The sequence below is a fragment of the Heterodontus francisci genome, chromosome 2 (genome assembly GCF_036365525.1).
Source record: "Heterodontus francisci isolate sHetFra1 chromosome 2, sHetFra1.hap1, whole genome shotgun sequence".
In the NCBI taxonomy this organism is placed as follows: Eukaryota; Metazoa; Chordata; class Chondrichthyes; order Heterodontiformes; family Heterodontidae; genus Heterodontus; species Heterodontus francisci.
Genome location: NC_090372.1, coordinates 160,132,105 through 160,420,462, shown reverse-complemented (window position 1 = coordinate 160,420,462; position 288,358 = coordinate 160,132,105). Strand labels below are relative to the sequence as shown.

The window sequence follows — 288,358 nt, the reverse complement described above, 5'->3', positions numbered from 1 at the left end:
CCACTCATGGCTGTGCATGGCCCCTCCATTCTCTGGCAGATCATAATTATATGATTGAATTTTACATTCTGTTTGATGGAGAGAAGAGTGGGTCTAAGACTAGTATTTTAAACTTAAATAAGGGCAATTATGAGGGCATGAAAGCAGAGCTAGCAAGAGTGAACTGGCAAATTAGGTTAAGGGATAGGTCAATAGAGATACAGTGGCAGACATTTAAGTGGATATTGCAGAATACACAGAATAGATACATTCCAACGAGAAAGAAAAATTTCAAAGGGAGGACCCACCATCCATGGTTAACTTAAAAAAGTTAAAGATAAGAACAAATTTAAAGAAAAAACATATAATTGTACAAAGATGGGTGGCATGTCAGAAGATTGGACAGAATGTAAAAAACAGAAAAGAATAACTAAAAGATTAAGGAGAAAAAAATTAGAGTACGAGAGAAAACGAGCTCGAAATATAAAAACTGATGGTAAAAGTTTCTATCGATATTTAAAAAAGAGTTAACAAGTGAGTGCTCGTCCTATAGAAAGTGAATCTGGGAAATTAATAAGGGAAATAAGGAGATGGCAATTGAATTGAACAGGTATTTTGCCTTGGTCTTCACTATAGAGGATACAAGTAACATCCCAGAAATAGCTGTAAATCAGGAAATGGAAGGAAGGGAGGAACTCAAGAAAATTACCATCACCAGGGAATTGGTACTGAGCAAATTGTTGGAGCTGTGGGCTGACAAGCCCCTGAATCTGATGGATTTCATCCTAGGATCTTTAAAGAAATGGTTAGTGAGATAGTTGATGCGTTGGTTTTAATTTTCTAAAATTCCCTAGATTCGTGGACGGTTCCATTAGATTGGAAAATAGCGAATGTAACTCCTTTATTCAAAAAGGAAGGGAGACAGTAACAGGAAACTACAGGCCTATTAGCTTAACATCTGTCTTAGGGAAAATGTTAAAAGCTATTATTAAAGACGTTATAGCAGGGCACTTAGAAAATCTCAAGGTAATCAGGCAGAGTCAACATGGTTTTGTGAAAGGGAAATCATGTTTAATCAATTTATTGGAGTTCTTTGATGAAGTAACATGTGCTGTGGATAAAGGAGAACCGGTGGATGTACTGTGCTTAGATTTCCAGAAGGCATTTGATAAGGTGCCCACATCAAAGATTATTGCGGAAAGTAAAAGCTTATGGTGGCACAGTGGCGCAGTGGTTAGCACTGCAGCCTCACAGCTTAAGGGACCCGGGTTCGATTCTGGGTACTGCCTGTGTGGAGTTTGCAAGTTCTCCCTGTGTCTGCGTGGGTTTTCTCCGGGTTCTCCGGTTTCCTCCCACAAGCCAAAAGACTTGCAGGTTGGTAGGTAAATTGGCCATTATAAATTGTCACTAGTACAGGGAGGTGGTAGGGAAATATAGGGACAGGTGGGGATGTTTGGTAGGAATATGGGATTAGTGTAGGATTAGTATAAATGGGTGGTTGATGGTCGGCACAGACTCGGTGGGCCGAAGGGCCTGTTTCAGTGCTGTATCTCTAATCTAATCTAATTGTGTAGGGGTTAACATATTGGTATGAATAGAAGATTGGCTAGCGAACAGGAAACAGAGTAGGCATAAATGTGTCATTTTCTGGTTGGCAAGATGTAACAAGTGGTGTACCACAGGGATCAGTACTGTTACAATTTATATAAATGACTTAGATGAAGGGAACGAAGGTATGGTTGCTAAATTTGCTGATGACACAAGATAGGTAGGAAAGAAAGTTTTGAAGAGGACATAAGGAGGCTACAAAGGGATATAGATAGGTTAAGTGAGTGGGAAAAGATCTGGCAAATGGAGTATTATGTGGGAAAATGTGAAATTGTCCATTTTGGCATGAAGAATAAAAAAAGAAGCATGTTATCTAAATGGTGAGAGATTGCAGAGCTCTGAGATGCAGAGGCATCTGAGTGTCCTAGTGCATGAATCACAAAAGGTTAGTATGCAGGTACAGCAAGTAATTAGGAAAGTTAATAGAATGTTATCATTTATTGTGACGGGAATTGAATCCAAAAGTAGGGAGTTTATGCTTCATTTATACAGGGCATTGGTGAGACCACATCTGGAGTACTGAGCACAGTACTGGTCTCCTTATTTAAGGAAGGATGTAAATGCGTTGGAAGCAGTTCAGAGAAGGTTTACTAGACTAATACCTGGAATGGGCGCGTTTTCTTATGAGGATAGCTTGGATAGGCTAGGCTTATATCCACTGGAGTTTAGAAGAGTAAGAGGCAACTTGACTGACACGTATAAGATCCTGAGGGGTCTTGACTGGATGTTTCCCCTTGTGGGAAAATCTAGAACTAGATGTCACTATTTACAAATAAGGGGTTGCCCATTTAAGACAGAGATGAGGAGAAATCTTTTCTCAGAGGGTCGTGAGTCTTTGGAATTCTCTTCCTCAAAAGGCAGTGGAAGCAGAGTCTTTGAATATTTTTAAAACAGAGATAGATTCTTGATAAGCAAGGAGGTGGAAGGCTATTGGGGGTAGGCGGGAATGTGGAGTTGAGGTTTCAATCAAATCAACCATGATCTTGTTGAATGGCGGAGCAGGCTCGATGGGCCGAGGGGCTACTCCTGTTCCCAATTTGTATGTTCGTATGTTGTCTTCCCTTTCTCTGCAACTCCAGCATGCCCTGTGCTGTCAACACCAGAGGCTCGTTGTCAGCCTGGGGCTCAGCATGGACATGGCCACCCACAGTCCTCCAACTGTCAGTGGCCTCAGCTCTCACAGCCTCCATTTACTGATTGGGGATGCATGTGATGCTTGTGACCCTGAATCTAAGCCTGAATGCATATCCACCGAGGTGAAAGTATCCGTGCTGTTGGAAGGTGCAGGAGAATAATGTGATGGTGCATCCTCTGACTGCTCCTCCTCCTCCTCAGAGGGAGTGCAATGGAGATTCACCAGACTAATCCCTGGGATACGGGATTGTCTTATGATGAGAGATTGAGGAAGCTGGGCTTCTAGAAATTGAAGAATGAGAGGTGATCTCATTGAAGCTTACAAAATTCTTAGAAGGTGGATGTAGATAGGATGTCTAGAACTAGAACTGCGTGCGTGTGCGTGCGTGCGTGTGCGCGTGGTGCGTGTGTGCGCGTGCGTGTGCGCGTGCGTGTGCGCGTGCGTGTGCGCGTGTGTATAGAAACATTAGGATTTATCTCCTTGGATGAGGAGGGTCCCCATGGGTTCTGGGATAGGAGGTAGGGGACTGGGCAACCTCACCCTTCCTCCTCCTCCCAAAAGACAGCCACTCACTAGATGGGGCAGACAAGTGCCTGTAGCGGTTCACATGAAAATTTGATGTTCACCCACTGACTCCACAAACCCAAGCAGCTGGAGCATACTAAGCAGGTATAAGCGTGTTGATCATGGCCTTTGGATTTTGGGGACACATTGTTTTTCCTTCTCATAATTGAGTTGATTTAACAACAGCAAAAAAATTGGTTGAATTTTGATGCAAACAAACAGCCTCAAATGATCACTTCAGTTAACTCACCTGATTATCATGTATTCTGTTAACACTGCAGCTCCAATGAGCTCACCTGATTTATCAACTGTATTGTGTTGACAATAACAGCTCTAATTAGTTCATCCAAGTATTACCTGTAAGATTCTCTGTAATTTGGCTTCCTCTTGTCATATTTTGTTACACTTTTTGTGAAAACATTTTCCCACCCCTACCCCATTCTCAGTCTCATTCATATTCACTGCCAAAGATTACTCCTACAATCGGAAGTAGTAAAAGTAACAAATAAAAACAGACAAGTTCACTTTTTTCCACTGCAAATCACTACCATCAACCCCTGACCACATTCCCCAGACTCTATCCCTCCTCTACCCTCCCCATCCCTTACTCTGTTGTACTGTTGTCTTCTGGCATCCACTGATGCCTAGGCCATGGTCTAGATATCTCTCACTCAACTGAAAGATTGCTGTTCATCTTAGCTCGGTGTGTAAACCCAAAGGAGATTAACTCGTCATTTCAAAAATTAACAAGCTAATTGCTTGCCTCCTGGTTGACTCAGTGGATTGGCTCCCAGGTTAACACATGTAGATGTTTTAAGTTTAGAAAATTGTGCATTCTGTACTTTCCTATTTCTAAGCACTGTATTATCCATGCTTGATACTTATTTGTTGATCACTTCCAACTATACCACTAACTGGAACATACTGCTTTCCAGGAAATTTAACTCTGAATATAACACTGAATGATACGGAGACACTGGAGGAACAGATGACAAGGTATAGAATACTTCAAGATTACACTTGTTTCAATTGCTACTGTGACCTGTGCTTCATTGTAGGTGATTTCTAGTTATTACTTCAAAATTGCTAGTAACTGAAATTAATTTATTCCTGAAGAATTTTACTGTATGTCATCATCTGTAAAAGTAATAGTTTGTAAATACATTTCATAGAATGATGCATTATTAACTGGGTACAATTTGAACTAAAACTGTATGGTATATATGGAGAGAAAAATTGACTTTGGATTCTGTTTAGATTTAGTTTTGAAAGATGAAAAGGTTTTTGTTTATTTTCTAATAGTTTTAAAACTTGTGACAAACTAACATGTAAATACATCATAATAGTTAATTGGCGATTTTAGTTGATAACAACTGGCTACATGATCTCTGAAATAGGGAAAAGGAGCCATCACTTCAGCTTCTAATTACTTTCTGGTGATTCCTGCTAGAAAACATGTCATGTTTGGACAGTTAAATAAAAGCAGGATCGAAGCCACTTGGAATTTTGTCACCTAAAACAAATAGTCATCTCATACTCATAACCTAGACCCAGAAGGATGGTCAGTTGAATGGTAGAGTGCCATAGCCATCACAAAAGGTGGAGGAAGGATGCTGGTCCGATTGGGCGACAGCTGTGGAGGCAAACGCTCAGTCCCTTAAAGAGATGGCGCCCTCAACGGTGGGCAGTTAATTGGCTTCCCGCCATGAAATTGCAACAGGGGTCTGTCAGAGACCCCCGCCTTCTGGCCCACTGCCGGGATCCCCATCACTTGAATAAATTGTGGCCTGCTCCCCTGTTTCTCTCGCTCCACAGATGCTGTGTGAGCTGCTGAATATTTCCAGCATTTTCTGCTTTTATTTCACATTTCCAGCACTTGCAGTATTTTGCTTTTGTATTCATGTTTAACTAATTGTCACCATCTTCAGCTACTTCATCAATGACATTCCTTCAGTCACAAGGTCAGAAGTGGGGATGTTCGCTGATGATTGCACAATGTTCAGCACCATTCATGACTCCTCAGATACTGAAGCAGTCTGTGTAGAAATGCAGCAAGACCTGGACAATATCCAGGCTTGGGCTGATAAGTGGCAAGTAACATTCATGTGACACAAGTGCCAGGCAATGACCATCTCCAACAAGAGAGAATCTAACTATCTCCCCTTGACATTCAACGGCATTACAATTGCTGAAGCCCCCACTATCAACATCCTGGGGGTTACCATTGACCAGAAACAACTGGAGTAGCCATATAAATACCATGGCTACAAGAGCAGGTCAGAGGCTAGGAATCCTGCGGTGGGTAACTCACCTCCTGACTCCCCAAAGCCTGTCCACCATCTACAAGGCACAAGTCAGGAGTGTGATGGAATACTCTCCACTTGCCTGGATGGGTGCAGCTCCAACAACAGTCAAGAAGCTCGACACCATCCAGGACAAAGCATCACGCTTGATTGGCACCCCATTCACAAACATTCACTCCCCCCACCACCGACGCACAGTGGCAGCAGTGTGTACCATCTACAAGATGCACTGCAGCAATGCACCGAGGCTCCTTTGACAACACCTTCCAAACTCGCGACCTCTTCCACCTGGAAGGACAAGGGCAGCAAATGCATGGGAACACCACCACCTGCAAGTTCCCCTCCAAGCTACACACCATCCTGACATGGAACGGAATCGCCGTTCCTTCACTGTTGCTGGGTGAAAATCCTGGAACTCCCTTTCTAACAGCACTGTGGGTGTACCTACCTCACATGGACTGCAGCAGTTCAAGAAGGCAGCTCACCACCACCTTCTCAAGGGCAGTTAGGGATGGGCAATAAATGCTGGCCTGGCCAGCGACGCCCACATCCCATGAATGAATAAAAATAAACTTCTCTTCCAGGAATGTCCACCTTGAAGTTCTTCGGTTCTGTCCAATGGGATTTCCGTTTGACTTTTATCTTGTTTACCTTCATTGCTTTCTATTTCTTTTCTCGTGTTTGATAAGGAATTTTCAACTTGGGTGGTAACCTGGCAGAGCGGATCTCCGACCCTTTGTAAGACCCACCCAATTTTCATTCCTTAATTTCACTCGAATAAACATTGGGCGGGTTCTACAAAGTGCAGGGGGTCCTCTACCAAGTTATCACCCAAGCAGCAAAGTTGAAAATTACTCCAGAATATTTGGTGGTGGTGGGGGGAGGAAGAGGGATAGTTGCAGGGTGGTGGACAGTGGAAGTTGAAAATGAAGAATGGAAATTATTCATAATTACTTCACATTTCACAGTTTTGAATTGCCATTTATTGACTAAATGCCTAAAGCCAGGCAGTTAATTTCAAGAGAACTTTTTTTTCTTTCTTATCTGTAGATATTCCTACTACTATGTAGGATTAGGGGCGGCTGTTATGATTGCTTCCTATATCCAGATTACCTTCTGGTCACTGTCTGCAGCAAGGCAGACACAGAGGATAAGAAAGGCCTTTTTTCATGCAGTATTACGTCAAGAAATAGGATGGTTTGATGTCGCTGAAGTTGGAGAGCTCAACACCCGTCTAACGGAGTAAGTGATCAGAAATACAGACTTTAATACACAAACATATAACTAACTGACTATATATATATATATATATATATATATATATGTGCTGTCATTTGGCTTTCTTATTTGCCATCTGTGCTCAATTAGATTTACATATTTTACAATGGCAACCTAAATTATGGAGACAGTGTGCTATGAATTTATAAATGGATTTAATTTCTTTTGGATGTTGAAGTGAATCATTATTCTAACTAGTCAATTTTTTGGACCCACTAATGTGAGCTAGTGCTGATTCATGGAATACTTCTCTACTTTGAACAGTAAGTGAAACCATCAGGTTCTGCCAGCTTGGGCATGGTACAGTTTCAAAGTAAAACTTTCCTATTTTTGCTCCAACAATATTTTTTGGCTCCAAATGCAGAAAAGTACACTCTCCCCTGATCTCTCAGTTAGATTTCTGACTTAGACTGAACTATGGTTAATTTGTGCCATTCACACATTCTAGGAAATGGGTTGAGATAAAATTTTACAAAGGAGGTTTGCAGCTAGTATACAAAGGGATTTTCATCCCTTCTATCTGGGTGGAATGCAAAACCAGGTTCTAGCTATGAATGAAGATTGTGTTAACTCATTTAACCATGTAGTTCAGTTCTGTTACTGTAACATTTTTTCTTATTTTTATTCCTTCTTCCATCCTCCTGCCTACCAAGTTAAATATTTTTATTCTACACTACTGTTCCCTTTTTTTCTGGAGAACCGAATACTTCAGTCAGGTCTATTTCCACACATCCTATCATGCTATCTCTTAGTTAAGAACGTCGGGGGGCCTGAACAAAAAAAGGCCAATTTGCCCATCAAGCTCACTTCTTCTACAGATCATGTACAATTGTCTTTGGTATGGACTCTACTCAAACTAATTAATCAGTTGGGGGAAATATATGGACAAATGCTCCCGCATCCCCAATTGTAATATTTATTCATCAGCACATTTTTACTATTTAGTCCTATTCCATGGGCCCACAAATAGCTAAAGAAGTTGCACGGTTTTAGCTGATTAAAATCAAGCAATACTCCTATACACATTTGGGGGTCCTTAAGTTCTGGCTCTGTCAAGCTGTTGGCTCTTAGAAATTGGGATATGTCCCTACAGGGAAAAAGAGTGCATTCATATTGGACAAACAGTAACCCTACAAATTTAGATGAACACTTGAAATGCCATAGTATACAAGGCTATGGGCCAAGTGCTGGAAAATGGGATTAGAATAGATAGGTGCTTGATGGCTGGCACAGACACAATGGGCCAAAGGGCCTGTTTCTATGCTGTATAACTCTATGACTCTTGATTTTTCAGTAACCTAAATTGGAGACTCTTAAACATGATGGTGAGTTTCACTTATGTCAGACACCCGGCTGACAAAAAAATAGCAAATACCCCCTCCCTGAGTCCCTATAACACAGGAACATTGTGTCTCAGAGGCTATTTTATCAACTCCACGTCTATATTTAACTGGAAACTTAATCCCTTTCATCGTAAATATTTATCCAACATGTTAAAGACATTAAATAACATTGTATGTTCTGACCTCAAGTCTCAATTGAGGTTTGTTCAGCTTAAATGTTCTTCTAGTTCTGCGTTCACTGTTTAGGTTGAATAGAAGATATACAAAAACAAAGGAGAGGAAAACACCAGCTGATCATCACACCTCTCCCATACTGTCAGGTTGCAACTTGTGCACACCTTAACCCCAAATGGCCTTCACCTCCCACACACTAACCATGCAATCTCCTGGGACAGTCAAAAAAAATCTTCAACTAAATTAGCAAAATGTTCTGGAATGTTTCTCTCTGATCCCTGAAGGTGATCAAACAGCTCTGGAGCCTAAGGTGACTGGGAGGCACATACCCTAATACCCAGCTAACTTCTAAATGTAGTTGTGCCACACTTAGGAACTCATCCAGCTCCCTTTTGAACATCTGCAGTGTATCTACACTCACTGCACAAACAAGCAACTTGTTCCACAAGTCTTAACTCTCTAAAAAGAAGTGCCTCCTGATATCTAATCTATTTCTATGCTTACATAACATTGTTATTGGCAGAAATATTGAATAATTACTTTGCCTCAGTATTTACCACAGAGACATTTGAAAAAGAGATCAAAATATCGACACATTTCAGAGAGAAAGGAGAAAGATAATAGACACACTAGTTAAACTTAGAGATGATAAAATCCCTGGTCCATCTAGATTACATCTGCGAATACTGAAAGAAGCTAGGAAAGTACCATAGGACTGGAGGACAGCGAATGTTATTCCTATATTTAAGAAGAGAGATCGAAAAAGTCCAAGGAACTATGGACAAGTTAGCTTAATGTTGGTGGTAGAAAAGGTAATAGAATCGTTACTCAAGGATGTGATAGAAAAAATCTAGAAACTGAAAATCTAATAAAAGATAGTCAACATGGATTTCAAAAGGGGAGGTCCTGTTTGATCAACCTTACTGAATTCTTTAAAGAAGTAACAAAGAATGGTCAAGGGTAATACAGCAGATGTAACATATTTGCATTTTCAAAAGTACTTCGATCGGGTACCATATTGTAGGCTCATGACTAAGGCCAGGGGACACGTGGCAGAATGGGTAGCTAGCTGGCTGCAATACAGAAAACAAAGAATATGGGTTAAAGATAGTTACTCAGACTGGCGGAAGGTGGGAAGTGGCATTCCACAGGAATTGGTGCTGGGATCACTGCTGTTCAAGAAAACATTATTAAACTTGCAAGGTGGGTGTATAAATGACAAATTTAATATAGACAAGGGAGAAGTGCTGCATTTTTGTAGAAGGAATAAGGAATCAGTGTACTTATTGGGAGAGAAAAGAGTCTAAATCGATTAAAGGAGCAAGTAGAACTGAGAAACAGGGAAGTTAAACTTGTATAGAACCTTAGTGAGACCACACTTAGAGTACTACAGTTCTGGTCTCCATATTACAAAAATGAGAGAGAGGTGTAGGGGGAGGTGCAAAAAAGATTTACTAGTATGATACCAGAACTGAGAAGTTATAATTATCAGGAAAGACTGAATCAATTGAGGTTCCTTTCTCTAGAAAAGAGAAGACTGAGGGGCAGGGGGGTGGGGAATGGGAAATGTGGAAATTTGGATTGCCATGCATTGGGTCAACTGCCCAACGTGCTCCTGCCTCCAGGAGATCTTTCTGGAGGCGGGTTCCCTGTGGTAGAGGCAGATGCCTCACTGTAGACTGCTATTTTACAAGATTGTGATCTTGAGTTACATTGTTTTTCAGTGATATCGCGAAAATAAGTGATGGAATTGGTGATAAAATAGGCATGGCCGTGCAGTCACTGGCCTCCTTTGTAGGTGGGTTTGTGGTTGGCTTTGTGAATGGATGGAAGCTAGCATTGGTGATTCTGGCTGTGAGTCCGGTTCTGGGTATTTCTGCAGGAATCTGGTCCAAGGTTAGTATGTTTGGCTATGTGTTTTAACATACCTAAAATGTTTTGAATGACACCTTAATTTTCATTATTTGTTAAAAACAAATGGATATTGCCCCCTAATTTCTATCCTTACTTTTCTCCCATGGCTTTTCCCAGCTTCTGCAGCATGGACAGGGAGCATTGGAGGGAGTGAGGTGGAGGGATTCTGAATGTCAAAGGTTCTGCATGCCAGACATCATTGGAATCTGGTGTATCTGCAATTGTGGGTTGACTTTGAAAGGGTGCTGCCCTGTGTTGGAAATTCTTAATTGGGCACCTTAGACGTGACCCTTGAGGTGCCAATGCCCACCATTTGCAGGCAAATTAGAGTTCCTTTGCAATCATGGAATGTTTCCTGGCATTGGTGGTGAATGTTCCATGGTGCAATCCTAACCTACATGCTGGAATCACTGGCCTGTGGATTTTCAGTGTCTAGATCCAGAGGTGACTCTGCCAGCACAATATTATCTGGACAAAGGAGCAATACCTCTATAAATGACTGGAACAGATTTTGATGGCTTTCCTTATAATGGCATCATTGATAAGGATGTTGACTAGTATGAATGAGAGTGGACAACCTTGCCTCACTCCATGGGCTGAATTTTGTTCTGCTCCCGACTTTGGGCGTGGTGGAAGATCAGAGCGGTAGCGGCCCGCCACGGAGCCAGACCCCAGGAGTACCAGACCTGATCTTCCCGCCAGCGGCGAGGCTCCATGGTGCCCCCTGCCGCTCGGTGACGGGACCCGACTTTAAATATTTAAATAAACTTTATGAATACATTTGAATACATTTCCCCGTGATCTTGCCGTCGGATCCAGATCTTCCATGTGACGGGTGGCACTCGCGCCTTCACTTTCCCATCCAGGAAAAGCTGGCGCCATGAGGTGGGGAAGGGGGGAACTCAGAATTTTTAGTGTGGTGGGGGGGGGGGGTCAACTCTTCAATTTTTAGTGTGGGGGGGAAGGTGTGAACTCTGCACTTTGTGCAGTGGCAGGGGAGAAAGGATCGACTCTGCAATGTCAGTGTATTGGGGCGGGGATGCGGCAAACATTTATTTTCAGTGTAGTGGGGGTGGGTACGGGGTTCAACTCTGCAGCCTCTGAGCAGGGCTGGCAGTCATTTTAAAAATGGTGCCAGCACCTGTGCAGAGACAGCTGACATCGTTCATGGCATCGCCGAGGCCGCCCCACCACGTGAATGGGGGGTGGCCAGGGGCGGGGGGGGGAGCTTCCCTTCATATTTAAATAAGCTGCGCACTCAAGATTGCGGTGGCTTGTTTATGTGGCGAGAACACAAAATTCAGCCCCTCTTTTGCAGTGAGTCTCTTGTCTAATTTAACAGCTTTTAACATGGTGTGCACATCCCAGATAAAATCTAAGGTTTTGCCTTGTATCCCCATAGTTTCCAACTTCTTCATGAAGAATGTATGAGGTGCTAGAGTCTCTCACAATGAGCTCCTAAATGTAATCTATTCAGCAAATGGACTGGCTAATGAGGCTAGCTGCTTCCCAAAGAAAGCAGGGGAAAGATACATAAAACTAATAGATCTCTTCACTTGCTGTAAGAATATCTTTTCCTCCTAATGAATGTGTTGCCCCCTTTTGTTGGTGAGCAAGAAAAAGAGAGGAAGCAACACTAAATCTTAGTTCAATCCTAGAATTATTATGACTAGCACTGTTTTAGAATAAAGAAAGGAAACTTTTTTTTATTCTTTCATGGGATGTGGGCATCACTGAGAAAGCCAGCATTTATTGCCCATCCCTAATAATAATGTCTTATTATAACATCTTTCACAACTTTAGGACATCCTACAGCATTTTACAGCCAGTGAAATATGCTTGAGTGTAGTTGTAAACTTTTCAATACAGTAAATTTTTCACTTGGATAGGGAACAGAAAAGGGACTGAAGCATGATGCACAGCTAACATCCAGTATTGTGATATAAAATCTGCTTGACTGTTTATGACCGTCGGTATAGTTCTTCTAAGAGGCTTTTTCTGATCATTATTGTCCTCTACCTTTAATCAAATCCATAGGTGATAAAGGCACAAATGTGGATTTCAGTGGCAGTGAGCTGAGAGATATGTGGGAATGGAAATGGACAACAGAATCTGATAGGCATTGCCAGATGCAGGAAACCTGAGAGAGACTAAACAGGAGGTGGGGGGGGAGAAGTTAGGGGACGTTACTGAAGACATGGTCAAACAGCACGTTTGAGCAGGCTTTTGTGGGTGAAGTGATAGGTAGCAAGACAAAGAAGTTTGAGATTTCCTGAGTATAGGGTATGGTGGCTGAAAATAAATCAAGAATAATTTGAAATATTTACTGACTTTTAAAATTTAATGGAGTATTTAGTCTTTGAAGTTACCCATTGCAATCGTGTGACTTTCTTAACAGATTTCCAACCAGTTCTAATCTTGGTTTCCTTTTATTCAGAGGAGTGTGGACATGAGGTTAATGATCTCATATTCTGTGCATCCTGTTAGACTTTCACCTGTATTTCATGTACAAAGCTAGACAAATAAACATAGAAATGTGTTGCATAAATTCCATCCTGATAACCTTAAATGCATTGACTGGTTATCCAATATAGTTAAAAATATCTTTGTCTTGGGCTTGGCTGGACTTTGAAATTGGTTGCGAAGAACAACACTTCCGTCAATACAGCCATCTCACGCTATGTGGAAGGGTCAAATCCCTGTGGAATTTTTGATCCCAACAATAACCTTATAATGTAAAAGTAATTCTAAAATATGTTCAAGAATTGGATAAATAAAACAAAGCACAGAATGTTCCTAAATTCATGGTATTTTCTCCATTAGCTAAAATATTCTAATAAAAAGTGATTTTGATCCAGAAACTACAGTTCTCAATGGATTGATAATAGATGTCCTTCCCCACACTTGTACGTAATGTTGTCTAAAAGGAACAAATGCAGTATACTGGCCATTCCATAATATTTGTAAGAGTTTCTGATGAAATGGCATATTGCTTTCAAAGGCAATTAATTCATGTCTAGAATCTGGCTGGTAACACTTGGTTGAATAGTTCCATAAAGGTGTTAGAAACATGAGTTTGCTGAAGTACTCAATGTTTTTAAATGAACAAGTGTAATTCGTGTTACAGTGCTCTTTATTCAGTCATTAAAAGGAATGTTCTGGTTTCTTTTCTACTTTCACATTCACACTAAAAACAATTATGCTGGTAAGTTTAGGTAAGCAGGTGTAAGGAGGCAGTGGCATAGTGGTAATATCACTGGACTAGTAACCCAGAGACCCAGGGTATTGCTCTGGGGGTTCAAATCCGCCACGACAGATGGTGAAATTTGAATTCAACTAATAAATCTGGAATTTAAAAACTAGTCTAATGGTGACCAAAAAACTATTGTCGATTGTTGTAAAAACCCATCTGGTTCACTAATGTCCTTTAGGGCACCCTTATCTGGTTTAGCCTACATGTGACTCCAGACCCACAGCAATGTGGTTGACTCTTAAATGCCCTTTGAAATGGCCGCTCAATTCAAGGGCAATTAGGGATGGGCAATAAATGCTGGTCTAGCCAGTGATGCCCACATCCCATGAATGAATTAAAGAAAAGCCCAAACTTCCTTGGTCTGTATAACTCTGTGCCATACCATAAGTTGTACAGTTGCCTATTGATATCCACTAAGCCATCAAAGGGGGAGATATGTGATGTTTACAGGATCATTTTCAGGGAATAGGCATTCATGTTTTTTTCCCACAACCATATTGTTAGTTTAAAATTTCCTGTAAGGTTTTTTGTGCATCAACTCTGAGGATCAATTAGTGATGGAATGGATTCCTGACGAGGGCAGTTCTTGATGAGAAATGAATGTTCAGTGTTTGTGGTTTGTTTGAAAAATTCAATTCCCCTTTCCCAAAGTCAACTGTGTATATATTTTTATAGTTCTGCACATTTTAGTGGCTTCTTTAACGCATGAAGTTTGAAGATTCTGAGGTCAGCCATTCTTTGAGATGCAGGGCAAGGTGTGCAGCGACTGAATGTTTGCCAGTGTGGAGGTTCAGTAGGACAAGATCCAGCTCGGAGAGAAAGTTCCCTTTGCTCCCTCCTCCTCCCCCTCCCCGTGGTTAAAAAGCTTTCAAACTTGTGCATGAGATTAACAGCTGCTGTTGGGATGAGCTTCAGTTGATCAAATTCCATTTTCTTATCTTATATTTCAATGACTGCTGTAATATTTGTAACACATCAATAAATGTGAATTATGACTTTTTTTATTGAATGATTCAGGTATTGACTTCATTCACAAAACGAGAGCAAACTGCCTATGCAAAAGCTGGAGCAGTGGCAGAGGAAACATTGTCAAGTTTCAGAACTGTAGTAGCTTTTGGGGGACAAAAGAAAGAAGTTGAGAGGTTAGAATTTTTATTTACTTCCCTAAGAATTGATGATAGGGGTCCCTGATGGCTTTTGCAATGGGATTTATTGGTATTGTAAAGCACCTGTTTATGTCATACCTAAATGCAGCACTTTTATTATACAAGCATACCATGACCCCACCCTAAACCTTGAAGGATAGAACATGCCTTCCATTATTTTGCCACCTTTATTTAACCCTTTGCTGTTTTTTTTCGTGTTATCCCTTGGTTACATGTAAATGAGAACAACTGGTAACCAGCATTACAAAATCTGAATGGAAAGTTTGACTTGTTGTACAGAATCCCACTGCACTCTGCGTTTGTTTCCACCTGTTAGGTGCAGTGTTTTCCTGTATCTAAGTAGAAAATGTATAGGTTGGAATTGGCAGTCCTAACTTTATGCATGACTTTAGAAGCTATTTGGGTGGCAGCAACAAAATGGGCCCAGAACAACATAAATGTACATACACCACCCAGCTGAGTGCATTCCATGCTGTTTCAGTGAAACAGCACTTAGGTGAAAATGAGTATTTGTTGGCAATCATCATAAGGCCATATTCTAAAAGTAGGCAAAGCTTGCTACTCTTTGAGGTGAATTTAAAGCCCCAAAACAGGGGTCAGCTGAGATGCTAAAAACTTTAAAAATCTCAAATCCGATCCAACTCACCTCCAACCTGCCCACTCCTGGTTTTAAAGGGGGTAGGACAAGGGGTGGGAAACCAACTTACTGCCAGGATTTGGGGGGTTGGCAAGTTAAATATTTTAATGAGGGTGGAGCATCTGATTTAACTCCCATACAAAGGCCCATTGGGTCAGGGGATCAGACCACTCCCCCGCCTCCCATGATCAGGGATCAGACCCCACCTTCCCTACAAGCCCCTAGTTGCAACTGTAGGCTTCTTAATTGCTCCTGCGCCTGCCCCAGTGTCCTCCCCGCCTGACTGGAAGCCAATCCTGTCATTCAGATTAACTTAAGGTGGAGAACCTAACCCCGACTTCCGGGTTTCCTGTCTGAAACACCTCCTCCATGTCGCTGTTTTCTGTCTTTGTCTCATTTAGATCAGAATGAAGGTAGGTGGTTAGAAAAGTTCTCTGTTCATCGTATTGTAAAGATGAACTGAAGTAGTCCAGTGGTTAGATTATTTTTCCAGTACATAATTATAGTCACCTTTTTATATAGGTATCAGAAAAATTTAATTGAAGCCAAGAAGGTTGGAATCAAAAAGGCCATTAGCAGCAACATAGCTGTGGGTTTCACCTTCTTCATGCTTTATGGATCATATGCTCTGGCATTCTGGTATGGAAGTACCCTCATATTGGATGAGAGCTATACAATTGGAAAAGTGCTAACAGTAAGTGACATTTCAAGTTATGTTGAAGTGCTAAAAATCTATGGTTCTTAAAATTGTGTTTTTCTTTTTTTCTTATTCTGTTTCTGATTTTTTAGTTTCCCTGCCCCATTTCAACCTCGGGTAGGAATTGGTCTGGGCCAGTCAAAATCAGTGCTGCATGAGCAATGCCTGCCCAAACCAAGAGGCCCAAGGACTAACTTCTATTGATCCTCAAGGCAGCTACTGATGTTGGTTGTGCCTACAAAGGCAGCTCACTTGATGGAAAGAAACAATTTGGTGCTGCCTGCCTTGCTGGTTCTCTTCTCGGCCCCAGGTGGAGAGGTTGTAGTGGGCTACCAGTTTGGGGTGGGTGATCATGATGCCTGTGGATTTGGAGATCACCCCTGCTCTTCCTGACTCCACGGGAAGGGTTCTTTTTGTTAGCAGCCGCAGGGGCTGTTGGAAAAATTCTGAGCAGGACAGACCCAAAGCCTGCCTCGCTCATTGATAGCTTATTTTGTAAAGAGGCTCTTCAACAGACATAAAGAGTATTATTGACATATTCAACTGTTTTTGGTGCCCATCTGGGATTGCTACAACATGTGCCCCATGAATTTAGCAGGCCGTCCCGCAGCTAAATTGGTATGCTTTGCATCTGATTTATGTTCGCAAGACGAGTGCAACCCATATCAATTTGTACCACTCTTTTCTGGTTGAGAGGGTGAACAGGAAACCTGCCTCTGTACCTGTCAGGCTAACTGGCCACAAGGATGTGAATGAAAATGGTCCAGATTGACTTGACCTATGATTTACTTTTCTTCCCCTGTGTGGTAGTGCCTTATCTCCACTTGTGAATTTCTCCTGATATCCTGGCTGAGATTGGAGCTCCACCCATATGTAGACAATTATGAGTGCATATATCAATATGGGCTACATTTTGCGAGAGCGGGCCATCTCATTTAACACTTGCCACAAAATGTAACATTTTAAAAATGTCCAACAGTAATTTATAATTTTTTGTCTTCTAGGCAAGAGAGATTGATTGCCAGTCATTAATGATTCTTATGTCATTAAAAGTGTAGTTACGCTGTTAATTACTGACTTAACTTTCTGTGGCTTGTTTAATGGTCAATTAATGTGCAAATGCAGCAATATCATGAAGTCACGGGAGATACCATTTTCAAGAAGCTAACAGTGGAGCAAATCACCCAGCAAGTTGTGGCAATTTGCAGTTCTCTGGGTATCTTTTTGCTACAAATTGCTGGCTGATTTGTGCAATAATGACACGTGCCATTCAGAAGATTTTTTTCAGCAAAAATTGACCCTATTTGTTTCAGGTATGATCATCACTTTTAATAAATTTTGAATTTTACTATTTACTAATTATAAATTCTTAGGTGGTAAATTCTTAGGTTTAACACTCACTGCACATAGTTTCACACACACTATGGGCTGGATTTTCTTCCCCCATCGCCAGGAGCGGCGGCAGGTGAACAAAATGGCATCCTGCACGTGCGGGCTGCAAGCCGCCATGCCGCCACGATCTTCCTCAGGGCGGCCCATGGTAATGAGCCGGCTGGGCTGCTGCCCCCTCCCCCCAATCACATGGAGGGAGTGGGCTCTCAGACGCTGGTAATGCCGTCAGCTGCCTGTGCTCATTTACTTTTTTTAAATGAATGCCCCCCCCCCCCCCCAAGTGTACCCATGAAAAAAATCTTTCACACTTTTGTTCCCCCAATAACAATTAAGTTCAGTATTTGCCCACTCTTTCACTCCCCCTGCCCCAAAAATACTTACCTTCAACACTTGACCTTCCTCTCCCCCAAACTGAACAAAGTGCAGAGGTCACCCCTTCCCACCATCCCTTACATTAGTAATGTAAATTTGACCCCATTTCCCCCCTTCCCCCCCCCCCCACTGCACTAAAAATCATAAGTTCCCCCCTTCCCCACCACGATGGTGGGAAAGTGAAGGCGCGTGAGTGACGGCCGCTGCTCAGAAGATCATGGCCCGAGGATAAGATTGGAGTGTATTGTATTTAAATTTATGCATTGTGTTAATTTAACTATTCAAAGTGGGGGGAGCCACCCCAGAGCCTCACCACCATTGGGAAGATTGGGCCCAGCACTCCCAGTGTCACACCCCGTGGCGGGCTGCTGCCGGAATGATCTTCCAGCAACCCCCTCCCCCGCCACAGAGCCTGACATCGAAAGCTTCATAAAACCCCGGCCTAGGAATTGAAATTGGAAATTCAGGAAAGGAGATAAGTACACCTGATCTGCAGCCACAAAATTCTCATCCATTAAAATTAATGAACAGAAAATTGCCGAGGCAGTGAATTGGAGACCCTGAACCGCCATACCAGAGTTCCTAATATGGGGACCTAGCACAGAAAGCTACATGCCAGAAGCGTTAAGTCATAAAATTTGCCTCTAAGACTTTTAAGCTTTTTTTTCTGAATACTTGCAAATTAATGTTAGTAATATCAGTACAGTAATGAGCTTCTACATGAGACCAAGTCTACCAATTGTATTCGAGCTACCAGCAAGGGTTTGTATTATATGTGCTGTTCAGAGTTTACAGTGGGGTAAAATTTTATAATTTAGTGCTTCCAGGACAGAACTTGGTTCCTTAACTCTTAATTTGCACAGAGAGCTCATATAACAAATTCAGTGCCAGTGAGGCAAATGGCTCAAAATTTAATGCTCCAGTAGCGTGAGCTGCCAGTGGAGGCATGGCAGGTGCCCAGAATATTTTGAAGAGACCAAAGGCCTAAATTCAGGCTGGCCTTGGCACTCTCTGTTCAGGCATGTGCTGCTCATGTGACAATGGACCCAGACTAATTTCTACCATAAGATTTTGAATAGAATAGTTAAATGATGAAATTCAGATCAGGAACAGACAAATACCAATGTTCACATCTTTTGCTTGTAGCAACCTTCTTTAATTTCTGTGCTTTTTTAAAAAAAAAAAAATTCAGGTGTTCTTTTCAGTCTTAATTGGCGCATTTGCCATTGGTCAGATTACACCAAACTTTGAAGCATTCGCCAATGCAAGAGGAGCAGCACATATGATATTCCGCATCATGGATCAGGTAACCTTATTATCATATCATCACAGCACATGTAAAGCATTGTACAATGATGAGCAATAATTGGAATGAGAGCCCGAGGAAAGTGTCACCATTCCTTTCAACCACTGAATGGAGCTAGGAGTGACCAAGGCAAATAAAACAAAACACAGTCACACATCAAATTTGCCTGCACAATATATTTTGTGTGACCAGGAATGCAGAATATAAAGATTCATTTTGTACATTTAAGCCCCATGGTCTCTGGATACATGAAAGTATTATGTACTTAAAACTGCCCTATTTCTATTGGACTCCATTTCAATTGTCAGTTCTCTGCTCACCAGCACTTAATATTAATCAGGAGTGTTGTTAAGGGCAAGTGCTTTGTCTCTTCCAGCTGGCCTGACTGAGGAGGAAGATTAAGGCCAGTGGAGTAACCAGTTGATGCCACAATAGTGGTACTGGGCTCACCAGCATTGTTCACAATTAAGGGCTGGATTTTGTTCTCCCCTAGGCGTGGGTTCCGTGACAGGGGGGCCCTGAAGATGGTTCCAGGTGAGGCCTGCTATGGACCTTGACACTGGGAGCGCCACAGACCTCAAGGCTGGGACAGCCCGGCCCAATCCTCCCGGCGGCGGCGAGGCTCTGTGGCAACACCCCTGCCGCTGGGCGACGGGACCTTAATTAAAATATTCAAATCAATAAAATGAATATATTTAAATAAACTTGCCTGCGATCTTGAGGGCCCACCACGATCTTCAGCGCAGCGGCCGGTACCTCCGCACCTTCAAATCCCCGCCCGGGGAAATGTTGCGCCACACTGCTGCGGAGGGGGGAAAAGGTAAGGTTTTCAATGTGGGGCATGGGGGAGGGGGTCAATTAAACATAATGGGTATAGGGGATGGTGGGATGGGTTGAATTTTAAACTTTGTGCAGTTTTCAGGGGGGATGGTCAGATGTAAAAGGTAAGTGTTTTTTGGGGGGAAAGGGGAATTATAAATTTATTTATTTAATTTTGGGTGTTACTTCTTTAAAAACGTAAATGTGCCAGCAAGGCTGGCTGCCCTTTAAAAATGGGCAGGCAGGCCCGGCTATTTAAATGAGCTGCCGCGCAGGAGATTGCGATGGCTCTTTGGTGTGCAGCCCGTGCGGGCGGGTTGCCATTTTTTGAGCTCGCCGCCGAGATCGGTGGCAGGCTTTTAAAATCAAGCCCCAAGAATCTGAAGCATGTTTAAATTTTTGGTGAGTGAAGAAACTAATCAACTCCTTCTACAGGGTAAGCACAGAGACTTGCCACTTTTTGCAAGTCCAAAAACCAAATATACATGGAAGGGATGAGACAGAGATGTAATGAAAAGTTATTTGAAGGCTTAATTTCAAAATTGCAATAACTAATACCTCCTTATCACAAAATAAAGAAGTTTAAAAAACCTTATTTTTAATAATTTTACTGTCTAACTTTTTGGAAGCTTTTAAACCTCCTAATGAAACATTAAATCTGGATGTTTAATAAAGCAATAAGCACTAAACAGTGGACATTGTCGAGATATTCAGTATTTTGACTGCTACATTCTTATATACTACTCTTCACCTTGTTCTGAAATGTGATCCTTACTAATTTTCATCCTGGTGTTTAACTCTATGACTTTACCCTTAACTATCTTGATAAACTCCTTCAGCCCGATAACCCCTTCTCCCCCACTAAATTTTGTCATTCCTCTGAATTAAGCCTCTCTATGTATCCCTCACTTCCTTTCCCCCAACATTAACAGCCATGCCTTTAATTGCCTAGGTTTCATTCCCTAAATCCCTTTGCTCTCAGCAATTCTCTCCTTTGTTAAGCCTCTCGTTAAAACCCATCTCTTTGACCAAGCTTTTTGTTTCCCTTCCCAATCTCTTCTTTACTTCATTGTTGGCATTCCTTAGGCCTCTGTGAAGTTCCTTGGGACACTTTTTTACTAAATAAATGCAACTTGTTGGCACATGCTCAGTTGCCACTGGAAATTGTTTATACAGGAGAAATCTTAAGGATCATGTTTAATTTTGCTAATTTTTCTTTATCATAATGCAGGAACCATTAATTGATAGCTTTTCAGAACGTGGTCATAAACCTAATCAAATTAAAGGAGATGTGGAATTTATAAATGTGCACTTCAAATACCCTTCACGGCCTGATGTTCAGGTAGGACTTACTCTAATTCTTCAGATACAAAGATTGCAGTACTTTGTTTCACATGTACTTAGACAAAGAGTCCTTGCTTAAATTAACCTCTTAAAAGAAATATTTGCACTTACATTGAGTCTTATTACATCCATGTAAAACATCAAAGTCTTTGCATAATTTTCTGATGACACGTCATCAACCTGAAATTTTGGGCTGAATTTTTCTGAAGACAATCAAGTCCCGCTGCTGGGGCCAAAAGTGGCGACTAACCCTGCTCGAGCAGGCGGCAGGACTCTGGGGCGGCATTTTGCCGGTGGCGGCCAATTAACAGGTTGCTGCTGGGCCCCAATCAGAGGGCCAGCAGCTCAGCAGCCTTGGCAGCACCACCACTAGCAGTGGCCCCTGCTGAGGTGCCCCCGAAGTTGAGGTAAGTTTTGTTGAGCTGGCCGGAGCCTGGTATATCAATTGTGTTTAATTATATCCAGGTAGAGGGCATTAATTGGAGTTTCACTTGAGCACATATAAAGAGACACTAATGAAACTGGTGTGGTTGAGTTCGGAGGTGTATGCTTGTAATGTTTCACTCTTTAAATAAATGTTAGACTGAGTAATGTTTGACTCCAGTGCTATCCTTCACCAACTGGCTTCCTGGAATATAACATGGTAACAAAGGACAGTTGCCTAAAGGTGAAGGTTGGAAAAAATTAAGAAAAAGAATTCAAACAAAACTACAATTCTAGTAGCCATTGCAAGAAATGGCAGAAAGTAAGTGTAAATTGCCAGGATATGATTACCCTCCAATGTTCTCCGAGTCTGAACCATGTAACCAGTGGAAGAATGAAGTGGATATGTGTTACATCCCTATCAAAAAAGAAACAAGGTATGGCCTTGGCATTGCCACTTCCTATTAGAAGAAAAATCAGAAATAATGTATTTTGTGAGCTGGATGCTCGTCATTTCGATATTGATAAAAGTTTGGATCTTCTAATGGAGTTTTTGGATGAAATTTACAAGAAAGATGATCTATTAAATGCCTATGAGGCATGGTCCTAAATTGATAGATTTTGGAAAACAGATGGTTATTCAATGGAGGAATATATCATGGACTTTAACAGACTGTATAAAAGATTGAAGAAATTCAATTGGGAGATCCCTGGTTCAGTGCTAGTATTTAAATTATTGTGCTAAGGTGTCATATATGGACAGGCTCCGGGTTCTAACTCGGGTTTGGTTCTCCGAGAGAGACTCCCTGCTGCCTTGAAAGAAAATCCTGGGGAAATAGTCATTTCCTGCAGCCTTGGTGGAACAAATGGGACATTCTGCTGTGACACAAAGAATAGAGGACTTAATGATTGCCGGATTTCAAAACGATGCAGATACTGGGACGCAGGCGTCCGTACAGAGGAAGAGCTATACACAGACAGAATGAGGAGGAAAGCACCTTTAGCAGATCTAGCTATTACAGCAGAAGTCATAATTGAAGCAGTAATGGGGCGGCACAGTGGCGCAGTGGTTAACACAGCAGCCTCACAGCTCTAGCGACCTGGGTTCGGTTCTGGCTACTACCTGTGCAAAGTTTGCAAATTCTCCCTGTGACTGCATGGGTTTCTGCCGGGTGCTCTGGTTTCCTCCCACAGCCAAAGATTTCCAGGTTGATAGGTAAATTGGCCATTATAAATTGCCCTTAGTGTAGTTAGGTGGTAGGAGAATTGAGGGAAGGTGGGGATGTGGTGGGGAATATGGGATTAATGTAGGATTAGTATAAAATGGGTGGTTGATGGTTGGCACAGACTCGGTGGGCTGAAGGGCCTGTTTCAATGTTGTATCTCTCTATGACTCTATAACAGGCAAATGAATCCCAGTAATGCCCAAAGAACAGTTTATAGGTGCTTCAGGTGTGACTCAAAGTATTATTATGCAATGAACTGGCCAAGGAGAGGTAGTGTCCTTGAAATGACATGTGACACAAAGAATTCTGAGGCAGAAGATGATGAAGATAATGATGAATCTGAACAAATTGTATTAGTCACAAGGCATTTTAATCCGGTGATGAATGTGTTAGTTGTGGGCTCAATCAACTGTGCTGTGCTAGAGAGAAACATAGAAAATAGGAGCAGAAGTAGGCCATTGGGTCCTTCAGGCCTGCTCCGCCATTCACAAAAGATCATGGCTGATGGTCTAATTCAGTACCCTGTTCCTGCTTTCTCCCCATATCCCTTGATCCCTTTGGCATTAGGGCTTGTGCTTCTACAGAATGTGGAACAAATTGGTGAAAATGGTATCGAGATTCACTCAGTAGTAATGATCGACACAAGGTTAATGAATATAAAAGTACTACTTGCTTGAGCTTAGATGATGACAACATACTGTGTTGTGATTCTATGTAAAATAGCTGGAGTAAGCCATGTTATTCATACTGATGCCGTTTCTAGTGAGATCTCTTTACTGTTGTGTAAATCTTCTATGAAATTTGACATGGAGCATGATAAGGCAATTACTTTTGAAAAGTCAGTGGATCTGCAGTTTACCCAATCGGGACATTATTGTATCCCCTTAACAAAGCCTCATGTTTCTCATCAGTGTGTTAAACAAGTATTAATGGCATCAGGTGATAAGAAACAGACAGAAAAAAGCAAATTGTCTTAAAGTTACATAGACAATTTACTCATCCTACTTGTCAAAGATTTGAAAACCTTGCTAAAGGATGCAGGTTTGGTTGATTAATATACAATAGAAGAGATTAGTGAGACATGGGGATAGGAGCAGGAGTAGGCCATTCAGCCCATCGAGCTTGCTCCGCCATTCAATACGATCATGGCTGATCATCCACTTCAATGCCTTTTTCCCACACTATCCCCATATCACTTTATGCCATTTGTATTTAGAAATCTGTCAATCTCTGCTTTAAACATACTCAATGACTGAGCTTCCGCAGTCCTCTGAGGCAGAGAATTCCAAAGATTCACAACCCTCTGAGTCAAGAAATTTTTCCTCATCGCAGTCCTAAGTGGCTTCCCCTTTATTTTGAAATTGTGCTCCCTGGTTCTAGACTTCCAAACCAGGGGAAACATCTTAGCTGCATCTACCCTGTCTGTCCCTTTAAGTATTTTGTAGGTTTAAATGAGATCATCTCTCATTCTTCAAAACTCTAGAGAATACAGGCCCAGTTTCCCCAATCTCTCTTAATAGGACAGTCCTGCCATCCCAGGAACAAGTCTGGTGAACCTTTGTTGCACTCCCTCTATGGCAATAATATCCTTCCTAAGGTCAGGGGACCAAAACTGCACACAGTACTCCAGGTGCAGTCTAATCAAGGTTCTATACAATTGAAGCAAGACTTCACTACTCCTGTACTCAAATCCTCTTATGATAAAGGCTAACATACCATTAGCCTTCTTAATTGCTTGCTGCACCTGCATGTTAGCTTTCAGTGACTTATTGACGAGGATACCCAGGTCCCTTTGTACATCTACGCTTTCTAATCTCTTACCATTTAAGAAATACTCTGCACATCTGTTCCTTCTACCAAAATGGACAACATCACATTGTTCAACATTATATTCCGTTTGCCATATTCTTGCCCGCTCACCATGTCTGTTCAAATACCCTTGAAGCTGCTTTGCATCTTCCTCACAACACACAATCCCGCCTAGTTCTGTGTCATCAGCAAACTTGGAAATATTACAGTTGGTCCCCACATCCAAATCATTGATATATCTTGTGAACAGCTGGGGCCCAAGTACTGATCCTTGCGGTACCCCACTAGTCACAGCCTGCCAATGCAGGAATGACATGTTTATTCATACTCTCTGTTTTTTGCCTGTTAACCAATCCTTAATCCATGCCTGTATATTACCTCCTATCCCATGTGCTTTAATTTTGCTAACCAATCTCCTGTGGGGGACTTTATCAAATGCCTTCTGAAAATCCAAGTATATTACATCCTACCGACTCCCCTTTATCAATTGTGTTCGTAACATCCTCAAAAAACTCCAAGTTCATCAAACGTGATTTCCCATTCATGAATCCTTGATTAAATATGTCAAATGTATTGGAAAATGACAACACATCTTATTGTAAGCCTAACATTGGAAGTTGTCGCATGGGAAGGATGGAATGGGTATGGGATGGGGATTTAGAGAAATACTATTGCAATAAAGATATTAATTTCACCGCAAAATATTTTGCGAGTGTCTGCTAGTAATACATAGTAAAGACAAAAGCATTATGATTGACAAAATCATGGAGAAATGGTTAAGGACCAGACTTGGGGCACCAGCTAAGTTTTTGACTGATAGTAGAGGGGAATTTGTCAATGACGAGTTCAGAGACATGTGTAAAAATACGAATATTATGGTCATGAATACTGCAGCTGAAAATCCTTTTAGCAATGGACTCTGTGAAAGGAGTCATGTGGTGATCGATGAAATGCTGCATAAGATCTTAGCTGATTAGCCAGACTGCATGTTTACAACTGCCCTGGAATGGACAGTTCATGCAAAGAATTTGCTTCAGCTGATTGGAGGATAGAAACATAGAAAATTAGGAGCAGGAGTAGGCCATTCGGTCCTTCGAGCCTGCACCGCTATTCATTACGATCATGGCTGATCATCCAAACTCAGTACCCTGTTCCTGCTTTCTCCCGTATCCCTTGATCCCATTAGTCCTAAGAACTATATCTAACTCTTTCTTGAATATATTTAATGATTTGGCCTCAACTGCTTTCTGTTGTAGAGAATTCCACAGGTTCACCATTCTCTGGGTGAAGAAATCCCTCCTCATCTCAGTCCTAAATGGCTTACCCCTTATCCTTAGACTGTGACCCCTGATCCTGGACTCCCTGCCATCGGAAACATCCTTCCTGCATCTAGTCTGTCCAGTCCTGTTAGAATTTTATAATCCCTATCAATTGGTCTATGGGTGAAATCCAAAATTGCCTGCTGTGCTGTGCAATAGTCCTCCTGCTCTAGAAGATACTACAATTAGTTCAATATTTTACATGCAGAGAAATGGGCTTTCATCAAGGCTGAGACCTCGGAGAAAATTCCCAGAGTTCTGAGGCATCGTATAAGACCATCCAAAACAGAATTTAATTTGGGGGATTTGATGTATTATAAAAGAGACCTTCATAGGAAATGGAAAGGCCCTGAGAAGGTAATAGGTTGTGCTGCTAAAACAGTAGTTATCAAACATGGCAATCAAACTGTTAAGGTTCATTCCTCACAATTAATCAGGATTAATTACAAAATCTCAGACTCTGAGCAGCTGATAAAAGTAAACAAGGTACCTTGTACTTCAAATGCTCATGTGTTATGTGATGAAGGTCCTGAGAAACAGAATACAAGAGATCCAGGGCTGCATAGTGATGATGATGATGCACAGGACACAGCCATTGTATCCAAAGACCAATTGCCCAGAGTGGGTACTTGGGTGACATATATTGGAAGCATAGAGTCATCGAGTTTTAGAGTCATAGAGTTATACAGCACAGAAACAGGCCTTTCGGCCCATCATATTTCAGAGGGTAATAATGAATAGAGGGATGTGACAGTTGTGGGATGATGGCAAACATCTTCATGATGCTTATTATGATTTCTTATGGGATGGTACTGTGGAATTTGAGAAATGTGTTATTAAGGTTAGAGTAGAATTTAGGATTGGGAGTCAGGCTTTTAAATATATTGGTTTAGATGTTAAGCAGCATAGGTCTGGAATAACTTTATATAACAATTCTATTTTAGAGGGTATTATTCCCATCCCAGTTAATCATCCTAGGTTCTCACAGAAAGTTGATGTTATATCTAAAGAAGAGACAGAGCAATTGTGAAGCTTGATCGGTCAGTCAAACTGGCTGTGCACTCAGACTAGACTAGATGCTTGCTTTGATGTGTTGGAGTTAAGTACTGTGATGAAACACCCTAAAGCAGAGAATGTTTTAAGGGCAAATAAAACACTGAAAAAATAAAATCTGGAAAAATGTGTACTTAAGTTCACATCCTTAGGTGACTCAAAGAACATAAAACTAGTCATTTTTAAAGATGCTTCACATGCTAATCTTCCTTATGGGTATTTGAGTGCAGCTGGTTTCATAGCATTTCTTATGGGTGAAAATGGACAATGTCCTATAGCTTGAGAAGCTAAGAAAATAAAAAGGGTTGTTAAAAGTACATTAGCTGATGAAACACTGGCTGTTAAGGAGACAGTGGGTATGGGATTCTATTTGTCAAATATCCTAAGTGAGATTCTGTACAAGGGGTGCACTGAAGATAGAATATGTATTGAATGTTATGTAGGTAATTGTTCATAGTGGGATAATTTACATGGTACAAAAAGTGTGAACGGGAGAAGGTTACAAATTGACCTTGCTGGCTTGAAACAAATGCTGGAGAGAAAGGAATTGTTTTAAATTAAATGAATTGATGCAAATCATCAACTATCTGATTGTTTTACAGCAAAATGTTTGTACGAAGAAATTGTTAGGGGTCCTAGAGAAGGGGCGTCTTGCAATGTAATGCTTTGTATAGAATATGGAAGTTATTTGATTTGTGTGAAATTTTCTATATGCATATTAACTCTAAGTTTTATTTAAAGATAAAGAAGGGAATCTATTAATTGTATATCAATTGTGCTTAATTATATGCAGGCAGTGGGCATTAATTGGGGTTTCACTTGAGCACGTATAAAGCGACACTACTGAAACTGTGATGTGGTTGCGTTAGGACGTGTGTGCTTGTAATATTTCACTCTGTAAATAAATGTTCGACTGAGTAGGGAAAGACTCCAATACAATCCTTCACTAACTGGCTTTCAGGAATATAATGGGATCCTGTACTAGCGACAGCACCTCAGGTTCTGGGGTGACTATTGCCACCAGGGGGCCCCTCTGTAGGGTATGGAGCAGCTATTAAGGAGATAAACCGCCTCCCCCGGGAGGCCAGCAGGGTTTACCTGACAGTCTCACCTCCTGATGCGGGCAAAATGCCAGCGGGGGTGGGAAGTGGCCCTTAAGTGGGTGGCCGTGCCACTGAGGTTCCCGCCGTTGGTAATATGCCATGGAGGCAGGAAAACATCCGACTCCCTTCCCGACACCTTCCCCAGTCATATTACCAGCCTTCCCACTTCCCAGCCGGTTTAGTCCTGTTTCTCTTTCCATAGCTGCTTACTGGCCTGCTGACTATTTCCAGCATTTTCTGTTTTTGTTTCAGATTAAGTTAAATTGGTGCTCTACTACTGACATTAAGTTTACGACCTATTAGTCTTAAGTTACATAAGGCTACATTTAATAAATTCACACAGTACTGTCTAACTATGCCATAATTTTCAGAACAGAAATAAAATGGTGTTACACCATTAAATGTTAAAACCAAACAGTACCTTATTTCTTCTTCCTTCTGTTATATTTTGTGGTAGATATTAAAAGGTCTGCACCTGAAGTTGAAAAGCGGACAAACAATTGCTCTCGTTGGCAGCAGTGGCTGTGGAAAGAGCACTACTATCCAGCTTCTGCAGAGATTCTATGATCCTGAAGATGGAATGGTAAAGCATTTAACAACATTCGTCATGCTGTGAAAATAATGTAGCTAAACAACAAATGGGCTTCAGCGGCAAAATCTGTGGGTCTCCAAAATCAAGGTATTCTTAGCCGGTTGAGAGATGATCAATGCTGGGATAGATCTTAACTCTCAGTCGGTTTCCAGCAGGAAACCACGCTGGTGAGTATATTTCCCATCTGCCTCCAGCAGAATGAGGGCATGGCAATTTGAACTGCTGGGCAGAACAAGCTGCGAGCCAGTGTTCTTTTTTGTCTGCTGTTTGAAGTAAGTACAGCAGCTGGAGAGATAAACTCCTGAAAACAAAAAACAGTGTACAATTCCTGTGCGTACATACGATGCAGGCATAATATGCGTGATACATATTATCGCTCTACTAGCTGAATGTGGTACTGCTTCTCTTGGGGGAAAAAAAAACATAATCCAAGCCAGGAGACCAATAAAGTGCGAGGGCATGCTTCAAAGCAAATGAACATGGAAGGTAATGATCATAGGACATTGAGATAATGTGGGAAGAGTGAGCTTCCATGAAACATAAATGATCTGGACATAGGAATTGAGGGAGCAATTGAGGTGGGGGGGAGGTCCTTGGCCTTCCCCACCCCAGACAAAATGGCACCTATTGTCATTTTGTTTGCATGAGGCCCGCCTCCATGCCCATCTCCAAGGACAGCATAAGATCCTGCCCAGAATCTATAGTTATGAGGTAACTCCTGTGATACAATCTGTAACTTCATGACTCGGCATATCCCTCACTCTGCCATTACCATTAAGCCAAGGGACCACCCTGGTTCAATAAAGAGTGCAGGAGAGCATGCCAGGACCAGCATTAGGTATACATAAGAATGCGATGTCAACCTGATGAAGCTACAACCCAGGACTACCTATGGGCCAAGCAGCGTAAGCAGCATGCTATAGACAGAGCTAAGCGATCCCACAACCAACAGATCAAATTAAAGCTCTGCAGTTCTGCCACATCCAGTTGTGAATGGTGGTAGACAATTAAACAACGAACAGGAGAAGGAGGCTCCACAAACATCTCCATCCCCAATGATTGGGAACCCAGTACATCAGGGCAAATGACGAGGCTGAAGCATTTGCTACCATCTTCAGTCAAAAGTGCCGAGTGGATGATCCATCTCGGCCTCCTCCTGAGGACTCCAGCATCACAGACGACAGTCTTCAGCCAATTTGACTAACTCCATGTCATATCAAGAAATGGCTGAAGGCACTTGATACCGCAAAGGCTATGAGGCCTGACAACATTCGGCAATAGTACTGAAGAGCTCTGCTCCAGAACTTGCCACGCCCCTAGCCAAGCTGTTCCAGTATGCTACAACACTGACACCTACCCGACAATATGGAAAATTGCCCAGATATGTCCTGTGCGTAAAAATCAGGACAAATCCAATCTGGCCAATTACCGCCCCATCAGTCTACTCTTGACCATCAGCAAAGTAATGGAAGGTGTCATTGACAGTGCTATCAAGCACCACTAAAATAGCAACAACCTGCTCACCGATGCTCAGTTTGTGTTCTGCTTGGCTCCTGATCTCATTACAGCCTTGGTCCAAACATGGGCAAAAGAGTTGAACACATGAGGTGAGCTGAGGTGAGAGTGATTGCCCTTGATACCAAGGCAGCATTTGACCAAGTATGGCATCAAGGAGCCGTAGCCAAATTGACGTCAATGGGAATCGGGGAAAACTTTCCACTGGTTGAAGTCATACCTCGTGCATAGGAAGCTGGTTGTGGTTGTAGGAGGTCAATCATTTCAGTCCCAGGACATTGCTGCAGGAGTTCTTCAGGGCAGTGTTCTAGGCCCAACCATCTTCAGCTGCTTCATCAATGATCTTCCCTCCATCATAAGGTCAGACGTGGGGATAGTCGCTGATGATTGTACGATTCGCAACTCCTCAGATACTGAAGCAGTCATTGTCCATATGCAGCAAGACCTGGGCAACATTCAAGCTTGGACTGATAAGTGGTAAGTAATATTCACGCCACACAAGTGCCAGGCAATGACCATCTCCAACAAGAGAGAATCTAACCATCTCCCCTTGACATTCAACGGCATTGCCATTACTGAATCCCCCATTAACAATATCCTGGGGGTTACCATTGACCAGAAACTGAACTGGAGCAACCACATAAATACTGTGGCTACAAGAGCAAGTCAAAGGCTGGGAAATCTGCGGCGAGTAACTCACCTCCTGTCTCCCCGAAGCCTGTCCACCATCTACAGGCACAAGTCAGGGTTGTGATGGAATACTCTCCACTTGCCTGGATGGATGCAGTTCCAACAACATTCAAGAAACTCCACACCTTCCAGGACAAAGCAGCCCACTTGATTGGCACTCTCTTGACCACCTTCAATATTTTGACCACCTTCAATTTTCACACCACCGACGCACATTGGCAGCAGTGTGTACCATCTACAAGATGCACTGCAGCAACTCACCAAGCCTCCTTAGACAGCACCTTCCAAACCCACAACCTCTTTACTTAGAAAAACAAGGGCACAAGGGAGCACCACCGTCTGCAAGTTCCCCTCCAAGCCACACACCATCCTTCAATTTTCAGTCCATTAACACTCTTTCTGTACTAATGCTTTGTCTTTCAACACACCATTAACATATCTTTGCTCCATGACCTTCTGGTCAGCTATTCTGTGACCTTGTCCTATCAATACCTTCTCTTTTGTTATCTCTTGCCCCACCCCCGCTTTATTTGCTTAAAATTTTTTACTTTTTTTATATCTGCCAGTTCTGAAGAAGGGTCACTGACCTGAAATGTTAACTCTGCTTCTCTCTCCACAGATGCTGCCAGACCTGCTGAGTGTTTCCAGCATTTCTTGTTTTTATCACACACCATCCTGACTTGGAACTATATCACCATTCCTTCACTGTCACTGGATCAAAATCCTGGAACTCCATCACTTACAGCACTGTGGCAGTACACAAACCAGATGGACTGCAGCGGTTCAAGAAGGCAGCTCACCATCACTTACTCGAGGGCAATTAGGGATGGGCAATAAATGCCCACATCCCATGAAACAAATTTAAAAAAAAACAGGGGCCATGTCCACAGGAGCAATGAAGGCCAAGAGGAGATTTAATATAGAGTTTTGAAATTCTGAGCTGTTTTGCTCGAGTAAATCTATTTAAATTTGCAATTGACCACATAGGTATGGGAGCTGAGTGGGTAAATGCCTGTGCCATTTTACCTGTCTTCCCACCTGCTGGGTGGAGGGTGTTGAGATGTTCCACATATTGTCCAGGTAAAGAAATAGGGGAGGCAGAGGCATAGTAGTATTGTTACTGGACTAGTAACCCAGAGACCCAGGGTATTGCTCTGGGGACATGAGTTCAAATCCCACCATCGCAGAAGGTGGAATTTGAATTCAATTAATAAATCTGGAATTAAAATTTAGTCTAATGATGGCCACGAAACCATTGTCGAATGTTGTAAAAACCTATCAAATTTCCTTTAGGGAAGGAAATCTGCTGTCCTTACATGTGACTCCTGACCCACAGCAATGTGGTTGACTCTTAACTGCCCTCTGAAATGACCTAGCAAGCCACTCAATTCTATCAAACCGCTCCAAGGTCAATAGCAGTTCAAGAAAGTGGCTCACCACCACCTTGTCAAGGATAGGCAATAAATGCTGTCCTAGCCAGCGAAGCCTACATCCCATGAATACATTTTTTAAAAAAAAGGTCACATCTTTGTAATGAACACCAGACCTAACAGTGCTGGGAACAAGTACTAGTACCAGCAAAAACACGTAATCTCCCCATACTTATTTTATGGCTTCGGTTTATGGCTTCGGTCAGGTTTTTATTGCGTATAAATGGCATTATTTGTTGCCTTAGTATGCACAACTGAGGATTCTGATTGTTTTCAATTTCTACCTCTACCTCTTTGTGTATTTTGATTCATTTGAGAGTTTATATGTCACTTTTAACAACAAATTTGCTTTCCAATGAAGTTGACACAGCTTTTTATGGCAATATTTTTCACATCCAGTACTTTCAAATCTGTGATAGCATAATTATTGACTTAAATCTATAATATTTTCAACAGATTATGCTTGATGGACAGGATATTCGATCCTTGAATGTTAGGTATCTCAGGGAAATTATTGGGGTTGTGAGCCAAGAACCCATCCTCTTTGCCACCACGATAGCTGAAAACATTCGCTATGGTCGTAAAGATGTCACCATGGCTGAGATTGAAGAGGCTACCAAGGAAGCTAATGCCTATGATTTCATTATGAAATTGCCAGATGTAAGTACTGACCTTTGTTTGCTATTGAACTAATGGGTTTATATGATAGATCACTGGTTTCTCTAATCTTGATAACTGCTGTGACAAGTTCAACTCTATTTTTCTGAGAAATTGTCTTCTCATTGTTCTATCAGTTCATATCCGGGATAGAACAGCATTACGTCCTTCTTCTGTGCCTATGCAATTAGATTGACAAACACCAGAGTGAGATTGCCTGGCCCTCACTGAGTGAAAATATAAAGATGCTATGATGATCCTACATCTGAACTGGTGCTACGAATGACTTGAGTATAAAAAATTAACTATTGGATGTTGGACTTTATCTTGTCATTCAACATGATTAGAAACTTGGTACATGGACTCGGGCCATGCAGCATTGTGCAATTTATTTTGTCATCCATCCTTGTAGGCGTCGCTGGCAATGTTTTTTTATTGCTCATCCCTAATTGCCCTGCGAATGTGGTACTGGTCATCTTCTTGAACTTAGCAGTCAATGTGGTGAAGGTACTCCCACAGTTCTAGAATTTGATCCAAAAATGATGAAGGAACAGTGATACATGTCCGAATTAGGATGGTGTGTGACTTGAAGGGTCTCTTAAAGGTGATGGATTTTCCAAGTATCTGCTGCCTTTGTCCTTTTAGGTAGCGAAGGACGTGGGTTAAAGAGGTTTGCTGCTGTTCCTGCAGTGCTTCCTGTAGATAGTATACATAGCAGCCACAGTAGGCTGGTGATGAAGAGGGTGGTTGTATAGGCTAGTGCATGAGGAAGCTATGAAGTTGACTGCTTTATCATGGATGAAATTGAGCAATTTTCCCTCAAATTTCTGTTTGCCGTGCACGGCCTGCTTGTTGCACTGCATGTTCCCTTTAAGATTGCTGCGCACCCTGTTTGTTCCCTATGTGGCACATTCCGGATTGCTGTGCAGCTGTGCCCTGTGCAACTAAGAGGGAATGTTGATGTTGAGCCTCTTGAGTGCTGTTGCAGCTACATCCATCCAGGCAAATGGAGGGTATCCCACACCTTTGAAATCATAGGGACACACCTAAAGTGATGTCAATATGCTAGAATTTCTGTTTTCCACAAACCCACCCCTGCTGCCATTTCTCTTTCAATTTATGCAAAGTGTCTTGGGGTTGTGTGTAGTTCCACAGTCACCAGAAGGCTTCTGTACCTCACCCAAGCAGGCATTCCTCACTCAGTAAGTGTGGCACTGGAAGTTTTTTTGTGATGAGCAAGGAGTGAAATTGCAGCTGAGCCCAGTTCCTTTTCCATCCTCACCTGATGTGCATCTTTCAAACAGAGCAAGGATGTATTCTTATGTGGTGTTTAACTAGGTCCCCTCTCTGGGTGGCCATTATCGTTTAAGTGCATCATCCAGTTGGTTGATAGCAAAGGTACCTCGATGAGAATACAGTTAATCAGATTGGCTGCTCTGTAGAATCAGAATCCTACAATTCTATTAGTGGATGGACCTCATCCTGGCTATGACTAACCAGGCTTCAGTCATTTCCTGCCTGCTGGTAAATGTGGCATTGGATCTATACAGCCACATGAGGTGCAATTAATGCCAGGTATATGCACACTAAAGTGTAAATCAATATGTGATCTCTGTATTGGCTTCTGAACTAATTTTAAAGCCTTGGATAAAGCCAGAGAACTTATTCTAGGCCTATTCAATCTTTCAGCTGAATAAGATCTCCTCAAAATGATTCTTTTGCTTCTGATCTGTCATTTTGTTTTCTTTCTTATCTTCCTTATCTGACACAGCGTAATCACTACTCTCTCAGTGTAGGTTGAAGTACAAATGGCTTGTGATCTTGCCCTAATTGCTTTTGCAGCATTAAAACTTGGTTCTCATGAGATGGATATGCGCATTGTGGGCTAGATATTCTCCTGATCGCTATGAATGGTGGGGGCGTCCAAGTCATCGTTAAGAGTTGAATTTGAATATATTTGAATTTTTAAAAATAAAAACAGACATTTTTAACATATCACTAACCCTAATCCTGATTTTCTGTAGAAATTTGAAACATTAGTTGGAGAAAGAGGCACTCAACTGAGCGGTGGTCAAAAGCAAAGAATTGCCATTGCACGTGCTCTGGTACGCAATCCAAAGATTCTGCTGCTGGATGAAGCCACATCTGCATTAGATGCTGAAAGTGAAGCTGTTGTTCAAGCTGCTCTTGATAAGGTAATTATGGTCTCACTAAATAAAAACAATCAGTGCTAGTTTAGTTATATTGCTGCAGTTAGCAGGATTTTTTAAATCAGCAGAGAAATATTGCCCAACTTTTAGATTTTCCGATGAATTAGTCTTTAGGTAATTGTTCAGGATGAGGACTGAGACTTGCTCTGTTCATTGTTAGTTGCAAAATAGTAGATATGGATTTATGTTTTCAATGAAAACAACAAAGAAAATCTTCTCTTTACCTAGCCTCAACACCTGCACAGTTTCACCGGGAGTGGGATGGCAGTATCAAAATTGGCCCTATGAAATTCCTTTGGCAAGATTTGCCCTGTGAACCCAGGCCATCCACCAGCTGGTTCAGCAGAACAGATCCAAATATATTTTATCAATATTAATGCTGAGAAAAATGTGGAAATTGATTTTAAGGTGTAATCTTGAAGACTACATGTATGAAATCATGTTGTTAAATAGAAGCCAATAAGGCTTAGGAAATGGGAGATTTTGCCTGACAACCTCATTGACATCTCAAGTGCATTATGAAAAGGTTCATATTTAAATTAATAAGTGGACATTTTTGAGAACTTTGCTTTATCTTTGAATAACCACAAGAGGAAGTTACCCAAGATAGACTGGCATTGATGTAACAACTTATCATAAAAATCTCAAAGCACTGCACATTGCAGTGTATTATTTTGAAGCACAATGACTGTAATGTAGGCAAATAGGCTATTTTGCACACAGTGAGATACCACAAATAGCAATGACCAGTTAATTACTTTTTGGTAGTTGTGGTTAAGGGAGGAATATGTACTTAAAAAGGAAGGATTTGCAAGGTTATGGGATAAGAGTGGGGGCATGGGACTAATTGGAGAGCTCTTTGAAAGAGCCAACATGGGTACAATGGCCTAAATAGGCTCCTTTTGTGTTGTATGATTCTATGAATGTTATGGAGTCATAGAGTTATACAGCACAGAAACAGGCCCATCGTGTCTGTGCCGGCCATCAAGCACCTATCTATTCTAATCCCATTTTCCAGCACTTGGCCCTGAGCCTTGGATGCTATGTTTTTTCAAGTGCTCATCTAAATACTTTTTAAATGTTGTGAGGGTTCCCGCCTCTACCACCCCTTCAGGTAGTGTGTTCCAGATTCCGACCACCCTCTGGGCGAAATTTTTTTTCCCTCAAATCCCCTCTAAACTTCCTGCCCTTTACCTTAAATCTATGCCTCCTGGTTATTGATCCCTCCACTAAGGGAAACGTTTCTTCCTATCTATCCTATCAATGCCCCTCATAATTTTATACACCTCAATCAGGTCCCCCCTCAGCCTTCTCTGCTCGAAGGAAAACAACCCTGGCCTATCCAGTCTCTCTTCATAGCTGAAATGCTCCAGCCCAGGCAACATCCTGGTGAATCTCCTCTGCACCCTCTCCAGTGCAATCACTTCCTTCCTATAATGTGGTGTCCAGAACAGTACACTGTACTCCAGCTGTGGCCTAACTAGAATTTTATACAGCTGCAGCATAACCTCCCTGCTCTTATATTCTGTGCCTCAGCTAATAAAGGCAAGTATCTCAAATGCCTTCCTAACCAACTTATCTACCTGTGCTGCTGCCTTCAGTGATCTATGGACAAGTACACCAAGGTCCCTCTGACCCTCTGTACTTCCTAGAACCCTAGCATCCATTGTATATTCCCTTGCCTTGCTAGTCCTCCCAAAATGCATCACCTCCCACTTCTCAGGATTAAATTCCATTTGCCACTGCTCCGCCCAATTTATCAGCCCATCTATATTGTCCTGTAATCTAAGGCATTCCTCCTCACTATTTATGACACCACCAATTTTCATGTCATCTGCGAACTTACTGATCATACCTCCTATATTCACGTCTAAATCATTAATGTACACTACAAACAGCAAGGGTCCCAGCACCGAACCCTGCAGTACACCACTGGTCACAGGCTTCCACTCGCAAAAACAACCCTCGACTATCGCCCTCTGCCTTGTGCCACTAAGCCAATTTTGGATCCAATTTGCCAAATTGCCCTGGATCCCATGGATCCTTCTTAGCCAATCTGCCATATCAATAGCCTTACTGAAGTCCAGGGAGACCACATCATCCTCATCTACGCATCTAGTCAGCTTGAAAAATTCAATCAAGTTTGTTAGACACGATCTCCCCCTGACAAAGCCATGCTGACTATCCCTGCCTCTCCAAGTGGAGATTAATCCTGTCCCTCAGAATTTTTTCCAATAGCTTTCCTATCACTGATGTTAGACTCACTGGCCTGTAGTTACCTGCTTTATCCCTGATACCCTTCTTGAATAATGGTACCACATTCACTGTCCTCCAGTCCTCTGGAACCTCTCCTGTAGCCAGAGAGGATTTGAACATTTATGTCAGAGCCCCTGCTATCTCCTCCCTTGCCTCACATAACAGCTTGGAATAGATCTCATCTGGTGCTGGGGATTTATCCACTTTTAAGCCCGCTAAAACAGCTAATACTTCCTCCCTTTCAATGCTAATTTGTTCAAGTATATCATAATCCCCCTCCCTGATCTCTATACCTATATTGTCCTTCTCCATAGTGAACACCAATGAAAAGTAATCTTTTAATACCTCACCTATGTCCTCCGGCTCTAGACACAGATTTCCACTTTGATCCCTGATGGGCCCTTCTCCTTCCTTGGTTATCCTTTTGCCCTTAATATGCTTATAAAATGCCTTGGGATTTTTCTTCATCTTGCCCGCCAATGTTTTTTCATGTCCCCTCTTCCCTCTCCTAATTACTTTTTTAAGTACCCCCCTACACTTTCTACGCTCCCCTAGCGCCTCTGCTGTTTTCAGTGCTCCGACTCTGCCATAAGCCTCCTTTTTTTTCTTCCTCATCCAATCCTCTATAATCCCTTAACAGCCAGCGTTCCCTGGCCTTGTTGGTCCTACCCTTCACCTTTACAGGAACATGTTGGCCCTGAACTCTCACTATTTCCTTTTTGAATGACTCCCACCGGTCTGATGTAGACTTTCCTACAAGTAGCTGCTCCCAGTCCACTCAGGCCAGATCCTGTTTCATCATATTGAAATCAGCCTCCCCCCAATTCAGTACTTTTATTTTCGGTCCCTCTTTGTCCTTTTCCATAACTACCTTAAATCTTTCAGCGTTATGGTCACTATCCCCGAAATGCTCCCCCACTGACACTTCTACCACTTGTCCGGCTTCATTCCCTAGGATTAGGTCAAGTACCTTCCCTTCTCTTGTAAGACTATAAGGACACCAGTAAAACTGCCTGTTCTTTGAGTAGTGTTATGGGACCTTTGATATCAATCTGAACTACTAGAACAGGCAGACAGAGTCTCCGTCTCTCCTCCAAAGAAAGGTAACTCCAATGATGCAGCATTTCCTCACTACTACACAATCAGCTCAATTCTTGGTGTGAGACTCAAACTTACCATCTCAGACCCAGAAGCAAGAGTTTTACTTACTGTGGTAAGCCCGTGCAAAGATTTTTAAGAAACTGATATGCTGAAGTTGTTTTTTTCTCTCTGGTAAGGAAGCTACACAGGCCCTGGGGTGGAAACATGAATATGCAGCTTTGCCAAAACCTTAACATACTTTCTGTATTTTCTCAAAGGTACGGAAAGGCCGGACTACTATAGTAATTGCTCATCGTCTGTCAACAGTCCAAAATGCAGACACCATTGCAGGTTTGCAGGATGGTGTAATTGTCGAGATAGGAACCAATGAAGAATTGATGGAGGCAAAGGGGATTTATTACACTTTGGTCAACGCGCAGGTACCTCTTGGGAGCCAATTACCTCTTCCAACTCAGATGACTTTAACCATTGACTAAATTATGAAGTTATTCAACAATATTCAACAAATTCATACACTGACATTTAATTTGTTGAAAGCAAAACTGAAAAGATAAATCATCATTTCATTTGTTTCCTTGTAGACATTTAAGAATGAAGGCAATGAGACACACAAATTAATTCATGAGGGAAATGAAGCTGAACTTGAGACAGTTCGCACCACTAAGCCACTGCGAAGACGGTCAACACGAGTTAGTACAAAAAAGGTAGAAACAGCTACAGAAAAAACGGACGTTGATGATCCTCAGGTATGGCTCACTTCAATTTAGTCAAGGAAAATATATACTCCATTTTAATTGAATCTTGCTTTTAAATATTGCATTAATGATGCATTATGAGATTTTACTACTTATGAGTTCTCTAGTCAGCTCATTTGTGGGATATAAATCTGATATTTATCTTGTTTTGTGTTTCAACCCTATTTTAAAAGTTAATAATTCGAAGAGCTATGAGAAATGAGTTTAATATGTCTCTCAAATAAATAAAAAAATGCTGGAAATACTCAGCAGGTCTGGCAGCATCTATGGAGAGAAGCCAAGTTAACCTTTCAGGTCTGTGACCTCTCATCAGATGCTGCCAGACCTGCTGAGTATTTTCAGCATTTTTTGTTTTTATTTCAGATTTCCAACATCTGCAGTATTTTGCTTTTATATTAATATGTCTCTTTGCTGATTCAGTTTAATGGTATTTAGGCTGACTACGTAATATGGTTTCAAATGTTTATATTAATTTAAGGTGTCTGGTAACCACATAACTTAGAGATTTGGTGAAACTAGGAGTTGGAACACTACTTTTCTCAGTGGGGATTTGGGTTCAAATTCAACTCAAACAATGAGATGAAAATGTGTTCCCCGTTGATTGTAAGAATCATAAGAGAATGGAATTAGACAGCTTTAACCCAGTCCCTGCACAATTGCTTAGCACAAAAATGCTGGGGGGGTTACATTAGCTTAACAGACTAAGAGGCCACAATGATGGATGAGGGGCATGGGAAATGTAATATTGGGGGTGCTGTTTTTGAATTATTTTATTGATTCCAAAATGTCCCCCAAAAATTCAACAGTTAGTTATTGCAATAATTAATCTGTGAGTTATTTTAATTGAATATGTTATCACTCTACAATATGAAATCATAATTTGTGTCTATCGGTTTCTCTTGCTGAAGTTTAAAATAATTTGCAAAAGCCAAATACTGCGGATCCTGGAAATTTTGAATAAAAAAAGAAAATGCTGGAAAGACGCAGCAGGTCTAGCAGCATCTATGTGGAGAGAGGAACAGGATTAATGGGCAGAATATTAACATGCAAAGGGTGGGGGGGGGGGGGAAGGGGGGTGGTGCGGGGGTGGGTTGGGGCAGGTGTTGGTGCAGGCCAGGGGGTTAAGTCATAAAGTGTCAGCATGTCGGAAATCCAGCATTATCCCACTTACTTCCCCCTTAAACTCAAATAGCTGCCAAAGAAGCTCATGATGGATTCATACAGACACGGTTCAGATAACTTGATTGTGTGAAGCTTTATGGCACAACAATGCTGAACCCACTGCCCCCACCCCTCTGCCATCCCAACACAAATCATTCCCACAGTCATGAATCCCTCCATCTCATTCACACCTTTGCTTGTCTTTTAATCTGATCATAATATTCTCCTTAAGGCTAATATCCATTTGGAAGGCAGGGGGCAACAATGGAGATGACTGGACAATGGAAATTTGGAAAACAATGTATGATTCATTTGCATTTTCCAATATATTAGACAGTGGCATTGTTACTAACACCCAAGTGAATCCCCTTGTACAACAAAAAAGTCTTTCTTTTCCTTTTCCCATTACTTCTACATGGTGCGACATGTGTCCTCGGCAGAGCTAGAGGCAGCTGCTCACTGAGCCATTCAGACCCTTGCTGGTGTTAGTAATTAGCAACATAATTAATGAGTGTATGTGTGTGTATAGATAAAAGTGATTCTTGACAACACAGCCGGCCGCAGACGTCATCAGACTGCGCCAAGCTGAGCACATGTGCAAATGGGCTCCTGCTGTCTGCGCGTGCGCTGTGTTCCAGATTGCCAGGACTGGTTGACGCATGAGCAGATGACATCATCGCATTATGCTGGGGAATGAGGGTGGGGAGAGTGGCCGAAGAAATTGGTGGCGGCGGGTGCGTTCTCCTCCTTCTACCCACCACCCCCCCCCCCAGCCCCCCAGCCCGCTCGCTCTCCCCCCACCTCCGCCCGCCCACTCATTCTTACCCCGCCCCACTCACTATTTCCCCCCCGCCCGCTCTTTCCCCACCCCCACCCCCCACCCCGCTCGCTCACTCTTTCCGGCAAGGCGAGAGGGTGGGAGGGAGAGTGAGCGGGCTGGGGGGGGAGGTGATAGCGAGCGAGCGGCTGGGAGGGTGGAGGAGGAGAGCGCACCCGCCGCCACCAAGGTCTTCGGCCTCTCCTCCAACCCGCATAACACGATGACATCATCTGTGCATGCGCCAACCAGTCCTGGCAATCCGGAATGCAGCGTCGCGCAGAGAGCAGGTGCCCGTTTGTGTATGTTCACAGCTTGGCGCAGTCTGACGTCTGCGGCCAGCTGCATTGTCAAGAATCACTTTGTTTGCACATGTGCCCGTGCAGCACCATTGTCAGCAAACGCAGCCGTATAGATATTGGTTTGAAATGGGTAAAGGAATAGGTTAGTCCTGCAAGCTTCGTTTTACTGGAAACAACTTTGGATTTTGTTTCTCCAGAAACAAAGCAGTGGAATGATTATTCTTAGGTCAGTTTGGGTTCAGCCAGGGCTACTCAGCTCTAGAACTCATAAAAGTGTTGGTTCAAAGATGGACAAAAGAGATCAACTCAAGAGGTGAAGTGAGAGTGACTGCCCTTGACATCAAAGCAGCATTGACTGAGTATGGCATCAAGGAGCTCAAGCAAAACTGGAGTCAATGGGAATCCGGGGGAAAATTCTGCACTGGTTAGAGTCATACCAAGCGCAAAGGAAGATGGTTGTGATTGTTGGAGGTCAATCATCTCATCACCAGACATTACTGCAGGAGCTCCTCAGGGTAGTGTCCTAGGCCCAAGCATCTTCAGCTGCTTCATCAATGACCTTCCCTCCATCATAAGGTCAGAAGTGGGGATCTTTGCTGATTGCACAATGTTCAGTACCATTTGCAACACCTCAGATATTGAAGCAATCTGTGCCCATATGCAGCAGACCTGCACAACATCCAGGCTTGGACTGATAAGTGGCAGGTAATATCCATGCCACACAAGTACCAGGCAATGACCATCTCCAACAAGAGAGAATGTAACCATCTCCCCTTGACATTCAATGGCATTACCATCGCTGAATCCCCCACTATCAGTATCCTGGTGTTACCATTGACCAGAAACTGAACTGGACCAGCCATTGAGTCATAGAGTTATACAGCACAGAAACAGGCCCTTCAGCCCATCGTGTCTGTGCCGGACATCAAGCACCTACCTATTCTAATCCCATTTTCCAGCACTTGGCCTGTAGCCTTGTATGCTATGGCGTTTCAATTGCTCATCTAAATACTTCTTAAATGTTGTGATGGTTCCTGCCTCTACCACCTCTTCAGGCAGTGTGTTCCAGATTCCAACCACCCTCTGGGTGAAAAACTTTTCCTCAAATCCCCTATAAACCTCCTGCCCCTTACCTTAAATCAATGCCCCCTGGTTATTGACCCCTCCGCTAAGGGAAAAAGTTTCTTCCTATCTAATCTATCAATGGCCCTCATAATATTGTATACCTCAATCATGTCCCCCCTCAGCCTTCTCTGGTCTAAGGAAAACAATCCTGGCCTTTTCAGTCTCTCCTCATAGCTGAAATGCTCTAGCCCAGGCACCATCCTGGTGAATCTCCTCTGCACCCTCTCCAGCGCAATCACAACCTTCCTATAATGTGGTGTCCAGAACTGTACACAATTCTCCAGCTGTGGCCTAACTAATGTTTTATACAGCTCCATCATAACCTCCCTGCTCTTATATTCTATGCCTCGGCTGATAAAGGCAAGTATTCCATATGCCTTCCTAACTACCTTATCTACCTGTGCTGCTGCCTTCAGTGATTTATGGACAAGTACACCAAGGTCCCTCTGACCTTTTGTACTTCCTAGGGTCCTACCATCCATTGTATATTCCCTTGCCTTGTTAGTCCTCCCAAAATGCATCACCTCACACTTCTCAGGATTAAATTCCATTTGCCACTGCTCCGCCCATCTTATCAGCCCATCTATATCGTCCTTGTATTCTAAGGCTTTCCTCCTCACTATTTACGACACCACCAATTTTCGTGTCATTTGCGAACTTACTGATCATACCTCCTATATTCACGTCTAAATCATTAATGTACACTACAAAGAACTGCAAGGGTTCCAGAACCAATCCATGCGGTACACCACTGGTCACAGGCTTTCACTTGCAAAAACAACCCTCGACCATCACCCTCTGCCTCCTGCCACTAAGCCAATTTTGGATCCAATTTGCCAAATTGCCCTGGATCCCATGGGCTCTTGCCTTCTTAACCAATCTCCCTTGCAGAACTTTATCAAAAGCCTTACTGAAGTCCATATAGAGTACATCAACTGCTTTACCCTCATAAACACATCAAGTCACCGCCTTGAAAAATTCAATAAAGTTAGTTAGACACGATCTCTCCCTGACAAAGCCATGCTGACTATCCCTGATTAATCCCTGCCTCTCCAAGTGGAGATTAATCCTGCCCCTCAGAATGTTTTCCAATAGTTTCCCAACCACTGATGTTAGACTCACTGGCCTGTAATTACCCGGTTTAACCCTGCTACCCTTCTTGAATAATGGTACCACATTTGCTGTCCTCCAATCCTCTGGTACCTCTCCTATGGCCAGAGAGGATTTGAAAATTTGTGTCAGAGCCTCTGCTATCTCCTCCCTTGCCTCACATAACAGCCTGGGATACATCTCATCTGGGCCTGGGGATTTATCCACTTTTAAGCCCACTAAAACAGCTAATACTTCCTCCCTTTCAATGCTAATATGTTCAAGTATATCACAACCCCCCTCCCTGATCTCTACACTTACATCGTCCTTCTCCACCGTGAACACAGATGCAAAGTAATCATTTAAAACCTCACCCATGTCCTCCAGCTCCACACACAGATTGCCACTTTGGTCCCTAATGGGCCACACTCTTTCCCTGGTTACCCTCTTGCCCTTAATATACTTTAAAAAACACCTTAGGATTTTCCTTTATCTTGCCCGCCAGTGTTTTTTCATGTCCCCTCTTCGTTCTACTAATTACTTTTTTAAATACCACCCTACACTTTCTATACTCCTCTCATGCCTCCGCTGTTTTCAGCGCTCTGAATCTGCCATAAGCCTTTTTTTTTTTTTTGCTGATCCAATCCTCTATATCCCTTGACATCCAGGATTCCCTGGACTTGTTGGTCCTACCCTTCACCTTAACAGTACATGTTGGCTCTGAACTGTCACTATTTCCTCTTTGAATGGCTCCCACTGGTCTGATGTAGACTTTCCTACAAGTAGCTGCTCCCAGTCCACTTTGGCTAGATCCTGTTTTATCATATTGAAATCGGCCTTCCCCCAATTCAGTACGTTGTTTCCGGCCCATCTTTGTCCTTTTCCATAACTATCTTAAATCTTAGAGTTATGGTCACTATCCCCAAAATGCTCCCCCACTGACATTTCTACCACTTGTCCAGCTTCATTCCCTAGGATTAGGTCCAGTACTGCATTTCTCTTGTAGGACTTTCTACGTACTGGCTCAAAAAGCTGTCCTGTACGCATTTAGATAATTCCGCTCCATTTAAGCCTTTTACACTAAGACCAGTTGATATTAGGTAAGTTGAAATCCCCTACTGTTATTACCCTATTATTTTTACACCTCTCTGAGATTTGCCTACATTTCTGCTCCTCTAACTCTTTCTGACTGTAGTACCCTCCCAGCCAAGTGATTGCCCACTTTTTGTTTTTAAATTCTACCCATATGACCTCATTTGAGGAACCTTCTAAGATATCATCCCTCCTTACTGTAGTAATTGACTCCTTGATCAACAGTGCAATGCCACCTCCTCTTTTACACTCTCCCCTATCACGCCTGAAGGTTCTATACTCTGGAATTTGAGCTGCCAGTCCTGCACCTCCCTCAACCATGTCTCTGTGATAGCAACAATATCATAATTCCATGTGTTTATCAACGCCCTCAATTCATCTGCCTTACTAGTAAGACTCCTTGCATTAAAATAGATGCAATCCAGCCTTGCATTTTTCACTTGTGCCTTAACAAGTCTATATTTGCTCTGCCTTCCGGACTGACTCATTTTCTCTTCTATATTTGATTGTGCATCACCCCCTCCTGTACCTCCACTCTGTATCCCATTCCCCTGCCAAATTAGTTTAAACCACACCCCCAACAGCACTAGCAAACTTCCCTGCAAGGATGTTGCTCCCATTCCGGTTCAGGTGCAACCCGTCCAGGTCCCACCTTTGCCAGAAACCGACCCAGTGATCCAGGAAACTAAAGCCCTCCCTCCTGCACCATCTCCTCAGCCATGCATTCATCTGCTCTGTCCTCCTATTCCTATACTCACTAGCACATGGCTCCGGGAGTAATCCAGATATTACAACTTTAGAGATCCGGCTTTTTAATCTGCTACCTAGCTCCCTAAATTCTTCTTGCAGGACCTCATCCCTCTTTCTACCTATGTCATTGGTACCAATGTGTATCATGACCTCTGACTGCTCATCCTCCCCCTTCAGAATGTCCTGCAGCTGCTCCATGACATCCTTGACCCTAGCACGAGGGAGGCAACATACCATCCTGGAGTCATATTTGTGGCCACAGAAATGCCTGTCTGCACCCCTTACGGTAGAATCCCCTATCACTATAGCTCTGCCACTCCTTTTCCTGCTTTGCTGTGCAGCAGAGCCATCCGTGGTGCCATGAACTTGGCTATAGCTGCTTTCCCTGGGAAAGCATCCTCCCCAACAGTATCCAAAGCAGTATATCTGTTTGAGAGGGAGATGGCCACAAGAGACTCCTACACTACCTGCGCCTACTACTCCGCCTAGTGGTCACCCATCCCTTTTCTGCCTGTTGAACCATTACCTGCGGTGTGACCACCTCGCTAAACGTGCTATCCACAACATCACAGATGCTCTGCAGTGAATCCACCCGCAGCTCCAGCCCCGTAATGCGGGTAGGTAGCAGCTGCAGCTGGGTAGACTTCCTGCACGCACAGTCGGCAGGGCCACTGGAAGTGTCCCTGATTTCCCACATAGCGCCGGAGGAGCATATCACAGGTGCGAGCTGTCCTGCTATAATTTACCTTTAGAAATTGACAATAGTTTCATGGTCACCATTAGACATTAATTCCAGATTTATTAACTGAATTCAAATTTCACAGTCTTTCAAATTTTACCATCTGCTGTGGTGGGATTTGAACCCATGACCCCAGAGCTTTTAGCCCAGGCCTCTGGATTTCTAGTCCAGTGACATTACCACTATGCCACCACCTTCCTATAAATACTGTGGCTACATGTGCAGGTCAGAGGCTAGGAATTCTGTGGCGAGTAACTCGCCTCCTGACTCCCTACAGCCTGTCCACCACCTACAAGGCACAAGTCAGGAGTGTGATGGAATACTGTCCACTTTCCTGGATGAGTGTAGCTCCAACAGCACTTGGGAAGCTCAATACCATCCATGACAAAGCAGCCTACTTAATTTTCACACCATCCACCACATTAAACATTCACTCCCTCCGCCACCGATGCACAATGGCAGCAATGTGTACTATTTACAAGATGCACTGCAGCAACTCACCAAGGCTCCTGCGGCAGCACCTTCCAAACACGCAACCTCTACCACCTAGAAGGACAAAGGCAGCTGATGCATGGGAACACTACCATCTGCAAGTTCCCCTCAAGGTCACGCATCATTCTGATTTGAAACTATATCGCCGTTCCTTCACTGTCGTGGGGTCAGAATCCTGGAACTACCTCCCTAACAGCACTGCGGCTGTGCCCACACCAGATAGACTGCAGCGGTTCAAGAAGGTGGCTCACCATCACCTTCTCAAGGGAAACTAGTGCAGGCCTTGCCAGCATTGCGCACTTCCCGTGAATGAATGAAATAAAACTCACCTTGCCTGATTGCATGAGGTCATTTATCCACTTGTGGCTCTGCAGTCAGGTTTGAGGGATGACCGCATGGCTACTGAGTTCTCTGTGATCTCTGTCTAGGCCTGCTTGGTCTGGAGGGTTGGTCTCTTACCGTTCCAGGGGAAGAGAACCTCCATTCTTGCCCAAGCAGACTGGAGGAGAACTGCAGAGAGGTATCACTGAACCATGGGGCCACCCTGGATCTTCTTTCAGGCATTCCTCATTTTCCCTTCTTCGGTGCCTCAACAGGTGCTGCCTTTGTGGTTACATTGAGTTAACAGAGTGCTAACAGCCCTTTAAATTTGGCGCCAGCACTTCCAGCAGCTTGATTTCACACTGCCTGTGCCACCTGAGTGCACGGCTCCTCCACCACCCAACAGTTAAGTGGCTGGCTACCATTGAATCGCTGATTCCAGCATCCCCCTCCAACCATTCAGGCAGCAGTGGCTCCTGCTTCCCGTCTCGGTGGCGGTACCTCAGGACTTTCCATAAAATTCAGCCTGTTAACTCTGTTTCTCTTCCCACAGATGCTGCCAGACCTGCTGAGTCTTTCAGCATTTTTTGTTTTTATTTAAAATAAAGTCCTTTACTTAGATTTTTTAGCTTTATAAATGAACAGATTAAAAATTGTGAAGTTCCATTTTTTGCAGATTACAGATTTGACGATCATATTCCATATTATCATAAAGTGTGAAACATTCTATTTTTCAGGATGAAAATCCTCCCAACATATCCTTTTTGAATATTCTTAAGATGAACAAGACTGAATGGCCTTATATGCTTGTGGGAACTCTCTGTTCTATTATAAATGGTGCCCTGCAGCCTGCCTTTGCCTTGATATTTTCAGAAATTATTGCAGTAAGTTTAACATTTTCCACTATATTTTGGTAACTTGGGTGAAACAATTACAAAGATTTTAAGAAACTTCATTTTTAAAATACTCTCTAGGAAGAAGAACTAATGGTAATCCTATAGACACTGTCGGTGGTTCTAATAGTCAGTAGGTACAGGTCCAGAGAACAGGATGTATTAAACAGCCTTTGGAGATATAGAGGCAAACAGTTCACAGAGGCACTGATTTATATTCTAGGATACATTCCTCTTCTTGTATACTGTAACCAGGAACTGGTCCAGCTCTTGCTTGAAGGTATTCAGTGAATCAGCATTTGGTTGCATGAGCTGGCAACCTGTTCTATAAGTCTACTATTCTCTGGGGAAGGAAGAACCGCCTAACATCCGACTTATTTCTGCCCATATACAACTTGTAAGCATGGCTCTTGGTTCTCCCTAACCTATTCAATTGAAGTCATTGGTCCACATAAGCACAAACTTGAACATTTTATAAACCTCACTCAAACTTCCCATCTCAGGTTTTCTAAAGTCATACAGACACAAATCTTTGAGCCTTTTGGGGTAACTAAGGTGTTTTAGTCTTATGGCCTTCCTCTACAGTCCTTCCAGAGCCTCAATATCCTCCAACATGTGAGGAGACCAAAACTGGACACAGAATTCTAGTTGAGGCCTAACCAGAGTCTTGCAGAATGACAGAGTGGTATGTTTTGTTTGATAGTGATTGCAACCTAGATACCTGTTTGCTTTAACTATAGCTTCATGGCATTAGTTGTGCACCTTTAGAGAGTGATGCATTAAAGTATCCAGATCTTTTACTTTCACCACCGGCTTTAACTCTGTTGGGTGTAAGAATATTCAGCATTTGATCTGCCTACACTACACTTCTCTTAGTTGCATGTATGTGCCAAACACAAGCGCATTCTTCCAACTCATCAAGATCTAATTGCAATAGTTGACTATCCTCTGCAGCACTAACACTTGGGCACACCTTGGTATCATTTATAAACTTGCGGATCTTTCCCCCAGCACCTACATCTAAATCATTAATAAAAATAGCAAATGTCCTACCATGAATCCCTGCAGGATACCCCTGATTATCAGTCTCCAAGTAAATCCAGACATATTGACTAAAGTTTAATACCTACAGGTGTTCACTTATTCTCAGTTCACTACAGCAGTTTTTTTTTATTCATGGGATGTGTGCATTACTAGTAAGGCCAGCATTTAATGCCCATCCCACATTGCCGTAGAGAAGGTGGTGCTTAGCTGCCTTTTTGAACACAACTGAGTGGGTTTTTTTTAGGCCGTTTCAGGGGGCAGTTAAGAGTCAATCGCATTGCTGTGGGTCTGGAGTCACATGTAGGCCAGACCGGTTAAGGACGGCAGATTTCCTTCCCTAAAGAACATCAGTGAACCAGATGGGGTTTTACGACAATTAATGATAGTTTCATGGCACCATTACTGAGACTGGCTTTTTATTCCAGATTTATATAATTGACTTTAAATTCTCCTGCTGCTATGCTGTATGGGCTGAATTTTAACTTAAAAAAATGGTACTACAAAATTTGAGTGTTGCTGAAAAAAGAGACACATCGCCAAAGCTTTTCGTCTTGCACCTAACAAGACAGATGCAAGAATGCCAAATTTCAAAGGGAGCAACAACTTATACTGCATGAAAAAAGGGCAGTGATTGGTTGGCAAGTCGATTCTGGTCAAGGCATTGCCATGGAGAATGCACCAGGGAACTATTGCCCCCCATGCTTTTGTTTAATTCAAAAAAACGCAATGCCTGGACATGTTCCTTTTGCCTGTAGAGGATAGGTCCCCGCATATGCATATAAGTAGCTTCTAGCAAGCATAAATGAGCCTCATTGCAAGCCCGACTGATAATCTTAAACTGGTTGTTGGTATAATTCTTAGCACACTCAGGATTGTTCAGCAAGTGCAGTTTAATCACAGAATCACGTCTAATGTTAGACATTGTGTTGGGTTTTGCAGTAGGCTGTACCTCCCAACCACTTGCGGATCGTATCAAAGAGCATGTCATTTTTGGGCTGTTCACAATAGGCAGAGTACTGACTGTACTCAACCAACTCATACTTGCAAAACTCAGAAGACAATGTCTAATATTAGATGTGATTCCATGATTGGACAGCATTTACTGAACAATGCTGAGTGTACTAGTAACACTAACAGTCAATTTAAGATTATCAGTCAGGCTCACAATGTGGTTCACTTATGCTTGCTAGAAGCTACATATATTCACACCCGGGGACCTGTCCTCTGCAGGCAAAAGGAACATGTTCAGGTGTTGTGCCTTTTGAATTAAGCATAAGCGTAGCTTAGGAGACAGTAGTTCCCTGGTGCATTCTCCATGGCAATGCCTAGACCAATCAGCAGGCTCTTTTTCGTGCAGTATAAATTGTTGCTTCCATTGATATTTGGCATTCTTGTGTCTGTCCTGATGAGTGCAAGTTAAAAAGGTTCAATAGCATGTCTCTGTCTTTTCAGCAATACTTAGTTAAAAAAAGGTGGATTTGAGTCAGGTGTTGGGTGGTGGTTGGGGTTTAAAGTCTCAGAAATCTGTTTCCTAGTCCAAAACCCGCCTCCAGCCTGCCCATTTCCATGTTTAACCGAGGCCGGATGGTGGGCAGGCAGCCAATCTGCTGCAAGGGGATGGGTTGTAACTTTAAATATGATATTGAGGCTGCAAGCCTCATTGTCATTCTACTTTTCAACTTTAACTATGGGTGTCTGGGTTTCCTGCAGACCGGGAAACCTGGCATCTTCCTCAGGTGAGGACTTGATGGATTCAGGATGTTATGTGCCTTCACACCTACATGCTGGATCTAGGGGCCTGCCTGTGAAGCCTCCGCAATTGGGCACTCCCCCCACATACTTAGCCTCCCTGAGGCCTCTGATCCCCTCCACCCCCCCCCCCCCCACCCTAGCAGGCCTCTGACCTCACCTCACAGCACCCTCTCCCCACAACAAAACCCTGATCCACCACCTTCCCACCCTTCCCCCATCCCACCCAGGCCCTGATCCACCACCCGACCAAGGTCGATTCCCCCTACCCCACCATGAGGCCTCTAACCTTGCCTCAGCACCCTCCTCCCCAAGAGGCCCAATGCGCCACCCCCAGCCCGACTTCTGATTCCCCACCACGACAAGGCCTCTGGCCTTCCTCCCATGATCACTCCACCCAAACAACAACCAGCACCCCCTAATCAGCCCTACTCTGATCACCGCCTGCTCCTCCCCCCCCCCCCCCTCCACTCCTGATCGCACCCCCTCTGACTGCCACCCCCCACCTCATCACCCCTCTCCAGTCAAACCCTCCTCCCGATTGCACTCCTCCCTCCAGTTGACCAGCCCCCAACCCCTATCCCCAGCATGGGCCTACCCGCAGCTACAGCCGTCACTAACCATCTCCTTGCCGGACCGAAGGCCCAGCCTGTCAGTCAGGCTATGCCTCTGGACGGGGAACTGATCAGTGGTATCACTGACATGCCGTGGTTAAAGTTCCACAGCGTGTGAGCGAATCCTGAATTACGTGTTACCGCAGCACCCCGCCCCCGACTTTCTGACCAACCGCTGCTTGCAGGTCAAGTCAGTAAAAATTCAGCGCCATGTCTCAGGATAATTAGTCCAGGCCTCTGGAAGACTAGTCATTAACATAAACCACCATGCTACTTTTCCCCTCTGATTTACCACTAATTCCACAAGATTCTACCTTTTATAGAGAAGCCTCTGGTGTGGCACCTCATCAAAAGCTTTCTGAAAGTCCAGGTAAACAATGTCCACCGGCTTATCCATATCCACAAAACTAGTGAGTTCTTCAAAAAAATTCATAATTCACGCCCTTCTTTTCCAGATGTTGTGTTGGGTATTTCTGATAAGGCCTTCTCTAAGTGGTCGGATAGGGAAATGCTAATGGTTCCTTTGAGCATCTTAATTATTGATGCAGTCAAGCTAGTCGGTCTTCGATTAACCGCTTCTGCCTTATCACCCTTTTTAAAAATTGAAACTACATTAGCATTCTTCTAATCTAGGGGAACAGTTCTAGACTCTAACATGCTGTTGGGCAAGAGGCTCACGTAGCACCTGTCCTATTCCCTTAAGGATGCTTGAGTTGATGGATCAGGCTGCTGACCATGATTTTTTAAGGTTTTTTTTTCAAAGATGATATTGTCATTCCATCTTAAATTTAATAATTTTAATGTTAACAGCACCACGTAATGCTGCCAGTTGACCATCATTTTCAACAGGAAAGACCAATATAAAATATTTTATTATTTCTGCTATACCCTGTCCTTGAGCATCATTCAGTGGCCCAGTAGAGTCTTTGGTCTTCTGATTTTTGACATAGTTGAAGAAGATTTTCCTATTAATACCAGAGTTGCCCACTATCCTTTTTTCCAATAACCTTTGAGCTGATCTAATAGCTGCCTTAGTTTGGGCAGAATACTAGGAGAACTCCTATTGCTCTTCTTCCAGTCGTGCCATATGATCTTGTACGTATACCTGAAAAGGACACACGAGGCCTTGGTTGAACATCTCATCCAAAGGCAGCATCTCTAACAATGTACACATCTTCCATAATGCACTCAAGTGTCAGCCTAGATCAGTGATTCTCAAAGTGTGGTCCGTGGATCACTGGTTGTCCGCGAGGGCCCTCCAAGTGGTCCGCGAGCTAGTCCAAAGTACTGGCACATAACGCCACGAGGGGGCCATGCGAGAGAACAGGCCAGAACGGTCCTCCCCACCGCAGGCATGACATCACAAAACTAGACTGACTCCTGCATGCATGGCATGAGTGAGGAAAAACAATGCAGTTTTGTATGCAAGATTTATGTTACAGTTGATTTTGTTTGATTAATATAGATGTATAATTCGTTTCTCAGAAGAAAATTATTGTGATGATTTTACAGCATATTAGAATATTTCAAATAAGCATGTTCTTTTGTAACATTAATGTTTACAATATGAAAATGTCTGTACTTTTCTTTCTGGCATGAATTAATTTATTTATGATTAAAAAATGCACATAAATTTATTACATTTAGTAGTGAAAAAGCAGCAAAATATTTCTAGCTTCCATAAGTTCCCATTAATTCTGCTGAATTTTTTTGAGGTGGCAAGTGAAAGAAGGTGAGGTAGGACAGGTAGGTGGTCCACAGGGTCTTTAGCCCAGTCTTAGTGGTCTGCGGATGAAAGTTTGAGAACCACTGGCCTAGATTATGTACTCAAGATGCTGGACTGACACTTGAATCCAAAAGCTTCTCACTCAGGGGAAGTGTGCTACCACTGAGCTATGGCTAACACCATAGCAGCATTGTATGTATGATTTATAAAGTTTTTCTGTTATGTTTCGCAAAATTGAAAAAGAAGTCTTCACAACAGCATTCATTATCTCCCCTATTCTATTCTTTTGCCTCCTTATCTCAAGAGACAATGGATACGCCCCTGGAGGTAGTCAGTGGTTTGTGAAGCAGCGCCTGGAGTGGCTATAAAGGCCAATTCTAGAGTGACCGGCTCTTCCACAGGTGCTGCAGAGAAATTTGTTTGTCGGGGCTGTTGCACAGTTGGCTCTCCCCTTGTGCCTCTGTCTTTTTTCCTGCCAACTACTAAGTCTCTTCGACTCACCACACTTTAGCCCCGTCTTTATGGCTGCCCGCCAGCTCTGGCGAACGCTGGCAACTGACTCCCACGACTTGTGATCAATGTCACAGGACTTCATGTCACATCTTTAAAGCGGAGACGTGGACGGCCGGTGGGTCTGATACCAGTGGTGAGCTCGCTGTACAATGTGTCTTTGGGGATCCTGCCATCTTCCATGCGGCTCACATGGCCAAGCCATCTCAAGCGCTGCTGACTCAGTAGTGTGCATAAGCTGGGGATGTTGGCCGCCTCGAGGACTTCTGTGTTGGAGATACGGTCCTGCCACCTGATGCCAAGTATTCTCCGGAGGCAGCGAAGATGGAATGAATTGAGACGTCGCTCTTGGCTGACATACGTTGTCCAGGCCTCGCTGCCATAGAGCAAGGTACTGAGGACACAGGCTTGATACACTCGGACTTTTGTGCTCCGTGTCAGTGCGCCATTTTCCCACACTCTCTTGGCCAGTCTGGATATAGCAGTGGAAGCCTTTCCCATGCACTTGTTAATTTCTGCATCGAGAGACAGGTTACTAGTGATAGTTGAGCCTAGGTAGGTGAACTCTTGAACCACTTCCAGAATGTGGTCGCCAATATTGATGGATGGAGCATTTCTGACATCCTGCCCCATGATGTTCATTTTCTTGAGGCTGATGGTTAGGCCAAATTCATTGCAGGCAGCCGCAAACCTGTCGATGAGACTCTGCAGGCACTCTTCAGTGTGAGATGTTAAAGCAGCATCGTCAGCAAAGAGGAGTTCCCTGATGAGGACTTTCCGTACTTTGGACTTCGCTCTTAGACGGGCAAGGTTGAACAACCTGCCACCTGATCTTGTGTGGAGGAAAATTCCTTCTTCAGAGGAGCCTTTCCTATCCTGAGTGGCATGAAACAGGGCTGTGTTCTCGCACGCACACTTTTTGGGATTTTCTTCTCCCTGCTGATTTTTTCCTGTGTGTGGGGAGATAGAGGATTTTTTTCCTACATTGAATGAGATAGCTTGCCACCCGGGCATAAGACTGGCATAGCACTTGGCCACCTGTTACAGCAACAGCTCAATTTGTATCTCAGTTGATTTTAATGCAATTAGTTTCTACAATGGATGGCAGATCTGCAATACCTCTTTTGCATTCAGGCAGCAAGGTGCAAATTTACCCTATTATCTAAGCCAAAATGAATTTCCTAACAAAGTAAGTGTTGTTTATTTTTACATCAATCATGAGTGATTTGTTTCTTGTCTTGCAATAGTAAATGTACTAAATTTGTTGTTATGTAATAATCACCATTGAATTGTATTTCTTTTACCCGACACAGGTGTTTGCTCAGGTGGACAAAGTTGCTATGCGTCGCGAGAGCACATTATTTTCCCTGTTATTCCTAGCACTTGGAGGTATCTCCTTCATCACATTTTTTCTCCAGGTAAGGTTGCATGAAATCTGTGAATAAACAGGATGCTGAACGGAGACCATTGCAGTAATCCGACTGAGAGCTTCAGATGGCATTGCAGGAGCAAAACCCACTTGGCTCATGCCTTATATAGTTTGTTATTAAGGAAAACCATACATGCTCACAGCAATGAAGAGTCATGCGGTGAATTTGCATTGTTTTTGCCTGATGTTAATGGAGCAATAACGTCCTCAAAATGGCATTATTAGCCCTACCACCCCATTCGTACTGGAGATGCAGCCAGTTCCTTTTTGAAAGGGACCTACCACCGGTTGTCCAATGCTGCCCTCCTGTTTCAGGTGATAGGCTCCTTTTTAATATGGAAATCAGTGTCCTATGACATAAATAGGACCTTGAATGCCTCTTTGAGGTCGTTTATGGCAAATCCTATGCAGTGTCTACTCTGACCTGTTCCATGGGCAATGCAACACAGAAGAATCGCAAAGGTAATTGTTGAATTATTTTTGTGGGCAGAAGTGCTCCTCCGGGACCCACAAAGATGAGGTGCTATAGATTTTCTGGTGGTTAAAACTTCAGACTGGAGATGGTGGTCGCTTTTCATTCTCTGCTGCCGCAAGTTGAAGTGTAGAATTAGCAGCAGTGCTGCTTCACTGCCAGCGGTGGTAGTAGAAGCAGATGCATTAAGGACATTTAAGCGACTCTTGGATAGGTACATGGATGATAGTAGTATGAAGGGTATGTAGGTAGTTTGATCTTAGAGTAGGTTAAAGGTTCGGCGCAACATCGTGGGCCGAAGGGCCTGTACTGTGCTGTACTGTTCTATGTTCTTCTTGCCTGACTGGATCCTTCCATAGCCCCTGGCTGTATTGCTTTCTGTGATGTTGCTGTGATCTCTCCTCTCTCTCCAGAGGGCTACTTTTCAAGGTCAAAATCTATCACATTAGCAGTTTTGTTAGTTGACACATGGCGTTCTCCCCTGCTGTGACCACACAATGGACCAGGATGTGGAATCCATGGTTATCTATTGACGTCTGAATGGGTACTATTCTGTTATGATGTGGCTACTTCACATCTTTGAATTAGAAGAAACCGATTCAATTCAGGATTATCTCTTGATAGTTTCAGGTTGGGTGTAGTTTACCCCTCTTAGTCTGGAATGTATTGTTTTGCCCTTTCAAGACAGTGAGGCAGTTTTTGAATACACAGGCCGGGTCATCTAACCTTTGGCAGCTACCTTGACAGCACATTGTCCACTTTTTTAAAGGAGAAGTTAATTTCAAAGGGTCCACATTGAATAAAGTTCATATAAAAGTTAGGAATATAAGTCTTTACTAGGCATAACAGTGCCTTTTTTGTTTACAGCTATGAACCACTTAGGATAATGCCTAAAAATAGCACAGACAGAAATAAAGTACAAAGTGTATGTTCCTGAACTTTACCAAAAGGAAGTTCTACACTTCTGTATTCAAGTTCCAAAACTTGGATGCTCAGTCCACTTCTTTGTATGGAACATTTATTCAATAAAAACTCTACATTATTTTAACTCTATTGCAAAATTTATTTGGGTGGTTATGCTATCTTTCATAATGTAATTCCATTACATTATATCGCTTTACAATCTTTTTAGGGTTTCACATTTGGCAAATCTGGTGAGCAACTGACAATGAGACTACGATACGGAGCTTTTAAGGCAATGATGCGACAGGTAAGAACCATATATTAATTACTTGGTTTTGTTTCTTTATTATTTTGCAATGTATAATTAAAAACTTTACAAATTTATGTAGTTATATTTGCATTCTACTCAACTAACGCCTATATAGCGAAAAATAGCTTTAATAGTCATCGTTGGATTCAGTTAAATCAGTAATAATGGGTTGAATTTTATCAGATGGCACAGAAGTGCAACCGCCGAGAGGGGGCGGAGCTGCCACCCCTGATGACATAGAGGGAGTGGCTGCCGCGTCCCCGGCAACAGTGTCTAGCACCACCACCCAGGCGCCGCCTCCATTTTTAAAGAGCTTTAAGCCCTTCAGGAGAGATTTAAATATTTAAAGGTGCCGGTTTGATAAAAATGTCAATAAAAGTTTAATTTAACTTTGAATCTCCTCTCCCACCCCCTCCATTGAGTACTCAATACATAAATTGATCTATCCTCAAAAAGACACTTTTTGAAATTCTGAACTATCCCCCCGAACTTCATCTTTGGCCCTCAACCCCTTCACATCATCCCAACAACTAATAGGAATAGGTTTCCCCACTCCTCCCCCCTGCCCTGAAAATTATATTCCTCCCACCTCCCAATCAATACCTCGCCTCAGAAATCCGTACGGAGTTCCGAAGGCGCACAAGTTGCAGCCGGTGGCCGTAAAATCAGCGTGGGATGTCAGGCAAGCCCCATCTACATTTTAATTAACCTCATTTAAAAATTTTAATGAAGGCCCTGCTGCCAAACGGCAGGGGGGCCACACCGAGGCCTTGCCGCCACCGCTAATATCCAGCGGGGCCTTCTCGCCGTCATGGGCTGTGGCGCGCCGCTCCCGCAAGTATTTTACGGGCCTCTCCGCCACGACCCACAACACCGAGGGCTGGTAAAATGCAGCCCATTATGTTTGTAACTATTTTACAGCTAATATCTTAGTTGCTGGCAGTTCCAATGAATTTCTGTTCTCTCTCAGGTGACTGAGATTTTAGCTTACACACTGTAATGCTAAAAATGCTCTAACCTTAGTCATCCATTGATTGTGAACTACTCTGGGATGATAAGGCACCGTATAAGTCCAAGTTGTGGGTCAGAATTCTCTCCTCGATATGGGGACGGGAACAAAAGGCAGGTGAGCACCATCACCCACCCCGATTCATTTTGAGCAAGGCCAGGTCAGGGGCGGAATGCCTAACCAGCGCTCCAGGATGCCTTTGAGGCCCCTTTGCACAATGGTGGCCCAGCAGCTGGGGCCATTATTTTACTTCAAAAGTTTTAGAAGTGCTAAGAATTGCCCCAGGATGGAGCTGCCCTCTTTCTCCCTTACCTGCAATGGCAGGCTGTAGCTTCTTCCATGATGGAGGCCCCCCTATTGGCCCTCCAGCTTGGAGAGCCCACCTGCCATCTAAAATTGGATGGCAAGAGCGCTTTATGGCCACTAATTGGCCAATTCAGGTGTTATGACCCGGTGAGAAAGGGGTCTAGGGTTCCCTCTCAGCCTTCACCTGGTCTTACCGTAACAGGGTTTAATTTTAAACACACTGTTTTTTTAGCTCCACGTTAGTGAATCCTTGTTCACTAATTTCCAATTATAAGGCAAAGAAACTAACCAAACAGATTTTCTTGGATTTAAAGAAGAAAAGTTGAACTTTATGAAACTTAAACTCTAATTCAGTTAACGCCTATGGATACGCGACGTGCCCAAGCTAGCATGCATACGCGATACACACATACAAATAGAGACAGAAAAGAGTAGAAGAAATAAAGTGGAAACGTTTGAGGCAATATCTGAAGATGGTTTTGGTTACTGTTCTTTGAACTTGCTGTAAAGTCCTTGATTTGTAGGTAGGTCTTGCTTTTTGTTGGGCCCAGTATTCTTCTTGAGCCTTGTTCGATGTAGGAGTTTCTCTCTTGAAGTTCGTATGTCCTCAGTAGGTCCAGAGGCTTGTGAGAAAGAGATGGGAGCAGACAGGCGAGGTCCTCTCACTCCAGGAGCAAACAGTCTTTTCGAGTTCAAGCTTTGTATAATTCAGAAAAAACTCAGGGAGCCAAGCAGGTTAGTCATGTGACTAGCTGGTCTGACCACGTCTGTTTGTGGATTCTCTTGTCTTAGCCGACCCTGGAATGACTCGTCTTACGCACAATACTTGGTGCTTAAAGTCCATTGTGGATTAAATTGAAGCAGGGAATAGCCCCATTATCCCTCCAAGCACTGTCTGTTAGTATGCAAATGTTTTTTCCAGCCATGGAGGATTTGTATAGCAAGTAATTTCTTCGCTCCAGCAACAGTTTAAAATCAATGTTCATATGACAAAATTAATATGCCTCATTCTTGGCAGGTGGGGGTCTAGCATGACACAGGCAAAATTGATGTCAGGTGACTGCACCCGACTCAGTGCAGGGTCAGCACCCCAGCGTCGAGGTCCCCACCCAAAACGTAAAAACGTGCCCGCGGGTTAACTGCAGATGATGATACTGTTAATAAAACTCAGACTCTAATAAAAAAGCGACAAAGTTTTAATAAGTCGTAATTCTTCTTTGCCTCCCACTCTTATTTTCTTGCTCTTCTCTCTTTTCTCAATGATTAAATGACGTTTTTTTCATACATCTATAGTAGATTAGCTTTTTAGTTTGAATTTTGTTATATCAAATCAAAAATTACAAATACACCTTTGCTCTAACTAACTTAACACTAGAAATGGAACTCAAAATCACCTAAATTTGTTCTTCGATTGCTCGAAGCTGGTTCCAAAGACCAGTTTTCCAGTAATTGTGAAATTGAATATTGTAGCTTAATTTGCCAAGTTACACTTTGATACTTTTTGCATTCTTCCCTTTACAAGCTTAAAGTACTGAATTGAATAATTCATCCACTGCCCAGAAGAGCACATGCCAAAATGTTTATGTTTAGAGATACTGCACTTAAACAGGCCCTTCGGCCCACCGAGTCTGTGCCGACCATCAACCACCCATTTATACTAATCCTACACTAATCCCATATTCCTACCACATCCCCACCTGTCCCTATATTTCCCTACCACCTACCTATACTAGGGGCAATTTATAACGGCCAATTTACCTACCAATCTGCAAGTCTTTTGGCTTGTGGGAGGAAACCGGAGCACCCGGAGGAAACCCACGCAGACACAGGGAGAACTTGCAAACTCCACACAGGCAGTACCCAGAATTGAACCCAGGTCGCTGGAGCTGTGAGGCTGCAATGCTAACCACTGCACCACTGTGCCGCATTTTTTGGCATTGGAATAAGTGTTAAATATAGAGATCTCCACATAAAAGCAACATGATTTAGTGACCCAGAATTTCTTGAAAATGTGTGCCACAATGATGGTGCATCTACATCGTACACCATTATTCTAGTTCAGAAATTTCAAGAAATTATGCCATATGAGTTATGTTAATTCTCACTCCACACCAAAATTTCCTGTGCCACCTGCCACTACCCTCACCCAAACAGTGAAATGTTAATTGTCATATCTATGTCTCTACTAACATCAATGAGAACTGGGAATATCCTGAATTAACGCTTGTTTTCTTGCTACTGAAACTTAGTCAAAAATAATGAGGCTCGTGAGCCAATTTTTACCTTATACAAATGCCAAACTATTGTGTGGATGTAGCGTTCATTGGATTCAGAGGAATAGAGATTTATAGAGGGTTTGTAGGCCTCGGGGATTTTTACAAAGTCAGAGAAGGGCAAAACCGTGAAGGAATTTAAGAATGTTTTAAATCAAACCAATATAGGTCTGGAAGGGCAGAAGTGATTCGTGAGTGGGACTTTGTATGGGAGAGGATAAGAACAACAGAGTTGGAAAGTTGGCGAGTAGAGCAATTAAATAGTTGAATTTGGAGGTAACAAAGGCATAAATGAGAGTTTCAACAGCAGATCAGCTGAGAGGGGCAGAGGTAGGGCGTATTACAGAGTGAAATTAGATTTTTTTTCTGATAGGGTATGAGATTAGAAGCTCAGCTTGAGGTTCAATAGGATGTAGAGGTTGTGAACAGTCTAGTTCAACCTGAGACAGTGGCTGGGAAGAGGGTTGGAATTGGTGGTAACCACATGACTCTTGTGATAGGGTCCAAAGATGATGCCTCCAAATTTAATAATATTTAATTGGAGGAAATTGCAGCTTGTCCAAGACTGGATATTAGACAAGCAAAGACAGCAGAGGGGCTAAGGTAAAAAGGGAACTTTCATATTGAAATCTGTGTGTTAATGCTTTGCATCGTTACTGGTTGTCTTGTTTTATAATAAACTGATCATTTTGTTGTCTGTTAAACCTAGTGTATTTTATTCTGGGATAAAGAGTAGCGTCTATGATTGACCGTATCGATAACTGGGTAAACATTTAAATATCTGTTGTGACCTGTGGAGAAGTTGAACTAGAAAAAAACAGTGCACTCCTCCTACCTCAGTCGTAACACCTAGTATGAGGACCAAGAAAAGAAGTTGGGTGGTCAGCAGTTTAGTGGGAATGGGGTCAGGGGAGCCAATAGATAATTACTGGGCTGGAAAGGGGATGACCAATAACTCTCAGACTAATTGGTGTACCAACGATGCCATTGAATAGTTTGTATGAATTCCCTAGTCTGTCAGGAAAGATTTGACATGTTCACCAAAGTGGCCTGATTTACCAATTTACTGGGACATGAATCTGATTCTGCACTAATTGCAAATAAAGGGGGTAATTTCTGTAGGAATAATTTATTAGAAAATAGTTAATTGACATTTATTATGAGGTGCACTCACTACAATTTACTGAAGTGACTCCAGCAAATGTTTGAGTTGGTCTTCAGAATTTATTAAAATTCAATATCCATTCAGCATTTAACAAACTTTTTTTATTTAACATTCTAACAAGTAATACTCCAAAATAAATTGCAAACAAGTCAAGCCCCGCCAAAAAGTTGGGTGAATGCATGGAAGTCTGGTGGCCTTTTCTCATCCGAAGTGCATAATATAACCAGTTCATTTATGTCTGTATTTCTTTTAGGATGTTAGCTGGTTTGATGATTCTAAAAACAACACTGGAGCATTGACTACCAGACTTGCTACTGATGCAAATCAAGTTAAGGGGGTACGTATCTACAGGAGTTGGCTGCTGGTTTTCACCATCCATATCCATCACAGGAGTCAAAAATTGTGATGAAATCTAACTGAATTATTCTGAAGATAATGTTAGAATCATAGAATAGTACAACACAGAAGGAGGCCATGTGGCCCATCGAGTCTGCGCTGGCTCTTTCCTAGAGCAATCCAGTTAGTCCCTTGCTCTTTCTCCAGATCCCTTCAATTTTTCTCCATGTATTTGAAGGAGAAAAACATTTTCGCGTTAGTTCTCCAATCAAATGAATATCACATTAAATCAGTAATTTAAGAGATGAAGGCTTCGACAGAATCCTGTTGCTAATTAGAAAAAACATTTGGAAATATCAAATGCTGTGTAATTAGATGATCAGATATTGCCAATGTAAATATTTGAAGGGAAAGTGGCATAATCTTTTAGATAACTATTACATAGTAATTAAACACATTTTAAATATCTGAAGAAGTAGTTAGGAACATAGGAGCAGGAGTAGGTCATTCAGTCCATCAAACCTGCCCCGCCATCCAATACAATCATGGCTGATCATCCACTTCAATGTCTTTTTCCCACACTATCCCCATATCCCCTTATGTCATTTGTATTTAGAAATCTGTCAATCTCTACTTTAAACATACTCAGTGACTGAGCTTCCACAGCCCTCTGGGATAGAGAATTCCAAAGATTCACAACCCTCTGAGCAAAGAAATTTCTCCCCATCTCTGTCCTAAGTGGCTTCCCTCTTATCGAAATATCTTAATTCATTAATCATATCTCACTGACAAATACTCCAATTTATTGTTCTAGTTAGGGTAGAGGATTAATTTCTTTAGTATTGAAAGTAGCCGATGCATATAAAGATATTTTGCAGGATATTAATATTGCTGCTTGTGCAGTTCCTGATTCACTACCAAGAGACTGAGTGCCTTACAGGAGTTTCATATAGATGTAAAGTTTAATGTAGCTGTATTTTCAATTTACTTCAGCTCAACCAAAGCAGTCTGTAAACAATGCACATCAACTCCCTAATAAACCATAAAGCTAGTTGCCAGAATGCTATAAAAAGTTGGTCAAAATTTGGGCAGTTAACCTAAATAGAAGCATTGAAAGAATTTTTTTCATCTTGTTGATGTTCAATGAACAACTTCCTGCATTCTTGTCTTTACTGTAGGCTACTGGTGTCAGACTTGGTTTGATTGCACAGAACGTAGCTAACCTAGGATGTGCAATTACTATTGCTTTCGTCTATGGCTGGCAGCTGACACTATTGATCTTAGCCATTGTGCCGATCCTGGCAATATCAGGATTGATACAGATGAGAATGCTCACTGGACACGCCAGCAAGGACAAGGAAGAACTGGAGAATGCTGGAAAGGTGGGTGATTTTGAAAGGGGACTGGCATTTGATGGCATTTTAATTTGAACTTGTAGATATAATCCAAGTCTTTATCTTCATATCTTATGGAGGGGATAGAAATTTGGGTGGCTGGGGGTGTGGGTGTCTGGCAGGGCAACAAGATTTTTTTTAAATTCATTCATGGGATGTGGGCATCACTGGCTAGGCCAGCATTTATTGCCCATCTTTAATTGCCCTTGAGAAGGTGGTGGTGAGCTGCCTTGAACCATTGCAGTCCATGTGGGGTAGGTACATCCAAAGTGCTGTTGGGAAGCGAATTCCAGGATTTTGACCCAGTGACAGTGAAGGAATGGCGATATAGTTCCAAGTCAGGATGGTGTGTGACTTGGAGGGGAACTTGCAGGTGGTGGTGTTCCCATGCATTTGCTGCCCTTGTCCTTCTAGTTGGTAGAGGTCGTGGGTTTGGAAGGTGCTGCCTAAGGAGCCTTGGTGCGTTGCTGCAGTGCATCTTGTAGATGGTACACATTGCTGCCACTTTGCGTCGGTGGTGGAGGGAGTGAATGTTTGTGGATGGGGTGCCAATCAAGCGGGCTGCTTTTTCCTGGATGGTGTCAAGCTTCTTGAGTGTTGTTGAAGCTGCAGCCATCCAGGCAAGTGGAGAGTATTCCATCCTGACTTGTGCCTTGTAGATGGTGGACAGGCATTGGGGAGTCAGGAGGCGAATTACCCGCCTCAATATTCCTAGTCTCTGACCTGCTCTTGTAGCCTTGGTATTTATATGGCTACTCCAGTTTAGTTTCTGGTCAATGGTAGACCCTAGGATGTTGATAGTGGGGGATTCAGTGATCGTAATGCCATTGAGTGTCAAGGGGAGATGGTTAGATTCTCTCTTGTTGGAGATAGTCATTGCCCGGCACTTGTGTGGCACGAATCTTACTTGCCACTTATCAGCCCAGATCTTGTCCAGATCTTGCTGCATTTCTACACGGACTGCTTCAGTATCTGAGGAATCGGGAATGATGCTGAACATTGTGCAATAATCAGCGAAATCCCCACTTCTGATCTTTTGATTGAAAGAAGGTCATTGATAAAGCAGCTGAAGATGGTTGGACCTAGGACATTACCCTGAGGAACTCCTGCAGTGATGTCCTGGAGCTCAGATGATTGGTCTCCAACAACCACAACCATCTTCCTTTGCGCTAAGCAGCAGAGAGTTTTCCCCCTGATTCCTATTGACTTCAGTTTTGCTAGGGCTCCTTGATGCCATACTCGGTCAAATGTTGCCTTGATGTCAAGGGCAGTCACTCTCACCTCACCTCTTGAGTTCAGCTCTTTTCTCCACATTTGAACCAAGGCTGTAATGAGGTCAGGAACTGAGTGGCTCTGGCGGAACCCAAACTGAGCGTCACTGAGCAGGTTATTGCTAAGCAAGTGCCGCTTGATGGCACTTTTGATGACACCTTCCATCACTTTACTGATGATTGAGAGTAGACTGATGGGGTGGTAATTGGCCGGTTTGGACTTGTCCTGCTTTTTGCGTACAGGACATACCTGGGCAATTTTCCACATTGACGGGTAGATGCCAGTATTGTAGCTGTACTGAAACAGCTTGGCTAGGGGCGGCAAGTTCTGGAGCACAGGTCTTCAGTACTATTGCCGGGATATTGTCAGGGGCCATAGCCTTTGCAGTATCCAGTGCCTTCAGTCATTTCTTGATATTACGTGGAGTGAATCGAATTGGCTGAAGACTAGCATCTGTGATGCTGGGGACTTCAGGAGGAGGCCGAGATGGATCATCAACTTCACACTTCTGGCTGAAGATTGTTGCAAATGCTTCAGATTTATCTTGATAATGATGTAGCAAAACAAATACAGTAAGTCCCCACCACTTATAACAGGTGCATTGGTGCTAATGCAATTTATTTATTTCTTTAGTTTATTTATTTAGAGATACAGCACTGAAACAGGCCCTTCGGCCCACTGAGTCTGTGCCGACCAACAACCACCCATTTATACTAATCCTACATTAATTCCATATTCCCTACCACATCCCCTTCATTCTCCTACCACCTACCTACAGTAGGGGTAATTTACAATGGCCAATTTACCTATCTGTGGGAGGAAACCAGAGCACCCGGCAGAAACCCAGGCAGTCACAGGGAGAACTTGCAAACTCCACACAGGCAGTACCTAGAACTGAACCCAGATTGCTGGAGCTGTGAGGCTGCGGTGCTAACCATAGCGCCACTGTGCCACTATATCTGTTGGATGCTTTACCTGTGCACTCTGCAGGTCTGGAAATAAACTCATGGGCTCCAGTATTTAGTAAGGCACACATTCAGGGTGAGAGGGAGGAGAGGTGTATCTCAGGTTCTTACAGGTTCCTCACCTAACAACCAGACTGATTGACAGTCTAGCAGCCTGTCATGTGGGAAAAGCTGTGGGCTGAAAAGCAGGTAGGTTTAATGGTGATGGGGAGAGGAAAAGGGTGGTGATTTTTGAGGAGGGGGAGTTCAGGGAGGAGAGCAAGTGTCGGTGTGGGGTTTTGCAGAGGAGATCAGGGGTCGGAGATTGCAGAGGTGGGGTGGGGGGGTAAGGTTGAACATGTCATCGGGGGGTGGGTAGGGTGACGATGGTGAGGGTGGGGTGCGGGGATCAGGTCGGTAATCGCATGGGCTCAGAGATCGATGGTACCTTGTTGGGCTTGGAGGAAACACTCTTGCTTCTCCTGGCCAACAAGCTGTACTGTAAAGGCAGTTAACTGTTCGTTTTCGTTGCTGGGTTTTCTGAGGCAAGGGAAGCCCGGACAACAGTAGTTGAAATTAGAAACCTTAGGCTGAATTTTATGTTATCGGCGGCGGCCGTAAATGATGGCGGCCCACACGGGTGGGTTTTACTCCACGGAGGCACCGCGATATATGCGGCGGCTCATTTACATGGCTGGGGCGGACTCCCCTCCCCCCAACCCTGCCAGATGACATGGAAGAGGCAGGCGAGCCGTCCGCGGCAAGGGCGTCCGGCGCCACTGCGCAGGCATCGGTGCCATTTTTTAAAGGGTTTCCAGCCCTTGCACTTTTTCTTTAAACATTTAAATTAAATGTAATAAAACTGATTTTAAAAATTACGTACATATTTCCAGCCCCTCTCCCACCCTCCCCCATTAACAATACTCATTCCTTGCCCTCTTTCCCCCCCCTCAAGAATAGTTACCTTGTGTACCTGACCTTCTCCACCCCCCACAAAGTTGGCAAACTTTTAACTGCCCGCCATCCCCTTCACCAATCAGAATAGTTTGACCCTGCTTCCCCCCTCCACCCTCCGCGCTGACAAAGTTACCTCCTCCCCTGCCCTCCCTTCCCACAGGTGTTGCGCCTCTTTTCCCCAGATGGGGATCCGAAGGCGCAGCAGTGCCGGCCACCGGGATGAAGATCGCAGCGGCACTTCAGGAGGCAACGGGAATGTCATTAACTCAGGTAAGTTAATGATTTTGAATATTTAAATTACAGTCCCGTTGCTGAGTGGCGGAGGGGCTGTCATAAGGCCTCGCTGCTGCCAGCAGTATCGGGATAGGCCCTGCCAGCGTCGAGGTCCGTGGTAGGCCTCATCCGGGGCAATCTTCATGCCCCCCCGCCACCCCCCCCCCCCCCCCCCCCAAAACCCTTGCTACGGATCCCGACATTGAGACCTCTATAAAATCTAGCCCCTTGTTAAAATAGCAGCATGGAGCTTTATTAAAAGTTTTCAAAGGCTGACCCATCTCCTGAGAGCGCATTGGTGGCCCACCCTTCATCCGGCAGGTGGAGGGTGGGTTTGATGCAACTTGCGTTTGGGTTTGAACTTGTTCAAATTCTAACTTCATATTTGGAGGTGAAAATGACCCCCATGATGTCTAGCAACTGCGATACCATCAGCTACAAATTTAAAATTCCTTTGAATAGGTTCACAACCTTACTATTAGCTACAGTTGTGCATGACCCATGTAAACATCTTGCTATTCTGATGCTGGTGTCCTGTCAAAGGAAGCTAAAACCAAAACTTTGGTTTCCTTTACGATTCTAAGGCTTCTCCTGTAACTCAGGTTGGCAGGAAGTTCCTCTGCTCAAGAATAGATGAAAGACTGAAAGCACTGTTTTTTTTCTGAGCTTATCCAGCTGAGAACTGATTAATATCCCATTGGGGAATACAATGCCATACAAGAGCCAAGGCAATGTTTTACTGCATGGTCATTCACCAAACGAGTTTCTTATTTTTGCTCTTTTTCTGCTCCTCCGCTTCTGGTTAAAATGCAGAATGTTAAGAAGAAATAAGCCTCTTTCACTCTCCCCACATAATCTTTGACCTAACATTTTGGACTCTAAACTTGCAGCAAATTAGCTTTCACGTTCACTCAATAAAGTTATTCATTGAAGGATTTCTCTATACAAGGAGAACATTTAATAAAGTTCATGTTTACAAGAATTATTATAATTACAAAAATTATTATAATAAGGAGAATTTACTCAGTAAACTTCATCATGATCATTTGTTTCTTAAAAGTCATGGGGACAGCTTGAGCAAATTTCCTTGGATGGGTAACCTGAAACCTATAGGGGGAATCTTCTGTTTGGGAGGAGTATAAGCTCGATGTGCTATGGGATGTTTGGTTTTAAATTCTGAAAAACACTCTAAGATGTTTGCTGTTTTAGCAAGAGCTGTAAATAACTGTTGTTTCTTGAGGATAAATGTTCTCAGTAAATCACAGGAGACTGTTGCAATTGTTTTTACGCTAATGCACAAAAACAAACTGAGTGGGAATTTTAACCTCAAAACTGGTGCGTTTGGGCCAGTTTGAGGGGGGGGGTGGTGGTTAAAATGTAAAAAAAAAATCCTGATTTCAACGTGCCCGCTTTTGGCTTTAATGGAGGTGGGGCGGGGGTCAGGTGGGCGACCAACCCTCTCCCAGGAGACAAGTTGGCACTTTAAATATTATAATGAGGCAGCTTGCCTCATTTGTATTCACCATTTGAAACCCATAGGCTAAACTAAGGCAGGGTGCTGCTGGTTCTAGAAGTGAGTGCCTTTCCATTTACCTGCTGGATCCAGCATGCCTACCTAGCCAACCCCTCCCACCCCTGCCCCACCCCCGCCTGCCCCGCAGTTGGACACCCCCTCACCCTTTACTGATTTCTACTCCGAGGACTCTGATCCCCACTCCACCCCCTACCTACTGAGGCTTCTGATCCCCTCCTTCCCACTGAGGCTTCTGGCCTCCTATCCCTCCCCTAAGGCCTCCTATCTCATCTCTCCCACCAGGCCTCAGATCTCTACCACCCCCCCCCCCCCCCCCCCCCCTTCTTGCAGGACTCTAATCTGTGACCGCCTCCGCCCCACCCCTGGGATCGTCATTCCCCAGCCCTCCATCATCCACCACCCACCCCACCCCCACCCCACCCCAGATAGAGCCCAGGCCTCCCTTGCCTGCAGCCTTCTTCGCACACCTCCCAGCCTGACTGGAAGCCAAGCCTGTTCAATTCGGCTGGCTTCCAGGTAGGGAATTTGTCAGTGACGTCACATGCACATTGAATTTAAAACTCCACAGGGTGCAGGAGGGGCCACGATTTCTGGGTTTCCCATGCTGTGCTGGTACCCCGGCTCTTGGAGGATCAAGAAGGTTCAAATTGGCTCTGTGGAAATGCAGAGGGCAAATCCTATGAAATTAGCTTCTCCTACCAGTGCTAATAAGCTCTCTCGCATGTGTCATGGATGCAGGGAGCATAGTATAGTGGGTGATTGCTGGGTGACAGGAATGTGGCACACTATCAGCTCATAAAAGGCAACATTAAAGGAGAAGATAGCTGCACCAACTACTGGAGAAAATAATGGCTGAACAGCACCTTCCAAACCTGCGACCTCTACCAACTAGAAGGACAAGGGCAGCAAATACATGGGAACACTACCACCTGCAAGTTCCCCTCCAAGTCACACACCATCCTGACTTGGAGCTTTATCGCCATTCCTTTACTGTCGCTGGGTCAAACTCCTGGAACTCCCTTCCTAACAGCAATGTGGGTATACCTATCCCACATGGACTGCAGCGGTTCAAGAAGGCAGCTCACCACCACCTTCTCAAGGGAAATTAGGGACGGGCAATAAATGCTGGCCTGGCCAGAATCGCCCACATCCCATGAATGAATAAAAAAAAAACGAAATGATGCCTTGGAGGTCAGAAAGTGCAACAAAAAAGGATCTTTGGTGTTTAAAGGTGCCTTATGCTGGGCAGCCCAAGTGGGAGTCTACCCCACTTTTTCTAATGTGGAATAGAATATCAGGAGAAAGCAGCATATAGCTGTTGGGAGAGAACTTGGATGGAACAGATCTTGCAACTTGAAGCACCTATTCAGAATCAAGGAGAAGGTACTGGCAATATTTTGTTCCAAAGGGAATGGAATGTTTGAAGGCATGGGAACACAACTCAGAAAGCATCCTCCTTTTATTAATCTCATTGTTACATTCACTCACATATAAGCATACTTTGCAGAGTACCATGGCATTGTGGAATCAGATGCCTGGAAAAAGGAACTTCCCCATTATTTTCTCCATTTAAATTAAAAGAGAAAAATCAGCCGCTTCCTTTTGTAGGCATGTGCTCCAACCTTTCAGATTGCTCAATGTTTGGCTCACACATGCGAACCAATGCATAGGCCCAGGAAAACATCTCTATATAATATATATATAATATATAATATATAAAGAACTTCTATTACAAGGCAGTTTTCTCCTGACACCATTGTAACATATTTACCTTTTCTCCTCCTAACGGAGCAGTGGTTCTCAAATTTTTACATCTAAGGACCACTTAGGTGGGGCAGAAGACCCCACAGCCCATCTACTGGGCCTACTTCCCCCACTTCCACTTGCCACCGCAAAAAAAAAGTCATTCGAATTAATGCGAAAAATGGCACTGCTTTTGATGGGACACTAATGCGGTGATGTCTGGTTCCAGGCTGGAGAGCTTCAGTCTCATTTGGGCTCCACTTTCACCCTGTTTTTCTTCTTTGTTTCCAGCCCCACAAGTATTGAAAATCCAATCTCGCAGTCGTATGTTGTGACAACAATATAAATCTTGCTTATAAAACTACATTGTTGCTGCTTCCACTTATGACAACTTTGTGCTGAGCACTCAAGAGCTGGTCTAGTTGTGTGAAGTCACATGAGTGGTGGCATTGAAGGTTCTGGCCTGTTCGCTTGCATTTAGGACAAGCCCACAGACCACCTGGAGGGCCACACTTTGAGAGCCACTGTTCAGGAGTTTTCTACAGTGAAGAATTGTTAAAAAGAACTTAGCAGTTCATATAATGCTGCATCACACATTCTACTTAGTGCAGGTGCTGACACTTGCACCTCCAGGCATTTAGATAGTGAATTTGAAGGAGTACCAGGTGAATATTAAAATCACAAATGAGGAAGAACAAGAAGAGGTTGCAGAGGAGGAATAGGAAGCAGCTGACTGTAATATCAACACTAGGCTTCTCCAGCTGGCTGGACCAGTGATTGATACCTCACTGGACATGCCTTCAGAAGGAATGAACAAATGCTTTCAAAGATATCTTTTGAAAATGTGCAGAGCACGTTACAAGCGTTGTCTCAGAGTCCATAGCAGTGCATTTCTGACAACTCTGCACACAACCACAGTGCACTTTGAAGTATTTGCAACTTCATGGAGATCTCCAAGGAAGCCCCAGAGAGCTAAAGGGCTCCCAACAATGGAATGTTTGCTCAAGCATCCAATATTGTGCTCAAGATTAATTCTGGTGAAGAACATGCTTTGTAATTCTACTCAGCAGCTGTTCTGAGATTTGCGAGGAATGAAGATGGCAACTCTGGTCTCGCAGCAGTCATCAATGAAGTTTCCCTTTTACCTCAAATAACATTAGTATGCCGGATGAATACTAAAATCAAGCCTTGTGATATTGGGCAGTGCCTTATGCTATGTTGGAATAATGGAATAACCTATTGCAAAAATCACCATAGATGCTGCTGCTTTTTTGGTCCACCAAGAAAGAATTTTTGTATAGTTTCCTAGACATCCAGGTCAAGGTTAACATAGTCATTTGATAGAAGTAGAGCTGAATTTTACCAGCCCATTGAAGATGGGCTGGGAGGCGGGAGGAGTGATAAAATGGTGGCAAACTGCATCGGGAGAGAATCCTGCACCTTTATGTCACAGCCAGATGTTACCAAAGGCGGCTGGGCTGGTGGGAGGCGGTCATGCTGGAATGCAGCAGGATGGCAATTAAGCCTATTAAAGAGGCAATTAACAGTGATTTTACCTGGGTTTCCTAATTTTACGACAGGTGCATGGGAACAGTGGAACTTAAGAGTCTCCCCAGCTGAAAAAGGAGGCGGCTTAGCAGGAGGTCACTGTTGGCTGCAGTCAGCAGCCATTGCGAATGCTAGTGTGGCTTGGCAGGGAGGGTAGAACTGAGTGGACAGTGGAACTAGCAATCAGAAGCAAGGACAAACTTGCCGAGTATAGCGGGGGCATGCTGCGTGAATATCCTGTCTGACTTGGCACTTGTATGTAGAGAGCAAGGTAGGGAGGGAGGCCCAGAGAATTGAGTGCCGCTCTGGGCTTCATTTACTCAGACTTTGAGACCTCCATTGAGGAGGAACATCAGAGAGGGATACAGCCACAGGCAGCTGGGCAGCAGCAACCAAAGGGGCACCTGGAAGGGGGCAGGGAGGAGGGGGGCACATAACCAGCCTCTTGTCCGCAGAAGACAATATCCACCAAGGAGGGTCTACCATCAGAGACTCAACTTCCTGCAAATTTTGAAGCAGCAGTGTCGCCGAAGACTGCACCTCTCCGGGAGGTGGTCACCGAGCTCTGTGCGATGATGGCGGATCAGTAGAGCCCCATGGGAAGGGGTCAGCACCCAATACCTGTTCCGTTGAAGATCACTGTGGTGCTAAATTTCTACACCTCAGAATAATTGCAGGGTTCTTCTGGAGATATCTGTGGAATCTCCCGGTCTCTGGTTCATCACTGCATCAAGGTGATCACCACTGCCATGTTCAAGAGGGCTGGCCAGTACGTGCACTTTCATACTGATTGGGACAGTCAAGCTGAGTGGGCTTTAGGATTCAGGGCCATCACTGGATTCTTCGACTACATGCATGTGGCCATCAAGGCTTCCACAAACCAGGAAGCAGCCTTCATCAACATGATAGGCTTCCACTAACTCAATGTCTGAGACCACTAAATGGATCCTTCAAGTGCGTGCAAGGTTCCCAAGAAGCTACCACGATGCCTCAATACTAAGGCAATCCAAAGTGCCAGACCTTCTCAGGCTTCCCATGTGCCTTCAAGGATGGGTACTGGGTGATGAGGGCTATCCACTAAAGAGATGGCTACTTACACCTGTGAGGAACCCAACCACAGATGCAGAGGAGAGATACAACAGCTGCCATGGGACAACTTGAGTGACCATCGAGCAGGCCACAGACCTTCCGAAGATGCAGTTCCGATGCCTGGCTAGATCTGCTGTAGCCCTACAATATACCCAGCAAGGGTCTTGTGTATCTGCTGTACACAACCTGGCGCTACTGAGGGGAGAAGCTTTGAACTATTAGGACATCCTGGAGCACGATGCCTCTTCCGAGGATGAGGATATGAAGGAAGATGGTGACTTGGCTCAACAGGTTGAAGATCCCGAGGGACAGCAGACAAGGCGCGATGGGAAAAGCGTAAGGGAGGCTCGTGTTGTGCTAATACAGGCATGTTTCACACGAGGCTTAGTTACACACCCAGTCAATCAACAACAATAACATATTTCTTTCGCGTCTTTACCGCAATGAAACTTTCCAAGGTGCTTACAGGAGTTTTATAAAACAAAGTATGACACCAAGCCACAAAGGGAGATATCAGGTCAGATGACCAAAAGCTTGGTCAAAGAGTTAGGTTTTAAGGAGTGTCTTAAAGGAAGAAAGTGAGGTGGAGAGGTGGAGGGAGGATATTTCAGAACATGGAGTCTAGGCAACTGAAGGTGCAGCCACAAATGGATGCTCAAGAGGCGAGAATTACAGAGCACAGATATCTCGGAGGGTTGTGAGGCTGGAGGTGATTACAGAGATGGGGAGGGGCGAGGTAATAGAACGATTTGAAAACAAGGATGATAATTTTAAAATCAAGGCATTGCTTGACGGGGAATGGGACTTGGTGCGAGTTAAGACATAGGCGGCAGAGTTTTGGATGACCAAGTTTACAGAGGGTAGAATGTGAGACACCAGCCAGGAGTGCTTTGGAATTGTAAATTAAGAGGTAACAAAGGCATGAATGAGGGTTTCAGCAACAGATGAGCTGAGACAGGGGCGAAGTCAAGCAATGTTACAGAGGTGGAAATAGGCGGTCATAGTGATGGCACAAATATGAGGTCGGAACCTCGACACGGGGTCAAATGTGGCACCAAGGTTGCGAACAGACTGGCTTAATATTAGAATGTTTCCAGGGAGAGGGATAGAGTCAGTAGCTAGGGGCCGGAGTTTGCAATGGGAACTAAAAGTGATGGATTCAGATTTCCCAATATTTAATTGGAGGAAATGTTTGCTTCTCCAGTATTGGATGTCGGATAAGCAGTCTGATAGCAACAGTGGAGGAGTTGAGAGAGCTGGTGGCAAGGTAGAGCTGAGTGTTGTCAGCATACATGTACGAGCTAATGCTGTGCTTCCGGATAATGTTGCCGAGGAGCAGCATGTAGATGAGAAAGAGGGGGTCAAGGATAAGTCCTTGGAGGCACTAGAGGTAGTGGTTCAGGAGTGGGAAGAGAAGCTATAGTAAGTGATTCTCTGGCTACGTTTAGATAGATAAGAATGGAACCTGATGAGAAAAGTCCCACCCAGCTGGACGACAATGGAGAGTCGTTGGAAGAGGATGGTGTGGTCAACCTTGTCATTGAAAGAGAAAGGAAGTCTTGTATTTGCATAGTACCTTTCATGACCACCAGGCATCTCAAAGCGCTTTACAGTCAATGAAGTATTTTTTAAGTATAGTCACTGGTGTAATGCAGGAAACAAAGCAGCCAGTGTGCACACAGCAAACTCCCGCAAACAGCAATGTAATAATGACCAGATAATCTGTTTTTTGTGAGGCTGCAGGCAGGTCGAGAAGGATGAGAGTAAATTTACCTTTGTCACAGTCACATGGGATGTTATTTGTGACTTTGATAAGAGCTGTCCAATAAATGCTTCACATTCTGAAGACCTGTTGTCATTTCCTTGATTGCCCTTACCATTTTCCTGGAGCTGAGATCACATGATGCAACAGCATGGGAAATGCATTGACCTCATCTAGTGTGGTCCTTCCTGTGACAGCCTTTGTGGTAGCCAGTGAACTGTTAATGGCCCTGTAGTGTTTTAAAGAAGTAAAGGATTCTTTCAGTGGTACCCAATTTCGCAATTAATATAAGACACATACACAGCAAGGTGACATCTAATTTCAAGATATAAATCCGGGTAACCTAAGTGCAGCTTGGTGGACTTTTTCACCCATTTGTGGGTGCTGCTATGTGATTCTTCCCCCAGCACTGTCAGCTGAAGTGCAAGCAGCCTGCTGACCTTTTTGATCTGTGGCTTTCGATGACTGTGGCAATTCTTCTGTGGTTGCCTGAGGCCTGGAGGACCCCAGCATATTGAGGTCCTCCTCCATAGGTGCAGGATTCCCCTCTCTCTCCATGGCTTTGTGAGGCGCTGGTGTCCCTGTCAGAGGGGCTGAGGACCTGCTATCCACACCAGGAGTGCCCTGAGAGGAGCCCTTGGATATTGCAGATAGCCGCTCCTCCACGCTTTCAGGGCACATGGCCCTCATTTCCCATTTGAGGAGTCTGAGAACCTGGCAATGGCTGCAGGAGTCTTGTCCCCTCTCACCCAGCCATTACTGCACAGAGCTCATGTAGGTGGCAATGGTATGCAGGTCCGCGTACATCTCAGGCATCCATTGGGTGGTATGCTTGATATGGCTGTCCATGAGGATCGCCAGTCTCTCGATGGAGGAAGCCATGTGCATACACGCCAGCATCATGGCTGCACACACAGAACCATAGTAAAATTACTGCACAGAAGGAGGCCATTCAGCCCATCGTGTCCATGCCAGCCGAAAAAACTAGCCACCCAATCTAATCCCACCTTCCAGCACCTGATCCATAGCCTTACAGATTACAGTACTTCAGGTGCATATCCAGGTACCTTTTAAAAGAATTGAGAGTTTCTGCCTCAGCCACTGTTCCTGGCAGTGAATTCCAGACAACCACCGCTCTCTGGGTGAAAACGTTTTTTCTCATGTCCCCTCTAATCCTTCTATCAATCACCTTAAATCTGTGTCCCCTGGTAACTAACCTCCCCGCCTGGGGAAACAGGTCCTTCCTGTCTACTCTATCTCGGCCCCTCATAATTTTGTACACCTCAATTAAGTCTCCCCTCAGCCTCCTTAGATCACTGAAGGTAGCAGCACAGGTAGATAAGGTGGTTAGGAAGGCATATAGGATACTTGCCTTTATTAGCCAAGGCATAGAATATAAGAGCAGTGAGGTTATGATGGAGCTGTATAAAACATTAGTTAGGCTGCAGCTGGAGTACTGTGTACAGGTTCTGGGTACCACACTATAGGAAGGATGTGATTGCACTGGAGAGGGTGCAGAGGAGATTCACCAGGATGTTGCCTGGGCTGGAGCGTTTCAGCTATGAAGAGAGACTGAAAGGGCTAGGCTTGTTTTCCTTAGAGCAGAGAAGGCTGAGGGGGAACATGATTGAGGTATACAATATTATGAGGGCCATTGATAGATTAGATAGGAAAAAACTTTTTCCCTTAGCGGAGGGGTCAATAACCAGGGGGCATTGATTTAAGGTAAGGGGCAGGAGGTTTATAGGGGATTTGAGGAAAAGTTTTTCACCCAGAGGGTGGTTGGAATCTGGAACACACTGCCTGAAGAGGTGGTAGAGGCAGGAACCATCACAACATTTAAGAAGTATTTAGATGAGCACTTGAAACGCCATAGCATACAAGGCTACAGGCCAAGTGCTGGAAAATGGGATTAGAATAGGTAGGTGCTTGATGGCCGGCACAGACATGATGGGCCAAAGGGTCTGTTTCTTGACTCTATGACTCAATGACTCCTCCGTTCCAAGGAAAACAACCCTAGCCGATCCAATCTTTCCTCATAGCTGCAACTTTCAGACCCTTGCAACATTCTTGTAAGTCTCCTCTGCACTCTCTCCAGAGCAATTATGTCCTTCCTGTAATGTGGTGACCAGAACTGTATGCAATATTCCAGCTATGGCCTAACCAGCATTTTATACAGTTCCAGCATTACATCCCTGCTTTTGTATTCTATACCTCCCGTTTATTGTGCATTCCCTCACTTTATTTGCCCTCCCCAAATGCATTACCTCCCATTTCTCTGGATTGAATTCCATTTGCCACTTTTCCGCCCACTCAACCAAACTATTGATATAATTCTGGAGTCTATGGCCATCCTCTTCACTATTAACTACACGGCCAATTTTTGTGTTAGCAGCAAATTTCCCAATCATGCCTCCCACATCTAAGTCCAAATCATTAATCTATACCACAAACAGCAAAGGACCCAACACTGAGCCCTGTGGAATGCCACTGGAAAACGCTTTCCATTCGCAAAAACATCCGTCGACTACTACCCTTTGTTTCCTGACCCTGAGCCAATTCTGGATCCAACCTGCCACATTCCCCTGTATCCCATGGGCTTTCATTTTACTGACCAGTCTGCCATGTGGGACCTTGTCAAATGCCTTACTAAAATCCATGTAGACCACATCCACTGCACTTCCCTCATCAATCCTCCTTGTTACTTCCTCAAAAAACTCAATTAAGTCAAGTAAACATGACCTTTTCCTAACAAATCCATGCTGACTATCCCTGATTAATCCCTGCCTTTCTGTGGCAGTTTGTCGTGTCCCTCAGAATTGATTCTGACAGATTCTGACACCACCGAGGTCAGACTGACTGGTTTATTATTATTTGGCCTATCTCTCGACCCTTTTTAAACAATGGTACAACGTTCACAGACCTTCAATCATCTGGTACCTTGTCTGTATCTAGTGAAGATTTGAAGATGATCCTCCGTGCATCCGTTATTTCCTCCCTGGCTTCCTTTAACAGCCTGGGATGCAATCTATCTGGTCCTGGTGATTTATCCACTCTCAAGGATGTCAGACATTCTAATGCTTCCTATCTCATTATGCTAATCGTATCTAATATTGCACCCTCCTCTTTAACTACAATGTCTGCATTAACTCTCTCTTTTGTGAAGACAGAGACAAAAAACCTCATTCAGAATCCTGCCCACATCTTCTGCATCCACGCATAAGTTCCCTTGTACATCTCTGATAGGCTGTACCCTTTCCTTAGTTATCCTCTTGCTCTTAATTATACTGATAAAACATCTTTGGGTTTTCCTTGATTTTACCTGCCAATAATTTTTCATGTCCTCTCTTTACTTTTCTAAAGTAATAAGATGTTTGTGATCGTCATAAGCTTTCTTTTTCTGCTTTAACTTACCCTGTAAGCTTTCAGATAACCAGGGGTCTCAAGATTTGGCAGTACCACCCTTTATCTTTGTAGGGACATGCCTACACTGTGCCTGTAGTATCTCGCTTTTGAATGCCTCCCACTGGTTTGCCACTGACTTTTTCCTTCAAGTAGCTGTATCCAGTCCACTTTTGCCAGGTCACCTCAGTTTTGTAAAATTTGCCTTCCCCCATTTAGAACCTTTGCTCTTGTTTTATCTTGGTCCTTTTCCATGATTATGCTAAAACTAACTGTATTATGCTCACTATCTCCAAAATGGTCACCCACTGTTACTTCATCCACTTGCCCAGCTTCATTACTGAAGACTAAATCTAGAATTTTGCCCCCTCTCGTTGGGCTTGTTACGTGCTGGCTAAAAAAAGTTCTCTTGAACGCAGCTCAAGAATTTTGTCCCCTCTGTGCCCTTCACACTGTTTGTATCCCAGTTTATATTGGGGTAGTTGAAATCCCCAACTGTTATTGCCCTATAGTTTTTGCACTCAGAAATTTGCCTACATATTTGCTCTTCTATCTCCCCCTCACTATTTGGCAGTCTAGAGTGCACTCCTAGTAATGTGGCTGCCCCTTTTCTTTTCTGAGCTCCACCCATTTGGCCTTGTTTGATGATTCATTTAGCATATCATCCCTCCTCAAAGCTGTTATTGATTCCTTAATTAATAATGCTACACTCCCTCCTTTTTTATTTCCCTCTCTATCCCACCTGAAAACTCTATATCCAGGGATGTTGAGCTGCCATTCTTGCCCCACTTTAAGTCAAGTTTGCGTTTTAGCAATGATATCGTGTTGCCATGTGTCTATCTGTCCCCTCAGCTCATCGGCTTTATTTACTATACTCCTTGCATTTAAATAAATACTCTTTCACACTGCCAAACCTTTGCTTCTTCTGTCTTTCAGAGTCACACGCTAATTTTCTGCCTCCTGTTCCCTGCCCTGAAATTGTCCTATCTAAGGCTGCGCTCAGGTTCCCATCCCCCTGTCAAACTAGTTAAAACCATCCCCAACAGCACTAGCAAACCTTCCTGCAAGAATATTTGTCCCAGTCCTGTTCACGTGCAGGCTTGTATAGATCCCACCTTTTCCAATGCTCCAGAAATCTGAAGCCCTCCCTCCTGCACCATCTCTTCAGCCACGCATTCATCTGGGGTATTTTCATAATTCTATACTCGTGACCTTGGGAGTAATCCGGAGATTACTACCTTTTGAGGTCCTGCTTGCTAATCTCGTTCCTAACTCCCTAAACTCAGCCTGCAGGACCTCATCCCTCTTTCTTCCTATATTGTTGGTATCAATGAGGACCATGACCTCTGGCTGTGCACCCTCATGATCTGGATGGGCACCTCCATTGTCCACACATGGGTGCACATAGCCTCTGGCTGTTCACTTGCATTGTGGACAAACCCGCGGACCACCTGGAGGGCCACACTTTGAGAACCACTGCAAATCCAGCATCTGCCGCCTTGTAGATGACTCCAGAGGCCTGTCGTCAGCCTGAAGCTCAGCATCGCTGGGCCCTCCCACAGTCCTCCAAGTGTTAGTGGTCTGAACCAACACTGCTTCCATCAGCTGCTTGAGTGCGTCTGTACTGTGCTTACCAGATTGTGATCCAGTTACTAACTGTGCGTGACTGCTCACTGATGTGAGAGTATCTGTGCTGGTGGGGGGTGGGGGCAAATGATGTGACTTTGCATCCTCTGAGGTCTCCTCCTCCTGCTGCTCAGAGGGGTGCTCTCGCTGAGGTTCATTAGCTGGATGCTCTGTCCGTGACCAACAAGAGAGAGAAGAGTGATGAGAGGACTGTGCGCTTTACAACACGTCCTTCTGCCAACTCGCTATCTGGAGCTCTGTGTGACCAATGGTGCACACATCAGCAGTATACTTTGTGCTCTCCAGAGGATCTCCTACATCCATCCATTAGGCCACTCACTCTCTGGGTCTCCACATCCATCTCGCCATCCACAATTGCCTTGCCTGCTTCCATTGCTTCCAGCTGTAACACCTCTTCCTCCATAGGCATAAGGATGGCCATGTCGGGCACTTGACATTTCCCTTGCGTTGTGAGCTGTCTTCTCCTGCAAGCACATAAATTCTCATTGTTACTCATCCATCAAAGAGACGTTGGTGGCTGGCAGTCTGACTTTCCAACATGGTACCACAGGCATGCGGCCAGTGAGCACTGGCTGTGCAGGAGGCTTCTCTGCCTGACTGCTGCCCTGCACAGAGAAAATAATATGCATCAGACAGCCAGTGCTGCTGCCTGGGCATCTTCACTAACTGAGTAGGAACCCCTTCTCCAATCTCATATTCATCTTCAGTCACCGTTAAGGCGGCAAGCTGAATGTTTTGTGCTGCACTCACCTTGCCAGAATGGATCAGGTCATTGACCTGCTTTCAGTACTGTAACCAGGTGCAAAGGACAAACTCACGGCTGCTGACGTCCTTTGCTATTTCATTCCAGGCCTGCTTGGTTTGGTGAGCTGGTCTCCTCCTGCCATCCCGAGGAAACAGGACTTCCCTCCGTTCCCTTACAGCCTGGAGGAATCCCTCGAGAGACATTGCTGAATCTCAGAGCAACTATTGATCTTCCTTCGGCCATGTCTTCACTTTATGTTGCTATTACGGTACTCTCACTTCTCCCTCTGGTTAGCTGCATTAACATGTCCTGCTAGTTGGCATTTAAAATGGCATCAGCATTTCAGGATCCAGAACTGCCTCCCGCCCACAATGTCTCACTGGCCGCCTCCACCGCCTATCAGCCCTTAATTCACCGGCCTAGGCAATATCGCGTTCACAACTCTGCTCCCCACCTACTCAGCCATGCCACCTGCTTTCATTCCCAGCGGCAGGACTTCCTTGCTTGAGTCAAATTCCAGCCATTGAGCTTCACGATTGGGATTTTGAAACCCATCAATTAATAATATTCTTATTGTGTTGCAAGCAGCTCCTTTTATTCTGCTCTATTTAACAATATTGTTTTCTTCATTTTGAACAGATTGCTACAGAGGCAGTTGAAAACATTCGAACAGTTGTAGCTCTGGCACGAGAACAAAGGTTTGAACAAATGTATGATGAAAGCTTGAAAGTTCCTTACAGGTAATGGGCAGTCAGACTTCCTTAGTTGACAGTGTATGGTGGCTTCTGTTTAACAGGTGGAAAGATCATGATTAGGGCTGAATCAGTCAAATTCTTTTTGTACCAGAAATAATTCAGGATTTGTACCTGTTTTCGAAATTACATTCTGCAATTCCACGCATCTAAAATTGAGCCATTGTGCAGACCAGACATGTATTATTTCCATTGCTAAGTCAAGGACCTGGATTCCTTCCTACCAATGGAGAAGTGGGGGAGGTGTGCAATAGCGGGTAGGGGTTCCAGTGGCAGGGAAGCAGATAGTTTGGTGGGTAGCAGGGGAATCTCCCTTCTCCTCTTTGACAGCAAGCATGTGCTGGAAAGGCAATTATTTTTTTCATGAAGCTTTCCGCATCTCCCTTGACCTGTTAGGTTTCCTGAGGCCTGAGAGACTCGGCTGGCACAGGTTACATCTTGAAAGAGGTTAAATTTGAGCCTAATTGTAATATTTAAATCGCTAGGCCTTCTCCTGGAGTGGGTTGACTCTCCGCCCCTGATCCGCCTCCATTAAACAGGAAGTAGGTGGGTTGGGATAATAAAAACAAGAAATGCTGGCAATACTCAGCAGGGCTGGCAGCATCTGTGGAGAGAGAAATAGAGTTAAATGTTTCAGGTTAGTGACCCTTCATCTGCTTCTCTCTCCACAGATGCTGCCAGACCTGCTGAGTATTTCCAGCATTTCTTGTTTTTATTTCAGCTTTCCAGCATCTGCACTATTTTGCTTTTATTATAGTAGATGGGTTGGCTTCTGGTTTGAGACTTTAAAAATGTTTACATCTCACCTGATCCCAATCCACCCATTTTTGGTGCTTAAAATTATCTCAGTACTTCCACTGGTTGGTGAATTGTCATAAAAGGGCATAAGTTAACGACTAGTACTAGAAAAGTGAAGAGGGAAGTTAAAAGACATTTCTCACACAGGAGGTTATTAGGCCATTGGAATGCTTTACCATAAATGACTATTGACACATACACTATAACATAAAGTGGAATTGGGTAACAGTTTGAAAAGAAAGAAAATAAAAGGATGAAGTGGATATGGTAGTGTAGTGGTTAGGTTTCTGACTGGTATTGCAGATGTGGGGGCACACAGGTATGTAGTCAGATTAGGGAGGGGAGTGGCCTTGAGAATCCTTAACATCAATTTATTGGTTCTGAAGAAGGGTCACTGACCTGAAACGTTAACTCTGCTTCTCTCTCCACAGATGCTGCCAGACCTGCTGAGTATTTCCAGCATTTCTTGTTTTTATTTCAGATTTCTAGCATCTGCAGTATTTTGCTTCAATTTACTAGGGTTGGGCATTGGGCAGAACCTTTGAGATTTTATGTCAGAATGGCACGGTGGTCCTAATTATGTCATAGGACCCTGACTTGCATGCATTCATGAGGCCCCTGCGTGGCTCAGGTGGGTGCCTCAGACTAAAAAACCTGCACAGTTAAAATGGTGGCTGATGGGGGCACATTGAGAATGGCACAGTATGCCCTCTGCACTGCCCACCCCATGTATTGGTTTAAAATTGCCCTATAAAGTCTTGTGCTATGCTGCAGAATTGTCATGCATTTCTCTTTTTGTTTTTCCAAAGGAATTCAAAGAAAAAGGCTCAGATTTTTGGGATGACCTTTGCACTTTCACAAGCAATTCTATTCTTCGCTTATGCAGCATGTTTTCGATTTGGGGCCTGGCTGGTGACAAATCAATATATGGAGTTTCGGGATGTTTTCCTGTAAGTATAAATGATTGTTGCAAACATTTAGTATACAGAAAGGCAATACTTTACAAGAAGGCAATTAGGGAAAATCATTGTTGAGGTAACTGCTTGAACTATGTAAGATACTTTAAATGCAGCCAGAGTGTCCTAGACCCCAGGTACCCTTGGACGGTACACAGCGAGAGACTCAACTTGCCTCTACATCTCATCTGGCCTCCTTCAGTTTCTTCCCATGTTGTTTCGTTGAAGTATGTAATATATCTGTACTGTTGTTTATAGTATCAGTTCTCCCAAGCAATTAAGGCAAAAAATATTGGAAATACTCAACAACTCAGAGTGCATCTGTGGAGAGAACAAATGAGTTAATGTTTAATAAAGTCCCATCTTCAAATTGAGCTTACCGTGTTGTGTGGCACTACCACCATGCTAAATGGGATAGATTTTGAACAGATCTAGCAATGCAAAACTGGACATCCATGAGGCTCTATGGGCCACCAGCAGCAGCAGAACTGTACTCAACCACAATCTGTAATCTCACGGCCCGGCATATCCTCCACTCTACCATTACCATCGAGCTGGGAGACCAATCCTGGTTCAATGAAGAGTGCAGGTGGGCATGCCAGGAGCAGCACCAGGCATACCTCAAAATGAGGTGTCAACCGGATGAGGTTACAACCCAGGACTACTTGCGTGCCAAACAGCAGAAGCAGTATGTGATAAACAGAGCTAAGCGATCCCACAACCAACGGATCAGCCTAAGCTCTGCAGTCCTGCCACACCCAGTCATGAATGCTGGTGGATAATTAAACAACTAACAGGGTCAGGTGGCTCCACAAATATCTCCATCCTCAATGATGGCAGAGCCCAGCACATCAGTGCAAAAGATGAGGCTGAAGCATTTGCAACAATCTTCAGCCAGAAGTGCTGAGTGGATGATCCATCTTGGCCTCTTCCTGAAGTCCCCAGCATCACAGATGCCAGTCTTCAGCCAATTCGATTCACTCCATGTGATATCAAAAAACGACTGAAGGCATTGGATACTGCAAAGGCTGTGGGCCCTGACAGCATTCCAGCAATAGTACTGAAGACCTGTGCTCCAGAACTTGCTGCGCCTCTAGCCAGGCTGTTCCAGCACAGCTACAACACTGGCATCTACTCGACAATGTGGAAAATTGCCCAAGTATGTCCTGTACACAAAAAGCAGGACAAATCCAACCCAGCCAATTATCACCCCATCAGTCTACTCTCTATAATCAGTGAAGTGATGGAAGGTGTCGTCGACAGTACCTTCAAGCATCACTTGCTTAGCAATAACTTGCTCAGTGATGCTCACTTTGGGTTCCGCCAGGGCTACTCCGCTCCTGACTTCATTACAGCCTTGATTCAAACATAGACTAAAGACCTGAACTCAAGAAATGAGGTGAGAGTTGCATCAAGGCAGCATTTGACCGAGTATGGCATCAAGGAGCCCTTGCAAAACTGAAGTCAATGGGAATCGTGGAAAACTCTCCGCTGGCTGGAGTCATAACTAGCGCAACGCAAGATGGTTGTGGTTGTTAGAGGTCAATCATCTCAGCTCCAGGACATCACTGCAAGAGTTCCTCAGGATTGTGTCCTAGGCCCCAACATTTTCAGCTGCTTCATCAATGACCTTCCTCAAATCATAAGGTCAGAAGTGGGGATGTTCGCTGATGATTGCACCATGTTCAGCACCATTCGTGACTCCTCAGATACTGAAGCCGTCCGTAGAGAAATGCAGCAAGACGTGGACAATATCCAGGCTTGGGCTGATGTGTGGTGCGAATGTTACTTGCCACTTAAGTGCCAGGCAATGACCATCTCCAACACGAGAGAATCTAACCATCTCCCTTTGACATTCAAGGGCATTATGATCGCTGAATCCCCTACTGCCAGCATCCTGGGGGTTACTATTGACCAAAAACTGAACTGGACCAGTCACATAAATGCTGTGGCTACAAGAGCAGGTCAGAGGCTAGGAATTCTGTGGCAAGTAATTCACTTACTGACTCACCAATGCCTGTCCACCATCTACAGGGCACAAGTCAGGAGTGTGATGGAATACTCTCCACTTGCCTGGATGGATGCAGCTCCAACAACACTCAAACTCGACACCATCCAAGACAAAGCAGCCCGCTTGATTGGCACCCCATCCACAACCTTCAAAATTCAGTCCCTTCACCACCAACGCACAGTGGCAGCAGTGTGCACCATCTACAAGATGCACTGCAGCAACTCACCAAGGCTTCTTTGACAGCACCTTCCAAACCAGCAACCTCTACCACCTAGAAGGACAAGGGCAGCAGATGCATGGGAACATCACCTGCAAATTCCACTCCAAGCCATACACCATCCTGACATGGAACTAATTTGCTGTTCCTTCACTGTCGCTGGTTCAAAATCCTGGAACTCCCTTCCTAACAGCACTGTGGGTGTACCTACACCCTAAGGATTGCAGCGGTTCAAGAAGGCGGCTCACCACCACCTTCTCAAGGGCAATTAGGGATGGACAATAAATGCTGGCCTAGCCAAGCAACGGCCATATCCCATGAACGAATTTTTTAAAAAAAACAAGACACATCCAGATTCTCTTTCGACACAGCCAGTTTCTGAGTTGAGTTGAGGGAAAGATGGACTCGGGCAGCTATAATGTTCTTTCTGTTGACTGCTGAAGAACATCGGTGGGGATTTGATAGCAGACTTCTTGTCTGCTGCCCTGCAGTTTCTTTGCACTGGTCTGATTAGCACCTTTCTCCTCATAATTAAGTTTATAACAAGTAGCCCTTTGCCAATGCCATCTATTAAATATATTTTGTTTAGAAAGATTATGTGGCTTTGTGTATATATATTACAATCACTTAAAATGAAGTAATAACATGTTTATATACCGTACGAGGATTTTGATAAATTCCTTTTGCATTATCATCAATGTGTTCATCAATATCCTGTTAGTGAAGGTTAGACAATGCGTTGCTTAATTTGATTTGTGACTGTTCCAGTGTATTCTCAGCAATTGTATTTGGAGCTATGGCTTTGGGACAGACCAGCTCATTTGCACCTGACTATGCAAAGGCTAAGATGTCAGCAGCCCACATCGCTATGCTGCTTGAGCAAACGCCATCTATAGACAGTTATAATGGCACTGGTAATGTGCCGGTAAGTACTTCATTATCCCGTAATGTAGAAAATTAGGAAATGAAAGTCTGTGAAATGCTTTAATCTTGGGTTTCTGAGAAGCAACTGTCCACTGAACGGCTTCCACAAACCTGTGAAGCAAATATTCATCTGTTTGGATAATAATGTCAGAAATGTTTGTCAGGTTCCAAGAATCAAGACAACTATGTAACATAAACTATGGTTATGTTTACAAAGGCAAAATACTTTAGATGCTGGAAGTCTGAAATATAAACTGAAAATGCTGGATATTCTCAAAAGGTCACGCAGCAGATATAGAGTGAGAAACAGATATAACACTGCAGGTCGGTGACCTATTGTGCTTAAAACCTGTTACATTGGGAATGTTTTCATGTTATGGTGAAATGTCATTAATCTGAAATATTAACTCCATTTCTCTTTACACGGATGCTTTCTGACCTCAGTATTTTCAGTTTATATTATGAAAATGTTTATTTTGCAGCCGAGACTTAAAAAGAGGCTTATAGTTTAGTCTGCTCCAAATTATTTTTGTGAAGTAAACTTTATTTTGTTAATTTATTAGAGTTGAAAATTCATAAATCTTCAGTTTGGGTTCAGAAGCATGAAGATTCAGAAAGTTCGTGAGATTTAGATTCTCCAAATCTTAATCCAGCGTCTAGTATTGATACTAAAAGCACTAGTGAGCAGCAACATTCCTGAGTCCACTAAAGAAGAGGCGAGTAATCGCTCAGTACCAGGCAGCGCATTCCAGACCTTAACCGCTCGCTGCGTGAAAAAGTTTTTCCTCCTGTCACTTTTGCTTCTCTTCCCAAATAATTAAATCTGTGCCCTCTCGTTCTCTATCCTTTCACGAGTGGGAACAGTTTCTCTCTCTACTCTGTCCAGAACCCTCATGATTTTGAATATCTCTAACAAATCACCTCTCAGCCTTCTGTTCAAGGAAAAGTCCTAACTTCTCCAATCTATCTTCATAACTGAAATTTCTCATCCCTGAAACCATTCTCGTGAATCTTTTCTGTACTCTCTCCAATGCCCTCATGTCTTTCCTCAAGTGCGGCACCCAGAACTGGACGCAATACTCCAGCTGAGGCCAACTAGTGTCTTATACAAGTTCAACATAACTTCCTTGCTCTTGTACTCTATGTCCCTATTAATAAAGCCCAGGATACTGTATGCTTTATTAACTGCTCTCTCAAACTTTCCGCCACCCTTAATGATTTATGCACATATACACCTTGGTCCCTCTGCTCCTGCACCTCCTTTAGAATTGTACCCTTTATTCTGTATTGTCTCTCCATGTTCTTCCTACCAACTTGAATCACTTCACATTTCTCTGCATTGAACTTCATCTGCCACCTCGGCCCATTCTACCAACTTGTCTATGTCCTTTTGAAGTTCTACACTATCCTCCTCACAGTTCACAATGCTTCCAAGTTTCGTATCATCTGCAAACTTTGAAATTGTGCCCAGTACACCAAGGTCTATATCATTAATATACATTGGGAAAAGCAACGGTCCCAACACTGATCCCTGGGGAACTCCACTACAAACCTTTCTCCAGCCTGAAAAACATCCATTAACCACGACTGTTTGTTTCCTGTCACTCAGCCAATTTCGTATCCATGTTGCTGCTGTCCTTTTATTCCATGAGCTACAAGTTTGCTCACAAGTCTGTTGTGTGGCACTGTATCAAACACCTTTTGGAAGTCCATGTACACCACTTCAACAGCATTTCCCTCATCAACCCTCTCTGTTACCTCCTCAAAAACTCCAGCAAGTTAGTTAAACATGATTTCCCCTCAAGAAATCCATGGTGGTTTTCCTTAATTAAATCGCATTTGTGCATATGACTATAGATTTTGTCCCTAATTATTTTTTCTAGATGTTTTCCCACCACCAAAGTTAAACTGACTGGCCTGTACTTGCTGGGCTTATCTTTACACCCTTTTTTGAACAAGGGTGTAACATTTGCAATTCTCCAGTCCTCTGGCACCACCCCCGGTTCTAAGGAAGACTGAAAAATTATGGCCAGTGCCTTTGCAATTTCCACCTTCACTTCTCTTAATATCCTTGATGCATCTCATCCGGCCCTGGTGCTTTATCCACTTTAAGTACAGACAGCCTATCTAATACTTATTATTTATAAATTTTAAACCCCTCTAGTGTCTGAATTATCCCCTCTTTCAACATTGCCTGGATTGCATCTTCTTCCTTGGTAAAGACAGATGCAAAGTATTCATTTAATACCTCAGCTATGCTCTCTGCCTCCATGTGTAAATTTCCTTTCTGGTCCCTAATTGGCCTCACTCCTCCTCTTACCATCCTTTTACTATTTATATGCCTATAAAAAACTTTGGGATTTCCTTTAATGCTAACTGCCAGCCTCTTTTCATGCTTTCTTTGCTTCTCTTATTTGATTTTTCACTTCCCTTCTGGACCTTCTATATTCAGCCTGGTTCCCAATAGTATCTTGTACCTGGCATCTGGCATAAGCAGCTTTTTTCTTCTTTATCTGAATCTCTATCTCTTTTGTCATCCAGGGAGCTCTGGATTTTTTTTGCCTTTTCCCTTTCGAGGGAACATACCTTGACTGTCCCTGAACTATCTTCTTCATTGTTCATCTATCAGTTTTTCTGCCAACTTTTGACTCCAATTTATTCGCCCCAGCTCCATTCTTACCCCATTGAAGTTGGCCTTCCCCCCCCCGTTAATTATTCTTACCCTGGATTGTTCTTTGTCCATTTCCGTAGTCAGCCTAAACGTTATGATACAATGATCACTATCCCCTAAATGCCATCCTACTGATACTTGATTCACTTGGCCCACCTCATTCCCAAGAACCAGGTCTAGCAGTGCCTCCTTTCTTGTTGGACTTGCAACATACTGTTGTCGAAAAATTTTCTGAACACGCTGTACGAACTCTTGCCCCTCACTGCCCTTTACATTATTATTATCCAAGTCTATGCTTGGATAATTAAAGTCCCCCATTATAACTACCCTATAATTTTTGCACCTCTCTGTAATTTCCTTGCAAATTTATTCCTCCATGTCCTTCCCACTAGCTGGTTGCCTGTAGACAACACCGAGCAATGTAACTGCACTTTTTTTGTTCCTTAGCTCTAGCCAAATTGATTCTGTCCTTGACCCCTCTGGGACATGCTTTTTCTCCAACACTGCAATGCTGTCCCTAATCAATACTGCCACCCCCTCCCCCTTTTTTCCCTTTCCTATCTTTCCTGAACACCTTGCATCCAGGAATATTTAACACCCAGTCCTGCCCTTCTTTGAGCCAGGTCTCTGTTAAAGCCACAACATCATATTTCCACATGGCAATCTGCTCCTGTACCTCACCAGTCTTATTAACCACACTCCGTGCCGTCACATACATGCACATTAAACCTGATTCAGACTTTATTACTTTCTCCCTTACTCTGACCCCACCTAATAACGTACTAGTCCCTACTCCCCCAGTATTCTGTGCATCTTGGTATTCCTCTCTAATACTTGCTCCTGGTTCCCACACCCCAGACAAGTTACCAGTTTTGCTTCGCTCCAATCTGAGCTCCCTCTCAGATTCCCAACACCCTGACAATGTAATTTAAACCCTCCCAAACAGCACGAGCAAATCTCCCTACAAGGATATTTGTCCCAATCCTACTAAGATAGAATCTGTCCATCTGGTACAGGGGTCCCACCTGCCCCAGAACCGGTCCCAATGTCTCAGGAATCTGATGCCCTCCCTCCTACACCAGTTCTCCAGCCACATGTTCAATCGCTTAATTCATTTATTCTGATGCTCACTTGCACATGGCACTGGGAGTAATCTGGAGATTACTGCTTTTGAGGTCCTGCTTTTTAATCTCCTTCCTAGCTCACTAAAATCTGCTTTCAGGACCTCATCCCCCTTCTTACCTATGTCATTGGTACCGATGTGGACCACGACCTCTGGCTGTTCACTCTCCCCCAGAAGAATGTCCTGCAGCCACTCCGTGACCCCGGCACCAGGGAGGCAACACACCATCCTGGAGTCACGTTTACTGCCACAGAAACACCGGTCTGTTCCCCGAACTAATGAATCCCCTGTCACTACTGCTTTTCCACTTCTCTTCCTCCCCTCCTGTGCAGCTGAGCCACCTCTGGCGCCACAAACTTGGCTTTGACTGCACTCCTCTGAGGAGCCATCACCCTCATCAGTATTCAAAATGGAAAACCGATTAGTGAGTGAGATTGTCTCGGGGGACTCCAGCACTACCTGCCTGGTCCTCTTAGACTGCCTGGCGGTCACCCATTCCCTATCTGCCTGCATACTTCAAAGTTGCGGTGTGACCACCTCCTTAAACGAGCTATCCACGTAGTCCTCCGCCTCGCGGATGCACAACAGTGACTCCAGCCGGCGCTCAAGTTCCGAAACCCGGAGCTCAAGTTTCTGCAGCCGGTGACACTTCCTGTAGATGTGTTCGTCTAGGTCACATGGTGCATCCATGACTTAGGAACATATGAAGAAGATAGGAACATAGGAGCAGGAGTAGGCCATTCAGCCCGTCGAGCCTGCCCCACCATTCAATACGATCATGGCTGATCATCCACTTCAATGCTTTTTTCCTCATATCCTCGTATGTCATTTGTATTTAGAAATCTGTCAATCTCTGTTTTAAACATACTCAATGACAGGGCTCCCACAACCCTCTGGGGTAGAGAATTCCAAAGATTCACAACTCTCTGAGTAAAGAAATTTCTCCTTATCGCTGTCCTAAGTGGCTTCCCCCTTATTTTGAAATTGTGTCCCCAGGTTCTAGACTCCCCAAGCAGGGAAAACATCTTAGCTGCATCTACCCTGTCTATCCCTTTAAGTATTTTGTAGATTTCAATGAGATCACCTCTCATTCTTCAAAACTCTCCAGTTTCTCCAATCTCTCTTCCTAGTACAGTCCTGCCATCCCGGGAATAAGTCTGGTGAATCTTTGTCGCACTGCCTCTATGGCAATAATATCCTTCCTCAGGTAAGGGGACCAAAACTGCACACGGTACCCCAAGTGCAGTCTAGCCAAGGTTCTATACAATTGAAGCAAGACTTCACTACTCCTGTACTCAAATCCTCTTGCGATAAAGGCTAACATATCATTAGCCTTCCTAAGTGCTTGCTGCACCTGCATGTTAGCCTTCAGTGACTTATTGACAAGGACACCCAGGTTCCTTTGTACATCTACACTTTATAATCTCTTACTCTGCACATCTGTTCCTTCTACCAAAATGGATAACCTCACATTGTTCCACAATATATTCCATCTGCCATGTTCTTGCCCACTCACCATGTCTGTCCAAATCCCCTTAATGCCGCTTTGCAAATTCCTCACAACACACATTCCCACCTAGTTTTGTGTCATCCACGAAGTTGGAAATACTACATTTGGTCCCCACATCCAAATCATTGATATATATTGTGAACAGCCGGGGCCCAAGCACTGATCCCTGAGGTACTACACTAGTCACAGCCTGCTAACGTGAGAATGACCCGTTTATTCCTACTCTCTGCTTTCTGCCTGTTAACCATTACTTAATCCATGCCATAATATTACCTCCCATTCAATGTGCTTTAACTTTGCTAACCAACCTCCTGTGGGGGACTTTATCAAAAGCCTTCTGAAAATCCAAGTATACCATGTCCACCGACTGCCCTTTGTCAATTCAGTTAGTGACATCCTCAAAAAAACTCCCAACAGGTTCGTCAAACATGATTACCCATTCATAAATCCATGTTGACTATGCCCAATCATATCATTATTATCCAAGTATCCATTTATCACATCCTTCAGAATAGATTCTAGCATCTTCCCCAACGACTGATGTAAGGCTAACATGTCTGTAATTCCCTGTTTTCTCTCTCCCTCCCTTATATAGTGGGATGACATTTGTGACCTTCCAATCTGCAGAAACTGTTCCTGAATCTATAGAATTTTGGAAGATAATCACCAATGCTTCCACTATCTCCATAGCTACCTCTTTCAACACTCTGATGTAGAATATCAGGTCCTGAGGACTTATCAACGTTCAGCCCATTAATTTCTCCAATACCACCTTCTTACTTATCCTAATTTCCTTCAATTCCTCATTCCCCCTAATCCCTTGGATCTCTAATTCTGGGAGATTTATTTATTTATTTTTATTTATTTAGAGATACAGCACTGAAACAGGCCCTTCGGCCCACCGAGTCAGTGCCGACCATCAACCACCCATTTATACTAATCCCATATTCCTACCACATCCCCACCTGTCCCTATATTCCCCTACCACCTACCTATACTAGGGGCAATTTATAATGGCCAATTTACCTGCAAGTCCTTGGCTGTGAGAGGAAACTGGAGCACCCAGCGAAAACCCACACGGTCACAGGGAGAACTTGCAAACTCCGCACAGACAGTACCCAGAATTGAACCTGGGTCGCTGGAGCAGTGAGGCTGCAGTGCTAACCACTGCGCCACTGTGCCGCCCATTTTTTGTATCTTCCTCAGTGAAGACAGACACAAAGTAATCATTTAGCTTCTCTGCCTTTTCCTATTCCCCATTATAAATTCTCCTGACTCTGCCTGTAATGGACCCACATTTGTCTTGGCCAAACGGTTCCTTTTTATATACCTGTAGAAGCTTTTACAGTCCGTTTTTATATTTTTTTGCTAGCTCACATTCTTATTCTGTTCTCCCTTTCTTTATCAGCTTCTTCGTCCTCCTTTGCTGTATTCTAAAATACTCTCAATCCTCAGTTTTACTACTATTTCTGCCAACTTTATAGGCCCTTTCTTTTAATCTCATACAATCCTTAACTTCCTTTGTTATCCATGGTTGACTGCCTTTACTTTTGGGGTTATTGTGCCTTGAAGGAATGCTGTAAACTATGTAATATTTCTTTAAAGACTATCCATTACCTATGTACTGTCATACCTTTTAATGCATTTTCCCAATCCACCTCAGCCAATTTGCCCCTTCATACCTTCAGAATTTCCTTTGTTCAAATTTAACACCCTGCCTTCAGATTGAACTACCTCGCTTTCAAACATAATGTTACATTCTATCATATTATGGTCACTCGTCCCTAAAGGTTCTTTTACAACAAGATTATTAATTATCCCTTTCTCATTACATAAAACTAGATCTAAAATAGCCTGTTCTCCAGTTGGTTCCTCAACATACTGCTCTAGAAAACCATCCCTAACACATTTCAGAAACTCGTGCTCCACAGCATTAGTGCTCATTAGGTTTACCCAGTCTATATGCAGATTGAAGTCACCCATGATTACTGTATTACCCATGCCACATGCTTCTCTAATTTCCTGATTAATACCATGCCCCACAGTACCACTACTGTTTGGTGGCCTATTAACAACTCCTACCAATGTTTGCTGCCCCTTGCTGTTTCTTAACTCCACCCAAACAGATTCCACATTTTGTTCTTCCGATCTGAGATCCTCCCTTACTAATGTACTGATCCCATCCCTTATTATCAGCACAACACCATCTCCTTTTCCTTTTTTGCCTGTCCTTCCTATATGTCGAATATCCTTGAATATTCAGTTCCCAGTCTTGGTCACCCTGTAGCCACTTTTCTGTTATGGCAATTAGATCATACCCATTTACCTCTATTAGGGCCTTTAAATAATTGACCTTGTTGTGAATGCTGCATGCATTCAGGAGTGACCTTAACCTTGTCGTTTTGACATTATTCTGCATTCTAAGCTTAGTTGATGCTCGCCTTTGTTTCGCCTGCCTTGCCACTGTCACTTGCTATTTTTCTACATCCTGTTATAGTTATACTTTCTTCCAATTTGAGCTACCCCTCAGGTTCTCATCCCCCTAACAAGCTAGTTTAAACTGTCCTCGACAGCACTAGCAAATCTCCCTGTGAGGATATTAGTTCTGGTCCTGTTGAGGTGTAGGTCGTCCATCTGGTACAGGTCCCACCTACTCCAGAACTGGTCCCAATGCCTCAGAAATCTGATGCCTTCCCTCTTACACCAATTCTCCAGGCACATGTTCAGTCGATGAATCCTCCTATTCCTATGCTCACTGGCATGTGGCAACTGGTAGTAATCCTGAGATTTCTGCTTTGGAGGTCCTGCTTTTTAATTTCTTTCCTAACTCCCTAAAATCTGCTTTCAGGACCTCATCCCTCTTCCTCCCTATGTCATTGGTACCAATGTGGACCACAACCTCTGGCTGTTCACCCTCCCCAGAAGGATGTCCTGCAGCCGCTCCGTGACATCCTTGACCCTGGCACCAGGGAGGCAACACACCATCCTGGAGTCACGTTTCCTGCCACAGAAAAGCCTGTCTGATCCCCTGACTATTGAATCCCCTATCACTAGTGTTGTTCCACTCTTTTTCCTCCCTTCCTGTGCAGCTGAGCCACCCTTGGTGCCTCAGACTTTGGTCTGGCTGCACTCCCTCAAGGAACCATCGCTCTCACAAGTATCCAAAATGGAAAACCGATTAGCAAGCAAGATAGACTCAGGAGACTCCTGCACTGCCTGCCTGGCTCTTTAGACTGCCTGGCAGTCACCCAATCCCTCTCTGCCTGCATGCTCCTAACCTGCGGTGTGACCACCTCCCTAAACATGCTATCCATGTAGTCCTCTGCCTCGAGTGACTCCAGCCACCGTTCGAGTTCTGAAACCTGGAATTCAAGTTTCTGTAACCGGTGACACTTCCTGCAGGTGTGTTCATCTAGGACACGTGATGCATCCATGACTTCTCACATACTGAAGGATGTACATTCCACTAGGCAGAGCTGCATTGCCATACCTTAACTTTACAGACGATTTATTATAAGTAGAATAGCTTACCAGGCACTCACCAAACAGCTCCTTCCACTACACCGAAGTGGGAACCAAGTACTGGAGGGTTAAAAAAGTCTGAAAAAAAGTAGAAAAATGGAGCACCTCCCCCGCCCCCCTTCTCCGAACTCACCACTCACCAAACCCGAATCTCCACACTCAGCTTGAAGGATGCATCCAGACCTCTGTATTTATACCTTTTGAAGCTAAAACTGCAGCAACCAGATTTGACTGGTTAGCTACTCAACTAATCAGTTACTCTGTTGTAGAGCCTGTTAATCCCTGCCTAAGACTGTAAGAAACTTGCTTTACTTTCTTAACCCTACTTTACTTCATTAACCCTACTTTACTTTCTTAACCACACTTTATCTAGAGAGTAAATCCCACTTAAATGCTAACTGCAGACTAGACTTTTATAAAGATACAGTTTCTTTGTGTGTTTCCTTTCATTGGGGCCAAAAAGCTGAATTCTTCTTTAGTGGATTGTGGACGCTTAGACCTTAGCTGGATTCTTTAAATCAATGAAATTGTTGCTTCAAAGAACTATCAGTCTTAGACATTGCAGTTTCATATTGGGCAGATACAAAATGATTGCCTCTCGTAAATATCAGGGCCATGATCTCTGGTGACGGATTATTGTTTGCTTGACCCAGGTATATTAGCGTAGTGGTTATATTACTGGACTCATACTCCAGAGGGTCATACTAATAATCCAGAGACCATGAGTCCAAATCCTACGATGGCAAATTGAGTATTTAAATTCAGTTTAAAAATCTGGAAATAAAAAGTCGGTACTGGTAAAAGTGAAGTTGTTGGATTGTCATAAGAAACTCAACTGGTTCACGAAAGTCCTTTAGGGGAGGAAACCTGTCATCCTTACCGGGTCTTGTCACTTTGTGACTCCAATGCCACATGGAATCAACATGGTTGATTCTTAATTCCCTTCTTCAGTTTTATCAAAGCACCAGAAATAACATCCACTTCCCAATAATGACTTTTTAAAAAATGACAACATAAGCAGCCCTTATTATTACATCTTCAATCAAGGAGTTCCATTGCAGTATCTACAGAAATCTTCACAGTTGACACCTGAGGTCTAAAAGTAAGTTCTGACATTTTATCAAATAAATGTGAGCACAAATGTTCTAATAAAATGTTACTCTTTAGCTGTACAGATGTAAATTTTTGCCTTGTACATTCCCGTTTGCTTTCTAAGACTGTAAATAGACATTTAACATTTGAAAAATGTATCTTTGCAAAATTAATTTAGGATATGTTTATCTTGAAATGGTATTAAGTGTTATTTTCTAATTTTTTTTTTTAAGGATACATTTGAGGGAGTAGTCAAGTTTGAAGATGTTAACTTTAACTATCCTACTCGCCCTGATGTGAAAGTGTTACAAGGTTTGACCATTTCAGTTGGGAAGGGACAAACCTTGGCTCTCGTGGGCAGTAGTGGCTGTGGGAAAAGCACCACTGTTCAGTTGCTGGAGAGGTACTATGACCCACTACATGGAAAAGTGGTAGGTGATTTACTCTTTTACAACAGAATCAGCATTTTGACTACTTATTTTGTTTAACCAACATAATCATCTATGTTTTCACAAATTGAAGGACAGTCCGGATAATGGAAACTTTGGTCTTGATTTTTCTTAGAATTATCACTTATTTATGGGCAATTTTGGTATTGTACACTGACTAAAACGGGACAGTCAGACCTACCACCTTAAATTCACCTACAAAAAAAGTTGTTGGCATTTTCCGTCCCAGAGTCTCCCCATTCCCCTTTAACACTTGAATCTGCCCCATCATATTTAAATGGAGTTGGGTTGCTGTGCCCAATTTTACCAATGAACTTCCAAACCAACTTAATACCACCACTGTATAAGTGGCTGAATGAGCAGCGCAGTGGTATCCCTGAGATGAATACTGCATTGAAAAGACCATTTTGTTTGCTATAGATGAAGGTTTGTGTTGCTTTGCCTGCATATAGGTTATGGATATTTAGTGCTTTGGAGGGTCTGTCAGCACATTTCCTGCCTTATTTAGTCAGCCCTGCAGAAAGTGCATTTTTGTGCTAGGGACATGAATCTCTCAATGGGAAGCTCTTTTCCTGACTTTTGACGAAGAAAAAGGATATGGAAGATATTAGATTTGGAAGTATTTCATGTGAGAAATCACAAAGGATATTTGTATTTTACACGCAGGTACCTGCTGGTATTTTTATACACTAATGGGATGTGAGCATCGCTTGCAAAGCCAGCATTTGTTGCCCATTCCTATTTGCCCTTGTGAAGGTGGTGTTGAGCTGTCTAGGGTTTACGGAGCAAGACGGTCTTATTTAGGTTCCTTTGCGTTTACTGCCTCTAAAGGCTCTCTGTTCCGCCCAGAGGTAACTGAGGAGATTGATCAGCTGCTGGCTGAAGACCTGCAGCCCACTTCTACCAGGAGAACAGCATTGTCTGAAACAGTCAAAGTCACCACTGTCTTGAATTTCTTTAAGACTGAATCCTCCCAGACAGCATCTGGTGACCTTAAAGTCAGACAGCACATCATTATTGTATAGAGAAGGCCACTGATGTTATCTTTAAGTGGACCATGCAGTCAATTTCCTTCTCAGTGGAACCAGATTAATAAAGAGAGAGAGCCAATCAGTTTTACTGACTGGGACAGTTCTCACAGGGACAATGAGCAACATATGTGGCACTCAGAGCTCCATATGAGAATTTCAGTGCTGATTCACTGCAGGCACTTTGCTAAAAGTATTCAAGTGAGGCCTGAGCAAGAAAATCAACATAATCAACCCAAAGAACTTTGGACACCAAAACTGTCCCCAGTGCCTTGACTTGCCTTGACCAACCTATTAAACCTCTCCCTGCACTATGTGGCAATTCTTGGGATGGTGGAAATTGCACTAACCGATTCAGGAGCTGCCTTCCATGGGAGCTGTCCTCGGTCCCCAAGGGTCTTTCCCTTCTAGCCCTTACTTAAGCCATTTGGCCTCCTTTGAGGCAGTTGTTCGACACTGCTGTACCACTCTTTTTCCCTTCCTCTGAACAGCAATAATGCAGTGGTATTACCACTCCTTTCCCACCCCACAAACATAATTAGGGCCCCAGGTGGAGAAACTGGTGATACTGACAATGTCATGCGGACAGGAGGAAGTTCTGTTCTGCCACTAACCTTCCAATCAGAAGAAGATCCAGCCCTTTGTCTCCAGATTAATCATTTCTCTTGACTTTATCAAGTAACTTTACAAGTGAATTCTTTATTCATTCATGGTATGTGAGCATCGTTGGCAAGGCCAGCATTTATTCCCCATTACTAATTGCCCTTGAGAAGGTGGTGAGCTGCCTTCTTGAATCACTGCAGTCCATGTGGTGTAGGTACAGCTACAGTGTTGTCAGGGAGAGAGTTCCAGAATTTCGACCCAGCAATGATGAAGAAATAGCAAGGTATTTCCAAGTCAGGATGGTGTGTGACTTGGAGGGGAGCATGCAAGTGTTGGTGTTCCCGTTGGGCCTGTTGACCTTGTCCTTCTAGGCAGCAGAGATCGCGGGGTTTTGAAGGTGCTATCTTCCTTTATGCTAGGTATGACTCTAGCCAGTGGACAAATTTCCCCTGATTCCCATCAACTTCAATTTTGCTGGGTCTCCCTGAAGCCATACTGAATCAAATATTGCCATGATGTCAAGGGCTGTTGCTAACCATCAAACTGACAATGTGGAAAATTGCCCAGGTATGTCCTGTCCACAAAAAACTGAGCAAATCCAATCGGCCAATTACAGTCCCATCAGTCTACTCTCAATCATCAGCAAAGTGATGGAAATTGTCATCGATAGTGTTACTGCTGACCAATAACCTGCTCACCGATAGTCCAGGTTCCGCCTGGACCATTTGGCTCCAGACCGCATTACAGCAGCCAATCTCACCTCACCTCTGGAATTCAGCCCTTTTGTCCATGTCTGAACCAAGCTGTAATGAGGTTTGGAGCCGTTTAGTCCTGCCAGAACTGTGATGGAGTCTCCGGTTTGCAAGACCAATGGAGGAGCATGTGCGGACTGTTGTCTGAACAGATGATTTGTTGAATTCTGACAGGTACATTGACTCTGGTTTCAAGGCTTTTTTTTAGACAGTCCCTAACTTAAAAGTGAATCTAAAATTTTCAGGATTCTGGGAAGTCAGAACTGATTGGAACCAGATAAGACAGAATTATTTGACCAGAGGTATGTGACTAAGCTATCCAAATTCAGATTGCAAGATTGCAGAATTGAAACAGGCTGCAGGCTGTTGGGCAGATGAGCTGCAGAGTGAGAAAGCTGAATCTGGGAGTTCACCACCAGAAAGTACGAGTTGTTGCAGCTGTTTTCGGTTACTTAAGGTAATACCAGTAGAACAATGCCATCAAGGCTGTCGTGAACTGAACTAAGGAAGTTCCAGAATGGGTCACAGTTTTGATGACTACCATACTTGTGAAGTTTGGGAGTGCAGGGGAACTGCTGTCGGATGAAAATCAGCGACTACATTTTGGAAGGTGTGATCAGGAGATCTGCCTGAAAAAGTTCAGAGTTCTGAAGAACCTTGTGGCTCTAATTGGTGCCACATATGCTGAGGGAATTTCCCAGTAAATCCATGAGATCTATCTTTTTGGTATCTGATAATTAATGTGTAATCTGTAAATTGTATATTGACCATGATTTGACTCTTAATTCATGTTGATTTTGATTTGATTATTAAAGTAAAATTTATAAAAATTAAATATTGTCCATTTTTTAATTGGAGCCAATCGGTAAATTTGCTCTTTTTGTTTGTTGATCTCCACGGAGATCATAACTGAACCTAAACTGAACATCGGTGAACAGGTTATTGGTGAGTAAGTGCCGCTTGATAGCACTGTCAATGACACCTTCCTTCACTTTGCTAATGATTGAGAGTACACTGATGGGGTGGTAATTGGTCAGATTGGATTTGTTCAACTTTTTATGGACAGGACGTACCTGGGCAATTTTCGACATTATCCGCCTGATGCCAATGTTGTTGTGGACCAGCTTGGTTAGAGGAGCAGCTAGTCTTCAACACTCGGGATGTGATCAGGGTCCATAGCTTTTTCAGTATCCAGTGCATTCAACGTTTCTTGATATCACATGGAGTGAATCGAATTGGCTAAAGACTAGCTTCTGTGAGGGTGGGGCCTCAGGAGGAGGCTGAGGTGGATCATCCACTCTGCACTTCTGGCTGAAGGTGGTTGCAAACACTTCAGCCTTGTCTTTTGCACTGACCTGCTGGATTCCGCCATCATTTGAGGATGGGGATATTCATAGCGTCCCCTCCTTCCATTAGTTGTGTAATTGTCCACCACCGTTCATGACTGGATGCGACAGGATTGCAGAGCTTTGAGCTAATCCATTTTTTGTGGGATCGCTTAGCTCTGTCTTTAGCATGCATGTCGTTCTGTGTTGTAGCTTCACCAGGTTGGCTCCTAAGTTTTAGATATGCCTAATGCTGCTCCTGGCATGCTCTTCTGCATTCTTCTTTGAACCAGGGTTGGTCCCCTGGCTTGATAGTAATGGTGGAGTGAGAAATATGCCAGGCCTTGAGGGGTTACAGATTGTGGTGGAATACAATTCTGCTGATGTTGATGTAGTTCTGAGCTGCTAAATCTGTTCTGAATCTATCCCATTTAGCACAGTGGTAGTGTCAAACAGCATGTTGGAGAGTGTTAAGATGGAACTTTGTTTCCATAAGGATTGTGTTGATCACTCTCATCAATACTGTCATAGGCAGATGCATCTGTGATAGGTAGATTGGTGAGAACAAGGTCAAGCAGGTTTCTCCCTTGTGTTGGTTCTCTCACCACCTGCCGCAGGCAGAGTCTGGCTGATATGACCTTCAGGTCTCGGCCAGCTCAGTCGATAGAAGTGTACTGAGCCACTCTTGGTGATAGACATTGAAACCCCCACCCAAAGTACACACCAAATAGTGCAATGCATTTGAAGTTATAGCACATCAATTTTACTGTTGTGCCTGCCTTTTTAAGAGTTTTTCATATACTTGAGAATGCTGAACTTAAAATGCGCTGTGGAAAGGTTTAGTTTTTTTTTTACAATGTTTTCATTTGAGATGCAGTGGTTCATAAAATTCAGACTGATGCATTAAAAATGTGAAAAGTTTTAAGAAGTTGATACTGATGTTTGTGAAACACTGACAGCAAATGCTTGTGCGTGTTAACAATACACTTTAAAGCTGATAAGCTAAATGACCCAGGAAATGAGCAGTGGCAGGGGGAGTGTTTATATATTCTTATACAAAAGAGGAGATAGTGATATTCTTCCTCTGTTTCCCCTGACATTTGAAAATATTCGTTCTCACACTTAGAAAATCTGCATTTTCAAAATAAATTTATTTTTTTACAAAATTACAGAACTACTACACATTACAGCACTAGAAATGCATATCTCAAAGGCAGATGCAGCACCACAAATATTTTGAAAAACCTCTTTTTTGTCATTTATTCCTTAAAATCCTATTTCTTAAGGTCATGTCAATATATGTACAGTTTAACTACCACATGGGTGGGTTCACTGATTTCATTTTCACAGAAAGGTGAACCAAAGTACAGAATTCAAACCTATGTGAGAAAAACACAGTTTGACATTTTCAATTACTGGAAGCCAATGGCTCTGATCATAGTTCATCACTCATAGATCCTGCACTGACAGCATCCACATAGTTGCCCATATAGTGGATTATCTTGTTCTGCTTTCTCAATGAGGGTAATATGAAAACGAGTGCACAGTGGCGCAGTGGTTGGCACCGCAGCCTCACAGCTCCAGCGACCCGCGTTCGGTTCTGGGTACTGCCTGTGCAGAGTTTGCAAGTTCTCCTGTAACCATGTGGGTTTCTACCAGGTGCTCCGGTTTCCTCCCACAGCCAAAGACTTGCAGGTTGATAGGTAAATTGGCCATTGTAAATTGCCCCTAGTGCAGGTAGATGGTAGGAGAATTGTGGGGATGTTGTAAGGAATATGGGATTAATGTAGGATTAGTATAAATGGGTGGTTGATGGTCGGCACAGACTCGGTGGGCTGAAGGGCCTGTTTCAGTGCTGTATCTCTCTATCTATGACTCTATGTGTTAATTTGCAAAGAGTATAAAAAAAACTATAAAGCCAATTTTTGAAGTGTGATCAATCGGTATTTGCAATAGTATAATTCAAAACTATGCCTGTAGGAAGTGTCTGTTAATATTGTCAAAGGACACAGACATGAGAAAGTTATTAACAGTCTTTCTTGTTGCCATCATGTGATGAGCATTAATATTCACTACCATATGTAGACGTGAGGTTGTTGCGCAGGAACTACTCCCATGATCATCTTTCAATCTGCCAGCATCCGGTCTACAATGTACATCTGCTTCAATTCTTTCTTCATTTTTTTCTTTTGGGCCTCCTTATCTCGAGAGACAATGGATACGCGCCTGGAGGTGGTCAGTGGTTTGTGAAGCAGCGCCTGGAGTGGCTATAAAGGCCAATTCTGGAGTGACAGGCTCTTCCACAGGTGCTGCAGAGAAATTTGTTTGTTGGGGCTGTTGCACAGTTGGCTCTCCCCTTGCGCCTCTGTCTTTTTTCCTGCCAACTACTAAGTCTCTTCGACTCGCCACAATTTAGCCCTGTCTTTATGGCTGCCCGCCAGCTCTGGCGAATGCTGGCAACTGACTCCCACGACTTGTGATCAATGTCACACGATTTCATGTCGCGTTTGCAGACGTCTTTATAACGGAGACATGGACGGCCGGTGGGTCTGATACCAGTGGCGAGCTCGCTGTACAATGTGTCTTTGGGGATCCTGCCATCTTCCATGCGGCTCACATGGCCAAGCCATCTCAAGCGCCGCTGACTCAGTAGTGTGTATAAGCTGGGGGTGTTGGCCGCTTCAAGGACTTCTGTGTTGGAGATATAGTCCTGCCACCTGATGCCAAGTATTCTCCGAAGGCAGCGAAGATGGAATGAATTGAGACGTCGCTCTTGGCTGGCATACGTTGTCCAGGCCTCGCTGCCGTAGAGCAAGGTACTGAGGTACTGCTTCAATGGCACAAGGTAAAGCACTAATTATTGAAATCATTTTTCTCCAGCTTTTAGATGGGCACAATTTGAAAGACCTCAATGTTCAGTGGGCTCGGGCACAGATTGGCATTGTGTCCCAAGAACCTGTTCTGTTTGACTGCAGTATTGCTGAGAATATTGCCTATGGGGACAACAACAGGGCCGTGTCCCAGGAGGAGGTAGAGGCTGCAGCCAAAGCAGCAAACATACATTCCTTTATTGAAACACTCCCTGAGGTAAGTTTCTGCATGGTTGCACTCAGTATAATCATGTAGCAGCTCAGTAATAAATCCTGGAAAGAATAGCTTGTTTACACCAAAGTGCTGGTGAGAGAAGCACATGTTGACTGTAAGACCAGCTGCTTATTGTAGAGGTTGATAACTTCATGAGATTCAGGGCCAAGCCAAAAAAAAAGTACTTTCATTCAATGGATCAGTGGGGTAAATGATATCCCCGATTCAAGGAATTATCTGTATTTCCTTATTTTATTCCTTTCCAATAGTTTTGCTGACCTTATGGGCTGAATCTTCCTGGTTGGGTTGCAATCCCGACGTCGTTCTCAATTTTGGGTTGGAAACCTGGAAGTGGCCATGGCGGGGTCACGATCTTCTCAGAGGCAGCCAATTAAGAAGTCATCTCCAGGAGCCTTGTCCAATTAATGACAGCGGACAGACCAGGGAAGCAGGAACCTTGTCTGGCCGGCAGCGCCAACAACGTTCCTCCAGTTAGCACATTAATGGACTTAATTGCTGCCTGCCACTGCTGAGCAGATAGAGCCAGCCGCGTTGAACTTGCCTCCGGCAAGATCGCTTAGACGTGGGAACGGGTCAGGTCGTCGATCCAACGCGTTATTCTGTAGCTTTGTTGCCGGTCCCACCTCCTAACGTGCCTCTGTGAGACCAGGAAAATTCAGCCCCATAAGTGGTCAGGGAAGAAACTGTATTCCTTCTGTTGTAATACATTGTAATGTTACATGCTGTAGCATGCCTAGTGTTGTAAAATAGGTTATCACTTTTAGCAGTGCCACAGTATTAAGTACATTAGTCTAATTCTGCAGTAGTGCCACTTTACACGTACAAAAATGAAGTTATTCATGATTTTGTAAATCAGGACCTATTCAATCCTAAGGCTTAATGTCAATAAATATTTGAACACTAGACACAGAAGCTGCAAATAAATAATCTATACAAATGACATAAAATGCAGTATTTGTTAAAATGCTAATTTTATTTATTTTACACAATTTATTTAGAAATACAATACATGTGTAGGAGACAAAGGTACCCAGCTGTCGGGGGGTCAGAAACAGCGTGTTGCCATTGCCCGAGCATTAGTCCGAAACCCCAAGATCCTCCTCCTAGATGAAGCTACATCAGCACTGGATACGGAAAGTGAAATGGTAAGGCTGCAGCTGTTAGTCATGTTGTCTTGTGCGACATGTTTGCAGGCAAAGCCATTATAACTTAGAAATGTTCAAGAGGCAACAAAGGGGTAAATTAATGGATAGAAAACTGTGGGAGCTGTGCATGTCCCTATTCCATATTCCATGATCTGCACCGAGCATGCAAAGCTCTGGGCTGGGAGAACTAAGGATGGAAATTTACTCCTAAGTATTTCTGCAGAGAAAAGGATTGTAGCGAAAAGTTAGATAGGCAAGGTCGGTCTATGAAAAGAGACAGAGTATGAGATAAAGGGGTAGCTCTGGGTTTATTTAATGATGAACAATGTAGAGAAATGTTTCTACTACTTGAAGATTCTGGGACCTTTGCCATTTTTTCATCATAAACATAGGGCTGAAATTTACCAACTCGCTTCAAAGATGGCAGCGCACATGCGCAGGATTTACTCCACAGAGCCACTGCGATATAATACGCGGCAGCTTATTTACATGGCCAGGGCGGGCATTCCGTTCCCAGCAACAGCATCCGGCACCATTTTTGAAGAGCCTCCAGCCCTTCAATGTAATTTGAATTTTTTAAAAAACCTGATTATAAAAAACTGAATAAAATTATCATGACCCTCTCCGCCCCCGCCCCCCCCCCACCCCACAATGGCTTTAAAATGTATTACTTGCCCTCTTTCCCACCCCCCCAAAAAAAACCTATCTTGCGATCCTGACCTCCTGCCCAAAGTTAATGAACTATGAACTTTATCCATTTCCAGCGCTCCCTAGACCAATCGAAAAGGTTTGACCACGCCACCCCCCCCCCCCACCCTGAAAACATGCACATACTGTAAATGTAGAGGGCAACAAAATTGATCACACTTAAAAATGGATCTGTGGGAAATGAACCGCATGTTCAATGGATGGTTCCAAGGTGCATCTAATACTGGACCTTGGGCTTTATTATCAAACCCACAAGCTGCGGACACTTAAAAGGCATCCCCAGGCAGTTCACTGGGAAGAAACTTTGAAGATAAGTCCTGAAAGGGAAAGTGGGACGGCAGTGATCGGGAATGGGGGAGTAGCAGTGTCTAAGATTGGGGAGAATACCGCTGGCCGGAATCTTGGAAGGTAGTGGTAGCCAGAATTGGGCACGGTGGTGCTGGCAATGGGGGCTTTGAGATCACAATCGGAATGGGAGGCGAGCAGTGGACAGCAATTGCATGCTATTTTAATGCTGGGTATTTTTAAGAAATGCTTTTTGGTGGCGGCCTGCAGTAACATGTTAGGCTGCATATAGACCTGCTTTTCCTGAATGCAACCAATGCAAACAGGACAACTCAATATTACAGAGAGAACCGTAAACAGACATTAGGCCCCTTATTTACTTCGCAAAGAGCCTAACTCCTGATTCAGGCATTTTCAGGACACCTTTTTCTTTTGGCCCATGCCAATAAGGCGGATGGCACACTTCTAGCATGTAATGAGCATGCGCTTCCTGCCTGCCATATTGCGCACTTAGATGCCCATGTAGCACCAAGAAATAGCTGCAGTGCCTTTTAATTTCTAGGCCAATGTATTTGAGAAAGTAAAGAAATTTTAAGAACAGGAAATAGCCACTTGGCCTAATTAGTTTGCCACTTTTTGACTAAGCTCAAATTGTGATTGAGGCCATCTAAGTCAGACCATCGCCCACTTATTGAACTCTTGCCCTGAGAGATTCATTCCTGGTGGCAACACAACCATTCACATTGCATCAGCTGAAGCCATTGAATGGATTATTAACCTCGGCATCAAACAATAACTGCTTCTGCACCATATAAATATATATGTTAATTTTATGCCTTACAGCCTTCTTTGGCATATCGCTTAATCTTTGTCATTCCAGAAACGCATCTAATGATTTCTGGCAGCCACTTGTACTGTTTGCTTTAGTCCATGCCTTATAATCTACGCCATAGTTTAATTACCCATTGCTTGAAATTGTCATGTAAATGCATTGGAGGTGGTTGAGGAAGTTTACTAGATTGATACCTGGAATGAGCAGGTTTTCTTATGAGGAAAGGTTGGACAGTCTGGGCTTGTTTTCACTGGAGTTTAGAAGAGTGAGCAGAGACTTGATTGAAGTTTATAAGATCCTGAACAGTCTTAACGAAGTGGATGCGGAGAAGATGGTTCCTCCTGTGGGTGAATCCAGAACTAGAGGGCACTGTTTTAAAATTAGGGGATGCCCTTTTAGGACAGGGATGAGCAGAAATTTTTTTCTCTCAGAGGGCTGTGCGACTTTGGAACTCTCTGCCTCAGGTGGTGGTGGAGGTAGGGACATTAAATATTTTTAAGGCAGAGGTAGATAGATTCTTGTTAATTAAGGAAAGCCAGCATGGATTTTTAAGGGAAAATCGTGTCTAACTAAATTGCTGGAGTTTTTTGAGGAAGTAACAGAGAGGGTTGATGAGGGCAATGTTGTTGATGTGGTGTACATGGACTTTCAAAAGGCATTTGATACAGTGCCACACAACAGACTTGTGAGCAAACTTGTAGCTCATGGAATAAAAGGGGTGGTAGCAATATGGATATGAAATTGGCTGAGTGACAGGAAACAAAGAGTAGTGGTTAATGGATGTTTTTCGGGCTGGAGAAAGGTTTGTAGTGGAGTTCCCCAGGGATCAGTGTTGGGACACTTGCTTTTCCTGATATATATTAATGACCTAGACCTTGGTGTACAGGGCATAATTGCAAAGCTTGCAGATGATACAAAACTTGGAAGCATTGTGAACTGTGAGGAGGATAGTGTAGAAGTTCAAAAGGACATAGACAAGTTTGTGGAATGGGCAGACAGGTGGCAGATGAAGTTCAATGCAGAGAAATGTGAAGTGATTCATTTTGGTAGGAAGAACATGGAAAGACAATACAGAATAAAGGGTAGAATTCTAAAGGGGGTGCAGGAGCAGAGGGACCTAGGTGTATATGTGCATAAGTCATTGAAGGTGGCAGGACAGATTGAGAGAGCAGTTACTAAAGCATACAGTATCCTGGGCTTTATTAATAGGGGCATAAGAGTACAAGAGCAAGGAAGTTATGTTGAACTTTTATAAGAACTGGTTCAGCCTTAGCTGGAGTATTGTGTTCAATTCTGGGCGTCACACTTGAGGAAAGACATGAGGGCATTGGAGAGAGTACAGAAAAGATTCATGAGAATGGTTCCAGGGATGAGGAATTTCAGTTATGAAGATAGTTTGGAGAAGTTAGAACTGTTTTCCTTGGAGAAGAGAAAGCCGAGAGGTGATTTGATAGAGGTATTCAAAATCATGAGGGGTCTGGACAGAATAGATAGAGAGAAACTGTTTCCACTCATGAAAGGATTGAGAATGAGAGGGCACAGATTTAAAGTATTTGGTAAGAGAAGCAAAAATGACATGAGGAAAAATGTTTTCACGCAGCCGAGTGGTTAAGGCCTGGAATGCACTGCCTGAGAACGTGGTGGAGGCAGGTTCAATTGAAACATTCAAAAGGGAATTAGACAGTTACATGAAAAAGAAGAATGTGCAGGGTTATGGGGACAAGGCAGGGGAATGGAACTGAGGGAGTTGTTCTTTCAGAGAGCCGGTGCGAACACGATAGGCTGAATGGCCTCCTTCTGCACTGTAACGAATCTGTGATTGTTAGGCAAATGAATCAAGGGTTATTGTGGGGAGATGGGAGCGTGGAATTCGAAACACAAACAAATCAGCCATGATCTTATTGAATGGCGGAGCAGGCTCGAGGGGCCGAATGGCCTACTTCTGCTAATTCGTACGTTATGCCTGAAATTTTTATGTACTCCTAACTTTTAAATTTATGTCCCCTACTTTTTGAACCCTTCTTCAATGTAAACTTATCTGGATGAATTTTATCAATCATGTTCTTAATTCTAAAAACTTCTGTCAGTCATCTCATAATGTATTTTCCATCCAGAATAAGCCCAGTTTTCTTGAATTCAATTTTCTTAGTTCAGTGGAAGGGTTCATACACAACACTACCTATCTGTTCTCTCCTCAGATACTGCCTGAGCTGCTGAGTGTTTCCAGTGCTGTTTGTCTTTCTAATTTTCTTGACCTTTCCTCATGACTTGCTTTAGAATCATAGAAAGTTACAGCATGGAAGGAGGCCTTTTGGCCCATTGTGTCCATGCCAGCCGCCAAGTTGCCATCTAGCCTAATCCCACTTTCTAGTTCTTGGTCCACAACCTTGTAGGTTATGGCGCTTCAAGGGCATATCCAAGTACTTTTTAAATGTTATGAGGGTTTCTGCCTCTATTACCCTTTTAGGCAGTGAGTTCCAAATCCCCACCACCCTCTGTGAAAATATTCCCTTCAAATCCTCTCTAAACCTCCTAGCTCTTACCCTAAATCTATGCTCCCTGGTTACGGACCCCTTAACCATGGGGAATAGGGCCTTCCTGTCCACTCTATCTACACCCCTCGTAACTTTATGCATTTCAAATAGGTCTCCCCTCAGCCTCCTCTGTTCCTAAGAAAACCCTAGCCTATCCAGTCTTTCCTCATAACTAAAATTCTCCAGTCCAGGCAATATCCTTGTAAATCCCCTCTGTACCTCTCTAATGCTATCACATCTTTCCTATAGTGCAGTCTAACTAGTGTTTAATACAGTTCCAGCATAATCTCCCTGCTCTTATATTCGATGCCTTGGCAAGTATCCCGTATGCCTCCTTGACCTCCTTATCTACCTGTCCAGCCATCTTCAGGGATCTGTGGGCATGAACTTCAAGGTCCCTCTGTTCCTCTATACTTCTCAGTATCCTACCATTTGTTGTGTATTCCCTTGCCTTGTTAGCCTTCCCCAAATGCATTACCTCACACTTCTCCAGATTGAACTCCATTTGCCAATGTTCCGCCCACCTGACTAGTCCATTGATATCTTCCTGCAGTTTATAGCTTTCTTCTTTCTTCCTCATTTAAACCACACAGCCAATTTTTGTATCATCTGCACACTTTTAATCATACCCCCTACTTTCAAGTCCAGATCATTGATATATACCACTAAAAGCAAGCAATCTAGTACTGAGCCCTACGGAATCCCACTGGAAACAACCTTCCAGCCACAAAAATATCCATCAATCATTACCCTTTGCTTCCTGCCTCTGAGCCAATTTTGAATCCAACTTGCCACTTTGCCTTGGACCCCATGTGCTTTTACTTTTGTGACCAATCTGTCATGTGGACCTTATCAGAAGCCTTGCTAAAATCCATATAGACTACATCAAATGCACTTCCCTCAACAAGCCTCCTTGATACCTCCTCAAAAATTTCAATCATGTTAGTCAGACAATACTTTCCCTTAACAAATCTGTGCTGACTGTCTTTGATTAATCCATGTCTTTCTAAATGAAGATTTATCCTGTCACTTAGAATTTTTTCCAATAATTTTCCCACCACCGAGGTTAAGCTGACTGCCTGTAATTATTCTGTCTATCCCTTTCTCCCCTTTAAAACAAGGGTACAACATTAGCTATCCTCCAGTTCTCTGGCACCACACCTGTAGCCGGAGAGAATTGGAAAATGCTGTTCAGAGACTCCGCTATTTCCTCTTACTTCCCATAGCAGCCTAGGATACATTTTGTCTGGTCCTGGGGATTTATCCACTTTTAAAGACATTAATTCCTCTCTCACTATGTTAATTACATCTAAATTTTCACACTCTCCTCCCTGATTACAATGTCTGTATTGTCCCTCTCATTTGTGAACACAGAGGCAAAGTATTCATTAAGAACCATACCAGCATCCTCCATCTCCACATACAGGTTATCCTTATGATCCCTAATAAGCCCTACTCCTTCTTTAGTTATCCTCTTGCTCTTTATGTATTTATTAAAGACATCTTTGGGTTTTCCTTGATTTTGCTTGCCAATATTTTTTCACACCCTCTCTTTGCTTTCCTAATTTCCTTTTTAATTTCACCCCTACACTTTTTGTACTCCTCTAGGTTTTCTGCAATATAGAGCCCTCGGTATCTGTCATAAGCTTCCCTTTTTTTTTCTTGATCCTCTTCTTTAAGCCCCTTGACAGGTTTTGGATTTGTTAGTCCCACCCTTTGTCTCTAAGGAAATATACTTGCTCTGAACCCTCACTATCTCCTCCTTGAATGCCTTCCACTGATGTGGTACTGATTTACCTTCAAGTAGCTGTTTCCAGTCCACTTTAGCTAAATTACATCTCAGCTTAGTAAAATTAGCTTTTCCCCAATTGAGAACTTTTATTCCTGGTCCATCTTTGTCCTTTTCCATAGCTACCCTAAATCTAACTGAATTATGATCACTTCCACCAAAGTGCTCCCCAGTTGATACCCTTCCACTTGTCTAGCTTCATTCCCTAAAACTAAGTCTTGAACCACCCCCTCTCTTGGGCTTGCTCCATACTAGCTAAAAAAAAAATGTTCTCCTGAGTGCATTTTAAGAACTCTGCTCCCTCTGTGCCTTTCACACTAATTCTATCCCAGTTAATATTAGGTTAGTTTAAATCCCCCACTATTACTGACTTTTACTTTTTTACTTCTCAGAGATTTACTTACATAATTGCTCTTCTAACTCTTTCTGACTGTTTGGGGTTCTATACTACATTGTCAGTAGTGTGATTGCCTGTTTTTTATTCTTCAATTCAACCATATGGCCTCATTTGATCCTTCTACTATATCATCCCTCCTCACAGCTATAATGGTTTCTTTAATCAATATTGCAACCCCTCCCCCCCCCCCCCCCCCCACTTTTTTGGTCCCCCTCTCTATCGCGTCTGAAAACTCAGAATGTTGAGCTGCCTTTCTTTCAGCTGCCTCAGTAATAGCTACATCACACTCGCACACGGCAATCTGTGCTCTCAGCTCACCCTCCTTATTCCCTAGACTTCTTGCATTGAAGTACATACCATTTAGTATTGCCAAACTCCCTTGGTGTTTATTTTCTAGCCTTTGTTTCCTTTGCCTTCCAAACACTTTTATTAATTTCTGCCTTCCATCTCCAACTTTTCTTTTCTCTCTTCTGAATCTATTCTCTGGTTCTAATCCTCCTGCCAAGCTAGTTTAAACCCTCCTCAACAGCAATAGCAAAACCCCCTGCAAGAATATTGGCCCCGGTCCTGTTGAGGTGAAAACCGTTCATCCCGTACAGATCCTGCCTCCCCCAGAAGCGTCGCCAGTGCCTCAGGAATCTAAAGCCCTCCCTCTTGCACCATCTCTCCAGCCACATATTCATCAGCTCTATCTTCTTATTTCTGTACCCACTACACAGAGCACCAGGAGTAGTCCAGTGATAACTACCTTTGATATCCTGCTTTTCAATCTCTCTCCTAGCTCCCTGAACTCTGTCTTCAGGACATCATCCCTCTTCTGCTGTACCATTGTTACCAATATGGACCATGAGCTCTGGCTGTTCACTCTCTCCACTCAGAATGCCCTAGAGTCACTCAGTGAGACCTTTGACCCTGGCACCAGGAAGGAACATACCATCCTAGAGTAATGTCTGCATAAGCACTGGTCTGTTCCCCTCACTATAGAAACCCTGACCACTATTGCTTTCCCACTCTTCTTCCTTCCCCCACTGTGCAGGTCTGCCACCCATTGTGCCATGGGCTTTCGTCTGCCTGCACTCCTCAGAGGAACCATCATTCCCATCAGTACCCAGAACTAATTACTGGTTGGAAAGCAAGATGCACTCGCGGGATCCCTGCCTTGCCTGCCTGGTCCTCCTTGTCTGCCTGGTCCTCCTTGTCCTTCTGGCAGTCACCTATTCCCTCTTTGCATGCACATTTTTAAACTGCAGGGTGACCACCTCCAGAAATTTGCTATCCAGAAAGCTCTCAGCCTCAGGAATGCTCCATTTTGACTCCAGCCACCACTCAAACTGCGAAACACGGAGCTCAAGCTACTCTAACTGGTAGCACTTACTGCACATGTGGTCGTCCAGACCATGAGAAGCATCCAGGATTTCCCACGTGGGACAGGATGCACATTCTACAGAGCCGAGGTTCCCTATCATGCCTTTAATTTCTGGACTGTTATCCGGAAACACTTACCAGCTACTCACCAGGCTCCTTCCCCGGTTGGAACATCAGTATTGCTGTTTTGCAGACGTTGCTTTTGTTGTCAGAGATTTCACTGGAGGCGCTCTCCTGCGCTTTAACTCCTTGGTTGCTGCACTCAGTCTCCACCCAGGTCTGCCACCGCTGCTGCTGTCAGTGAGTCTCTCTGTAATATAGGTAAATGCTTCCTGGCTCACCAAATTAATACCTCTAGACTTCAGGTCTCACTGTCTCCCCTTCTCTCACTCGGACCACTCCTTGTTTTGTAAAAGACTAGAACTGCGCCTTGTCCCTCATTGCGCCGTATTCCCTTACTCACCAAATTCTCCGAGTTAAGTACTGTGTCAAAGCAGTATTCCATTAAGCTTGACTTTGTGCTACTTTGTGCCGATGATATTCTGTTCCTCTGCCAATGCAGTTGCTACCCTGCCAAGGGGGCAATAAAATCTTTCTGGGACAGAACCCAATACCTGGGCACTCTTCAGCTGCACTTTTCACTTTCTTTAGTAGGAGGGCATCCTAGCTGTACCACTATTAACAAGAGCACCAGCCATGCAGGTTAGTTTGGAAACCGCTGTTCTCATAAGAACATAAGAGACAGGGGCAGGAATAAACCATTTGGCTCCTCGAGCGTGCTTTGCCATTTAATAAGTTCATGGTTGATCTTCAATCTCAACTCCGCTTTCCCAACTAATTCCAGATCCCTGAGTCTCTTAGAGCCCATAAATCTGTTTATGTCAGCCTTGAATATACTCAATGACTGAGCAGCTACAGCATTCTGGGGTAGAGAATTCCAAAGATTCACAATCTGAGTGAAGTAATTTCTCCTCATGTCAGTCCAAAATGGCTGTCCCTTAATCCTGAGACTATGCCCCCTAGTTCTAGACTCTCAAGCCAGGGGAAACAACCTCCCAGCACCAAACCTGTCATTTTATGTGCTTAATGAGGTCAACTGCCACCCTTCTAAACTCCAGATAGGCCCAATTTACTCAGCCTCCCATCGTAGGACAACCCTCTCATTCCAGGACTCAATCTAGTGAACCTTCGTTGCACCTTCTCTAAGGAAAGTATATTCTTCCCTAGTTAGAGATCAAAACTGGCCACAGTACTCCAGGTGTGGTCTCACCAAAACCCCTGTACAATTGCAGCAGGACTTCCTTACTCTTGTACTCCAACCCCCTTGAACATTTGCCTTCCTAATTGCTTGCTGTACTTGCCTGTTAACTTTGTGTTTCTTGTGCAAGTATGCACAAATCCTTCTGAACTCCAACATTTAATAGTTTCTCACCACTTTAAAAGTATTCAATTTTTCTATTCTTCCTATCAAAGTGAATAACCTCACATTTCCCCACATTATGGGCTGAATTTTACTGGCTCCTCGACGCTGTGGGTCGCGGCACAGGGGCCAGTAAAATTCTGCGGGCAGAGACCCGCCTCGACCTGCAACGTCGAGAAGGGCTGGCCGCATATTGCTCGTGGTGGGGGGACCTCGGTGTGGCCCCCACAGCCTGGTGATGGGCCCTACATCTCCATATGCACATTGCCAATAAATGTATGCAATATAACTTACCTGCTGTCCCACGCCGATTTTACAGCCGCCGTTCGGCCTTCGCGCACCTTCGGAACTCCGCATGGAGTTCCAAGGCGAGAACCTGGTGGGGAGGGTGGAGGAATAGAATTTTCAGGGTGGGAGGGGTGGAGGAGCGGGGAAAACAATTTTTATTGGATGTGGGGATGGTGGGAAGGGGTTGAAGGGCAAAAGATTGAAGGTTGAGGGGGGAAAGTTTGAGTATTTGAAAAATCAATTGATGGTCATTTCAGGCACATAAAGGATTTCAGGCAATCCTTTATCCATGCCCACAATCCTTATCATATGCAATGACCTTTTTTGTGGCACCTTATTGAATGCTTTTTGAAAATCCAAATATACTACATCCCCTGGGCCCCCTTTCTCTGCCCTGCTTGTTACATCCTCAAAAAACTCCAACAGATTTGTCAAACACAATTTTCCTTTCGTAAAACCCATGGTGACTTGGCCTAATTATATTTTGATTTTCTAAGTGCCCATTACCACCCCCTTAATAATGGATTCCAACATTTTTCTGATGACTGATGTCACACTCAGTGTTTTCTCTCTCCCTCCTTTTTTGAATAGCTGTGCTATATTTGCTACCTTTTAATCTACTGACACTGTTCTAGAATCTAGGGACTTTTGGAAGATCATAGCCAATTAATCCACTATCTCTGCAGGCACCTCTTTTAGAACCCAAGGATGTAGGCCTTGAGACTGTCAGGATTTGTCAGTTTTCAGCCCCATTAATTTCCCCAGTACTTTTCTCTGCTAGTATTAGTTGATTTAAGTTCCTCACTTTCATTAGCCCCTTGGTTCTTCCTTTATTCTGGAATGTTATTTGTAGTGGAAGGATGGAGGATGTACAAGAAGTTAGACTCAGAGGATAGAAAGCAATGGGTTGGAATGTAGCATTGGAGATGGTTGCACAAATAATGTGGGGGCGAGTCATAGTGGGACTTGTAAACTAGGTTAAGAATTTTCAATACCATTTTCTCAAGGAGTCAGTGAAGTTTGGTGAAGATAGGAGTGATGGGCAAGGACTTACTGCAGGTTTTTGGAATTGGGAGTGAAGTTCAAAGGGCCAGCAAAGAGGATGTTGGGCATAAATCCTTTTCCAGATTTAGATGTTTCCAATTTTGGTTATGCCGTAGATGTGACCTAATTTTTAAACTTGCATTCCATACTAACTGGCTGATAGACATATAATTGCTAAGTTATCAATTTTAATAAAAATTGGTCAGATATTTTTTTCAAAATCTGAATATGGTCAATATAATTCATCAAACTGTTCATGTGGCTTATTTTATCACTTCATCCATTTTAACAGGTTGTCCAAGAGGCGCTGGACAAAGCAAGAGAGGGTCGTACCTGTATTGTAATAGCTCATCGCCTGTCTACCATCCAGAATGCCAATAAAATAGCAGTGTTTAAAAATGGACGGATTGCAGAGGAAGGAACACACCACCAGCTTCTTGCTAACCAATCTGTTTACTACAACCTGGTTACTGCACAAATGGGACGAAACTGAGTGATTTAAGGGGAAAAATTAAATAACCACAATGCAATCATTTAAAAAGTATCATTTGTCATTTCATTGCAATTCCTGATAAATAGCAGTAACAGCATCTTGTATTTGTATAGTACTTTAACATAGTAAAAATGCCATAAGGTGATTTCAGCTAATTGCACCTTCATCGACACAGTGCAGATTACTTTCTCAATTTGTATATTTCCCAAAGAATTGAAGTGAACTTGGTTACGTAGTTGTAAATCAAACCTGTTTGATCTGTTAAAAAATGTGAAATATGTGGAGTGAAAAACAGCAATGTGCCTACTCCCAAAATTCCTGGGTAGATATATACCTCATAAAAAAACTTAACATATGTGCAAGCGTCTTGCCAGATACAGAGAAAGACAACGAATCACAAGTATAATGGGGGAGTGAGAAAAGAGAGCAAGAGCCATAAATAGGACAAAACAAATTAAATGCACAAAGGCTACACAAGAAGAATGGCAACAACAACTTATATTTATGTAGCGCCTTTAATGCAATAAAATAACCCAAAATGCTTCACAGAGGCATTATAAAACAAAATATGATACCGAGCCACGTAAGGAGATAACTAGATGACCAAAAGCTTGGTGAAAGAGATAGGATTCAAGGAGGAAAGTGAAGTAGAGAGGATTAGGGCTCGACAGCTGAAGGCACAGCCACCAATGGTGGAGCGATTAAAATCGGGGATTCTCAAGAGGCCAGTATTAGACGAGCACAGATATATAGGAGATTTGTCGGGCTGGAGATTGCAGGGTTGAGGAGGGCTAGGCTAAGGAGGGATCTGAAAACAAGGATGAGAATTTTAAAATCAAGATAGTGCTTAAATAAGAACCAGTGTAGGTCAGCGAGCACGGGTGATGGGAGAATGGGATTTGATGCGAGTTAAAGCATGGGCAGCAGAGTTTTAGATGACCTCAGGTTTACACTGGATAGAATGGGGAGGTCAGCCAGGTGTGCATTAGAATAGCCAGGTCTGGAGGTAACAAAGGCATAGGTGACGATAGTAGATGAGCTGAGGCAGGAGTGAAGTCAGGTGATATAGAGGTGAAAATAGGTGGTTTTAGTGATGGCATAGATATGTGATTGAACACCTTTCTGGGGGTCAAATATGACATAGGATGAAATACCAAAGATAAATGCATGGAAAGAAAGTGAGGCCACCACAAATGCACACGAATTAAAACAGTAAACCATAGAAGCAGAGGGATAGGAATAGGTGTATGCCATTTCACCCCTCTAGCCCTTTCCACCATTCAATTAGATGATGGCTGTTCTCTACCTCAACTCTATTTACCTGCTCCATATCCCTTGATACCCTTACCTCATAAAACATTATTGAGCTCCACTCCAACATGGCATGTTCTCTTATAATAAAAGCAAAATACTGCAGATGCTGGAAATCTGAAACAAAAACAAGAAATGCTGGAATCACTCAGCAGGTCTGGCAGCATCTGTGGAAAGAGAAGCAGAGTTAACGTTTCGGGTCAGTGACCCTTCTTCAGAAGAAGGGTCACTGACCCGAAACGTTAGCTCTGCTTCTCTTTCCACAGATGCTGCCAGACCTGCTGAGTGATTCCAGCATTTCTTGTTTTTGTGGCATGTTCTCTTGTCGGTTCTGCTCTGCTCATCCACAGAATGTGCTACACCAGTGTCTTGGCAAGACTCAGCGTTGAAATCCATGTGAGGGCATGATATTGCTGTATTTACCTACTAGTTAACCACTGAACATGCCAGAAAAAGTTAGGACTGGTGCATTCAGCTGTAAGTGAACTTTTGATGGCGTGATGCATCTAAATTACTACCAAATAAACTCTGGCACAGAAAATTTAATTTTATAAGTGTGGAGTATCATTCCTTCAGAATTTAATTATGGATGGAGATTTTTCAAAAATTAATTTTATTTTTTGCTTTTTCTTTCTCTCAATCCCATCTTTCTCTAAATGTTTTGTACATTTTTTTTTTTACAATGAATTCATTATAATTTATACTTCCTGGTTTAGACTCTGCATGTCTCAATGAGAATTCTTCAATCTGATTGTTTGACACAGGGACCAGACTTCCTTGAGCAGGCATTACATTGTTTTAGATGCCCAGTTGCAGCAAGTTGTCACACAAAAGCCCGCAAAAAATTTGTGGGCAGCTGTAAGCATAGTGACGGTGAGTGTCATTCTTTCGCTGTTGACTGCAAAATCCCGACCTATTAGTGTTTCCATGGCTTGACCACACTTACTGAAAGTGCATCTTTCTACTGCTTGTCATTAAAATAGTTTTAGTGAGAATTCAAGTGAAGTCATATTTTGGCAGAGTGAGAAGTCTTTTCTCTATTAAAGTAATGATCACCGAGCAGGTTTGGCAAAGCACAGTGAAGAAAAGGAGGTCTTTGAAAGTCAGGAGGATGGTAACAAGGCAGGAGTGTTAAGCAAATGTTGTTGAAAGAAAGAACTCTTATAGGACAGGGATAGTGAAAGGATTTTTAACATGTTGGCGGGTATGAGTGTGGGTGGGAGGTTAAATCTGGGGAAAAATGACCCAGTGACCTCTGCATTTCACTCCCATGCATTGGGCTGCATGTACACATGCTCATGGGAGATGTGAACTGCTAATTAACCTATGTCAATCACTCAATGAGCGTGATAATTACCCACAAGTTTTCAAGTTTATCATTGGGTCCATGGATTTCTTGGGTTCCCTGAAAGTCGCCAGTGAAGGCAATTGAGGAAGCTGAATCAAATTCAAGGAAATATTGAAATACTGAGTACTCAGCTGCTTTCTTACCTGCTGGAATACAGCTTATTGACAGAATTTTGCTGGGAATTTATTTTCTATGCTTTGGAGCTTTTTTCAATCAGATCAGGATTGGTGATGCTATGGCTGCATTAGATTTGACCTCGAATGAGAATATGGTTACCCCAGCACCAGCTTGCTTTTCAGACACCTGTAGTTGGACAGGAGAGAGGGCAGCAGCAGAAGGAACAAGACGACAAACTCATCCTCCTCAGATGATTTGGAGGGGGAGGCAAAAGAGGAAGAAAACAAGGAGGAGGAAGGTGATGATGGCAATGCACCCAGCTGTTTATATTGCTGCCTGAGATACAAGGGATACCATTATGAATGCAAGGTTCACTTAAGTTGCACCAGTGGACCAATGTCACAAGCACATGCAGCGGCCACTCTTCCCACCCTTCCCCAGTGCCACTGACACAAAGCAGTTCCACAGACAACCATGCCTTGAGCATCTCTACCATTGGTGCCCATCAATTCCTCCCATTCATGATGAAACAGTTAAAAAGCAACTTTCCACTCACCACGCAAGAATGGAAAAGATGGGAAAGTGGTGCACAATAATATGTAACCTAACTAAAGAACCAAAACCACATAAAATTTTCTCATACATCCATATGCATACTCTTGTGCACCTGTAAAGCCTGACTCTTTCTTTTCTTACTACTCCTACATGGTGCAACACCTGAGGCTTCAGCAACTTAGGCTGCTCAAATCCCTACTCTGATTGCTGAAATGCTGTTGCTGACATCTTCTGGAGTTTGGAACCCATGACAGCCCTACCAAAGACAGCTCTACCTGCGCAGGGGCAGACGCAGCCAGCAAAAGACGAGAGAGCTACTGACTATGGGAGAGGGGGCAGTGGGTGAGAAGTGGATATGCTTTGAGTATATTCCCCACTTCTATGTCCCCTTTCGCCATTATCCCTCATGGACCAGCCACATTTCACTGCTACCAGTGTAGTGGGAGTACTTTGACACAGATCAGGGCAGCAGTGTAAGGCCATGGCTAAGGTATCTGTCATCCTGTTTAAGGTGGTAGACATGTTGGCATCCAAAGTATTCACGGCCATGGTCAAGGTGAGCATTGACTCAGTTGATAGTTGTGTTTGATGTTCCATGAAGTTGACCACTCTATCCATGCAAGAAGATATCATGCCCGTGACATAAACCCACTCATGCTTGAGGCAGACTCCTTCATAAGAACTAGGAGCATAAGTAGGCAATTCAGCCCCTCGAACCTGCTCTGCCATTCAATACGATCATGGCAGATCTCATCTTGGCCTCAACTTCAATTTCCTGCCCATTCTCCATAACCCTTCAACCCATTACTGATTAAAAATCTGTCTATCTCCTCCTTAAATTTACTCAATGTCCCGGCATCCACCGCACTCTGGGCTAGTGAATTCCACAGACTCACGACCCTTCGAGAGAAGTAATTTCATTCTCTCTACAATCACGCTGAATCATATGAATTAGGAGCGGGAGTGGGCCACTTGGCCCCTCAAGCCTACTCTGCCATTCAACAAGATTATGGCTGATCTGATTGTAACCTCAACTCCACATTCCTGCCTACCCCCAATAATCTTTCACCCCCTTGCTTATCAAGAATTTATCTACCTCTGCCTTAAAAATATTCAAAGACTCTGCTTCCACTACCTTTTGAGGGAGAGTTCCAAAGACTCACAACCCTTTGAGAGAAAAAAATATCTCCTCATCTCTGTCTTAAATGGGCAACCCCTTATTTTTTAAACAGTGACCCCCTAGTTCTAGATTCGCCCACAAGAGGAAACATTCTTTCCACATCCACCCTGTCAAGACCCCTCAGAATCTTATATGTTTCAATCAAGTCACCTCTTACTCTTCTAAACTCCAGTGAGTACAAGCCTAGTCTGTCCAACCTTTCCTCATAAGACAACCCGCCCATTCCAGGTATTAGTCTAGTAAACCTTCTCTGAACTGCTTCTAAAGCATTTACATCCTTCCTTAAATAAGGAGACCAATACTGCACACAATACTCCAGATGTGGTCTCACCAATGCCCCGTATAACTGAAGCATAACCTCCCTACTTTTGTATTTAATGCCCCTTGCAATAAACAATAACATTCTATCAGCTTTCCTAATTACTTGCTCTACCAGCATAGTAACCTTTTGCAATTCATGCACCAGAATACCCAGATCCCCCTGCATCTCAGCTCTGCAATCTCTCACCATTTAGATAATGTGCATTTTTTAAATTCTTCCTGCCAAAATGGACAATTTCACATTTTCCCACATTATACTCCATTTGCCAGATCTTTGCCCATTCACTTAACATATCTATATCCCTTTGTAGCCTCCTTACGTCCACTTCACAACTTAGTTTCCTATCTATCTTTGAGTCATTAGCAAATTTAGCAACTATATCTTCGATCCCTTCATCCAAGTCATTTATAGAAATTGAGGCCCCAGCACTGATCCCTGTTGCACACCACTTGCTACATCTTGCCAACCAGAAAATGACCTATTTATGCCTACTTTCTGTTTCCTGTTCACTAGCCAATCTTCTATCCATGCCAAAATGTTACCATGAGCTTTTATTTTCTGCAATAATCATGGATATGGCGTCTTATCAAATGTCCATTTTGAATGCCCACCAGTGCATCACACATTGCTACTGCTCAATGATTTTGCATTGATGACCCCCGACATACAGCATCTGTGTTCAGCTGAGCAGAGATTGGAGAGGTGCGTGCCATCCGATGCAGACTCCACTGCTGTCCCTGGCTCCACCAGCTGTTCTTACTTACTTGTGAAGTATGAGTCACCAAAATAAAACCCAATTATCGACCTATGTGTCCCCACTGAAATGCAAGTATCTGAGCTTGTGTGTGATAGGCATGAGTCCTGTGACTGTGAACCCTCAGAAGGACTCAGCTGCTCTGATTACCCATCATCGGCCACCTCCACAACTTCTGCTGCACCCGTGAAGGCCCTGTCAGAAATAAAATATGTAAATTATACAGGCAAGGTAAGAATATGTTGCAAGTTATCATTATAAAGATGATCATATTTCACGGCTGAAATAACATTGACATGACTGAGTGCTACATGACGTGGGTTACTGATATTTAATTGTGTCAGTCAGCCAATAGCTGGGAGATCCCTGTCCCCATTTCAAACAGCTAGGGATGCCGAAATTCCACTGATTTTCAGCATCTCCTGTATGTCAGTTGCAAGATGTTTGGAAGATCACCTCCAATTCCCTCCCTCTCCTTTATGATCTGTACTCCCTTCAGAATGGGGGAAAGACTTGTGGGTTAGTGTAACAGCATGTGTTCACCCGATAGATGGGAATACATTTTTTTTTACCCATTTAAGGGATGTGAGTATCACTGGCAAAGCCAGCATTTGTTGCCCATCCCAAATTGATCTTGAGAAGGTGGTGGTGAGCTTCCTTCAAGAACTGCTCCAGTCCATTTGCTATAGGTAGACACACAGTGCAGTTAATTTCAGCACTTCTGTCATGGTTTGATACAACTGAGTGGCTTGAACAAAGAACAGTACAGCACAGGAACAGGCCATTCGGCCCTCCAAGTCTGCGTCGATCTTGATGCCTGCCTAAACTAAAACCTTCTGCACTTCCGGGGACTGTATCCCTCTATTCCCATCCTATTCATGTATTTGTCAAGATGCCTCTTAAACGTCTCTATGGTACCTGCTTCCACCACCTCCCCCGGCAGCAAGTTCCAGGCCTCACCACCCTCTGTGTAAAGAACTTGCCTCACACATCCCCTCTAAACTTTGCCCCTCGCACCTTAAACCTATGCCCCCTAGTAACTGACTCTTCCACCCTGGGAAAAAGCTTCTGACTATCCACTCTGTCCATGCCACTCATAACTTTGTAAACCTCTATCATGTCGCTCCTCCACCTCCGTCGTTCCAGTGAAAACAATCCGAGTTTATCCAACCTCTCCTCATAGATAATGCCCTCCAGACCAGGCAACATCCTGGTAAACCTCTCTGTACCCTCTCCAAAGCCTCCACGTCCTTCTGGTAGTGTGGCGACCAGAATTGCACGCAATATTCTAAGTGTGGCCTAACTAAAGTTCTGTACAGCTGCAGCATGACTTGCCAATGTTTATACTCTATGCCCCGACCGATGAAGGCAAGCATGCCGTATGCCTTCTTGACTACCTTATCCACCTGTGTTGCCACTTTCAGTGACCTGTGGACCTGTACGCCCAGATCTCTCTGCCTGTCAATACTCCTAAGGGTTCCGCCATTTACTGTATACTTGCCAGCTGCATTAGATCTTCCAAAATGCATTACCTCACATTTGTCCAGATTAAACTCCATTTGCCATTTCTCCGCCCAAGTCTCCAACTGATCTATATCCTGCTGTATCCTCTGACAATCCTCATCACTATCCGCAACTCCACCAACCTTTGTGTCGTCCGCAAACTTACTAACCAGACCAGCTACATTTTCCTCCAAATCATTTATATATACTACAAACAGCAAAGGTTGCAGCACTGATCCCTGCGGAACACCACTAGTCACAGCCCTCCATTCAGAAAAACACCCTTCCACTGCTAACCTCTGTCTTCTATGACCGAGCCAGTTCTGTATCCATCTTGCCAGCTCATCTCTGATCCTGTGTGACTTCACCTTTTGTACCAGTCTGCCATGAGAGACCTTGTCAAAGGCTTTGCTGAAGTCCATATAGACAACATCCACTGTCCTTCCTTCATCGATCATCTTCGTCACTTCCTCAAAAAACTCAATCAAATTAGTGAGACACGACCTCCCCTTCACAAAACCATGCTGCCTCTTGATAATAAGTTCATTTGTTTCCAAATGGGAGTAAATCCTGTCCCGAAGAATCCTCTCTAATAATTTCCCTACCACTGACGTAAGGCTCACCGGCCTATAATTTCCTGGATTATCCTTGCTACCCTTCTTAAACAAAGGAACAACATTGGCTATTCTCCAGTCCTCTGGGACCTCACCTGTAGCCAATGAGGATGCAAAGATTTCTGTCAAGGCCCCAGCAATTTCTTCCCTTGCCTCCCTCAGTATTCTGGGGTAGATCCCATCAGGTCCTGGGGACTTATCTACCTTAATGCTTTGCAAGACGCCCAACACCTCCGTTTTGATAACGACATGACCCAGACTATCTACACTCCCTTCCCTAGACTCATCATCCACCAAGTCCTTCTGTTAGGTAAATACTGATGCAAAGTACTCATTTAGTACCTCGCCCATTTCCTCTGGCTCCACACATTGATTCCCTCCTCTGTCCTTGAGTGGACCAACCCTTTTCCTGGTTACCCACTTGCTCTTTATATACGTATAAAAAGCCTTGGGATTCTCCTTAACCTTGTTTGCCAATGACTTTTCTTGACCCTTTTTAGCCCTCCTGACTCCTTGCTTAAGTTTCTTCCTACTGTCTTTATATTCCTCAAGGGCTTTGTCTGTTCCTAGCCTTCCAGCCCTTATGAATCCTTCCTTTTACTTTTTGACTAGGCTCACAATATCCCGCATTATCCAAAGTTCCCGAAACTTGCCAAACTTATCCTTCTTCCTCACAGGAACATGCTGGTCCTGGGTTCTAATCAACTGATGTTTGAAAGACTCCCACATGTCAGATGTTGATTTACCCTCAAACAGCCGCCCCCAATCTAAATTCTTCAGTTCCTGCCTAATATTGTTATAATTAGCCTTCCCCCAATTTAGCACTTTTACCTGAGGACTACTCTTATCCTTATCCACAAGTACCTTAAAACTTACGGAATTATGGTCACTGTTCCCGAAATGTTCCTCTACTGAAACTTCGACCACCTGGCCGGGCTCATTCCCCAATACCAGCACCAGTACAGCCCCATCCCTACTTGGACTATCTACATATTGTTTCAAGAAGCCCCCTTGATAGGCCATTTCAGAGGACAGCTAAGAGTCAACCACATTGCTGTGGGTCTGGAGTCACATGTAGGCCAGACAGGTAAGGATGGCAGATTTCCTTCCCTGTAGGACATGAACCTGTTTTTATGATGTTCTGGTAGTTTCATGGTCACCTTTACAGAGACTAACTTTTTATTCCAGATTTATTAATTAATTGAAGGGAGTTCCAGGATTTTGATCCAGCGACAGTGAAGGAACAGTGATATAGTTCCAAGTTCAGATGGTGTGTGGCTTGTTGGGGAACTTGCAGGTGGTGCTTGTCCCATGCACCTGCTGCCTTTGTTCTTCTAGGGGGGAGAGGGTGTGAGTTTGGAAGGTGCTGTCGAAGGAGGCTTGGCGAGTTGCTGCAGTGCATCTTGTAGATGTTACACACTGCTTCACTATGCACTGGTGGTGGAGGGAGTGACTGTTTAATGTGGTGGATGGGGTGTTGATCAAGTGAGCTGCTTTGTCCTGGATGGTGTTCAGCTTCTTGAGTATTGTTGGAGCTGCACTTATCCAGCTATGTTCCATCACATTTCTGACTTGTGCCTTGTAGATGGTGGACAGGCTTTGGGGAGTCAGGAGCAGAATTCCCAGCGTTTCATCTACTTTTGTAGTCACAGTATTTATGTGGCTGATCCAGTTAACTTTCTTGTCAATGGTAGCCCCCAGGATATTGATGGTGGGGGACTCAGCAATGGTAATGTCGTTGAACATCAAGGGGAGATGGTTAGATTCTCTCATATTGGAGATGGTTATTGCCTGGAACTTGTGTGGTGCGAATGTTACTTGACTTACCTGTCCAAGTCCAGCTCTTGCTGCATACAGGCATGGACTGCTTCATTATATGAGGAGTTGTGAATGGAACCGAACATCAGTGAACATCCCCACTTTTTGACCTTATGATATAGGGAAGGTCATTGATGAAACAGTTGAAGATGGTTGGGCCTAGGACACTACCCTAAGTAACTCCTACAGCAATGGATTGAGGCTGAGATGATTGACCTCCAATAACCACAACCATCTTCCTTTGTGCTAGGTATGACTCCAACCAGTGGAGAGTTTTCCCCCTGATTCCCATTGACTCCAGTTTTACCAGGACTTCTTGATGCCATACTCAGTCAAATGCTGCCTTGATGTCACTTCTGTAATTCAGCTCTTTTGTCCATGTTTGGATCAAGATTATAGTGAGGTCTGGAGTGAGTGGTCCTGGCGGAATCCAAATTAAGCATCTGTGAGCAGGCTATTGGTGAGTAAGTGCTGCTTGATAGCTCTGTCAATGCCACCTTCCATCACTTTGCTGATGATCGAGAGTAGATCAATGGGGGCAATAATTGGTTGGATTGGATTTGTCCTTCTTGTTGTGGACAGGACATACCTGGGCAGTTTTTCACATTGTTGGGTAGATGCCAGTGTTGTAGTTGTACTGGAACTGCTTGGCTAGGGGTGCGCCTAATTCTGGAGCACAAGTCATCAACACTATAGCTTGAATGTTGCCAGGGCCCATAGCTTTTGCTGTGTCCAGTGTACTTAGCCATTTCTTGATATCATGTGGAGTGAATCGAGTTGGAATCTGGCATCTGTGATGCTGGGGACCTCAGGAGGAGGCCGAGATAGATCATTCACTTGGCACTTCTGGTTGAAGATGGTTGCAAATGTTCAGTCTTGTCTTTTGCACTGATATACTGGGCTTCCCCATCATTGAGGATGGGGCTGTTTGTGTAGCGTCCTCCTGTTATTTATTCAATTTTACACCACCATTTATGACTGGATGTGGCAGGACTACAGGACTGTAACCGACTGTTGGATGAATAATTGAGGATGTGAGGAAGTGCACAGACAGAAAAGGATGGATACAGCTGCAAGCTAAGTGAGTGTGAGATGTAGTAGCTTGAGAAGGCAAAGCGAGGAGCATCCAGAAGCGTGGCATTTTGTGATTGCTGCTCACCTCCTGCACAACATCCTACCACACCTTTGTTGTTTCTGCCACTGGATTTCTCCTTCCATTGCTAAGGAATAGCGTCTCCCTTCAGCACCTCACAGCCCCCAGTAGTTCATCACAGGGGGCATCATTGGACTAGGGTGCAGCCTTTGAACATCTCAAATCTATTCTGGAACAGCCTCTTCTTCCCATCTTCAACTCCTCCAAATTGCCATTGTCCCTTTAAATACTGGAGCTGAGATGGCATCACATGGGTCTTTATCATGTCCACTGCTGCCGATTGGACAGCAAATCCAGAAGTAAAATTATAATGAGGGTGGCTGAGTTAAAGCACCACTGACAAAGGTGCTGAATATACTTCGATGTGATATTTGACACCCACCCTCCTCCCCCCCACCCCCCTCCCTCACCACCAGTCCCAGCATCTGTCTCCGTAGTAGCTGATGGAGGAGTGTGTAACAAGGACTAAAGCAGTCAGATGTATGAATATACAGGGAGAAAACACCAAGATAGGGTGGAATGAGGACTGTAAAATTGATTGGGCTGGTCAGAATTTGAAAACATTGGGTAGAATTTTGTGCTCGTGGTGGGGGTCCCGATGCCAGCCCAGAAAGCTGGGAGCAACCCTGCCTCAGCTGTTTGAGGGAACTCCCGCTGCATTTTTCAGCATTCAGACAATTAACTGCCTGGCGCCAGGGGCTCCCATCCTGCAAAGGGCCAGCAGCTCTTCATTCTCAGCAGTACCACTAGGAACAGTGACCACTGCTGATACCTTGAGTCCAGGGCCTTCCGGTCAGCTGCTGTAAGTTTGTGGGGCTCGCCAGGGCCAGGTTCCGGCAGGGTTGGGGGCTGGCCCTTGCTGCCGGAGGCTCCTCTATGGGCCTCAGGGTTCCTGATCAGGAGGGTCCCTCCACCGAGCCTGAAGGGAGGCCGCCAGCTTTTACTGGAATTGGCCACTTAAGGGCTTCAATTGGTCTCTGGGTGGGAAGGCTGTCTCCGACCTTCCCAACCCCTGGTAAACTTTCATGGCGTTGGGCCACACCATGCCTTCTCTCGCCATTTAATGCCAAACCCCCGCCACCCCCCCGACCTCCCTTCCACTTCCCAGCCCATCCCTAAAGGGCTGGTAAAATCCAGGCCATTAGCTCTGTGTAGAATAAGTCAATGTGACTTCATACATATCCAAGTAAGGTGAATGGAGGTATAGACTATCATTTATGTGAAGAATCTCAACTTTAGTACAATGATGGTAAGATGGATATTTTCCTCTTACATCTTGCTTCCTGAATTGATTTGCTTCCTTTGAAGCACTTTGGTAATATTTCTTAAAAGTTATACAGCTCACCTACTAATAAATTCCCCTATCCCACAAGGATCGGTCCTAGGGCCTCAACTATTTACTATCTATATTAATAACTTGGAGGAAGGAACAGAGTGTAGTGTATCCAAATTTGCTGACGATACAAAAATAGGTGGGAAGGCATGTTGTGATGAGGACACAAAGAATCTGCAAAGGGATATAGATAGGTTAACTGAGTGGGCAAAAACTTGGCAGATGGAGTTCAATGTGGGCAAGTGTGAGGTAATCCACTTTGGTAGGAAGATTAAAAAGGCAGATTATTATTTAGATGGAGAAAGACTACAAAATACTGCAGTACAGAGGGATCTGGGTGTTGTTGTACATGAAACACAAAAAGTTAGCATGCAGGTGCAGCAAGTAATTAGGAAGGCAAATGGAATTTTGGCTTTTATTGCTAGGGGGTTAGAGTTTAAAAATAGGGAAGTCTTGTTACAACTGTACAGGGTGTTGGTGAGGCCACAACTGGAGTACTGTGTATAGTTTTGGTCCCCATACTTAAGGAAGGATATACTAGCATTGGGGGCAGTTCAGAAAAGGTTCAGTAGACTGATTCCTGGGATGAAGGGGTTGTCTTATCAAGAATGGCCTTTATTCATTGGAGTTTAGAAGAACGAGAGGCGATCTTATTGAAACATATAAGATTCTGAGGGGGCTTGACAGGGTGGATGTTGAAAATATGTTTCCATTGGTGGGGGAATCTCGAACTAGGGGACATTGTTACAGAATAAGGGGGCACACATTTAAAACTGCGATGCAAAGAAATTTCTTCTCTCAGAGGGTGGTGAATCTCTGGAATTCTCTACCTCAGAGTTGTGGAGGCTAGGTCACTAAATATATTTAAGGAGGAGGTAGATAGATTTTTGAAATCTCGGGGAGTCGAGGGCTATGCGGAGCAGGCCCGAAAGAGGAGTTGAGGCCTGGGACAGATCAGCCATGATCTCCTTGAACGGTGGGGCAGGCTTGAGGGGCTGAATGGCCTACTCCTGCTCTTATTTCTTATGTTCTTATCCCTTCACCGACATTCAATGAACTCAGTATTGATAAGTTGAATATCGTATTTCAATTAGTTTAAAATGAAGCTATTTAGAAGGGTACTATCAGTGTAACCTTGTTCCCAGTTGGAAGTGGTAAATTTCCGGACAGTCTGGCTTAACGCACAATCACCACCACCTCCTCAAGGGCAATTAGGGATGGGCAATAAATGCTGACCCTGCCAGCAACATCCACATCCCATAAACAAATAAAAAAACCTTCTCCTTGGTCTGCAAAAGTTGCTGTTGTATATATTTTGGAAGTGAATTTATTTTTTTAAGCTCATTCTTCAATCAAGAAGTTTAAAGAAATAAAGATTTGCATATAAGCACCTTTCATGAGCTCAGGACATCCCAGAGCAATTCACAGCCAATGAAGTACTATTAAAGTGTTGTCGTCGTTGTAAGGAATTCAACAGCTAATTTGCACACAAGGTTCCACATACAACGTGATAATGACCCAGTAACTAATTTTTTGAGATTGGTTGAGAGATACATATCAGCCAGGAGTCCAGGAAGAATTAGAAACATAGAAAGATTTATGGCACAGAATGAGGCCATTTGGCCCATCATGTCAGTGCTGGTACTCTTCTTTGAAATAGAGTGATAAGATCTTTTACGTCCATCTGTGAGGGAAAACGTGGCCTTGATTTAATGTCTCATTCGAAGGACTGCACCCCTCGACAGTGCAACACTCCCTCAGTATCACACTGCAGCATCAGCCTAGATTTTGTGCTCAAGTCCCTGGAGCGGGATTTGAACCCACAATCTTCTGACTTGGACGCAAGTGATCCATGGATGACACAAAGCAACTAAATAACCACAAATATTGCAGAAGAGCTTTGAATTTGGAACATATGGGTGAATGTGAAAAATTCTCTTGGAAACAGATCAACCAAAAACATTGCAAAACTGTAATAACGTATTTCAGCAAATTTATTTCCAAATCATGGGAGACAAATTGAAGAAGGTTCATTGCAAACAAATCTACATTCCACATTGGCTGACTGATCTACTCGTGGATCTTTCAAATCAAGCAACTAAACCATAGACAGACAGTGAAGTGATTTACAAGTAATATAAAAAATACAGGATTATCACATACACATACAGTTTACAAATATTTGGTTATTTTCTATCTTTTTACTTCACAAACTCTTCACATCCACGAAGGTAAGAGCCCATGGGATCCAGGGCAATTTGACAAATTGGATCCAAAATTGGCTGAGTGGCAGGAGGCAGAGGGTGATGGTCGAGGGTTGTTTCTGCAAGTGGAAGCCTGTGACCAGTGGTGTACCGCAGGAATCGGTAGTAGACATTAATGATTTAGACGTGAATATAGGAGGTATGATCAGTCAGTTCGCGGATGACACAAAAATTGGTGGGGTCATAAATAGTGAGGAAAGCCTTAGATTACAGGACAATATAGATGGGCTGGTAAGTTGGGCGGAGCAGTGGCAAATGGAATTTAATCATGAGAAATGTGAGGTAATGCATTTTGGGAAGACTAACAAGGCAAGGGAATATTCAATGGATGGAAGACCCTAGGAGGTACAGAAGGTCAAAGGGGCCTTGGTCTACTAGTCCATAGATCACCGAAGGCAGCAGCACAGGTAGATAAGGTGATTAGGAAAGCATATGGGATACTTGCCTTTATTAGCCGAGGCATAGAAGATAAGAGCAGGGAGGTTATGATGGAGCTGTGTAAAAGGCTAGTTAGGCCCCAGGTGGAATACTGTGTACAGTTCTGGGCACCACACTATAGGAAGGATGTGATTGCACTGGAGAGGGTGCAGAGGACATGCACCAGGATGATGCCTGGGCTGGAGCGTTTCAGCTATGAAGAGAGACTGAAAAGGCTAGGGTTGTTTTCCTTAGAACAGAGAAGGCTAAGGGGGGACATGATTGAGGTATACAAAATTATGAGGGGCATTGACAGATTAGATAGGAAGAAACTTTTCCCTTAGTGGAGGGGTCAATAACCAGGGGGCATAGATTTAAGATAAGGGGCAGGAGGTTTAGAGGGGATTTGAGGAAAAACATTTTCACCCAGAGGGTGGATGGAATCTGGAACGCACTGCCTGAAGAGGTGGTAGAGGCAGGAACTCTCACAACTTTTAAGAAGTATTTAGATGAGCACTTGAAATGCCATAGCATACAAGGCTACAGGCCAAGTGCTGGAAAATGGGATTAGAATAGGTAGGTGCTTGATGGCCGGCACAGACATGATGGACCGATGGGCTTGTTTCTGTGCTGTATGACTCTACATCGCTGTCTCTGGGTACATCTCAAATGATTGCCTCTGAAATGAGTGCTGCTCTTTAGTATTGAAGCCAATGTTTTGCTGGTTACTTTTGCTTCCTCCAGTTCTTTGTTCTTTTAGCTCCTTACTGGTCCTTGGCTACTGTTACGACAAGGTGCGAACGGTGGCTAGGGGTCTGTTACTATCTTCACCTGGTCTTATTGTAACAGGGTTTTATTTTAAACACACTGTGTTTTGAGCTCCCTCTTTGTCTTATAATTGGAAAGCTGTGAACAAGGATTCACAAAGAAAGCAATTCACACAGGTTTTCTGAGGTTTAAAGAAGAAAGATGAAATTTTATTAAAACTTAAACTCTAATACGGTTCACGCCTACGGATATACGACGTGCCCGCGCTAGCATGCACACGCAATACACACATGCAAATAGGGACAGAAAAGAGAGGAAAATATAGTAGAGAGGAGTTTGAGACAATATCAGGAGAGTTTCTTGTTTACTGTGCTTTGAGCTCACTTGATTGTAGGTAGTCTTGCTGTTTGTCGGGGCTTAGTGTTCTTAAACCTTGTTCACATAGGAGACCTTTCTCTCTCTGAGGTTCACGTGTTTTCACAAGATTCAGTTCCGTGGGAAAGAGATGGAAGCAGGCAGGACTGGAGAGGAGGTTCTGTTCCAACCGGGAGCATACGGCTTTCTGAGTTCAAATCCTCTGTTGGAAGTTCAAATTCAATACCTCCGTCAGTCAGTCATGTGACCAAAACTGGTTTGACCACTTCTTCGTATTGGGGAAGCAACGACTGGGTCCCCATTGTTCCGACACTGTCGGTTACTATGCAAATGTATTTCCAGTCAGGGGCTTGCAATTTTAAGTTTTAATGTTCATGTGGCAAAATCATATGTGCCTCAGTCTTGGCAGGTGGGGGCTTTGCCCGACACTACTTATCAACAGGAAAAGAGCTAATCAACTGGCATGATGGGTAAATAGGGATAATTCATTTAAACTAGGAAGGAAAGGAGGTCAGGGAAAATGAAAGCCAACCAAATCCAGTAAAGAAGTTAAAAATAGATGAGGCAAATAGACAAATAAAAGAATCTACCAAAAAGGGGTAAAGGGAATGAAGATGAAAAGTCAAATTAAGTAGGTATAAGCAGGTGAACTAGGTGTTAGCTTGGGAGAAAAACATCAAAGGGAAATGAAGTGTTAAATACAAACAACAAACAAAACAAACTGCAGGTACCCAGATGAGTTCACTCTTCAGCAATAACTATCATCATAGGATGCAACTAGGCTAATCAGCAAAATTTGGGGCTTTTTCACTGGCTGCAAAATCCTTTTTAAAAAGAATTTCTCAAAAGGTAAAAGGTAAATGAATCAATTGATACATTTTAAAACAGTCAAAATGTGGTAACTGGGGGAAAAAAAATAATGCTCAACAAATAATTCACCAGTTACCCAACTAGCACTTTAATTATCACCAAAGCTTGTTATTTGTCTATCATGGATGAAAACAATCTTTCGCAGGTACTGCAAGCTAGTATATTTTAATTTTATTTATTTTATTTTATTTAGAGATACAGCACTGAAACAGGCCCTTCGGCACACCGAGTCTGTGCCGACCATCAACCACCCATTTATACTAATCCTACACAAATTCCATATTCCTACCACATCCCCACCTGTCCCTATATATCCCTACCACCTACCTATACTAGGGGAAATTTATAATGGCCAATTTACCGATCAACCTGCAAGTCTTTGGCATGTGGGAGGAAACCGGAGCACCCGGAGGAAACCCACGCAGACACAGGGAGAACTTGCAAACTCCACACAGGCAGTACCCAGAATTGAACCCGGGTCGCTGGAGCTGTGAGGCTGCGGTGCTAACCACTGTGCCGATTGACAAAAAAAAACATATTTGATTAATATGCATGGAGAAGTTACTTTGGTAATTCTGCTTGTTGCTTCACCACATAACAATAAGCTGTTAACAACTACGCAGACTCTAGACACATTTCAATCTTGTGAGCGAAACAGTTTATTTAGAATGAGCAATAATCACTGTAGTCAGCTTTACTTCATGCCAGTGTTTTGTATACTACAGAAATCATCAAAAGATGCCTCAATTGTATAACTTAGAAAAACAATTTAAAGATTAGTCTAATATTGATTTCTATTTTACACATTAAATAAATCCTAAAATCATATTTACACATCTTAAAACACTTTTATTCTAAACATTAGAGTCTGACTCCTAGTTTCAGAATCCCAGGTCCAAAAATGTTTCGACGACATAGACTAGGTCTGTCAAGGATTAATTAAAATGAATAATTACTGTGGCTTTTTGCTTCACCACACAATTAAAAGCTGATGCTAAAAACATGATGTGAAAATTACCTTGTAATTATTCATTTTTTCAGGTTTAAGAGTCTACTTTTTTGCATTGTATTGTGCATAGTTTCAAAGATGTTGCATTGATGTTGCAAGGTAGTGATTCAAAAAACATTGTTACTTCATGTAAAATTCTGTAGCATAGGCTTCATAAAAGGGATCATGCAGTATTTACTACTATATTAATGCAAATGTGTAAAGAATTAGCATTTTGTTTTAGCAGAGTGTATTCCTTAAAGCTGGGCCGTTGTCATCAACGTAATCATTTCATGAAAGGACTGGGCTAGTCCCTTGTACAGTTCTTCTGCATCAGTCTCTGGACACGACTTCCAGGCTGAACAAGCCACAACAATCCTGTTAGGCAAAAGACAAAATTTTGCACTTTTAAAAGAACATTTGTGTCTTTACTTTTTAAAAATGGCACCATATTTATGCCTGGAGTGAGAACAATGGAACACTAATTTCATCATGAAACTGTCACAGAAAAGCCACACAATGTTGTGATGCCTCACCGCACCCCCTCCCCTGCCAAACGCACCCCGCGCACCCCCACCCCCCGGCCACCACCACCACCAAAGGAAAGTTAGTTAGAGGCTCAGTCAAAGGTCTTTCAATCTAGATGATTCCTGAAACATTTAACAGTAATACCTACCAAAGTTCTCTCCTGCCTTTAGAGCATAATATTGGCATCAGGAATAGCAAGAAGCCATCATGTAAGGGTCTAGGGATGCATGCCTGCATTGTGCAATTTCACAGCACAGTGCCTGAGTTTCTAATACCTATTCCATTATACCACCTGCCACTTACAATTTTTATCCACAAGAATGTTGAAAATTGAATCTGCAACATACATGTTACACCCTCAAAACTGTAAATTTATATTTATTTCAAATGCATCACTCTTCTAAATTACAGTGCACTATTCAATTTTTATGCACAAAGATTTTATTGATGCATTTAAATGGGTGAAGTCTCTCATGCTGAGTAGTTTACTTTGTCAACGAGCTGAATGAGAGACATGGTTCAAGATGTATTTAGGGGTGGAAGGGGGACAGAAACCTTCAGAGAACTAGAACAATAACTAGTTATGCTAGTGTCTCTCAAAGTTTCTAAAATGAATCCTTGATTTTAAAACTAAAAAGGCAGTTTGGACGATGTGCAATTAGCCACTTTCTCCAATTTTGACAGGACCTTCACAACTGCAAAAGCCAATTATAGTGCAGCAAATGTTTAAATACATTCTTAAAGGAAGGTAGTGACTCTTGTCAGTGACTGTTTTTGCTGATTAACTGCAGTATGTTCAGGATGGTGATCCATCTAATAGAGTATGATTAGAATATAGTAAAATCCTGAGTTGAATCAAATGCAACCAGGAATTCATGTCAGCTCAATACCTTATTGGACCATAAACAAACAGAGATAATTATAGAAATACACAGCAAGCTTTCTGGCATCTAAAAGAGAAGGTTAATAAGTAAAACAATGAAATTGTAACTATTTTTCAAGTGCCGGTACCAAAAGACTTGTTACACATTTCAAGAATGTTTATTGTTTCCAAATTTGCAGTGGTGGTGCTTTTTCATAACTGTTATTCCACCAGTTATGCAACCTTTTATAGGCATTGTGAAGATTACAGTCTCTATTCCAGATAGTTTCAGTGGGCATCAAGAACTTTACTTATAGATTGACTTCTCTTGCTACAACTCCATCGCCCAAGACATCAAATGATTAAAGCTCACTTTCCTAAACCCAGAAATAAAACATACTTAAAAATCAATGTCCTGAATCGGAACTAGTATTGAAGACTTGGAAATGATGCACAGCCCTACATTTATGGGATTTAAGGATTGAGGTTCCACATTCCTTGTTTTTACTACAATGTTTATGCAAAAGGTATTATACAGTATTTACCTATCATTGAGGGAAATTTAAAAAAAATAAAAATCCCTTAACAACTTATATTTATCTAGCATCTTTAACATACTAAAAAGTCCCAAGGCGCTTCACAGGAGCATTATAAAAGCATAATTGAGACACCGAGCCACATAAGGCAATATTAGGGCAGATGGCCGAAAGCTTGGACAAAGAAGTAGGTTTTAAGGAGCATCTTAACAGAAGAAAAAGAAAGGCAGAGAGGCTTAAGGAGGGAATCCTAGATTCGGGCCTAGGCATCTGAAAACACAGCCACCAACGGTGAAGTGATTAAAATATCGGGGATGCTCAAGTAAAGTCTGTAAAAAGTGTCATGGTCCTGCAGTTTTTTTTCTGGGAATATGTGGTTTGCCTTTAAGGCTTGCAAAGGATCAGTATTGCTTTAAGAACCAGCAAGCCTCAGGAGTTATAGGAAGGTGCATTTTCGTTGCCTTAGAAACAGCCATTTGGAGACTGCAATTCAAAGGGTTCATTCTCGTTACCATAGATACAGCCACTGGGAGTGAGTATTAAGCAATACATTTGTTACAATTTAATTCTGAACTGGCTTCACACAATAGATGGCACAATTTGGCTGGGTCTTTCTTTAATTTGGAAAGTTTTAAATGATATGTTAGGCGATCCCACAATCAGAATCATATATTTTGATTGGGGGCTTTGACTGGAGCGGTCGGTCATAACAAAAGTCAATAAAATATCTGATCTGCTCTGAATAAAGATCTCTCCCATGCATTTAATTGTCACATTGCTTATGTACTACAGGCAACCTGAATATACATTATGACAATCACCTGTCATCTCGGATACGGTAGAAAAATCCATAGCCATTGTAGACCATAGGAAGAACAGCACCCAGGACTGTAGTATATCCAACAAGGCTAGTTGACAGAACAAAGTTTCCTCCACCACCACTGTTAAAACAAAAGAAATGAAGAAAGCAACATAATGGCAAACTAAAACAGTCATGAAAACATCCAGTAAGCTAGTCTATACCTTACCTGTAACAAGTCATGTTATTTTTGTCTTAAGTCTGTGAAACAGGGAATAATTACCTTTTAGTAAAGGCAGGATCTGAATAGAGCTCTGGCACAGGAAAACCTTCCTGTTTAGCTATAAGCAGCAGACCCAGGAGGTGTCGGTCAAAGCCTAAAGTAGAAATGCAATTGGATCACATAATTAATTATACATAAAATCTGCAAGTATTAATTTAGAAAAAGTCAGTAACCATCAAATCAATGGAAAAAAAACTGCTTACCTCTACCATTCTGACAGTCAGTCATCAGTTTGTGATGCTTTGCAAAAGATTTCATCATCAGCTTCTGACGTTTCACATTCTAGGATCAAATATTAAGCAGTTAAAGCACAGAAAGTTACTCAACATCAAGAGTTGGAAAAGATTACAGAAAAATATTTGTAGCAGAACCCAGAGTCTTATCTCTACTATAGTACAGTTAAAAGAAATTAATTCAGTGTAATCTTAGTTCCCTTAGCTGCTTGCCAATTTAAACACACATAGCTATCAAAGTAAATTTACGAGTTATTAATATAGATCCTGTCAGAATCAAGCCATTTTTAAATTCTATTTATATTATGTGGTCATTAAGGTCAACACCTAAATACTTAGTAATTAACAATCATCTAAAGAAGGGGCACAAATGATATTTTTGACTAAAGGCCTGACTGAGCTTAAGAAACAAGAAAGATATATATTTTCCTCTATTCCTGTTAGCAAAATGTCATCGTGAACATAAAGTGGGGGTGTCTGCTTTGCATTGACACTGATATTTTTTATATTCGCATTAATGGATGAATTAAAATATATCCCAAAGTAAACAAGTTTAAGACAAAGACTGTAGAGATTATGGTATCTGTATTATCTGGGCACATAAAATGTATAAGCAGGATGATTGACTTCAGTGAATGTCTTTTAAATGGTTTACAGGACTGAACTGATTTAGTAAATAAAGAATGAGCTATCTTAGATATAGAGATTAGAAAAAATGAACTACAAGAACCAGATAAAGAGATAAGGCACAAAGCCCCAAAATAGTAATTAGGAATCATTTAAAACAGATTTGGTGGGAAACGGATACCTCAATAAACACAGATATGAATTGGTTACTTCTGACCAAAGGATAGGAAGAATGAATTAAATATTTAAAGTTTCCAGACAACATGAAACTGCTATTAGCAAGCAGTAGTACATTCCAGAGAAAAGCAGGAGGGACAGTGCCAGGAGGTAAGGTATATTGCAGAACTGAATATACTTTTATTGGAAAAAATATGAGTGATAAGAGGACCCAATCCAAAATAATGAGCTATAAGGAAATAGCAGGGGAATGGGATTAATTGGATAGCTGTACCAGGCACGAGGGGCTGAATGGCTTCCTCTGCTGTATGATTATTTATGATTATTTACAGATTATTTAACTCCTACTGTATTTGTAGAATTGGAGGTCTGTAGTCCAACATCAATAAGCCTCAAGTGAGGCTGAAGATTAGAAGGAAACTCCTTCCTAGCAGCTTTGTGAAATATACTCCCAACTATAGCAGTTAATGTCATGCCAATTACTCATTTTGAAAACAGAACTGAATAAGAACCTTGAAAGTGACTGAAGGTTGTAAAGAAAAGGACTGAAATAATCAAATGCTGAGGGACACTTATGCCATTGGGACAACAAATGCATCATTTATGGGATGTAACTGGTGAGCACTGAATAACATGAAGTGTACTGTTGGACTGATATCTTGATGTTCTGCTTAATTATCCTTTTTGGTCAGGAAGATATGTAGCAGAGCTTTATCTTGCAATTTGAATTGTTAGCCATCTCCCTCAGGCGACCGAGTGGGGTCAGCAGAATTTGTGAACAAGCTACTGCAGTATACGCACATTGCTACTGGTGGCAGCTCCAAACTGCTGCCCAACCTTTTTAGAAGGCTACCAAAATCAGGGGTAGAATCTTCACTTTAGGAGTGAAACCTGGGCACAAATTGTGCTGAATTTCTGAACTGAAGTTATGGTTTAAGTTTCCACTTGAAATCCTTGGCATAATTGCAAACGTAAATTTTTTTCATGAAATAGCACTATTGGGCAGCATAATTATTTTTTTCCCCTTGCATCAAAAAATACTTATTGATTATTTAAGAGTGATAACGTGGCACAGTTTTATTAATACAGCCAAAAATGGGTTTATTACAATAAACATTTTTAAAGAGTGTCTACTCCATCACCTGAGTGAACTGATTTTAAATCACTGAAAATGACTCAAAAAACTATACTAAAACATTTACTAGTTTCACTGGTGTACACCAGTCAGTTTCTTAGTAAATTATGTATTCCTTAATACTTAAAAACTTTTAAAATGTGCCTTAGTGGCTTTGCTTCTCAAAAAAAAGCTTAAACAGGAGAGGGAGAGCAATCAGGAGGTTCATTAGTGTGGTTGGGGAAGGTTTAAATTAAATTGGCAGGGGGTGGCACCAGGATATAGAAGTAGAAAAGAATAATAAGGTGTATAAAGGAGTGAAAGTGTTGGATAATACTACAGAATGACGTAGTACCGTATTTGCTAGGAACACACTAAGAAGGACTACAAAGATTGCAAAGGCAGGTTTATGGTGCATGTATGTAAATGCACAAAGTGTGGTGAATAAGGTTGGTGAATTGCAAGCACAAATAGCCGTGTGAAAACATGACATAGTGGTAATAACAGAAACATGGCTTAAAATGATGAGGATTGGGTGCTTAATATTCAAGGATACAAAGTGTTCAGAAAAGATAAGGAAGGAAAAAAGGGAGGTGGGATGGCAGTACAGATCAGGGAAGACATTGTCGTATTGGAAAGGGAGGATGTTCTTGAGGAGGCAAAGGTAGAATCCATTTTGATTAATGTTGAGAAGTAAAATGGCTATGACCACGCTACTGGGGGCATTCTATAGGCTTGCAAATAGTGAGAGAAAGACAGAGGAGCAAATCTGCAGGGAAATCACAGAGATGTGCAAGCACTATAGAGTTGTGATACTGAGGAAATTTAATTATCCAAATATCGACTGGAATAATGTTATAGCAATGGTAAGGAGGGGGAGGAGTTTCTGAAATGTGTTCAGGAGAACTTCCTTGAACAGTATGTTCTCAGCCCAACTAGGAAGGAGGCATTGCTGGATCTTGTGCTGGGGAACGAGGTGGCCCAAGTGGACCAAGTATCTGTGGGGGAAAACTTGGGTAAGAGCGATCATTGTATCAATAAGGTTTAGAGTAGCAATGGAGAAGAACAAGGAGCAATCTAAAGTAGAACTTCTAAATTGGAAGAGGGCTTAAAGCGTGGCTACCTGACCTGAACCCGACCAGACCAGAGAACGTGGCGGGTTCCTGTCGGGTCGCGTCTCTCTTCCGGGTCCAGTATTCGGGCTCGGGTCGTGTTGGGCTGGACGTGGACTGTGCTGCCTTGTTCCGGGAAGTAATCTTCAAATGAACGTTCAGGACGTCAAGGCGGGAGACGTGCAGTCCGGACTCCGCATTCTGCAGTAAAGCCTGGCTACCCGTCCAAACCCGACTACGTGTGTCGGGTTCAGGTTGGGTCGGGCATTTAAAAAAATTAAAGGACTCGAGCCCGGGTCGGGTTCAATTTGGCAGCTGTCGGGTTGGGCCGGGGTCAGATTTTAATTTTATACCCAAGCCAGGCTTTAGAGGACCAACTTCAATGGGATGAGAGGGGATCTAGCCAGGGTAAAATGGAACCAAAAATTGACAGGAAAAACTAACAGGACAATCTTCAAGGAGGAGATGTTTCAGGTATAAGCTAGGTACATTCCAACAACAGTGAAAGGTAAGGGAAACAAAGCCAGGGCTCCTTGGATGACAAGGGAGAGGAAAATATGATGAAACAAAAAAAAAAGAGGATGAATGATGCATGGCAGATGAATTCTTTGAGCAAGAACCAGGCCAAATATTATAAGTAGAGAGGGAACATGAAGAGGAAAGTAAGGCTGGCAAAGAGAGAATATGAGAATAGAATGGCAGAACACAAAAGGGAACCCAAAAATCATCTACCAAGACGTGGGTAGGAAGCAGGTAGCAAGAGGTGGGGCGGGGCCTATTAGGGACGTAGAGGATGATATATGATTAGAGGCGCAAGGTTGCAATACTTAATGAGTAAAAGCAAAATATTGCAGATGCTGGAAATCTGAAATAACAACAAAAAATGCTGGAAATACTCAGCAGGTCTGGCAGCATCTGTGGAGAGAGAAGCAGAGTTAACGTTTCAGGTCAGTGACCCTTCATCAGAACTGGCAGAGGCTAGAAATGTAAAACATTTTATGCAAGTAAAGCAGGGGTGGGGCAAGAGATAACAAAAGACAAGGTGTTGATAGGACAAGGTCATAGAGAATAACTGACCAGAAGGTCATGGAGCAAAGGCAAATGGTATGTTAATGGTGTGCTGAAAGACAAAGCATCAGTACAGAGAGGGTGTTAACTGACAGAAAAATGAACAGCCTGGCCCCAAGCACAAACATGAAAAAAACAGTGGGTAGGCACAGTAGGAACAAACTAAAATAAGATAAACCCATAAAAAATAAAAATAAAAATAAAAAGAAAAAGGGGGGCCCATCATGCTCTGAAATTATTGAACTCAATGTTCAGTCCGGCAGGCTGTCGCATGCCTAATCGGTAAATGAGGTGCTGTTCCTCGAGCTTGCATTGATGTTCACTGGAACACTGCAGCAATCCCAGGACAGAGATGTGGGCACGAGAGCAGGGGGGGGGGTGGGGGGGAAGTGTTGAAATGGCCAGCAACCGGAAGCTCCAGGTCATGCTTTCAGACTGAGCGGATGTGTTCCGCAAAGCGGTTACCTAGTCTGCGTTTGGTCTCCCCAATGTAGAGGAGACCACATTGTGAGCAGCGAATACAGTATACTAAATTCAAAGTAGTACAAGTAAATCGCTGCTTCAGCTGAAAGTAGTGTTTGGGGCCTTGGATAGTGAGGAGAGAGGAGGTAAATGGGCAGGTCTTAAACCTCCTGCGATTGCAGGGGCAGTTGCATGGGCAAGGGGACGAGCTGGTGGGGGTACACCCTAGTCCACTCCTCCATTACCTCCACCACCTCGTCCCCTTCCCAGGGCACCTTCCCCTGCAATCACAGGAGGTGTAATACCTGCCCATTTACCTCCTCACTCCTCACTATTCAAGGCCCCAAACACTTCTTTCAGGTGAAGCAGCGAATTACATGTTTATGCTTGGGGCCAGGCTATTCAGTTTTTTGTCAATTAACACCCTCTCTGTAGTAACGCTTTGTCTTTCACCACACCATTAACATACCCTTTGCCTTTGCTCCATGACCTTCTGGTCAGTTATTCTCGGTGACCTTGTCCTAAAAACACCTTGTCTTTTGTTATCTCTTGCCACACCCCTGCTTTACTTGCTTAAAACCTATTGCATTTCTAGCTTCTGCCAGTTCTAATGAAGGGTCACTGACCTGAAACGTTAACTCTGCTTCTCTCTCCACAGATGCTGCCAGACCTGCTGAGTATTTCCAGCATTTCTTGTTTTTATTTAATACTTAATGAGCACTTTGTATCGGTGATTACTAAGGAAGAAGATGTGGACAAAATATCCGTCTAAGTGGAGATTGGGCTGAAAATTGAGAGGAAGGGTCTACTGGAAAGGCTTAGAGTGGATAAGTCGCCTGGTCTGGATGGCTTGCATCCCAGGTTGCTAAAAGAAGTGGGAGGGGTGATAGCAGAAGGACTTGCCATATTCTTACTGAGATGCAGAGGAGGTACCAGCGGACTGGAGAGTGGCAAATGTGACACCCTTCAAGAAAAGTGTAAGCGTGACTAGTGACTACAGGCCAGAGAGTTTAACAGTGCTGGTGGGTAAAGTTTTAGAGACAATAATCAGAGGGAAAATCAATAGGCACTTGGAGAGGTTTAAGTTAATTAAGGAGAGCCAGCAGAGATTTGTAAATGGCAGATCATGCTTGACTAATCTAACTGAATTATTTGACTGCCTGAGTGTTCTGATGATAGGTCACATACCTGAAACGTTAACTCTGTTTCTCTCTACACAGATGCTGCCGTCTGCTGTGTATTTCCAGCACTTTCTGCTTTTATTTCAGATTTCCAGCATCCCCAGTATTTTGCTTTTATACTAAACTTGGAGGTGTGGCAGACAGTGACGATGATACCAATCAACTGCAACAGGGCACGGATAGGCTAGCAGAATGGGAAGACAAGTGGCAGATAGAGTTTAATACAGAGAGGTGTGAGGTGATGCACCTTGGCAGTAGGGATAGAGAAAAACAATATAGACTTCTAAAGAGTGTACAGGGACAGAGGAACCTGGGGTTTCACGTGCATAGATCTTTGAAGGTGGCAGGACATACTCAGAGAGTAGTTAGCAAAGCATATAGAATCTTGGACTTCATAAATAGAGGTATTTAGTACAAAAGCAGGGAGGTTATGCTGAATCTGTTTAAAGCTCTGGTAAGACCACAACTAGAGTACTGCATCCAGTTCTGGTCACCACACTTTAGGAAGAACGTGAGGGTCCTTGAGAGGGTGCAGAGGAGAATTACCAGGGTGGTTCAAGGGATGCGGGATTTTAGCTACAAGGATAGGTTGGAAAAGCTAGGGTAATTCTCCTTGAAGCAAAGGGGATTGAGGGGAGATTTGATGGTGGTGTAGAAGATTGACAGGCTTAGATAAGGTAGACAAAGAAAAGGTATTCCTATTGGCTGATGGTACAAGGACTCGGACACAGATTTAAGGTTTTGGGAAAGAGATGCAGTGGGAAACTGATGAAGAACTTTTTTTAAAAACCAGAGTAAAAATGACCTGGGACTCGCTGCCTAAGGGTGGTGGAAGTGGAGATCTTGAATGATTTCAAAAGGAAATTGGATGGGAACTTGAGGGTAATAAACGTGCAGGGCTATGGGGATGGAGAGGGTGAATGAGACTGATTGGATTGCTCTACGGAGAGCCGGCATGGACTCGATGGGCTGAATGACCTCCTTCTGTGCCGTAATGACTCTATGCCTCTATTGTATGTCCTCGGGTCTTTAGTGAGGTTTAGCCGAGTTTGGTATACGATATGAGGCAAAGACAGAAGACTGCAGCAGCTAAACAGAAAGGCTTCTCCTTTTATTATGTCTTTGTTTCATTTTCTCCTTGCTAGCATGTGTTCTACAGCAGCTTCTAGAGTACACAATATACATTTCAAAACACAACACTACATCCCTCCCTTATTAGTAAATGAGAGACATAGCACAATTTCAAAACACTACAACACTACATCTATAACCTCGCCATGCTCATTATTTTGTACTGGGGGCATGGCCGGTTTTGTGGATGGAATCATGTTTTTTAAGCTGCAATAAAATCGTGGAAACTCCATTTGCGCTTCAAGTAACTTGCACTTAAAATTTCCTGACTTTTTTTTGCTATTTCAGGCAGTTTCAGGTGAACTGCGCTGGTAAAATGAGAACACACTAGCAAAAACTCTACCCCCAGTTGTTTGGTGGTACTGCAGCCCCAATTTACAACCACATCATGAGCTCAAACAATTGCGCACACAAGAAAAAAGCTCAAATCTTAATTTATATATTTTTGAGAGTGCTTCTATTTTTAAATTTTTTTTTTGAGGACTCTCATTTTAGAATTATGGACATTGGTTAATTTGGGAAAACTGAAAAGATTCTATGGATGTGTTTTTTTTTTAAACAAAGATCAAACCTTTACTGGATGTCACAAGCCTCAAGCTCAATAAACAACAGAAACCTTGGTGACTTGGAGGAAGATGTTTACAGAGAAGTGACATGTCAAGATTTATGGCGGTCAGAAGGTTTCGCTTTTGGGATATTGTTTTGGTTCAGTTGGAGTGTGGACTGTGTTGAAAGCAGTTGGGTTCGTAGCCTGCTGAAAAACCACTCAGCTCCTCTTTCTCGACCTCTTTGAAAAAACTCTGTGAATCCAGTGTGAGAGCTAAAACTCCTGATGCCGCATTTCTCCTGAAACGCTCCTGGAAGGCTTGCCAGATTAATTCTCGACGCCATCTGAAAAGAACTGTTCCAGAAAAGATCCCAGTGACCCATCTACGTGTTTTCGGGTGCCAGACTGTATGCTATTTTTGGGACACAACATATCTCATCTTTTTTCTTTAAGAATTAGTAATTATTTGGCCTAAGTATTCTTTTTTTGTCTTTTTATTTGTAAAAGAACTCTGCAAAAAAAACATTTTTTTCTTTAACCAGTGTGTGTGTGTTGGGTGTTTAAAAAGGGAACTTTCATATTTCAATCTGTCTGTTAATGTTTTGCTTTGTTACTGGATAAATCCCCTTTTATAATAAACTGATAATTTTGTTGTTCATTAAAGAAACCTGGTTGGTGTATTTTATTCTGGGATAAAGAGTAGAGTATATGATTGACCATATCAGTAACTGGGTAAACATTTAAATACATGTTGTGACCTGTGGAGAAATGGAACTAGGGAAAGACAGTGCACTCCTCCAGCCTTGGTCGTAACAATGTTATTATATTGGGGAAAGAGCAATGGAGTGGGACTTCATGTATAAAATGAATATCCCTAGCTCAGTTTCATATGGCTACTATATCATCAGGAAAATTACTTCTAAAGATAAACTCTATGGTACAGATTACAAATAATGGGCAGCCAGCAATGAATTTAAAGCAGCAACCCAACTTCAGGATTCAGATGGCCACTTGCAATTCACTGCTCTTGTTGAGAATATCATCTGTACCTTATGACTGTATTATGCTTTATTAAATATATTGTTAATTACACTTTCAGGTAATACTGTTAGTTTTGAAAATTAACCTTCAGCTGGAGTACAAGATTGCACGCAGCCCAAGAAATACTTTTCCAAATATCAAAACACCGAAAACAGAAAAGTTGTCAGGCAACCCAATGAAGTAAGTTTTATGCTATGTCAAAAGTATCAGTTTTACATATGCGTACATCTAATGCCACCTTTAATGAATCCAGTTTGGACAGATTATTTAACAGTTGAGTGTGTAGTTGCCTGGTAAGATTATCTGCAGCCAACAATGTCATTAAAGAGCAAGACATGGAGCAAGGAACAAAGGATGCAATAATTTTTTTAAAGCCTCAGAAGAAGTGATTAACTGTAGCGACAAGGGACACAAGAAACATGAACAGTGGAAGAGCTACTGTAAATAAGCACAGGGTCGGAGGAATACAACACAAAATGAAAAATATTGTTTAACTAATTGAACACCTACAGAAGCTGATGGATCCAGCATTGCTCTACACCATTCCACTGCCTCAACAGTGCAGGGCCTCATTGTCTCTGTTCTACCATGATAAAAACGTCTAGTTGTTGCAGTCTCATAACAGCAGCCAGGTCTGTGAGAAATTGATTTGGAAAGATAGATTATGCAGCCCAGGTATTACAAAATTCTAAACATCTCAGATGTCGTTAGGTCAACACACACTCTTGAATTAAAAAGAAAATGCAATTTAATAAACTTACGCAATGTAGAGACACTGGTATACTCTAATATTCACAAACGTATGTTCCACCACTTCCCTTGCCTACCTCATGCAGCTAAAATTAAAGACATGTAAAAATAGAACAGCAAACACTGCATTACTTAATGGTTACAACTTAATGGCTTTTACACTAAAATCACCAGCAAGCCTCTTTAGTTGCTAACTACTGTCACATACAAAACCTCACTTCAATCTTGAATTATGACAAGATAACAAGCAATGAATTAGGGGGAAGAGAAAATTGGTGCAGGAAAGTCAGCAATTCTTCCAGCTTTCTTCATATCAATAATGCTCCTCTGAGATAGAGATTTTGCTTTTATGCAATGCTCCATCCAGCAGGCTAGTTAAATCTAGGAATATGAACAGAAATTTAAATGACAGTGAAGTTTGCAATTTAAACTTAAGACATTCTCGTTGGGTTCAAAATTGCTGCTCGTTTTTCTAGAAGATGAGTTACCACATTAAAAACAATGGTGTCATGTCAATACTTGGAACTGGTGTAAAAGCTTGACATCGACTATGGCTTCTCTCAGATAAGATAGACAACAGTGGGTATGCTGGTCTGCAGGTGACAGCACTGAAACAGGCCCTTCGGCCCGTCGTGTCTTGTGAAATCATCTTGTAGATAGGGATGCTGTTTACAGTGTTCTTTTTTTTTAAAAAGAGATACAGCACTGAAACAGGCCCTTCAGCCCACCGAGTCTGTGCCAACCATTTATACTAATCCTACACTAATTCCATATTCCTACCACATCCCCACCTGTCCCTATATTCCCCTACCACCTACCTATACTAGGGGCAATTTATAATGGCCAATTTACCGATCAACCTGCAAGTCTTTGGCATGTGGGAGGAAACCGGAGCACCCAGAGGAAACCCACGCAGACACAGGGAGAACTTGCAAACTCCACACAGGCAGTACCCAGAATTGAACCCGGGTCGCTGGAGCTGTGAGGCTGCGGTGCTAACCACTGCGCCACTGTGCCGCCCGAAGTTCTCTTCAAAAGATAATTTTAAAGAGATGAAGCAACAGCCATCTAGACAGGACTTTGAAAAACTGAGCTGCTGGGTTCGAAATTTCCCCAAGATCAAACTTTTGAAAGTAATATTGAAGTTTCTTGATAGTGAATTTGATTTTAGATTATTAATGCTGATAGCAATTCTGGATATCAGCTTCACCACAGAGACATAGGCCGGAATTTTATGGCCCCCCACCCCCTCAACTGAGTGGGATGCGGGGGGCTGTTCCTGATGTCTTCCTGCTACAATTTTATGTGGGGCAGCAAGAAACGGCCCGCCCACCCCAGGCCAATCAAGGCCCTAAGTGGCCAATTAACTGCCACTGAAGGGCCCCCTCCCATCGCCGCTGGCATTTTACCTGCGGCGGCCGGGCGGCAAAGGTCCCAAGAATGCCAGCAGATAAAACATGGCGGCCTCCTTGTGCGCTACAGGGTGGGCGGGCCTCCCCCATAGCCCAACTGCCCCCACTACACAAATACTCACCCCACCCCTAACCGACCGCCCCTGGTCTCGTGGGGCCTGGCCGATTTTTTGGGGCCTCGCCGGGGACACTTACCTTAGTTCTGGGGCATCCTTCCTCTTGCTTCCGTTGACTGGGTGTAGACCCAGCAGTGGCCACCGCTCCCGGTGGTGCTGCTAGGACTGAGCGCCAGCCTGCTGATTGGCCAGCAGCTCCATTAGGTGGGACCTCCTGCCTCAGGGAGGTGGAAATCCCGCCCAAGGCCAATTAAGGGCCTGGGGAGCGATAAATCTCGATCAGGCTCCCCAGGCCCAGCAGAGGCAGGCTCGGCCACAACTTTTCGGCCCAAATTCTGACCATTGTCTGTAAAATTCTTTCCCAACGGAACATGCTTGACAATGGATATAGATTTTCTACTAGTCCTTGGAGCTCGACAGTGGCAGAGTTTGGTGCTAATCACAGATTTGTATATTGAAATACATATGAATCGAATTTTAACTGATCACTAGTGCAAATCTTTCACTGAACCTGGACTTTGAGAAATGGGATCCTGCAGCATTACAATCCCTGTTCAGCCTGAGTGCAGTTTATGTCTTTCAACTAGTAAATGAGATCTCAGCCTATAATGAAAACTTGTTTGATGTTCTAATTTGCCCACCGTGTTAAATAGTTTCTTAAAATTTTTTTTAAAAACTCCTGCCATAAGTATTTTCTTTTGAAACAGGATGGTGGACAAAGCAGCACATTATTACTTAGGTTGCATTTGCTGACAACACAACCACTAGGTGGCGCAGTACAGGCACAAATGCAACCTAATCGACAAACGTCAGTCTGCGACATCTCAGGCAGCTGCCAGTAATAAAGATGGCGCTCCTCAATTTGTCACAAAAAAACTAATTAAACCCAAACCCCCTCAATGGCTGCGATCGCCGCCTCCATCCCAGTCCAACAGCTCCCTCTTGCCATTGCGCCTCTGCTTGCCGCTTGCTCCCCGCCTCGCTGCTGCCTCCCCAACTTGACCACTTGCTCCTCGTCTCCCTGATCCCCACACCTCCCAACCCGGCTGCTCGCTTCCAGCCTTACAACCTCCCCGCTCTGAGCGGCTTGCTCCCCGCGTCACCCAGTCATCCCTTGGCCGTTCAATCCACACTTGGCAGCCTGTTCCCTGCTGCTTTACCAGGCAACATAGCAGGCAGCGATCGGTCAAAGGGTGGAAGCGGTGAGCGAGCAGCTGAAGCGGCGAGGCCAGAAGCGAATGGCCGAGGGGAGGAAGCGGCGAGGCCGGAAGGCAGCGGCTGGGGTGGTTGGGGGGATTGGTACTGTTGGGGGGGGGGGGGGGGGTGGAGGGAGTGGAGGTGGCGATTGCAGCCAATGAGGGGTGAGGCAACGCTCGGACATTGCTACGTGTGGCGGCATTATGCGGTACCGTCGCTATGTGCATGCGCAGATTCATACTGGCAAGCTGGCAAATGCTCTGACGCACTGATGATGTCGCCGAATACTCTGCGCATGCTCTGCACTGTCAGGAAACACTCCGTATTACTTAAGGAAAGAAATTGCATTTCTCTAGTACTGTTCACAACCTCAGCCGATGTGATCACTGTTGTAATGTCAGGAACAGCAGCCAATTTACATAAGCAAGGTCCCACAAAGAGCAATGAGATAAATGACCAGATAATCCGTTTTACTGATGTTACTTCAGGGATAAATATTGGCCAGGACGCGGCAGGACCTCCTTGCTCTTTGATATTTTACATCCACCTGATGCATCCCAGATTTAACATCTCATCTGACACAGGACACCTTGGACAGTACAGCTCTCCTTCAACTGCCCTGGCGTCTCAGCTTAGATTTTATGAAGCTTCTGGAGAGAGGACTTGAAACCACAATCTTCTGACCCAGAGGTGAGAATTCTACCACTAAGCCATGTCTGTCTTACATGAACAAAATAGAAGAAAGTAGGAACAAAGAACCTCCACTCAGGGCATCTACAGAGCACTGGTGAGACCACATCTCCAATACTGTGTGCAATTTTGGTCTCCTTATTTAAGGAAGGGAGAAGAAGATCCCAAACAATGTAGGTGCGAGAACACAGCCCTGTTTCACACCACTCAGGATTGGAAAGGGGTCTGATGAGGTGCCGCCATATTGAATTGTGCCTTTCATATTGTCATGGAATGAGGTGATGATACTTAGCAGCTTTGGTGGACATCCGCTCTTTTCCAGTAGGCTGAAGAGACCACTTCTGCTGACGAGGACAAAGGCTTTGGTGAGATCAATGAAAGCAACGTAGAGGGGCATCTGTTGTTCGCGGCATTTCTCCTGTAGCTGGCGAAGGGAGAACAGCATGTCAATGGTGGATCTCTCTGCTCGAAAGCCACACTGTGCCTCAGGGTAGACACGCTCAGCCAGCTTCTGGAGCCTGTTAAAAGCGACACAAGCAAAGACTATCCCCACTACGCTGAGCAGGGAGATTCCACTGTTTAGGATCTTCTTCTGCCTGCTGCTCTCACATGCATTCAAGTTCTCAGAAGAAGAAATTTTCCTCCAATTTTCAGGGGGCAGGTTGTTCAACCTTGCCCATCTAAAAGCGAAGACCAAAGTACGGAAAGTCCTCATCAGGGAACTCCTCTTTGCTGACAATGCTGCATTAACATCTCACACTGAAGAGTGTCTGCAGAGACTCATCGACAGGTTTGTGGCTGCCTGCAATGAATTTGGCCTAACCATCAACCTCAAGAAAACGAACATCATGGGACAGGACGTCAGAAATGCCCCATCTATCAATATCGGCAACCACACTCTGGAAGGGGTTCAAGAGTTCACCTAACTAGGCTCAACTATCACCAGTAACCTGTCTCTCGATGCAGAATTAAACAAGCGCATGGGAAAGGCTTCCTCTGCTATGTCCAGACTGGCCAAGAGAGTGTGGGAAAATGGCACACTGACGCAGAACACAAAAGTCCAAGTGTATCAAGCCTGTGTCCTCAGTACCTTGCTCTATGGCAGCGAAGCCTGGACAACGTACGTCAGCCAAGAACGACGTCTCAACCCATTCCATCTTCGCTGCATCCGGAAAATCCTTGGCATCAGGTGGCAGGACCGTATCTCCAACACAGAAGTCCTCGAGGTGGCCAACAGCCCCAGCAGTAGCGTAGTGGTAGCACCGCAGCCTTACAGCTCCAGGGACCCGGGTTCAATTCTGGGTATTGCCTGTGCGGAGTTTGCAAGTTCTCCCTGTGACCGCGTGGGTTTTCGTCAGGTGCTCTGGTTTCCTCCCACCGCCAAAGACTTGCAGGTGATAGGTAAATTGGCCATTGTAAATTGTCCCTAGTGTAGGTAGGTGGTAGGGAATATGGGATTACTGTAGGGTTAGTATAAATGGGTGGTTCTTGGTCGGCACAGACTCGATGGGCCGAAGGGCCTGTTTCAGTGCTGTATCTCTAAATAAATAAAATATATACACCCTACTAAGCCAGGGGCGCCTGAGATGACTTGGCCATATGAGCCGCATGGAAGATGGCAGGATCCCCAAGGACACATTGTACAGCAAGCTCATCACGGGTACCAGACTCACCGGCCGTCCATGGCTCCGCTTTAAAGACGTCTGCAAACGCAACATGAAGTCCTGTGACATTGATCACAAGTCGTGGGAGTCAGTTGCCAGTGATCGCCAGAGCTGGCGGGCAACCATAAAGGCGGGGCTAAAGCGTGGTGAGTCGAAGAGACTTAGCAATTGGCAGGAAAAAAGACAGAAGCGCAAGGAGAGAGCCAACTGTGTAACAGCCCCAACAACCAATTTTAGCTGCAGCACCTGTGGAAGAGTCTGTCACTCTAGAATTGGCCTTTGTAGCCACTCCAGGTGCTGCTGCACAAACCACTGACCACCTCCAGGTGCTTACCCATTGTCTTGAGACAAGGAGGCCAAAGAAGAAGAATTTAAGGAAGGATGTGAATGAGTTGGAGGCGGTTCAGAGGAGGTTTACTAGATTGGTACCTGGAATGAGTGGGTTGTCTTATGAGGAAAGGTTGGACAGACTGGGCTTGTTTGGACTGGAGTTCAGAAGAGTGAGGGGAGACTTGATTGAAGTATATAAGATCCTGAACGGTCTTGACAAGGTGGATGTGGAAAGGATGTTTCCTCTTGTGGGCGAGTCCAGAACTAGGGGGCACAGTTTTAAAATTAGGGGTCGCCCTTTTAGGACAGAGATAAGGAGAATTTTTTTCTCGGAGGGTTGTGCGACTTTGGAATTCTTTGCCTCAGAAGGTGATGGAGGTGGGGTTATTGAATAATTTTAAGGTGGGAGTAGATAGATTCTTGTTAGGCAAGGGAATTAAAGGTTATCGGGAATAGATGGATGTGTGGAATTCAAGACACAAAACAGACCAGCCATGATCTTATTGAATGGCGGCGCAGGCTAGAGGAGCCGAATGGCCTACTTCTGCTCCTAATTCATATGTTCGTAACACACCATCTAGCATCAGTGACTATTATGTGATAGTTATTTGTGTTTTCAGTTCAATAACTCAATACCATGCACTAAAAGTATGGTTGTGGAACAAATATGATATTTGCTTTATAGCAGGTATGATGCTTACCGTCCATGAAATCTGTAGTATGCTAACTGAAGTGCAAGTTGTACAAATATGTCTGGGTGTAATAACTTCTTTTTGATCAGAGATTTTCCAAAAGCAGTGAAGGCATAGCTGACAATTTGGACATCCAATGCCTGTAAAACCAAAAGAGGGTTATCACAATCACATAAAATTATTCTGCATCAGTTATTACATAACATGTCCATTGATGCTATTTAAAATTATACCATAAACAGATCTGCTTCTATTCCACATTTAATTACTATAGTTTATACATGTAGTTTTTCCTCCACCTCCTAGTACATCAATTCAGCAGGCTATCACAACACCATAATCAAACATTTCCTTTTTGTTTTCAATGTTTGTGCTCAAACTGAGGGAGGTTGGTACTAGAGACCTCTTCCAATTTCAGGCACCCAATAACAGCAAAAGCACTCGTTCCTTGGTCAGATATAGCACAGCTAGATTAAGAATAATACTCCCTTCGATATGCCGAAACAATGGAACTCAGCTCCAACCTTACAGAACCACGTTCTCTACAGTGGTGTGACATCTGACTCTGTTTCACACACCAGCTATGCTCTGGCCTCCAATTAAGATTAACAATTAATGCTGAAATTTTAAGACCATATCCACAAGGAATTGGATAGATGATACAATTGTACAGGGCTTCAATGAGACAACACCTGGAGTACTGTGCTCAGTTATGGTCTCTATATTTAAGGAAGGCTATACCTGCATTGGAGGCAGTACAGCGAAGATTCACTAGATTAGTTCCTGGGATGAGGGGGTTTTCTGATGATGACAGGCTGAGTAAATTGGGCTTATACTCTCTGGAGTTAAGAAGATTGAGAGGTGATCTCTTTGAAACATACAAGATTCTGAAGGGGCTTGACAGGGCAGACACTAAGAAGTTGTTTCCTTGGCTGCAGAATCTAGAACATGGGGGTACAGTCGCAGGATAAGGGCCGATCATTTAGGACTGAGAATAAGGAGAAATTTCTTCAAAGTGTTGTGAATCTTTGGAATTCTCTACCCCAGAGGGTTGTGGATGCTCCATCATTAATACATTTAAGACTGAGATGGAGAGATTTTGGTCTCTCAGGGAATCAAGGGATACGGGGAACAGGAAAGTGGAGCCGAGGCTGAGGATCAACCATGATCATACTGAATAGCAGAGCAGGCTCAAGGGGCTGTAGGGCCTACTCCTGCTCCTGTTATGTTATGAGACTGCTCAAACTCATTTTACATAGCACACAGAGGAGACCTTCATCACTTTAACTTGGTTAGGTTTGGCCCCAGACTGAGGGGAGAAAAAAAAATCACGGAGTATTTTCAATCAGTTTTAAATGTTCTTTAATTCAAAGTGCAACATCACAATGGCCAGAAATCAATATACAAATGTGGAATAATCAGCTTGCATAAAAATGCAACATACAGCACAGCTATCATTTAGAATTTCACCCTGGTTAGATCATTTTTCGATAAAACCAGTTTAATCGCTTACAAAATGAAAGCAGGTATCCAAATTATATTGTCTTGGATGGTCAATAAATACCTCAACTACAACAACAAATTAAGAACCAGATACTTCACATAAGTGTACACCTACTTACACTGGCTAGAATATGATCAGAAATAGCAGGCAAGAAAGTCGGGATAATCAGAGAACTGGATACAAATTTTTTGCCTTCAAGTGGCATGTATGGTGGTGTAACTAATGCTTTAGTTTGACTACCAATTAAACATTTTACTCACTAAAATAAAAGCAAAATACTGCAGATTCTGGAAATCTGAAATAAAAATAAAGTGCTGGAAATACTCAGCAGGTCAGGCAGCATCTGTGGACAGAGAAGCAGAGTTAACGTTTCAGGTCTGTGACTGTTCATTGGAGCTGGCAAAGGTTAGAAAAGAATTAGGTTTTAAGCATGTGAAGAGTGTGAGGATGGTTGGGGGGGGGGGGGGGGGTGGAAAAGAGAACAAAAGGGGAGGTGATAGGGCAGAGGGCAGGAGAGATTAAATAACAAAGCTGTCCCGGGAGAAAGGCGAGGAGTATGTTAATGCTTGTGGTGAAAGACAAAGCATTAGTCCAGAGAGAGTGTTAATAGTGGAATAATCAGCAGCTCTGACTACATGAGAAACAGGCACACGGTTAAAAAATAGAATAAAATTAAAAATATAAAAAAAGACCAGTCATGCTCTGAAGTTGTTGAACTCAATGTTCAGTCTGCAAGGCTGTAGAGTGCCGAATCAAAAGATCATGTGCCACTTCTCGGACTTGCATTGATGTTCACTGGAACACTGGAGCAGGCCAAAGACACAGATGTTGGCATGAGACCGGGGGTTGGGGGGCGGGGGGGGGGGGGGGTTGGTGAGGGAAATGGCAAGCGACTGGAAACTCGGGGCCATGCTTTCGGACTGAGCGGAGGTGCTCCGCAAAGCGATCATCCAATCTGTGTTCGATCTCCCCATTATAGAGGTAACCACACTGTGAGCAGCGAATACAGTATACTAAATTGAAGGAAGTACAAGTAAATTGCTGCTTCACCTGAAAGGAGTGTGTGGGGCTTTGGATGTTGAGGAGAAGGGAGGTAAAAGGGCAGGTATTACACCTGCTGTGATTGCATGGGAAGGTGCCGTGGGAAGAGGACCAAATGTCAGGGGTGATGGAGGAGTGGACCAGGGTGTCGCGGAGAGAATGATCCCTTTGGAATGCTCTCCCAGTTTCTCTGTCTCTGACGCATCTGTTCTGATGATGCAACCTTCCACAACAGCGCTTCCGACAGGTTTTCCTTTTTCCTCAGCTGAGGAATCACCTTCCACTGTGGTTGATAGGGCCCTCAACCGTGTTTGACCCATTTCCCGCACCTCTGCCCTCACCCCTTCTCCCCCCCCCGCCCCCCAACCATCCCCCCCCAGAACCACGACAGGGTTCCCCTGGTCCTCACTTTCCACCACGCCAGCCTCCACATCCAAAGGATCATCCTCTGCCATTTGTGCCAACTCCAGCGTGATGCCAAAGCCAATCACATCTTCTCTTCCCCTCCTCTATCAGCATTCTGAAGGGATTGTTCCCTCTGTGACACCCTGGTCCGCTGCTCCATCACCTCATTCCCTCCCCACGGCACCTACCCATGCAATTGCAGGTGGTGTAATACCTGCCCTTTTGCCTCTGCTCTCCTCATCATCCAAGGCCCCAAACACTCCTTTCAGCTGAAGCAGCAATTTACTTGTATTTCCTTCAATTTAGTATGCCGTATTCGCTGCTCACAATGTGGTTGCCTCGATATTGGGGAGACCAAATGCAGATGGGGTGACCGCTTTGCGGAACACCTCCGCTCAGTCCGAAAGCATGGCCCCGAGCTTCCAGTCACTTGCCATTTCAACAAACCACCCCCCGCAATGCTCTCATCCCGACATTTCTGTCTTTGGCCTGCTCCAGTGTTCCATTGAACATTAACACAAGCTCGAGGAGCAGCACCTGATCTTTTGATTAGGCTCTCTACAGCCTTGCAGACTGAACATCGAGTTCAATAACTTCAGAGCATGACTAGCCTTTTTTAAAAATATTTTTATTTTTTTTTTTAAACCGTGTGCCCGTTTTTCATGTAGACAGAACTGCTGATTATTCTGCTATTAACACTCTCTCTGGACTAATGCTTTGTCTTTCACCACAAGCAATAACACACTCTTTGCCTTTGTCCCAGGACAGCTTTATTATTGAATCTCTCCTGCCCTCTGCCCTATCACACATCTCCCCTTTTGTTCTCTTTTCCACCCACCCGCCCACCCCCTTCACTAGCTTAAAACTTAATTCTTTTCGAACCGTTGCCAGTTCTGATGAGAGGTCACAGAGCTGAAACATTAACTCTGCTTCTCTCTCGACAGATGCTGCCTGACCTGCTGAGTATTTCCAGCACTTTCTGTTTTTATTAAACATTTTACTCAACTGGAAACAGAATAGCCCTGCTGCTACTCTGCCATGATAGGAATCTTAAAATGCGAGAGAACGGCGAGTGCAACTGTTATGTTCAATTGAAAGCAGTTTCATAATATAAATAGAGTTGAATCAGTGAGCAATTAGAGAACAGGCTATCCTAGACTGGGTATTGTGCAATGAGAAAGGATTAATTAACAATCTTGTTGTGCGCAGTCCCTTGGGGACGAGCGACCATAACATGATAGAATTCTTCATTAAGATGGAGAGTGAGAGAGTTGAATCCGAAACTAGGATCCTGAATCTAAATAAAGGAAACTATGAAGGTATGAGGCGAGAGTTGGCCAAGTCAGATTGGGGATCTTTACTAAAAGGGTTGACAGTGGATAGGCAATGGATAATATTTAAAGAACGTGCGCATGAATTACAACAATTAGTCATTCCTGTCTGGCGCAAAAATAAAACCAGAAAGGTGGCTCAACCGTGGCTTAAAAAAGAAATAAGGGATAGTATTAGATCCAAAGAGGAGGCATATAAAATTGTCAGAAAAAGCAGCAAGTCTGAGGACTGGGTGCAGTTTAGAATTCAGCAAAGGAGGACAAAGAGGTTGATTAAGCAGGGGAAAATAGAGTATGAGAGTAAACTTGTGGGGAACATAAAAACTGACTGTAAAAGCTTCCAAAAATATGTGAAGAGAAAAAGATTAGTGAAGACAAATGTAGGTCCCTTACAGTCACAAAAGGGGGAAATTATAATGGGGAACAAAGAAATGGCAGGACATGTAAACACATACTTTGGTTCTGTATTCAGAAAGGAGGACATGAATAACCTCCCAGAAATGTTAGGGAACCAAAGGTCTAATGAGAGGGAGGAACTGAAGGAAATCAATATTAGTTAAAAAAAAAAGAGTGCTAGAGAAATTAATGGGGTTAAAGGCTGACAAATCCCCAGGACCCGATAACCTACATCCCAGAATACTAAAGGAAGTGGCCCCGGAAATAGTGATTGCATTGGTGGTCATCTTCCAAAATTCTATAGACTCTGGAGCAGTTCCTACAGATTGGAGGGTGGTAAATGTAACCCCACTATTTAAAAAAAAAAAGAGAGGAAAAACAGGGAACTACAGACCAGTTAGCCTCACATCAGTAGTGGGGAAGAGTCTTTATAAAAGGATGTGACAGCAGAACATCGAGAAAGCATAAACGGGATTGGGCAAAGTCAGCATGGGTTTACAAAAGGGAAGTCATGCTTAACAAATCTACTGGAGTTGTTTGAGGTTGTAACTAGAAGAAAAGATAAGTGACAACCAGTGGATGTGGTGTATTTGGATTTTCAGAAGGCTTTTGATAAAGGTCCCACATAAGAGATTAGTGTGCAAGAGTAAAGCACATGGGATTGGGGGTAATATACTGGCATGGATTAAGAATTTGTTGACAAACAGAAAACAGAGGGTAGGAATAAATGGGTCTTTTTCCAGGTGGCAGGCAGTGACTAGTGGGGTACTGCAGGGATCAGTGCGTGGGCCCCAGCTATTCACAATATATATTAATGACTTGGGTGAGGGAACTAAATGTAACATTTCCAAGTTTGCAGATGACACAAAGCTGGGGGGTAATGTGAACTGTGAGGAGGTTACAAAGAGACTCCAATGCGATTTGGACAAGTTGGGTGAGTGGGCAAATGCATGGCAGATGACGTATAACATGGATAAATGTGAGGTTATCCACTTTGGTTGTAAAAACAGAAAGGCAGATTATCTGAATGGGGATAGATTGGGAAAGGGGGAGATGCAATGAGACCTGGGTGTCCTTGTACACCAGTCGCTGAAAGCAAGCATTCAGGTGCAGAAAGCAATTAGGAAGGCGAATGGTATGTTGGCCTTCCTTGCAAGAGGATTTGAGTACAGGAGCAAGAATGTCTTACTGCAGGTAGACAGTGCATTGGTGAAACCACATCTGGAGTATTGTGTGCAGTTTTGGTCTCCTTATCTTAGGAAGGATGTTCTTGCCTTGGAGGGAGTGCAAAAAAGATTTACTGGGATGGCTGGATTGACGTACGAGGAGAGACTGGGTCGACTAGGCCTATATTCACTAAAGTTTAGAAGAATGAGAGGGGATCTCATAGAAACCTATAAAATTCTAACAGGGACTAGACAGGCTAGATGCAAGGAGGATGTGCTCGATGGCTGGGGTGTCCAGAACGGGGGGTCACAGTCTCAGGATATGTCGTATGCCTTTTAGAACAGGGTGGTGAACCTGTGGAATTCTCTACTGCAGTGGAGGCCAAGCCATTAAGGATATTCAAGAAGGATATAGATATATTCCTTAATGTCAAAGGGATCAAGGGATATGGGGAGAAAGCGGGAACAGGGTACTGAATTAGAAGATCAGCCATGATCTTGTTTTGAATGGCAGAGTAGGCCCGAAGGGCGGAATGACCTACTCTTTTTTTTTAATTCATTCATGGGATGTGGGCGTCACTGGCTAAGCCAGCATTTATTGCCCATCCCTAATTGCCCTTGAGAAGGTGGTGGTGAGCTGCCTTCTTGAACCGCTGCAGTCCATTTGGGGTAGGTATACCCACAGTGCTGTTAGGAAGGGAGTTCCAAGATTTTGACCCAGCGACAGTGAAGGAATGGCGATATAGTTCCAAGTCAGGATGGTGTGTGACTTGGAGGGGAACTTTCAGGTGGTGGTGTTCCCATGTATTTGCTGCCCTTGTCCTTCTAGTTGGTAGAGGTCGTGGGTTTGGAAGGTGCTGTCTAAGGAGCCTTGGTGCATTGCTGCAGTGCATCTTGTAGATGGTACACACTGCTGCCACTGTACGTCGGTGGTGGAGGGAGTGAATGTTTGTAGATGGGGTGCCAATCAAGCGGGCTGCTTTGTCTTGGATGGTGTCGAGCTTCTTGACTGTTGTTGGAGCTGCACCCATCCAGGCAAGTGGAGAGTATTCCATCACACTCCAGACTTGTGCCTTGTAGATGGTGGACAGGCTTTGGGGAGTCAGGAGGGGAGTTACTGGCCTCAGGATTCCCAGCCTCCGACCTGCTCTTGTAGCCATGGTATTTATATGGCTACTCCAGTTCAGTTTCTGGTCAATGGTAGCCCCTGGGATGTTGATAGTGGGGGATTCAGCGATGGTAGTGCTGTTGAAAATCAAGGGGAGATAGTTAGATTCTCTCTTGTTGGAGATGGTCATTGCCTGGCACTTGTGTGGCACAAATGTTACTTGCCACTTATCAGTCCAAGCCTGGATATTGTCCAGGTCTTGCTGCATTTCTACACGGACTGCTTCAGTATCTGAGGAGTCACGAATGGTGCTGAACATTGTGCAATCATTCGCGAACATCCCCACTTCTGACCTTATGATTGAAGGAAGGTCATTGATGAAGCAGCTGAAGATGGTTGGGCCTAGGACACTACCCTGAGGAACTCCTGCAGTGATGTCCTGGAGCTCAGATGATTGACCTCCAACAACTACAACCATCTTCCTTTGCGCTAGGCATGACTCTAGCCAGCAGAGGGTTTTCCCCCTGATTCCCATCGACCTCAGTTTTGCTAGGGCTCCTTGATGCCATACTCGGTCAAATGCTGCCTTGACGTCAAGGGCAGTCACTCTCACCTCACCTCTTGAATTCAGCTCTTTTGTCCATGTTTGAACCAAGGCTGTAATGAGGTCAGGAGCTGAGTGGCCCTGGCGGAACTCAAACTGAGCGTCACTGAGCAGGTTATTGCTAAGCAAGTGCCGCTTGATAGCACCTTCCATCACTTTACTGATGATTGAGAGTAGGCTGATGGGGCTGCAATTGGCCGGGTTGGATTTGTCCTGCTTTGTGTGTACAGAACATACCTGGGCAATTTTCCACATTGCAGGGTAGATGCCAGTGTTGTAGCTGTACTGGAACAGCTTGGCTAGGGGCGCGGCAAGTTCAGGAGCACAGGTCTTCAGTACTATTGCCGGAATATTGTCAGGGCCCATAGCTTTTGCAGTATCCAGTGCCTTCAGTCGTTGATTGATATCACGCGGAGTGAATCAAATTGGCTGAAGTCTGGCATCTGTGATGCTGGGGACTTCAGAAGGAGGCACAGATGGATCATCAACTCGTCACTTCTGGCTGAAGATTGCTGCAAATGCTTCAGCCTTATCTTTCGCACTGATATGCTGGGCTCCCCTATCATTGAGGATGGGGATATTTGTGGAGCCACCTCCTCCAGTTAGTTGTTTAATTGTTCACCACCATTCACGGCTGGATGTCGCAGGACTGCAGAGCTTAGATCTGATCCGTTGGTTATGGGATCGCTTAGCTCTGTCTATCGCATGCTGCTTACGCAGTTTGGCACGCAAGTAGTCCTGGGTTGTAGCTTCACCATACCTCATTGAGGTATGCCTGGTGCTGCTCCTGGCATGCCCTCCTGCACTCTTCATTGAACCAGGGTTGGTCTCCAGGCTTGATGGTAATGGTAGAGTGGGGGATATGCCGGGCCATGAGGTTACAGATTGTGGTTGAGTGCAATTCTGCTTCTGCTGATGGCCCACAGCGCCTCATGGATGCCCAGTTTTGCATTGCTAGATCTGTTCAAAATCTATCCCATTTACCACGGTGATAGTGCCACAACACGATGGACGATATCCTCAATGTGAAGGCGGGACTTCATCTCCACAAGGACTGTGTGGTGGTCACTCCTACCAATCCAGTCATGGACAGAAGAATCTGCAGCAGGCAGATTGGTGAGGACGAGGTCAAGTATGTTTTTCCCTCGTGTTGGTTACCCCACCACCTGCCGCAGACCCAGTCTAGCAGCTATGTCCTTTAGGACTCGGCCAGCTCGGTCAGTAGTGGCGCTACCAAGCCACTCTTGGTGATGGACATTGAAGTCCCCCACCCAGAGTACATTTTGTGCCCTTGCCACCCTCAGTGCTCCAATTGGTGTTCAACATGGTGGAGTACAGAGTCATCAGCTGAGGGAGGGCGGTAGGTGGTAATCAGTAGGAGGTTACCTTGCCCATGTTTGACCTGATGCCATGAGACTTCATGGGGTCCGCAGCTGATGTTGAGGACTCCCAGAGCAACTCCCTCCCTACTGTATACCACTGTGCCACCACCTCTGCTGGGTCTGTCCTGCCGGTGGGACAGGACATACCCAGGGATAGTGATTGCAGTGTCTGGGTCATTGTCTGTAAGGTATGATTCCGTGAGTATGGCTATGTCAGGCTGTTGCTTGACTAGTCTGTGGGACAGCTGTCCCAACTTTGGCACAAGCACCCAGATGTTAGTAAGGAGGAATGGGTTTGCCGTTGTCGTTTCCGGTGCCTAGGTCGATGCCGGGTGGTCCGTCCGGTTTCATTCCTTTTTATTGACTTTGTAGCAGTTAGGTACAACGGAGTGGCTTGCTAGGCCATTTCAGAGGGCATGTAAGAGTTAATCACATTGCTGTGGGCCTGGAGTCACATGCAGGCCAGACCAGGTAAGGACAGCAGATTTCCTTCCCTAAAGGACATTAGTGAACCAGATGGGTTTTTACAACAATCGACAATGGTTTCATGGCCATCATTAGACTAGCTTTTAATTCCAGATTTATTAATTAAATTAAAATTCCACCTTCTGCTGTGGTGGGATTTGAACCCATGTCCCCAGAGAAATACCCTGGGTCTCTGGGTTACTAGTCCAGCGATAATACCACTACGCCACCGCCTACCAGTGTATCCTGCTCCTATTTTCTATGTAACTCCTAATTCAACAATTATATTTTCATTCGCGATATTCTGCAAAGAGCAAATTTTCTCTAATCAAGCATATTGGAAGATAATAACTGCACCAACCTAAATTTATTTTCTGGGTGAATAACTGGTTCAACAACTTGCATTTATATAGCACCTTTAACAGTGAAAAAAAAGTCCCAAAGCACTTCACTGAACTTATCAGACAAATTTGACACCAGACAACAAATATCAGGATGTGATCAAAAATTTGGGCAAAGAGGTAAGTATAAAAGGAGCGATTTAAAAGGAGGAGCGAGATGTGGAGAGGTTTAGGGAGGGAATACCAGAGCTTAGGTTCTAGGCAACTGAATGCACAGCTGCCAAGGGTGGAGCAATGAAAACTGGGAATGCGCAAGAGGCCACAACTACAGGAGCGCAAATATTGCAGTGGGATGCAGGGCTGGAGGAGGTTACAACGCTAGGGAAGGGCAAGACCATGGAGGGATCATAACACAGGGATGAAAAATATCTCTTCTGAATCCTGGTGGGTGCCACTTCTTCGATGGTTAATGACTTTCCTGCATCATGAAGACAGCCAAAGTCATAAAAGGCATATCAGACTACATTGGATTATTGTTCCCTACATTTCTTGGAAAAGTAGTTATGTGCTTTTGGGATACAGGTGTATATAGTTCACTTATCTTTGCAGAAGATAAGATTGGGGAGGGATCTACAAGAAACGAATAGTCTAAAAGTAAACAAAAAAAGGGAAGGACAGCCTAGGAAACAGTAAAATAAGGGAGGACAATGATGGCAACGGAATAGAGTTATAGAACATGAGTCTAAATAGATGGTTAAACATAAAGGCAGAAGAAATCCTATTAAAAGTATGAGTTAAAATGGCTGTACAGAAATACACACGGGGGAATTTTATGTGGTGGATTTGGAGGAGGGAAGAGCATGTAATTGGGCTGATGGTGGCGGTGGAGGGATCCCACCACCTTCACCGAAGTTAAGTCTGGGATTTAAGGTCGTTCACAGGCCTTCCCGTCCCGCTGCCAATTAAGTGGGCATGTAATGCCCATGTCCTTCATTAAAAGGCACTTAGGGCCTGAACGAGGGATCCAGCATTGGGAAGGGAGGGCCAACCCGTTCTTGCTGCTGACACCCCTCCCCACAACAGACCACTCCCCTGTCAGACCCTTCGTGCCCGGTGGCCTGGATCCAGCACCTCTCGGTGGCCTCCGATGGGTGCTCCACCTGCAGCAGCCACCACCTTTGCGGTGGTGCTGCTCAATTAAAGAGCTGCCAACCTCTGATTGGCCCCAACTCTCAGAGGGCGAGACTTCCATCGCTGGGGTCCTTGATCCCGTGGAAGCCCCGCCGTGTCCAGTTAAGTGCCTAATAGGCACTTCATTCGGTGGGCCTCCCACAGAAAGGGCAATGTAGGGTTCTCGCCAGCGCTTTTGCTGGAGGTCAATACCCCCATCACCCGGATAAAGTCCTGGCCACAGCGTCCATAATAAAACAGGGAAACTGGTGGCAATCATACGTTGGGATTACTGAGACATGTGGTCAAATTTTAAACTCTCTCCTGTAGCACGTTTGGAGGCGGGGAGAGCATAAATTTGGGTGGGATAGTGGCGGAGGCACAGGGTGGAGTCCTGCCACCATCCCACCTCCACCGAAATTTAGTCCGGGGTGGGAAATCCTGTGAACGGCCTTCCTGCCCCCGCCAATTGAGGCCTTTAACTAGGTAATTAACCCCTAATTATGGGCCTCTTCCCACCGCAGCCGCAATTACCCATGCGGGCTGCTTCCCGGCTGTGGGGGGGTGGGGTGCCACAAAGGGCCACCCCCCCGTCCCCCTGTCCTGTGAGGCCCCTCCCGCCCTGACCTACTTTGAACCTGGTTCCAGCGCTGCTTCTCGGTTTCTGGTGGCGCAGCAGCTGCTGGCCTCTAATTGGCCGGCAGCACCACAAGGCAGAGACTTCCGGTGGCAGGGTCCTAAACCCTACAGAAGACCCACCGCTGTCTAGTTAAGTGCCTGATTGGCACTAAATTCAATAGGCCTTCCATACAAGAGCCAATGTGGGAATCTCACCATCGGTTTCCCCCAATGTTGAGGCCCCCTCCGCCATGCTACAGAAAAATCAGGACTGGGAACTAAATGTTGCAGGGCATTTAGAAAAGATAGAGGGGGAAAAGAGGGAGGCGAGTGGCTGTAATTATAAGGAATATATGGCAGTAGAAAAAAGGGATGCAGTTATCGACAAGACAAAAATAGAATCCATATGGTTAGAAATTTTTAAAAAAAGGATTAATCACACTAATTGTTGCAGTTTACACACCACCAAATAGTGGAAGGCAAGTGGAGGATGAAATAAGCAGAAAAATTAAGGAATTAACTAAAAGAAAGCCTAAAAATCATGGGGGAATTTCATCTGCTCCGACATTAACTGCAGAGCAGAGATAGGGAAAGGGGATAAGAGAATGGGAGATCCTACAATGTGTACAGGACTCCTTTCTAACCTAATATTCAAAAAGACCAAGAAGGGAAGATTCGCTATTGGATATAGTAATGGGGAATGAAGCAGAGCAGGTAAGAGAAGCAAAAGTAGGGAAACATCTAGGCAATAGCGACCACAATATGTTATGATAATAGAGAAGGACATAAGTATGATGAAAACCAGGTTAATAGATTGAGAAAACCTGACTTTGAGGGGCTGAGAGTAGAACTTGGAAAAATAAAATGAACAACATTGGCAAACAATGGGAAACATTTAAAATGATGTTCAACTAGGTGCAGAAAAAATATATTCTGCTAAAAGGAAAGCACAAACTAAACACTCGTGAGACTCCCTGGATGAATTAGGACATTAATGAAGAATTGAGGGTTAGGAAAGAGGCATGTTAAGTACATAGACAGCAAAGGAGTGCATGATAAGAGAATACAGAGAGATTAGGAGAGAAGTCAAAAAACAATTAGGAAGACAAAGAGGAACTATGAAATTAAATTATCAAGGAACATAAAATTGTAAAATAATTTACAGGAGCATCAATAAAAAAAAAAGGATGGCTGAGATGAGAATAGGACTAGTAAAGGACAGACAAGATAATAGCACAGAGAGATGGCAGAAATATTACATCATTATTTTGCTTTGATATTTACCAGCGAGATAGAACAGGCAGACATGACAGTGAATGATGAGATGAGTAATGAGATTTAAAAAAGGGATGTATTGATAAAACTGATCAAACTCAAAGAGAGGATAAATCCCCTGGTCTGGATGGATTGCATCCACGCATTTTCAAAGAATCTAGGGAAGAGATAGCAGAGGCATTACTATATATATTTGATAATTCTTTAGAAAAATGTGTAGTCCCAGAGAACTGGAGGATAGCTAACAATTTCTATATTTAAGAAGGGGTACAGAACATGCCCATGGAATTATAGACCAAATCACCTTAATATCGGTGGTAGGAAAAATAATGGAGTCCCTACTAAAAGGAGAGAAGAACATCTAGAAATGAAAAATATAACAATAAATAGTCAGCATGGATTTCAAGAGGAAAAATCTTGCTTGACCAACCCTATTGAATTTTTTGAGGAGGTAACAGATAGAATAGATAATAGTAATGCAGTAGATATAATTTAACTGGATTTTCAAAGGCCTTCAATAAGGTGTCCCATATTAGACTAATGAATAAAGTCAGACAATGTAGAGTCAGGGACATGAGGCAGAAGGGATTGCTAGCTGGCTTCACGATGAAAGCAGAGTGTAGGAGTAAAGAGTAGTTATTCAGAGTGACAGCAGTGGGAAGTGGTGTTCCCTAAGGATCAGTGCTGGGCGTACTGCTGTTCACAATTTACATTAATGATTTGGGCTTGGAATGAAAAACACAATTCCTAAATTTGTGGATGACACCAAATTGGATGGGGGAAGGGTGGAAATACTGAGGACTGCAACAAATTACAGAAGGACATTAATAAACTTGCAGAGTGGGAAAACTAATTGGCAAATAAAGTTCCACAGAGATAAATGCAAGGTAGTACATTTTGGTAGGAAGAATAGGGAAGTCACTTATTACTTGGAAGGTACGAGCCTTGTTGGGGTAAAGGAACAAAAGGTGATCTGAGCACAAATACACCAATCACTAAAAGTTGCGCTACAGGTTAGCAAGGCCATAAAAAAGCAAACCAAGCACTAGGCTTTATTTCTTGAGTAATAGAATTGAAAAGTAGGTAAGTTATGTTAAATCTGTTTCGAATCTTGGTCGGACCACACTTAGAATACTGTGTACAGTTCTGATCATCATATTATAACAAGGGTGATACAAGAAATGTGTGGGTATACACATCAGGATCTCTTTTCTCTTGAGAAAAGAAGGTTCTCGGGTGACCGAATAGAGATCTTTAAAATTATGAAAGGTTTTGATAGAGTAGATACAGAAAGAATGTTTCCACTTGTGGGGAAGAGCATAACTAGAAGCCATCAACATCAGATAGTCACCAAGAAATCCAATAGGGACTTCAGAAGAAACTTCTTTACCCAAAGAGTGGTGACAATGTGGAACTCACCACCACAGGGAATGGTTGAAGCCAATTGTATAGATAGGTGCATTTAAGGGAAAGCTAGACAAACATATATGAGAGAGAAGGGAATAGAGGGCAACGAAGATAGATTTAGATGAGGAAAAAATGGCAGGAGGCTTGAGTTGAGCATAAATGCCAACATGGACTGGTTGTGCCAAACGGCCTGTTTCTGTACTGTGGGGCTGGCATCCTTCCATCTACAAAAAATGATGGAAATGCTGAAAAAATTCATTCAGGTGGGTGACTTCTCTTAGTGCACTTTGCTGATGGCTGTGAAGGCCAATCCATGAGAGGTAGGTTCTGCCACAAGTGTTGCACGTGAAGCTGCCAAGTGATGCTGTGACACAAACAAGAAATGCTGGAAATACTCAGCAGGTCTGGCAGCATCTGTGGAAAGAGAAGCAGAGTTAATGTTTCAGGTCAGCGACCCTTCATTGCTTTCTATTTCCCTCCTGGTGTTTGATAAACTGTAGTCACTGACCTGAAACGTTAACTCTGCTTCTCTCTCCACAGATGCTGCCAAACCTGCAGAGTATTTCCAGCATTTCTTGTTTGTGTTTCAGATTTCTAGTATCTGCAGTATTTTTCTTTTATTTAAGTGATGCTGTGAGTTGTTTTTGACATTGGCGTCTGTTGCCAAGCTGCTGTAGTAATTAGTCATCGGGGTAGTGCACACCAGTCCACAGGATGCGTCACCATTTCCCTCTTTCACCAGCTAGTGACTCCCCAGTGCGATGGTCAACAATTAAGTCCTTCCATGTCACGCTTGCAAGCATCCCTGAAGTGAAGCTTTGTACCCCCTACTGGTTATCTGGCCCTGGCTACCTCACCATACAGAAGGTCCTTGGGTATCCGACTGGCTTCCATCCTGCAGACATGTCCGATCCACCAAAGCTGCCTGTTTGATTCGTGCCAACACACTTGGGAGCTCTGCCTTTGACAGGACTGCCACATTTGTGATTTTATCCTGCCAGAATATACCCATAATGCACTGCAGACAACAAAGGTGGAAACTATTGAGCATCTTTTCCTGGTAGCTTCAAGTCACCCATGTTTCACAGCCATACAGCAAGGTGCTGAGAACACAGGTCTTATAAAGCAGCTTGGTCCCAAGGATCAGCTTGGTGTTATCCCATGTGTGTTTTGCAAGTCAGGCAAAGGTAGCAGCTGCTTTCCCTATGTGTATATTGAGCTCTGCATCAAGGGGCAGATTGTCTGTCACCGTGGACCCAAGGTAGCAGAATTTGCTCATCACACTAAATAACACTCCACTGGAAGTGATCAGAGGTGGAGATGCAACACCTTGTCCCATGACCACAGTTTTCTTGACATTTATAGTCAAGGATAACTAGTTATAGGCATGGGAGAGACAGTCCATGAGTGTTTTTATTGCTAAGTTTCCATGTGAGCGACTAGCGCAGCATCATTTTTCTGTGCCATATATCCTATATAATCTTACCTGCTTGTAATACTGTTGCTTAGCTTGATCTATGTCATTTAGAACTCTTTGATCCAACACAAAAACCAGCTCTTCTGGCCAAGTCAGGTCACGTACTCCAGTTGATCCCTGCAAGAAAAATATTATAATAGTGCACATCATCGCTTCAAATTAGGTGTGTAGTCAAATTTTTAGTGACTACAAAGTAAAATTAAATTTTATCCCCTCAGTTTAAAAGCATATATATGCCACAACTGCTTAAGAACTATAAAAGAACATAAGTACTATTGTGAGTCAGACTAATGAAGATTTGTTTTCCCTATGGATCAACATGGACTAGTCTGTGCCATGAAAATAATAATAGCTAGTGATCAAGCTTACAAATCACTCATCAATAAAGACACTGGCATAAAAACTGTTAGTGACAACAGAACAATGCTCGACATGTTCGTATGATATTCCCCATCCACTATAGATGGAGGTGTTAACACATTTAAAAATAAATAAGTTAATGCTGGCATTAAAATAGCACCCAGAAAACTTTCATAAAGATAGTTAAGTGTTTGCCCACTAATATCAGCGACACTATTTCTTATGATCCGGGAGTAGAGAAAGGGAAGGGAACATATTCTTAAATGGCAGAAAACATAACAGTGAGAACTTATTTTAAGCTAAATGAAACTCGGAAAGCACCTTAGGCAAAATAACTAGTGAAAGCCTAACTGAAACAATTTCCAAATAACTTTTATAAAATGGAAAAAACAACTCTAATGTTTTTCTAATCTAACCTACTCATGCAAGAAGGCTGGAGTCCTTGACAAAAAGAGGTCCGACTCAAGGAGCAAAGGCATTTAGCTAGGCTGAAAACCCAATGCATGAGAAGGATGCAGACTGATGATGATTCAGGTTACGATGGTGACAATCTAGTGTTTATGTACAATTATACACCTGCATCTACTTTCCAACTTCTGTATAAGAAGGAAACTGAGTTTAATAGCAGGATCTCAATTTTTAAAAAATTCTGTCCTCTTAAAATATAATGAAATGCTTAAGCTACTGACACGATAGTATTCAAACATGATCAGCACCCAAATAGTTCACTGTGTTGTACTCAGTGTGAGAGAATTTACATAACTGCACCATATCATAAGGCACCACTGAGATTTCCTAAATAAATGAGGAAAAACATTTACTATAAAAGTATCATAAAAAGTGGTTATCTCAAACGACAAAAATTGTCATTTGAATCATCACTGTTAAAGACAAAGAAAAATTGGACTTGGATACTAAGTACAACTGGTGACAGGCAGAAATAAAGACAGAAAATGTTGGAAATACTGAGATCAGGCAGCATCTGTGGAGAGAGGTACAGAGTTAACGTTTCAGCTTGATGAAAAGCTATCAGAATCGATAAAAGCTCATCGACCTGAAGTGTTAACTCCACAGATGCTGCCTGACCTGTCGAGTACCTCCACCATTTTCTGTTTTTATTTCAGATTTCCAGCATCTGCAATATTAGATGAAAGACATATTGTTTTCTTTACATACCTTCCACTTGCCTTCCTCTGACTTGACAGTCTGATCAATGTAATAGCACATGGAAACCATGACCATGGCATCATAAGGAGAATGCTGGGACAAAACAGAATCAAATACATTATCTGTTTTAACACTATAATTTTCAGGATGTCTGACAGAGAATCTTTTTTATTCATTCATGGGAATATGGGCCTTGCTGGCAAGACCAGCGATTATTGCCCATCCATAGTTGCCCTGAAGGATGTAGGTGAGCCATCTGCTTGAACAGCTGCAGTCCATGTGGTGTTGGTACTCATACAATGTCCAGGTCTGGATTATGGCTTTGGACCAAGACTGTAATGAAATCTGGAGCTAAATGCTCCTGGCACAATCCAAACTGGGCATCGGTGAGCAGGTTATTGGTGGGTAAGTGCCTAGGCACTGGGTAGTAAGTGGTTTGCGGGAAAGGGTAAGTAATGAGTCAAATACAAATGGGAATGAGAATCACAATGAAGGAGTAGCAGTCACTTTTGTGATCATAAATGCAAGTCCTGAAAAGGTGTGTTGCCTCTCTGATACAAGGAAAGGGACACACAGGTGATTTTGGAAAAAGAGGATATGCCAAAGTCATGATTCATGTCAGAATAAATGATAAAGGTAACAATCAATGTCCCTTGTAAAATTTCACTGTTCTGCATGGCCAAGTTTTTCCATATGCAGGATGTTTACATTTTTTTTGCACAACCATAACACAGAGCAAGGCCTGCGCAGTACCTACCAGAGAGTGTTCTGAAGATCAGGAAGTAGATTAAGCAGCAGGATCTCAAAAAGGCAGTAATATTATTACCACAAATGCTGCATGCTAATCAATACTGGAACAGACAGATTCTAGAGGAAATGCACAAGTGTGTGTGGGTTGAGAGGGAAGCATTCAATTCATGAGCATTGGGACCAGTTCTGAGATTGCAGTGAGCCTTACTGATGGGACAGTCTACAAAGAACAAAGCTAGAGATGAGAAAGAGAAAGAAGGTTCTTCCACTGGTTGTGATAAGATTAAGGGGTGATCGTAGACATCTTTAAAATTATGAATGGTTGATGTATGACAAACAGTGATACATAGGAAGGTGATGGAAGGTGTCATGAACAGTGCTATCAAGCTGCACTTGCTTAGCAATAACCTGCTCACTGACACTCAGTTTGGGTTCCACCAGGGCCACTCAGCTCCTGACCTCATTACAGCCTTGGTTCAAAAACATGGACAAAAGGGCTGAACTCAGGTGGTGAGGTGAGAGTGACTGCCCTTGACATCAAGGCAGCATTTGACAGAGTACAGCAGCAAGGAGTCCAAGCAAAACTAGAGTCAATGGGAATCAGCAGGGAAACACTCCACTGGTTGGAATCATAACTAGCACAAAGGAAGATAGCTGTAGTTGTTGGAGTTCAATCATCTCAGCTCCAGGACATCACTGCAGGAGTTCCTCAGGGTAGTGTCCTAGGCCCAACCATCTTCAGCTGCTTCATCAAAGACCTTCCCTCAATCATAAGGTCAGAAGTGGGGATGTTCGCTGATGATTGAACAATGTTCAGCACCATTCGTGACTCATCATATACTGAAGCAGTCTATTTAAAAATGCAGCAAGACCTGGACAATATCCAGGCTTGGGCTGATAAATGGCAAGTAATATTCATGCTACACAAGTGCCAGGCAGTGACTACCTCAAGCAAGAGAGAATCTAAGCATCTCCCCTTGATATTGAATGGCACAACAATCACTGAATTTCCCACTAACAACATCCTGGGGCTACCATTGACCAGAAACTGAACTGGAGTAGCCATATAAACACCGTGGCTACAAGAGCAGGTCAGAAGCTAGGAATTCTGCAGCAAGTAACTCACCTCCTGACTCCCCAAAGTCTGTCCACCATCTACAAGGCACAAGTCAGGAGTGTGATGGAATATTCTCCACTCGCTTCGATGGAGGCAGCTCCAACAATACTCAAGAAACTCGACATCATCCAGGATAAAGCAGCCTACTTGATTGTTTGTGAATTGGGGTGCCATTCATACCCTCCACCACTGACACACAGTGGCAGCAATGTGTACCATCTACAAGCTGCACTATAGTAACACACCAAGGCTCCTTCGACAGCACCTTCCAAACCAGCAATCTCTACCACCTAGAAGGATAAGGGCAGCAGATACATGGGACCACCACCACCTGCAGGTTCTCCTCCAAGCCACACACCACTCTGAATTGGAACTATAATTGCCATTCCTTCACTGTTGCTGGCTCAAAATCCTGGAACTCCCTTCCTAACAGAACTGTGAGTATACCTACACCATATGGACTGCAGTGGTGCAAGAAGGTGTCTCACCACCAACTCCTCAAGGGCAATTAGGGATGGGCAATAAATGCACACATCCCATGAACGAATTTAAAAAAAAGTTGTTTCCACTGGTTGATGAGCCCATTATAAGAGGTAACAAATTTAAGACTGCACAAAACAAATGTTAGAGGAAAGAAAAATCATAGAATACTTTGTGGCAAAGTTTTGGAAGAACTTTACTGTCCCTGAGCAGCATAATCCATAATTTAATGGGCTTAATGTTCAACAACCCCTAAATGGGCATCATATTCCACAAGAATACAAGAAATAGGAGCAAAAGTAGACCATATGGTCCATCAAGCGTGTTCCACCATTCAATATTTCCTGCCCGCTCCCCATACCCCTGGATTCCCCGAGACACCAAAAATCTACCTATCCCAGCTTTTAATGTATAACCCTCTGCAGTAGAGAATTCCAAAGATTCACAACCCTTTTACTGCAGTATTTCTCCTCATCTCAGTCCTGAATGATCGTCCCCTTATCCGGAGACTGTGCTCCCATGTTCTAGATTCCCCGATCAGCGGAAACAATCTCTGAGCTTCTACCCTATCAAGCCCCTTCAGAATTTTGTACATCTCAATGAGATCGCTTCTCATTCTTCTGAACTCCAGAAAATATAGGCCCAATTTACTCAGCCTATCATCATAGGACAACCCCCACATCCCAGGGACCAATTTAGTAAATCTTCACTCCACCACCTCCAATGCAAGTATATCCTTTCTTTAATGTGGAGACCAAAACTATACACTGTATTCCAGGTGTGGTTTCACCAAAACCCTGTACAATTTTAGTAAGACTTCTTTATTCCTGTACTCCAATCCTCTTGCAATAAAGGCCAACATGCCATTTGCCTTCCTAATAGCCTGCTGCACCTGCATGTTAACTTTGTGTGTTCCTTGTACAAGTACCCCCATGTCTCTCTGAACATCAACACTTACCAATTTCACATAGTTTTAAAAAAAAAAATCTGCTTTTCTTTTTTACAACTAAAGTGAACAACGTCACACTTCCCTACATTATATTCCATCTGCCATCTTGTTGCCCACTCACTTACCTGTCTATATCTCTTTGCAGCCTCTCTGTCCTCCCCGCAGCTTACCTTTCCACTGAGCTTTGCATCATCAGCAAACTTAGATACATTACTCTCTGTCTTTTCATCCAACTCATCAATATAGAGTGTAAATAGCTGAGGCCCCAGCAATGATCCTTGCAGCACCCCGCTATTCACTGCTTGCCAACTTGAAAATGCCCCATTTATGCCCATTCTCTGCTTCCTGTCTATTCACCAATCCTCTATCCACACTAATATATTACTCCCAACACCATGAGCCCTTATCTTGCCCATTAATCTTTTATGTGGCACCTTATTGAATGCCTTTTGGAAATCTAGGTATACGCCATCTACTGGTTCCCCTTTATCTACCCTACCTGTTACATCCTCAAAAAAATCTAATAAATAAAAAGGATCTCCCTTTACTAAAACCATGCTGGCTTGTTCTAATCACACTTATGCTTTTCTTCTTTAATAATAATTTCCAGCAACCTCCCAACGACTGGTGTTAGGCTAACTGGTCTATAGTTTCCTATTTTCTCTCTGCCTCCTTTCTTGACAAGTGGTGTAACATTTGGCAACTACCAATCTGACAGGACCATTCCTGAATCTAAGGAATTCTGGAAAATCAAAGCCAGCACATCCACTATCTCTGCAGCTATCACATTTAAAACCGCAGGGTGTAGACCATCTGGTCCCGGGGACTTCTCTGATTTTAGTCCCTCAAGTTTCTCCAATACTTTTACTTGGGTGATACAAATTTCCTTAATTTCCTCACTCTTTTCAACAACCTTTTGCAGCATTCTTGAAAGCTGTGCGTGTCATTGGGAAAATGCTAGAATCTATTCTAAAGGATATGATTAATGGACACTTGGACAATAATGATCTGATTGGGCACAGTCAACATGGATTTATGGATGGGAAACCATGTTTGATGAACCTGTTGGAGTTTTTTTTGAGGAGGTTACTAACAGAATTGACACAGCAGAGTCGGTGGACGTGGTATACTTGGATTTTCAGAAGGCTTTTGACAAAGTCCCCCACAGGAGGTTGGTTAGCAAAATTAAAGCACATGGAATAGGAGGCAATATACTGGAATGGGGATTAAGGATTGGTTAACAGGCAGAAAACAGAGAGTAGGAATAAATGAATTATTCCTGCATTGGCCGACTGTGACTAGTGGGGTACCACAGGGATCAGTACTTGGGCCCCAGCTGTCCACAATATATATCAATGATTTGGATGTGGGGACCAAATGTAATATTTCCAAGTTTGCTGATGACACAAAACTAGGTGGGAATGTGTGTTGTGAGGAAGATGCAAAGTGGCTTCAAGGGGATTTGGACAGACTTAGTGAGTGGGCAAGAATGTGGCAGATGGAATAAAATGTGGAAAAAATGTGAGGTTATCCATTTTGGTAGAAGGAATAGATCTGCAGAGTATTTCTTAAATGAGAAGCGATTAGAAAGTGTTGATGTACAAAGAGACCTGGGAATCCTTGTCAATAAGTCACTGAAAGCTAACATGCAGGTGCAGCAAGCAATTAAGAAGGCAAATGGTATGTTGACCTTCATTGCAAGAGGATGAGAGTACAGGAGTAGTGAAGTCTTGCTTCAATTGTATAGAACCTTGGTTAGATTGCACATGGAGTACTGTGTGCAGTTTTGGTCCCCTTAACCCAGGATGCCGGGACTATCCTATGAGGAAAGATTGGGGAAACTGGGCCTGTATTCTCTAGAGTTTCGAAGAATGAGAGATGATCTCATTTAAACCTACAAAATACTTTAAGGGATAGACAGGGTAGATGCAGCTAAGATGTTTCCTCTAGTTGGGGAGACTAGAACCAGGGGACACAATTTAAAAATAAGGGGAAAGCCACTTTGGACAGAGATGAGGAGAAATTTCTTTACTCAGAGGGTTGTGAATCTTTGGAATTCTCTACCCCAGAGGGCTGTGGAAGCTCAGTCATTGAGTGTGTTTAAAGCAGAGATTGACAGATTTCTAAATACCAATGACATAAGGGGATATGAGGATAGTGTGGGAAAAAGGCATTGAAGTGGTCAGCCATGATCATATTGAATGGCAGGGCAGGGTCGATGTGCTGAATGGCCTATTCCTGCTCCTATGTTCTTATGTATCCTATGTATCTTTTAGCCCAGAGGTTACTGCCAATTTCTGGTAGGGAACTTGTGTCTTCTACTGTGATTAATCATCATTCCAATGATGATTAATTCACAATTAAATGTAGTAAACTGTCTGATGTTATGTTTGAACATTAATGCTTATCTGTCATTGTGGCAAAACTTTAAAAAATTGTTTTTACTACAAATGCATTCACAGATGGCTTATTACATTTTTAAATAGGGAGTGGTGAGTTATATGAAGTGCCACTTTTCAAATATGATTCTAAACCAAGCTGTGACTGTCTTTAACGTGCACCTGGCAGATCCCATTGAAGTAGTGCAGGGCATTTATTCATTGTCCTGGCCAACATTCCTTCCCCAACCCATTCACCAAATTAACTGGACATTTGTTTCATGTGCTGTATGCAAGAGATCTCTGTGCACAGACTGTCTGCATAAGATTCTGTATGAAGGCATTTTTTTTCCCCTTTGCCTATTCACTTACATCACAGTTTGAACCAAATGTTCCATTGGCGAAACTGAGGCAATTGTAGGACTTGTCACCCCATCGTACAGTTGGGTTCCCAGTTACAGCTGATGAACATATCTGAAATCAGTAAACAAAACACAATATCCGCTGCTGCTTTATGCATACACAATATAACATGATAAGTCAACTTAAATCCACTCTTTTTCAATATAAACTCTTACTTTAGTGGCATACTGAAATTACATGGAAATGGCAAGTAAACTAAGACAACAACAACTGGCGCATTATAAAACAAGGCAGGATACTGAGCCACATAGGGAGATATTGGCGCAGCTGACTGAAAGCTTGGTCAAACAGGTTTTAAGGAGTGCTTTAAAGGAGGAAAGTGAGGTTGAGAGGCAGAGAGGTTTAGGGAAGGAATTCCAGAACTTCGGGCTCAGGCAGCTGAAAGCATAGCAGCAATGGTAGCGCAATTAAAATTGGGGATGCAAGATACCAGAATTAGGGGAGCGTAGATATCTCTGGGGATGTGGCACTGGAAGAGATTACAGAGATAGGGAGGGGCAAGGCCATGTATGACAGAAGAGATTATGATTTTATTTTTCTGAACTTGCTACATGCACAGATCCCAAAGAATTCAGTCCGTTTTCATTTGGAAGCTCCGTTTTGCAAAACTCAAAAACAAACATCATGCAGATAGATAGTTCATCTACTCACTTGAGAGTAATCATCAGGCGTTGCATGGGGACTGGCATCATCCAATGATAGTACAAACAAGGAGCTCTGAATTTGTTCCAGTATAGTCAAATTCTTGGGATCCAAGCTAATTAGATATTCCCGTATCTACACCAAAATGTTGAAAAGAAAATCACACTGACAAATGAATTTTTTTTTTTAAAACTCCAACTTAAGAATTCTTCATGGCAAAAATTTAGCATTTATCGCAATGATGAATCATGGCAGTGCCGTTTTGTAGGTCATGATACAGATAATGATACAAGTCAGGCACTCGCTGCAAGCCAATCAATTGAAAAACAAGCTGCGGGTTTTATTTGTGTATATTTTTGATTGGTAGTGCTTTAAGTTTAAAAGATGCACAATTAATGATCAAACCTAAACACAATCCCGCACTGTTTCTGGTCACATTAAACCAGGCTGGCATACACAAAATTGGAAGGACAAAGATGGAAATACACTTCATTTTGCCTTTGTCTTTTGATTCCTTAACAGTTATTTTTCATTGTGCTTTCTTCACAATCCACCACGACTGTAAATAGAAAGTAACATTTGCAAAAAGTTTCAGAAATTTATTTGGTGTGATGAATGCAAGGTGAAGCAGCAACAATGGTAAATATTGAAGTTAGGTCCTAAAGCTAACTTCAATATTTACCATTAGAGCTGCTTCAGCTTTATGATTAAATTCTCCATTGAAATTGCTAAATTTTGTAACATTTTTGCATTTACTATTGAAAACAAAGTGAAAATCAGTACATCTGGAGAAGAAAAATTGCATAATTTACAGGATGGGTACAGTAGTTTAGTGGTGCAGCACTGGACTAAAAACCCAGAGGTAATTTGTGAGTTAGCACCAGAAAAAGGAGCATGAAAGTTACTTTTTTTTGTGCTTAAAAAAAGCACCTACTTCACTAATGCCTTTCGGGCAAGGCAGCCTGCCACTGGTCCTATGTTACATGGTTGACTCTCAGTGGTCTCTGAATTTGGTCTAGCAAACTAGGGAACTAAGGATGAGTAATAAAAACAGCCTTGCCAGCCTCGCCTGTATGCCAAAAACAAGTAAAAAATAAATTAGAAGCAAATAAAAAGCATGTGCAAGATGTAGGCATTTTCAATGAAATTCACGATTCCTACTACAAGTCTACCTATCACAACACTGGATTCTCAACCAAATAGTGAATCCCCCAATCGGTTTACCTCTGAAAGAATTTAGTATTACTGCTATCAACAACAACTGAAAGCTGCACCACTTACCTTTGCCCAATGCGTCCTTTCTTCAGCAGTTAACGCTGACACACCTGGTCCCTCGGGTTCATTGTTGCATCTTTCTCTGATATAAGTCAGTTGTCTACACGCACAAGACAAGAATGAGCAAGAGGTGCTAATAGTTATCTTAAACAATCCAGCTACCACATAGAACTTCAAACAAACAAACAGTCAGCTCAATTACTTGATGTAATGGCATAATCTGACATAGTATAGATTATAAAGTAACAATTGTGAAACAGGACGGAAGACAGTTTAATACTGCATCAGGAAAGCCTGAGCAATTTAGCGGTCATTGGCACAGGTTTAGTTTTTCTGCTGAGCTCCTTATCTCACCTGCACTGCTCAAGGAAATGCTGGGTGTAGGAGAGGCATCTCCCCAGGGTGGGAGGAGGAAAAGAGGGGTAGAGAAAAGAGGATGGTTCTCAGTAAGTCACTTTCAATGGTTTTCTAGTAGCTAGCTAAAAAAAAAGGATGGATGGTAATGTTGGCAGGCCACAAATGCATAGCTGAGGAAAAAGAGGGAGATTATCTAAAAAGCAAAGAAAAACAAAATACATAAATCCATGCGAGGGTAATTATCTCCAATTTCACTGCCTTTTTATCATATCTTTTAAAAATATGGAAGATGTAAACATTCAAATACGTTGCTTTGAGCAGCCATACAGCCTTGTTGGCATATTTAAGATACAAGTACTCTGATGGAAGCAAATATCCAATACACATCATATATCAAGAAGATATTCAAGACTTGTATGGCCCAACAAAATCTAGTGTATTTTTCAAATAATTGACAATTATTTCTTCAGTATCACATTCCATTCATAAAGTATTCACCGAATACAAGTAAAATTGTCACCGACAATACGAACTGCTCTATGGTTCTTTTGGGTCACGCCAGAAATTAAGATTTTTAAACAAATAATGTGAACAGAATTTTTGTTGCCATCAAGAAGCTAAACCTAATATTGTAAATTGCAGAACTGTAACAGAGTTGTTTATTATTTCATGCTAACCATGACATCAGATCACAACTTATGCCACAAAACATATAAATGGGATCTTTTACATTCACTGGAGAAGGAAATTAGGACCTCAGTTTAGTGTCTCATCCAAAAGATGGCAACTCCAAAAGCGCAGCCTGGATTATGTGCTCATGTCTCTGGAGTGGGACTTGAACCCACAACTTTCTGACTCAGATGAAAGTGCTGCCACGAAGCTACAGCTGACACTTCATTTCACCATTAGGGTCATATTTTGTACTGGAGGCGGGGCTCCTGGTGCTGGGCCAAACCGTGCACTCCCCAGAGCAATCCTCCAGTCTTTTATAATCGAAGTTTTAGAAGGCAGGTTTCCCCATCCCTTTAAAGACTTTAAAAGAACGGGGAGCCCGCCTCCTAGAGCTGCTGGCCAATCAGAGGGCCGGCAGTTCAGCAGTATCAGCAGCCACTGCTGGTACTGCAGAGGCCTTGGAACCCCGGAGCAGAGGTAGGTGAGGTGGGGTCGCCGGGGCCAATCCAGAAAGCCCCGGAATGGGGGTGCAGAGGGGGTAGTCGTTCAGTCCAGGGGTAGGGTTCTCGGTGGGTGGAGGGGTGGGGTAACGTTGTTCCCATTGGGGGTCCTCTGTGGGTCACAAATTGCCCACGAGAAGGGGACCCCAAGCCATCCTCCCAGTGTGGAGAAGGCCTCCCCCTCCACTGGCAAGATCCCAGCAGCACGGGAAGAAGCCTTTAACTGGCACTTAATAGGCCACTTAAGGGCCTTAATTGGCCTCTGGGATGGAAGGCCAATGTTGGCCTACCCCACCCCTGGAAAGATCGCCGAGCGATGGGGAGACAATGGACTCTCTGCGACGCCACCTGTCGCAATTCTCCGTGCACACCCCCCCACCCCTCACCGCCTTCAACCCCGCCTCAGGGGGGCCCGTAAAATCCTAGCTTTAGATTGGACAGAGAGATGAAGGAAGGCGGACAACGGAATATGGGAACATGGTGAATAACTATGATTAAGACTATTTTCTCACAATGCTGACAAACATGTTGGGCCTGTTTCCATGTTATAACATCTATATATTTCTATGTAATTCCTCATAAAATTTGATACTTCGCTCCAGACTGCGTGCCTCCACTAATGTCATAAAGTAGTAAAGAGAGAGCTTCTGTATGCAGATGATTGTGCCCTAGCTGCCCACAACAGGGAAGACATCCAGGCTATGGCAAATAAACTTTCACGTGCTGCCAAAAACTTAAGTTTCAGACAGCAGACACGTGCCATAAAAGCACCAGATGTAACCATTGATGGCATCTGTCTCAAGACTGTAGAAAAATTCTCATACCAAGGTAGTATGCTGTCTAGGGATGCCACTATTGAAGAAGGTGTCCGTGCATGCATCCAGAAAGCAAGTTCTGCCTATGGCCAACTCCATAATTGGGTTTGGTAGCAGCATGGCATGAAGCTGAAGACTAAAATCAAATTCTACCAGGCCATTGTCCTTACCACCCTGCTATGTGATGCAGAATACTGTGTCTGCTATAGGCACCCACATCAAAGCTCTGGAACATATCCACCAAAGAAATCAGAAGTCCACAATGAGAATTCAATGGCAGGACAAAATCACAAACAACGAAGTTCACCATCGTGCTGGGCTCAACAGCATGGAGACCACCCTCCAGAAAATTCAACTTAGATGGGCAGCCCATATCCCCCATGTGGAGGATTACAGAATCACCAAGCAGATCTTCTATGGGAAACTGTCTCAGGGCAAACAGCATCAATATAGTCAGTACAAACAATATAAAGGACACCCTAAAAAAAGAGCCTCACAAACTTCTGCACTGCAGACCACCTCTCTTGGGAAAACACTGCAGCTGACTGGCCCAAGTGCAGGCAAGCACTAAAACTTGGCTCAGCATGTTTCGAGGACCATCTATGCCAAACTTGCAACATCCAATGGGCCCAGAGGAAGGCCAGAGGCGGTACAGCTGCAGAAGTTCCCCCAAGCACCAACGACAATATGAACTGCTAGTTCTGTGAATGTCCATGCTGATCCTGCCCCTCTTGAGTCATGAGAGAACCCACAGAAGAGGAAATAGTTTACAGCTTGGACATACTCGAATGGGGAGTCTACCACGATTGAGTTGCTCATAAAATTTGATACCTAAAGGCCCATAATTTGCTGACAAAATAACGTTGAGGCTAATAGTCTTTATTTCTCTTTCTGTACCCGATTTGATATTGAATTCAGCCAGTTTAAATTATACCTCCTTCCCAGTCTGTCTTTTTAAATCATTATGGGATGTGATGGTTGTGGACAAGCCAGCATTTATTGCGCATCCTTAATTGCCCTCGAGAAGGTGGTGTTGCACCACCTGCTTGAAGCGCTGCAGTCCATGTGGTGGAGGTACACCCACAGTATTGTATGGTAGAGTTTTCCAGGATTTTGACCCAGGTGACAGCGAAGGAGCAATGATATGGTTCCAAGACAGGATGGTATGTGTCCTGGAGGAAAAATTGCAGGTGGTGGTGTTCCTATGCATCTGCTGCCCTTGGCCTTCTAGGTAGTAGGGATCGTGGGTTTGGAAGGTGCTGTCAAAGACGCCTTGGTGAGTTACTGCAAAGCATCTTCTAGATGGTAAACACTGCTGCCACTGTGAATATTCTCCAGTTGCCTGAATGAGTACAATCACATTCCTGACTTGTGCCTTGTAGATAGAAACACAGAAAATAGGAGGAGTAGGAGTAGGCCATTCGGCCCTTCGAACCTGCTCTGCCATTCATTATGATCATGGCTGATCATCCAAATCAGTAACCTGTTCCCGCTTCCCCCCCCCCGCTACCCTTTGATCCCTATAGACCCAAGAGCTATAGCTAACTCCTTCTTGAAAACATACAATGTTTTGGCCTCAACTGCTTTCTGTGGTAGTGAATTCCACAGGCTCACCACTCTCTGGGTGAAGAAATTTCTCCTCAACTCAGTCCTGAAAGGTTTACCCCCGTATCCTTAGACTATGACCCCTGGTTCTGGATTCCCCCACCATCGGGAACATCCTTCCTGCATCTACCCTGTCAAGTCCTTTTAGAATTTTATAGGTTTCTATGAGATCCCCCCTCACTCTTCTGAACTCCAGTGAATATCATCCTAACCGACTCAATCTCTCCTCATACGTCAGTCCCGCCATCCCAGGAATCAGTCTGGTAAGGCTTCGCTGCACTCCCTCTATAGCAAGAACATTCTTCCTCAGATAAGGAGACCAAAACTGCACACAATATTCCAGGTGTGGCCTCACTAAGGCCCTGTATAATTGCAGTAAGCCATCCCTGCTCCTGCACTCAAATCCTCTCGCTATGAAGGCCAACGTACCATTTGCCTTTTTTTAACCGCCTGCTGCACCTGCATGCTTACCTTCAGCGACAGGTGTACGAGAACACCCAGGTCTCGCTGCATATTCCCCTCTCTCTGTTTATAGCCAGATAATAATCTGCCTTCCTGTTTTTGCTACCCAAGTGGATAACCTCACATTTATCCACATTATACTGCGTCTGCCATGCATTAGCCCACTCACTCAACTTGTCCAAATCACCCTGAAGCCTCTCTGTATCCTCCTCACAACGCACCCTCCCACCCAGTTTTGTGGACAGGTTTTGTGTAGTCAAAAAGTGAGTTACTCTTCGCAGAATTCCCAGCCGCTGACCTGCTCTTGTAACCACAGTATTTATATGGCTGGTCCAGTTAAGTTTCTGGTCAATCGTAACCCCCAGGATATTGATGCTGGGGGATTCAGTGATGGTAATGCCATTGAATATCAAGAGGAAGTGGTTAGATTCTCTCTTGGAGTTGGTCATTGTTGGCACTTCTGAGGCACAAATGTTACTTGCCCAAGCCGGATTGTTGTCCAGGCCTTGCTCCTTGCAGACAAGGACTGTTTTGGTATCTTGAGGAGCTGCAAATGGTACTAAACACTGTGCAATCGTAAAAAAAAAACTTTGCATTTATATAGCGTTTTTCACGACCACCAGACGGCTCAAAGCACTTTTCAGTCAATAAAGTACTTCTGAAGTGTAGTCACTGTTGTAATGTAGTAAACGAGGCAGACAATTTGCGCACAGCATCTCCCACAAACATTAATGAGATAATGACCTGCAATCTGTTGTGATGTTAATTGAGGGATAACTATTGGCCAGGATACCAGGTATAACTCCCCTGTTGTTCTTTGAAATAGTGCCATGGAATCTTTTACATTCACCCAAATAGCCAGATGGGCCTCAGTTTATCATCACCACCAATTCTGACCTTATGTTGCAGAGAAAGTCATTGTTTAAGCAACTGAAGATGGTTGGTTCTAGGACCAAGTTCCCTCAGGAATTCCTGCAGGGACCTGGGGCTGAGATGTTTCGCCTCCAACAACCACAACCATCTTCCTTTGTGCTAGGTATGACTCCAGTCAATTGAGAGTTTTCGCTCTGATTCCTATTGACTCCAGTTTTGCTAGGGCTCCTTGATGCCATACTCGGTAAAATGCTGCCTAGATGTCAAGGGCAGTCCTTCTCACCTCACCTCTGGAGTTCTTTGTTAATTTCACAATCCTTCAATCTGATTTGTTCAGGAGATATGCAGTTGTTTGCCCTATTCACTCACGTCCCAAATGCCCAGTTTATCAGCTTGCACTTTCAGCAACTCACCACTCAGAAGTTTTAAAAGCCTAAACATGCCAGCGCAAGTCTAACTAACAGGAGATGCCATTTGATGCCCTGCCATGACAAATTATGGGCCATTAAACACAAAACAGTCAGCCTACACAGCATTTTTAAAAATCAAAATACTAGATAGAGCATTTTCACGTTTGTTATACTGTAAAAGCCCGTGTCACGAACCTTTCATTGCCTTTCTTCTGAGTATTAATCTTGCGTGCTTGCACATGCACAGTTTAATATGTGTACTTTAAAAGTTGAGAGGACAATTTGTAACATCTCCATTAAGCTACTTCTATAACGTAATAAGAAAAAAGCAAATAAAAACCTGCAAAGCTCTGGTGGTGTGAGGATATGATTCTCATGCATAGTATCAAAGACAAATACTCGCCCACGACAGAGGACCGCTAAATGGGAGGGGCACGGTCCTTCAGCTTCTACAGAGAGAATGAAAGGAACATTTTAAGTGTCAGTCATTCACCAATGTTAAAAAGCATCAAAAATAAAAGCAACACTCCACAGCTAGAAACTCAAACTTGCAAAAACTATTTAGAGCAACTGTGAACATGCCCAGAGCTTGCATCTGCGCAGCTACCTCAGTATTGTTGCCATAAACTCTTTCCTGCAATATGAATTAGAATCATTGAATTTTGTAGTACAGAAGGACATCATTCAGCCTTTCTCACATTTCTGAAAGAGATGCCCACATATCTCAATGCCTGCCCTGTGTCCATCCCCTATTAAATTTGTCTTTTTCAATTATTTACCCACAACCCTTTAAAAAGTTATGGATTCTGCTTCCACCACTGTTTCTGGTAGACCAGCCAATGTCCTAACAATGCTTTACATTAAAAAGACAAATTCACCAGATTTAACACAGCATGGATCTATTTCCAATAGAATTTTAAATCAGCTTTATTACATCAGGCTCACCACCAGCATCACTTTTCAGAGTTGGGTTCTGGCTCATCTCCCATATTTTCTCCAGTTTCTTCCTGTAGGCAATCTTTTATCGGGCTGATCACTCTGTTCCAAGTTGTCTGCCTCCCTATTAAAATTTTCTAAATAGCTTTGAATATTTTATAAATAACTGGTCTTCAAAAAATCCACCAATTACTGAAAGCTTGTTTTAGATCACAGGGTGATTGATCTGGCCAGGATCTTTCCTGCTTTGGCGGATACCAACTGAAATGCTGGCATGTCAGGCTTTGTGTCAGCTCAACTTCTCTGCTCCTGGGGGTGGGAAGAGTTTTGGGGAACTACTGAGAGTTTGAAATGCTCAGTAAGGGAAGGGACCCCATAGATTTGTATCACTTTGCTATCCAATATACTGCTTTTGAACAGTCTTTCATCTCTTACATTCTAGTGTGACACAGATTGACATTTTCTGTCTATAGTACTGGGGCTTTCATTATTATTGCTTTGCAAGGCTGCCTTCACAAAATTCACAGATAATCTCACAGACTTCATTTGTTTTATTAACTTCAATTTTGCTCTGAAGTAGCACTTGTTGTGGAGTTAATGGTACACATTTTGCCGTCTGTTTCATTTGCTGCTCCTGAGAGGCCGCAATCGTACATACTTTTGGAACACAGTACATTAGCAATATTAAAGGTTCAGTTTTTGGGGGTGCCATTTAACATTAGGTGGTGCACCATTGTTCTTCAATTGTTATGTAACAATCCATTCACAGTGCCACCTACAGGCACAGTACTTTTGACATCCAGTGACCACTCACGGTTTTTGTATGTGTAACTGCTTTTGTATTGGATGCTTTGAGCGAAATAATTACCTGTCTTAAAGTAGCTGACGAGGGAATCTCTGGTTACTCCAGGTATTTTGCAGGTACAGTACAACATACGAAATTGGTCCATGTCTAATGGTGCACTACCAACTTTATGTACAGCCAAGCACTGTCTAAGAGAAGAAAAAACAAAAATGAAGATTTTGAAGCAAAAAATGAAGCACCGCAGCCTCACAGCTCCAGCGACCTGGGTTTGGATCTGGGTACTACCTATGCGGAGTTTGCAAGTTCTTCCTGTGACCACGTGGGTTTCTTCCAGGTGCTCCGGTTTCCTCCCACATGCCAAAGACTTGCGGGTTGATAGGTAAATTGGCCATTGTAAAAAAAAAAATTGCCCCTCGTGTAGGTAGGTGGTAGGAGAATTGAGGGAAGGTGGGGATGTAAAAAGGAAAAAATGGGATTAATGCAGAATTAGTATAAATGGGTGGTTGATGGTCGGCGCGGACTCGGTGGGTCGAAGGGCCTGTTTCGGTGCTGTATCTCTCTATGAGTCCAATATTGTTGCTCTCACCTAGGGTGTACATAACACAATTGTACTGACAAAAAAAAAAAGGATTTGTGACCAGCACTAAATAGTTTTTTGAAGAAAACTCCTACACCAGATCACCAGCTTGTGGTGCCCAAGTCAATGTATGCATGTGCCATTTTACAGAAGCCAAAACATTTGTCCTAGGAAGACATTTAACAAAATATAAATTCCATGACTCAAATATAAGCAATTGTGAAATATTGCGAAATTGGATTTTAAGAAAACTTTTGACAAAGTACCACATAAAAGGCTGTTTAACAGGGTGAGGGCGCAGAGGAGATTTACCAGAATGGGTCCAGGGATGAGGACATTTAGCTGCAAGGTTAGGTTTGAGAAGCTGGGATTGTTCTCTTTGGAGCAAAAGAGGTTAAGGAGAGATCTGATAGAGGTTTACAAGGTTGTGACAGGTTTAGATAAACCTGTTGGTACAAGGATAAGGAGACACAGATTTAAGGTTTTGAGCAATTGATATGGGAGATATGTGGAAGGACTTTATTTATGCAGTGAGTGGCAAAGACCTGGAACTTGCTGCCAATGAGGGTGGTGGAACTGGAGGCGAACAATGATTTTAAAAGGAAATTGGATAGGGACTGCAGGGAAATAAATTGCAGGGCTTCGGGGGAATAGGACTGACTGGATTGCACTACAGAGAGCCGACACAGACTCGAAGTGCCGAATGGCCTCCTTCTGTGCCATAAATGACTATGACTCTATCCATTGATAAGCTCTATAATGCCTAAAGATATTCAGAGCATAACACGTGGGACCAAAATTAGGCACATTGGATGAACTCTCATTAACTCTAATAAAGGCACTGAATATGCACCTTGTGTTTCAGGTGCAGAGTGTACATATACTGTAAGCTTTAGAATGATGGAACCAGACAGGTACAAATGGCACAAAAACAAGAAATGCTGGATTCACTCAGCAGGTCTGGCAGCATCTGTGGAAAAAGAAGCAGAGTTAACGTTTCGGGTCAGTGACCCTTCTTCGGAACTCTCTGCTTCTCTTTCCACAGATGCTGCCAGACCTGCTGAGTGAATCCAGCATTTCTTGTTTTTGTTTCAGATTTCCAGCATCTGCAGTATTTTGCTTTTATATTAGGTACAAATGGCAAACTGAATTCAAATCAAGACTACCAAAATCCAAAAGGTTTCATTGGATCCAATTTCTACAAGCCACTCGTCAGTACAATTTCACATTTTAAGCAGCCGTTAGCACCAGAAAATGTTGCAAATTAGATTCCCCATCTACCACAAAGTTGCAGTTAAACTTTCTTCTATCCCATCAGAAATATGACTGTACATTCTTGTCCTTTTTTTAAGTACAAGATGTGCTTTACATTTTTGTACTGCATATAATTCATCTTACTTCCTAAGTAGATTCCAAAACTGCAACATGTGAAAGACCGCAATAGCAGTTCGTTCAAGCTGTGTGCCTTCTTTTGGTGGCCAATAGTGTTCCAAATAGGGAGCAGGACCTCCAAAGTTTACATTCAACATTGATGGCATTCGGACATCCAGATAGGCACTGATCAACCACCATTCCTCAAGCTGATCAAAAGACACAGAACAATAGTGGTCATGTTCTTCTAAAATCTAACAAAAAAAGTAATACATTCACACAACATCCAATACAATAACATTGAAATGTTCTAAAACAGCAAAGGCATCTGAAGGAATGCCACCGAATTTTATCCAGAAGACATATTTGATTTGTAGATTCATTGAGTTCTCATACATGAAGTACCAGTGCAAGACATTACAGTGCTTCTGATTGTTCTAAAGTCCATCTTGCATCACAGGCAACAATTTCCCAGCAAATGAGAAGAAAACTTAAAAGATAAATGTACCGAATATTGACTATTACAATTAAACAACTACTTCAACGTCACTTCAACATTACTTACTCTAACATTTCGGGTCTGTGATCTTTCATCAGAACTGGCAAAGGTTAGAAAAGAATTAGGTTTTAAAAGCAAGTGAAGAGGGTGGGGAATGGGTGGGAGTGGGGGCTGACGGGGAAGAGAACAGAAGGGGAGGTGTGTGATTTTGCAGAGGGCAGGAGAGATTAAATAAAGCTGTCCTGGGACAAAGGCAAAGGGTGTGTTAATGCTTGTGGTGAAAGACAAAGCATTAGTCCAGAAATAGTGTGAATAGCGGAATATTCAGCAGCTCTGACATGAAAAACAGGCACATGGTTAAAAAAAATATATATAAAAATATATATATTTTTTAAAAAAGGCCAGTCATCCTCTGAAGTTATTGAACTCAATGTTCAGTCTGCAAGGCTGTAGAGTACCTAATCGAAAGACCAGGTGCTCCTCCTCGAGCTTGCGTTGATGTTCACCTGAACACTGGAGCAGGCCAAAGACAGAAATGTTTGCATGAGAGTGGGCAGGGTGTTGAAATTGCAAGCGACCGGAAGCTCGGGGTCATGTTTTCAGACTGAGCGAAGGTGTTCCACAAAGCGGTCACCCAATCTGCCTTTGGTCTCCCCAATACAGAAGCGACCGCATTGTGAGCAGCGAATACAGTATACTAAATTGAAGGAAGTACAAGTAAATCACTGCTTCACCTGAAAGAACTGTTTGGGGCCTCGAATGGTGAGGAGAGAGAGGGTAAAAGGGCAGGTATTACACCTCCTGCGATTGCATGGGAAGGTGACGTGGGGAGGGGGAAGTGGTATCGGGGGTGATGGAGGAGTGGATCAGGGTGTCATGGAGGAAACACCCCTTTGGAATGCTGACAGAGGAGGGGAATGGAAGATGTGCATGGTGTGGCGAAACTGGCAGAGGATGATCCTTTGGATGTGGAGGCTAGTGGGATGGAAAGGGAGGACAAGGGGAACCCTGTCGTGGTTCTGGGAGGGAGGGGAAGGGGTGAGGGCAGAAGTGCAGGAAATGGGTCGGACACAGTTGAGGGCACTGTCAACCACAGTTGGGGGGGTGGGGGGGGGGTCCTCGGTTGAGGAAAAAGGAAGGCATGTCAGAAGCACTGTCGTGGAAGGCTGCACCATCAGAACAGATGCATCGGAGACTGAGAAACTGGGAGAATGGAATGGAGTCCTTACAGGAAACAGGGCGTGAGGAAGTGTAGTCAAGGTAGCCGTGGGAGTCGGTGGGCTTACAATGAATGTTAGTAGACAGCCTATCCCCAGAGATGAAGACAGAGAAGTCGTGGAAAGGAAGGAAAGTGTCAGAGATAGACCATGTAAAAGGTGAGAGAAGGATGGAAATTGGAAGCAAAGTTGAAGAAGTTTTTCAGTTTGGGGTGAGAGCAGGAAGCAGCACTGATACAGTCATCAATGTACTGGAAAAACAGGTGAGGGAGGGGGCCTGAGTTGGACTGGAACAAGAAATGTTTGACATATCCCACAAAAAGACAGGCATAATTAGGACCCATGCAGGTACCTTTTATTTGATGGAAGTCAGTGGAGTTGAAGGAGAAGTTATTCAATATAAGAACAAGTTCAGCCAGGCGGATGGGGACTGGTTAGGCCTCTGTTCAAGGAAGAAGCGGAGAGCGCTCAGAACATCCTCGTGGGGGATGGAGGTGTAGAGAAATTGGACTTCCATAATGAAGAGGTGGTGGTTAGGGGCAGGAAGCTGGAAATTGCCAAACTGACATAGGGTGTCCGAAGAGTCACGGATGTAGGTAGGAAGACACTGGATCAGGGGAGAAAAGAGAAGAGTCAAGATGGGAAGAAATAAGTTCAGTGGGGCAGGAACAGGCTGTAACAATGGATCTACCAGGACAATCCTGTTAGTGGACCTTGGAGAGGAGGTAGAATCAGGATGCCCGGGGTTGCGGGACTATGAGATTCGAAGTTGTAGGGGGACGAGCTCCAGAGGAGATGAGGTCAGTCACAGTCCTGTGGACAGTGGCTTGATGTTCAGTAGTGGGGTCATGGTCCAAGGGAAGGTAGGAAGAAGTGTCTGAGAGTTGGCGCTCAGCCTCTGCAAAATAGAGGTAACCACTGCGGCACAGTGGCGCAGTGGTTAGCACCGCAGCCTCACAGCTCCAGCGACCCGGGTTCGATTCCGGGTACTGCCTGTGTGGAGTTTGCAAGTTCTCCCTGTGTCTGCGTGGGTTTTCTCCGGGTGCTCCGGTTTCCTCCCACAAGCCAAAAGACTTGCAGGTTGATAGGTAAATTGGCCATTATAAATTGTCACTAGTATAGGTAGGTGGTAGGGAAATATAGGGACAGGCGGGGATGTTTGGTAGGAATATGGGATTAGTGTAGGATTGGTATAAATGGGTGGTTGATGTTCGGCACAGACTCGGTGGGCCGAAGGGCCTGTTTCAGTGCTGTATCTCTAATCTAATCTAATCTACACCAGACAACAGCACCTAAATACAAGGCAAGGGGTCAGATTAGGAGAACCTTTGCAGAACACCTCTGCTCAGTCCGAAAGCATGACCCCAAGCTTCCGGTCGCTTGCCATTTCAACACCCCGCCCCTGCTCTCATGCCAACATTTGTGTCTTTGGCCTGCTCCAGCGTTCTAGTGAACGTCAACGCAAGCTCGAGGAGCAGCAACTGATCTTTCGATTCGGCACTCTACAGCCTTGCGGACTGAACATTGAGTTCAATAACTTCAGAGCATGACTGGCCTTTTTTAAAATATTTTTTATTTATTTTTTTAACCATGTGCCTGTTTTTCATGTAGACAACGTTGCTCATTATTCCGCTATTAACACTCTCTCTGGATTAATGCTTTGTCTTTCACCACAAGCATGAACACACTTTTTGCCTTTGTCCCAGGATAGCTTTGCTGTTTAATCTCTCCTACCCTCTGCCCTATCACAGACCTTCTCTTTTGTTCTCTTCCCCACAAACCACCCCACCCCCGCCCCCCACCAACTCCCTTCACTTTCTTAAAGCTCAATTCTTTTTTGACCTTTGCCAGCTCTGATGAAAAGTCACAGACCTGAAATGTTAACTCTGCTTCTCTCCCCACAGATGCTGCCTGACCTGCTGAGTATTTCTTGAACCTTCTGTTTTTATTTCACATTTCCGGCATCTGCAGTATTTTGCTTTTACTTACTCCGAACACTTTATTTCAGGGTAAATAAAGAAGGCATAAAACTTCTAGGTGAGGTCCCATAATTATGGATGACAAGGATTTCAGGTTTGGGCCGAATACCAACAAACATCACTTGTCAGCATGCAACACAATGGTAATGTGATTGCAGTCCAGGTGGTCCTTGTTGTGAAATCCCTGGGCAAAGTTATTCCCAAAGTTTGTTGTCAGATGCAGTATCAGCAAGGCCTTCTGCCATCTTACTGTACTTACACTATCTTGTAGCAATGTCACACTTGACATGTGAAAAAGGGGGAGTTGAAATAAAAATGAAGACTCTTAAAAGTTGGTGAAATAAAATATGCATGGCAATGTGATGGTACAGAGCAATGCCACAGAATGGAGATGGACCTTTGATCCTCCATATAGCCAAGTTCATAATCTCAACCATATCATTGACAAGTCAAAAAGGAGAGAGAGAGAGAGAGAGAGAGAGAGAGAGAGAGAGAGAGAGAGTCTCATCGCTCAGGCTGATCTCACATGCTTCCTAGCAGTCCGTTTGAAATGCATGGGCATAACCCTGGGAAGTTCAGTCACCTGCAAGGAACTAGTAAGGAGAAAACTTAAGGATGGATTGGACAGACTATGCCCTTTAAATGCAGAAATATGCATGAATTAGAATAGAAAACTTTTCAAAAACGTAAACAAAGCAACTACATTCAGACAAAAATCTATAGACATCAGACAAGCAATAAGTTAATTAGTTGAAACCAACCAACTACACTACTCCATCATTATATTAATGCCAACAGCATCTGTGCACCTGCTTACCCAGTTTCTCCTAACTTTGGCCCTCTCCAGAAGTTTTTGATGCAGCTGTTTACCAATCCCTTGTCCAAATGTTTTAACAATTTCTTTACTTCTCTGTAGTTCTTCTTCATTCAAAAATGGCTTCACTAAAACAATTTTTAAAAAAATTCAACTGTATAATTACAACTAAACAACATTGAAAAGCCTACATAAGTAGTCTAGAACATGTATTCACTCATTTCATGGCATAAAATGCAACACCCTTGAGAAATATGGGGACATGGCAACTGTAAACTTAGAGGCTGAATCTGAAGGAACCTAGGGACAAGAGCCTTATTTATATCAAACACTGTTTCTATTGGTCAAATATGGCACAATGTGGATGAAAGATAGATGTCTGAAGGATGTATTAATGATAGGATGAAAATGTATACATAATCAGTATCTGGGACAGAATTCATAGAGTTGCAGCAATGTCTATTTGTGACACAAATGAATGTTTAAAAAAAAAAGGATCAAATCTTAAGGCTGCAACACACCAGTTCTACTAACATAAAATCAAAAAGTAAAACTGGAGAAATGAAATTAGTCACTAGAACCCAAAAACTGCAACAGCCTGTGACAATACCACATTCTGTATGATCAGCCACTGTCTTTAAAATTAACCAGATCATAAAATTCAAGAATGTACAACACTCAACATCCAAGAATCCAAGAAACCAGCTTGAAGGAGCTATTCAATACCAAATACATTGCAATGAATAATCATGATAACAACCTGCATGAAAATGTGGGTTTCTGGCATCCTTTTTCTGTTGTGGGTGAATAACCATTTAGAAAAAACAATTAAAATCCTCGCTATGAACCAAATAGATTTACTATGTATTATACGTGTTGAAATTCATGTCAAAAGTTTTATCCTGCTCCCTGGCTTAAGGCAACATGTCGTTTGATTGTCTCTTGTAGAAAATCACAAAGTCGTGCCAGTTCTCAGGGATTTCCTGCTTCCTATTCACCACTACAGATAATTCAAAAAATAATTCAAGTGCTTTTTTAAAAAATGTTGTATCGTTGAGAATCAGGCAGCAGGAGGGACACGGGTCTCATACCAGACTCAAGACTCTTGCAATATAGAGTGAAACTGCAGTGGGAGAAATCCAGTTCAAAAGTAATCAACGGTTTCTGGTGAGAGAGTGAAGACCAGTAACCCTTCTTAACAAACTCTACTTTAAATTACTGCAAGCAAAGATAGCATCAAGTAGGGCTGTGAATGTGGTTAAACAGCTTAATAACACTCACAGTCCACATTCTTATTGTATGAATGGTGATATTCAAAAATCACTGGCATCTGTGGAATCAGACGCCAGCAAGAGCCACTACCTTTGTGACAAGAGATGGAAGGCAGAAAAGTCAGGACAGGGGAAAATTAAAAACCTCACACTCGGAAACAAAAATCAAAACGAAAATCAGTATGAACTATAAAATACAAAATAAAACAAACAGAAATGTATCCAAACACATTAAAATCTAACAGTCTTTGCATCGATATGTAGACCAGCATGTTGAGTGTACTATGTAGTTACTGACACACATCGGACAATTTTAATGAGTCTTCTTGATAAGAGGTTGTCAATACGAAAAGATAGTTCCTTTTTTGACCCCAAAAGAGACTCAACTACAGTATATAGGCAGACATAAAGCTCTATGCAAACTTTAATTATGCTACTGTACCTGCATCTAAATACTTCATCAAGGACTCCTCAAGAGGGGGAACAGGTAAAGGAGGTAATAAATCCTGGTACTGGAATGTACGCTCTTCTTTTGATTCAAATGTCTGATTTTCCATATTTTATCCAAGTTTCACCTTATTTCTAGTAGGAACATAAGAAAACATGGAATGAGAAAAAAATTCAGCCAATAAAGACATTCCCTTCCAAAGATGAAATACAATGTACTTCAACAGCACACATTTATACCTGTACTACTTGCTTAAAAGAATGCCTCAGATGATTATTTCCCACACAGCTTTGATCCTCCTTATCTCAAGAAAAATATGGGCAAGGGGAACAGTGCATGAAGGCACGGTGAAGGAGGTTTCAAAGGCAGAAAATGGTCAGGAAAAGCTAGTTTGGAGAAAACCAAAGCAGGCTGAAAATCATCCATTGCTGGTACAATAGAGGGAATAGAGGACAAGCAGTACTCCTGAGTACTAAAGGGTTCAAGCTAAAAACTTATAACTGGAGAAGAGTTCAAAAAACAGTCAAAGCCAAAGATGGAATTCACAATTAAGACAATTTACTAGAACACCGGGAGCCAGAAATGCTGGAATGGTGGTAAGAAGTGGGGCCTTTGTTTAGAGAGGACTAGCATTGCATGGTTGTAGATTAACTGAAGTTTTGAATGGGTGGAGGCAATTGAAGAAAACATTAGAGAAATCAATATAGAAAGTGGATGAGTGTTTCAGCAGCAGATGGGGTGGCATAACTGAAAGAGAGTGGCTGTATGAGAATGGATGTGTGAGGGAGAATGGAAGTGAGAGGAAAAAAAAGAGAGTAGTACGAATGGAGAGCTCCAGCATCTGTGGAAATAGGGACATTGAAAATGGGTGCAAAGCCACTATTTGGAGGAGGAGGAGCAAGAAATGAGGCAGGGAAGTAAAGCACAGAATAGCTTGGTCTGGATCAACAACTATTATGTGCAAACAGACAGGAAACCAGCAACAGTTACAATACTGACAATAATTAACCATTTGAGAAGTACTGACTCGATTAAGATCAATCAAGACTGAGCGAATGACTGATCCCCCTCTCCAAACTTTGGAAATTAACGGTACTTTGGGACAAGCTTTGAAATCATCCAGCTTTCACAACCTAGACGTCCTGTTGTCCGAGCCTGGTTTCCATCCTTATATACCCTCCATCATAAAATCCACCTAACTTCTGTCTTCATAACATCACCCATCTCCATCCCAACCGTAGCCCAGCACCTGCTGAAATCCTCATGCATGCTTTAATTTCCTCTAGATTCTATCTTTTTTGTTTAAGGTTGGTAGGTCAACAGTCACCCAAAACGCTGCTTCTCCTATCCCGCACCATTCCACTTGCCCATCACCCACCTTGTTATGCGTATAACGGCTTCTGGTCCCACAAGTCTTAAATTCATCCTTGTGAAAGCTTTCAATCCTTCTACAGCCTCATCCACCTTCAGGTCCTACAACTCCCCCTCCCAAACTTTCCTTTCCCCTCACTCTGGACTTGGTGCATCTATCCCCCACCCCTCATTCTATTTTCAGCCGACTCAGTTTCACTGTCTGAACACGCTTCTCCAGCTCCCTTTCCTTCTTTAAGCCCTCCATAAAACCAACCTTTTTGACCAAGTTTTTGGTTATCCCTCCCAAAACTTCCATACGTGACTGTGTATGTTTTCTTCATGCCTTTGCGAAGCACCTAATGATATTTTTCTATGTTAAAAGGTGCTAGTCAAATGCAAGTTGTTGTGCTAATAGGTAGTGAAACTGGACTTGCAAACTGAAAAGTCTTAAGCTAGAATAAAAACAGTAAGTGCTGGAAACACTCAGCAGATCAGGCAGCATCTGTGGAGAGAGAAGCAGAGTTAACGTTTCAGGTCTGTGACCTTTCATCAGAACTGGCAAAGGTCAGAAAAGAATTAGATTTTAAGTAAGTAAAGTGGGGGGGCGGGCAGTGAGCTTTGGTGGGGAAGAGAACAAAAAGGGAAGGTGTGTGCGTGACTCTGATATGAATGTGTGCATGGATGCATAGCATGTTTTTTTTTAGTAATTTTAACCAGTTTCGAGTGTTAAGGATAATAAACTTACATTTTTCTTGTTTAAAGTCAAGAAAACCTGTCGGATTGGTTCTTTGGCAATTATATCAGAGGAACAGGAGCAAGCATTCACTGAGGTGGTAAGTTCAATTACTGTGTAAAAGGATAAGCCCTGTTGCAGTCAAACCAGAGAAGAGGCGAAAGGGGGAGCCTGAGGCCCCTTCCTCACCTGGTTGTAACAAAGTTAAAACAAAATTACAAGGGAGGTATTTTCAGGAATTATACACATTCTATTCTGCATCTCCTGCACGAAAACCAATTCATAGCTAAATTTGAAAGAAATCAGATAGGATGCTACAGACCTATATGTAAACCTTTCTGGAGAATAAAAAAAAGGTTTATGGTTTGTAAAATGGAGTACTGTACTGAACTTCTGAGAAGTTATTAAAATAATCTCTAGTTACTGATTGATATTTCTAATTGATGCAGTAGAGGCATAATTAAACATCAATAATTTATTTTCAAGTTATATTTGCCTAGTATTTTGAAGGAAAATCGTGTATTGGGAGCTTGCAAGAAATGCTGGGAAAATGTTTATTAATAGATTGTTATAACCAGTTGAGAAAGAGGTCTAGGCTTCCCTTTCAGCCTTCATCTGGTCTTACTGTTACAGGGTTTAAATTTTAAACACACTGTGTCTTTAGCTCCCCCTTGATGAATCCTTGTTCACCACTTTCCAATTACAAAGCAAAGAAACCAGCACAAAAAGATCTTCTTAGGTTTAAAAATTGAAATTTATTAAAAACTTAAACTCTAATTCAGTTGACCCCTACGGATACACGACGTGCCCATGCTAGCAAGCATACACGATACACGCATGCGGATAGAGACAAAGAAAACAGAAGAAATAAAGTGGAAAAGTTTAAGGTAATATCTGAGGAGGTTTTTTGTGTTACGGTTCTTCGGCTCACTGTAGTGTTCTTTATTGTTGGTAGAACTTGCTTTTCGTTGGGGCCCAGTATTCTTCTTTAACCTTGTTCGCTGTAGGAGACTTTTCTCTTTTGGGCTTCATGTGTCTTCAGTGGATTTGGAGTTCTGAGAGAAAGAGATGGGAGAAGGCAGACAGGAGGTCTTCTTCAGTCCAGGTGCATTCTGCTTTCTGCAGGCTCTCAGTTCAAACTGTACAATTCAGAAACCCCCAAGTTGCCAAGCAGGTTAGTCACTTAACTAACTGGTCTGACCACATCTTGGCTCTGTGTATTGCATCATCTCAGCTGGAAATGGAATGAGCTTCCCTGCCTTCAATATCGGTTAGTATATAAAATTTTTTTTATAGCCAAGGTCTGGCAGTCCTTGTAACAGGACTTCTCTTCTTCCCAGCAGCAATTTGAAATTTAATGTCCATGTCGCAAAATTAATGTGCCTCACTCTTGGCAGGTGAGGGCCTGAATGACAAGATTCTCTCAGAAAACTCGTTTAAAAAAAGATTGATGTGCGTCTGCACCTTCATGGTTTTTCATTCTATTCAAGTCTATACTACAGTTTTCAATTTTTGTTTGTTTTGTTTGAGAACTACATAACATTTTGTGAATTAAATGAAATTCAACTCTATCTGTAGGTCTGGCTGGTGAAAGATTTGACCAGCTACATGCTATTAAATAGCTAATGTTTAATAAATAGTCAAAGTTCAGCTGTGACAAAAAGAACTGAACTTTTGAACAAAAAAATGTCATGGGCAAGTTTCCAATTTTCTAAGTGGAAGAATATTACAATGAAATCATTCAGTCTCAATATATAGGGTGTATATTAGCAAAGCGTGGCCCATGTCAAGCAAATGCAATGACTCAGTCATTTCCAATGACTAGAATGTATAAATCAGTATGAAAACCCGGAAAAAGATGATGCAACAAATGTAAATAATCATTTGTCTAGAAATTGTTAATAGCTTTGGTCTAATGCTTATATTTAAATGGATCTACACTTTACCTTTTTGATGCCCCGTTTTAAAACTGTCAAGTCAGAAGAATGGTACTTTACTGGCTATAGGATCTTAAAGACTTGTTTTCGGACATATGGCTCAAGGGATCATCTCAAGTCCTAGAAAATAATAATTAACTTATGTAAAACAATGGTTTGCTCCAACTTTAAAGTGTTCTATATATTTCTATGCACCAGACTACACAATTGGGGGAAATCATCCTGCCTTGGAATTAATAAAACTTTGACAATTAAGCTGATTAATGGGTAATTCTGCATTAAGAGGAAAAAGGATACAGGCACAGGATATTTATAGTGGGGAAGAAAGGTGGTTTAGAGATGATGGCCAGGATTTTATGCTGGCAATGGAGTCGCGACATCCGGAAAAAGCCACTACGAGAACCCCGTGTCACCTCTTCTGTGGAATGCTGCCAAATCTAGTGTCAATTAGGCACTTAAGTATACAGGAGCAGGCCTTCCATGCGATCAAGGACCCCGGCAACGGATGTCCCACCCTCGGAAAGCCCAGCAGCTCTTTCACTGAGCAGCGCCAATATGGAAGCAGTGGCTGCTGCCAGTGGATCACCTATCAAAGGCCCAGGAGCATCGCTGGACCTAGGCCACAGGTAGGTCAGGGTGGGATGGGTCTTGCGGGGTTTGGGTTGCAGGGGTGGGAGGTGGCTGTCAGCGAGCACCTTCCCCCAACCCCATGCCAGGTACCTCCTTCAGGTAAGTGCCTTTTAACGAGGGACCTCGCACCCCCCCCCGCCCCCACCCTCTCAGAGTGGGAAAGTAGCCCGCATGGTTTTTCATGCCATGCTTCCCATGTAGCAGGAGAATAGCCTGCTGTGTGGCTAATTGCAGCAGCGGCGGGATGAGGCCCTTATTTGGGTATTAATTACCCAGTTAAGGGCCTCAATTGGCAGCGGGATGAGAAGGCTGTTCACAGGCCTTCCCACCCCAGACTTAATTTTGGCAGAGGCGGGGAGGTGGTAGGGTCCCCCCGCCGCCATCCCACCTGATTCTATGCTCTCCCACCTCCAAACTCACCAAGGGAACAGAGGAAATAGGAGCAGGACTAGGCCATTCAGCCCCTCGTGCCTACTCCACCATTCAACTAGATCATGGCTGATCTTCTACCTCAATGCCATTTTCCCGCACTAAGTGCATAAAAGAGAGCATAAAGTGCCTCCCGTTGTTATTAGAGGAAATAGATAAACCAGAGAGATGTTCATTATTAATACCAGCCAAGAGAAGAGAGAACATGGATTCAAGCTTAATTGAAAACAGCACACAAATTACAATGTTCTCCTGCATAAGATGATGATATACCGTACGCAGGAAGTAGTAGAAAATGTAATAAATTTACTCAACACACTCTTGCAGTTTTTGACCGACATGGTTACTGAAGGGGAAAGTCATTGATCTTTAGAACTGGATCACTGAATGTAAACTGCTCTTTCAAGTCCTGTACAGTACTGTGTTCCTCAGGGCATTAGATAGAATATCAGGGACATTGGGATGATGAGTTTGAGTGTTTATGAATGCATTCTGGGTAATCATGGCCTCCTGCGGTTTCTTTCTTCTTCCAGAATTAGCATTACTGGTCATGGGGGGGGGGGGGGCGGGGGGGAGACTAATGCATGAGGTTGCACTACTTATCAGATAGAGTAAACATTAAATGAGCTTGTTTTTTTTTGTCTTTTTTGTACAGTCATAAGCCAAGTTCATGATTCCCACACATTCCAACTGAAAATACACTAAACCTGTATGCTATATCCTGATTTTCCATTGTGAGTTCATTATTCCCTAGGGATTCTGCTCATTTCAGCTCTGTGTGCAGCCATCTGAGCCAAAAGCAGACTAAAATCCCACCAAATCAATGAAGGTATCTCAAGCAAAAAGAAATTTAGGCATTCACTCCATTACTGAATTCCTACCACAGTAAATGCATGTTCTACAAAAGCACAGGTACCAAGAGACGAGGTTCAGAATGGCTAAATCAACTAGAAATATCCTAAGGCCTTAACAGAAAGGGGTACCCACCACTCTGATAAAAAGGTACCTCCAGCAGACCTTTATTCCACTCAAAAAAAGCTAGTGGCATGAGCTACCAGAGACACCTCCACACTACCTAGAACTCTGCATAGATTTTCAAATTTGTATTGCCTATGTCAATGAAAGCCTTTGACCTCGTCAGCAGACGTGGTCTCTTCAGACTACTAGAAAAGATTGGATGTCCAAAGCTACTAAGTATCATCACCTCATTCCATGACAATATGAAAGGCACAATTCAACATGGTGGCTCCTCATCAGACCCCTTTCCTATCCTGAGTGGCGTGAAACAGGGCTGTGTTCTCGCACCTACACTTCTTGGGATTTTCTTCTCCCTGCTGCTTTCACATGCGTTCAAGTCCTCTGAAGAAGGAATTTTCCACCACACAAGATCAGGGGGCAAGTTGTTCAACCTTGCCCGTCTAAGAGCGAAGTCCAAAGTATGGAAAGTCCTCATCAGGGAACTCCTCTTTGCTGACGATGCTGCTTTAACATCTCACGCTGAAGAGTGCCTGCAGAGTCTCATCGACAGGTTTGCGTCTGCCTGCAATGAATTTAGCCTAACCATCAGCCTCAAGAAAACGAACATCATGGGGCAGGACATCAGAAATGCTCCATCCATCAATATTGGCGACCACGCTCTGGAAGTGGTTCCAGAGTTCACCTACCTAGGTTCAACTATCACCAGTAACCTGTCTCTCGATGCAGAAATCAACAAGCGCATGGGAAAGGCTTCCACTGCTATGTCCAGACTGGCCAAGAGAGTGTGGGAAAATGGCACACTGACATGGAACACAAAAGTCCGAGTGTATCAAGCCTGTGTCCTCAGTACCTTGCTCTATGGCAGCGATGCCTGGACAACGTATGTCAGCCAAGAGTGACATCTCAATTCATTCTATCTTCTCTGCCTCCGGAGAATACTTGGCATCAGGTGGCAGGACAATATCTCCAACACAGAAGTCCTCGAGGCGGCCAACATCCCCAGCTTATACACACTACTGAGTCAGCGGCGCTCGAGATGGCTTGGCCATGTGAGCCGCATGGAAGATGGCAGGATCCCCAAAGACACATTGTACAGCGAGCTCACCACTGGTATCAGACCCACCGGCCGTCCATGGCTCTGCTTTAAAGACGACTGCAAACGCGACATGAAGTCCTGTGACATTGATCACAAGTCGTGGGAGTCAGTTGCCAGCGTTCGCCAGAGCTGGCGGGCAGCCATAAAGGCGGAGCTAAAGTGTGGCGAGTCGAAGAGACTTAGCAGTTGGCAGGAAAAAAGACAAAAAAGCGCAAGGAGAGAGCCAACTGTGTAACAGCCCCAACAAACACATTTTTCTGCAACACCTGTGGAAGAGCCTGTCACTCTAGAATTGGCCTTTATAGCCACTCCAGGCGCTGCTCCACACACCACTGACCACCTCCAGGCGCTTACCCATTGTCTCTCGAGATAAGGAGGCCAAAGAAGAAGAATTGCCTATGTGTTATATTAAAGGTAACGCCATTTAAATTATGTACTGTATCTCAGCAGAACAAACATGTAGAAGGATTTTAAAACACATATCTGTAAAATTCATTTGCTTTCAAGCAGATTATTGGAATAAAATTCAATAGTTACAGACATCCAGGACAACGCAGGATATCGATCTGACATTACAAAAGTCTTATAATACCATGTTAACATCTCTCTCATCTGTTCGCAAAGTATGTATGAATTCTATTTAGCATCTGCTATGAAATGTACAAGCACATACCTACATATCTTTAGAGGCAGATCAAATATTCATACAAAATGTTAAAGAAGGTAACCTTTTCCCCACAAGTGATTTTTAAGTAGGAAGAGGTATCGCAGACATTCTTCTTGAAAGTATAAACCCTATACCAAATGACCGTTTTAAAGCTGGGGTATGACAGCTATGCTATCCTATTCGATGCAGCTTGACTTGAAATGTTAACTGTTTCCCTCTCGACAGACATCGCCTGCCCTGAGTATTTCCAGCATTTTCTATTTTTATTTCATATTTGCAGCATCCACAGTATTTTGCTTTTATTCTATCAGTCAGTCTGATTGTGATTTGAGGAAATTGTGAAAATTTCTTAGCCTCTAAATCCCATTGTTTTATTAATATTTGAATTTTTTTTTTAATGTGTTTTGATGATATAGGATTCCCAGCTTTATGGTTTACTCAATAAAACCCTGCTTAAAGCAACATTTCAAAGTTGCAAATTTCTGTTGAAAATGCCAAAAAAAAATTAAAGCAACAAAATACTCTTATTGACTTCTGGGCAACAAGGAGTCTAATTTTGCAATTCCTTCCTGCACAATCACGACAGTAAAATTCATGGCCGAATGGTTCAAGAATCACATTTTACTACTACCCAATTTTATGTTTATTTTGATTAACATTTTATAAAACACTAAATTTGGTGAACAAAAGCAGAAAGCCTAATTACAAGCAACCTGCTTAATTGGAAATGTATTGATGGAAGTTCAAATACAATTTGCTATCATGTGAAAAAACTAGGCCTTGCAAAGGCGACTAATGGATCACATGAGTAGACTTAGCCATCCATTATGCTGAGTACGAAAGACATGAGGGAAAATAATGTCTCAATACAGCTCAGTTACAAGTGTAATACACAACAAAAGCATCTCTCTGGCAGGTCATTCTCAATGGAATGAAGCATTTTCAGTTTAAGTAATAGGCTTTTCAGCTGATGCACTTGTAAAATGTTATTTTGGAAAAAAACATACTGAATACTATAGAATACAGTTAAATATATACACATCGGTATTCCTGACCTTTGATCCAGGTCAGAAATACTATTCCTCAAAAGGCAGGTTGAAAAGGACAGGCATTCCAAACGGAATACTATATTGCCAAACAGACGTAGATAAGAACTGCTGACTTTAGTTGGCCCAGATTGCTGTATCTTTCTCCATGTCTCTTACTTTCCCCCTCCATTTCTCTCATACATACTGCACTAAACACCCTTCAACTGACTTTCCCTGCCCCCCCCCCCACCTTGTAGAAGTTAACAGTTATGTATAAAACCAGTACATATGTACAAAAATGACAGTCAGTAAAAGACCTACTGGCCCATCCAGCCAGTCTCTCACAGTTGTGATGTGGTATGCATATTATATACATTCCCCAGCCTACCCAGAGTCTTGTATTCTCCTGGAATTGGCTAAAAGCCAATAAGCACAGGCCAATTAGAGGGGCAGGGGGAACTGTAAATTTCCTCTTTGATGCCCTTGGGTGATCAAAACTAGTCTTGCTCTCCCATCACTCCCCTGGATTCTCTGCATGCACAACCTGCCCTAGTGCATCAAATTCAAAAACCTTAGCTTCATTTACAAATCCCTTCACAATTTCATCCCATATTACCTTTGCAACCTCGTCCATCCTTATGAGGCAACTCTGCAATTTGGTCCTCTAACTCTGGCCTCCTATGCATCCCCATACACTACTTCACAAATAGTTGTAAAACATTCAACCATCTTGGCTCTGTTCTCTGCCATTCTATCCCCAAAGTGCTCCAGCATGATGCTTGTCCCTCCTCCTTCTAAAGCCTCTTCAATCTATCATTTCAGCTGTGCACTTGGTCAATAACCCTAACTCTTTCAACAGTACTCAGCATTAGCTTTTCCTCTGCGGAGTGCCTTGGGCCATTTTCTATGTTAAAAGGTGCTGTGCAAATGCAAGATGTTTTTATCAGATTGAACTGGCAGAGGGATCTCCACTGCATGGATAGGTGGAAAATACTTAATTGATGGAATGGGAGGAATTGTACATTGGGCAGAAAGATCTGTTAGAAAACCAACAGCAACAGCCAAATGTGAGATCAAAAAAGAAAAGCAATACCAAAATTTCTAAGATTAACTGATAATTGCTGGTACCCAGAAAGAAGGAATTCAGAAAACATTGAAGGCTAACAATGCTGCTGTAACCTGCTAACAGGTTACACAATACAGATAATCACTCAGTTTTGGCATCAAATTCAACAAAACGTCATTCCTGCTCACTTGCTTAAGTTATTTTGTGACCGTACTGCTATAGTGCTGTATAGTGCTGTAAAAAGACAGAGGCGCAAGGGGAGAGCCAACTGTGCAACAGCCCCAACAAACAAATTTCTCTGCAGCACCTGTGGAAGAGCCTGTCACTCCAGAATTGGCCTTTATAGCCACTCCAGGCGCTGCTTCACAAACCACTGACCACCTCCAGGCGCGTATCCATTGTCTCTCGAGATAAGGAGGCCCAAAAGAACTGCTATATTCAATGGCCATTTGGAGAAAGTGTTATATTTTTCAGTGTGTTGCACTTATTTTAGTCGCAATAGGAAGCACAGCAGAACAGAAATATTTACATCTCGTGAATTATTCTTTTCTATATTTGTCCTCGAGGCGGCCAACATCCCCAGCTTATACACACTACTGAGTCAGCGGCGCTTGAGATGGCTTGGCCATGTGAGCCGCATGGAAGATGGCAGGATCCCCAAAGACACATTGTACAGCGAGCTCGCCATTGGTATCAGACCCACCGGCCGTCCATGTCTCCGCTTTAAAGACGTCTGCAAACGCGACATGAAGTCCTGTGACATTGATCACAAGTCGTGGGAGTCAGTTGCCAGCGTTCGCCAGAGCTGGCGGGCAGCCATAAAGGCGGAGCTAAAGTGTGGCGAGTCAAAGAGACTTAGCAGTTGGCAGGAAAAAAGACAGAAGTGTAAGGGGAGAGCCAACTGTGTAACAGCCCCGACAAACAAATTGTTCTGCAGCACCTGTGGAAGAGCCTGTCACTCTAGAATTGGCCTTTACAGCCACTCCATGCACTGCTCCACACACCACTGACCACCTCCAGGCGCTTACCCATTGTCTCTCGAGATAAGGAGGCCAAAGAGAGTTTACTTCAGTCCATGAAATCACTTATTCCTGTTAAGTAACTTAAGTTTCACAAATTTGTCAATGCCAGCAGTAACGCACATGTTTAATTTCAAAAGTATACAAGATTGGGTTCATGCATGTAGAGCGAGCAAACTCACATTAAAAAGCACCTTTTCAGCCTCAGGGCATCCTAAAGTACTTTACAGCCAATGATGTACTTGTCAAGTGCGGTCGCTGCTGTATGCAGGAAAAACAGCACAACATTCCAAAATCAACAATTAAATAAAAGCAAAATACTGCGGATGCTGGAAATCTGAAACAAAAACAAGAAATGCTGGATTCACTGAGCAGGTCTGGCAGCATCTGTGGAAAGAGAAGCAGAGTTAACCCTTCAGGGTCACTGACCCGAAACGTTAACTCTGCTTCTCTTTCCACAGATGCTGCCAGACCTGCTCAGTGAATCCAGCATTTCTTGTTTTTGTTTCAACAATTAAATAAATGACCAGATAATCTTTTAGATGTTGTTTGAAGAATAAGTACTAGTTTGGACACTAGGCAGATAGCCCCTGATCATCTTCAAATACTATCTTCTATGTTTACCTCAGAGGACAAACGGGGTCTCGGTGTAATATTTCATTCGAAAGACTGAACCTCTGACAATGCAGCACTCCCTTAGTAATGCACTGATGTGTGAGCCTCGATTGTGTATTCCAAGTCCCGAAAGTGAGACTTGAACCCACAACTTTCTGGCTGTCGACTACAACGACATCATTACAGGCACCTGTTTGCATCCAGAGCTTCCCTTCTTATAAAAGCGTGACCAAGATTTTAAATACGTAAATAAAAGCAAAATACTGCAGATGTTGGAAATCTGAAACAAAAACAAGAAACCCTTGGGTCTTTGACCTGAAACGTTAACTCTGCTTCTCTCTGCACGGATCCTGCAAAATCTGCCGAGTATTTCCAGCGTTTCTTGTTTTTGTTTTAAATATGTAGATGTATTTTTAATGTACACACACAATTAGTATGTTTTACTAATACCCTGTCAACACAAAGCATATCAGCAATAATCGATTCTTGTCCCAATGCGCTCAATTTAGTAACTTACTCTGTTTTCCTGATCTACTTTCTCCTAGAAGAGCAAATTTTCGAAAACAAGTGGTTTATTTCCTTTTGGTCTCTATGGTTCCGAACAGAGCCGTCGCCGTTGCTGTTCCTGTGCCTCCGTCGCTCGCCTTGTTGGACTTACCTTCCCGCAGAGACTGTGAACTTTCCCCCACTTCCGCCCCGCAGACGGTGGCTCCGTGGCAACAGGGACTGCGCAGAAGCGAACGGTGCGGTCAAATTGAGAGCCGCGCTGTAGAAACTGCACGAGCAGTAGCAATAGGGGGTTGCACCAGTCATTTTATTCACTCTGTTTAAAAATGTCACCTATATTAATTAATTTTAAACCCTCTTTAACCAGGGCTCTTGATTGTCCCTCCTAATATGTCTTTTATTTGACTCGGTGTTCATTCTTGTCTAATATAAAAGCAAAATACTGCGGATGCTGGAAATCTGAAACAAAAACAAGAAATGCTGGAATCACTCAGCAGGTCTGGCAGCTTCTGTGGAAAGAGAAGCAGAGTTAACGGTTCGGGTCAGTGACCCTTCTTCTGGCCTGTCTGTCGTGCCTTGGGTCGATTTTAAAAGCGCCATAATATGAGTAGTTTTAAGAATAAGCGCAGCTCCAAATGTTTCAATAGTTTATGTACGGTCGCTCTTATAAAATAAATCTCACTATCAGCTTTTGCCTGATTTAGTTATGTCAGTTATGCATTATTTGTCTTTTGGCATCATTTTGAATGTAAATATCTGTGGCGGCCCCCGTATTTATAAGATTAAAACACTATCAAAAGGACAAAGTTCATAATGTAGCCCTTGCACTATCACAATCATCTTGATTGTGCTTTCATAATAGGGTTGTTTTCAAATCCCTCCATGGCCTCTCCGCTCCCTATCTCTGTAATCTCCTTCAGCATTACGCTGCTCCAATTCTGGACTGTTGAACATCCCTGAATTTAACTGTTCCACCATTGGTGGTTGTGCTGTCAATTACTGAGGCCCGAAGCTCTGGAATTCCCTCCCTATGGCTCTCTGCCTTTCTACCTGTCCTTCCTTTTTTTGAGACTAGTCTGTTAGCAACCTTGGTGTCACATTGACCCAGAGATGAGCTTCCAAATACATATTCATGTCACCGCTATGAGTGCTTATTTCCACCTCCACAACATTGCCCGACTTCTCAACTCATCTGCTGCTGAAATCCTCATTCATGCCTTTGTTACTTCTAGACACCAATGCACTTCTGTCTGATTTCCCACATTCTACCCTCTGTAAATTTGAAGTCATCCAAAACTCTGCTGCCTGTGTCTTAACTCACAGAAACAGAGAAAATAGGAGCAGGAGTAGGCCATTCGGCCCTTCGAGCTTGCTCCGATATTCATTATGATCATGGCTGATCATCCAACTCAGTAACCTGTACCCATTTTTGCCCCATATCCTTTGATCCCTTTAAACCAAGAGCTATATCTAACTCCTTCTTGAAAACATACAATATTTTGGCCTCAACTGCTTTCTGTGGTAGCAAATTCCACAGGTTCACCACTCTCTGGATGAAGAAATTTCTCATCATCTCAGTCCTGAATGGTTTACCCCGTATCCTTAGACTATGACCCCTGGTTCTGGACTCCCCCACCATCGGGAACATCCTTCCTGCATCTACCCTGTCAAGTCCTGTTAGAATTTTATAGGTTTCTATGAGATCTCCCCTCACTCTTCTGAACTCCAGCGAATATAATCCTAACCGATTCAATCTCTCCTCATACGTAGGTCCCACCATCCCAGGAATCAGTCTGGTAAAGCTTTGCTGCACTCCCTCTATAGCAAGAACATCCTTCCTCAGATAAGGAGACCAAAACTGCACACAGTATTCCAGGTGTGGCCTCACCAAGGCCCTGTATAATTGCAGCAAGACATCCCTGCTCCTATACTCGAATCCTCTCGCTATGAAGGCCAACATACCATTTGCCTTTTTTACTGCCTGTTGCACCTGCATTCTTACCTTCAGCGACTGGTGTACAAGAACACCCAGGTCTCGTTGCATATTCCCCTCTCTCAGTTTACAGCCATTCAGATAATAATCTGCCTTCCTGTTTTTGCTACCCAAGTGGATAACCTCACATTTATCCACATTCTACTGCATCTGCCATGCATTAGCCCACTCACTCAACTTGTCCAAATCACCCTGAAGCCTCTCTGCATCCTCCTCGCAACTCACCCTTCCACCCAGTTTTATGTCATCTGCAAATTTGGAGATATTACATTTAGTTCCCTCATCTAAATCATTTATAGTGTGAATAGCTGGGGTCCTGGCACCGATCCCTGTGGTATCCCGCTAGTCACTGCCTGCCATCTGGAAAAAGACCCATTTATCCCGACTCTTTGTTTCCTGTCTGCCAACCAATTTTCTATCCATTGCAATACACTACCCCCAATTCCCAAGCGCTTTAATTTTACATGCTAATCTCTTGTGTGGGACGTTGTCGAAAGTCTTCTGAAAGTTTAAATAAACCACATCCATTGGCTCCCCCTCATCAACTCTACTAGTTACATCCTCGAAGAATTCCAGTAGATTTGTCAAGCATAATTTCCCTTACGTAAATCCATGCTGACTCTGTCCGATTCTACCACTGTTCTCCAAGTGCTCTGCTATAAAATCTTTGATAATGGACTCGAAAATTTTCCCCACTACCAACGTCAGGCTGACTGGTCTATAATTCCCTGCTTTCTCTCTACCTCCCTTTTTAAATAGTAGGATTTTGTTAGCTACCCTCCAATCTGTAGGAACTGTTCCAGAGTCTATAGACTCTTGGAAGATGACCACTATTTCTAGAGCCACTTCCTTAAGTACTCTGGGATGCAGACCATCAGGCCCTGGGGATTTATCGGCCTTCAATCCCATCAATTTCCCCAACACCATTTCTCTACTAATACTGATTTCCTTCAGTTCTTCTCTCTCACTAAACCCTGTGTTCCCCAACATTTCTGGTGTGATATTTGTGTCCTCCTTTGTGAAGTCAGAACCAAAGTACGCATTTAGTTGCTCAGCCCAATAATAAAGTCCCCTGTTTCTGACTGTGAGGTACCTACATTTAGCTTCACCAGTCTTTTTCTCTTCACTTACCTATAGAAACGTTTACAGTCAGTTTTTATGTTCCCGCAAGCTTGCTCTTGTACTCTATTTTCTCCTTCTTAATCAATCCCTTGGTCCTCCTTTGCTGAATTCTGAACTGCTGCCAATCCTCCGTCTGTTGTTTTTTCTGGTGAATTTATATGCCTCTTCCTTGGAGCTAATGCTATCTCTAATTTCCCTTGTAAGCCATGGTTTGGCTACCTTTCCCGTTTTACTTTTACGTCAGACAGGAATAAACAATTGTTGCAGTTCATCCATGCGCTCTTTGAATGTTTGCCATTGCCTTTCCAACATCGTCCCTTTAAGTAACGTTTCCCAATCTGTCATAGCCAACTCGCGCCTCATACCTTTGTAGTTTCCTTTACTAAGATTCAGGACCCTTGTCTCAGAATCAACTACGTCACTCTCCGTCTTGATGAAGAATTCTATCATATTATGGTCGCTCATCCCCAAGGAGTCTCGCACAACTAGATTGTCAACTATTCCTCTCTCATTACACAATACCCAGTCCAGGATGATCTGTTCTCTAGTTGGTTCCTCAACGTATTGCTCCAGAAAACCATCCCGTATACACTCCAAGAATTCCTCCTCTGCGGTATTGTGACTTATTTGATTTGTCCAATCTATATGCAGATTAAAATCACCCATAATTACAGATGTTCCTTTATCGCATGCGTCTCTAATTTCCTGTTTAATGCCATTCCCAACATTACCACTACAGTTTGAGGGTCTATATACAACCCACACTAAGGTTTTTTGCCCCTTAGTGTTTCTCAGCTCTACCCATACAGATTCCACATCGTCAGAGCTAATATCTTTCCTCACTATTGCGTTAATTTCCTCTTTAACCAGCAATGCAACTCCACCGCCTTTTGCTTTTTGTCTGTCCTTCCTAAATACTGAATATCTCTGGCTGCTCATTTCCCATCCCTGGTCACCATGCAGCCATGTCTCCGTAATCCTGACTATATTATACCCGTTTACATCTATTTGCGCGATGAATTCATCCACTTTATTGTGAATGCTCCATGGGTTAAGGCACAAAGCCTTAAGGCTTGTCTTTTTAACATCACTTGGCCCCTTCCCACTATTTTTCACTGTGGCCCTGTTTGATTCTAGCCCTTGATTTCTCTGCCTATCACTTTTCTTATCCCCCTTATCGTCTTTTGTGCTTGTCTTTGATCACCCCTCCTCTGACTCCTTGCAAAGGTTCCCATCCCCTTGTCATTTTAGTTTAAACCTTCCCTAACCACTCTAGCAAATACTCCCCCTAGGACATCAGTCCCGGTTCTGCCCAGGTGTAACCCGTTCAGTTTATACTGGTCCCACCTCCCCCAGAACCGATCCCAATGCCCCAGGAATCTAAAACCCTCCCCCTCACACCATCTCTTCAGCCACGTATTCATCTGATATATTCCGCTATTTCTACTCTAACTAGCATGTGGCTCTGGTAGTAATCCTGAGATCACAACCTTTGAGGTCCTACTTTTCAACTTATTTCCTAACTTCCTATATTCTGCTTTTATTCCTGTCCTAATGACCAATTACCCATGTGCTCACATTGCCTCCCGATCAAACAACATCTTGATTTTTAAACTCTAAACCTTGTTTACAGTCCCTCCATGGTCTCACCCCTCTCGACCCATCATTGTAATCTCCTCCAGCCTCACAACCCTCCAGTGGTGGCAGGAATAATAATGGAATCCTCCACTAAAGGAGAAAATAAAAGAACATCTAGAAGAGTAAAACATAATAAGGAATAGTCAGCATTAATTTCAAAAGGGAAAATCTTGCTAGACCAACTTTATTGAATTTTTGAGGTAAGAGAGAGTAGATGTAGTAATGCAGTAGATGTAATTTAACTGCATTTTCAAAAGGCCTTGATAAGGTACACCATAATAGATTAATAAGGTCACAAAATGTGAAATTAGGGGACAAGTGGCAGAAGGGATTGCTAACTGGTAGAAATTCAGAGTGGTAGAAGCTGGGAAGTGGTGTTCCACAAGGATCAGTGCTGGGACCACTGCTGTTCACAATTTACATTATCGATTTGGAGTTTGGAATCAAAAAACACTATTTCTAAATTTGCAGATCACAGCAAATTGGGGGGGTGGTGGTTAGTCAATACAGAGGAGGACTGCAACAAATTACAGGAGAACATTAATAAACTTACAGAATGGCAAATAGTTGGCAAATGAAGTTCAGCACAGATAAATGTGAAGTAGTACATTTTGCTCGGAAGAATAGAGTGATTGCTTATTACATTGAAGGTGCGAGTCTAGGTGGGGTAGAGAAACAAAGGAATCTTGGAGTACAAATACACCAATCAGTAAAGGTTTCGCCAAACTTGTTTGATGATACTCCTGTAAAGTGCTTTGGGCATTTTACTATGTTATAGATGCTACATAAATGCAAGACAAAGGATCTGAGAACATATAAAAACAGAAAACGCTGGAAATACTCAGCAGGTCAGGCAGCATCTGTGGAGAGAGAAACAGTTAACAGTTAACATTTCAGGTCGATGAACAATCATCAGGATTGAAAACTTTGGGCAGCTCATTTCTAATGCTCCATGTCAGGCAGCTGATTGTCCTTTTCATAGAATCAGAGAATGATACAGTATAGAAGGAGGCTATTTGGCCCATCACACCTGTTCCAGCTCTTTGAAAGAACTATCCAATTAATCCCACACACCAGGTTTGTCCCCATATCCCTGTATTGTTCCCTTCAAATATTTATTAATTTTCTTTTTGAAAGTTACTATTAAATCTTGTTCCACCATCCTTTCAGGCAGTGCATTTCAGATCACAACAACGCGTGTAAAAAAAACTCACGTCACCTCCAATTCTTTTGCCTATTACCGTAAATCTATGTCCTCTAGTTACTGACCCCTCTGCTACTGGAAAGATTCTCTTTATTTGTTCATGAGTTTTACACCTTTATTAAATTTCCTCTTAACCTTCTCTGTTCTCACCTTCTTTAGTCTTGCCACATAGCTGATCATGTCTGATCCCATTCTAGTAAATCTCATCTACGTCCTCTCCAAGGCCTTAGCATCTTTCCTAAAATATGGTGCCCAGCCTGAACAGAATACTCCAGCTGGGGCCTAACCAGTGTTTTACAAAGGTTCAGCATAACTTCCTTGTTTTTATACTTTATTCTTCCATTAACAAAGCCAAGGATCCCATATAGTTTTTTTAACAGTCTTCTCAGCTTTTGCTTTTATCTTCAAACACCTGTGCACCCACACCTCCAGGTCACTCTGTCCCTACATCCCCTTTAAAATTGTACCATTTTCTTTATATTGCTTCTCCTCATTCTTCCTACCAAAATATATCACTTCACATTTCTCTGTCACAAGTCCACCCATTCCACTGGCCTATGTCCTCCCGAGGTTTTGACTATCCTCTTCATTACTATATTTCCAAGTTTTGTGTCATCTGCCAACTTTGAAATTATGCCATGTTTACCCACGTCCAGCTCATTAATCTATGCCAAATCTTTTGAGTCTGAAAACAAGTCTAAGATCAAGAAGACAATTCACCTTCGCAGCTGGGGATTGGGTATCTTTCTTTACTTCCTTTTTGTGTGTTTTCTTAACTTAATAAAAAAAAAGTCATTTTCTCCTTATTATTTTAGTCTGGTTCACCATTTCTGTTTGATTTGATATTTGTTGCTCATTGGGAATATTTAAGTCCTGGCCGACCTCGACATGCCGCGCATGCGCCTTTGGCTCGATGGTGCGCTGGAGTTCAGCAGAGGAAGGAGTGAGGGTGGCGGAGTTAGGTCAGTTTTTGGCGTTTGTAATCTTGCTCCGGCTTTGAAAGATCAATTGTGCGATTATTTCAATGGCTTATTAAATTGTGATTTTATATACCAGCCCTTTGGGGGTGGGTTGGCTGCGGTGCTCGTCATGTACAATCTAATTACAAGTCAGCGTATTACCAAATAATGTCAATGTTGCTAATAATTTACAAGAATCATCAAGTTGCTACTAAAACGTTTTATAAATAAATATTGGCGGTATAAACAAAAATAACCTGCAGAATATGGTGGAACAAAAACTACTGGGTCAAGTATCGTGTGGAGGGAAAAAAAAGTTAACGTTTCAGGTCGATGAATTTCTTCAGAACTAGAAGTAACGAGAGGGTTAATGAGGGTGGTTTGGTTGATAGTGCGTGTATATGGACTTTTTAAAAGGCGTTTGATAAAGTACCTCATAATAGACCTGTTAGCAAAATTGTAAACCATGGGATTACAGGGGCAGTGGTAGCATGGATACAAAACTGACAAAGGGACAGAAAGCAGACATAAATGGTGAAAGCGAAAGCAAAACTCTGTGGATGCTGGAAATCGGAAACAAAAACAGAAAGTGCTGGAAATACTCAGGTCAGGCAGTACGTGTGGAAAGAAAGGCAGAGTTAATGTTTCAGGTCATTGTGACAGGTTCTGATAAGTGTTGAATGGTTGCTTTTCAGACTGTAGGTCAGTATTAAATCAGCTGCTCTTTCGTGTACAGTAAAAGCTTTGTTATATGGCACTTTATCAACCAGCAAGCTGTATTATCTAGAATTTCCAAAATCTCCCAAACAAGTCTCCATTTATAGTATCCCGAATCTGTCCATCACCTCCCAGATATCCCCCAAAGCTCTCTGGGGCTGCATTTTTCCAAGTGCAGTCGATTGTCTTTTGCATTAGTTAGTGATACTGCTGACAGTCTTGTTAGTGTGCTGCTGGCAGTCCATCTTGTTCATATCCGCCATTGTGTTGAGTGTGTCCTTCTTGTACTTTGTATGTAATAATTTCTCTTAAAAGTAAAACTATTGTGTTGTACAACTGTTGATTAACCAGAATTTTTGATTATCTGGCACATGCCACATAATAAAACTTTTAATGTATATTAAAGGCCCAGACTTGGATGTATAGGCTTTCCTTTGTTGTATCATTCTTTGATTCTGTGGAGTTTAAACAAGTGCAGAGCCAGGGAAAAGATGGGGAGAAAGCAAGCAAGAAAGGTGGAAGTCTGTGATCAGGTGGAGGGCAGGAGTGATTTAAATGACACGTGGTGATGCTGTAAGGGAAAATGTGGAAAAATTAGATCAAGCAACCTCAACAGAATATGCAGCAAATACTTAGCGGATCAATCAGAGAACAAAAGGTAAAAGTTTCAAGTGTAGACACTTTCATCAGAACATTGTTTCAGGTGTATTGAAATGGTTAACTTACCTGCTGTCTTATACAGATATGGACTAACCTACTTAAATGTTGCCAGCGTGTGTGTGTGTGTGCTGCTAGGCCATTTCAGAAGGCAGTTAAGAATCAACCACATGCTATGGGTCGAGGGTCACATGTACAGTAAAGTTGGCAGATTTTCTTCTGTAAAGGGCAGTAGTGAACCAGATAGGTTTTTATGATAAAATAGTACTTTTGTCGTCCCCATTACTGTGACATGCAGGTGAAATATTAGTTGGATCAGTTCTAAAGTAACACTCCCTCTATGCTAACATTTCTATTTCTAACATCAGCTGTCACATTTGCCTCCAGGGTCTTAGATTTGAACTCAGATACCATAACTAAAAAGAGCAAGGTTGCAGTACTGCAGCACAAATATCTAAACTTGAAATGTAAATCTGTGTGATTGCATTTTGTGGGATAATCAAATCTTTTATTTTAAAAATTGTGCATTATCTTACAGAAATGGATAAAGTAGTGAACTGTCTGTATCGAAGACCTGAAGCTCTCTTCAGACTGATCTGCTTTCCCTGGGCTGGAGGTGGATCTATACATTATGCTCAGTGGGGAAAACACTTTAACAATTCAATAGAAGGTAACACCATACAAATGATTTGATGTATCTTTTCTGTTAAATATACTTGGTAATAGATTGTGTATATAATATTATCGCACTGGGTATACTCTTACAGAGATTAGGAATAACCTCAACAAACCTTTTATGTTCATATATTTTGCTCCATATCTCTCTTCCCCCTGCCCCCTTTCCTTGTTAGATCCCCAATCATGTACAGTCCAAGAGCAGAATTATCTTAAATAAGGATTTCTCTACTGATGCTGTCAATGCTACTCTACGTCAAACTGATAGAAGCAACGTGAAAAACTGTTGTGACATCTCAGTCAAAACAAATTTCTATCTGGTCACCAACTTGGCTTCAGAGAAGTTCAGTTAACTCACAATGCTCTTAATTTTGTCTATAAATTTGCTTATTTCTCCCCACTTGTCCTTAAGTTAGAATATGTACTATCATTTAAAAAATCTGTGATAGGAATAGTCAGTTGTTAAGCTGCTTATGTAACTTTTGTAAGAAAATTCAAAAGTCACACCATAATAAATGGACATGTTCTATGCAGAGTCCCTTAGGGAAGCTTATTGCTACTCATTTTATCATTTTCATTAATGACCTCACAAGATACTTCCAAATGAGAAAGGTCATTCACCCTTCATTAAATCATCTGTCCAGAAAGATCCTAAAGTTTCCCTATCTCCATGGTGACATCCAGCTGCTTCCTAAATTACTTGGGGATTTTCAGCTCTACTGTTCTGTTGAAAGTTTGTTTCCTTAATCTGCATGATGAAATTCCTGCTATCAGTCCTAAATTTACCTTTTATTCATTTGATCTGATCTGCTAGTGTCCTCTTTCAATTTAATTTAAAATAGTATTAATGGTTTATTTTTTCCTGCACTTAACTGTTATATTTTCTAAGGGTACCTCTCAGACACTCTTACTAGAAAGCAGAAAGAGTGATTTGCATTTATGTATCCCTTTCATAATCTCAGGATGCACCTAAGTACTTTTAAATTTTAATTACTGTTGTAATGTAGGAAATATGGCAACCAATTATGCACAGCAAAGGCCTACAAAAACAATGAAATAAATGATCAGGTCATCTGTTTTTAGATATTGCTTGAGGGATAAATATTGTCCAGGATGCTAGGAGAACTCCCATGCAATGCTTTGAATAGTGTGATAGCGTCTTTTATGTCCACCTAAGAGGGCATCATTTTAACATTTCATCCGAACAATGGCACCTTCAACGTCCTGAAATGCTAGGCTAGATTATGTACTCCAGTCTCTAGAGCGGGTCTGAGCCCATGATCTTCTGACTCAAGTGAGAGTGCTACCACTGTGTCACAAGTGACACTGCACTAGGCTGAAAAGGCTAACTTTCTCCAACCTTTCCTTAGAACTCAGACTTTGACACTAGACTCATGGCTCTTTGTACATTGTTTCCTGTGCTTGATTGTCTTCCTTGTGTCTCGACAACTAGAACTGGATGCAATATTTAACGAGCAGTCTGACTGGGGTGTTACAACGTTAGATCACAACTTCCTCTGAGCTTTATTTTACTGTTTTGGCCATGCGGTTTAACATTCTATTGGCTTTATTACTTGTTGCTCTGTCCGAGTTGGAGATGATCCTTTATCGAGTCCATAACCCTCCTGGGTCTCATTCAACTTCGTTCTTAGTTATTTCAAAAGCATTCATGGAGTGCATGTGTTGCTCATTTTTCCTATTTGTCTGCATTTAATTTCATCTGCTAATGTTCTAGCTACTTACAGAATGAGTTGCAAAAATATGTAATTTCTGAGATGCCACTGCTCATTCCTTTTGTATTGAGTTTTGGAATCTAGGCAATTTGTATATATTAGAAACTGGTAAGTAATATGTTGGAAGCTTAGGCTTGCAATTCATAAAATGTTAACATGAGAGAGGTGCTATTCCACAGATTGGAATGAAGAGAAACTTGAGGAGTAAATTGATCTTTGGCCACAGTGTTGTAAGAGAATGCCAATGTGGAGTAGCACTACCACCACTATAAGTTGCATTTATATAGTGCCTTTACTGCAGTAAAAATGTCCTGAGATGCATCACAGGAGCATTATCAGAAAAAAATTGATACTGAGCTACATTAAGAGGTATTAGGATAGATGACCAAAAGCTTGGCCAAAAAGGGCAGGTTCGAAGGAGAGGTAGAGAGATGGAGAAGTTTAGGGAGGGAATTCTAGAATATATGGTTTAGGTTCCTGAAGGCCACCATTAAAATGCACATGAAGCCAGAACTGGAGGAGCACAGAAATCTGAGGGTTGTAGGGCTGGACTAGGTTAGAGGTAGAGAAGGGGAAGGCTGTGGAGAGATTTGAACACAAGGAAGAGAAATTTAAAATCAAGTCATTGCTGGACCAGGAAACGATGTAGGTCACTGACCACATGTGATTGGTCCACAGGACTTAGTGTGAGATAGGATATAGGCAGTAGAGGTTTGATTTTTTCTCTCTCTCCTGATCGTGGGATGTGGGCGTCATTGAATAGGCCAGAATTTATTACCCATCCCTAATTGCCCTTGAACTGAGTCTTAATTGGCTCTGGGTGGAAGATGGTAAACTGGCCAGCCGAGCATTAGGATAATCAAGGCTGGATGTAACAAAGCACTGACAGATTTGGTATGAGATTCAGTCTCCGTTCCTGGCTGCAAGATCATGCTTGAAAGGCTGGGCCTAAAAAAAATGAAATCAGCTGGTTTAAAATATCATCCTTTTCCTGAGAACGAAAGCCTTGCTATTCTGCACTGTTTTATTTTGCAATTCATATAGGGAATGGCAAAAATACTGTAACCAGATTGAATTGTTGGGGTCCAAACCAATGTTGGTTTGGCTGGAATCAAGTGTTGGAATGTTTTGTGATGCCCTGGCTTCAAAAAAGTACAGCTTTCAAAATACAATTTAGAACCAATCCTGAACTTTAAAAAAAAATGACCATTTTTCTAAAAGTAGAATATACCAAGTCTTGTATTGTGATACTTTCTTTTGATACTGGTTTATGATGTCACTATACGACCACGGCGGGAGCAACGCACTGTTAATTCAGTCCCATCACTCCACAGATCGCAGCATATTATTAAGTTTTCACCAGATTGGAAAAACAGCCAAATTAAACACGCCAGTATCCCCAGAATGAAACAGATCAAACCAGGCATCTTTAGAAAACAACAAATTAACTATTTAAAAAACTAAATCTTAAACACTATTACGATAAACCTAAGTCTAAAAACCTTATAACTTAATTTAATCTAACTCCCGCATTCATGCACATACATTCAAAAAATAACAGTGGTCCAGTTTTAAAAGTAGAGTTTTTTTTAAATTAGCTGTCTCTTAAGAATAAAATAAGTTTTGGTGTTTTATGTTTCTGGTGAATGAGGTCTTCTGATGTGAAGATAATCAAAGTTCACTCAAAGTCTTCATCTGGATTTGATGAAAATACTCTGTTCTTGATAGACATTCGAACAGTTCGCTGCAGTAGTATTAAACAGCTCTTTCAACGATGAGCACAGCAATACAAATAATTTCTTGAGAAAGAAAAGCCTTTTTTTTACTTGGAATTAACTTGGCTTTAGCTTTGTAGAATTTTTCTAGAGAATAAAATAGCTCCTTTCTTCAGATCACCTCACTGGAAAAGTGTCTCAGAACTAACTGGTTCAGACCGCTCCCTGCCAGCTTCACACACAGTCAAATGGGCACATCATACCATGTGACCTCTCTTTCTACTGCTGTTGTTCAGGGTAACCAAAAATACAGACCTAGTACACTGTTTCTCCAGAAGATTCCAGAATGTTCTCTGCCTTAAAGGCGCGCACACAGTTTTTAATCCAAGGAGAAAAAAATAATACAAGTCTGTGACAATAGAATGACCAGAGAAATTCTTCAAGCAATTCCTCCCCCTCCATGCATCTAATTTGGTAGTTTAAAATTTTGATCTTTGATAAACTTTAGGGAAAAAAGTGTGCATGATAAGAGATGAAATTTTAAAAATGTTTCCACATTCTTATATTGGTGACTCAAAGAATCTAAATTAGGAACCAATGCTTTTAAAATATATATTTCTTTGGGGCATGACAGTCACCTTATGTTTGGATTTTAAAAAGCCACTGAAGCAACAGTCAGATAAATATTTTGACAGTTTTCCAAATTCAACAGTAAAGCAAAAGTCTATTTAGCATCAGCTGAGAGCATTAGCTCAAGCCAGATGCTAGTGGCTGAGTCTTTGAATGAAGCGATTTTATTTTATTTGTGAGCCATGCTTTGCACTCTCCATTTTTGTCTTCCTAGTGTGTATGAATATGCTCGTGCATAATTTAATCCATAAACTGTTGAAAACTACTGAATGTCAGCATGTTTTCAGCAAATAAATCTTGTGACTTTTCTTCTAATTTTATTCCTATTTTCCCACACTTTGAGAGCAGTGGGCTGAATTTTCACTATGGGGGTGGGACACAGGAGCCGGGTCTGTTTCCGGGTCCCAAACTCTCTCTTGGGGGAAGCAGTCATTCTTTGGGATTTTGACTGGGGCGCCCCCTTAATTGGCATGGAGACAGGTTCCCTGTCCAATTAAGGGTGGCAGGTGGGCTCTTCAAACTGGGAAGTCAATCAGAGGCCTTCTAGCTTCAAAGGAGCAGCTGCCTGCAAAGACTGTTAAATCAAAAAAAAACAAAGCAGCCAGGCCACCACTGTGGAATGGGGCGTTGGGGGGGGGGTGGGGGGAATGGTGGAGTGGTGGTGTTGGGAATGGGAATCCCTTTACAGAGAGGCCTTTGGCTGCACATGCACCCAGTCAGGCAGGGAGGGCCTGTAGGCCTGCTTGAAGAGCTGGCAGCCCAGCATGCTGCTGTCTGCAGGCAGCTGGAATTGCACCCCCCAACCCCAATCTCATGGGAAACTGAAGGAGGACTGGAAAATCCCAGTTGGCCTCCCTTAACAGCCCTTAACAAGGCTTTTAATAAGCCTAATTGACTGCCCACCTCGTGGGGGCAGGCAGCTCTGCCAGGACCCGAACCTGCTTTGGTCAATAAGGTGCCAGTGCCAGTAATTTTGGGCCCTGTCTGCCTCCATTCCTGACCTTGGGGCCCAAAAGTCCTGCCCACTGACTCATGTCAGGGGTTGAGGGGGTAATTCCATGTGCAATCTATGCTCCCTGGGAGCGCAACATCATAGATCTTTAACACTGTAGCACCTGTCACAGAATTAACCCTATAGTTCATCGGTGCTGGTAGTCCTTTGGTATCTTCATGTAAATGTCAGTTGGCGCTCATTTGAGCCCAGTTCACTCCTTACTTGATAAGCATGTAACTTCAACTCTGGCTAGTTTTTTCTATCCCTCTTTGCCCAGAAGGTGACTGAAGGCAATTTTAGTACACATACTGCTTTTCTGCTCATACTGCTCACCATACTGCTCACCACCTCTGGTCCAGTACACCTACTCAGCATCTATGCTCCAACACTCTGCTCCGCACCTGAAGCTAAAGACCAGTTCTATGAACAACTCCATAACATCATTAGCAGCATCTCCAACACCGAACACCTATTCCTGCTGGGGGACTTTAATGCCAGGGTTGGGGCCGACCATGACTCATGGCCCTCCTGCCTTGGGCGCTATGGCGTTGGAAGGATGAATGAGAACGGGCAGAGACTGCTTGAGTTGTGTACCTATCATAACCTCTGCATCACCAACTCGTTCTTTCACACTAAACCCTGTCACCAGGTTTCATGGAGGCACCCAAGATCACGTCGTTGGCACCAGCTAGACCTCATTGTCACAAGGCGAGCCGCCTTAAACAGTGTTCAAATCACACGCAGCTTCCACAGTGCGGACTGCGACACCGACCACTCCCTGGTGTGCAGCAAGGTTAGACTCAGACCAAAGAAGTTGCATCATTCCAAGCAGAAGGGCCACCCGCGCATCAACACGAGCAGAATTTCTCACCCACAGCTGTTACAAAAATTTCTAAATTCACTTGTAACAGCCCTTCAAAACACTCCCACAGGGGATGCTGAGACCAAGTGGGCCCACATCAGAGACGCCATCTATGAGTCAGCTTTGACCACCTACGGCAAAAGTGCGAAGAGAAATGCAGACTGGTTTCAATCTCATAATGAAGAGCTGCAACCTGTCATAGCCGCTAAGCGCATTGCACTTTTGAACTACAAGAAAGCCCCCAGCGATTTAACATCCGCAGCACTTAAAGCAGCCAGAGGTAATGCACAAAGAACAGCTAGGCGTTGCGCAAACGACTACTGGCAACACCTATGCAGTCATATTCAGCTGGCCTCAGACACTGGAAACATCAGAGGAATGTATGATGGCATGAAGAGAGCTCTTGGGCCAACCATCAAGAAGATCGCCCCCCTCAAATCTAAATCGGGGGACATAATCACTGACCAACGCAAACAGATGGACCGCTGGGTTGAGCACTACCTAGAACTGTACTCCAGGGAGAATGCTGTCACTGAGACTGCCCTCAATGCAGCCCAGCCTCTACCAGTCATGGATGAGCTGGACATACAGCCAACCAAATCGGAACTCAGTGATGCCATTGATTCCCTAGCCAGCGGAAAAGCCCCTGGGAAGGACAGCATTACCCCTGAAATAATCAAGAGTGCCAAGCCTGCTATACTCTCAGCACTACATGAACTGCTATGCCTGTGCTGGGACGAGGGAGCAGTACCCCAGGACATGCGCGATGCCAACATCATCACCCTCTATAAAAACAAAGGTGACCGCGGTGACTGCAACAACTACCGTGGAATCTCCCTGCTCAGCGTAGTGGGGAAAGTCTTTGCTCGAGTCGCTCTGAACAGGCTCCAGAAGCTGGCCGAGCGCGTCTACCCTGAGGCACAGTGTGGCTTTCGTGCAGAGAGATCGACTATTGACATGCTGTTCTCCCTTCGTCAGATACAGGAGAAATGCCGTGAACAACAGATGCCCCTCTACATTGCTTTCATTGATCTCACCAAAGCCTTTGACCTCGTCAGCAGACGTGGTCTCTTCAGACTACTAGAAAAGATCGGATGTCCACCAAAGCTACTAAGTATCATCACCTCATTCCATGACAATATGAAAGGCACAATTCAACATGGTGGCTCCTCATCAGAGCCCTTTCCTATCCTGAGTGGTGTGAAACAGGGCTGTGTTCTCGCACCCACACTTTTTGGGATTTTCTTCTCCCTGCTGCTTTCACATGCGTTCAAATCCTCTGAAGAAGGAATTTTCCTCCACACAAGATCAGGGGGCAGGTTGTTCAACCTTGCCCGTCTAAGAGCGAAGTCCAAAGTACGGAAAGTCCTCATCAGAGAACTCCTCTTTGCTGACGATGCTGCTTTAACATCTCACACTGAAGAATGCCTGCAGAGTCTCATCGACAGGTTTGCGTCTGCCTGCAATGAATTTGGCCTAACCATCAGCCTCAAGAAAACGAACATCATGGGGCAGGATGTCAGAAATGCTCCATCCATCAATATTGGCGACCACGCTCTGGAAGTGGTTCAAGAGTTCACCTACCTAGGCTCAACTATCACCAGTAACCTGTCTCTAGATGCAGAAATCAACAAGCGCATGGGTAAGGCTTCCACTGCTATGTCCAGACTGGCCAAGAGAGTGTGGGAAAATGGCGCACTGACACGGAACACAAAAGTCCGAGTGTATCAGGCCTGTGTCCTCAGTACCTTGCTCTACGGCAGCGAGGCCTGGACAACGTATGCCAGCCAAGAGCGACGTCTCAATTCATTCCATCTTCGCTGCCTTCGGAGAATACTTGGCATCAGGTGGCAGGACTATATCTCCAACACAGAAGTCCTTGAAGCGGCCAACACCCCCAGCTTATACACACTACTGAGTCAGCGGCGCTTGAGATGGCTTGGCCATGTGAGCCGCATGGAAGATGGCAGGATCCCCAAAGACACATTGTACAGCGAGCTCGCCACTGGTATCAGACCCACCGGCCGTCCATGTCTCCGTTATAAAGACGTCTGCAAACGTGACATGAAATCGTGTGACATTGATCACAAGTCGTGGGAGTCAGTTGCCAGCATTCGCCAGAGCTGGCGGGCAGCCATAAAGACAGGGCTAAATTGTGGCGAGTCGAAGAGACTTAGTAGTTGGCAGGAAAAAAGACAGAGGCGCAAGGGGAGAGCCAACTGTGCAACAGCCCCAACAAACGAATTTCTCTGCAGCACCTGTGGAAGAGCCTGTCACTCCAGAATTGGCCTTTATAGCCACTCCAGGCGCTGCTTCACAAACCACTGACCACCTCCAGGCGCGTATCCATTGTCTCTCGAGGATAAGGAGGCCCAAAAGAAAAAAAAAAAGAACTGCTTTTCTGCCTAAAACCAGTTAAGTAAGCACAGGCCCAGAATACAATTTAGGACCATACCTGTGTTTATGCCTCACTGCTCAAAGTTGGCCTCTACAGCCACAACAGACAAATGTTTAATCCAGAAATGATACACACCCTGGGCGCAGTCCATCGTCTCCCAAGACGGACGGATGCCATCATCATCATCACTAAATCACAGGAGGAAACACCCAAAACCGTTTTAAGTTGGGAGTATCTGAGAGCAGCATTGCAAAGAGAACTGTTCTTATTTGCCCCAATTGGTGCTGCTGCTCCAAATCAAAGTCTTTTGGGGGCTATATTACATGTGGACCAGCACTTTGTGCTAATTGCATGGTGATAACATAGTTCCCTTAGGTAACACTGCTATTCTGTCACCTGCTTGTTCACTGGGCCTTCAATAAAACAGCAGCCAGTTCAGCCCTAGAAAAGAGCAGAATCCTGTCAGTAATTTAAGTTTTAAACTTAAAGTTGCCTTGAGCTCCATCAATAACCAATTGTTAAAACATAGATTGTTCAATATCCTACTAGAAAGATAGCTGATTCGGTGTGTCTGCATACTTACATTATGATAAAAAGTAGAGATGTTTCTATGGCCATCTTAAAGCAACGTTGATAGAGAACTAGGCCTGGGTTTTCCTCTGCTACACCATCTCAAGTCAGGTAGTAAATCAGCAGGAATATCAGTGGTGAAGCCTACTATTGAGCACCTTCTGACCTCTACTTTCCTCCCACTACACCCATCAGGAAGGCCCAGCTGCCTTGTCATCACCTTGCCACATGTAAATAATGGGAGGGAGGTGGGATTGGCAACCTGCCTGATTTCCTTTCCTTCTGCTGCTGACTCTACCAACCCCAGGGTCGACCACGAGAGGTGCAGCTGTGGTCCCTAAAATTTAGAGGGAATGTCTGATGCTTTTTTTTTGTAAGGAAAGGCAGTGTGAAATGTGTGTTTAAGCAAGTGTTGATTCTACTGCTTATCTGTTACAGTATAAAATCATTTGCATTCTGGAATTTGAAGAGACACTGATACCAATAATCAAACATTCAATTTCAGTTTACTCTATACGACTTGCTGGAAGAGAAATTCGTTCTAAGGAGCCTATTACACACAACCTTCAGCAACTTATTGAAGAAATTGCCAACATCTTGCTGCCTAGCCTTAAAGAGAAGCCCTTTGCATTTTTTGGTCACAGGTATGGGAGAAAATGAACCAGGTTTGGAATTTATCTTGGGCTACAAAAAACCAACCATTTCAGCCAAGAAGATATTTTTTTCATATTACATGGCTTACCATAACCAGTGTTTAAATTTTAGAACTGATATTCATGAAAATGCGAATTTTAAAATGCTAGTGTCTGTCTATTAGTCGTCACTCATTGCAGCATCAACTTCAACAGCTGTGTAGTTAAGGTGATTAATTATTTCAAGGGATGTTTAATATAAAAGTTATTACTTGTTTACCAAGTGAACAAATGTCATTCTCAAACTGTTCCTTTTCTAGCTAAATCACCCTTGCATTAAGAAAAATGGGCAGTAAATAAGTAGTTAAATTTGTTTTTAGTTTCCGGGGATAAGGGATTTTAGCTACAAAGTTTAGATTGGAGTAACTACCGCTGTTTTCCTGGGAGTAAAGGAAGTTGAGGGAAGATCTGATGGAGGTTTACAAGATTATGGCTGGAATTTTACACCACCCCAGTGAGCCGGATGGTGGCCGGGGGGGGTGGGATGGAGTAGGGGGAGGGGGTGCGTGGCGTGAAATGGAGCGGGAGGCTCCGGGAGGCCTCCTGACCCGCTCCTGCCTCCACCCCACTTTTACACGGGCCACGAGGTGGGGGGGGTGAGAAACGAGCCATCTGCTCCAGGCCAATCAAGGCCCTTAAGTGGCCACCTCCCTCCACGGGTATTTTACTCATGGCAAGCGGGCGTCCGGCAGACATGAAAGGCCGCCCAGTGATATCTGGCGGCCTCAGTGCACCGGGGTGGGGGACGGCCCCGATTGAGGGCCGACCCTGCTTCCCCAACCATCCCCCAGGACCCGAGATGCCGCCCCCCCCCCCCCCCCCCCACCAAACGACCACCCTTGCCTCACTGGTTCATGACTGATTTTTCCCCCGGCAAGGCAAACCCAACTTACCTTCAGTCCTGGCTCCATGTCCTCAGCTGGGCTGCAGTCCCAGCAGTGGTCACCTGGTGGTGTTGCTGTGGCTAAGAGCTGCCAGGCCTGTGATTGGCCAGCAGCTCAATGAAGTGGGACTTCCTCTAGCGGGTGGAAGTCCTGCCTCTGAACAATTAAAGCCCGGGGACCCATAAAATGCTGGTCGGATCCCCAGGCCAGGCTGATGCGGGTTCGCCACCAACTTTTACTTCGGTGGCCAGCTCCTGTCCGTCCGGCGTAAAATCCAGCCCTATGACTGATTTAGATAAGGTAGACAAAGAAAAGCTGTTCCCATTAGGACTAGGGGACACAGGTTTAAGAGATACAGGGGGGATGTGAGGGAGAACACTTTGTATGCAGCGAATGGTAATGACCTGGAGCTCATTGTCTGAGGGTGGTGGAGGTGGTCAGTGATTTCTAAAAGAAATTGATAGGCACATGAGGGAAATAAACGTATAGGTCTACGGGGATAGAGCGGGGGAATGGGACTTACTGGATTGCTCCACAGAGATTCGGCATAGAATCGATGGGCCGACTAGTCTCCTGTGTCATCATGACTCTGACTATGACTTGTTGGACAGGGAGGAGTTAGAGAAAGGGGAGGATGAGCAGGAGGGGGACAAGGTTGGAGGGAGAAGAGAGGAGGTGGAGGATGGGGAAAGGTAATTCTTGAGAGAAAAGCAAAACATGGAAACAAGGGAGGGTAAAGGAAAAGGACAAAAGGAGTGGAGGATGTTTGGATAATTAATTGTGTTTGTGCTACATTTTCCTAAAGCTTATTCTGAAGCTTTGTAGAAAGGGTGGCCAGTGGGTCTCAGACAGTTTCTCTGCTCAGCAAGGTGTGTTATAAAATGTAAAAACTATTGGTTTAGCAACTAATGTTGCCTTGCGGTTAGCATTAAGAAACCCTGTTGCAAGATCAACCTACTGCCATCACTGATGCTACAGCTAAATATTAACAGTCTTGTAATGGCTGTTGCCATAAATGGAGCTTGACATGTCAATGTATTTTGAATTGGAATTTTACAACACACTCAGTAATTGTAATATATAACAGATGTTTAAGTAAATGCACATTGTCTGTCTTAATGTTGTTGAATGTCAGTTGCATTTAGCCTTAAAGCTTAATTTTTTTTAACAAGAACTTGGTCCCATAAATCAATTTGTTGCATTCATTTGTATTAATTAGTAAAATTGCAATCGCTGTTTTGTGGCAATTCTGGAGTAACAATGTAACGAGTAAAGGTGTGCACTTTTATTTAATTGCTTTAATATGAGGCAAAGCTGAGAGCTTAATAAGTAATGTGTTTAAACTCTTTCTCTCTCCTCCCCCTCCCCAGTTGTACATTTGACTTATTAGGGAAATTTTCTGGTGCTGACATATGAGCAACAGGCTAAAGCACAGTGAGTTTTGCGCATGGTGAATTGTGTTGGGTTTCTTTTGCAAGATCAGCCTTGTTAAGGATGTATAGCAAGCTCCTAGTCTGAATTGGGCTTGCTGGGTGTGGTGTGGTGGGGGCAGGGTCTGCACTGTCAATCACAACTAAAACTTAAGTCCTCTTGAATGACAGATGTGGCCTCAAGCATTCAGGGCCAGCCAGCTACAGCATCATCAGGCATAGCAGCAGCAATTATAGGGCTACGCCATGACCTAGCACAAGGATGGTCACCTCCAATTCAAAGAGGTTCTGACTCTCACTCAGCAGCCTGCCACCTCACTTAGTCTTCAAACTGTAAAAGAAACACTCAAAAGGAGTGCAAGATTAGAATGTAGCACACACAGAACACAGTGTTACCAAGTTCTTTACACAAAGGGTGGTGAGTGCCTGGAACTTGCTGCCAGGGGAGGTGGTGGAAGCAGATACGATAGCGACGTTTAAGAGACATCTTGACAAATATATGAATAGGAAGGGAATAGAGGGAAATGGGCTCCGGAAGTGCAGAAGGTGTTAGTTTAGGCAGGCATCAAAATCGGCGCAGGCTTGGAGGGCCGAATGGCCTGTTCCTGTGCTGTACTGTTCTTTGTTCTTGTTCTTTGTTCTCAAGGTGTTGGTGGGAGAGGGGAAGTACTAGCCACATTCATATCACTTTTAGCAAATTAAATTTATATCACCTGCGATCATATTCAGAGTGTAGAACCAATGTAGCAGTTAAAGGGTTGGTATCTAGGCTCTTGAGACAATGCTAAAGCCAGTGTTGCTGAAGATGTTTTGGATTACTATATTCTGCATATGTGTGAAGAGGACTTGACCTGACAAAACCCCAGGACCTGTATTACTAGATCCTTGCACATGCTCCTAGACATATCAGAGAAGACTTGCCTTTACCAATTCCACTTGAAGAGACAGGCTGTCAGAGTTGTGTCACCTGCTCCAGAATTACCTGTACATAATATTAGTATGCCTTTACCATGGAAGTGAAGGTTACTACATTGTGAAGCTTACATATTATGGGATACTTCTAAGACACGCTGGAGCTATCTGCAACATAAAGGCAGTCTACAATGCAGATGTGCAAAGGTGGCACTTAGCTGTATGAGATTCTGCTATTTGGCTTTGTTGTGTACAGCAGTTTTATAGCAGGAATATTTTCTGGATTTATCTCAGTATTCTGCTCTGTCATTGTCTATAAATGGCCGCCTCCTCTTCCACCGTTGGGCATATTTATGCAGTAGATAATGTTGATAATGCAATAATGTAGGAGACTCTGGTGGGCATCTGAAGCACTATACCTGATAATGGAATGGAACTGCATGAAAGCCGAATGATTGTGTGTAGAGGCTGAGATGAGCATAAATAACATCCTGGATTTGAGGGATTCAGTGTGAAAATTGCAGAGCCCTCATTTTGCTATGTTTCCCGGGAGAAAATATTGACGTTTTTTGCCTTGGTGAAAAACTTGTTAGTAAGATACTTGATGTATCTGTGCACTGTGGGTTGACTGATGTTGCTGGTGTCCCCTGTGGTAGTTTGAAATGAGCTTGATATACAAAATTTCAGGATTGTGGTAACCTTACCCCTATTCGTTTCTTTGTAGAAAACCAAGTGAAGGAAATTTTACCTTTTTACAGACCGAGCATCTGTCAATTCCCTGATGTACATCTGCATTGTAGACTGCCTTTATGTTGCAGATAGCTCCAGCGTGTCTTAGAAGTATCCCATAATATGTAATCTTCACAATGTAGTAACCTTCACTTCTATAGGAAAAGGCATACTAATATTATGTACAGGTAATTCTGGAGCAGGTGACACAACTCTGACAGCCTGTCTCATCAAGTGGAATTGGTAAAGGCAAGTCTTCTCTGATATGTCTAGGAGCATGTGCAAGGATCTAGTAATACAGGTCCTGGGGTTTTGTCAGGTATGTCGAAAACACTTGAGGGATAGTTGAATTTTCTAGGCCCCTGTTGTGGTAAGGGGTGTGGGCGGTTCCCACTGTTCACCTCCCAACTGACTGCAATCGTGTTTTGTTTAAAGTGATGAGTTTGTCCCTGATTGAATCTTAAACAAAAAAAATAGACAAGTGACAGGTATTCTTGCAGGTTAAAAAAAACTTCATTTCAGGAATGGTGTAAAAATAGTCACAACCTCATCCACGCACACTTTCACACGCATACACAAAAATAGATTGATAGAGAGGAAAAGAGTAAGTGGTTTAAAGTGAGGTAGGTGTTCTTGGTTCACTGTAAACCTGTTGAATCTTCTAAGAAGGACAGTCTCTTTTAAAGGTGTAGGCATGGGTATTTGTAGTCTTGAACTTGTTGAGGTGTTGTAGATTTCAGGTGGTTGAGTTCTGACTGGAGGTGGTAGTCACTTTCAGTTCTCTGCTGCAGCAAGTTGAAGTGTAGAATTAGCAGGGCTTCTACCTTGTTTTGGCTGCATCTCTTTCCACGGCCTCTTGCTGAACTGCTTTTGTGATGTTGTGATCTCTCTCCCTCTCTCTCCAGAGGGTTGCCTATTTAAGGTATAAAAATTATCACATTAGCATTTGTTAGTTGGCACATGACTGCCTCCCCTGGTGTGACCACACAGTGGACCAGGATGTGGAATCCATGGTTATCGATTGATTTCTGAATGGGTTCCATTCTGTTATGATGTGGTGACTTCACACCTTCCTTGTCTCAGAAGAAACCCATTCAATTCAGGAATGTCTCTTGGTTTCCGGATGGGTGTATTTGACACCGCTTAGTCTGTAATGTGTCCTTTTGAGACAGTGAGTTTTTCAATACACAGTCCAGGTCAGCTGACCTTTGGCAATCATCTTTGCAGCACATTGGTCTTTTCCTTTCAAAAAAAAATGGACAATTTCAAAAAGTCCACATTGAATAAAGTTCATATCTTAAAAGTTTGGAATATGATATGACTTTATGGGAATAACAACTCCTTTCTCAATTGTGCAGTGCATTCAAAACTGCAAAAGAATACCCATCTTTACATCTTTGTATGGCGAATTCAAAACCATCACTAAACAACAATAATCTAGAAAATTATTGGTAAGGGAAAAAACAGCAGGACTTGCAGTAAAACTAACCAATGAAGGGTCCAATTGCAGCATATTAAGCTGATTCAGAAACCACCTTCTACTTTTTAAGAGGCCTACTTGAGCAGGCCAGCTCCTATAATGCACCTGCAGCAAGATTTTATATGCAGGGTGTGTCTAGGTCAGAGCCTGGCCCTGAGATACGAAATTTGCAAGTGACATTTTAATAAGGCAATTTAAATGCCGAAATGAGATGGTGCCCAAGTTGGCCCATCAGAAAATTGGGTTCCCTGCAAGCCAGTCACATGAAGATGAGGATAAACCAGGTAATTACAGGCCAGTGAGTCTAACATCAGTGGTAAGGAAACTATTGGGCAAAAAAAATCTAAGGGACAGGATTAATCTCCACTTGGCATGGCAGGGATTAATCAAGGATAGTCAGCCTGGCTTTGTCAGGGGGAGATCATGTCTAACAAATTTAATTGAATTTTGAGGAGGTGACTAGGTATGCAGGTGAGGGTAAAGCAGTTGATGTAGTCTACATGAACTTCAGTAAAGCTTTTGATAAGGTCCCACATGGGAGATTGGTTAAGAAGGTAAGAGCACATGGGATCCAGGGCAATTTGGCAAATTGGATCCAAAATTGGCTTAGTGGCAGGAGGCAGAGGGTGATGGTCGAGGGGTTATTTTTGTGATTGGAAGTCTGTGACCAGTCGTGTACCGCAGGGATCGGTGCTGGGATGAGATGCATCAGTAAGGTCGAAGATGACATGAAGTGGGTAGGCAGTGGCCTAGTGGTATTATCCCTGGACTAGTAACCCGGAGACCCAGGGTATTTCTCTGGGGACATGGGTTCAAATCCCACCACAGCAAAAGGTGGAATTTGAATTTAATTAATAAATCTGGAATTAAAAAAGCTAGTCTAATGATGGCCATGAAACCATTGTCGATTGTTGTAAAAACCCATCTGGTTCACTAATGTCCTTTTTAGGGAAGGAAATCTGCTGTCCTTACCTGGTCTGGCCTCGATATGATTCCAGACCCACAGCAATGTGGTTAACTCTTACATGCCCTCTGAAATGGCCAAGCAAGCCACTCTGTTGTACCTAACCGCTACAAAGTCAATAAAAAGGAATGGACCACTCGGCATCGACCTAGGCACTGGAAACGACAACGGCAAACCCGGCCCTGTCAACTCTCCAAAGTCCTCCTTACTAACATCTGGGGGCTTGTGCCAAAGTTGGGACAGCTGCCCCACAGACTAGTCAAGCAACAGCCTGACATAGTCATACTCACGGAATCATACCTTCCAGACAATGTCCCAGACACTGCAATCACTTACACTGGGTATGTCCTGTTCCACTGGCAGGACAGACCCAGCAGAGGTGGTGGCACAGTGGTATACAGTAGGGAGGGAGTTGCCCTGGGAGTCCTCAACATCGACTCCAGACCCCATGAAGTCTCATGGCATCAGGCCAAACATGGGCAAGGTAACCTCCTGCTGATTACCACCTACCACCCTCCCTCAGCTGATGACTCAGCACTCCACCATGTTGAACACCACTTGGAGGAAGCACTGAGCGTGGCATGGGCACAGAATGTACTCTGGGTGGGGGACTTCAATGTCCATCACCAAGAGTGGCTCGGTAGCACCACTACTGACCGAGCTGGCCGAGTCCTAAAGGCCATAGCTGCTAGACTGGGTCTGCAGCAGGTGGTGGGGGAACCAACACGAGGGAAAAACCTACTTGACCTCGTCCTCACCAATCTGCCTGCCGCAGATGCTTCTGTCCATGACCGTATTGGTAAAAGTGACCACCGCACAGTCCTTGTGGAGACAAAGTCCCGTCTTCATATTGAGGATACCGTCCATCATGTGTGGCACTATCACCGTGGTAAATGGGATAGATTTCAAACAGATCTAGCAATGCAAAACTGGTCATCCATGAGGCACTGTGGGCCATCAGCAGCAGCAGCAGAATTGTCCTCAACCACAATCTGTAACCTCATGGCCCGGCATATCCCCCACTCTACCATTCCATCAAGCCCGGAGACCAACCCTGGTTCAATGAAGAGTGCAGGAGGGCATGCCAGGATCAGCACCAGGCATACCTCAAAATGAGGTGTCAACCTGGTGAAGCTACAACACAGGACTATCTGCATGCCAAACTGTGTAAGCAGCATGCGATAGACAGAGCTAAGTGATCCCATAACCAACGGATTAGATCTAAGCTCTGCAGTCCTGCCACATCCAGTCGTGAATGGTGGTGGACAATTAAACAACTACCTGGAGGAGGTGGCTCCACGAATATCCCCATCCTCAATGATGGGGAAGCCCAGCACATCAGTGCGAAAGATAAGGCTGAAGCATTTGCAACAATCTTCAGCCAGAAGTGGCGAGTTGATGATCTATCTCGGCCTCCTCCTGAAGTCCCCAACATCACAGATGCCAGACTTCAGCCAATACGATTCACTCCGTGATATCAAGAAATGACTGAAGGCACTGGATACTGCAAAAGCTATGGGCCCTGACAATATTCTGGCAATAGTACTGAAGACCTGTGCTCCTGAACTTGCCGCGCCCCTAGCCAAGCTGTTCCAGTACAGCTACAACACTGGATCTACCCTGCAATGTGGAAAATTGCCCAGTATGTCCTGTACACAAAAAGCAGGACAAATCCAACCCAGCCAATTACTTTTTCCCCCCACTGTGGTTGACAGGGCCCTCAACCGTGTCCGACCCATTCCCCGCACCTCTACCCTCACCCCTTCCCCTCCCTCCCAGAACCGTGACAGGGTTCCCCTTGTCCTCACTTTTCATCCCACCAGCCTCCATATCCAAAGGATCATCCTCCGCCATTTTCGCCACCTCCAGCGTGATGCCACTACCAGTCGCATCTTCCCCTCCCTTCCCCTGTCAGCATTCCGAAGGGATCGTTCCCTCCGCGACACCCTGGTCCACTCCTCCATTACCCCCACCACCTCGTCCCCGTCCCAGGGCACCTTCCCCTGCAATCGCAGGAGGTGTAATACCTGCCCATTTACCTCCTCTCTCCTCACTATCCCAGGCCCCAAACACTCCTTTCAGGTGAAGCAGCGATTTACTTGTACTTCTTTCAATGTAGTATACTGTATTCGCTGCTCACAGTGTGGTCTCCTCTACATTGGGGAGACCAAGCGTAGACTGGGTGACCGCTTTGCGGAACATCTCCGCTCAGTCCGCAAGCAGGACCCTGAGCTTCCGGTTGCTTGCCATTTCAACACTCCCCCCTGCTCTCATGCTCACATCTCTGTCCTGGGATTGCTGCAGTGTTCCAGTGAACATCAACGCAAGCTCGAGGAACAGCATCTCATCTACCGATTAGGCACACTACAGCCTGCCGGACTGAACATTGAGTTCAATAATTTCAGAGCATGACAGCCCCCCATTTTACTTTCATTTTTAGTTATTTTTTCTTCCTTTTTTTTTACATTCCTTTTTACATTTTTTACAATTTTTTTTGCATTTATTTCATTTCATCTTAGTTTGTTCAGTTTGCTTACCCACTGTTTTTTTCAGGTTGTTTTTCTTCAGGTTTGCACTTGCTGCTGTTCAATATTCAGTGTATTCACACCTAATCTGTACTAATGCTTTGTCTTTCAACACACCATTAACATATTGTTTGCCTTTGCTCCATGACCTTTTGGTCAGCTATGTGGCCTGGTCCAATCTGCACCTTTTTTGTTATCTCTTGCCCCACCCCCACCTCACTTGTTTATAATCTGTGACTTTTCTAATATTTGTCAGTTCCGAAGAAGGGTCACTGACCCGAAACGTTAACTCTGCTTCCCTTTCCACAGATGCTGCCAGACCTGCTGAGTGATTCCAGCATTTCTTGTTTCTGTTCCAGCCAATTACTGCCCCATCAGCCTACTCTCAATCATCAGTCAAGTGATTGAAGGTGTCTTCCACAGTGCCATCAAGCGACACTTGCTTAGCAATAACCTGCTCAGTGACGCTCAGTTTGGGTTCCGCCAGGGCCGCTCGGCTCCTGACCTCATTACAGCCTTGGTTCAAACATGGACAAAAGAGCTGAACTCGAGGTGAAGTGAGAGTGACTGCCCTTGACATCAAGGCAGCATTTTACCGAGTATGGCATCAAGGAGCCCTAGCAAAACTGAGGTCAGTGGGAATCGGGGGGAAAACCCTCTGCTGGCTGGAGTCATACCTAGTGCAAAGGAAGATGGTTGTGGTTGTTGGAGGTCAATCATCTGAGCTCCAGGACGTCACTGCAGGAGTTCCTCGGGGTAGTGTCCTAGGCCCAAACATCTTCAGTGACCTTCCTTCAATCATAAGGTCAGAAGTGGGGATGTTTGCAGATGATTGTGCAATGTTCACCATTCATGACTCCTCAGATACTGAAGCAGTCCGTGTAGAAATGCAGCAAGTCCTGGGCAATATCCAGGCTTGGGCTGATAAGTGGCAAGTAACATTCATGCCACACAAGTGCCAGGCAATGACCATCTCCAACAAGAGAGAAACTAACCATCTCCCCATGACATTCAACAGCATTACCATCGCTGAATCCCCCACTATCAACATCCTAGGGGTTACCATTGACCAGAAACTGAACTGGAGTAGCCATATAAATACCGTGGCTACGAGAGCAGGTCAGAGGCTAGGAATCCTTAGGCGAGTAACTCACTTCCTGACTCCCCAAAGCCTGTCCACCATCTGCAAGGCACAAGTCAGGAGTGTGATGGAATACTCTCCACTTGCCTGGATGGGTGCAGCTCCAACAACAGTCAAGAAGTTCGACACCATCCAGGACAAAGCATCCCGCTTGATTGGCACCCCATCTACAAACATTCACTCCCTCCACCACCGACGCACAGTGGCAGCAGTGTGTACCATCTACAAGATGCACTGCAGCAATGCACCAAGGCTCCTTAGACAGCACCTTCCAAACCTGCGACCTCTACCAACTGGACGGACAAGGGCAGCAAATACATGGGAACACCACCACCTACAAGTTCCCCTCCAAGTCACACACCATCCTGACTTGGAAATATATCACCGATCCTTCATTGTCACTGGGTCAAAATCCTGGAACTCCCTTCCTAACAGCACTGTGGGTATACCTACCCCAAATGGACTGCAGCGGTTCAAGAAGGCAGCTCACCACCACCTTCCCAAGGGCAATTAGGGATGGGCAATAAATGCTGGCCTGGCCAGTGTCGCCCACATCCCATGAATGAACAAAAGAAAAAATTGGTGTTGTAAATAGTGAGGAGGAAAACCTTCGATTACAAGACGATATAGATGGGCTGGTAAGATGGGCGGAGCAGTGGCAAATGGAATTTAATCCTGAGAAGTGTGAGGTGGTGCATTTTGGGAGGACTAACAAGGCAAGGGAATATACAATGGATGGTAGGACCCTCGGAAGTACAGAGGGACCTTGGTGTACTTGTCCATCGATCACTGAAGGCAGCGCACCGGTTGATAAGGTGGTTAGGAAGGCATATGGGATACTTTTATTTGCCGAGGTATAGAATATAAGAGAAGGGTGGTTATGATTGAACTGTATAAAACGCTAGTTGAGCCACAGCTGGATTACTGTGTACAGTTCTGGGCACCACACTATAGGAAGGGTGTGATTGCCCTGGAGAGGGTGCAGCGGAGATTCACCAGGATGTTGCCTGGGCTGGAGCATTTCAGCTATGAAGAGACTGGATAGGCTAGGGTTGTTTTCCTTCCAGCAGAGAAGGCTGAGGGGGCACCTGATTGAGGTATACAAAATTGAGGGGTGTAGATAGGAAGAAACTCTTTTTTCCTTAGCTGAGGTGTCAATAACCAAGGGGCATAGATTTAAGGGGCAGGAGGTTTAAAGGGGATTTGACGAAAATTTTCATCGCCCAGAGGATGGTTGGAATCTGGAACACACTGCCTGAAGGAATGGTAGAGGCAGGAACCCTCAACATTTAAGAAGTATTTAGATGAGCACTTGAAAAGCCATCGCATAGAAGGCTTTGGGCCAAGTGCTGGAAAATGGGATTAGAATAGATAGGTGTTTGATGGCTGGCACGGACACAATGGGCTGAAGGGCCTGTTTCTATGCTGTATGACTCTATATGTCTAAGATGAACACCTAATATTCTGACCAGCATCAATTGCCTTTGTGGTTCTGTCTTGTTTGGATATCTTGCAAAATCACAGTTGATGGTATTTTGCCTTGTGCTTGATCACCAAATGTAAATTTCTTAACAGTTGGACCAACCATAGGCAGAATGTCTATGTGGGGTGTGCAGAAAACAATTATAGTGCCCAAGAAATTGAGTAAATATACCAGTGATTCATAATGGACAATAAGAGTACTGATACTAATTTCACAAGAGATCAGTACAAGATCATTGATACAAGAGCTAGGCTAAAGCTCAAAATGGCTTAACCAGATTTTTTTTCCTCTACAGTTTTGGGGCATACCTCAGTTTTGCTACAGCAGAGTACATAAAAAGAAATCATGGTTTGGAGCCTGTGCATCTTTTTGTATCTGGTGCTTCAGCACCACATGTAAGTAAAATCAATTTAAAACTGTTTAAATATTTTTATCAAAACATTTATGCTGGAAAATGTGCTATGGTGTACTATGTATTTCATTTTTTTAATGGGGAGCTTCCAACCTTATTTCTCAGCTAAGCTGACCATAAATAAGGACTCCCTTGAGTTCCGTTAGGAGCTGTATACAACCATTGAGGAACGGAGACTGAAAGCATTAACGTGTGAAGTGTCATGGTGAGGTCAGAGACAAGTTTGTGGCAACAGTTTGCACAGGATGTATTTCTGCCTTGTGTGTGAAATAATGAGGCAATGAGTGGAGGTTAAGCATTTCCATTTGGGTCGGCTTGAAGGACAACTCCCCTTGAGATGATCACACAAATTTCTCTAAAATTATTAGAAATAGAAAAATCCATACATACATGATTACTTCCTGGGATTGATCATGATTTTCGATACTCTCTGGGCACTGGCTCCCTTGAATTCTGGATTACAGACACCTAATGCAGTGTGGACATCATAATGTAACTCTAAAGGCTCTGTGGCACTTACAGTTTTCACAACTGTTATATAGTAAGGCTCATTTAAGGCACAAGGTTTTGGGAGATGTTCCCAAGAAGGGCATCACTTGACATGCCCCTTCACTTCACTTGGGTCCTTGATTTCTGTGCAGTTCTTTGTCATTCACTGCTATATTGTCGGAGAAAGTAATTTTATGAAACTTACTTAAGATAACCACTTAATCAGCACAGTATATCTGTTCTGGTTTTCCAAGGAATGGTTTCTGTGTGTTGCTTTGGAAGGACCATAGGTATTCCTAAGGGTACATCTCATTTTAATTGTAGATACTGACAGAGGAAAGTCATGGGAAACATGCATTTGCACCTTAAAAAAAATAAGTGAAGATCTGTTCTTATATTGCATTCGTACAGGTCCAACAATTCTTGAATACATAAACTATGCTTTCTCAAAGAGGACAATTCCTAAAGTTTATGCAGTCCTGAAGCCATGTTTGCAAATCATTTCGTAACATGGGACAGCTGTGTCAACCACGATCAAGGTACTTGGGTTACCCAATTGGAGAAAACAAGAACAAGACCTAAGCAGTGATACAATAAGGTGCACATTGCTACCAATATCTTTGTTGAATGTACCATTACCATCCTGAAGCAAAGGTTCACTTACCTGGACTGATGGAGCAAATGCTAACAAAGATAACTGAAAATTGTGTAACCTGCTGCAGTTTACATGATTTCTTCTGACAAAGGTGCCTTACTATCGAGCAGGCTATGGAAGTCAAGTAGCAGAAGATAACCTTGGCTATGAGGAAAAATTGCATAACAAGTTCTCCCTGTGACCACTTGGGTTTTCACCGGGTGCTCCAGTTTCCTCCCACAGCCAAAGACTTGCAGGTGATAGGTAAATTGGCTGTTGTAAATTGCCCCTAGTGTAGGTAGGTGGTAGGGAATATGGGATTACTGTAGTGTTAGTATAAATGGGTGGTTGTTGGCCGCCACGTTGGCGGGCCAAAGGGCCTGTTTCAGTGCTGTATAAATAAATAAATAAAATTAGTCAATCAGCCACAGTGATGAGGGAGTCTTTTCAAAAAATTTTCACTTAACTGCATGAACAGCCAAAGTGCAACAGTTGCTTCCACATTTAATCAATACCTCAGCGAATAAAGTCTTGCCCCTATTTCACCTGAGCATAAAATCAGGATCTCTCACTAAAGCAGAACTTCAACTGTCTCAATTTCTCTGCTCCCCTCGCTCACTCTCTAACCCATCTCCCTCTGAAGTTGCTGCACTCTGTTCTCTCAGGTCCAACCCTAACATCATCATCTCTGGAGATCTTCCCTCCATGGCATCCAAACTCATAGTCCTCCAACCCCATACAGCCCGCTTCTACCACCTTCGCAAAATCCACAAACAACAGGACTTTGTTGGTAGACCCATTGTTTCTGCCCCACTGAACTGATTTCTTCCTATCTTAACTTTTTTTTTCCCCCCCCTTGTCTAGTCTCTTACCACCTACATCCATGACTCTTGTGATGCCCTCTACCACTTCAACAGCTTCCAATTTCCTGGCCCTCACTATGCAATCCCCACCAAGATGGTCTGGAAGCTCTCTGCTTTCTTGAAAGGAGGCCCAACCGGTCTCCATCCACCAGCACCATGACTACCACCTCCTCTGCCTGGCTGAACTTGTTCTCACATTGAACAAGTTCTCCTTCAACTCCACTCACTTCCTCCAAATAGAAGGTGGTGCTAGGCGTACCCACATGGGTCTGAGCTATGCCTAACGTTTTGTGGGATATTAGAACATTCCTTGTTCCAGTCCTGCTCATGCCCCCTCCCTCACGTCATTTTCTGGTACATTGACTATCAGGGTCGCTTCCTGCTCTTGGCCTGAACTGGAAAATCTGATTGACTTTGCTGTCAATTTTTCCACCCTTGTCTAACCTTCACATGCTCCATTTCCAACTCTTCCCTTCCCTTCTTTAACTTCTGTCTCCATTTCTGGGGATAGGCGATCAATCAATTTTCACTAAATGCCCACTGACTCCATAGCTCCCTTGACTACACTTGCTATAACCCAGCTTCCTATAAGGATTCTATTCCATTCTCTCAGTTTCTCCTTTTCAATCACATCTGTTCGGAGAATGCAACCTTCTATTCTTCTTCTTCTTCTTTTGGGCCTCCTTGTCAAAATCCTGGAACTCCCTTCCTAACAGCACTGTGGGTATACCTACCCCAAATGGACTGCAGTGGTTCAAGAAGGCAGCTCATCACCACCTTCTGAAGGGCAATTAGGGATGGGCAATAAATGCTGGCCTAGCCAGCGACGCCCACATCCCTGAATGAATAATAAAAAAAAACTAGCACTTCCAATATGTCTTCCTTTTTCCTCAACCGAGGATTCCTCCCCACTGTGGTTGACAAGTCTTCGACTGTGTCTCTTCCATTTCACACACTTCTACTTTCACCCCTTTCCCCTCCCTCCTTCTCAGAACCATGATGGGGTTCCCCTTGTCTTTGCCTTTCACCCCACCAGCATCTGTATTCAACAGATTTCTACTACTCCAGTGTGATGCCACTACTGAATACATCTCCCTCTCCCCTTTCAACATTCTGAAGGGAGCATTCCCTTCACTACACCCTGGTCCACTCCTCCAACACTCTCTCTTTCCTATGGCACCTTTCCATACAAGCACAGGAAATGCAACAACTGCCTTTTTACCTCTTCCCTTTGCACCATCCAAGGCCCCAAATACTACTTCCAAGTGAAACAGCAATTGACATGCACTTCCTTCAATTTAGTATACTGTATTCACTACTCACGATGTGGTACCCACTACATTTGGGAGACCAAATGCAAACTGGGTGATCGCTTTGTGGAACACCTCCATTCAGTCCACAAGCGTGACCCCGATTTCCAGTCACCTGTCACTTTAATTCATATTTTTTGTTAAAATTTGGGAATCTATATTTCAAAAAACTAAAAAAAAAAATTCATGGACATTGAAACATCTGGAGATAGCTGAACTTTATGGATGCCTTCTTTTTAAAAAAAAAACAGCAAGGTGAACGAGATGCCCTTTAGTGTGACGAGAGAATTTGATTGCCATGGGGCTTGCGTGGAAAATTTTAGTTTCAGTTTGAACTGTTAAGATGCTGGGTTTTGGACTAAAAGCAGGCAGTTGGAATCTGCAAATGGACCTGCCAGGAGATCAGAAGAAGAACCAGACAAGTATTACCTCTCTGTAGAGAATCTTTGCTAGTGAAAAGCAAAAGCCTGTTTGAAGTGGTACTGTTACCTCCTTCATTTTTGAAGAAACCCTGAATATTTGCTGAAACCTTGCATCTTTAAAAGGACTTCTGCACCAAATGTGGGTGAGAACTGGCCTGTTGCTGGGCACCTGATGGAAGACCTATGTGAAGCTTTTGCAGTTGAATTTCTATCAATGCCTACCCAACACAGACTATTCATCAACCTCACCTGGAAAGACTTCAAGTGGCATCCAACTGTTCGACTTTAGGACACCTCGTCAAACCAAAGGACTTCATTCCAGATCATTGCAGTTTAAGTTTTTGTTTATTCCTTTTGTTCCTCTGAAACAGCTGTAAACAAAAATCCTTTTTTTTTTCCTGGTTAACCGGTTTTTGGATGTATGTGTGAGGGCTAGGAAAAAATAAGGTGCTTTAATATCTCCATTTGTATGTATATTTACTTCATTATTGGTTAAGGCTTGGTTTTATAATTGGATAATTTTTGTTGTTTGTTAAAGAAACCTGGTCGGTGTGCTTTATTCTGGGGACAAAGTATTTAATTGTATGTTTCGGTAAGTGGAAAACTTTTATCCATATGCTGTGACCTGTGGAGAAGTGGGACTGAATTAACAGTGCACTTCTCCCGCATCAGTCATAACCAAGCTCAGTGGAAGCTTGAGGAACAGAAACTCATTTTTTTGACTGGGCGCTTTACAAGTCTTCTGAACTCAACATTTGAGTTCAACAATTTTTGCTTACAACCGCTGCTCCCATTTTGTTTCATGTTTCTTTGCTGGATTTTTTTTTTCTCATTTCTCTCTTGTTTCCTTCATTTTTGTGTTCAGATGGCAGCTATCCTGCCACTTATCTCCTAGACACCACCTCTTTTTTTCTTTCTTTACTTGTTCCATTTCCACTCGCTTTGCCCTTGCACCATGAAACCTTTTTGTCATTTAACCACTCCTGCCCTTCATCCTATCACAGACCTTCTCTTTTGTCCTTCCCACCCTCCCTCCTTTCATTTGCTCAAAAACCTATTACATTTCTAACTTTTCCCTGTTCTGATGAAAGGTCATTGACCTGAAACGTTAACTCTGTTTCTCTCTCTCCACAGATGCTGCCATTAGTTGCTGAGTATTTGAAGTATTTTGTTTTTTATTACTACCTTAATCTGCCTAATAACAAAACATTTGATTCCAAATCTTATTCACAGTACTTGCAGCTAGGAAGATATGTTTTCCCTGATGCTTTCACCATGTGGCAGTGTTTGTTGTGGGTCTTCTACTTCCTTTAACAAATCTTTAGTTTATTTCTGTTAAGTTTGGTTAGTCTAATAAATAGAGGCATGACAGGGCACCTCATTCCTGTGGAGTGCACATCTTGTTCCATGTGGGAACTCCTGGACAATCACATATGTAGGGAGTGCCTTTAGCTGGAGGAGCTCGAGCTCCAGGTTTCAGAGTCTGAACTGCTACTGGTGTCACTGGTGCATCCGCAAAGCTGAGAGCTAAGTGGATAGCACGTTTCTGGTTGTAGTTACCCTGCATCTTAAGCATGTGAGGGAGAGAGGGAATGGGTGACTGCCAGGCAGTGCAGGAGTCCCCTGATTGTATCTCCCTCTCCAACCAGTAATCAGTTCTGAATGCTAGTGAGAGAATGGTTCATCTGGGGAGTGTAGCCAGGGTCAAGTCCACGGCACCTCGGGTGGCTCAGCTGTACAGGGGTCGGGAGGAAGATTGGAAAAGCAAGAATGATGGAGGATTCTATAGTTAGGGTAACAGACATGTGTTTCTGCAGCTGCAGATATCAAACCAGGATTATATGTTGGCTCCCTGGTGCCAAGGTCAAGTATGCCACTGAGTGGCTGCATCGCACTCTGAGGGAGGACGGTGGACAGCCAGAGGTCATGCTCCTTATCAGTACCAAGGATATAAGTAGAAAGATGAGGTCCTGCAATCAGGTTTTAGGGAGCTAGGAAAGATATTAGCAAGCAGGATCTCAAAAGTAATAATCTCTGGATTACTCTCTGGTGTCAGACGCTACTGAGTATAGAAATAGGAGGATAGAGTCAATGAATGCATGGCTGAAGAAATGGTGTAGGAGGGAGGGCTTTAGATTCCTGGGACATCGGGATTGGTCCTGGGAGGAGTGGGACCTGTACAGGCTGGAAGGTTACACAAACAGAGTCAGGACCAATGCCTTTGTGGCGCTGTTTGCTAGTGCTGTTGGCGAGTGTTTAAACTAACTTGGTAGGGGGAGTGGGACCCAGGATGTAGAACGAGGAAGGATTTTTAAAAAGGTGCGCGTAGGATTGGGAGAAGCAGATAGAACTAGAGTAAGAAATAGGAAGGTATTAGGTGGGGTCAGTAAGAGCGAATGCAATAAAGTCTAAATTAGTTTTACAATCCATGTATGCAAGAGCCAATAGCTAGAAGGGAATATAATGTCATGGCAATTATAAATTGCCCCTAGGTGGTAGGAGAATGGTGAGGATGTGGTAGGAATATGGGGTTAATGTAGGATTAGTATAAATAGGTGGTTGTTGGTCGGCACAGACTCGGTGGGCCGAAGGGCCTGTTTCAGTGCTGTATCTCTAAATAAAATAAAATGGCTCAAAAAAAAGGCAGGACTGGGTACTAAATATTCCTGGATACATGGTGTTAAGGAAAAATGGGGAAGGAAAGCATGGTGATGAGTAGCAGTATTGATTAAGGAGAATATTAAAGTGCTGGAGACAGGATATCCTAGAGGGGTCAAGGATAAAATCTATTTGGTTAGAGTTAAAAAAGAATAGAGATACCATTACACTACTGGGTGTATTCTAGAGGCCACCAACTAGTGGGAAAGATAAAGGGCAAATTTTCAGGGAAATTACAGAGCGATGTAGAAACGATAAGAGTAGTGATAATGGGGAACTTCAATTATTCTAATATAGACAGGGATAGTAATCATATAAAGGGCAGAGAGGGGGAAGAGTTTCTCAATGTGTTCAGGAGAATCTTCTGGCCCAACAAGGAAGGAAGCATTGCTGGATCTAGTTCTGAGAAATGAGGTCATGTGTCAGGGGAACTTTTAGGGAACAGTAATCATAGTATCATAAGTTTTAAGTTGTCCATGGAAAAGGACAAGGAGAAATCTAAAGTAAAAACACTAAGAGGAGGGCCAATTTCAGGGGGGCAAGAACAGATTAGTCCCAGGTAAATTGGAATCAGAGATTGACGGGCAAAACTGTAATGGAACAATGGGCTGCCTTTAAAGGGGAGTTGGTTCAAGTACAGCTGAGGTGCATTTCCACGTGAGGGAAAGGCCCTGGTTGACAACAATGATAGAGAGTAAGATGAAGCAGAGAAAGGCTGCATTTAACAGACGTCTGGTTGATTATATAAGTGAGAACCAGGCTGAATACAGAAAGTTCAGCGGGAAAGTGAAAGAGGAAATCGGAGAGTATGAGAGGAGATTGGCAGCTAGCATATGAATAGTAAAAGGGTAGTAAGAGGAGGGGTGAAACTGATTAGAGACCAAAGAGGGAAGACTGTCGCGTAGTGGTAATGTCACTGAACCAGTAATCCAGAGGCCTGTGCTAATGCCGCGGATACACAGGTTCCAATCCCACCACTGCAGCAGGTGGAATTTAAATTTAATTAAAATCATCAAAAAAACTGGAATTGAAAGCTAGTCATGGTGCCATGAAACAGTCATTGATTGTCATAAAAACCCATCTAGTTCGCTTACGCTCCTTCAGCAAAGGAAATCTGCTGTCCTTACCTGGTCTGGCCTACATGTGACTCCAGAATACTGGGCCCCAACGAAAAGCAAGACCTACCTACAATAAAGGACTTTACAGCAAGCTCAAAGAACAGTAACCAAAACCATCTTCAGATATTGCGTCAAACATTTCCACTTTATTTTTTATGCTCTTTTCTGTCTCTATTTGCATGTGTGTATCACATGCATGCTAGCTTGGACACGTCGCGTATCTGTAGGCGTTCACTGAATTAGAATTGAAGTTTAATAAAGTTCAACCTTTTTTCTTAGGTTTAAATAAAAGCTGTTTGGCTAGTTTCTTCACCTTTTATAATTGGAAGTTAGTGAACAAGGATTCACTATGGGGGAGCTAAAAATAAAGGTGTTTTTAAAATAAAACCCTGTTACGTTAAGACCAGGTGAAGGCTGAGAGGGAACCCTAGACCCCTTTCTCACCTGGTCGTAACACAAATGTTACACCCTTGCTCAAAAAAGGATTTAAAGTTAAACCCAGCAACTACTGGCCAGTCAGCATAACCTCGGTGGTGGAACAACTTTTAGAGATTTCAATCTGGGATAAAATCAAGAGTCACTTGGATGAGTACCAATCAATAAAGGGAAGCCTGCACAGATTTGTTCAAGGCAAATCATGGTTAACTTAATTTTTACGTTTTTTTTTGATTAGGTAACCGAGATGGTTGAGGCTAACGCAGTTGATTTTGTGTAATTGGACTTCCAAAAAGCATTTGATGAAATGCCACATAATAGACTTGCCAGCAAAGTTGGAGCTCGTGCAATAAAAGGGACATTGACAGCATAGATACAAAGTTGGCTGAGTGGTAGCAAACAGACTAGTAGTGAACGGTTTTCAGACTGGAGGAAGATATACAGTGTGGTTCCCCAGGGGTTAGTACTAAGAACACTGCCTTTCTTGATCTATATTAATGACCTAGACTTGAATATGCATGACACAATTACAAAATTTGCAGATGACCTAAAACTTGGAAGTATTGTGAACTGTGAGGAGGATAGCGATGGACATCAAGAAGACATAGACAGGCCGCTTTTCAAGAAAGGAGGGAGAGAGAAAACCGTGAACTGCAGGCCAGTTACCCTAACATCAGTCTTTGGGAAAATGCTGGAATCTATGATTAAAGAAGTCTTAATGCACTTCAAAAAGTACAGTATGATCAGAACACGTCAACATGGTTTTACTAAAGGGAAATCCTGTTTGACAAATTTATTAGTTTATTGAGCATGTAACTAGTACGGTAGATTAAAGGGAACCAGTCGATGTAGTATACCTGGATTTCCAAAAGGCATTCAATAAGGTGTCACACAAAAAGTTAATAGGCAAGATAAGGACTCATGAAATTGGGGGTAATATTAGTATGGATAGAGGATTGGTTATTGGACAGGAAGCAAAGAGTGGATATAAACTGTGCATTTTCAAGTTGGCAGGCAGTGAATAGTGGAGTGCCACAAGGATCAGTGCTGGGGCCTCTGCTATTTACAATCTCTGTTAATGACTTCGGTGAAGAGACAGAGTAATGTACCTAATTTGCTGATGATACAAAGGTAGGTGGAAAGGTAAGCTGTGGGGAGGATAATGAGAGGCTGCAAAAAGATATAGACAGGTTAAATGAGGGCAACAAGATGGCAGATGGAGTATAATTTAGGGAAGTGTCAAGTTATTCACTATGGTTGTAAGAATAGAAAAGCAGAATATTTTTTAAAAGGTGTGAAACTTGTATGTGTTCAGAGAAACTTGTGTGTGCTTGTACAAGGAACTCAAAGTTAGCATGCAGGTACAGCAAGCAATAAGGAAGGCAGATGGCATGTTGGCCTTTATTGCAAGGGAATTGGAGTACAGGAATAAAGTATTCCTACACTTGCACAGGGTTTGGTGAGAGCACATCTGGAATACTGTGTGCAACTTTGGTCTCCTCATTTAAGAAAGGATATACTTGCAGTGGAGGCAGTACAGCCAAGGTTCACTAGATTTGTCCCTGGGATGAGAGGGTTGTCCTATGATGAGAGGTTGAGTAAACTGGACCTATACTCTGGTGTTTAGAAGAATGAGTGGCAATCTCATTGAAACATATAAGATTCTAAAAGGGTTGGATAGGGTAGACACAGAGATTGTTACCGTTGGGCAGGGAATCTAAAATATGGGGGCACAGTCTCAGGATAAGGGGCTGATCAGTAAGGACTGAATTGAGGAGAAATTACTTCACTCAAAGGGTTGTGAACCTTTGGAATTCTCTACTCTGGAGGGTTGTGGATGCTCCATCGTTGAATATGTTTAAGGCTGGGTTAGACAGACTTTGGGTGTCAGAGTGGAGTTGAAGCTTAAGATCAGCCATGATTGTATTGAATGAGCCATATGCTCTACTCCTGCTTCTATTTCTGGTGTTCGTGTGGTGGAATGGGCAAATACTTGGCAGATGAAATTTAATGCAGAGAAGTTTGAAGTGATACATTTTGGTAGGAAGATTGAGGAGAGGTACAATTCTAAAGGGGATACAGGAGCAGAGGGACCTGAGAGTATATGTGCACAAAACGTTGAAGGTAGCAGGGCTGGTTGAGAAAGACATGGGATCCTGGGCTTTATAAATAGAGGCATAGAGTACAAAAGTAAGGAAGTTATAATGAACCTTTATAAAATTCTGGTTTGGCCTCAACTGGAGCATTGTGTCCAATTCTGGGCACCAGACTTTAGGAAGGATGTGAAGGCTTTAGAGAAAGTGCAGAATTTACGGGAATGGTTTCAGGGATGAGGGACTTCAGTTATGTGGTTCGATTGGAGAAGCTGGGATTGTTCTCATGAAGAGAAGGTTGAAAGGAGATTTGATAAGAAGTACTCAAAATCATGAGGGGTCTCAACAGAGTAGATAGAGAAACTGTTCCCAGTGCTGGATGGGTCAAGAGTTGGCAGACATTGATTTAAGGCTATTAGCAAAAGCACCAACGGCGACATAAGAAAACATTTTTACACAGTGAGCGCTTAGGATCCGGAACGTACTACCTGAGGGTGTGGTGGAGGCAGATATAATCATGGCTTTCAAAAGGGAATTGGATAAGCACCTGAAGAGAAATTTTCAGGACTATGGGATTAGCTGAGTTGCTCGTGCAGAGAGCTGGCACAGACATGACTGGCCAAATGTTCACCAGCTGTGTGGTAACTAATCTGATTCTAATTGTACACTGCGAAGTGTTTCCCCACTCAAAGGAGGAAGTGAGATGGAAGGCTGTTGAATTTCAGTGGATAGCTCTAGAGTTAGCCACTTTCGTGTCTGCATGCAGCAAGATCTGGACAACGTTTAGGCTGAGATTGATAAGTGGCAAGCAACATTTACACCACACAAGTGCCAGGCAATGATCATTGCCAAAAGGAGAGAATCTAATCATCTGTCTATAACATTCAGTGGCATGACCATCACTGAATTCCCCCACCATCAACATCCTGGGGGTTACCATTCACCAAAAACCTAACTGGACCAGACATATAAATACTGTGGCTACAAGAGCCAATCAGAGGCTGGGAATTCTGCGGTGAATAACTCGCCTCCTGACTCCCCAAAAGCTGCACACCATCTTCAGGGAACTAGTCAGGAGTGTGATGGAATACTCTCCACTTGCTTGGATGAGTGCAGCTCCAACAACACTTGAAGCTCGACACCATCCAAGACAAATCGGCTGCTTCATCGTCACCCCATTTGTCAGCTTAAACATTCACTCCCTCCACCACCACCGGCGCACAGTAGCAACAGTGTGTACCATCTACAAGATGTACTGTAGCAGCACACTAATGCTCCTTCAACGGCACCTTCCAAACCCACCAAGAAGGGAAAGGGCAGCTGATACATGGCAACACCACCATAAGAAATAGAAGCATTGGTGTAGGCCATTCGGCACATCGAGCTTTACCTTTAACTTATCTTCCGGGAGCAGAGAGCAGTCGGACCTATGTGGGAACACCTAGAACCGGGAGTGGATAAATTCAGCACGAGGCTCAGGGCCTTCACTTACCTTCTAGGAGCGGAGAGCAGTCCAGGCGCGGTGGAGTTTTGAAGAAAGTCAACAGTGACATCATAGGAAAGCTGCAAGGTGATTGGTGAGTAACTGCCATTAGGGAATAACACTAAATAGCTGGGTAAGTAACCAAAGTAAAGAGAAAGGTCTACAGTTTTTGTTTTAATATAGTAGGGTTTTTTTAGGGAATCTAGGTCCCTACTGTAAATAATCTAATTTTTGGGTAATTTAAGGGAGTAAATTAAAGGTAAGTCATGGCATAGCAGATCGGCAGCATGGAGTGCTCCTCCTGTACAATGTAGGAAGTAAGGGACACTTCCAGTGTCCAGGGCGAACACATGTGCAGGAAATGTCTCCAGTTGCAGCTACTCGAAATCCGCATTTCTGATCTGGAGCGGTGGCTGGGGACACTGGAACATCCGTGAGGCTAAAATCATCGTGGATAGCAAGTATAGGGAGGTGGTCACACCGCACGTAAAAGACTGCTCGGGCAGCAAGATAATGGGTGACCGCCAGGCAGAGTAGAAGAACTAGGCAGGTAGTGCAGGAGTCCCCTGAGTCATCTCCCTCTCTAACATATTTTCCGCTTTGGATACTGTTGGGAGAAATGGCTCTTGCTGCATTCCCCTGAGAAGCTAAGTCTGTGGCGCCATGGGTGGCTCAGCTGCACAAGAGGGGAGGAAAAAGAGTTGGAGAGCTATAGCGATGGGGGATTCTATCGTAAGGGGTACAGATAGGCATTTCTGTGGCCACAAATGTGACTCCAGGATAGTATGTTGCTTCCCTGGTGCTAGGGTCAAGGATGTCATGGAGCAGCTGTAGGCCATTCTGAAGGGGGAGGATGAACAGTCCAGATGTTGTGGTTCACATTGGTACCAACAACATAGGTAGAAAGAGGGATGAGGTGCTGCAACATGAATTTACGGAGCTAGGTAACAGATTTAAAAAGCAGTACCTCAAAGGTTGTAATCTCTGTATTACTCCCGGTGCCATGTGTATAGGAATTGGAGGATAGAGCAAATGAGTGCATGGCTGAAGAGGTGGTGCAGGAGGGAGGGCTGTAGTTTCCTGGATCACTGAGTCTGTTTCTGGCGAAGGTGGGACCTGCACAAATCGGACAAGTTGCACCTGAACCGGGATGGGACCAACATCCTTGCTGAGAGGTTTGCTAGTGCTGTTGTTTTGGGGGGGGGCGGGGTGTGGTGGGGGGTTGCGATGGTTTAGAACTAATTTGGCAGGGGGATGAGATACAGAGTGGAGGTACAGTAGGGGGTGATGCACAGTCAAATACAGAAGAGAAACTAAGTCAGTCTGGAAGGCAAAGCAAATATAGACCTGTTAAGGCACAAGCGAATAATGCAAGGCTGGATTGCATCACTTTAACACAAGGAGTCTTACAAGTAAGGCAGATGACTTGAGGGTGTTGATTAACACATGGGATTATGATATTATCGTTATCACACATATGGTTGAGGGAGGGGCAGGACTGGCAGCTCAATATTCCAGGGTATAGAATCTTCAGGCATGACAGGGGAGGGGGTAAAAGAAGAGGTGGTATTCCACTGTTGATCAAGGAGTCAATTACAGCAGTAAGGAGGGATGATATCTTAGAAGGTTCCTCAAATGAGGCCATATGGGTAGAACTTAAGAACAAAAAGGGGGCAATCACTTGGCTGGGAGTGTACTACAGGCCTCCAAACAGTCAGGGGGAGATAGAGGAGCAGATATGTCGGCAAATCTCCGAAAGATGTAAAAATAATAGGGGATTTCAACTTCCCAAATATCAAGTGGGATAGTCTTAGTGCAAAAGGCTTAAAGGGGGCAGAATTCTTAAAGTGCATACAGGAGAGCTTTTTGAGCCAGCACGTAGAAAGTCCTACAAGAGAAGGGCCGGTACTGGACCTAATCCTAAGAAAAAAAGCCAGACAAGTGGTACAAATGTCAGTGGGGGAGCATTTCTGGGATAGTTATGGAAAAGGACAAAGAAGGACCGGAAATAAAAGTACTGAATTGGGGGAAGGCTGATTTCAATATGATAAAACAGGATCTGGCCAAAGTGGACTGGGAGCAGCTACTTGTAGGAAAGTCTAGATCAGACCAGTGGGAGTCATTCAAAAAGGAAATAGTGAAAGTTCAGGGCCAACATGTTCCCATTAAGGTGAAGGGTAGAACCAACAAGTCCAGGGAACCCTGGATGTCAAGGGATATAGAGGATTGGATAACGGGGAGAAAAGGAGGCTTACGGCAGATTCAGAGCACTGAAAACAGCGGAGACCTTAGAGGAAGATAGGAAGTGTAGTGGGTACTTAAAGTAATTAGGAGAGCGAAGAGGGGACATTAAAAAACACTGGCGGGCAAGATAAAGGAAAATCCCAAGGCATTTTATAAGTATATTAAGGGCAAGAGAATAACCAGGGAAAGAGAAGGGCCCAGTAGGGACCAAAGTGGCAATGTGTGTGTGGAGTCGGAGGACATAGGTGAGGTTTTAAATGATTACTTTTCATCTGTGTTCACTATAGAGAAGGACAATGTAGATGTAAAGATCAGGGAGGGGGAATATACTTGAACAAATGAGCATTGAAAGGGAGGAAGTATTAGCTGTTTTAGCGGGCTTAAACGTGGATAAATCCCCAGGCCCAGATGAGATGTATCCCAGGCTGTTATGTGATGCAAGGGAGGAGATAGCAGGGGCTCTGACACAAATTACCAAATCCTCTGCGGCCACAGGAGAGGTACCAGTGGACTGGAGGACGGTGAATGTGATATCCTTATTCATGAAGGGTAGCAGGAATAAACCAGGTAATTACAAGCCAGTGAGTCTAACATCAGTGGTAGGGAAACTATTGGAAAAAATTCTGAGGGACAGGATTAATCTCCACTTGGAGAGGCAGGGATTGATCAGGGGTAGTCAGCATAGCTTTGTCAGGGGGAGATCGTGTCTAACAAACTTGATTTGAATTTTTCGAGGAGGTGACTAGATGTGTAGATGAGGGTAAGGCAGCTGATGTACTCTACATGGACTTCAGTAAGGCTTTTGATAAGGTCCTGCATGGGGGATTGGTTAAGAAGGCAAGAGCCCATGGGATCCAGGGCAATTTGGCAAATTGGATACAAAATTGGCTTAGTGGCAGGAGGCAGAGGGTAATGGTCAAGGGTTGTTTTTGCGAGTGGGAGGCTGTGACCAGTGGTGTACCACAGGGATCCGTGCTGGGTCCCTTACTGTTTGTAGTGTACATTAATGATTTAGATGTGAATATAGGAGGTATGATCAAAAGGTTCGCAGATGACAGTACAATTGGTGTCGTAAATAGTGAGGAGGAAAGCCTTAGATTACAGGATGATATAGATGGGCTGGTAAGATGGGCGGAGCAGTGGCAAATGGAATTTAATCCTGAAGTGTGAGGTGATGCATTTTGGGAGGACTAACAAGCAAGGGAATATACAATGGATAGTAGGACCCTAAGAAGTACAGAGGGTCAGAGGGACCTTTGTGTGCTTGTCCATAGATAAGGTCATAAGAACTAGGAGCATAAGTAGGAAATTTAGCCCATCGAGCCTGCTCTGCCATTCAATACGATCATGGCTGATCTTATCTCGGCCTCAATTCCACTTTCCTGCCCATTCTCTATAACTCTTCAACCCTTTACTAATTAAAAATCTGTCTATCTCCTCCTTAAATTTACTCAATGTCCCAGCATCCACCGCACTCTGGGGTAGTGAATTCCGCAGACTCACGGCACTTTGAGAGAAGTAATTTCTCCTCATCTCTGTTTTAAATCCACTACCCCTTATCCTAAAACTATGACCTCTCTTTCGAGATTGCCCCACATGAGGAAACATCCTCTCTACGTCTACTTTATCAATCCCCTTCATCATCTTATATACCTCAATTAGATCTCCTCTCATTCTTCTAAACTCTAGAGAATAAAGGCCTAAACTGCTCAATCTCTCTTCATAAGACAAACCCCTCATCCCTGGAATCACTAATGCCTTGTACAGTTGCAACAACACTTCCCTACTTTTATATTCTAGTCCTTTAACCATAAATGCCAAAATTCCATTTGCCTTCCTCATTACCTGCTGTACCTGCATACTAGCTTTCTGCGATTCATGCACGAGGATACCCAGATCCCTTTGCACCAAAGCATTCTGAAGTTTCTCTCCATTTAGATAATTTGACTTTCTATTCTTCCAACCAAAGTGGATAACCTCACACTTATCCACATTCAACTCCATCTGCCAAATTTTGGCCCATTCACCTAACCTATCCATATCCATTTGTAAACTTCTTATTTCTTTATTGCAACTTACTATCCTACCTATTTTAGTGTCATCTGCAAATTTGGCTGTAGTACCTTCTATCCATGCATCCAAGTCATTAATATATATTGTAAATAGCTGGGGCCCAAGGACCGAACCATCTGGTACCCCACTAGTTACATCTTGCCAACCAGAAAAAGATTCATTTATCCCGACTCACTGAAGGCAGCAGCACCAGTTGAATAGATGGTTAGGAAGACATATGGGATACTTGCCTTTATTAGCCAAAGCATAGACTGAGAGCAGGGAGGTTATGATGGCGCTGTATAAAACGCTAGTTAGGCCACAGCTGGAGTACTGTGTACAGTTCTGGGCACCACACTATAGGAAGGATGTGATTGCACTGGAGAGGGTGCAGAGGAGATTCACCAGGATGTTACCTGGGCTGGAGATTTCAGCTATGAAGAGAGACTAGTTAGGCTAGGGTTGTTTTCCTTGGAGCAGAGAAGGCTGAGGTATACAAAATTATGAGGGGCATTGATAGGATAGATAGGAAGAAACTTTTTCCCTTAGTAGAGGGGTCAATAACCAGGGGGCATAGATTTAAGGTAAGGGGCAGAAGGTTTAGAGGGGATTTGGAGGAAAAAAAATTTCACCCAGAGGGTGGATGGAATCTGGAACACACTACCTCAAGGGGTGGTAGAGGCAGGAACCCTCACAACATTTAAGAAGTATTTAGATGAGCAGTTGAAACACCATAGCATACAAGGCTATGGGCCAAGTGCTGGAAAATGGGATTAAAATAGATAGGTGCTTGATGGCTGGCGCAGACATGATGGGCCGAAGGGCCTGTTTCCTTGTTGTATAACAACATGACTTGATGAGCCTGCTCCACCATTCAGTAATATCATGGCTGATCTGATTGTGGTCTCAACTTCATGTTCCTGTCTGTGCCCCATAACCCTTGACTCCCTTGTCAATCAAAAATCTGTCTAACTTAGCCTTGAATATATTCAATGACTCAGTCACTACTAGTTGCTGGGGAGGAGAATTCCAAACACTAACGACCTGCTGAGAAGAAATTACTCCTCATCTCTTAGTTGGGAGATCCCTTAATTTGAAGCTGTGCCTCCTAGTTCTAGATGCCCCCACAAGGGGAAACATCTTCTCAGCATCTACCCTGTCAAGCCCCCTCAAATCCTATATGTTTGAATAAGATCACCTCTCATTCTTCTAAACTCCAATGAGTATAGGCCCAACCTTTCTTCGTAAGACAAACCCCCCTCATCCCAGGAATCAGCCTAGTGAACCTTCTCTGAACTGTTTCCAATGCAAGTATGTCCCTCCTAAATAAGGGTGAACAAAACTGTACACAGTATTCGAGGTGCGGTCTCAACAATGTCCTGTACAGTTGTAGCAAGACTTCCCTACTTTTGTACTCCATCCTCCTTGCAATAAAGGCCAACATTCCATTTGACTTCCTAATTACTTGCTGTACCTGAATGCTGACTTTTTGTGATTCATGTACAAGGACATCCAGGTTCCTCTGTACTGCAGTGTTCTGCAGTCTCTCTCCATTTAAATAATCTGCTTTTCTCTTCCTCCTGCCAAAGTGGACGACCTCAAGGCTTTCCCACATTCTAACCCATCTACCAAATTTTTGTTCACTCACATAACCTATCCCTTTGCAGACTCTTTGTATCCTCCTCAAGACTTGCTTTCCTACCTATCTTCAGCAAATTTAGACAGTCCCTTCATCCAAGTCATTAAAATAGATAGTAAATAGTTGAGGCCCCAGCACTGATCCCCATGGCACTCCACTAGTTACAGTGTGCCAACCTGAAAATGACCCATTTATCCTGACTTTGTTTCCTGTCAGTTAGCTAATCCTCTATCCGTGTTAATATATCACCCCAAACACCATGAGCTCTAATCTTGTGTAGTAACCTTTTAGGTGACATGTTCCCTTCCAAGTTACACACCATCCTGACTTGGAACTATATCGCTATTTCTTCACTGTTGCTGGGTCACAATCCTAGAACTTCCTACCTCACAGCACTGTGGGTGTAGCTACACCACATAGACTACAGCAGTTCAGGAAGGTGCTCACCACCACCTGCTCAAGGGCAATTAGGGTTGGGGAATAAATGCTGGTCTTGCCAGTGATGCTCACATCCCATGAACAAATTTAAAAAATAAATGGTCTAAAACGTTCTTTGTGCTGTCTCTCCAGAGAAAGATCTGCAGTGACGGGCTGCAGGTTAGTAATTCAGTGACTGCTTGAGTCTGTATGCTGTGTGACATTTTGTAGTTTTGAGTGGAGTGCTGGGGTATTATGAATGTGGCATCAGTCTGAGAGGCAGTCCTATCATTTGAGTAGGTTCCAGCCATTTTCCTTCTGGCTATTTCCTCAGCATCTTTGAAGATCTAAATGGTAGCAGGCTACTTAGCGGTATTGATATAGTTTGTGCTGTGTTATTGCTGCCTCAATCTGATTCTCTCTCATGGTAAATTCAGACAACATAGACTGCTGATTGAATCTCAAGATTCCTGGCTAATACATTTGAGATGAAAACTATCCCAGAGCCTAGACCTCATCAAAAGAGGGCTCCACAGTTCAGGGCCTCGATTGGGCATGTTCTCCATGGTGATCTGCAACTCTGTCAGGTGGTCGTGCAGTTTGCCCTCAAACTGTGTAAGCTGTTTTGCATGCTTTCATGTTTTGCATGCCAGTAGATATCGGCCTTGGCTCAGTGGTAGCATTTTTGCCTGGGGATTCAAGGCCCACTTCAATAACATAAGAATTAGGAGCAGGAGTGGGCAATTCAGCCCCTCGAGCCTGCTCTGCCATTCAGTACGATCATGGTTGATCTCATCTTGGCCTCAATTCCACTTTCCTGCCTGTTCTCCATAACCCTTCAACCGCATTTCTAATTTAAAATCTGTCTATCTCCTCAAATTTACCCAATGTCCCCGCATCCACCGCACTCTGGGGTAGTGAATTCCACAGATTCACGACCCTTTGAGAGAGGTAATTTCTCCTCATCTCTTTTAAATCTGCTACCCCTTATCCTAAAACTATGATCTCTCGTTCTAGAATGCCCCCCAAGAGGAAACATCCTTTCTGTGTCTACTTTGTAAATCCCCTTAATCATCTTATATACCTCAATTAGATCTCCTCTCATTCTTCTAAACTCCAGAGAGTAAGGGCCTAAACTGCTCAATCTCTCTTCATAAGACAAGCCCCCATCTCTGGAATCAATCTTGTGAACCTCCTCTGAACTGCCTCCAATGCAACTACATCCTTTCTCAAGTAAGGGGACCAAAACTGTACGCAATACTCCAGGTGCAGTTTCACCAATGCCTTGTACAGTTGCAGTAACACTTCCCTACTTAAAACTCTATTCCTTTAGCAATAAATGCCAAAATTTCATTTGCCTTCCTTATTACCTGCTGTACCTGCAAACTAGTTTTCTGCGATTCTTGCACGAGGACACCCAGATCCCTCTACACTGAAGCACTCTGAAGTTTCTCTCCCATTTAGATAACTTGCCTTTCTATTCTTCTGACCAAAATGGATAATCTCTCACTTATCCAAGTTAAAGTCCATCTGCCAAATTTTGGCCCATTTGTCTAACCTATCCATATCCATTTGTAGATTTCTTATTTCTTTATTGCAACTTACCGTCCCACCTATTTTAGAGTCATCTGCAAATTTGGCTATAGTACCTTCTATCCCTGCATCCGAGTCATTTATATAGATTGTAAATAGTTGAGGCCTGAGGACCGACCCTGTGACACCCCACTAGTTACATCTTGCCAACCAGAAAAAGACCCATTCATCCCAACTCTGTTTTCTTTTGGTTAGCCAATCCTCTATCCAAGCTAATAAATTGCCCCTAACCCCATGTGAACTTACCTTGCGTATTAACCTTTTGTGCGACTCCTTATCAAATGCCTTCTGGAAGTCCAGATAAACTACATCTACAGGATCCCCATTATCCACTTTGCTTGCTTCAGCTTCGAAGAGCTCTAGCAAATTAGTCAAACACGATTTACCCTTCATAAAACCATGCTGACTCTGATGGATTGTGTTTTGACTTTCAAAATATCCCGTTATTACTTTCTTAATAATGGATTCTAACAATTTTCCAATGACAGATGTTAAACTAACTGGTCTATAGCTTCCTACTTTCTGCCTCCCTCCCTTTTTGAATAAGGGTGTTACATTAGCTTTTTTTCCAATCCACTGGAACCTTTCCCGTATCCAGAGAATTTTGGAATATTATAACCAATGGATCCACTATCTCCACTGCCACTTCCTTTAAGACCCTAGGATATAGGCTATCAGGCCCTGAGGACTTGTCTGCCTTCAATCCCAATAGTTTGCTCAGTGCTTTTTCCCTAGTGATGATGATTGTTCTAAATTCCTCCCTGGCTGACGCTTTAGCGTGCTACTGAGGGAGTGCTGTATTGTCGGCGATGCTGTCTTTTAGATGAGGCGTTTAAACTGAGGTTCCGTCTGCCTGACTCTTACTCATAGGCCCAACCAGATAAATCAGTTTTTAGTGATGTTGGTTGAGTGATAAATATTTACATGGTGGCATCCGATGTTTTAAGTCCACGAGAGAGAGTCAACATCTGTCCTTGTACCAACTCATTGCTGGTTATTATCTCATTGTTGTTTGTGGGGCTTTCCTGTGTCCAAATTAACTGTACACTATAACAATAACTATACTTCAAAAGTTATTCATTGACTGTAAAGTGTTTTGGGACATCCTGAGGGTATGAAAGGTGCAATATAAATGCAAATTGTTTTTTGCTTTGAGCTGCCAAATTGTGTTTGTAGGCAAGCTTTGCAAGCTGTGAATTCTAAGGCTCAGCAACTGTTTAGTTTAGTTTAGAGATACAGCACTGAAACAGGCCCTTCGGCCCACCGAGTCTGTGCTGACCATCAACCACCCATTTATACTAATCCTACACTAATCCCATATTCCTACCACATCCCCACCTGTCCCTATATTCCCCTACCACCTACCCATACTAGGGGCAATTTATAATGGCCAATTAACCTATCAACCTGCAGGTCTTTGGCATGTGGGAGGAAACCGGAGCACCCGGAGGAAACCCACACAGACACAGGGAGAACTTGCAAACTCCACACAGGCAGTACCCAGAATTGAACCCGGGTCGCTGGAGCTGTGAGGCTGCGGTGCTAACCACTGCGCCACTGTGCTGCCCCTTGGAGCTCTTGAACTGACCCTTTAAAAAGCAGCTGTCATTTCATTCAATTATACCTGCCTTTGCTCCTCCTGTCTTGTGTTCTGTGCTTCTGCCCCCTTCTGCAACTCATTAACTGACCTCTGATGTGGATATACCTATGCCACTGTTGGAGCAGGTGATGCAAGGTGCTCATTTGAGTACTCTGAACCATCTTCCCTTGGCAACCTGGAGGAACAGAAGAACGTATTTTAGAATGGTAGCGATATAACACCCCTTAAACAGAGCTTTATATGGAAGACATTGGAACATGTTAGGCTGTTGTGCTGCATTGTATGTTTATGTCTGAGAGAATGAGTGACTGAATAGAGAGAAAAAACAGAGGCCTCTGACCTTCCCCTCGCCCACTCTTGCCTCTATGCCCACCATCCCCAGCGCCCTTTCCTCATAAGGAGTCAAGGATCACAGCTGAGGTAAACATTCACGTTACTCCATTTGCTGACATTGGTTATGTTGGGTGATTCTTGCAGTGAGTTGGTACAAGGACAGAGGTTGAAGTAAGCAATTTATAAGATGTATGTGGCTTACATGCCCAGACTAGCAGCCACATTACGTGAGTGCTGTAATATTCTGATAACTATAAGGCTCAGCACAGAATATCTGAGACTGACGGTTACAGGAACAGGCGTTTATTTACATATGGCTGGCATCTATGGCTTCCACTTACACTCTACATGAGGTACTGTATGAGTTCGATTCACTTCTTGTGATGATGCTCACAAACTATTTACAATTTCTGCCCAGTAACAACCCTATATTACATTATTACTACATCTCCCCCAAGTCTCTGACTTCTCTTTTCAGATTAACTGTGGTGTCTTTATAAGTCTGCCATAATGCTTTCTTATTTCTTTCAAAGGGGTTTGAGGTTTTGATCTTCTTGTTGCTCCTTATTCTTTTATTTTTTTAATTCATTCATGGGATGTAGGCGTCACTGGCCAGGCCAGCATTTATTGCCCATCCCTAATTGCCTTTGAGAATGTGGTGGTGAGCTACCTTCTTGAACCGTTGCAGTCCATTTGGGGTAGGTACACCCACAGTGCTGTTAGGAAGGGAGTTCCAGGATTTAGACCCAGCGACAGTGAAGGAACGGTGATATAGTTCCAAGTCAGGATGGTGTGTGACTTGGAGGGGAGCTTGCAGGTGGTGGTGTTCCCATGTATTTGCTGCCTTTGTCCTTCTAGTTGGTAGAGGTCACTGGTTTGGAAGGTGCTATCTAAGGAGCCTTGGTGCATTGCTGCAGTGCATCTTTTAGATGGTACACACTGCTGCCACTGTGCGTCGGTGGTGGAGGGAGTGAATGTTTGTAGATGGGGTGCCAATCAAGTGGGCTGTTTTGTCTTGGATGGTGTCGAGCTTCTTGAGTGTTGTTGGAGCTGCACCCATCCAGGCAAGTGAAGAGTATTCCATCACACGCCTGACTTGTGCCTTGTAGATGGTGGACAGGCTTTGGGGAGTCAGGAGGTGAGTTACTCGCCTCAGGATTCCTAGCCTCTGACCTGCTCTTGTAGCCATGGTATTTATATGGCTACTCCAGTTCAGTTTCTGGTCAATGGTATGATGTTGATAGTGGGGGATTCAGCGATGGTAATTTCGTTGAATGTCAAGGGGAGATGGTTAGATTCTCTCTTGTTGGAGATGGTCATTGCCTGGCACTTGTGTGGCGCGAATGTTACTTGCCACTTATCAGCCCAAGCCTGGATATTGTCCAGGTCCTGCTGCATTTCTACACGGACTACTTCAGTATCTGAGGAGTCACGAATGGTGCTGAACATTGTGCAATCATCAGCGAACATCCCCACTTCTGACCTTATGATTGAAGGAAGGTCATTGATGAAGCAGCTGAAGATGGTTGGGCCTAGGACACTACCCTGAGGAACTCCTGCAGTGATGTCCTGGAGCTCAGATGATTGACCTCCAACAACCACAACCATCTTCCTTTGTGCTAGATATGATTCCAGCCAGCGGAGTGTTTTCCCCCAAATCCCATTGACTCTAGTTTTGCTCGGGCTCCTTGATGCCAAACTCGGTCAAATGCTGCCTTGATGTCAAGGGCAGTCACTCTCACCGCACCTCTTGAGTTCAGCTCTTTTGTCCATGTTTGAACCAAGGCTGTAATGAGGTCAGGAGCTGAGTGGCCCTGGCGGAACCCAATCTGAGTGTTACTGAGCAGGTTATTGCTAAGCAAGTGCCGCTTGATAGCACTGTTGATGACACCTTCCATCACTTTACTGAGGATTGAGAGTAGGCTAATGGGGCGGTAATTGGCCGGGTTGGACTTGTCCTGTTTTTTGTGTACAGGACATACCTGGGCAATTTTCCACATTGCCGGGTAGATGCCAGTGTTGTAGCTGTACTGGAACAGCTTGGCTAGGGGTGCGGCAAGTTTTGGAGTACAGGTCTTCAGTACTATTGCCGGAATATTGTCAGGGCCCATAGCTTTTGCAGTATCCAGTGCCTTCAGTCATTTCTTGATATCATGTGGGGTGAATCTAATTGGCTGAAGTCTGGCATCTGTGATGCTGGGGACTTCAGGAGGAGGCCAAGATGGATCATCAACTTGGCACTTCTGGCTGAAGATTGTTGCAAATGCTTCAGCCTTATCTTTCGCACTGATGTGCTGGGCTTCCCCATCATTGAGGATGGGGATATTCGTGGAGCCACCTCCTCCAGTTAGTTGTTTAATTGTCCTCCACCATTCACGGCTGAATGTGGCAAGACTGCAGAGCTTAGATCTGATCCGTTGGTTATGGGATTGCTTAGCTCTGTCTATCGCAAGCTGCTTATGCAGTTTGGCATGCAAGTAGTCCTGTGTTGTCGCTTCACCAGGTTGACACCTCATTTTGAGGTATGCCTGGTGCTGCTCCTGGCATGCCCTCCTGCACTCTTCATTGAACCAGGGTTGGTCTCCTGGCTTGATGGTAATGGTAGAGTGGGGGATATGCCAGGCCATGAGGTTACAGATTGTGGTTGAGTACAATTCTGCTGCTGCTGATGGCCCACAGCACCTCATGGATGCCCAGTTTTGCATTGCTAGATCTGTTCGAAATTTATCCCATTTAGCACGGTGATAGTGCCATACAACACGATGGACGGTATCCTCATTGTGAAGGCGGGACTTTGTCTCCACAAAGACTGTGTGGTGGCCACTCCTACCAATACTTCAGTAGAACTATTTAATGACTCAAGTTCTTCACTCGGGTTGTCCTCTGGGTTGTTGGCTGATTGCAGCATTATTGGTTCATCAACTTCTTGAGATGATTCGTACTCTTGTATTTGCTGCTTCTTTCGTATCACCTTCTATTTCTTCTTATCATCCCTTGGTCAGTTTGGACAATATATGATTGTGCATATGGTGGTAGTTCTATAGCTTCTCCATACCTTCTCTTGTCTCTTACCCAACCTGATTCTCCAGGTTGTATGTTTATCAAGTTTCTGTGATGTCTGTCATAATTATCTGATTAGATCTTTCTCAATCTGTCTCTTTCTCACCTTTTCCAAATCTTCTGCACTCACTTGTGGCTTGAATGTTGTTGGAAGTATAGGAAGTTGGATCTTCAACCCTCTTCCCATTAACAATTCGCATGGGGCTAACACATTCTGAAGTGGTGTCGATTGATAACTTAGAAGTGCTAATTGAAGATCTTCATTTTTTTTAACAACGCTTTCACAGTCCTTGCATCTCTCTATGCTTCCTCTTTAGCCTGAGGGTAGCTTGGCGAACTAGTGATGTGAGTAAAGCCATATGCTTCTGTAAACTCTCTGAAGCATTCATTTGCAAATTATGGCCATTGTCAGTTATCACAATATCCGGAATTCCGTGCTTAGCCAAGGTTTTTCTCAAGGATGTGATTACAGTTCTGAACTCTGACCTTGTAGTTGCTTTAATCTAACTTGAATAGTAATCAACAATGATCAAGTATATATTTTTATGCTTGAAAAGATCAATACCTAGATGCTGCCATGGTCTAGACGGAAAACATGATGATGTAAATGGTTCCTTGGTCTCCTGACAATTGATAGCATGTGTGATGTACACGTGCTATCATCCCTTCAATTTCTTGCGATATACCAGACCACCATAATGACTGTCTTGCCCTGTCTGTACGCTGTTATTCCCAAATGTCCTTGGTGTCACCTTTCCAAGGGATAACTAATCTTTCATTGTAGATCAAAAAATCAACAGTGCTCAGATGACCCCTTTGTTCATAATTTAACACTGGGTTGTGTGGCACGTACGTCATCCATGCAAACAATATTTTCTAATTGCTGCACATACTTCATCTTTTTGAGCATTCCTGATTTCACTCAATTTCTAAGCTGTAGCAGGTAAATTTTCTGTCCATGTTAGAGCAAACACTTCTACTTCATCAAGGAATAAAATATCACCTTCAGCCCCCGCTGATGAAATAAGTGATAAAGCATCTGCTGTGATCTGATATTTTCCTGGAAAATATTTGGTTTTTGTGTCAAATCTCTGCAATGTTAATCTAAACCTCTGTACTCTTTGAGGTAACTTTGCTAGCTCTTTTCTATTTAGTAAAGTTACTAAATGTTTATGATCTGTTTCAATCTTAAATTGAAGACCTAGCACATCGTCAGAAAATCTCTCACATGCCTAAGTTGCTGCCAATGCTTCCTTTTCTATGACTGTGTATCTTTGCTCTGTTTCTGTTAATGAAAATATAAAGGTCTGCATCTGAAATTAGACTGCTCCTAGTCCTGTTGCTAATGCATCTGCTGCTATGATGGTTGATAACTTTGAGTCATAGTGTACTAATACTTCTGAAGAAACCTAGCATGTTTTTGATTTTCTCAAAACATTCTTGTTGAGCTTCGCTCCAACATCAGGCCTTGTCATTGTGTAACAGCTGTTATAATGGCTCATTTATCATGGCTAGAATCGATAGAAATTTCCCCACTTGATTGACCATTCCCATCAACCTTTGCAACCCTGTAATGCTTTAGGCTTTGGAAAGTCTTTGATCACTTGTTTTTTTAGGATCAGCTCTGATGCCAGACCCATCAATAATATGTTCTAAAAAATCTCACCATTTGCTGTGAAAAGCCACATTTCTCATTCAATATGTGACCTGCTTCCTCCAATTTCTGCAACACTGCTCTCACTCTTGTATTGTGTTCCTGCTGATTGACACCATGGATCAACACGTTGTCCATGTGACAGATGATCCCATCTAATCCTTCCAGGATTCTTGACATTGTTCTTTGAAAGATCTCTGGTGCTGACATAATTCCGAATAGTAATCTGTTCAAACAGAATCTTCCAAATGGTGTTAGAAAAATCATCAAGAGTTTAGATTCTTTATCCAATGGTAATTGCCAAAATCAGCTGTTGGCATCTAATTTGGTGAAAGGTGTGCTTTTCCCTACCTTTTGCCAAACTCTCATCTACTGATGATATTGGATGCATTTCTCTCTCTGCTGCCTTATTCAGTTGGGTAAGATCGACATAAATTAGGTTTCTTCATTGGAACCATACCTGAGCACCATCCTGTAGGTTTTGTAACAGGTGAAATGACTCCCTGTTTGGTCATTGATCCAATATCTTAATTTTCTCTAGGAGTGGATGCGCAAGTATATATAAACACTATGGTTTTGCATTCTTAAAGTGATGTGGTATGCTGTTTTTAATTTTCCCAATCCGTTGAATAATTTAGAGAATTCAGCCCTAAAATTCCTTGGCTATACTTCTGTACCTTTTTTAAGCTCTTCTACTCTACATATTAACTGTAGGTCTGTGCAGCCTTTCTGCTTAGGAGTGAACAACTCTGATTCTTGATAATATAATATGGGGTGGCACAGTGGTTAGCACCACAACCTCACAGCTCCAGCGACCTGGGTTTGGTTCTGGATACTGCCTGTGCGGAGTTTGCGAGTTCTCCCTGTGACCGCGTGGGTTTCCACCGGGTGCTCCGGTTTCCTCCCACAGCCCTCGGTACAGACTCGGTTGGCCGAAGGGCCTGTTTCAGTGCTGTATCACTCTATCTATGAATATATAATGTCTCAGATTTCTTTTCCCTGGTAACTCAATCATTTTCAATTCTCCTATTACTTCAATTTGATGCCTCCAAGCCCATACATTTTTTAAAATGTACATTTAAAGCTTATCATCATCAGCCACAGCTCTGTGTCTGACAGTACTGAAACTGCTGCTCCAGTGTCCAGTTTAAATCATGTCTGGTTACCTTCTACAAGAATCTCTGCCATCCAGCAATCTTCACTTGTTCTGTAGATTTCCCCTAGAAACAGTAATTGGACACATTGTACATCCTGTACTTCTTTAAAAAAAAAATTCTTTTGATTTCCCTTTTATATTTTGCAGTACAAGTTGCTTACTGCAGCATACCAATTGGATGTGTTCCCTCTTTTTACATAAGAAACACTCTCTGCTTCTCTGGCTGGGCAATTTTCCTGCTGGTGCCTCACTTGATCACACTCACTGCAATTAGATGCCGCTGCCTGTAGATGTTCTACCCGCCTTTCTATCTTTGACCGCCTTTTTTGCTTTTGCTTTCTTTACTTCAGCGGAGTCAGCTATTTTCGCGATCCAACAGTTAGATGATAGTTCAGTTAAATTTTCTAACTTCTGCTTGCCTGCTTAACTGAATCGCTTTGGTTAACATGATCCCTCAGCTGTTAGATCGAAACTAGCCTGTTGTCTAGTTGGTTTCTCAACATAATGCTCTAGAAAACCATCCCTAATACACTCCAGAAACTCGTCCTCCACAGCATTAGTGCTTATTAGGTTTACCCAGTCTATATGCAGATTGAAGTCACCCATGATTACTCTATTACCCATGCTACATGCTTCTCTAATCTCCTGAGTAATGTCATGCCCTGCACTACCACTACTGTTTGGCGGCCTATAACCAACTCCTACCAATGTTTGCTGCCCCTTGCTGTTTCTTAGCTCCACCCAAACAGATTCCACATTTTGTTTTTCCGATCTGAGATCCTCCCTTTTCTAATGTACTGATCCCATCCCTCCTTATCAGCGCAACACCACCTCCTTTTCCTTTTTGCGTGTCCTTCCTAAATGTCAAATATCCTTGAATATTCAGTTCCCAGTCTTGGTCACCCTGTAGCCACATTTCTGTTATGGCAATTACATCATACCCATTTACCTCTATTTGGGCCTTTAAGTAATCTACCTTGCTGCATGCATTCAGGTAGAGTGCATGTAATTTTGTCGTTTTGACATTCTGCATTCTAAGCCTAGTTGATGCTTGCCTTTGTTTCGCCTGACTTCTAATGTCACTTGCTACTTTTCTACCTCCTGTTACCAGCTTTACTTCCTTCCAATTTGAGCTACCACTCAGGTTCCCATCCCCCTAACAAGCTAGTTTAAACCGTCCCCAACAGCACTAACAAATCCCTCTGCGAGGATGTTACTTCCGGTCCTGTTAAGGTGTAGCCCGTCCATCTTGTACAGGTCCCACCTGCCCCAGAACCAGTCCCAATGCCTCAGAAATTGATGCCCTCCCTCCTACACCAATTCTCCAGCCACGTGATCACTCGATCAATCCTCCTATTCCTATGCTCACTAGCACGTGACACTGGGAGTAATCCTGAGATTACTTCTTAGGAGATTCTGCTTTTTAATGTCCTTCCTAACTCCCTAATGTCTGCTTTCAGGACCTCATCCCTCTTCCTGCCTATGTCATTGGTACCAATGTGGACCACACCCTCTGGCTGTTCACCCGCCACCAAAAGGATGTCCTGCAGCTGCTCCGTGACATCCTTGACCCTGGCACCAGGGAGGCAACACACCATCCTGGAGTCACGTTTACTGCCGCAGAAACGCCTGACAGATCCCTTGGCTATTGAATCCCCTATCACTAATGCTCTTCCACTCTTCTTTCCCCCCGCCACCCCTCCTGTGCAGCTGAGCCACACTTAATGCCACAGACTTTGCTCTGGCTGCACTCCCCTGAGGAACCATCGCTCTCATCAGTATCCAAAATGGAAGACCGAATTTATGCATAGTGTGAACACATTTAACTTGGCAACTTTGCATATCCCAGCAATGTTCTTTCTCACCACTCCTGCTGCCAGCATCGGACCACAAGTGAGACAGCATTCACTTTCTCTCATGCTATTCAGGCTACTTGGACAGTACTCTTGACTAGAATGTAGTCTTCAGCTATCCTTCTGTGTCGCAGCTCGAGCAAAGTGTTTTGGAATTATGTTGCAGTGCCTTTTCTCCTTGTTTTAAACTAGCAGCTAATTTCCCCTTCTAGGGGAATCACAGCCCTTTTTAGAAGTTTCTAGTGGCATATAAACTGTCTTGTCCTTGTGTGCTCCCAACATGTTATATGCCAAGGGCCCTAAACATTTATTTAAATAAGGCCAAGTCAGAGAGGCACACATGTACACACAGTAACATAAGGGCAGTGACCATACTTCTTTATCAGTTCTGTAGAACTTTTCAGTTTATATGTGGGATGATGGTACTGAAGTTACATCTACCTTAGAGGTTTGCTTTGTTTATTTATTATGCATTGTATAGGGACCAAGTGAATCTGGATTACCACAAGTCCTTTCATCCATCATCTTTGGAATACTGTCTGATTGGATAAAAGTCTCTTTGCTGATAGCTGCAAGAGTTCTAAATTATGTATGTTTATGCAATCTCAGCCATGTTCTTAGTGGGAACACAAAACAAAACTGACCATAATTTAGCACTAAATTGGCACTCACTTAAGGATAGCTGGTGTGAGAAATGAAAACAAGTTCATTGGTGTAAAGTAAGATTGGGATTAAGGTGCATTATTGGAGCAGAATAAAGGGAGCTGCATGTAACTTGTGCTGCAATTGATGGAGGTGATTCAGCTGACATGCTAGCACTGATTCCTATACCTTTTATAACCATAAAAATGCAAAGTCAGCAAATGATTTGCATTGTTTTTACCTGGCTTTATTTTTTTCGTAATAAAAGGTTAATTGTTGAAATGGCACTGAATAATTATTTCACATTTTTCCATAATGTAGTCTGCGGCTCAATATCCCATCCAGAAGAGGTCCGACCTCCCAGATGATGAATTCTTGGAATGGATGACATCCATTGGTGGTACCCCATCTGAAATTCTTGCCAATAAAGACATCCTGCAACTGTTTGTCCCAGTTTTAAAAGCAGATCTTAGACTTGTGGAATTAATTAGGTACATCTGCATAATATATAGTCAGATTAGGATTATAAAATAGATACAATCTGTCAGATTTATTTTCTATCTTTTCTCTTTTTTGATTTGTTTTTCACACTTGAATTGAAATGCATATGATCCTTTTTGGTGCTATCATTTGGCTCTAGCATTATAACTGTGTAGTTCATATTGGGAACATGAGAGAATCCAACTGGATTAAGCCCTTCTCGCCTACAGTAGTACCTTTTCAATAGGTAAATGCAGACAGTCATTACAGCAGTATTCGATCCAACAAGGTAAACACAACTTTATGAAAAATATTTGTGTAGAAATAAACTTCAGTTTTAGAGTGAAAGAAAATAACAGAATAAAATCCATGGTGCAATGTCGGAACTTGCGCTGATTCCGCCCCCGGCCCCACAAAAAAAATCCTTTTTGGGGGTCAGTGTAGGATGTCTGAGTCTCTGGGTGTGCAAATAGGCACCTGCTATGCTGAGGAGGTGAGAAAATCTGGATGAAGATGTCAGTGCCAGCCCCAATCCCTATATAGGAGTGTAGACTTCTTTTGTAAAGGGATTGCCTAAAATTACTGCATTTTTAGAAAAAAAAAAGTGTACCTTCCTCTTTACGGCCCAGGTGTCATCCCTGGGCCCCACCCACATCTGTTATTGGACAGCCTGATGCTCCTGGTTACACAAGGCTTGCTGGCACTGAAGCTGTGGCAGGACTCTGAGCAGCCGGGAATGTAAGAATACCCAATGTAGGGAATGTGCCACTGTTAATGAAATTTTAAAACCCAGCATTAATCCTCAGAATTATTGAGTGCACCTATAAAGTAGCTCTTATATATAGCATGTAATGTTTGTTGTAAAGTAATAAGGAACATAGGAATATGCAGGACATGTAAAGGCCATTTAAGTCCATTTTAGAGACCCCATAACAGAGTTCACAAGTATATCCCTGAATTGATTTCTTACCAGGTACTAGGTCAACCCCTCTTAAAATTACAGATACTAGCCTCAATCACCTTTGTAAGAAGCAGCGTATGAAAGAAAGAACAACTTGCATTTAAATAGTGCCTTTCACGACCACCAGCCAACCCAAAGCACTTTACAGCCAGTGAAGTACTTTTGAAGGGTAATCACTGTTGTAATGTAGGAAATGCGGCAGCTAATTTGTGCACAGCAAAACTCCCACGAACAGCAATGGGATAATGACCAGATAAATTGTTTCTGTGATGTTGATTGAGGGTTAATTGACAGGCTTGTGCCTGTGATTCCCCATCTGACGGGTTCACAGGGAGGCGTTGAATTAAGGCTAGGCATTTGTAGAAGGGGAATTGCATAGCTATCTTGCGCCAAGCTGCCCTTGTGCAATTCCTATAGGCTATCCCCAAAACAGCTTGACAGCCTCACTGCTGCCAGGTCTGTAAAATATTATGTGTAAGGGAGGATAGAATGAAATTGGTTGTCTTTTTTTAAAATTGAAGTGTTGACACTGCTGATGTGTTTTTCTGATGTAAGATATCAGCTTTAAACTTAAATAAGGGTAATTATGAGCATTTGAAGACTGAGTTGGCGAAAGTAAACTGGGAAATTAGGTTAAGGGATAAGTCAGTAGAGATGCAGTGGCAGACATTTAAGGAGATATTTCATAACACTCAGCAAAGATACATTCCAGTGAGAAAGAAAGACTCCAGGGGAAGGACTCGCCATCTGTGGCTAAGGAAGTTAAAGATGATATCAAATTGAAAGAAAAAGCGTACAATTCAGTGAAGAGTAGTGGCAGGTCAGAAGATTGGACAGAATATAAAAAACAGTAAAGACTGACCAGAAGAATAATGAGGGAGAAATTAGAGTACGAGAGAAATCTAGCCAGAAATATAAAAACAGATAGTAAGAGTTTCGACAGGTATTGAAAAAGGAATAGAGTGAGTGAGTCTGGGGAGTTAATAATGGAAAATAAGGAAATGGTGGAGGAATTGACAGATGTTTTGCATCTGTCATCACTGTAGATGATCCAAATAACATCCCAGAAATAACTGTGATTCAAGAGTTGAAAGGAAGGGAGGAACTTAAAACAATTACCATTACCAGGGAAAAGGTACTGAGACAATTATTAGAACTAAAAGCTGACAAGTCCCCAGGTCCTGATGGACTTTATCCTAGGGTCTTAAAAGAAATGGCTGCTAAGAATGTGGATGCATTGGTTTTAATTTTCCAAAAGTCCCTAGATTCTGGCAAGGTCCCATCAGATTGGGAAAATAGCAAATGTAACTCCACTATTCAAGAAAGAAGGAAGACAGAAAGCATGAAACTGTAGGTCAGTTGGTTTAACATCTGTCATAGGGGAAATGATGGAATCTATTATTAAGGAGGTTATAGCAGGTCATTTAGAAAATCTCAATGCAATCAAGCAGAGTCAACATGGTTTTGTGAAAGGGAAATCATGTTTGACTAATTTATTTTGAGGAAGTAGCAAGCAATGTGGATAAAGGGGAACATGTGGATGTGGTGTACTTGGATTTCTGGAAGGCATTTGACAAGGTGCCGCTTCAACGTTTACTAAACAAAATAAGAGCCCATGGTGTAGAGAGTAACGTATTAACATGAATAAAGGATTGGTTAGCTAATAGGAAACAGAGAGTAGGCATAAATGAATTGTTTTTGGGTTGGCAAGCTGTAACTAGTGGAGCGCCACAGGGAGCAATGCTGGGGTCTCAACTATTTGCAATCTATAAGATTGACTTGGATGAAGGGACAGAATGTATGGTTGCTAAATTTGTTGATGTCACAAAGATAGGAGAGTAGGTTGTGAAGAGGACATAAGGAGTCAGCAAAGGATATAGATACATGAGTGGGCAAAGATTTGGCAGATGGAGTATAATGTGGGAAAATATGAATTTGTTCACTTTGGCCAGAATAATAGAAAATATTATTTAAATGGAGCGAGATTGCAGAACTCAGATGCAGAGGGATATGTATGGATGGCCTAGTACATGAAACACAAAAAGTTAGTATGCATGTTCAGCAAGTGATTAAGAAGGCAAATGCAATGTTGTCGTTTATTGCAAGGGGAATGGAATATAAGAGTAGAGATGTTTTGCTACAGTTGTACAGGACATTGGTGAGACCACATCTAGAGTATTGTGTACAGTTTTGGTCTCCTTACTTAAAGAAAGGATATAATTGCGTTGGAAGCAGTTCAGAGAACATTTAATTGACTGATTCCTGGGATGACAGGGTTATCTTATGAGGAAAGATTGGACAGTTTGGGTCTGTATTCATTGGAGTTTAGAAGGATGAGAGGTGATCTGACTGAAACATATAAGATCCTAAGGGGGCTTAATAGGGTGGATGTGGAAAAGATGTTTCCCCTTGTGGGAGAGACTAAAACTAGGGGGCACAGCATGAGTATTTGGAACTCTGTTTTCTGGAGAGCAGTGGAGGCAGGTTCATTGAATATCTTTAAGGCAGAGGTAGACAGATTCTTGACAAACAAGGGAGTCAAAGGCTATCTGAATAGGCAGGAAAGTGAAGTTGCGTCCACAAACAGATCAGCCATGATCTTATAGAATGGCGGAGCAAGTTCGAGGGGCCAAATGGCCTACTCCTGCTCCTAGTTCGTATGCTTACACTCCTATGAATAAAAGTGCAAGTTATTCTAGTTTAATGTGAAGTTAATGAATTTTGAATGATTTTGAGCTGTGTTTGCTTCTCCTACAGATATGAAAATCTACAGAAGAAGCTCTTCTCTTGTTCTATCAGTAGCTTTGATGGAAAAGAGGATGTACTGCATGACCTTGAAGGTAAGACTAATTTCAACAATGTTCCTGTATGCAGTTTGAACCTACAATCACACAATATTTTTAATTTGGTTTGTGAATGCATCAAATTTTATTAGTCTTAACCTGTATATATCAGTATAAGCCACTAACTGCCGCAGAAATAAAGGTCTCCATATTTACGGGGAGGATGCCAGTGAGGCCAAAGACCAGCAAGGCTAGGGATGTGGCGGTTCTGCCAAACTTAACAGCAACTGGCCAAATAGACAGCCTGGCAGATGGGTGGGAGAGAAAACCAGTGACTGTAGTACTGAGGATTTATGTTCCAGAGCTAACCGTGCTTCCAGACAAGCTGTTCCAGTACAGCTACAATGTTGGCAGCTACCCAACAAAGTGCAAAATTGCACTGGTATATCCCATCCATTTGGAAAAAAAAAAAGGATAAATCCAAACCAATCAATTATTGTACCATCAGTCTACTCTCTATCATCAGCAATGTCAAGGAAGATGTCGTCAACGGTGCTATCAAGTGGCACTTAGTCACCAATAACCCGCTCACTGCTCAGTTTGTAATTGCCTCGTTACAGTCTTGGTCCAATAATGGACAAAAACGCTGAATTCCAGAGGTGAGGTGAGAGTGACTAACCTTGACATTCAACGGCATTACTATCGGCAAATATACCATCAGTACCCTGGAGGTCACAGTTAAACAGAAACTTAACTGGACCAGCCACATAAACACTGGCTGCACAAGCAAGTTGGCAGCTGGGAACTCTATTGCAAGTAAGTCATCCCCTGACTTCCCAAAGCCTTTTCGCCATCCACAAGGCACAAGTCAGGAGTGTGATGGAATTCTGTCCACTTAACTGGATGAGTGCAACTCCGCCAATACTCGAGAAGCTCAACACCATCTAGGTCAAAGCAGCCCCCTTGATTGACACACCATCTACTCCTTAAACATGCACTCCCTCCACGATCATTGCACAGTGGCTGCAGTGTGTGCCAGCTACAAGAGTTACCTGATCGTAGATGTGCTAAGTTGGTCTCAGCATCCATAGATAAAGGATGAGAATATCTGACTGTGTTCTTGAGTCAATATGGTTCTTGGAATGTGGGCAATACTGGCAAGGCAGCATTTATTGAGAGCTAATATTAGGAGTCACTCGGGTAGTGTGGGATATTAGGGCCCTGATATTTACTCAGGGCTGTGAAGTGGGAGGATTTCCATATGGGAAACCCAGTACGAAATGTTTCTAGGTGAAATTAACAGCAGCACATCTTTTAAACTTTTCAGCAAGTTTCTGGTCAGACAGCCAGTCTGATTTGATAGGCTCATTGCCTGTCAGGTGGGAAAGCCTGCAGCACAAGACTGGAGCCTGGGTGTGTAGAGGAGGGAGGGAGAGAGATCTGGGATTAGAGGGAGGAGGAAGAGATCAAGGTCAGTATTTTTGGATGCAGGTCAGGGTGGAAATCGGGGAAGGGGGGTGTGTGGTGGGTCTGTAAAGAGGTTTTCTTATTAGTCCTGGAGAAAACACACTTCCTCCTCCTGGCCCACAAGCCACGCAGTAAATGCACTTACCTTATGGATGCAGCCCTAGTAAACCTGGCCAACATTAGTTTAAAATAAAAATCATGTTGAAATGGAGGCATGCAGCTTCCTTCAAAGATTTCAGTGACCACAAAGCCTCCTGAGAGTGGGTTGGTCACCTGTTAAAACAGAAACTGGACAGATGGGGGTCTACTTTGAAATTTTAAAATATCTTTACTTTCTATCTGACCCAAACCAACTTGTTCTTGGGGGTTAAATGATTGCCTAAGAGTCAACTACATACTTTGGGATTTGAGTTACATGTAGGCTAGACCCAGTGGAGTGATATGTTCTTTCTACTGAAGAATGTTTTAGAAACCAGTTGGTTTTTAATGACAACTTGGCAATGAGATGAGGATTGAAATTGTATTTTGAGTTTTGTAATTAAACTCCACTATTGAGAGAGGATTATAATTGTAATTTGTTTAAATTTTACAGCCTGGAATGACTTAACAAGTGGGGAATTTACCATCCACAAGCTTCCTGGAGGCCATTTTTACCTCAAAGAGCCAGATAATGAAAAGTTTTTAGTAACTTACATTACAAAGCATTTAGAAACTGCTGAGGTCAACTATCTTTAAAGGCCAGAGCACTTTGGGTTAAATAAATTCTGAATGCTCATGCAGCATGATAGGAGCTTGTTGCTTAGCAGGTCATTGGCATAGCCCTACATCTGCTGAACCATCATGCTACCTGCAGCTGTACAGCTTTTAACTAGATCTCGGATGATCCATTAACAATAAAGCTTCAGTTTTTAAAATTTTTGTTAAAGAATGAAATGTATCAATGGTACAGAAAATGGAGGCTGCTTCAAAATGTAAAGCTTTCACAATTTTAAACAAGTGACGCTATGACTGTTTTATTTCTAATTAGTGTATTAGCTGTTTGAATTTTCATTCAGTATGCTTTGTAACCAATATGTATACATGTAACACTGAACATTGTAAAAGGATTTCATTTCAAATGTTAGGAACTTCTCTAATTCTGTAAAAATTTAAAAGATTTTTGGCACTTTGTACATATGCTGTAATGTGTTCTTGTTCCACATTTAAGCACTCTGGGCTAGAAATTACATCTGGGGATAGTACCAGATGAAGGTCTAATACATTCACAAGAAATTCCCTACTTCGCTATTTTAAGACAAGCTGGGCCTATCGGGTGACAAATTGGGCAGAATTTCCAGGGGAATGCAGGAATTCTCCCAGGTATACCAGCATAGGTGTCCTTGGGGATAAGGGGTAGGGCAGAAGAAAAGACAGTCCTCTTTATGGTGCAGTTCCCAGGACATGTTGGGCAGAAACATGGGAGGTTCATGTTCTGCCCTAAATTGCTCCCTCATGGAATTACTACACCTCACTTCTATCCTCCAGGAATTTGGGGACCAAGGTGTTTTGCTAATCCACAATGCTATTTTATTTCCTGTATTTCTTTAAAATCCCATTAATATAAGCTTTCATGGCATTTCCTTTATTCATGTTTGCAAAGAAAAGTGTAACACCTACATTTTAGACATGATTTGATTTATTTTAAGCTTGTCTCTTAAAAGATATCAAATATATTGTCAAGCCTGTAGTAATAATCTACATCAAAAATAGAAGAAAGTAACCATGCAGCTGAATCATTTCATTTTATTAAATGAAGTGAGATATTCTCCATATGTCTGCAAGTCTAATTTTCAGCATAACAAAATCCAAACAGTTTTAGCATGACATTTGTGGAAAATGTATTTGTTCTGATAAGTCTAAATAAATATTCTTACACCTATGAAATTATGAGTTCACAAGCTGAATAGTTCTCAACGGTTTTAAAGTTAATTCTTGGGGATGTTGGTGAGGCTGGCATTTATTGGCCATCCCTAGCCTCCTTGAAAAGGTTGTATTCAACTGAGAGGATTGCTAAGTCACTTCAGAGGGCAGTTAAGAACCAACGACGTTGGAATCAGTTAGAGTTGCATTAATGAGTTTAAGAGGCAGCATGCTGTTGGGTCCAATCTACACTTAAACTATGATCAAAAGACTGGCATGTAGTTTAAAAGAAAACATGGGAAAAATAAATTACTTTTACTTCAGAAAAATTATTACACAGAAGTATAGTATTAAAATTGAGAACAAAAGTAGTAAATGAGAAACTCCAATTCCATTACAATCTGGGTACCAACTGTGAATAATTGAATGATGTAGGAAGATAAGTTTGCCTATAATATTATCTGCAATAGTATGCAACAATTAAGTGCAAAAGATAAATAATACCATTAAAAGCATTGTCATACCAATCTTGACCGAGCTAAACCTTGGTTTCCCATTTCAGTTTAGGAAGTTTTGGAAAGATGATATTGAGGGCTTCCCTTCTATTCAAGGATGCTGCACACTGGGTGTTATGGTTATCTCAGCTGCTGGAAAATGATGACTGCAGATTCCCCGCTGAAAGACCTTCAGATGGCTCAAGGAAACTGTGAACAAATATATCAAAAAGCAGAGTGATGATGAGGATTGCTACTTCTCTGCTAGTCAGTGAGAAGATTAGAGAGCCCATCTGTTCTGCCTAACTGAAAACATTGGTCTATTATCAGACCTGTTGGCATGAACATTATCAATGACCTGTTTAAGCAGGTGTATGCCCTCTATAAAGTTGTGGATGTCAAAAGGTCTGAATCTGCCTTATGTAATTGATATACCCCTGGTCTGCTATCTTTCTGTATATTTATTGTGGCTCAGAGAAGATCCTGTGGAGCTTATTGTCACTTGACAATGCAATGTACCCTTCTTGGGTGGAAACTATCAATGGTGGTAGATTCCTTCCCTCCTGAACCTCATCAGTATTCTCTGAAGTTATTATAGTTTCAAAAATGGATGCAGAGGAGTTGGATGAATGTGATTCCTGTGTGGAGATCAAGATAATGTACAAGTGCAATTGATGTGAAAAAGACTGCTACAGCTTTCATACTGGCAGCAAATATATGAAGATGAAGTAAAGCTGAGTGATGTTTATAGGCTAATATTGCCATGTTCTTTCAATTCATGCAGAGTATATTCCACCTGCTGTTTCTGTACTAGGAAATGCCTTGGAAGCTGAAGCACTATTTTAAACTTATCAGACTGCTCAGACTGAGAGGATGAGATTTTTTTCCTTTTTTAACTCAAAAAACCTCATTTTGCTTCCTATATGCCATATGTCTGTTATTTTCAGTGAGAATTGAGATTCCTCCGTGTACTTTGGGCCTTTGTGTTGCAGTCATATTCCCGGAGTAGGTAGTGTTGATTGAGTCCCAAAGAATTAATCTTTCTCTGGAATTAGATTCATAAATACTAATAGTTTGTACTTCCTTCACCACCAAGTTATGATGTCCTCTAGAATTGTTTGCATACATGTGCTTTGTTGAGACAATCAATTTGAATGATTCCAAATAACTTATGGTTGAGTGTTTCAACTCACTGCAGATACTTTTCTGAAATCGTAATGTTCAGAATTTGGTGCTAGTGTAGGTATGTACCACTGAATAACTTTTATAACTTGTGTTATCAAACTACGCTTACTGTTCCTTTTGAAGGTGTCTCATAGATGGTCATCTTTTGGAATTATATCCCTTCTATCAACAATTTTAAAACTAGAGTTAACTGTCACTTGCTCACCGGGACAAATTCCTGCAATTTTCGCTAATTGTCCTCTCTTAGAGTATGCTTCCATGAGCTAGTACCTCATCCATCTGTGCCGGCATCCACACCTATATAATTGAGCACATGCCACTAGATAGCAATCAGAAATAGGAACCTACTCACTTTTTTCTCATCCCTTCTCAGCCAGTGACCTCATATACACATTCAAGTATGTACCATGAGATAGTAGCTAAGTGAACTTGAGAGTTTTTTCTTCCCCTCTAACCCAAGGATATTGAAGCCAATGGTAATGGCCCTACTTCTCTCCAACTGAGATTTGCTAATGTAGAATAGGCCCAGAATAAAATCTGGAACCTTCCTGCTCTGCATGGCTCAGGACCCACTGATTTTTGAATTTTGAAGATAGTCATTGCAGGCAGGGAGAGACATCTAAATTAAATTTGTCTAAAAATTGTTGTTTTTTAAAGAAAGACTTGCATATATATAGCAACTTTTATGACTTCAGGGCATCCTAAAGCGCTTTACAGCTCATGAAGTACTTTCAAAGTGTAATCACTGTTGTAATATAGGGAACAGCAGCTAATTTGGGCACAGCAAGGTTTGCATTTTAAATTATACATATTCAGTGAAACTTAAATTTTTTTTTATTGAGTTTGAAATCAGAAAATGACAGCACTTAGCCAGAAGCTTTTAAGGAAGTTGAGTGTCTAATGGTACATAATAAGATTTGAGTCGGAGAAATCTTCTATTGGCTCTATCAACCAAGAGGCATTAAACCTTATACCAGTGTCCTACTAATTAAAAAAAAAAATCAACACTTCTGGCTGTGTGTGGTACAACAGTAACAGCTTATATTTAAATAATGAAAAAAGAAATCGAGGAGTTTAGATGGTATCTTTCATGACCACAGGACATCCTAAAGCACTTTGCAGTCAATGAAGTACTTTTGAAGTCACTGTTGTAATGTAGAAAACATGGCAGCCAATTTGCACATGGCAAGATCCCACAAACAGCAGTGCGCTAATGATGAGATAATCTGTTTTAGTGATGTTAGTTGAGGGATAAATGTTGCTCAGGACACCGGGAAGAACTCCCCTGCTCTTTGAGAGGGTAGACTTGGTTGTACCGTATGTAATATCTCCTCCAAAAGACAGCACCTCCAAAACTGCAGTACTCCCACAGTACTGCACTGAGGTGTCAGTCTACATTTCATGCTTGTCTCTGGAATGAGACTTGAACTCCCAGCCTTCTGATTCTGGGGAGGGAATGCAGTGGAGCCACAGTTGGGAGAACTGAGAGTTTGGGAGTGGGTTACATAAGAATGTAAGAAATAGGAGCAGGAGTAGGTCATTCAACCCCTCGAACCTGTTCTGCCAGTCAATAAAAGCATGGCTGATCTAATTGTGGCCTTAACTCCACTTTCCTGCCTGCCCCCCGCCCCAATAACCCTTGACTCCCTTGTCAATCAAAAATCTATTGTAAGCCTGGAGGAGATTGCAGAGACAAGGCCACAGCAGGATTTTAACACCAGGATCCAAATTTTGAATTTGAGACATTGATTTTGGCTTCCAGTTCCCCAACAGTGGGGATGGTTGTGATGGGTGGTTATGACTTGATATGTGATAGGATATGAGTAGCAGAATGTTGGATGAGCTGAGGTTTATGGAGCATATGATAGACCAAATAATTACAGGCCAGTCAGTCTAACCTCAGCAGTGAGCAAATTATTGGAATCTATTCTGAGAGACAGGATAAACTGCCACTTAGGCCCAAGTTAATCAAGGATAGTCAGCATGGATTTTTTGAAGAAGTAACAAGGAAGATAGATGAGGGTAGTGCAGTTGATGTGGTCTACATGGGTTTTAGCAAGGTCCCACATGGCAGACTGGTTAAAAAATTAAAATCCCATGAGATCCAAGGAAATGCAGCAAGGTGGATACAAAATTGGCTCAGCAGCAGGAAACAAAGGGTAATTGTTGGCGGCTGTAGGGCTGTTTCCAGTGGTGTTCCGCAGGGCTCAGTACTGGGTCCCCTGCGTTTTGTGGTATACATTAATGATTTGGATGTAAATGTAGGGGGCATGATCAAGACGTTTGCAGACGACACAAAGATTGACCATGTGGTAAATAGCGAGGAGGATAGCTGTAGGCTGCAGGATGATCTGGTCAGATGGGCAGAAAAGTGGCAAATGGAATTCAACCTGGAGAAGTGTGAGCTGAAGCATTTGGGGAGGTCAAACAAGGCAAAGGAATACACGATTAATGGGAAAATACTGAGAAGTGTAGAGGAAGTGAGGGACCTTGGAGTGAATGTCCACAGATCCTTGAAGGTAGCAGGACAGGTCAATAAGGTGGTTAAGAAGGCATATGGAATCCTTGCCTTTATCAGGTGAGTTATAGAATATAAGAGCAGGGATGTTATGCTGGAACTGTATAACTAATTGGTTAGGCCACAGCTTGAGTACTGTGTGCAGTTCTGGTCACCTCATTACAGAAAGGATGTAATTGCACTAGAGAGGGTACAGAGGAGATTTACAAGGATGTTGCCACGACTGGAAAAATGCAGATATGAGGAAAGATTGGATAAGCTGTTGTGGTTTTCCTTGGAACAAAGAAGGCTGAGGGGAGAGCCGATTGAAATTGTCAAAAATTTGAGGGGCCTGAATAGAGTGGAGGTGAAGGGTCTATTCACCTTAGCAGAGAGGTCAGTGACGAGGGGGCATAGATTTAAAGTGATTGGTAGAAAAATTAGAGGGGAGATGAGGAAAATCTTTTTCACCCAGAAGATGGTAGGGGTCTGGAACTCACTGCCTGAAAGGGTAGTTGAGGCAGAAACCCTCACCCCATTCAAAAGGAGTCTGGTTATGCACCTCAAGTGCTGTAATCTGCAGGGCTACAGACCAAATTCTGGAAGGCGGGATTAGAATAGGTGGATCGTTTTTCGGCCGGCACAGACACGATGGGCCAAGTGGCCTCTTTCTGTCCCTTAAACTTTCTATGATTCTATGAAAAATTTGCTTATGAGAGCTAGGTTCCATTTTATATTCTGTCGTTAAATATTAGAATGAAAGACTGCAAAAGCAAACAACAGTACAATATCTGTGCACAAGGCCTGTCGAAGGTCAGCTGGCACACATTTACATTTAGATTTGCTTTATCACTCTAAACTGTAGACTCAATATCTTTGTCTTTGCACACGGCTTTATTTGTGTCATGCTGACCCTAGACACTGATGTTTTTCTGTATAACTCCAGACCATAAACTGACAGAATGGAGACTGAGAATGGGTAAAAGGTTATGGCATACAGATGCCGATGGAGTAGTGCAGCTAGACACAGCATAAATGAAATGATTTCATAACCATAGGTTGGAAGGTAAAGAAGGGAGATGTCTGGAGGGTTGAACTCATCCGACAGTATGGGCCGGATCTTGTGCTTGTCCCGATGTCGGATTCAGTGACGGGGGGGGAAGGGGCAGAGAATCTGAGTGGCAATGGCCACCACAAAATCCGATGCCAGGATTGCCGGACCCAATCTTCCCAGGGGCAGGAGAGCTGTGTGGTGGTACCTCAGCCGCCCTGTGCCGGGACCCTATTTTAAATATCTGTTTGCAAGGCAACGCCAGATTATTGAGCGCTTCCACAATCCTTGAAGTGCAACAGATGCTCCTCACATCACAGACCACCATCTTGCATCTTGTCTTCTGCCTCTGTAGCATCTGTCTCTCTAGCATGATTGACAGCAGCTGACTGAGCCATTGCCTATGTGACTGCATCTGTGCAGTGCCACATCATGCATATTGGCATGGCAATGATGTTATTGCTTATATTAGCAGTACTGTCAGGCTTATGATGTAATGGAAAGACACATAATCCATACATTGTGGCATGTGTTATTCACACAGGAAAGATTGAATGGCAGAAAAGCACAATTAATTAAAGTACACATAACATATCTGTCTCACCCATGAATACCCATATGTGTCAAGGTGTCTTTTTAATATGTTTGTGGGTGCTCCTTCATGGTGTGACCTTTGCACTAGCGGCTGGACTGGAGGCAGGACACCCCTTGGCCTGGGATGATATCGGTGGTTGTCCTCTGGGTGCCTGAGGTCTGGAGGGCCCCTGCTGCCTGAAAGCCTCCTGCGCCAATGCAAGGCTGTCCTTGGGCGTCACAGTTGCAGGAGCTGGGCTCACCAGTGGAGGGGCTGAGGAGCTGGTGTCCACATTGGAATCATCCTGAGGGGAGACCCCAGATGTGCTGTGCAGCCTCTCCTCAAGGCTCGTTGAAACCTCCCTGCATTCTGGTGAAGAACCAAGGGCAGGAACAATCTCCACGCTCCTGCTCTCGACCAGCCACTGCTGAATTGAACTCATGCTCGAGGTGAGGGTTTGCAGGACCTGACGCATCTGTGGAATGTGGCTCTCCATGAGGATTGCCACCCTCTCCATGGATGAAGCCATGCGCTCTCATGCCTGTGACATATCATGAATGGACTCCCCCACTGTCCACGCAAGGCTGCGCATGCCTTCCAGCACCTTCGCCAGATGTTGCCTCAGCTCTCCCTGCAGCTGCAACATGCCCTGTGCTGCCAACACCAGAGGCTCATCATCAGCCTGGGGCTCAACATGGACCCGGACACCCACAGTCCTCCAACTGTCAGAGACCTCAGCTGTCGCATCCTCAGCCAGCTGCTCAGGCACATGGATGGTGCTCTCACCAGCTTGTGACCTCAAATCTAATGGCAATCAGATACCCATCAAGGTGAGAGTATCTACCCTGGTGGAAGGTGCAGTAGTGTCATGAGATGGTGCATCCTCTAAGTCTGTCTCTTCCTCAGAGATGCTCATCGTTTTCTGGGTCTCTGGGGCCACTTCCGAGCGTTGACCTGCAAGATACAATGTGAAGAATGGTCATTTAGGTGTTATGGTACACATGTTGCAATGATGACAGCATTGCGTCTGCATAGGAGGTGTAATTTGGAATCATTCAGTGTTTGGCAATAATCACTCTCTTCAACTGGGACTCCGAGCTCCACATCCGATCTGGCACGTGTTCCTTGGCTCCTGGCTAACTCCAGTGCATCCTCTTTGGCTTGTGATACAGGCCTCAGGTTGGGCACCCCGCCACCAGACCTGGCCACCTCCCATCTGTTAACGGGCTCTCTTGTCCTGAAAGAGCAAGAATGCAGACATAGAACATTGCCAAATGTCAACATCACAGTTCTACCAACATGGGTGCTTCAGCAACAGCTAGGGGATGCTTTGTCTGGCATATGGACTCATTCTGTCATGGCTGTGACATGCTGTGAGGTACCTACAGCAGAGACTTGATTTGCATATGCAACCAGTCATGTGCCATCAATCCTCCCTGACCTCCCTGTCTCTGAAATGGCAGTGGCACCCATGTGGCATACCATGCCGTGTCAACCAAATCACACTGAGCACTTTTGAAACGTGGCACATACCTTTGCTGAGTGCAGGACGTCATTCACCCTCTTCCGACACTGGACCTAGTCTCATAGGGTGACTCCACAGCTGCTGACCTCCTCTGCAATCGCCGTCCAAGCTGGCTTGGTCAGGTGGGAGGACCTCTTCTTGCCAACTCTGGGGAAAAGGACCTCCCGCCTTTCCCTTGCAGCCAGGAGGAGAATAAGTGGTGAGGCATTATTACAGTGATCAATTAAGAATGCTCTGGACCAGAAGGTGGTGGTATTCCAGCCAACATTAGCAGTATCCAGGTCTTGGAACACGATGTACATCCTGTCTGGAGCTTGTCGACCAGCTCGAACAAAATTTTGCATTAAGTTTTGTTCTGCTTGCTGCCGATTTTGCCGATGCTGGAGAGGGATCCGAGAGCACAGGACAACCGTAGGGCAACCCTTGCTCAGAACTCTGCCACGACCAGAGGGGATGCCCAGTGGTGTCGCTTGCTGACTGTTAGATTTGTGCAACACTCCTGACTTGTTGCTCCAGCAAGCTTCACTGCAATGCAGGCAGAGTTTGAATACAGGGCGGGGCTGGCTGCCTTTTAAAGATGGGTTATGCCATTCAGAGCATCGCTGATGCCGCCCGGCCACTTGATTTGAGGGGGCGGGGGAGTCAGCCGCCGTCAATATGTTAAGTGGCCGCCTGACGCAGAATCGCGGCGGCACGGATCACGTGTGGGGCAGTTGCTATTTTCTGCATCCGGACAACAAAATCCGGCCTTATGTGTGTATCTTCTGTAGTAAAGCATCCTTTGTATCTCAGGTGTTGGTTGTGAATAAGTTCAGGATCTTTCAATACATTTTCAAGCGTTTGACTGTATGTCAAATTCATTCCTGGAATATTAGCACAGGACTACAACCATTTGTTTATGTTATTGCAAAATTCGCTATCCTACTACTTTGATTGAATATCCCAGGCAACATCTACTTATTCAATTTACTCTATGAATTTGGTATCAGTTTCAGATCATAGTGGGAGGGCCTTCCTATGGAAACTGAATAGAGTGCTTGAGAAATAGCATGATTTGTAGCAGCTTTTACTGGGATAATACTAAATACTGACCCGAAACATTAACTCTGCTTCTCTTTGCACAGATGTTGCCAGACCTGCTGAGTGGTTCCAGCATTTCTTGTGTTTATTTCAGATTTCCAGCATCCACAGTATTTTGCTTTTATCCAATTACACAAGTTTGGAGGAGCTAAATCAGTAAGTGGTGCGGCAGCAAAGTTACTAATCTGAGATTTACCTGGAAGCGTGAACTGTTTTAAATGGTGAGTCAATAGGAAAGTTTTTATTAAAAAGTTATGTCAGAAGGAAACTGGGAGTTAAATATTAAGTTAATTGAAATGTTGCAGGGGAGGTGGGAGCAGTTGCATTTTTCTCATGTCATCAAACTCAGCGATTTATTGTCACAGCAAAAGAACTGGCTGACAAGTGGCATTATATCTCAGTCTGATGGAAGGAGTAACAGAATTGATGTGAAACAGTAAATGTATAATACAGTTTTTGTCTGTCCGGAGTGTTCGGATTGGTTAATTTAAGGGTGCGTCAACCCCTGTTATTCTGCACCTGTGGGACGACAGTTGGTAAATTAGTTGGTTCATTAGCACCGCAGCCTCACAGCTCCAGCGACCCGGGTTCAATTCTGGCTACTGCCTGTGTGGAGTTTGCAAGTTCTCCCTGTGTCTGCGTGGGTTTTCTCCGGGTGCTCCGGTTTCCTCCCACAGCCAAAAGACTTGCAGGTTGGTAGGTCAATTGGCCGTGATAAATTGTCCCCAGTATAGGTAGGTGGTAGGGGAATATAGGGACAGGTGGGGATGTGGTAGGAATATGGGATTAGTGTAGGATTAGTATAAATGGGTGGTTGATGGTCGGCACAGACTCGGTGGGCCGAAGGGTCTGTTTCAGTGCTGTATCTCTAAACTAAATTAGATCTTTTATAACTTTATTATATTTTCAGGCACTGCGTACTCTGAGTATAACAATTTTTTGAATTATCTGATACAAGGCACCTTTGTTTACAACCAGGCGTGACTCTTCTAATCTCTGCCTTGCAAGTAGTTTCAGGGAAGTGGTTGCTAACTTCAATTTTCAGAACTCCTCACTGTAGTTTGTGGAACCTTGCTGTGCACAAAACAGTTGCCACTTTGATTTGGTGGGCGGAGCCTGGTGCACATGGGGTGCGTGGAGGACTGGAGTGTGTGACGCACATGCAGCTGCCAATGGTTGGTGTGTCATTGCCCCCATGCAAAGATGGAATCTGTGAGCGTGTGAAACAGTGTGGACTGCAAGTCAGCTGTTTTTTTTAAAGCTGGGCGGAAATCAGCGAGAAGTGCTGGGATTCGTCCTTTCCTCTCACCTCCCTCTGGTGGTGTTAGCGTACAGCAGCTGGAAGAGGTGTGTGTGTGTGTCTGTGTCAGCGTTACCTAGAATCAGCTCAGCAATGACTGCCGGCTTGCTTAGCAGTTCTGCACTGGCTGCAATCACCAGTCAGGATTGCAGCGGGACTGACCTGGGAGGGTACTCCCTCTTGCCCCTGCTTTAAGGAGTGAAGCTGAGTTCCTGTTCCAGTTTGTGAGTCAGCAATGCCTTGTGTTTAGTTCAGGCATAACCACTCCTATTTGAATTTTAATTAGATAATTTTCAAGATGTCAGCAAAGGAACTGCTGCTTGCAGGGAGGTCGGGTTTCAGGGTCATAAAGGGGATGGCATTGGAAGAATGGAATGGAGATGGCATGGGAGCCATGGCAAGGAAAGAATGGAATGGCCATGGGATGAGAGTGGCATGGGAAGGATGGACTGGTATGGGATGGGGATGGCATGGGAGCAGTGGGAGGGAGGGATGGCATCAGAGGGTTGGCATTGGAAGAATGGAATGGCTTAGGAAGGGTGAATGAGATGATGAGATTGATTAATGTTCAAGCAGCAGATTTACCACCACCTTCTCAAGGGAAATTAGGGATGGGCAATAAATGCTGGCATAGCCAGTGATGCCCACATCCCATGAATGAATAAAAAAAGTATATACTAACTTGACCATAAATGTTTTGTGGGTTTCTTCTAGTATATAAATATAAGGTAATAATTGGAACAGGGTAAAATGTAACTTTTTTATCTGGGAATAGCAATAATATTTCATACCAAAAAAAGTTAAGTGCCAAAAGCAAAATACTGCAGATGCTGGAAATCTGAAACAAAAACAGAAAATGATGAAAATACTCAGCAGGTCAGGCAGCATCTGTGGAGGGAGAAACAGAGATAACGTTTCAGCTCATCACCTTTCATCAGAACTGATTCATTCTCAAAATGTCTCTAACAAGGCCAGCATTTATTGCCCATCCCTAGTTGCCCTTGAGAAGGTGATGGTGGTGAATCTTCTTGTATTGCTGCAGTCCATGTAATGTAGATACTGTCATAGTACTCATACAATCATAGAGCACAGAGGAGACACTTCATCCTATCCTGCCTCTGCTGTCTCTTTGAGAGAGCTGTCCAATTAGTCCCATTTCCCTGTTCGTTCCACATAGTTCTGCAATTTATTACCCTTCAAGTATTTATCCTTTCCTTGATCAATACTGCCATCCCCTCCTTTTAGTAGCCACTTAAGGGCTCTTTCTGCCGTCGCTGCAATTACACTGGCGGTGAGGGGGCATCTGCCATGTGGGAGGTTACCCAGGAAAACAAGGTGGCCTTCCTGGGTTGGGGAGGGCCTCCTCCGTGGGCAATCTGTAAAGACCGCTCCTCTGCCAACACCCCCACTTCCTTCAATGACCACCCTCCACAGCTCCTGGTGGCACTGCCAATACTACTGAGCTGCTGCCCTCTGATTGGTCGGCAACTCTTGGAGGTGGAATCAATGCCCTTAAAGGGACGTGGACTGCGGCACAGGGCAGTTAAGTGCCCAAGTGCCGTTAAATCGTGCAAGAGGGGCTCCAAAGTTCCAAGGCTGGTTTCTCCTCGCCTTTTTGGCCAGGTACCGAGACCCTTGCTGGGACCACAGAATTCAGTCCACTGTGTGCAGTTTTGGTCTCCATATTTAAGTAAGGATATACTTGCAGACTGATGAGTATCTATGACCAGTTTGTACTGGCCTTGGGAGCCAAAGTAAATTGCAGCAAGAGCGAGGCCATATTCTTTGGAAACTGGGCTGAAGGATCCTTTGTTCCCTTCACCATCAGGTCAGACTACCTGAAGGTGCTGGGGCTGTGGTTCGGAGGGGCCAGGGCATGTGCCAAAAACTGGAATGAGCAAGTTGCCATGGTGAAACAGAAACTGAGCATGTGGGAGCGACACTCCCTCTCCATTGCAGGTAAGAACCCTGGTCATCAGGTGCGAGGTGCTCTCGGTGTTGCTGTATGTGGCACAGGTCTGGCCCATACCCCACTCCTGCACAGTGGTGGTTACCCAAGCCATCTTGCACTTTATCTGGAGATCGAAAATGGACCTTGTCGCTTCCACCTGCTCAGTTTCTATTTCACCATGGCTACTTGCTCCTTCCAGTATTTGGCACACACCCCAGCCCCTCTGAACCAAATCCCAGTACCTTCAGGTATTCTGAACTGACGGTGAAGGGAACAAAGGATTGGTCGGCCCAGTTACCAAAAAATATGGCCTTGCTTTATCTGGAGATTGAAATGGACCGTGTCCATAGGGACATGATGTTCAAACCTCTAGATAAAAGGGGAAACAATGTACCCAACGTCACCGTCATCCTGATGACCACCTTTGTCTGCGGCTGCATCAAACACCAACTGTCACTATGTGCTGAGGTTCTATTTGTCTCCAGTATCATGAAGGATGGTTCTGCCCACGCTGCCACGGAATGCTCCATTCAGTAGGAATGTGCCGTACTACCTGCCCCTTGTCGAAAAGTTTGTACAGAAAAACACCTTTGACCATAAGTCCAGTGGTTCGCACGTAACATCCTCGAGGCCCTGCAGGAAAAGATAGTGGATCCTGTTGGACGGTTCCCTGAGCAGACTGTCAAACTCATTTGGCAGAATGCCTCTCTGCAGAACTTCCAAACAAGCACCAAGACTTAACTTGCCTGGTGGTGAGAAGGGCCCTCCTGTCAGATCCTTCCTGCACGCCCAAAGTGTCACCACCTCCACACACTGCCCTTGAGGCAGCTGCGGTGAGGAAGAGACCGTCGCCCACTTCTTTCCGGAATTTGCCTTTGCAAAGCAGGCCTGGAAAATGATGCAGTGGTTTTAGTTGAAGTTCATCCTGAGCAGGACTCAGTGCTGTACGACCGTTCCCAGAGATGCACACCAAGATAAACATCATCTACTTGTGGAGGACCATCAACTCGGTGTGCCCAAAACTCGCTGGTCTTCCAGTGTAAAGAGCTATACCTGGCTGAGTGTTGCAGACTGGTAGATTCCAAGGTTCAGGACTATGTGCTGAGGGACGCACTAAAGCTTGGGGCAGCTGCTGCAAAGACTCAGTGAGGAAAGGCCACTGTGTAAGGCTCTCCCACCATAGTATGTCGAGCGGCTGGAAACCATGGATGTATGCACCAGAGAATGTTTTGGTATGTAATGAAAATGTACATTGTAAATATAACCTGAAAGGGTAAGTATAGTCAGGCACCTCATATGCTATATTGAAAGAAACTAATCTGTATTACACTTTATGAAATGGCCAATTTGAATTGTTTTGTAATTATTTTTCCAAATTTTATGAATAAAGTATATTTTTGGGGAAAAAAGTACTTGACTGATTTAAATTCAATTCTGACATTTAGTAAATTCAGGCAACACCAGAAACTGTTTTCATTTTTACAAATAAAAGAAAATGAGAAAGAAATTAAGTAATCCTGCATAGACCCCCGGAAAGAATTTAGGATCTCAAATTTTTCCATCAATCATTTTAATGAAATAATACATTTCCTCGTAATTTATGACGGTGAACTTCTGATGGTAATATAACAAAAAGATAATATAACAATATATAACAGTGAGGAATTTAAAGACAGCAAGAAAAAATAGCAAGATGGAGGGGTTTAGGAAGGACATTTCAAAAAGTAAATCTAAGACTTTTAAAATACTGCCACAAATGGTGCAATAGAGGAAGGAGGAATGGATGGCATAGGCAGCTGGAATCAAAGAACCAAAAGTGAGTCCAAACTAAAATTTGTGAGGAAGAGGGTTTTATATTCTTGTATGTTGTGAGACAAGGAGCTAATGGACATTGGTGATGGACGGGGTTATAGGAAAACAGACCTTATTTCATACACGAGTGACGGAGTTTTGGATGAGTTAGGCATGTGTGTAGGCTGAAGCTCGAGAGGCTGGCATTTAGTTTGATTTTCACTTTCTTTTTAATTGTTTAACATTTTTTTATTCTTTCACAGGTGTGGGCATCACTGGCCAGGCCAGCATTTATTGTCCATCCCTAATTGCCCTTGAGAAGGTGGTGGTGAGCCACCTTCTTGAACTGCTGCAGTCCATGGGGGGTAGGTACACCAACAATGCTGTTAGTAAGGGAGTTCCAGGATTTTGACCTAGCGACAGTGAAGGAACGGTGATATAGTTCCAAGTCAGGATGGTCCTGACTCCAAGTCAGTCTTGGAGGGAACTTGCAGTTGCTGGTGTTCCCATGCATCTGCTGCCCTTGTCCTTCTAGGTGGTACAAGTCATGGTTTTGGAAGTTTCTGCCTGGTGAGTTACTGCAATGCATCTTGTAGATGGTACACACTGTGGTGGGGAGAGTGAATGTCGAAGGTGGTAGATGGGGTGCCAATCAAGAGCTTTGTCCTGGATGGTGTTGAGCTTCTTGAGTGTTGTTGGAGCTGCACCTATTCAGGCAGGTGGAGCGTATTCCATCACACTTCTGACTTGTGCCTTGTAGATGGTGGACAGGCTTTGGGGAGTCAGGAGGTGAGATACTTGCTGCAGAATTCCCAGCCTCTGACCTGCTCTTGTAGCCACAGTATTTATGTGGCTGGTCCAGTTCAGTTTCTGGTCAATGGTAACAACTAAGATGTTGATAGTGGGAGATTCAGCAATGGTAATGCAATTGAATGTCAAGGGGAGATGATTGGATTCTCTCTTGGTTGAGATGGTCATTGCCTGGCACTTGTATGACCCAACTGTAACTTGCGACATATCAGCCTGAAGGTTGTCCTGGGCTTACTGTATATGGGCACGGACTGCTTCAGTATCTGAAGAGTCACGAATGGTGCTGAAAATTATGCAATCATCAGCGAACATCCCCACTTCTGACCTTATGATGGAGGGAAGGTCATTGTTGAAGTAGCTGAAGATTGCATGGGCCTAGGACACTACCCTGAGGAACTCCTGCAGTGATGTCCCGGGATTGAATTAGAATTAGAACATTACAGCGCAGTACAGGCCCTTCGGCCCTCGATGTTGCGCCGACCTGTGAAACCATCTGACCTACACTATTCCATTTTCATCCATGTGTCTATCAGATGACCACTTAAATGCCCTTAAAGTTGGCGAGTCTACTACTGTTGCAGGCAGGGCGTTCCACGCCCCTACTACTCTCTGAGTAAAGAAACTACCTCTAACATCTGTCCTATATCTAGACATAGACATAGAACATTACAGCGCAGTACAGGCCCTTCAGCCCTCGATGTTGCGCCGACCTGTGAAACCATCTGACCTACACTATTCCATTTTCATCCATATGTCTATCCAATAACCACTTAAATGCCCTTAAAGTTGGCGAGTCTACTACTGTTGCAGGCAGGGCGTTCCACGCCCCTACTACTCTCTGTGTAAAGAAACTACCTCTGACATCTGTCCTATATCTATCACCCCTCAACTTAAAGCTATGTCCCCTCGTGTTTGCCATCACCATCCGAGGAAAAAGGCTCTCACTATCCACCCTATCTAACCCTCTGATTATCTTATATGTCTCTATTAAGTCACCTCTCCTTCTCCTTCTCTCCAACGAAAACAACCTCAAGTCCCTCAGCCTTTCCTCGTAAGACCTTCCCTCCATACCAGGCAACATCCTAGTAAATCTCCTCTGCACCCTTTCCAAAGCTTCCACATCCTTCCTATAATGCGGTGACCAGAACTGCACGCAATACTCCAGGTGCAGCCTCACCAGAGTTTTGTACAGCTGCAGCATGACCTCGTGGCTCCGAAACTCGATCCCCCTACTAATAAAAGCTAACACACCATATGCCTTCTTAACAGCCCTATTAACCTGGGTAGCAACTTTCAGGAATTTATGTACCTGGACACCAAGATCTCTCTGCTCATCTACACTACCAAGAATCTTCCCATTAGCCCAGTATTCTGCATTCCTGTTACTCCTTCCAAAGTGAATCACCTCACACTTTTCCGCATTAAACTCCATTTGCCATCTCTCAGCCCAGCTCTGCAGCCTATCTATGTCCCTCTGTACCCTACAACATCCTTCGGCACTATCCACAACTCCACCGACCTTCGTGTCATCCGCAAATTTACTAACCCACCCTTCTACACCCTCTTCCAGGTCATTTATAAAAATGACAAACAGCAGTGGCCC

General features: G+C 43.3%; 3 protein-coding genes across 12 annotated transcripts in view; 2 read left to right on the top strand and 1 right to left on the bottom strand.

The window, feature by feature from the left end:
- The window catches only part of abcb4 (ATP-binding cassette, sub-family B (MDR/TAP), member 4), a 164,885-nt gene extending 47,921 nt beyond the window's left edge, over nt 1-116,964 (top strand). Inside the window, exons 5-28 of one of the 2 annotated variants that reach the window (XM_068012982.1) lie at nt 4,222-4,282; nt 6,640-6,831; nt 10,109-10,280; nt 14,569-14,693; nt 15,877-16,048; nt 19,008-19,121; nt 21,172-21,282; nt 28,675-28,800; nt 32,901-33,104; nt 35,126-35,296; nt 38,926-39,087; nt 39,250-39,414; nt 48,049-48,195; nt 55,161-55,265; nt 56,881-56,958; nt 61,968-62,051; nt 63,229-63,432; nt 81,000-81,100; nt 82,720-82,860; nt 85,863-86,019; nt 96,170-96,367; nt 102,974-103,180; nt 104,197-104,343; nt 115,298-116,964. In XM_068012982.1, the coding sequence (XP_067869083.1) occupies nt 4,222-4,282; nt 6,640-6,831; nt 10,109-10,280; nt 14,569-14,693; nt 15,877-16,048; nt 19,008-19,121; nt 21,172-21,282; nt 28,675-28,800; nt 32,901-33,104; nt 35,126-35,296; nt 38,926-39,087; nt 39,250-39,414; nt 48,049-48,195; nt 55,161-55,265; nt 56,881-56,958; nt 61,968-62,051; nt 63,229-63,432; nt 81,000-81,100; nt 82,720-82,860; nt 85,863-86,019; nt 96,170-96,367; nt 102,974-103,180; nt 104,197-104,343; nt 115,298-115,498 (3,545 nt within the window). In that variant the 3' untranslated portion in view covers nt 115,499-116,964. The remainder of the gene's footprint in view (nt 1-4,221; nt 4,283-6,639; nt 6,832-10,108; nt 10,281-14,568; nt 14,694-15,876; nt 16,049-19,007; nt 19,122-21,171; nt 21,283-28,674; nt 28,801-32,900; nt 33,105-35,125; nt 35,297-38,925; nt 39,088-39,249; nt 39,415-48,048; nt 48,196-55,160; nt 55,266-56,880; nt 56,959-61,967; nt 62,052-63,228; nt 63,433-80,999; nt 81,101-82,719; nt 82,861-85,862; nt 86,020-96,169; nt 96,368-102,973; nt 103,181-104,196; nt 104,344-115,297) is intronic. The other variant, XM_068012986.1, reaches the window with a different exon arrangement.
- Nucleotides 116,965-132,841: 15,877 nt separating this feature from the next.
- On the bottom strand, nt 132,842-204,807 carry crot (carnitine O-octanoyltransferase). 5 transcript variants are annotated; one of them, XM_068012954.1, is made up of 18 exons: nt 204,651-204,807; nt 203,701-203,779; nt 192,577-192,716; nt 190,867-190,991; nt 186,382-186,608; nt 184,470-184,594; nt 183,006-183,114; nt 176,978-177,071; nt 175,706-175,831; nt 175,004-175,105; nt 168,967-169,050; nt 167,440-167,547; nt 151,750-151,880; nt 145,400-145,523; nt 136,400-136,478; nt 136,197-136,290; nt 135,936-136,055; nt 132,842-133,566 (listed from the first exon to the last, which is right to left on the bottom strand). In XM_068012954.1, exons 3-18 carry the CDS (start codon nt 192,689-192,691, stop codon nt 133,446-133,448), a joined length of 1,884 nt encoding a protein of 627 aa, XP_067869055.1. In that variant the 5' UTR covers nt 192,692-192,716; nt 203,701-203,779; nt 204,651-204,807; the 3' UTR covers nt 132,842-133,445. The 5 variants fall into 5 exon arrangements, with proteins under 5 accessions (XP_067869055.1, XP_067869047.1, XP_067869040.1 ...); XM_068012946.1 differs by lacking the exon at nt 203,701-203,779 and adding an exon at nt 196,615-196,725; XM_068012939.1 differs by lacking the exon at nt 203,701-203,779.
- Nucleotides 204,808-211,487: 6,680 nt separating this feature from the next.
- On the top strand, nt 211,488-273,756 carry olah (oleoyl-ACP hydrolase). Of its 5 annotated transcripts, none has more exons than XM_068012913.1 (7): nt 211,488-211,559; nt 213,469-213,600; nt 223,013-223,151; nt 235,043-235,142; nt 265,229-265,398; nt 269,106-269,188; nt 271,191-273,006. In XM_068012913.1, the coding sequence occupies exons 1-7, from the start codon at nt 211,511-211,513 to the stop codon at nt 271,331-271,333; spliced, it is 816 nt and encodes a 271-aa protein (XP_067869014.1). In that variant the 5' UTR covers nt 211,488-211,510; the 3' UTR covers nt 271,334-273,006. The 5 variants fall into 5 exon arrangements, with proteins under 5 accessions (XP_067869014.1, XP_067869028.1, XP_067869013.1 ...); XM_068012927.1 differs by lacking the exons at nt 211,488-211,559; nt 271,191-273,006 and adding exons at nt 211,984-212,162; nt 273,060-273,756; XM_068012912.1 differs by lacking the exon at nt 211,488-211,559 and adding an exon at nt 211,989-212,162 and having other exon boundaries at nt 271,191-273,007.
- The last annotated feature ends 14,602 nt before the right edge of the window (nt 273,757-288,358 follow it).

Excerpts from the sequence above, each read along its gene's own strand:
- crot (XM_068012954.1), bottom strand. The coding sequence starts at position 192,691 with ATGGAAAATCAGACATTTGAATCAAAAGAAGAGCGTACATTCCAGTAC. Across the intron at positions 184,595-186,381 it reads TTTTGGAATCTACTTAGGAA|ACAGTGCTTGGCTGTACATA; the intron begins GTAAGATGAATT and ends TTCTTCTCTTAG. Across the intron at positions 136,056-136,196 it reads GATCCTGCCTTTACTAAAAG|TGGTGGTGGAGGAAACTTTG; the intron begins GTAATTATTCCC and ends TTGTTTTAACAG.
- olah (XM_068012912.1), top strand. The coding sequence starts at position 212,048 with ATGGATACAAAACTGACAAAGGGACAGAAAGCAGACATAAATGGTGAA. Across the intron at positions 212,163-213,468 it reads AAAGTGCTGGAAATACTCAG|AAATGGATAAAGTAGTGAAC; the intron begins GTCAGGCAGTAC and ends ATTATCTTACAG. Across the intron at positions 269,189-271,190 it reads TGTACTGCATGACCTTGAAG|CCTGGAATGACTTAACAAGT; the intron begins GTAAGACTAATT and ends TAAATTTTACAG.